Below are 266,898 nucleotides of genomic sequence, written 5' to 3' on the forward strand. Positions count from 1 at the left end.
CGCCCCGTCCCGCCCCGCGCAGCCCCGCGCCCGCCCCGTCCCGCCCCGCGCAGCCCCGCGCCCGCCCCACACAGCCCCGCGCAGCCCCGCGCAGCCCCGCGCAGCCCCGCGCCGCCACGGTGCAGGCGCCACGCGGAATTCCTGGCACCCGCTGCTCGGCCGCCAGATGGTTTTTTTTTTTTTTTTTTAATGAACTGCAGGCGAGAAAAGGAATTCCATCCAAATTGGAAAGCGGTGTAAATGGGCGATCGTGCGGCGGTACTTCTGAGTATCACGTAGTGGCAGGAGAAGAGGGAATAGTTCAAGCTAAGCGGAGGTTTGGATTACGTGTTAGGAAAAAAAAAAAAAAAAAAGTCTTTACTGCCAGGGTGGTGAGACACGGGCCCAGGTTTCCCAGAGAAGCTGTGGCTTCTCCGTTCCTGGAAGTGCTCAAGGCCAGGTTAGATGGGACTTTGGTGGGTGGTGGTCCGGTGGAAGGTGTCACTGCCCATGTCAGGGGAGTTTGGAACTCGGTGATCTTTATGATCCCTTCCAACCAGGCCATTCTATGATTCCATGATTCTGTGAGTGCCATCTTAGAAGGTTTTGCACATCTTTAAAGCCTTGCTTTCAGAGTTTTCAACAGGAATGCTGCGAACTCCCATAATTGTTTAATTTCTCTGATAGAGACAGATGAAAGGTCTGTCTGCTCTGCTGAAACCCTGTAAGCACTTTTCCATCACAAGTATCCATTATGCAAAATGAGCTTTGCTGCCACGTGACTGACAAACATAAATTATGTATGGCTGGAGCATCTAAAAGCTTACTAGTTCATGGCTTTGGGTTACATCAGAGCTCAGCTTCTCAGAAACTCCCACAGCTCCCTCCTGTTAATTAGCTTCCTGAAGTCCCCATGTATGACACAGACTGGCTTGCTTCCTTCGTTATGGCAATATGACCAAAGCTAACATGTTGGTAGGGAGCAGTATTAAAGCAGGGGTAGGGAGCACGACACCAGAAAAGGGAATGTAAGGTGGCAGGTTACTGGTTTTCTGGTCCCTTTGTTATAAATAAGTTCTATTCAAATAATCTGTGTTTTTGTTACTTAATTGTTAAGTAATTCCATTAAGATTGTTAATGCTAGTTCTGTATAAAGAATTTGCCTTATTCCTGTTTTAATATTGATTTATCACCTTATTTACTTGTTTGTTAATTAAGAATTCACCTTATTACCTGTATCTCTGCTCCCATTCGCCGGATAGTGTCTGAATATGCAAATAAAAAGAACACTGGAATTCTGGGAACAACTCAAGAACAAGAGACTCTGAAAAGCAGAGAACCAAAGTAGAATCCAGGACTGAAGTCGCACTTTAGACTAGTGCAAGGGGTACGGGGGTCCGCCGAAGCAGCTCTATTTAGTCGCCGTGACCTGAGAAGGAGTCCCCCATCGCTGGATGTCCCCTGATCAGCGACACAAAACGGACTCCCCGGCAAGGGGAAAAAGCCCGCGAGGGGTGTGGGAGTCCCCAGCTTTGCTGTGAAGCGAAGCCGTGTGTACCTCCTTCTCCGCGTTTCCAAGGGAGCAAGCAAGCTCTCCCCCAAGGCCAAGCTTGATAATAAAGAAACATACAAAAGAGCACGTCTCTGACTCTCTCTTTTTTTTCCAGAACACCTTGGTGTACCTTGTTTTTGAGGAGCAGTGCACACAGATGTCATGTATGGTACGGGTTGCTTGGAATCTGTGAAGCCTCCTGCTGTGCTGAGAAGCCCATGGGAAGATGATGTTCACTCAAGGGCCCCTGAACCAAAGCCTTGAAAATGCTGTCTGCCAAAAACATAGCTTAGTGTCAGTATATGCATTGTAACCAGTACAATCTGCCATCAATAACTGTACTTCATGGCTGACTGGGGAAGCTTCCCTCAGTAGCTGCAGTTTTTGGTCTTGATTTTGTATGTCTGCAGTCTACTGACATCCTCTGTGGGGCATTTAACTTAGACAGCAAATACTCCTGCAAATACTGTAGAGCGAAAGCTTTCTTGGGTTGAAGTAGCTGTTGTAAGAACTAACAAGAGTGATATTGCAGCAGCTGTAAGACTTGTGTGGTGTAGCCATGTAAGTACTCCTGGAGCTTCTGCAGCAGGTCTGACTGTAGATGCTGCCTGGGACACTCACCGCCAGTTCAGATGTTCCTGTCCACTCTGCACTCAGAGCAGCGCCCTCCACTCCGTGCACCTAAGGAAGAGGAAACCTCACCTACAGCTTCCAACAACGGCTTGCTTATGTGTTTGCATGTGCTTCTGAGTCCTGGTCATAGTTTTCAACGTTCCTGGCCAACAACTGACTTTTTGGGACTATGAAACTCTACACAGTGAAGTTCCCTAGGCCCAAAGACACCTTAGAAGGAAAGATCCCAAAAAGCATTTACAACTTAGCTAAAACTGAAGAATGGTAAATAGAATATTACTGTGGTAACAGACTGAAGTAAGGGAAATTATGCAGATCAGAAAGTCCCTGGACAACACCTAATACTCAGAAAGGTTTTGATGAAAAGAAGAAAATGCTGCACAAAAAACCCCAGTCCAGTTACTGTCCATGGCTTGAGAGACACCAATTACATCACAGCATTTGTCCTGCCCAGTTTGCAGATAATGAGATAGACAGATCTGTGTGCTGTTCAGGTCTTGACACATTTTTATTTGATTAGGGCTCCCATTTTTTTCCAAAAATGACTCTTTACCTTTCAGATAATTCTAATGCTTGCCTTTTTTTTTTTTTTTTTTTCCTTGCTTTTTTTGGGGGGGAGGGGTGTTGGGGGGAATGAGTGGCAGAGAAAATATTTTGACTTCAAATGCCAGGCTGTTAGTAGAATTTGGCTGAAAACCTGAAATCAGTTTCTTCAGTTTAAACCAGTCAGATAGGAGTGGTGGCTATAGAATAGGTCAAGCTGTAGTAAGTCTTTATTCTTGCATAAGCTGAAAGCTGCAAAGCTCTTTATTGCTGTCATGGACATACTCCTTGCATAAAATTACAGAGTATATAATGAACATGCACTTTGACTGAAAAAAGATTTGGTATAAAATTAGGAGTATGGTTGAACAGATTAAAAGGTGTATGAAAAAAGCTTCCTTCCTCTGACTTTCACCCATAACTAGGACAAATTTGAACCAAACTTTGAGGTAATAGACATCTCCAAAACGTTGTCAGGAGTGTCTTTAGCACAAAATTGCCCATTCAGATTACTGTGTGCCCTCAGCTCCCCCATCCGATATTCAAGAGATGATTTGGATACCTTGGGAGATTTGGATGCCTTGTAAGGTAAATAGGTTATGTAAGAGCTCTTGCTGGTGACAGCTGTCTTGTAAAAGCAAATGCTAACAACTCTCGGATATTTAGAGTTTTAAAAATAAGTGCTTCATAAGATTTTTCAGTACTTAAGCGAAAGTGTGTATGAAACGATCATTAAAGCAAGTGAATCTACTACAGCTTCCCCCATTACCAGCAGCAATGAACATATGTGACTACAGTAAATTGTATGTTTCCCCTAGAGTTGCAAAGGCCTGAAGGCATTTTTTGCATTCATTCTTATGTAGGAAGGAGTGGGTAAAAGAGCTTGAAAAGGAAAATCAAAAATACAAATCCCTCACACCCACCAAACCAAGGCCCTGGAGCAACATATCATTAACTTTTCCACATGAAAAGTTAAAAGAATTGGGTCACTGTTGGTGTAAGAGTCCTGTTGGACAAAGACAAGTATCCCAATTTCAGAAATGTGTCAGTACATTTTATTGGTTTGATGTTTGTTTCTTTGTGGGTTTTTTTTTGTCTGTTTGTTTTTTATCTCTACTAGTTGGCCTACCAGGGACAAAATTACATCTGTGCAAAGGTTTACTCGTTTTCCTTACCTTTGACATCTGAATAATACCAATGATCAAGCATTACCTAAATCTGATCAGTTTACTAGGAGCAGAGATCTTCAGTCTTAGTTATCTTTCAAACTTTAATTTGAAGTAGATCACTTGATAGAATCAAACAAATACGAAATTTATTTCTGGTTTCGTCGTGACATTTGAAGCAGCAGCAAAACCAGGACAGGATTGCAACCGCCTTCTCCTTAAGTGTAACGCTTTAACGTTGTAGAACGCTGTGTCCTTCACAAGCCACAGCTTGGACAAGAACGCACACGAGGAAGAGGAAGGCTCCTCTCCCAAGTGCCTTCGGCATGTGAACTCTTTCGTGCATGAAAATCCAATTCAGCAAAACGTGTCAGCGTGTTTTAAGACTGCTTCATTTCAGCAAAGCATTTAAGAATGTGCTTAAATTTAAATATGTACTTAGCAGAATCGTTGTGCTGAGTGGGAATTGATGGCTGAATGGAGGCATTAAACATTAATGAAGGAGCTGGGAACACAAAATAATATGTAAATTGGGATGTGTCCTGTCACGACTAGAATAAACTGATTCAAACAATGCAATCTTTGCATGACTAAGATCGCTTGACAGATGTGAAGCCATTAGAAATACTTAAGACCTGGTGACTTGAGATGGGACACAATCACTGACAATCACTCAAGTCCTTCGCTCATCTCAAATCACCTGTTTTGGAGTGTCTAGTGGAGAGGCTGGGTGAAAATCTCTTCCACACAGTAACTGCAACACTTAACCGTCTGTTGGCACATCGTTAATTCCAGATGCTGCCCAGGGCAGTGTCATCTACTGATCTTCTTTTCACTAGGATGGAGGATGAATCCTTTGGCTGCTTTTGGTCCAGCCACAGCTGGTAGCCGGGTCTGTCTGAGCAGCTCTGTCCCTCTTGTCTGGAGAGACTGGTGTGAGCACTTCCCATGGTGGGCCGGTCACCCTTCCTGCTCCTGTATAGGGCAGTGCCTCTAGGAAGGTGACTGTGGAGCTGAGGACTGTGGTTTCCACCGTGTGCTGACACCTGCTCTTTATACTTCTTGCTCTTTAGACCGGCTTAGGGCAGCCAAACAGTTTCTACGGTGACTCATGGAGATGGAGATATGGATAAAAGCCTATCTGTCCAGAGGAGGCTGAGGTAATGCTTGCAGAAGAAAGCAACTGCTTCATTTCTGCTCGGCAGAAGAGGTTGTGCTTGCTCCTCCAAGTAGAAATAGCATTTTATGATGCTTCCCTGATACATTCTTTTTGTGGTTTTGTTTTGTTTTTGTTACATTTTGGATGCATACTGGAGTTAACTTTCTGTTTAATAGGACAATCTATTATTAACAGCTGTGCTATAACCTCTGAAATATGGATGCTAGGTTTGCATGTTAGAGTAATTTGAACAGAAAACAGAATTCTGTGAAATAAAAGCAGTGGTGAGTCATGCAGAAAAGCCCCATCTATCTCAGAGGCTAGAAACAGCAGCTCGTACATTAGCCCCTGTGCCTGGTTTGCAGACGACATGCAAAAGACCCTTGATTGTATTTGTGTGTCAGGAATGTTTGCACAGTGAATCAGCTGGTTCTGAAGTAAGGAATGGCATTAAGGGCAGCTTGCAAATGTGTTCACGGTAAAGTCCAGCTGCGAAAGTTTTGAAAAGAGAGAAAAACATCACTGTCCTCCACAAAAATAAATACAGACTTTACTGTGAAAAGAGGTGCTTTCTTTCTTCTTTTTCTTAATTAAAACAAAAGGTGAAAATGCTTCACTTAAATAGCTAGATTAACCATTAACTTTTCTTGAAAGTACTTGCTGAAAGATTCAGCATCGTACTTGACATAATTAAATGACAATGCAGTCAACTCCTCTGAAACTGAATTTTAGTGTAACAAATACAAATCCGGCCTCAGTAATTTTTGAGGGTAAAGCATAAGTTACATGAGTGATGTAATTTTATCTTCTCACTTTTTGAATATCTGAGGCCAAATGGTACATTGGAGAAACATTATATGTATGTAGTGTCAGGGGTGGTATGATTAAAACTGCATAGAGTTCTGTATTCCTATTATTCTTTTACAAATCTTGCTTTATCCTTCAGAGTAGAAAAAATAGTAGGAGACAGTGTGATTTATGCCTTGCTTATAGTTACATAACTGACATTTTCATATAATATTTTATCTCAGATTACCAATAACTTCGAGGGAGAGAAAAACACCCTAACAGACTTAACAAGCCCAACCACTGTAGGAAAAATGAAACCTGAAGTACCACGACCCATCTGAACTGTTCAGATCCACCAGGACCCCTTTTTGATCAGGGAGGTGAATTAGACAACCTCCAGACATCCCTGATCACCTAATTTATTCCATGATTGCTGCATGGTCTCTTTCTTAATTGCATCTGAAGCATTTGGGACTTGTCTCTGCTTGGCTTTTGTTCAAATAAGTAGAACGTTCAATTATGTTGCTGGAAGTAGTGTTGGTCTAGCTGCAGCGGTGTAGAATACAGCCAAGGTAAACTTTATTAAGAGAAATATTTTACTTGGGCCAGTTTACATACTAGATACAGATACTGTATGCCCACACAGATTGTGTTGGATCTCAAGCTAGCAGCAAACACATGGCTGAAAAAGATTTGGAACAATTGCTCTGGTAGAATGAGAGTGTTTCTTTTTCCTAATTTAGTGAATTAGATTAGACTGATATGGTTTAGGATGACAAGATGTCTGCTATACCAATTGAAATTCTCTGTTTTCATTGGAATAAATTACAAAATCAACCTTTGTGAAAAATTCCATTTGAAATTTCCCTTTGAGGAGCTTGTGTGTTTCTACTCTGGCCCCATAGCTTTGCACTGACATGAAGGAGATCTGGGGTGGTTGGATTGTGACCAGCCATGGAGGGGCTCTGGGCTGATCAACATCCTTCATTTATGGTTCTGATTTGTGATCCTGATCTTGAGCAACACTCCATCATTTCTGACCCTTACAAATACTTTCCTCACTGCTAAGTGCTCCTCAGATGGCTTACATAAAATATTTCCCCTCTGCAAACTTCTTATTTTGGCTGTGTGCTATTTGTAACTTGGGACGGGCTCTCTGTTGGAGTTTTGCATGAGCAAGGAGTAGAGCTGAGTGAATACATACCCTAAATATTCATTTGCATTCAAAAGGCAACTTCCATGTAACTGTGGCTGTAATCCTTTCATATTTGTTTTCTATGAATATGCGATCATATGAGCTTTACTAGCATAATACTTCTCTGTGAAAATGCCCATGTGACTTACCCATGGGAGGCAAAAATTTAATTCAAATGTTGCATTTCCAAAAGGAGGTTCAGAAATTTCTATTGACTTTGTTTTGATTACTTTTTCTATCTAAATGTTACGATCCTTGAGGATAAAGCAGAGCAAACCTAGGCAATATTACAGGCAGTGCGACAATAAGCATTCATGCGCAACTTGCTAATTTTTAAAAATGGTATCAATATGGGGCTTAAATTCACTTTTCTCGATTTACTGTAGAAGATACATTCCCAACTGAAAATTTCAATGTGGATTACAATATTCATAAATGGGATGATCTGCAGACCTACAATCATTCACTGAAGTATTTGATTCATGATTTTATAATATGCACATTTCAGACTTGAGCCGCAGACCTACAATTGGTTCAATGTAAACTTTGCCAAAGAAAATCCTCTGGTAAGATCAAAATGTGTGAATTAGAGATGCAGGATGTGGTTGCTTAGTTACTAAGCAGAAGTCTACCTGAAAAGCACAGAGAGTATGGAGAGCACTTCAGAGCATGGAGAAGTGTTTTGCCCTTTGTTTTTGACTGACATTTCTGCTGAGTGTTAAAATCTTAAATGTGGAACCAATTTTAATAAACAGTGACTCCAGTCTGGCAACCTCATTGCTACTGCAGCCAGTGGTAGTGCAACCATCAGGGAGGATAGAATCACTGGGGAAAATTTAGTCAAAAATTTAGACAAAATTTAGTTTTAAGAGGCATCTAGGAGGCATTTTAGAAAATTTACTTGGATATTTTTCTCTCATATGCCATCTTAGTTGCCCCCAGATAAACAAATCACTGATTTCTTATCTGTTTTCATATTTTCAATATATCCTTGGATTATTTTAAATAATTTTTTATAACTGTTTAAAAAAAAAAACAACTAGGAAGCTCATTAGCCTATAGTATTTAAAATTAGTTTTCCCTTGAATCTGATTCTTGACTGAAACAGTATTTAACAAGATTCTGTGATGTTTCTGCAATTTGCCAAAATGTTTTCAAATATTTATAATGCATTTTCGCCACTGTCATGAAAATAATCAAGAAGACAATGGATTATTCCCCTTTCAATTGTGCAACAATAAGTTAGAAATGTTTTCCATGATTTGAAGCCTATATGGCCACAGGGAAAAATATTTTTAAATCAAATCTTTAATGGTTTTCATAATTGAAAGAGATGCTAACATATTGTTAGGGATGCACAAAGCTTTTGTTTTAGAAGATATACAGTTTTGCCTATGAGTGAATCTTGGAAAACAGCATGTTTTAATTTGCCATCACAGTCAAGTGATCTATATGAATGATATCAGATAGTCTTATGACATACTTTTTTATGCTTCTGCAGCTGTCATCTTGTCTTCTTCCAATTTTCTTAGCTACAAACCAAATGTCAAACATTTTGTTTTCAGAAGTTACCCTGGAATTATTTTATCACTCACACCATTTATAGTCATTAGTGTACCTAAGGATGCAATTAATTAAGAAATCTCTGCATAAATTGCAATTAGTATTTTATTAAGCTATGCACAGTCATTTCTTTACAAATTCTAGATAGTACATAACATTTTTCTAGAGCTTGCATCTTGACGGCAGGTTACAGTCACAGCTATGGCTACGGTCTGTGTAGAAATGTAGCTTAACCAAGAAAAAATACATAATTCATATGCAAAGCCTACCTTGCTGTGGCCTATGCAATACCCATTTTTCATACCCTATGAAAACTCAAATGCTGTTTTCCATGCAGTTACTCTTTACCCATGTGGAGATGCATGGGAAGGACCTCCAGCTGTGACCTGGCTCTCTGCTGGCATGGAGAGCTGGAGGGATGTACCTGCGTCCCCTTGCTTTCTTCCTCAGTGTGTGGGGAGGCACAGATGACAGGAACCAGGAGCGTGGCGCTCCAGCAGCTGAACTACTAAGGGGACCACAAAGTACCTTGCAGGTGAGCCTCTGCTTCTCCAGTGAGGTGAATATTCACATGTCTTTCTTCTCTGATCTGGCTCACTCTCATGGGTCCTTTCATTTCAGTTTTAATTGGAGGCCTCTGTAAAGGGGCATATTCACCCCACTTTTTCTGAAGGAATCTTCCATCTCTGAAACTCTCAACCACACCTTGCCATCCAAATTACTTTTCCCCCCACCTCTCTCCTATTTCATCTTGTGGCTTCCTTCAGCTGCCCCCCTTCATTAACAGTTCCTGGCACACAGGTAAATGAATACAATAAAATCACACCAAGATGAAACCTCCTTTCACACAGGCTGCAGAAGCCTGGCTGGGAATTAACAAGAACCTCCAGTAAGGGTTCTCCTGAGCAAATCCTGTTAATAGCAGGCTACGTGGTCAGTCGAAACACTGAAACATTGCAATTAAGCACACCAGAAGCCATTGGCAAAGTTTTATGGTGTTATTCCTTGTACATCATCTCCTTAGGTGGGTTAAGAGAATACAAGCGATGGTCGGAGCAACGTTGTATTTTAACAGGCGAAACACAAAGTACATCTACAGTTCTTACTTCAGGTGAGCAATTTGATATCGTTCTAGAACTATATAAATAAAAAAGTGGCTTCTTTTAAATGCTGAGATTAGTTATTATTGAAATGCTAACTTTCTTTGGGCCAAATTCTACTTCAAAAATGAGATTTAATCAAGAGTTACGGTGCTTAATGTTATTCTGCGCAGGTTTGATTGATTCAATTTTCTTCTTGCTCCTGCAAAAATGAATGCAATAAGACATGACTCTTAAATTATAGAGTGGATTATCACCTTCAGGGCGGAGTCAAAGGATTTAGGAAGAACCTCAAATAAGGGATGGATGAACATATTAACGACAAAGGAGTTAGCATTCATTGTCTGCTAGGCTGAAATAAATTAAGACAATTTGAGCATGTGTATGACAAAGCTTTTTCGGTTTCCTGAAACCAAATTTGTTAGCTATTAACACATGCTAAAAACTCTTAACCCTTTGATAAAAAGTTGGGAAGGAAGATGTGCACGTTAAACCTAAAGTAATTTTTCATTATTAGTAATATTATTAAATGTGGCATTTTGTCCTGTTTGTTTTTGTTGGGTAGGTAGTTGCTCATGTTCTGCCAGTTAATCCTGTTCTTTTGCCTGTTCTAATTATAAAGAACCTAATAATGTAGCGACTGTTTCTAATAAATTAAAAACGCCTGGATAAATAGAGAGGTGGTGTTGTCTATTAAGTGCAATATCCAGGTTTGGTTAAAACCAGGAAAGTCTGCTTGAGCTTTTAAAGTAGTTTCTGCAGCTTGACACAGATATGGAAGACTTGCTCTCAACTCTAGCAGAAATGCCTTAAGCATAAGGACCTGGGAACTTCTGTACATGGACAGAAATAATCAGGACACACAGCATCGGATTTTTTCTGTTCAGCCCTCATAAATATTGTTGCTAATTCTACGTGTGACAGTGAAAAGCATTTTGCAGCCTTGTGAGGTTTTTACATATTCAGCTTGGTGTGGTTTGACCACAAGCTGTGTAGCTTGGAGAAGAACAACCTACTTGTGCATTTCTCCAAAAGCAATGGTTCATATGCCTCTGAAAGAGGATAAAATGCCCAGGCTGTGGCCAGTTTCAGTGTTTGCCACATCAGTGGTGCTGCCAAAGCCCATGCAATGGAGCTTTTAGTCACAGTGCTTACACTAATTTCTGGTATTCTGAAACAACTGGGACTTGCCATGGGCTTCTAAATTGGGCCCTTATAGTTCTCCTTTTCTTAGTATACAGCAGCTCTTAGAAGCTGGGTTTAGCCAGTTTAGCTTCCAAGTGAGGTCTCAGCAAAATTTGGATTGTTTCATGTATGAGCCCATAAAGAAACTGAGTTCTTTTGAAAACTCTCATCATCATTATCTAAGTGCAACTTTATCATTCTACAGCAGTAACCTTTCTGGGGACCTCACCATGGGTGAAAGTACTGAGCTGAGGAGGAAAAAGGGATCAGGAGAAAATGTACTGCAGTAACCCCCTATTAGTGAATGAATGCACACTCATACATACTTCAGCTATCTGCTTTGATATCCAAATACAATAGAGCTATAGACTAGGCTCAGAATTTGACCTTCAGTATCTTTCTGCCAGGGCTTTTATTCCTTAACTGGTTTCTTTAGTCTTAGGCTGTTTTTGTGTTAAGTAGTGAAGAAGATGGGTAACCCCTGCTGTGCCAGAGGAGATTGGCCCTGCACAGTGACCATGGTGTAAGACTGGCAAACTTGAGCCTGACAAGTAATGACATCTCCTGCCAATCCTTCTTCATCCACAGAACCCAAGCGTTAAGATGTTTAATGATGGCATAATGTTTACTTCCTTTTCAATGTAGGTATAGAAGGGATCTGAATAAAATGTATCCCCTCTTGGTCATGAAATATTATATGTTGTGAAATACACGTTGTACAGCTGAGAGCATAACAATTTGAGGATAGAACTACCTCTGGAAAAGCCATTTCTATTGCTCTGCACATTCCCATCTGCCTTTTGTATCTGTTTATTGTTGTTATTATGAAACACGTCCTTCTGCATGGTGGTCATAGCTCAAAGATTATTTGAAGGGAATGTTTCTTGACTGTCATTTGACTTGCTCAAGCCTTTGGAGTTCTTGAAATGTAAAGGGTTTTTTTGTTTTGTTTTGTTTTTTGTTTGTTTGGGTTTTTGTTTGTTTGTTTGTGGGTTTTTTTGTTTTTTTTTTTTCCTCTGCTTGTCTCTGATCTATGTACATATAGATGTATATCTCTATCTCAAACTGGCTGATTAAAGTAACTACTGCAGAGAAATCCCCATCCTAGGAACAGTATCTTCTGCTATATCTGTGACTTCAGTCAGTGCTTGTCTTTTGAGATCTGGAGGAAAAATACACAGTACAACCACAAAATCATGGAGCAGGAAGTATTTTCTATTTTTTTAGCAAAAAATTTTGCTGACCTATGTTCCTTTGCTGCAACACCTATAGAACATGATACTACAGCTTTGAGTAGCGGAAATCAATTTAATAAACACAAGACCCAGATGACTCTATGATCAATTATCAGAACTGCTGATAATAGGGTTAATATGTATTTTGTGTGTCCATAGGACTGGGCCAGATACCCTGAGTTTTAGAAAGAGAAAAGAACACTTCCCTTTTAGTTAACAATCTAAAACCGTTTTAACATCCCTGAATGGTTTCTCCTTCCTGTGCTAAACAATTTTCAGAGTGTAAGTGGTTATCTTTGCTGGTGCCTTCTGGTAACAGCTGCATGGAAATATGCAGGAGCATGTGTGAAAAAGGCTTTGACACCTTAGCATTACAGATAGTGTGTTTTATTGAGAGCCATGGAAAAAAAAAGTAGAAAGAAGTGAGGCTTAAAGCAGAAGTCTTGCACTTGGCACAAAAGAAGCAGGCTTGTAATGTTCATGGTTTCTAGGGGAGCTCATTGCCCCTAAGATGGCTATGCCATTATAGGAAGTTCTCTGCCAAGTGAGGAGCAAAGCTGGACATCATAATCTTCACACAGGAATTTCAGATGAATTTGAGACCCAGAGTACTGAGTGCTTTGAAGACAACAGACCTAGGCTGGAGTCAGGATTGTAGAAAAACATTAATAGGGTACTAGTCCTAATCTGTGCGGGTGAGAAGAGGTATTGCAGCCTTGTGCACTTGCTGGAATTTCCTAAGAGCCCATGACTTCTCACTCATGTGTGTGACATTGCTCTGGTCTAGACAAGAGCTGACAAAAGCTTGTATAATGGGGAACAGGTCACCATCTGATGCTGACTCCCACGAGAATTAAGTGACATTGTTTTCCCAGACAGTTATCATAAATAGCATTTTCTGTTAAAACACATGACAAAAACTCTATTACAGTTCTTGCTCTGCTTTGAAAGAAATCCCCTTCTACAATTCATGGTCAAATCTGGCTAAAAGATTCTGGAATGGGACTTTTGTGATCAGAATTTTCTGCTGTGAATTGAAAAAGAAAAAAAAGTATCTTCTTTGTCAAGGGGGTTTAAAGTTGACACAATACAAAGTAAAAACTTCCACATAATCTAAAATTACCCAGAATATTTGTACAATGCAAAGTTTGATGACAAAAAACTCTTCAGAAAAGTCATATTACCAGACGAGTAATTCAAAAGTGACCACATAATATTTTTCTTTTATTCTAGATGTCAGCATCTCTCATAAATAAACAAATACATAACTTGCCAGACATATGATCTGAATCCTTCATATTCATGCCTATGAAAATAGGCAGTAACTCTAAAAAGATGTCTTTTTTTCAAGAAAAGTACAGTATTTGATTGACCCTGTGAAATTTACCCCTTTGCTTCAGCCCTTACCTGCACCATCACACTTCACATCACTGCCCTCTTGGGTGTGCTATCACATATGCTAATTGTGAACAGTGCTGCCCAGTGAAATGATCCCATTTAGTCCTCAAAGGGCGTGAGCAATCGAGCTGGTGCAGAGGAGAAGGCACTCCCCTCTAAGGAAGGGATGAGTACGAGCCCTGTGCACTGTAGAACATTCTAGCCCAGTGCACAATTGAGACTAGTGTTTTGTGGAATCCCCCGTCCTCCTGTATTAATTAATTAGTGACAGGGACTCTCCCAGCTGCTCACCCCCGGTGATCAACACACCTCATTTGTTGAAAGGTGCTGGCCCGAGGGTTTGGCCTGTGGTGACTAATGCTATTCCAAGGGATTTTGCAGCTAGAGCAATCAAGGCCTTCTTCCCAGTAGATACCTTGCTGAAGAAGAGAAGATGGTTGAATACAACAGGCATGGGCTAAACTCCACCTCCACTAGCCCTATGGACTTAGAATGGTCCTGGATGGTGCTCGTTTGTGAGGATGGCTGCTCACATATTTATTCATCCATCTTGCCATAGACAAGATTATTACCCACTGTCCCTCTGCAAACTCTCATTGATCACTCTGGAGGGAACATGGAGGCCTTCAGGAATACTTACACAATTGTAGAATTACACAATAGTTTAACTTGGAAGAGACCTTTAAGGGTCTTCTAGTCTAACCCTCTGCAATGAGATGGGACATCTTCAACTAGATCAGGAAGCCCAAAGCCCCATCCAACTTGACCTTGAATATTTCCAACGCTAGGACATCTGCATCTTCTCTGAACAACCTGTTCCAATATTTCAGCACCTTCATTGTAAAATTTTTCTTCTTTAAATCTAGTTTAAATATACCCTATTTCAGTTTAAGATCACGACCTCTTGTCCTACGCCACAAGCCCAAAAGGTTTGTCCTCATTTTTCTTGTAGGCCCCCTTTAAGTACTGAAAGGCTGTAATAAGGTCTCACTCAAGCTTTCTCTTCTCCAGGCAGCACAACCCCATCTCTCTCATAATTTCTTCGTAGGAGAGGTGTTCCAGCCCTCTGATCATCTTGGTGGCTCTCCTTTGGACCGATTCCTACAGGTCCATGTCCTGCCTGTGCTGGGGACCCCAGAGCTGGATGCAGCTCTCCAGGTGGGGTCTCAGCAGAGCAGAGGGGCAGAATCCCCTCCCTCACCCCGCTGCTTTGGATGCAGCCCAGGACACAGTTGGCTTTCTGGGCTGTGAGTGCACATTGCCAAGCCATGTCCAGCTTTTCACCCACCAGCACCCACAGTCCTGCTCTGCAGGGCTGCTCTCAAGCCCTTCTCCCCCCAGCCTGTATTGATCCCAGGGACTGCCATGACCCAGGTGTAGGACTCTCTCAGAGCAATGGGCTGAGGGCCCTCGCTAGCCCTTCGTCCCTCTGACCTTGGTGTGTCATCTCACAGCTTGTCCCAGGCAAGCCTGGCATTATCCCCTGCCCCCTACAAGCCTAGTTTAAAGCTCTGTCAACAAGCCCCACTAACCTGTGAGCAAAGACCCTATTCCCCCTTAATTATGGGGGGAAAATTTAAAGTTTAAATTTGGTCACTCTTCAACAACAGACTGAATTTGACTCACGGCCACTGAATGAAATTGAAAGGAAAGCTGCAAAATAATCAGTTCTAGGGTTGGAAGAAAGTTTCTGAATCCTTTGCTGTAGTACTGTCATCTTTGTTAGTTAATACTTCTTTTAGCAATGAAACCACTTTGATTTGGGTAGAACTCAGAACTTCTCTGCTTTCTTAGAAAAACAAAATTATGCTGATTTGTATTTTTTCCTTGCACAGGCTGCGTTTGTTTGCACACAAGATGTGAATAATGAAGGAGTCTACAAAATTCAGCTGGTGAAATTCTATCAGAATTTGCAAGAAACAAAACAAACACAAAAACAGCCCATCAAGTAAAAATGGCTGATTGATGCAAAAGGCAACACAGATGGAGGTAATGGGGTTTCAAAAGAGGAATTAGAGAAGATCTGAATGGAAGCCCGTAAATCTGCAGCAATTCAGCTTCGCCAAGAATTGCAGTGGGAAATCCTCATTATGGGAGATATTTCCATTCCGTACTCACCCATGAGAGCTTTGCTAGGGCGACCACAGGGAAAGCAGGAGACCCAGCCATCAGCATTCCTGAGCCCTGCCAGCCTGCACTGCTGACTCACAAGGCAGCCTTGAGTGAGTCACTCATTGCCAGATGCTTCCACCTGACCTTGTCAAGGTGCTGCAAACAAGGAAGCAAAACAGACTCACCTTTGGCAACTCTGGCAAACAAGTTTTATCATGTTGTATTCCAGCTTCCCCCACACCACCAGTAAGCAGTGTGGCCAAGGAAGAAGCTGTGGGCTAGGCCAAGCCATTTTTGGGGCTGGGAGCCGTTGCCCTGGCATGGCCGACACATAAAGGTGTTGTTTGTAACAGAGGAGAACTTGACTGCTGCAAAGGAAACATGACAACTGGTAGAAAATTCTTTCTACACAGAAAGTGGAGAACATGATTGGTGGGAAGGTCTTTGTACATAGGCAGCAGTGAAGACAGTGGCTCAGCAGATCCTGTGGGAAAGATCAGTGAACAAGGAGGGTGCAGAGTCCTAGGGAGGGAATCACACAAACATGAAATAGCCTCAGCTGAAGGACTTAGATAGAGGCTGGTCTTAAATCTTCCTCCAAGTGGGAGAAATATCACTGCTTCTAACAGTGGGCTAGTGAATCGGGGGGGGGGGGCTACAAAACCTGAGGATTTTTATGTTTTATTCCACCAGTTTCTCACCAGAGAGCATGCCACATTGCTAGTCTGGGAAGGACAGTCCTTGGTGTGACAGTCTGTCTCAAGGCAATTGCTGTGACATGCTCTTTCCCTTCTATGGGATCAGATGTGGGCAGCTGATCTATGTTAGAAAAACATCAAAAGTTTCTGAAATAATTCACTTGGGACTGAGTTTTCCTGAGGGTTTTTCTCTGTAGTGCCGCTGTGTAACATCTCTTGTACCACCGCCTCTGACCACTAACACTGGGCTGGACTAACACGACTTGCAAAGCCTAAAAAAAGAGCTGAGACCTGAGTGATGTGTGGCCAGACCTGCAAGCTTAGGGGAGAAGGAGCCATAATCACCCTTATCCTTGCCTAGGCTTCATCTCCCCTTGCCTCCCAGCACTGGCTCTGGATCAAACTTCTCTGTTTCATGGCAGGAGACAATGCCATTAATCACATTGCTGCATCCAGTATTTACACATAGAAAAATCAAGCTGTGTTCCAGATTATTGAAAATCCCTCCTGAGTGCCAGCACAGGGTTAGTTTTAGGCTGCAGCTGCCAGATACCCTTACTGGTAAGGATCCTTACTATCAGCTTTAGGGGGTGATTCTTGAGGGATGGGGTGGGGAGGGGGAGATGTGAGAGGCTTCCCTGCAGAGCTGCAATCTGGGGTTTAGAGTTGGCCCACATCTCCTACAGAGTCATCTAAAAGTGCCATTAAAGTCAGTACAGGAGTTCTCACTGCAGTAGACAGCTTAGACACAAACACAGGCAACAAGCTGTGTCCTGAGTGCCCCCACCCAGTTTGCCCATCTTCCCCCAGGCTCTGTGGGGACTGTGAAATGCAGGAGCATTTGGGACGGGTCGCAGCTCTGTTGGGCTGATGAAGGTAAACAGATGTCAGTTACATGGTTCCTGTTTTCTGTTACTGTGACCATTCTGTGACACCTGAAAGCTTCAGGAAGTGTTTCACACAAGCTCATTTGCAGCAGGTTAGGTGCGCTAAGGGAGCTGTAGGTAGAGGTGTCAAGAAATCACCACAGGTATGTGTAAACCCAAGTAGGTACCACCAGCAACACAGAAAGCTGTCCTGAGCGGTTGTCCTGCCCCAACAAGCCAGGCTGTATTTTAGCAGGTGTGTCTGCACCAGGCTGTGGATCCTCCCCAGCCCCCAGCCCGCCAGCAGTCCCTCAGGTAGGGGATGGACATCCCTCTGTGTGAGGTCTCACCCTGACACCACAAAGTACTCCGCAGGGAGCAAGCCTTCATTCAGAGAGGGAGAACCTCCGTGCAGTAAGTGCCTCTCTTGTTTCTGCTCTGTGACTCTGTTAGAAAACCAGGCTTGTGAAATAAACTTGCCAATTTTAATCCCAGGATAGCACAGTGAAGTCTTATATCCTTTGTGCCACTTCCAGCTACAGCATTAGCTTTGCTAAACATATTAAGTGTTAGAATTTTTGTACTCTCTTGGTAGAAACAGAGAAAAATAATACTTATGCTGGAGCTGACCCTTTCGAACTAGTGAAACACAAAAAACTCCCGGTTGTCTTTGAACAGAAACATTTCAAAGTATTGCCTAAATATTTTGGAACAATATTCAAACTATGTTTTCTTTGGGAGATATTTTATTTGATGTTTGCAAAATATTTGATGTCTGCAAGCTATTGGATTTGACTCTCAGCTCAAGTTGAGCAGTAAGCAACATGCATTTTGGCTGCAGGACTAAAGCTTTCCTCCTGACAACTGGTGACTTGCACACACCATTGTCTTTCTTTCTTTGCATTTCTGCAGGTTATTTATGCTAAATTAATGAAGCATTTGCAGAATACCTTCTAATCACCAATAGAAAAATCATTATGCTATCTCAGAAGCTGCAGTTAAAGAAATTACGTGGTTTTACTTGCAGTGCACCCAAATGCTCCTTGAAAAGAGCTATAAGCTTATTTTCTCTTTCTGAAACTATTAATGGGCGTATTTTCCATCACAGCCGGGATTGCGTTTATTACGTGAACAGCTGTCTCATTAAATTCCTTTAAGCAAATCATCATTCAGTACTGCAGGTGCAAATTCTTCTGCAGCCAGTGGGTGTAGCAAGTACATATCTGAGACCTGCATTTTCCCTGTTGAATTGAACTGCCCAGATCCTCAGAGGACTAAATGGGACAAGGGGAAAAATGGGAGCCATGGATCGAGGTACCACGAATGGGCTGATGTGTTGGAAGGATATAGACACGTGCTTTTTGGAGACATAACCCCTTTCCAGTGATGAGAAAAGCTGGGGAAAGCAGTGACATTTGAGAGGCTGGGAAAGAGATGTAGCAACTGGAGTGGGAGAGCATGACTGTACCCACTGTCAGAGTTTCAGTGCACCAAAGCCAGGGTGCCTCACCCCATAATGACACAGCTAAATGGAAAGATTTTGTTTCTTTTGTGTCTCCACCCAGTTAGATAAAGATATGGCTAATGAAAGCCAGGTCACACCTGTCTACTGGCACCTTTTCCTCTCTCATTACGCGTTTTACCTTCACAGATAGATTTATCTCGCATAGAGATAAAGGGGGTTCTTTTTGTTTGTTTTCTGTTTTCTCTTTAATTTTAGAGGAAGTGTTTCATACCTGAAAGGTGCAGATTACGATTGCTTTTACTTTCTCTAAACTTAACTTTGGCAGAAAAATGGGAGCTGCTGAATCTGTTGTGTTTGATCCACTAGAGAATAAATATGTACATAAAAAGTTGGGGTTGCATAGTTTATAGCCCTCTGACAATAGCTGATTAAAAGCCATGAAGTAAAACCAAGGATATCTTAAACAATTTAATGAAATGAAAAATATTTATGTTTCTGGCTTTAATATTTTCACATATCTTTTTATCTTTTTTTGCATATTACGATTTAAAGGAATTTTAATTCATCTCAAAATACTTGTTAATTCAATAGAAGCACTTCACTGACTAGTAAAGCTGGTTCTAGACCTGCATCTTTTATCAATACCTTCTCTGAGGAAATCCTATTTATTTCTGACAGACAAACCAAATCAGGATAACAGAGTTCAGCCTACAATGAATTAGGAACACAGATATGGCTCAGCCAAGAAAGCACAGGTTTCAGTTAATCGTAGAATTATCTGTCCTGAAGCAAAAACCCTCCTTGAATGTACTGTGTGTTCAGACGAGAGAATATTTTTTCAACTTCAAGCCTACAGCAGAATAAAAGTCCTCATGTTGAAACTACAGGTGCTTCATGCAACACTGAGTAAATTACTCCAGAGTGAGTTTGGCTGGGGAGAAGTGACAGTCTTTTATTCGTTGCACAAGCATCTCAGTCAGTCTGTCTGCTCAGGTTTCTGGAAACCTCTGTGGTCTGATTCACAATTTCCTTACTGTTTGTTTTGGGACTAGGAGTAACTATGCAAACATGACGTTGATGCAATGTTGTAGGGAGTATCTAGGCTAATCCCTGCATTCAACTTCTGAACATGTTTGTTGAGAGCAAGGGGTTGGATTCCTTACTGTCTTCTCCCCTGTGCTAAGCCTATGGAGATATAGGCACCCACAGTTTTTACACTTATTCTCCAACTAAATCACCATATGCGAGCCAGTGAAAGAGAACTTCTAGCGTACAGTGAAATGTTCTGACAGTTGGCATAAGGATATAGCTAGCACAAAAAAATGTATTTTTACACAAAACCTTTTTGTAAATTTGCACCTTCTAAGAAATAGTTGTCTTCCAAATCATCTGAGGTAGTCAGGCTAACATCTTGGTTTTGGAACTGATGGCTTGGTGCTTTCAGGGAAGAATTAGAATTTGCTTCCCTCCATATTTGTTTAAATATGTCCAAAGATGTAGTTGTTCTACCAGGCCTCGTCTGGTGACTCAGAGTTTAGTTGGAGGGTCAGTATAGGGGCCAGAAACACAACCTGTGCCACTTTTTAACATGCATTCCATGCAGCATCCATCTCAGCTAACAGTACAGTGAGAAACATCTGACCTGTTTTAGATGTATGCCTTATGAAGAAAGGTAGGAAAGCTGCGAAGGGATCCATTCAGCACCCTCAGATGTGGAAGCCTGCAGCCAGTTTGGCCACCAGACATTCCACCCTTTGCTGCTGAGAAAGAAGCAGGATTTGATACAACAAGTACATTATTTACAGTAGCAGAAAGTGTGAAGGAAGAAAAAAACCAGCAAACCTTTCAGACCTGCTTTCCAGTTCCTGATTCTCCAGGGAGTGTTGTGTTGGTTTTGGAGACATTTATGAGGGAGGATTTAAAGTTTCCTTCAAGGACTGCAGAGTTTCTAAGGGTGGGGTGGATGGTGTTTGCAAATCTTTTTAGGAAAGAAAATCTTGAGTTGTATCTCTGCAGACATTTCCACTTTCAGTTGCAAAGCAGTGGTATGGAGACCAGAAAGGTTTCCTATTTAATCTCCCAGCCAAAATGACAAACACATGAATGGTTCTCTAGAAAAATAAGCTAAAAGATTGCACTTCCTGCCACTGGCTACAGAACATCAAATTGTAGGTGGCCGTGCTTTGATATTGTAAAATGTACGCGGCCTGCAGACAGGCAGGACAGAAGTCCATGGGACTCGGGATGCATCCAAGGGTGATAGGAGGGACAGCTGTGGCTTTCTGCCATCTTTGGAAGGCTGTGGTCATCAGGGAAGGCCTCCAAAGCCTGGCAGGATGCTAATGTCACATCTGAAGTGTGAGAAAGGATCCAAGGAACTGCAGGCTCGTTGGCCTAACCTGGAAAGGTTACAAACATATCTTTTGGAAGCTGTGACTGGACACATGAAGAGCAGACAGAAAACTGGGAAGAGCCAGCATGGGTTTAGCAAGGACAAATCATGCCTGCCCACCCTGCCTGCCTTCTGTGCTGCCACGGCAGGCTCTGTGAACAAGAGGAGAGCAATGGTCATTACAAAGATGTTAAACAGTACTGGCCCCAGCAATGACCTCTGCGGGAGGCCACTAGCAACCAGCTGCCAGTGGAACTTTGTACCTCTGAGCACAAGTGTTTAAGCTCAGCAATGCAGCCAGCTTTCCACCCACCATGCACTCCGCTCTTTGGTTCAGGGGTTCGGCTCTAAGGATACTATGAGAAGTTACGGTGAAGAAGAGGCAGCTGGCAGAGGTTGCAACAAAGGCAATCTTAGTCAGATAAAAGGAAAACCAAACCTCATGGGGAGGGGGAGGTGTTGATTCTTATTCAGAAACCCCTGTCCTTGGAGATGTTAACACAGCTATCCAGGGCCCTGAGCAACATATTTTGAGAGAGCCACATTCCAGTGAAGGGGTGGCCCAGATGGATGGAAGGCACCCAGACAGGTCCTTTCCAAATGGAACTATTCTATGATCTACACTGTATTATAGTATGTGCTTATATGTAGGTGTGCAGGAGACTTCCAGCACCATCTCTGACCTTGTGTGGGGGGCTGTTTTGTACCTTAATTCAAAACAGTTGTGTCTGGCTTTCTCCAAGAGAAGAGACAAGCCTCTGGGAGCTCATGTTTTTTGTTTCCATTTCTGTTAGGGAGATGTCAGAATTGTGAAAGTTACCACTGTGTGCGAGACTAATTACTGCCTATTTGAGAAAAGGAATATGGGGCTGTACTGCCTTCTTACAAGGTCAGGTGTGGAAGCTGTCTGGGCAATGGGAAGAGGTCTGTGCTTTCCCACAGAGAAAGAGCTGAAGAACAAAGCTGTCAAGTCTACTGCTTATCACCCCCAATACACGTCTCTGTTTCGGTGCGAGTAGGTATTTGCTACACCTGGTATTTGACCCTGCTCTAAAATCAAAGATAATAATATTTCAACATGTTCTGGCCATGCAGAGACAGCCAAAGAGAATTAACACCAAGGATAGACCCATGGGGAACAGCACTGAAGGGTAGTATGTACTTTTTCTGTCCTCCAGACAGGAAAACAGAATAACCTTTAAGGGCTCAGCCAACAAACATTTTTGTGACATCATCAGTGTTTAATCTAAACAACTCATGTTGATATTACCTCCAATATCATGCTAGAGATAATGCCTGTGAATGGATAGGAAGGCTCGGCATTGTGGGGCTACATCCGTGTACATTTGATCTCATATCTGATGACATAAGCACTCGTATCTGTGCTCATTCTGGATCTTACAGGTACATCTAGTAGGGCACTTCAGACCCATTTTACAGCAAACCCATCTACACCGAGATTCCCTCTGTGATCAGAGGAGAGATATAGGTATTTTCAGGGAGTAATTTCTCTCTTTCAAGAGTGGATCATCAGAATAGATTATACAACTTCCTGTTTCTTTCCAGCTACTGATAAGGAAGTGTGGGTGACAGGCTTAAATGCAAGTATCTTCATTATGAACATCAAAAGAGCAGATTCATCTCACCCTGATTTTGGGGTGTTAGAGTAATTGCCCTGACTAGCCTCCCACAGGACCCCCAGACATGTACCTTGTACCCCCCTGTGGCAGGGGCTGTGTGTGAGCTCAGGCCCTGGTGCCCCGCCCTTGTCCCAGCTATACACATCTGTACCTGTGTCCTCTGCCCCATCCCCTGCTGATCCAGACTCTCTCCCTGGACTCCCCACATTGACTTCATACCTGACTCCTTGCCTGCTGCTACCCTCTGAAGGGCTTAATCCAATCACCTCAGCTCTAATGTCATTTGGTGTTGGCTATCTGCTTAGCTGTGAGCTGATACTCCAGTAGTCTCCCACAGGTCTGGCACTACCCCCACAGGGATTTCACAGCAACCCAGAGGGGTCTGAAAAGGTGTCAGACATCAGTGGGCAAGCAGCTGGACTGCACCTCAGGTGTCTACAGCCCAAGTGTCTGTGTGAGAGCAAAGGTGTCTAAGCTCTTGGTATAGGCAGTAAGGATCTAGACCATACAGTTAGTGGAGTCTGGAGAGCAATTTGGCTGACCAAATATTGGGATCAACCTCAGGAAGGAAGCAATTTGCTAGTCTCCATCAACTGTATGGGCTTGGTCTTCTTTGTCTACCACTGGAGTTTAAGCTGTGTCTCATATTCAGATACTATAGTTTAGGCAAGATAAATCCCACCCATGGTGACTAAAGGAAGATAAATAAATACATTTATGAGAAAAATATTAAAATGACCACTCTTTGTGTTAAAAATTATGATTTTCATCTGAAAGGTATGGAAAAGCAAAAGCTTTGTGGATATTTAAAGTTCAGTCACTGTGTCTGTGCATGCAATCACACACTTCAAGAGTATTGCATACGCTCTCACAAAACACATCCTTTGTTTACAGTCATATGGATTTACATACACTCTTTGGAAGAACAGGGACACACTCTATATAATATATTTTTTGCTTCTGTAAACTATTAATGTGGAATTATAAATAATAATTTGGGATACTTCACATATGTTTTTCTGCATTCTGTGATTCTACCTCTCCAAGTAAATGAAAATATTGGTAGTGTAAAATAATGATCTCTTTTTGTCCAGTCTCCTCTGCTCAGTTCTGCAGTATTGTTATATCCTCCTCTGTTGCCATAGAAATGATTGGTATGTCCAATCATCACATTTTTGCCATATCCTTGCCTCTACATATTATGTATTTTGCCCTTTAAACCAGACTCTTAGTTGGCTTTTTGATATTTTGGGTTCTGCAGAGACAACAACATGAAATGAATCATGCAAACAAAAGAAAGAAAATAAAAAAGATAACTTTGGCTTTGAGAAGACTGAAACTCATTAAAAAGACAATTACCTGTATTAATCCTGTGAATATCCATGATTTTACTGTAAAGCTTTGACATTTGTTGTTCTTAATAACTCCTAGCTCTGGCAAGCAATGACTTTGTGAGATTCTTACCATCTTCTCATGCAAAACAAGTATTTGCAGTATTTAAAGCTTCCTAGATATGGAACATTAAATACAAAAGAAATTTAAAGACCTGCCTTTCAGGGTTAATTTGTCTGCTGAGTTTTGGAGGAATGAATTATGGTTTTTGCAGATTTGGGTTTCCCTCTCAAGAAAGCAGCAGAAGAAAAGAACTAATCAAGCTCTTCTTTGACATGAAGCAAAGAATAGCAGTCAGAATGATGAATTTAATTTTACTTCACGTGATTCAGAACTTGCTAATACTTCCAGACTCAGATGTCCATTCCACAGCGCTTTATGACTCTAGGAACTACCCCGGGGCTGCCTAGACTTCCTTTTCACTGATTTCTACTTCCCCCCCAGCAGTGCCTGCAGGGATATGGCACCAGACATACTCCCCCTTACCTCTGGACAATAAACCTTTTCCCCCGGCCCAGTCCTTTGCTGAGAGCCCCATGAAGGCCCCTACACCTTCCTCTAGGCAGGAGAGAGGGCGTCAACACGAGCGCTTTCAGCCGGAGCACAGCAAACCAAGGCAAGCCAGGATTTAGGAGGGGGGGCTGCCTGGCTTTGCCCCCCGTGCCACCTCCTGCCGAGAGCCCCGGCGTTGTGTCCGCGCCGCAAGGGACGGCACGGCCGGCACCCAAGGGCGCTTTCGGTGCAGTCGCGGCAATGCTCTGCGTTGTGTCCGCGCCGCAAGGGACGGCACGGCCGGCAGCCACGGGCGCTTTCGGTGCGATTGCGGCAATGCTCTGCGTTGTGTCCGCGCCGCAAGGGTCGGCACGGCCGGCAGCCAAGGGCGCTTTCGGTGCGATTGCGGCAATGCTCAGCGTTGTGTCCGCGCCGCAAGGGACGGCACGGCCGGCAGCCACGGGCGCTTTCGGTGCGATTGCGGCAATGCTCAGCGTTGTGTCCGCGCCGCAAGGGACGGCACGGCCGGCAGCCACGGGCGCTTTCGGTGCAGTCGCGGCAAAGCCGGGTCGGACCTCTAAGCTGCTGCTGACACTCTCAATCTCCTGGCTGTTTTGGGGACTTCATATCCCGGAGCTGCCTGCACTGCCCATTTCCATGAAGTGCCACTAGGTGGCCCGAGATCGAACCTCTGCAGGCAGCGGCTTCCAGCGGGATGTGCGCATGTGGGGGGCAGGAATTTGGGAATTATCCTTGGGCGGTGCGCACCACCCTCATCGCTTCTGTGATTTTTTAGATCTTGCTTGCAGATGCTGGAGGAGGGAAAGGGGCATCCCAGCAAACGCTCTGAAATGGGAACGAGCTCATTCTCATTTCTCACGTGAAATGAAACACAGAGTTTTCTCTTGAGAACTGGGACTAGTGATAGCCTGGAGCCTAGTAGTACTCCACGCCACTCACCCCCCGCCCCCCCTCCCCCCCAAAAAAAAAAAAAAAAAAGTGTATTGCTCTTCTCTTTTTAAACCTTTTCAAAGGCAATTGTTACCATCATCAGGAGCTTATTTTGACACAGGTTAGCTTTGACACCTCACCATGGATGAAAGGTCTGAATCCAACATACTGGAGAAGGGCTTTCACATGCCCCGCAGAGGACAAGGGTGATCCACAGCCATCAGTGTTGTGCCTGTCACCCTTCTAACTTCTTTCTCAGAGGTGCCCCGAAGTAACTGATTGCTCCCCATTTCTCACTTCCTTCCCATACCAAACCATTGTGTTTTCTGCCCATTCTTGTTCACTCTCACTCCGTGTCTCTCTTCCTCACTGCTACCTGTCCATCATCAGCCTTGATGTTTGGCACACACCCCCCGTGACGGTGGTGGGACATCTCCCGCCTGCCTCCCACCCGGAGCTGCCGCAGATGCTGGGGGCCATGTGAGAGGATGCTGTGGGCAAGAGCCGGGAGGAGCAGGGAAGGTGGGATGCACGGCCCAGCGCTGCCTGGAAAACCTCGCCCTGCTCCCTGGGGAGGCCAGGGGTGAGTTTGTCAGGGTGTCAGCACTTCAAAGGCAAGGAGGAGGAGGAGGGCGAAAGAGGAGATAGAGACATGGTTGAGCAAGAAGGTGCAAGTGGGTGCCATCATGCCATCAGCCGGTTGTTTGAACTATAAGCAACTGCAGAGATGCTGGGAGCTGTAGCTATGCTAAACAGCTGGCCCATCCCCCTCCTGTGTTGCTCCCATTCCTCCCTCTCTGCTCCACAGTGAAAAGGGCTTTGCCCAGCGATACCTTCCCTGGCAGTCTGGACTTGACTGGAAAGCAATGTATATCCTGTGACATGCAGGCAGGCGAGCACAGCAACACTGGCAAGCCAAGCGTGTGGTCTCACCAGACCCTGACAGCAAGTCAAACATATCCCCCCACTCCCTTACAGGCCTTAAAACCTCCTCATTTAGGGACAGACAGAGACAGCAAAGGTGCGCAACACCAAAGTGCTTGCAAAGCGGAGAAATTTCACTCGGCTTCTGCACGGCAGCTACCAGAGCTCCTGCTAACCATCGACAAATTAGAGGCTTGTTTTAAAGTGTAAAAATATACTTATTCTCAACTTTGCTTTTATCGAGAGAAAAGGGATAAAAACCTAATTCATAAGCCCCACCTAAAGCCTCTTCCCCAGTGTTGGCTCTGCCTCAGCCTGCCTGCCTGCCTGCCTGCCTGCCTGCCTCCCCACAAACATTACCTGCCTTCCCCCCAGAGGGCTCCTCCTGTCTTCCTCGTTTTTAGGGTGGAGGCTAATAAGCTCCCCAACCCTGGTAAGTCAGTATTAATTAACCTGCAGATCCCTGCAGGCTTCCAACACCTGCTAACTGAGAGAGTCCAGCCAGGCTCTCACGGTGGTTTTTTTGGGGTTTTTTTTTGGTTTTTTTTTGCACACAGCAAGCTTTAGCACCTGGAATAAAGGAAGGTTATAAGCTCTCACTTTGCCTGGGAGGTTTATAGAGAGGTAGAAAAAACGGGGAGGGGGGATATTTTGTAGGCTCTGTTTTCTTGCTTTTTTCCTTTTTTGATTTTTTTTTTTTAATTTTAATTTTATTGTTATTTTTATTTAGACCAGCAACCTCTTTTGCATGGGAGGGGCATCTGCGAGGATGCCATCACCACCTTTCTGAGGCTGGGAGAGGCACTTTTAGCTGAGTCCTCCCTCTCTGCTAATGGGCACCCCTCTCTGCTGGCTGGTGGCTGCCATCTGTGGCAAATGTTGTCGAGCATGTAGTCAATCACTGCAGGATGCAGTTATGTGGTGCAACAGCTATCTAGGGACTGATTTAGGGCCTCTACAGTAAGGCCAGTTGGAGCTAATTGGATTTTTTTTTTTCTCCTCGATCTGGGTTTCCAGATGTGACAGGGGAGCATAGCTTTATTAACCTAACCATGTTCATCCATTCACCCTGTTACAGAGGAAAAGATGTCTTTTTTTTTTCTTGGTGTTGAATCACAGCTTAGTGGGGGTTGTTTCCTGCCAGTCCCTGAACAAGAGCCAAGTGGCCTTCCTTGCCTGCTGGAATTTTACAGCATGCACTGAGCAGGGGTGCCACCCTGCTGAATGCTGGCAATTTTTATTTCAGTGAGCACTTCTTGTTATCTCCACTAATACATGAGTCATTTTTCAGTGGACTAGGAAAACCAGGAAAAAAAAAAATCCCTGGCAATATTCTTCAGTGACACATTCAGGTGGCTAAAGCTTTTACAAATGTCCCCTCAGAGCTAACAGGACACACTGGTAAATAGCCTGTGTGCAGAAGAATGAAGATGGTGTTTTGCTGGGTTGCTCCTGCAAGAATGTGCAGGCTGCTTCCAGAGAACTGCCGCCACCCAGCTCTTCCCCGCCCAGGCTCCATCTTGGTGCCAGCTTTGATGCTCTCTGGGTCCTCCCCACAGCCATATCACCATTCCAACCAGATGGAAACACAGAGCTGCTTCCTGTTAGTGCTTTAGCCCAAGACAAGCTGGGCCATGAGGGAGGAGAAATGGGCTCACCTGGTTGGGAAGATGCTTGATCACTGTCGAGCAGCAGCCCCAGTTCATCTGCAGTGCCACTCATCAGCCATGTGTTCTTTATCATAGTGGCTTTCTGGAAGAGATGAGAAACAAAGGCCCAGGGAGAGCCCAGATGACCTGTTGGAGGTCATAATATAACAAACCCAGATTTTCTCACGAGTTTTGCTAGAGTGTTGTACCAAAATATCACACCCCCCCCCCCCCCCCCCCCCCCCAACTTGTATGCTATATTCATTTGGATAATCTTGTGCTTTAGATAATGGAAGCTTGGCCCCATATGTGCCATGACCCACTTCTAGGGCAAAGGAGTATGTTTCAGAGAACAGAAATAATGTTCTGTCATGGCTGTTGATCATTTAATTTCTGCAGTTGTTCCCTGAGGATCTCCACAAGAATAAGAGTTCCATTTTTATCCATCTTGCCGACCTTTGAGAGAGGCTGAAGGTTTGCTAGAACTGTGCACAGTACAATAGAACTCCAGAGCCAGAGTGGAGAACATCCTTCAGATCAACACGGTAAATCTGTGTTCTTCACAGTCCAGGCAAGGGTAGTGATGGCTCCTTCCAATACAAGTAGCTCCAACAGGATCCTTGAAAGAGCGTTTAAAAGGATACTCCTCTCCCCTTCAATCATAGCAAAGACTTTAGGAAATGTGTCTCTGGAGCAAGAAAGACCACGTGCAATTCCATCTACATAAGTGTCAGAGGCTTCACTCCCTTGGAGATCCTGGATATAGCTGCTTGTGTTTGGTCACTCCTTTCTCCTCACTTCACACGTAACTATTTTATTTTTTTTTTCCCCACCTGCCAGCAACAGGACAAATCTCCTTCTGTATGGAGAGCAGCTGCTGCTTCCCTACTACCAACCCATCACCCACAGTCTTTTCCATCCTAAATGATTCCATGCAGTTATGTAGCTCTTCTTTCACTAGCAATGGAAGGCTAGTAGCAGAATAGCGGCTCTCCCCACAAATCTCCTACCTGCCTTCCCAGACAGTTTCCCTGTGAAGCATCATCCCTAGCATCCTGTACTTGGCTTTCCTAAAGGCTGCTGCCCTTTAACTGGAAGACATGCTTCTGGCATTCCTGGGCAGCGAATTACAGTCATGTTGGCAGCTGCCCTCTGCTCCTGTCTATTGCAATACCTCAAGTTGATGCCAGCAGGCCCTGGGCTGCATTAGCAGGAGGGTCACCAGCAGGTCGAGGGAAGTGATTATTCCCATCAGTTCAGCACTGGCAGACAGACACATCAGGGGTTCTGGGTCCAGTTCTCAGCTCCCCAGTACAACACAGACGGGAACTTGCTGCAGCAAGTCAGTGAAGGGCCATGAAGATGATGAAGGGATGAGATGTTGACAGAGCTGGGATTTCTCAGTCTGGAAAAGAGAAGGCTCAGGGGGCTCTGACCCTTGTGTATGAATACTCAGTGGGGTGACTAAAGAAGATGAAGTCAGACTCTTAAGTGGCGTCCAGTTAAAGGACAAGAGGCAATTGGCAGAAATGGAAGTGAAGGAAATACCATTTCAACATTAACTGCCTCCCGCCCCTCCTCCACTTCTCTCCTGAAAGGGTGACCACCCAGACAGGTTGTGGAGTCTCAATCCTTGAAAATAGTCAAAATCTGATTGTACCCATTCCTAAGCAACCTGCACTAGGTGACTCTGCTCTGACCAGGTGCCAGACTAGACAATTCCCAGAGGCACCTGCCTCCCAGCCTTAACTGTTCTCTGATCCTATTTGCTGATTCTCACGTCTTGCAGTCAATCCCACTATTCTTATCTGTAACCATCTTGATGAAATGTTGTTTGTCACTCCTGGGTGAAGGAGTGACAAATTAGCTCTTCTGCAGCAGATGCTCAGAGACACGTGAGCAGCAGGCAAATGCACAGCTGATACAGAGAATAGATGAGAAAAAAGGTCTTTCCATAAGGTATTAAGTCCAGACAAGGGGATTCATCTCGTCTAACTCCAGACATTTGCAGCGTAACCGTTTATTTCTGAGTAGTGTATCTAGACTCCCTTTGGAGTCAACACAGGGAAATAGGCATTTCTAGAAAGTGACTCATGTGACCTATTTCACATGAGATGAATCATGGCCAAGAGCTGCCCTTCTTTCTTTGCTGACTACTATGCGGAGAGTGAGGAGTGAAAAGGTCAAGTTTGGACTTCCATACTGTAGACACAACACTTAGGATTATTCCCACCTCTGATACTTGTGCAGAAGTCTGTTATTGGCTAGAGTAAATTTTTGCATACCATAAAATGCAGTCAAATTTGATGAATGTCTTGCCTACAAAGAGGACTAAACAAGCAGACAACTGAAAAGGACAGATAAACCCCATAGCGCTGCAGATCAAAAGATAATACAAGTGATCTAGGGGCTGAATGGAATCCTATTGTTTTATTCCAAGACTGAGTATTTTAGGGGTACAGGTCAAGGGCACTTTGAGTAATGGGACTTCATCTAGTACATTGGACCAAAGTCAAGGGCCATAAACCCAACCCTACAGATTCCTTGTGTGGCTTGGCTCCTTAGAGTCCAGAGGAGTCTAGAGAACTGCTTATTTCATGAGTCTATGCTACTGTTTCCGGGGTGGACAGAAGAGGGCTGTAGACAAGATGGCTTGGTAAGGATATGTCTTAGATCATTCTTAGCAATTTTTGCAGATTTCTTCACATACATCCATCAACAGGATCTCACCATGGCAGGTCTTCACCTCTTCACTGTTGATTGAACTTTCTTAGTCATAAACTATCCTTGGCCTGTGATGACAAGCAGCAAGGAGGTACTGTGTGTCCTTGGCAGTGACAGGCCCTAGTCTGGGTCAAAGGCTTGAAGTGCAAGGCAAGAAGACACGACCTGTCTTGCTTTTCCTTTTGAAATGTGATGAGGCGACACAGCATAAAACTGTTTTCCCTTTTTGCACTCTCTGGCACACATCTGGACAGCATCTGAACAGAAGAGTGATCAGATTTGGCAGAGGTGGTTTGGCTGTGCAGCATGATGCCTCCATGTGCTATAGGAAGCCAGATTGCATTAACACACTGTGGTGGTGCTATGGGTGCTGGGGTGCACTGTGGTCCTGGGTGCCTCAGACAGTCAGTCTAGGAGCTTCACCCTAATTTTGCACCAAGGGCTCTGGGAAAAGGCAGTATAGCTCCAGATTTCATCAGGCAAGTGATCTTTGGGCAAGGTGCTTAGCCCCAGGATTTTTCAAGGGAAGCCACAATTTCTAGATAGCTGCATCATTTTGGGATGTCAACATTGTAGAAAAAAAAAGGATTGAGAAAGAGTAAATAAAGTCAACTGCTGAGAAAAATAACATGCAAAGTGTGAATGAAAATAGTTCATCTCAAATTAGGTACTTCAAATCCCAAATAAATTCCTGGTATAAAAGAACTCGTGACCTCAAATTTCTCAGGACTTTTATAAAGACAATAATGTGGGGTTTTTTTTTCTGAAATTCTTAGAGATGTCAGATGACTATATAAGGTTATAAGTGTTATTAAGGGTAGATATTAGCTGCTGTCCTGTAAAATATACTATTCAAACATGTTGGAAACTGCTGTGGGATGCAGGGAAAAAGTTGATATTTAAATATAATTTTACACCTTGACAGTGTAAAATTTCATCATCAAAAAATCATAAAGTGTTCCTGTCCTGTGTAATTTTTGTGGTGAGAAGAAAGTGAGTAACTATAATAAAATGCTTGAAATATCTGGTGCTAAGGTTAGTGGCCCTTATTTAAAATTAATTCACTTCCCTCATTTGGTATTGCCTTTTCAATAGTATGAAAATACATTTTTTGTTCCAGATGAGCCCAGGGAAGAGCAAGACAGGGTCTTTTTTTCTTGGTTGCACAGGTGTCCCTCTTGGTGGAGATGCACGATCTCCACCTCTTCTTGCAGTGGTGCGATTCCATGTAGGCCAAGAACAGTCCAGCTCCAGAGGTTTTTACCCCCAGTCTTCTCAAAATTTGTGTGCAAGAGAGAACTATTTTGGTGAACTTACTTTCACCCTCAGTGAGCTGACTTTCAGACCCCAAAATCAGTGTAGAGATAGCCTTTCTTTCCTGGAGGAAATTAAGGACTTGATCAGGCAGGGAGCTGCAGGCAGGGTTTGAGTGCATCTGGCAGTGGTCCTGGGGAACTCTGCAAAGCCTCTTGCCAAATACTTAGGATCTGATCTAGGGGAACGCCCTTATTCAGAAATGCACATTTGCATGCCATCCTACCACCTTTACTACTTGAGCTGTCTTCTGAACTGGGACTTCCTCCTGTGGTGTATGCCTTCATCTCACCATTTCTCCCTGTGCATTTACACCTAGTTCGAATAATGGCTCCAGGCTGGGCTTGTGAGAGGAGGGAACAACAATGATCAAAGCAGCAGAAAATATTTTCAAAGTGCTGTTGGGAAATCATGAGTTGTTTTTCTTTCCTTTGTATCAATTTTCCCGCTTTTTCCATTTCATGGCTAAATGAGCCAAGGCCAAAATGCCTATTCACCGCTGCCTAACAACATCCTTGTTTCTGATGGTGACTGGGTATAGTAAAAACAGCGGTCTTAAATGGGAGAAGTTGGTCATCAGAGCTTCCATGCAGTTTCAGAAGCAGAGCTACCCTAATTCACAGCAGATAAATATCTGTCCCCTTGACTTCACTTTGACAGTCAAAAGGGTAAATAGTTTCCAAAGCATGAACAACTGCATTGAAAATCTTAAAAACTGGCATTGCATTAAAAAACATTGCCTGGCTGAAAGGGAATCATCACACCAGCCTGAGATGTCTTCAGCACAGGCTTCGGCCTCCAAACTAACCATGACTTCATGGTCACTGCTAAGATACCATTCCTCTGTGCCACTTCATTGTTTGTTTCATGATGAGAGGAACCTGAAGGCTCACCCTGGAGGTGCTCACTTTTTCAAATGGACAGGTGAAACCCACATGTTTTATCTGGAGAGATAACAGCTGTCTGTAAACCCTCTATATTCAGTGTTTCTCTTATGACCAGAAGACCCCTAAAATGTCCACATTTCAGAAGAAAAAGTAATTGCATTGATTAGGGGTTCTTCACTAACAGTTACACCAAGGGACTTTACCAAACTGCTGTGTCACAGCAGCCCTGATATTTGGCTTACTTAAAACCAGATCACAGAGGGTAAATGTATCATACAGAGGAGCCCCCTGTTAGATTAGCAAGATCTAGAAATAGACAGAAAATGCCTCTGAAAGCCAAACTGTAGCTAAAATATTTTGCTTTCCATCAAAATCCAGCAATGCTCCATAACATTCAACATTTTACTATATTTTGATGACATTTTGTTTAAGAAACAACACCTGGAGGATTATCTCGTGTCAATCAGCAGCCCTTTCCATTCAGCCATCGATTATGACCTGTGGGTGTCTTTTTTTTCAAATTATACCCTCTAAGTGATATCAGCCTAGAGGCTTTGTTCCTTCCCTTGGACCGTTCTTTGGTACATCTATTGACATGTCAGCAGCAGCCCCGTGAGATCTTGGCTTGGCTGTTGGAGGTAACTTAGAAAGTTGCAATGCCATTTCACCACTTCACTTGTGCCTCTCCGCTGTCATGGCCTTCTTGGTGATGCCACTGCCAGGCATCGGATCTGATTCACTCTTTCTGGGGAGTGTTATTTTTCAGCTGATGAAGGCTTAGCCTTTGTTTGGCAATAGCAGTTGCCCATGGAGAGGTGTGAAACCCGGTACAAGGCACCAGGGAAGGGAGTAGAGGGAACATTTTAAGTTAGCTTCACTGACAAAGCCAGAGTTTCCTGAAATTATGGCCTCTGTGGACCTCATGCTGTATAAAATGAAAGGGAAACTTAAACCAATTAAGCCTGCGTATTAATTGTGGGAATTCTAAATTTCCTTCAACAGCACTGGGGTTTTAATTTTTCATTTGAAAGGATAGTTAATTCTCACCTAAGCTTTTTTCCCCTTTTCTTTTGCATTTTCATGCTAATTTACTCCTAATTTTAAAGTTACTTTCCAAACACAACTCTACTCATTGTAAAATATAACACAAAATGAAAATCCCTTCAACATTCAAATAAAAGTGACTTGGAAACTGAAGAAGAAAGCTTTCAAAGGGCAGACTTCCGTAGCTTTAAAATTTGTTTAAAATACATACTCTACACTTTAATTTCAGCTTCTATAATTTACCTCACTAAGTCACAATTCTCAAAGATTTATGAATTCACAGGGAGCTTGCACAATGCGTGAAGTTCAACATGGGGATAAATTTGCAGAATTAAAGGTGGCTGTACTCAGACCAAGGGCACCAAGGGCAGGAATTTATGCTCCCAGATTTCTTGCAGAAGCCCACTGTTTATAGAAGTGCATTAGCTTCATTCTGGGGACACGATGACTTCTGTACCAGCTCAGGCCATATTAAAGGTTGGTTATTACCAGACCTGTAAACGTTTTTGGACCAGATTGCTCTGCATTAGATGCAGACACATAACATCATCTTTCCATTCAGTTAGCCCAAGTATAGAGAAATATATCTGTGCTAGCTTTATGCCTTTTTTACCAAGTTTAAGCTGACTTCGTATCTTCTCCATTAGATGTTCTGTGACAAAATGACTCCCTCAGAATTATTTGAACAGATTTGAATTGACAAAATAAGTTCATAAAGGTTCAGTGATTTGCATCACATCATCATGGCATTTCTGACTCATTATATGGCACATTAAGACTATGTTCAGGGTTATGCCAAAATGAGGCATATGCTCTTGAAAAGTGATCCCCACTGATCTGCTCACGAGCCTGGCAGGCTTGCAGACTCAACTGGAACTCTGTTTATGTAAGCTGAAGGGCTCTGAAAGAACAACGCAACTACCTCCACACTCACCGCCTTTCTGCTTTCATCACACTGTGGACACGACAGAGCTGGATAAAACAAAATAAAATCTGAAAATAGATGTTATTTCCAATAATTATCTGTTTGATCACATGGCTCTTGTAAGGACAATGCAGTGACAGAAGCCAAAGAGCAGGAGGAAAAGCATAGGATACATGTCCATGTGCTTTGTTGGGGAGGCCTGGGAGATCCTTGCACAAGCACTGCCTGTAAATGCATGCACAGCCACAGCCACCATCATGTTGGCATATTCTAGGGCACAAATGTGGCATAAGCAGGTTGTGTCTCTCCTGAAGACAGATCCCAGAAACTATGGGTGAGCATCCCCAGGTGCCCTCGGGTGAGATAAAGCCCATCAAGACAAATGTGAGGAGAGACAATACTCCCCGCAGAGTTCTGACTCAGATGGGGAGGAAAAGCGTGTGTTCATAGCCACTATAGATATGGCTCAGGGCCCTGTATAAGAGGTGAAATAAGTGTCACACTTGGGTCATGGGAAGATAGCTACAAGCCAGCTTAGCTACAAGCAGAGATAGTCCGTGACAGCCAGTCACACTCAGTAATTGCGTGCTTTGTGTGACAGATAGCAGATCCAGAAACAGCTAGCTTGTTAAAACCCTAGAGCATGGGCAGTGTACAAAAATATACATGGGATCTTCTCAATTAGCCCAAGAATGCACTGGTATTTTTTATGCCAGGTTTGTGCATCATTGCCTGGTTTAAGTCTAGCTGCAGGACTGACAACTGTCTGATATGAAGTACAAGATTCTGGACCGTACTGTGAGTGCAGTCTGGGTAGATCAGTTAGGGATGTGGAGTTAGCAAAAGACTGTGGCAACATGAAATCACCCTTTCTTCTGTGCAGAAGCAGTCTCCTAGCAGAGGCTATGGCTCTGTGGATGCAAATCCTGTGTGGGCATGTTAAGAGTCAGATTCAAAATGCCCCAGCTGGGTGATGCAAATTTTTGAACTTCACTCTGCTGGTTCAGATCTGTTCACAGATTTCTCTGGAAGCATGTTGTCCTGGCAAACTTCATACCATTTCAGCCATCAGCTTCTGATGTCCTGTGACTCTAGATGGACCAGGTACCATCTTCCTTCATCACAGCTAGCATTAAAAAAATTACATAAAAATTGTATTATGTTATTTTCATAAGAACATTTTCATATGCTCATTTGTGATCTGGATTAAGTTAGAACTGCTGGGTGCTCCAGTACTGCACAAGTGTGATATTAATTATTATAGGACTAAGGTTAACTTTTCCCCCTAGGCTATAATGCACTGCCATTCGAGGTAACTCTGCTCCAAATGACTTTCAGGACATGGTTTTCTAGATCTCTGCGCAATAGCAACTTGAGAAATTCCCACTCTCACATAACTGCCCGCCGCACATTTAAAGCAGGGTGTTAATGAGAGGTAAAGCAAAGCTTGCAAAAAAATAAAGATAGTGTATTCTTTTTTGCTAAGATCAGCCTAGCGACCAAACCACAACACAGGGAAGCCATGCTAGCACAGCTGAAAAAACAGCACAGATGTGGAGCCTGGCAGGGGATGCAGAAAGGTGGGCACCTCCAAAGTGCTGACCGTGCTGACTGTACTGTGCCTTCCCGCATGGTACCGAGCAGCTGTGGAAAGGGCTCTGAGTCACTTTGCCACTCTTCCTGCACTAGCGGGATTGCTATATTTAGACAGCCCCTGTGTTTCAAGAGTCCTTTCAATCCAGTACCCAAAATGCTAACAGAGGAAGCCTGCCAGGGTGTGGGCACTGATAGCTTCAAAGAGTACAGCTGGTGGAAAGCTGCTCCTTTCTGGCCCTGTGCAACTTCGTGTCACCTACATCAACATCTACATGTGTGTCCCCAAGCTGGGGTCCAGCTGCATGCCTGAGCCTTGGCTGTGTGCTGGAATGAGAGAAACCCATCAGTCTGGGAGGCAGTGCAGTATCCTGAGGAGCGGGAAGCAGCGGGATGTCACCAGCAGCAGTGTGTGCACAACTGGGCAACCAGAGCTGCAGGAACATGTCTACCCCATATGACAATAAGATGCAGTATGAAAGAACCTGGGTGTGCCAGCAGTCATCATGCAGAGCAGCTCTCACGTGGAGGTGTTGAGCTAGGGGTGGTGGAAACAGCAGAGGAGGAGAGGAGCCTAAGCTGCAGGGAGGCTGATTGTGTGGCATCCTTCTGTAGCTGATCTGCTCCCAGCATGTGTTGTAATAAATAGCATGAGGAGAACAGTCTCCCAGCCTCCCTCTGCTCTCACGATCCCACTTGCAGCAGGAGAGCTGGACTATGCAAAGCCTCACTCAGCCCCACTCACTATCCTGTCCTTCGTTACTTATCACCCTAGCTTGAGCCTCCCTCAGGGATTCTTTCAACCAAGGAGAGAAGGTTTCCCTAGAGTATGATGGGGCACATGGCTAACACTTCACGCTATAAAGGAGGTCAAAATCACTCCCATTTTCCACACAGAGAACGGGAGTGGAAGCAGGAAATGAGATGCCTCAAGGCTATGGGATGAATCAGTAGTAGAACAAAATGAAAATTCAGAACTTCCGGTCTCTTTACTCATCTCCTTGAATACTGTTGATGATTAAGCTCATAAAAAGTTAGTGCAGTTATGACCTCTGCATCTCTGGTCAGTGATTAGGGCCCTGCACATTAGAAGCGGAAAATTATAGAACAAAGACAATTTCAAAGAACTTGAAAAAAAATAGAGGGCAAGGAATTTCTTTTGTGGCTACAACATAAATGTTGGGTTCCCATTACTCCCACAGTGTCTCTTCCAGTAAGGAAGGAAGTTTGTCTAGTTGGGTCCACTGAGAGTTGAAATTGGCACAAGCCACAGCCACAACCAAGAGGTAATGCTATGGTCACACTTCCTGCCCTCCACTTAGTTTCTGACCCCTCCACTTCCCTTTTGTTAACACAACTGCTCAAGGAGGCACGTGATGAACCAGCCCAGGGAACTGATCAATAGTAACATTAAAAGTTATTTTCCTTTTGTGGGCTAGATTTGCTACAAGTCCTGGCTCACTACACAGCTGTAGGGATATTCATACCCACACAAGGGATGAGGTGCCATTCAACAGGAATAAATGGCCAGAGAAAGGGAGGCTCAGGACCTCCCTTTCAGGGATGCTGAAACTGCTCAGAGAGCTACATCTCCTCTGTTCCCTTCACTGCTATGAGCACCGTGAGCAGGAATGGGTGCAATTGTGTCTGAGAATGATGGAAAGCAGCATACAGGCCCCAGCTTTCTCCTGCTTTGTTCCCAAACAGATGGAGTGGACTAAGATTTTTTGATGCTTCTACTGAAGTTTGTCATTAGAAACACCATGTGTGCTCTGTGGGGTGATGATCCACAGGGGTGAAAATGCCTTTCCTTGCATCTAATCTTCATTATGATTTTTGATGGCTGTCTCACTCCGTCTCCTTTAGGACTGCTAGTTTCACTATGAGGAAGAGTTAAAACAGACCACTCATCTTCTTTCCAGTGGTTTTAGGTTTGGTCTTTTAACCTTTAGACTTTCAAATTAGGTAAGTACAGTGAGCTGGTGAAGAGCATGAACATGTGAAGAGTGGTTTTGGCCACAGCTGAAGAGGCTTCTTCCTCAAGAAAGCAAGCCTTTCATCCCTCCATTTGAGTAGGAAGGAAAATGAAGGTGAGGCGTTGTGGTGCTTCACCCTGGGAGCTAGCAGGAAGCTCTCTTGTGGCATTTACTGCTTTATGGAAACTATTTTTTCCCTAAAGTTAGGGGATGCCTTACTTTTCAAGAATTCACAGTCTTGTTCCTAGCACTTTAGCAGTTTTAGTGTAATGCTAAAACACACCAGAGAACTGAACTCACTGTAATAAAACAAAAGCTCAAAGCAGAGAGGAGACACTGTGGTGGAGCCACATCAGAGGTATGGCAAAATGATGGGTGGTGGTGAAAATGTGTATTTGGGCTCACATCCTCACCTCTAAAATACCTGGGCCATACTTTTCAGAGACACAAGGAAGGTGTTACATACTGGGTTTGGAAAACTCACCGTTCAGAGTTTGGACCTGAAAATCTTTCAGCATCCAGAAACACACAGCAACAGTCTCTGAAGTAGTATTAACATTACAGGAGGGGATTCTGGAGTTGTAATAGACATGTTCCAAGACATGTCATATTCATACTCAACAACAGTGAAGAAAGGAAGGATCAGGAGGGGACTAGAAATATGGACATCACTATGATGCTGCATGGGGAACCCAGCATGAATATGATATGGAAATTTGTTTACCCATCTTAAAAAGGAAGGCATTAGAAGTACAAATGGCTCAATAAAGGGCAAATGTGGAGTAAGTTCCATTCATGGCATCACTAAAAGGAACAGAATTTGCTAGCTGGAAAAAACTGAGGGGAAAACCAGAAGTCTATAAAAAATGAACATAATGAAGAAAACTAATAGGAAATGATTGGCATCTCTTCCAAAACAAGAACCAGCAGGGTTGGTTTTTTTCTTCAATCTAGCAAAAGGTGGTCTCCACATAACATACTAGCTCAGCTTTGGAACTCCCTGCCAGAGGACACTGTAAGAGCCAGAAGCACGTATGAATCCACAAAGCAAACAGCTGATCTAAGGGAAGGAAAAAATCAACATAATCAAAAATATTAAGTGCAGTGACACCAAATGCTGCTAAAGACCTCCCTGAGCTGTAGAGAGCTGGTAAACTAAGCCAGGGAAGTATTACTGGATGGTAAAGTATCCCTGAGATCTTCTCTCAGTGTTTACTACTGGTTACATCTGGAGATGGACGCCAGGACAGACATGCAATGGATCTGACCTACCAAGGCTTCTCTTACACATGAAAAGGCTGAGTTCAATAAGCCATGTAATGCAAACCAGGCCGATGATAATAAATCTTTGTGGAAATCCACTTTTCAAAACCTACTGCATCTCTAGACTTGACCTTACTCCTGTGCACGCACTCAGGCAGATGCAGCACTCAATCAGTTCAAAATTGTTTGCCTTCCCCTGACTATAAGTTCCTATACAGAGAAAAAAGTTTCCTGGTCTAGGCTGGAGTTTCCTCTCTTTGTACTTGCACTTAAAGTGAAAATGAAGTACGCCATTAAACTGTTATGGTAATTTATCCTTACACTTTCTGCTCAACAGGTTTGCTTTGTTTCAAAAGTATGTTTCTGTGATACTTATAGCTATGTATATGTAATTTTGTGGTTAAATTAGAAGAGAGAGGAAAACCCTGGTTCCCACAGGAAACACAACTCGACCTCTTGCAAGCAGGTAACATTTTTGCCGTATCAGTGTGATAAAGAACTTCAATGAGATACAAATCCCGCCAAGGTTTACACCTGTGTGTAACTGCTTGATGTGTCTTGCTCAAGTGAGATTAATGAGATTTTTTTCACGATTCAAATTCTGCTGGAGGATTCTTCTGAGTGGGAAAGGGGCCTGAGACAGTAAACGAGGTATTAAAAGACGAGAGATGGGTCTGGTTCTGTGGGCCAGGATCTCTCTCTCTCTCCGCAGACATCTTTTCATGGAACACGAATGTTTTTCCTCTGGGCCTGGGGTCTCGCGGCAGGGCGGAACGGTGACATTTTGCTGATCGTCTCACCGGGGATGGGAAGAGAAAAGATCCCCACCCCACGGTGAACACCAGCCGCGACAGACCCACACGGACCGCGCAGTCCGGCAGAGGCGCGGCGGGGGCTGCAGGGCCCGGTGCTCGCCCCGGCCGCGGGGCAGCGGCAGCGCGGGCCGGTCCCTGCAGCGGCGGTGGGGCGGCCGCACGGCCCCGCCGCGGACACGCGTGGGGCTCCGGCCGGCGGGGCCCAGCGCCGGTGGCGGCGGGGAAGGGCCGCCCCGTGGGGCTATTGTTGGGCGGCGCGGCGGGCAGGCCGGTTCTCTCCCCGCCCGCCCGCGCTGGCTCCCTCCCTCTCTCTTTCTCTCTCGCCCCGCGAGTTTACCCAGCAGTGCTCTGGTGCGGGCGCGTTTCCGCCGGTTTTTCCTGTTGGAGAAGGGAAGGGGGAGCTGTTCTCTCTCTCTCTCTCTCTCTCTCTCCGCTCGCAATATATTTTCTCCTCCTCTTTCTCCTCCTCCTCCTTCTCCTCCCCGGCTATCTTTGTCTGGCTCGCAGCACCCCGCTCCAGCCCGCGCCCCTGCCCCGCCGCCGCCGGGACGCGCAGCCCCTGCCCGCCGGTGCCCGGCGCCGTTTGATGCGAGGGCAGCGCCGCGGGAAGGGCTGGGAGGCGGCGGGGGCTCCGCCGCGGCGCTGGGCGTGAGCCGCCCCCCCATGCGAGAGCGGGGCCGCGGCTGCCGCTGCCGGCTCCCGGCGTGAACGCCGCCGGCCGGGCCGAGCCGAGCCGAGCCGTGCCATGCCCGGGTGCGGGGCGCATCGTGAGGCTGCCAGAGGCTGCCGGCACCGGCGCCGCTCCTGCCGCCGCCGCCGCGACATGGTGTGAGCCCGCTGCCGCCGGGGACGCGCGGGCACCCACCGACTCACCCGCTCACCCACCGACCGGCCGGCCGGGATCCTCGGGGGATCCAGCCCCGCACTGCAGCGCGGGGAGACGGACGAGGGACAAACCGCAGCACCCCTTCTTCCTCCTTCCCTTCCTTCACCTCCTACTCCTCCCACCATCCATCTATCTATCCATCATTCCCCCCGCCAACCCCTCCCAATGCTGAAGAGTTTCAACCCGGCGGGGCTGGAGTGAAGAAGGGAAGGGCGGAAGGGAGGAGAGGAGCGGAGCTCCGCGCAATTACAGCTGCTCCAGGGAGGGGGGGAGCGGCCTCGCTATTATTTAACAGAGAAGAAAAAAATATTTAAAGGAAAAAAAAAAGAAGAGACGGGAAAATGGCGAACGATTCTCCTGCAAAAAGTCTGGTGGATATCGACCTTTCCTCCCTGCGGGTGAGTGCCGGGGGCCGGGGCGGGGGCCCCCCGGGGCCGGCGCGCCCCTTGCCGGGGCTGCGGGGCCGGTGGGGTGGGAGCGGCCGGGCCCGGGGCCGGTGCCGGGGCGCGGGGGGCCGCGGCCGCTTAGGGGGAGCCCTCCCGCGGGGGCGGGCGGGGGGACCGCGGCCCTGGGCTGCTTTTCCTTTGTTTGCATGTATTGGCATGTGCGTGGAAAAACAGGGCGCAACAGCTGCACGCCGCCAGCAGCCGGGTTCGCTGGCTGGGCTCTGCCAGCAGCCATCGCCTGAACAAAAATGTAACCCCGCTTCTCTTCTCCCCTTTCCCCCCCCCCCCGCCCCCTCTGCCCCTTCATCCCCCTAGGACCCCGCTGGGATTTTTGAACTGGTGGAAGTGGTTGGCAATGGCACGTACGGGCAAGTCTACAAGGTTTGTGTCAGAATTTCTTCTCCTTTTATTGTTGCCGATTTTCCAGAGGGTACCCGGTGCCTGCGGCGGGCTGAGCACACGGCTGAAGGCGAGCCACCCGCATTGGCAACCGGAACAGTGAGGGGTGGTAGAAGTGTTGCCCTTGTCATTGTTGCTGGCCTTGTCAAGTTTGTCAGCCTCCTGTCTTCTGGTTTTTCGGATGGGTGCAAATTCCTCTCCCAAGCAGCCATCCTGCAATGATGAAATACGCCTTTATTGTCCTTATTTTTCTCTGTGTTCCCTCCAGAGAAATGACCAAACCGTGTGGACGCTGTCAGTCTGGCTGGGTTATACAAGCACGTCCACACGCTTATTCAGCTTTGCTGCTGGAAATCCTTATGGAAGTTGCTGCAGCTGCAGTGACTTTAGACAAAGACATTGGCCTTAATTAAAATTGTCACCCGGTTTCCTTGTTGGAAAACCTTCAGAGTGTTGAAGCTATGCAGTTGGGGGCAAGTGCATCTGATGGGCTGTGCAGAGATGAGGGGTGCAGAGTGACAATAATAGGTGACCAAAACTGAGACGCTTATTTTGTGAAAATCAGAATTCCCAGAATAACCTGTTTGACGAGTGTATGACTTTAAAAAATAGAAATCAGAGAATGCCCATGTGGGTGTGAAACTAGCCTACTTTCTTCTTTTTTTCTTTTTTTTTTTTTTTCCCGTTTAGTGTGCAGTCAGTGGAACAAACAAATTTTGAGCTTGCATGACTTTGCAGTGAGTGCTAGCTACCAGGATGACTAATTATTCACACAGACTTAATACTTGGCTAAAGATTGAAGGCTCTAGCCTTAAACTGTAGAAATCTAAGATGCATTTTGAGAGACAAGGAGAGAGGTGAAGGTGCTTAGCTGCTTGATTGTTTTTTTGGTTGCTTTTTTGTTGTTGTTTTGTTTTGTTTTTCTTTTTGCTTATAAACAAGGGAGTGTAATTGGTGAGTTTCCCTGATGGCAAGATACTGGTGCTTGCAGCTCCAGTAACTAAATAAAGCGCTTTGGTGCCTCTTCTGCAAATGAAACACATGTCAGTTTGTTTTGAGGGCGTGAACCTCAGCCTTCCTGATGGAGAATTAGTCTGCCTGCGCAGTGTATTAGTTGCATTTTAAGACTTGAGCTGGAATAGCCGGGCTGCTGCTGTTGGTATAAAGCTGAAAAAAAGAATGTGGCTCAAAACTCCACAGAAGAGGGGGAAGAAGAGTAAAAAGCTGCACTTTGACACAACCTCGACCATTTAATTTTTTTCTGCCCTTTGAAAGGACACAATTTTTTCTCTAATCATTTGCTCCCAGAGCTTGCATCATCTGAACTCTTATTAAAAAAAAAAAAAAAAATAGGGTGTGAATGTGTGACTTGAAACTCTCCTGTTAATTATTGCAATTCATTGCATTGTTTCTCGGTGTACTTGTTAACACTTTTGAGTTAATGAGCGAAGTTCTCCTTAGTTTGACAGTCTTGACAATAGAAAATTTAAATTTTGTTTTCTTTAGGTAAGGTAGAGTATTCTCACAGAATAGGTAGCATTAAAAGTGAAACTGAGCCACATGCATTTATTGTCTTGGAAGAGTTGAATGAACACCTGACATCTAAGGGCATCACTGTCACTGTGATAACAGGGAGCAGCAGGTATTCTCCTTTCTTGCTATAGGGCCTCCTAGACAGTAATGGATTGACAGGTGTTTAAGTTTGGGTTGGCACTGCTTCTTCTTAGACATTTGCCCACATTTGTGTACATACATTGATAATGTGGACATCTAGCAGGGCTGTAGGTATAGAAATAATTCCAAACCAAAAAACTTTCTTGCTGCAATAAATATCTTTCTTTTAAAACTAATGAAGTTAACTATGTAAAAAAAAAAAAAAAAGAAGTTGTTGCAGTAGTATTTAACTTCCCTTGGTCAGTCTTTTTTGCTAGGAAAGATGCTCCAGGAACACCCAGGGATGAGACTGTATGTTCATGTTTTGAGGGCTTTCATAGGAACTGCATAACCGAGGGGAAAACGTGTTTACGCCGCGTTTGCTTGTTGCCTTCCGCTTTCCTCCTACCCAGCGGCCACTTCTGGAAATCCCTCTTCCTGCATGGGTTTATTTCCCTCCTGAGCGGTCTGTCATCCCAGGGGACTGGGGGGTGGGGGGTAGGTTGCTTTTGAGGAGCCGAGCTCCGAGATGTAGTTTGATGTACTTCCACATTCGTGTAGAGGCATCAGCGATGATGTCACCCGGGAGCGGGATTGGCTGGCTACCTGCCACTGCGGGGAGGACACGGAGGGAGCGAGAGGCCGTGACGTTATCTCTTTGTCTAGCTCATACACCCGCCGATGATGCCGAAGGTCATTTGCCTGCCTGGGCAGTCAGCCTTCCAGCAGCCGTGGGAAGGGGACCGTGCCAACCTGTTGAAAAGCAGAAAATAGTCCTGCTTTTCTCCCCTTTGCCTAAGCTGAGCTAGCTGGAAATAGCTCAGCTGTGTGGCTAGCGATATTTCTGTGGCCAGTTCTACCGTAGCCTTTTATTTATATGTAGGTGTATAGATGTTTATACATGTATGAAATGTGAGGGCAGCCCTCGGATGTTTGGCGCCTAAATGCAAGTGGAGTTACTCCTGCATTTTATGCATTGAATGAGTTGGCTTAGGTGGAGTGTTACTGTGGGCCTGGGACCTTGGTAGTGAGGTGGTAAAAATACCAAGTTTTATGTTGCTGCGCTTGAATTGGGGTAATGGCTTTAAGCTGAGAGTAGGTTTAGGTTAGATATTGGGAAGAAATCCTTTACTGTGGGGGTGGTGAGGCACAGGGAGAAGTTGCCCAGGGAACTTGTGGGTACCCCATCCCTGCAAGTGTTCAAGGCCAGGTTGGATGGGGCTTTGAACAACTCACGGAAAGTGTGTGGCATGGGGTTGGAACTAGATGGTCTTTAAGATCACTTCCAACCCAAACAGTTCTGTGATTCTATCATTGTGAATTCTACAGAGTTTATATTATTTTCATCTTCCTAACCTTGCTTACACCTCTCCTGTGTTAAGAAGCCTTGTGTGTCAAGAGCAGCTTGTTACACAGTGGTGAGTTAATGGGGAGAAAAAAAAAAATCCCCAGCCTTGGGTGGGTAAAAGAAAGGGGTGTTTTGGGAAACCTTTGCCCAGCACAGAGGAGGGGGCAGCAGGGATTGGCTCATTTGTCCGGGGACCGAGCAGAGCTTCTCTGTTGCTGCTCGGAAATCCAGGGGAACGAGAGGTGTGTTCCCTTTCGTAGTTGGTTCGAATCCCGAGAACGGTGGCGTTGAAGTTGCACCACTTGGATTAGAGAGAAAGCAAAGGGTTAAACGCTGCCAAGTACGGCCGGCAGCGTTCCCTCCGAGCCCAGGCGGGAAGGACCGGCCGCAGAACCCCCTGGCTCGGTCGTTCTAACGCTTTTAAGGAGTCCCAGGCCAGTGCTGGCGTTAGGAGGGAGAAATTTCCCTCGGGTAGGTCGGTATCAGCTGGCGGGAGCCGGGCGGCGTGTGCGGGCCGGTCCGGGCCGCGCCCGTGCCCGCGGCGGGCGGGGAGCCCCGGGCCGCCCCCCGCGCCCGCTGCCAGCGCCGCTGCGGCCCCGCCGGGCAGGGCGCGGCACCGGCATCGGCACCGGCATCGGCACCGGCACCGGCACGGACCGTGCTGCTGTTGGCCGGAATGGTGCTCTCCGTGCCTGCCGCCGCCTTCTGCTGCGCTTGGAGTGGCGCACGGATGTGCTGCCCCTCTCCTTCCCTCTTGAGTCAGCCCGCTCTCGCCGCCGTGTAGCTGGGACTTGTAGCCAGCTCACCGAGTGATCGGCTGCCTTAAGGGCTTTTTTTGATCTTTTGCAAGTAGTGCGAGAAGCATTTTTAGCATTGCTGCGGTTAGATTTTAGTTTTTCACATCCAGCAGTAAGCTTAATTTGAAGTTTGGCTTGCATCAAATGAGAACACGCCTGAAGTTTGTCTCAGGATAAGGTCTGAACTGGGTGTCTGCTTCCCTTCTGGTTTTTTTTTTTTTTAATTGCAAAAATTACCTGTGACCTAAAGACAATTGGTTAATACTTTGGAAATTTTAAAATCTCTGTCATCTGATCATTCTTAGAGGCATAAAACTTTGTACTGTTGCTATTGAGACTGAACTATGATAGCTTGCTCAGTCACTTTCTCTTTTGTTGTGTATGTGTCTGTTGTTAAAGACATCTAACGCTTTAACCATTGTGAGCGTGCTGTTACATCTCTCAGACATCGTGATCCTCTTGCAGCAGCAATGACTTGCGTGGAAGGATGTATTTGTGGGAGTTCTGAGGCATAACAGGAGTGCACCAGAAAGATGAGAATTAGGGATGATACTCCTAATTTTCCTCAGCGCAGACTGGAGTGACTTTCTACGAGTCTTGTAATAGTTAATTCGTAGTGAAGGCTTCTTTTGTTGATCTATGTTGCAGCCTTCCAAAACTGCATGTAAATGATGTGTATTGTCTAACTGCTGGCTCGTAAAAGGAAGTGATGTAAGATGTGATCGTTTAAATGCTGATTTGAAAGTAAATTAAAACTTGGCTAAATGTTTTCCCACGCTAAGGGTACCCTATTTTTGTCTTAATGGACTTTCTGTGTTACAAGGTGACTGTGTTTGGGGGGTAGGAAGATAGGACAGTTCTTGGTATTCTCTAGTAACTCAGTTAAGGGTGTTTTTTCCACTCTCTCTCCCCTTTGTTTCTCTCACTGCTAAAGGGACATCATTGTGGATTCAAATGATTTTGTTAAACATGAATACAATTCCAGTCTTATCACTATAAAGACAAACTGTACTGGGGATCAGTGAGGTCACTGGCTGTCAGGAACTGGTCCAGACCAGCTCTCTTAAGTATGAATTGCACTTCTTCCCTTACTCCTGATTTTTTGTGGATTGTGTTGCAAAGTGAGACCTTGCTGTTTTAGAAATCGTGAAGGACCAGGAAGTGGCTGGAATATTGGCATTTTTTTGGGTCCTTCACCTAGGTGTTTACTCTTCTAGCCTCCCCTAAACTGGCTGAACTTTTGACCAGTTCTCCATCACCCAAATCCTTCTTAATTAAATATACAAAAGCTAGGCAGGTGGCCAGTAGGGATTACTGATATTTATTTTTATTAAAAAAAAAAAAAGGAAGGGAAAAAAAAAAGAGAAAAAGCAATGTGCCAGTTGTGGGTAACCACATGTCCCTCTTGTTTTCCCTCCCCCATTCCCATCTGTCTGTTTGCAAAATGTGGGGGTTTTGTGAGCTCCTGGGGCAGGAACTCCTTATTCTGAACTAATTAGAAGAGGACCCAGCACTCTGGGACTTGAATGTGTGCAGGGCTTCGAGGTGATGGATGTAACACGATCCAGCCCAGAGTTTTGTGCTGACTCCTGGAAATTTTTTTTTTTTCAGCTTTCTCTAGGAAGATATTTTAACTGTTTAAAATATCTGGTGGATAAAGTTTCAGTTGAAATCACCTGGTACTTGCTCTTTGCTTTTTGCATGTGTGGGCTCTCTCCCCCTTGGCAATGGTAGGGGTAGTTTCCCTGGGTTTGTATGGGTGGATGGTTTTTCCCATCAAGGTCTCTTCTTCTTGCACCAGGCATAAGGAAGATGAGATTTATCTGTAAGGCCTGGAGTACGGGTTTTAGTCATTTTAGGATAGTGAAGAAAGGAGAAAACCAGGAATGTACACTTTCCATTCCTAATTTTTTTTCTCTCTGAGCAATGTCATGTAATTTGGTGACATGTTGTCAACTTCCAAGGACCAGAACCCTGGCTTGATAGTGTGCAGAAATCCTTTTTTGGTCTCTGTGATGATGGCAGGTGTGCACCTCCCACCCAAGGGAATGATGTAGAGGAATGTCCCCAAAGGCAATGCAGCCCTGTAAGAGGTACTCACCCTTTGCATTTCCTTGCCTTCAGCATATACATTTTTTAGTATAAATTTTTGGACTAGAATGCTAGCTAACTTTTCTTATGTGGTCTAGCATGTGTTTGTATATACACATTATGTTCTAGTCTCTTTTCAAGTGGTACTTGTTGTTGCAAGAGCGATTTTAGCCCAGTACTTGTATACTTACCTTCCTGAGATCTGTTTTCTGTGGAGAAAAGTGGTATTTTGGTTTTTTCCATTGTCTTGCACAATGTGAGCTTGACTATAGTCAAAGTTACAGTAAGATCCTTATCTGCATTGTTACTTTAGGTATCAGCCCACAGAAAGTGATGGAAAGAATTCAGCTTGCTTGAAGGAGAGGTGGATTTGGGAGGGGATCTCATAGCTTTGCACAAGAGTTCTCTTATCAAATACTTTATGTTTGTAACATTAGGTGTCCCTGATTATTTCTCAGGTTAGCGCAGGCTCAAGAAACGATACTGTTGGCTCTAAAATCAGACAACTATGGGAAGGAGGAGGAAAATGCCCACAGTTGTGCATACCTCTTGGGAACCTTGAGGCAGCTTTGATTGTAGAGGGCTTGGGGATTTTGACATTGCATCTCAATATTATTTCCAAAGTGTATTTTCTGCTTTGGATGCATTGTGAAACACTTTCACAGAGGCACAAAAAATATGACACTAATGACAAGCTGTGGAGTACTGCTGAATGGCCAGTGCGCTGTTGTGAACTCATGATACCTCCACCTAAGCCTCATTCCTGGTCCCTGTCATGTCCTGAGCAAGGCTTGATGTGTCTCCTCCAAGGCAGCTGTGGGGCCCTGTAGTCCTAACTCGTGTGGTATCTATTTCGGCATTAGAAAAAAGGACAGAGCAGCTTTTTGAAAGAGAAGCAAATACTGACTGCAGACTTGATAGAATTGCAGCAAAGCACTCCCCTGCTCTCTCAGACTTTGCTGTCCTGCAGCAGAGTGAAATCTGCTATTCTGAGTGTAATGTGTAATTACAATTTGACCTTAGTGGTGTTGGTTTTAATTTGCTGCTTATTGGGAAATCTGTGAAAAGAAGCACTAAAGAAGGATGAAATCACAGACACTGGGGAGTGGAGATGCTCAGCCTTTTAGAGGATTTGCCTTTTTGAGGCACATAAGGATCAGATAGAGATATGGATGGAGTAGGCTTCTCTCCACTTAGACATCGGTGCAACTAAGCCCTGACTCTAATGCCTTCTGCAGCTCAGCTGTGTGGGCATGAAATGTGTTGTCATCTCCAGAAGGTTCTTCTATGGCCTCCTGCTTGACCTTGTATCATAGTTGCAAGTGGAGGATGAAATCTATGGGAAGATTTGGAGTTAGGAAGAGATAGTAGCACAGTTCAGAGAGAAGCATTCTACTGAAGGTGAATTTACTAAGGAAATCAGAAGGTGAAGAAGGAGAATATGGCTTAAATGTCGAGTATGAATTATAGGACTGTTCTTAGTTCTGGGGAAGAAAAAGTAGCATGGAATCAGGGAAGTGCTTAATATAAGAAAAAGTAAGGGACACTTTAGTTGTTAATAGAAACATATTAGCATATATAATTTATATTAAAAATGCATACATTATGAAAGAGATTAGCTTTTAGCCATGGCAGCACCCTAGTCAGCTAGGCTTAGGGTTTATGTACACCAGGGGAATGTTTATTGACACAGGTTTTTGTGCTGATTTCAGCATGGCCCAGGCTAGGGAGACCTCCCTTAGCCTGCCTAGCTGTATTGTGACCATGTGCCAGAATAAAGGATGCCTTTTGGGAGAGATTGCTTCACACTCCTGCCAAAATGCTCCTTTCCCACCAGAACCGCGCCTCCCTGGGTTGCTCTGGCACTGTGGCTGTCATTATCACTGTACAAATAGGACACTGCAGGTGCCAGCATGTCTTGATTGGCCTGTCTAGCAATAAAACAGCTAACATGGTAAAACTCCTAACATGGATGCAGTTATACTGGTATTGTGGGGCTTATCTAGCATGTCTCTGTCACCTCCCTTTGGAGCTGTCCCGTGGTGCATTGATAACAGTTGCTCCCCGGGCAGGGATTGCAGTGACTCATGGCTTTATGCCTGTGGCTGAAGGAGCCACATGAGCCCTAGCCACTCTCCTCCTGGAGCAAGGTAGCACTATCCCTGGAGAAGGTCTGCTACGGGCTGTGGTCAGGATATGGCTGCTGGGGCTGTTGGTGGTGTGCCACAGATGTTTGTCTGCTTCCTCTCCTGCTCCTGTGTGCCTTGAGCACCCTGATAGCTCCCTGGCTCTGGGGCTGCTGGCAAGGTCCACTTGCTTACTGCTCTTCTCACCATCCTGGCTGAGAAAGTCCTAAAAGATCCCTCTGAGCACTGTAGATTTGCAGCTTTGGAGGTGTGGTGCTGCTCCACTCTGTACCTGCTTATGAAGATTTTCCCTCTAGTGCCACTCGGCACATGGAAATGCGGGTCCACGCGTCCATCTGTGACATCCTTCTGCTTCTTCTTTGACTACTCACTCGGTAATGTCTTATCCCCCAAAATGGCTTTTCCTTTCAGTTTGTCTGTCCATGCAGTTCCCTTTAGTTTCACTGGATATTTTAGGACTTTGAAAATTGTGTGAGTTTTATGTGTAAATATTTGGGTTGCCATCTTCTAATGTTGTACCAGTCTGTGGTATGGACTTGTTGGCTGTAGTTCCTGCACCTGGAAGCTTCGCCAGAGGACAGAGGTGAAATGGGAAAGTGTTACTTAGGTAGGTAAAAGAATGGCAGCAGCTCAAAATAATTGGTTGCATCAAATCTATTTTATTAACTTCCTGTGGACTACCAAGTCAATAGTTTACTCTTGCTGGTTTACCTCAAAGCTGATGCACTCTGGGGCTGGCACTGTTAAAAATTACTTGAAGTCTTAAAAATACGACAATTTCAGTCAAGCTCTGGCAGTTTCAAGAGCTTCTTCCCAGGACTGAGAGAGAGTAGCTGTAGGGAATAACAGTGGGCAAGAGTTCATGATTCTAACTTCAACTCTAAGCTGAAAACAAAACTGTCTCAAAACTTGCTCTCTAGACTTTGAACTGTAATGGTATTGGGTTGTCTTGTGTTCAAATGCAGAAAAGAAAAGCTTAATGTTTGTGGGTCTTTATGTGTTATCATGAAGTATTCTATGCCCTGCTTGGGCTTATGTATCTTAGAATCAGGGACCCCCAATATTATTTTGGTTCATTATTTTTCTTTATTTTTGTGAATCCTAAAGGAAAAACAGTAGAAAACTGTAAAAGAAGCAGAGCTATACCCATCTTACAAGTCTGTTGCCAAGAAGGAACACGTATAACTTTATAAACTGTTACAGATGGGGTACAGAAAGAAAATCAAAATGCTGGTGAACCGTTAGCTGTAGTCCACTACCATGAGTGACTGCAATAATCAGAGTAATTCTTGGGGGAACTGGTGCAGCAGAGTTTGCAAATAATGAGGTATTTGCTGACTGGAAGCCTTAATTAAATGTTTTGTGCTTCTTAAAAAAATGATAGTGCTGTGTATCTCTAGTTATGTTATGGTGGCCTGATGGGTGAAAAATGCATTTTGTAGTGAGAGCTACTTTTACATGCAGATGCTTGTTTTTGTGCAGTGGGCTTGGATGGTACTTTTAAAGGTGCTTAAGTATGTGGGCTGCTTACTGTCCTTTTGTTGTCTGGTCTGAACTGTGTGCTCTTGGACTCAGTGGAGAGAAATAGGACAGAGGAATGGCCTCTGGAGATAACTACCATAGGATGAGATAAATTCCTCTTTACCTGGGTCTTTGTCTCTTAGGTAAAATTGGAACTTTTGATAAATATCTCACTTTTATGTTTTTTGAACATCTGAGATTGGACAGGTTGACCCCACTCTGTACCATGCATGTAGCAGCTCTTGCAGTCCGTATTCTTTGTGGGATATACAGTAGGAGTGAAGATGCCTTTGGAAGAGAATATACGAAAGTGAGTGATATGTAACACCCCATGTTTTACATCATGGAAGGAAAACATCCATTTTCTCAAAAAAACCCTCATAAGTAAATGTTTTTGCATGTACCAAGAGGTGAATATGCTTGCTCTCTGTTAGGATTCGCTGCACTCTTATATGAAGTATGGGAACTTATATGAAACAGTTTTTTTCAATCAGATCCCTCAGAAGTTTTGCAGAAATAAATCTGTCAGTGTGAAAAGCAGTCAGTGCCTTGTGTCTCCTCTCTGTGCTTCAGCAGTAAACACTGGGGTCTTTCCTGTTCAGGTAGGTTATGTGTCTATAGAGAATGCATTTAATCTAGGTTACTGTTTGTCAGGTGAGAATTATGAAGGTACTTTAACTTTTTGATGATGTTGATAAGGGTTGTAATTAAGTGCCTGACGTTCATACTGTTTTTTTCAAATGTGTGTTTCTCTGTAAGTTATCCTTTCCCATCAAACCTGTTTGGTTTTTTTTTTTTTAATTTATTTTCCCCACCTGTGTTGTATTGTTTCTTCCTCTCTGTAAGTTCAGCTAGTAGAATTTAGTCTGGTTGTGAATCTTGTGTTTAAATCTCAACCTGTTGTAAATCCAAGTATTTTTCTTTAATTAATGCTTGGATTTTTTTTGAGACAATATCTTGATTATTCCTTCAGTAGCTGCAGCGGACATTCCTGAAGTACTTGAAGTTTCAGATTCCGCAGTATTTGTTAAACCGAACTTTCAGTTGCATGGTAATCTCCCGTATAAATGCAGAAGGAAGTGGAACTCTCATGTGCTTCTCTGATACTCACATTATCCACTATGCTTTACTTCAGGGTGAGAAGGTGGGAGGGAATTATGGTGGGGAACTGATGTATTTCCAGGCACACAGGAAATATGTGACAGAGGTACAATCTAAACCTCTGAAGACAGAGTAGTTATGTGCTCTAATCAAAAGAGATCCCTTCTTTTGCCATGGAACTGGCTGGGAGTAGTTTTCTTGCTTACCCATGCCAGAGAGAGGGAGGACTTTGCATGTGGTCTCTTAAAACCTGCCCAGAGAAAGGGTCTAAATGTCCTCGGGTGACTGGATGGGTGGATCTCATAGAGCGAATTTCATGGTACCCCTGCTTGTTTTACTTGTATTTGTGGTGGAATTATGTGCTGGCCTGCAGTTGGTGAGGTTTCTACTTAACTGTCCTTTGCAGAAAGGCCTGAACTGAATTCCTCACATTTAACTGTATTGCTGTCTGTAACACAGGTGAGGAAGGTATTAGATTATTTTACCATGACTAAACAGCAGCTTTAATACCTTTAAAATTGGTATATTGACATTTATGAGCAGATATCACATTACAGTGATAGCTTCAGGGGCCTTCTGCTGCATATGAGAGACTTGGTTGCTTTAGAAAGCAAATAAATAAAATTTTAAAGGTACCTTAACGTAGCTAAGCATGTTATATTGAAAATGCAGGGTGATGCTATATGCTTAGATTATCCTGTCAACCACTGCTATTTCAGCAAATGAGGTTAATGATGTACTGTCACAAGAGAAGGAACAAAAGGTGCATCATTGAGAACTACGGGGGAGTCTGGGATATGAGAGCTTGTCCTGGGGTCTGTTTGGTGTAGTCCCTGTGCTGCAGAGTTGGGATTTGGCAGAGCTGGCATGACTCCAGGCTCCCTTAACTTGTCGCCTTTGCCTGTGTTGGTCTTGTGGGGGAAGAAAGAATGTCAGCCTATTAATAGTGACAGCACAGGCTTTCTCATCTTCATCTCTTAAAAATCACTGGAATGCTTTGAATAACAAATAAATGAAAAATCTGTTCTTTTGTTTTGTTTTGCTTTTAATCCAAGCGTTGTGAAGGGTGTACTTTGCTCGTCTTTTCCCCCGTGTGGAACACACTGAAATTCTCTGATCTGACTTGTCCTTGGGGACTGTGGAGAACGCTCTGTGCAGCCTCCCCCTGTGTGTTTTCACCAAGAGTTAGGTTCTGGGGCGATGACAAGTGAGTGTGGAGAAAATGTTTCAAGTCATGTGAAAGTAATGTTACTTGCTAAATAACTTGAGTGTTAAAAGAAGGAATGGGGAAAGCTTTTCTTAGCCTTTTTGTAATCTTATGTGGCAAGGAATGAAAATCTTTAATACTGACCTAATTTTTTTTGTATTTAAGATCAAAGAGCCCTTGTGAATGAGTTGCTTGTCTTGTCTGTCAGTGGCTTTATGGTCTTCTGAATGGCTTGAGGCACTAAAATCAGTTCTGAGTAGTGCTACCTTTCCTTAGGTTTCATCTAAGGTAGTAGAAGAGTGCTCTAGTTTCTTCTTCAGGAATAAAGTTGTATTCGTTATTGAGAAGACTTCTTTTGGGTTAATTGCTGAGTTTGGAGTTGCCTCCTCATGGATCAAGTGTTGTGGCGGTGCTTCTGCTGGGCTTTGGGAAAGGATGAGAGATGGGCAGTGAAACCACTGTCACCGATGCTGCCACTTTGTTCACTGATCAAGTCCTTGCTGTGATCAGGCCTGGCTTCGGAGTGTCCTCATCTGCTGCTGCTCTGCCCCTCTAAGCTCTTGGTGAACAGAATGTGTAGTCGGTGCGTGCTGGTGGTGTAAGAAAGCGTGTTTTGTATACATATGCTATGGTTGCGCTGGGCTGTATGGGAAAGAGGGAGGTTTTATTTTGTGCTCCCCATCAGAAGGATTTCAGAAAGGATTGCAGAAAGGAGAAGGGAGGGTTAGGCAGATAGATGGAGTACCTTGGGTGATATCTGGTTGCTTTATTCCTGCGGGGAAAGGGATCCTGCTGGCTTATGCAATTCAGAGCTGTGCGGAAAGTGCTGGGTCTTGGAGATACCTGGGGTTGCTGGAGAATTTCTTGACCTGGTGGCGCCATAATGTGGATTTTATTCTTTCTCTGTAACTCAGATAGGACAAGATGGGAAAAAGAAATGTGAACAGCATTTCAGATCTATAAAGATGACATCAAAGTAGTTTGTAAATTCTTGTGAGTTTGGGAACAAATCCATTAGACTTGAGTATTAAAGTGCTTTGTTACTGCTAAAATCTGTTCACCCCATAGGATTCCCATGCTTAGGAAAAGAGGAGATTCTTCTTAAGGGAAGAATCCCAAACCCTCTTCTTTCTTCTTTAAGAATTCTTTTTGTGGGTGCCACTGTCTCAGCTTTTGGCTGTTGTGAAATGGCAGATGTAGATGAAAACCCACTGAAGAGGGTGTGGGTGGTACGGTACCTCTGGGTAGTTGTGGTAGTTGTGTCTGCTGGGCCCTGACTGCTCGTGGATCTTTGTCAGTGGTGGTGGATGCTGCTGACTTGGCAGCTTGGAGATGGCGCTCATTTGTGGGAGTGAGAAGTGCCCAATAAATGGGTAATATCACAAAGCCGCTTGCGTTGCTGAAATTTACCAAAACCTTTTTGTCAAGGTTAGCTGAAAAGTTTGGGTTGTGTTTTTCTTGCAGGTGCTCTTGGTTTAAAGCTTGATTAATTGCGTGTCAGTTACCGTATGTGTTATGTTAATAACCAAGAGTGTAAAAGACTAGATTTTTTTCAGTAAACATTTCACCTAGTAAAATTTTTGTAGCTTGTCCATCTTCAGAGGCCATTCCTTTTTCTCCTGTGCAGATTGTGCACCCAGCAGCAGTACAGAGTGTTTCTCAGAGAGATGTGTTAGATTTTTGAGATGCTGCTCGTTCCAAAATGTGGACAGGGTTGTCCCAAAGATGCTCAGTTCCGAGTTTCTTTGCAAGGCAGAGATTGAGTTTGCCTCTGCTGTGCTGGATTTTGTGGGTTTCTTTTAATAGTGACTACGGACAGCTTTGAAAGATGACAAAAACAACGTGCTGAAATGACTAGGGACTTGCGTCTGAATCACAGCCGTCAGCAAAACCACCTCGTTTCGGGAACGGTTCTGCGTGACGGCAGAAAGTCTTGTGAGCACCCCAGCTAAACTTCTCTTCAGCAAATACGGGATTTCGTGGTTTGAATGTTTTGAGGGAAATGTTTTTAAAATCTTTGCTGTCTTAAGCCAGTAGGAATACATACCTTAACAGAAACCTGTATGCTCATAATTTGAGAGATGTAAATATCATTTGAGAGATAAAAGAAGTGTGGTGGAATAAGAGCATGATAGAAGCCATCCCCCCTGGTGCAGAGTTGAGGTGTATATTGGTTTAGCTTACTTTTTTTCTGTAAAGCTAGAAGTACTTTGACTCTCCAGGAACAGTCCCTGTCTGCTGAAGTCAAAGGAACTAAACTGAGTGTCAGCCTGGCTCTGGAGCTTGTGGTTAGAGCTGTGTGGGCAAAGGCTGGCACATTTTTGGTTTGAGACAATGTTCATTTGTCAGACTTGAGAGAAAGAAGTATACTTTCTAGAAATAACACTTTTTGCAAGTGCCTCAGGTCCTTAACTTCTTTGACTTATTTTTAAATCTTTTCTTGTATAATGAATTTTGTAATTTTGCCCTTTTTCTTAACAGTGGCAGGTTTCTCTCCCTTTGTGTGGTTTGTTTTTTTTTGGCCTTGCTGTCTTCCTTCATACACATCTGATGTGGGTGAATTCTTCCTGCTAGTCTCCCTTCCTCTAAACTCATCATCTTTTGCATTTCTTCCTCTAGGCTTTTTTTTTTTTTTTCCCCTAAAAGTAACTAACAAATAGAATATGGTTAAATCCACATGACCTCTGGTATATTGGCTGTAGTTCTGCCAGGATGAATGAGGTACATTTGTTTTTACATTAATGTGTTGCTCCATGTGCATTCTGTACCTTCTTTAGGTGGTGTTTTTTTTTTTTTTTTTTTTTTTTTTTTTTTTTTTTTTTTTTTTTTCCACTTTTTACCCTGGCTTTCTGAAGAAATGAAGCTTTGTCCATTTCATTCTGTCTTCAACACTTTTCCAACCTCAGGGCTGACTTCAGCTGTGTTTTGATTTGGGTTAGGGGTCTGAAATCCTTACAAGTTTCATGAAAAAATAGATGACTAGGTAGACGGGAGTGACAAAATCTGTTTACTTTTCTCCTCCCTCTTCTTCTTAGTTAACCCCCCTCATTATTAGTCATTGGGAAGCTTCAGGTTACCCTTGTTTGCAGATCTGTCTTCTGCTCCAGTGGGGTATTTTTTCTCTTTCACAGAAAAAGGGTGGTACCATTTTCTGAAGTTCGGGTTTTCCCCATCAGTCAGAGGAGCTCTGAGGTGGGTGGGTGGGGGGGATGCTCTCTCTCAGGACTTCTGTCTCCACTGGGATTGAGGATGTGAGATTTGGATATGCTCACTGAAGTGCCTTGAAAGTCCTTGTCTAGACAAAGCATGCTGGCCTTGACACATGCTGAGTTGGTGTGGTTTAAAGCCTCGGGTACTTAGTGTGTGCTAACCTCGGGAGGTAAATCCTGGGCTAGACGAGCCCCCTGAGGAGGTGGTGGACAAGGTGGAGATTTCTTTGCATTTGCTGTGACTTCAGCTGGTGCCTGCATGCAAAACTAGTAGTAAACAGTCATAAACCCTGGATGCTTTTTCTTGTCAGCTCCTGTCTGAATAGGGGCTTTTTCATGACACACGCTTGTTTGCTCATGTTTCTCTTTTAAGGAAAGCAGTTAAACTAGGCAATAACCACCAGTAATTCAGTGCTCTGTTAAGCATGTAATAAACCAAGCCCCAGATCTCTCGGTCTGGAGCCATTAGAGACTGCCACCCTTTGTTTCTCTCTTGGTGGAGAGGAGGGGAGAAATGGGGCACGACCGGCTTTTGGTGTGGGAAGCACAAAAGGGCACCAAACAGGGAGAGGTGTGATGGTGCAGTGCTCCCAGGACAGGCACCACCATCCTGCCTGGAGAGTGCAGGGTCAAACCCCAGCCTTTGCTCTCTGCCTGAGATGGCAAAACATTGTGAGGTCAGCTTCAAATTTGTTCAAAAAGGAGTTGCAGCCCCTTGTGATTGGTGCCAATTCAAGTACGGGTCCCAGCTCATCCTTCTGATGCAGTCACCTCTCCTTGACTACAAGGCTTGCTATCATATTCTGACCTTTGTTTAATCCAAGAGCAGCCCACCTGTTGGCTAGCCTGTAGCTGATTCTATTCTACTCTGCTTGCATAGTGATTGCTAAAATACAGCCTTCTACTAAGGGATCAAATAGACTTGGTTAGAATTTTGTTTTGTTTTTAATAAAACTACTCCATGCAAGTGTTGGTACAGAGTAGAAACAAGGCAAAGTCTTTAACCAGTGTGTGGATACATATTTAGGACATGTGTATTATAGAGTTCTTTTACAGTTTACTGTAAAAAACAAGATTGAGGTGCCATCTTAACTCTGAACTGCCCCTTTAAGCCTAAAACACAGCCTCTGAAAATCAGTTTGCTCTTTAACAAAGAGAATGGCTTCATACTCTTTCTCTCTATGATCCTGCAAAAAGCATTTCCAGAGGGTACCTTTCTTACACTTATGCAGAACAAATTTTAGCAAAGCATTTCACTTTCTTCTCTCTTCAGATTTATGAAAATGAACTCCATCATGACTTTTCAAAGTGTGGGTTTAAGCAGAAACTCTCAAGGCATTTCAGTGCTGGTTCTGATGCAGCTGTTAGTTTAAGAAATCTCTTTTTAAACTGGAGGTGGCTGTTAATTTTATTCAGGAGTGAAAAATGCAGTGTTGAGCTGGATAAACTGTACTTTAACTGATACTTATTTTGAGATTGGGTGTGGCAGGTAAAAAGTCACTCTGTCAGAAATATAGAAGAAGAAAGACTGGTTTAAATTTTGTTACAACAAATTTTTAACAACCTTCTCTAAAATTTTCTCTTTCTGCAATGTAAGTTATCAGCACTGCCATCCGGGAGAGCACCCTTGACATCCTGCTTTGACTTCTTTATTGCAACACTTCTGCCTTTTCAAAATGTATTGCGAATCTTAGATGCTTAGCGCAGTTCACTGTAGGACATGTAATGTGCATTAACTTTTGTTTCTTGGTCCTCTAGGTGTTAGGAGGTGCCTATGTAAATGTTGAATGGCAGTATATAAGACAGTAGGTGCTAGGCAACTGTTAAAGAGGAAGTGGGGGAATCGAGGGAGGAGAGCTGTTTGTCTCTGTGGGTCTGCTTTCATTAGCTTGACTTGAAGCTTCCACGTGGACCGTCACCACATCCTGTCTCTGGCTCTGTGGGTTAGCCCATGCAATTGTCCCCATGAGACTGTGTGGGCATCATGGCCTTAAGAAATGGTCCATTTAATTTGTCTAGATGATAATAGCTTTTGATGGGGGAAGCTTTAAATGTGGAGTTACTGCTTATGGAGCCTGGAGCTTAGTCACAGCTTTCCTTGCTGGTTGTGCTTCTCTTCTGCAGATGTGTTTGTGGTGATCCACTCCATGCACAGGAGTGATGCTCTCCCCTTGGGAATTCACTCCTTTGCTTTGATTCAGACTCTGCTGCCCAGGAACTGCTTTTCCTGTCCTTCCTGGGTGGATGGAAGAGCAGGGACACACAGCAGGCTTATTATACTCAGTTTCCCAGCCTGCCAGGTTTACCAGATGAAGTAAAATTAGTTAGCCGTTCAGAGTTTTTTCACCTCATAGATGAATTGGGATGTGTCTAGTGGTGTCTATGGGCTTGTGCCATGCAATGAGCCGTGGAGGATGAAGAAACTGCTCTAGGTCTTGTCTCCAGCCTTCCACACGCTGATTGCCCCTGTATCCTGGATTCAGTCTTTCAGGTGCTGGATAGTAATGCAGTGGTTTCTTGGGTAGCAGCAGGCAACAAATTGTAAAGATCAAAACTCTCTCAGTTGGACATCTACTTTTGAATGTACTCATATAGCCTTAGTTTTGAATGTACTCACATAGCCTTTTCCTCCCCCCCGCAAGAAAACCATAATTGCATCTATTTTTTAAGATTTCCTCCTCTCTGTGCCCCCCCACCCCAATCCCAGTCTTCCCTTGATCTCCAAGGAGGTGACAGTTGTGGAAGGATTGAGTCAAGTCTGGTTTTTTAGGTATTAGGAGGTACTTAGAGCAGTTTCTGCTGAGACCACCATCTGGACAAAGATTCATGTACTGAGGAGCTGCAGTGGTTCCAGGGGGAGACTGTTATGGGATGTGTGTGATACCAGCAGGCTGAAAACACACGAAGGGAAGATACAGGCTGCTCTATGGTTACTTTAGGACACTGTTTCTTGAAGTTTTTACTGGATGAAAAAAGGAAGTAGTCATTGCAGGTGGGCTTGGTGCTGACCTCTGTAATGTACTGGGTAGGCAAAGGACTCTAATCATTGTTAACTGCTCCTATGTGGCAAATTCACTAATAATATAGGTTCTCAAGTACTTGGGAATCACTTCTTCCTTCCAGTGATCTCATCCTGTACCCATCCCATACAGGAATTGCTGAAAGAAGCTTAGGTTCTTGGGAAGGGTTTAAATTGCAGCGTATTTTCAACTTGACCCCTTGTAGTGTTTGGCTGTTGCCCTCGGACAAGGATCTTGTTAGTCCTGCTCTGCTGAATTTAACTGGCTGTGTGTCATGCTCTCTGTGCTGGAATTGATTGAAGATTAGAGCCGCGTGGACGCGCCACACATGTCCCACTCTGGGGGCATTGTGCTGGTGGGGCTTCACATTTAGGCACCAGAAGGATTAAAGGGCATGCTTTGGAAAGATACTACTTCATCTTGCTGATAAGCAGCACTGAGCACACAGGAAGGAGAGGGGGTTAATGCCCCTTTTATCCAGGGTCTGTTTAAAGAAAGGCAGTAACTTAACTAAAATATACATCCACTTTTCATTTCTGTTTAAACTGAAATTACTGAGTAAAGAAATGCATCCTGGGACCAGATTAAGCTGTATGCTGGGAAAGGAGCACATTTCTCTCTAGCTCACTTGACAGCAATATGCTTCAGGGTTTTCTGTATTAAATATTTGATAAATCTCTAGTAGACTTGAGTTCCGTGTGGTTCTAATTAAGTTTGATTTTTTAGGTCTGCAGGATTCTGACATCTTTTTTTTTTTTCATCATGATCCTTTTTCCTTATGAAATGAGCACTTGGTTATAATCGTAGCCACATCCTGGTGATAGGCAGAGCGATCTCTGTGGAGCTAGCCATAAGGCTGCATTTTCAACTCTGGGAGGTCCAGAAAGATCTGGTCTTGAAATTTGTTGCTTCAGAAGTATTTGGTTAACTTTGTTGTATTATCATAAGGTTGGTTTTATTGCTATTTCCTATACTTTATTAAAAATCTATTATTGAAAGCACAAACGTATGTTAATTCCTTGTAATGAACCCTTTCTTTTTTTGCTGTTGGCAGCAGTTTGCTATAGGATTGTTAGCAGCCAATGGTTCCAGGCATGGTGGGATGGCCAGCGAGGAGTGATGGGAAAGCATTTGCTCCTCCTATCTATCTATCTATCTATCTATCTATCTATCTATCTTTTAAAATATTTTATCAGAAAACATTTAGGGTTTTTTTGTTTGTTTTTGTTTGGTTGGGTGTGTTTTTTGTTTTGTTTTGTTTTGTTTTTTTGAGCTGGAGAGAGGTTATTTCTCCCTGTGCATTCTAGAGCAGGAGTCTGGATCTTCCTCTCTTGTCAAGTTATATTTGGAGCATATTTGCCCATCTGTGTGTTGTAAGTATGTAGGTGCCACTGGCCTCTGCCTGTTTGCTTTCTTCCCCCCACTCCCAGCTGGGCACAGTCCAGACTTTTCATCTGCCCCCTGCATTGCGTTCCCAGCCTTGTCTTGTCAGGGACCCATGGGCACAGGTGATTTCTGCTGAGTAGATGCACCTGCATTTTGTTCCTGTGTGATTTATATCAGCCAGTGCAGTGGAGTTCTCAAAGCAATGAATGGAGAGGAAGGAGGTTAAGGGGAAAAGAACCCAACCAACCAGCCTTGAGCAGTTGCTTGTAGCTGTTTCAGGCAGCTTATTCTTGCTGCTTCTTTGTCACTCATGTGCTTGGGGCCTGCAGACTCTGGACTGCAGAGGATTAGAAGAAGAAAATAAATCCACTCCAGAGAGAACTTGATTTGCTTGTTAAAAGTACAGATCTCTTTCTGAACAAGAGCACAGACTTTTTTTTTAAGGGAAAAGTGCTGATTCTGTGTAAGCAATCATGTTATTTTGTTGTGAGTAATGAGTACATTCCTGTGCAAAGCAGGACTGTTAAAGGATTCTTTGACCCAGCTAGGGTGGCAGGCTGGTGTTTGGTGGTCTTTCCCCATTTCTCCTTATTCTGACCAGCTATTTAAGGCTGATCAGAATAATATATCAGTATATATTTTGCAGCTCTCCTTATTTTGACCAGTTGTTTTTAACTGGTCAAAATATATTATCAGTATATATTTTGCAGCTATTTGTCTTTTGAGAGACCCTTTCCGGTGATATTTGCTGTGACTTAATTTTTTTCTCCCCCCTCCCCTAATGGTATTTTCTTGGTCTCTCAGTTTGCATTTTCCATCCTTCAGAATATTTAATACTTGAGACATTAATCTTTCTTCAGTCTGTTTTCCATAAGGTTATAGGTATGTAAGAAATGCTGGAGACAGCTAAAACAAAAGACCTTCCCAGACAAGAAATATAATACGAGCCACCTGACTAGCTTGGTCTTGTCCAGCTGCCCGCTAGCAACCCTCCTTTTCCCTCAGCCTCAGGGCCTCTGTGAAGTCTTTCCCCTCCAGATTTGCCAAGTGCTTGGTTGCCTGTTAATCACTGGTAATAAAAAGCATGTTTAAGATCAGGCGGGTGTCTAGGGATACTTGTCAAGACTATGCATCTCCTCAGTCTCTGCAGCTTTTTCCAGCAGTGAGTGTGGATGGAGTGACTCAGACCCCCAAGGTGCAGCTGAGCGAGGCGTTCACCTGTGGGTACAGGCTTGGCCATTTCCCTCTTACCCCTGCTTTGCACAGAGGCAGGTATGGGGCAGATCCTCCTTTTTCAGGAGACATCAGAGAGGCGGTGTTGGATATGGCTGGGGAGAAGATGTGTTGGGCCCAGCACTAGTGGAACATGCTGAAGGGCTGCAGCTCACCCTGCTCCTTACTCTGAGACCAGATGTGTTTAAAGGGGGTTCTGCTCCTGTGGGCAGCCATGGAAGGCTGCTCTCAGCGTGGATATGGGTCGTGGGGTCACGGTCACATAGCCGATGAGGGTTGATCTGTTAGCCACTGGCTGACTGCAGGTTTGAAAGCTTAAGATCAGGTGGGAGAGCCTGTTGGTGCTGTCTTTGTCCATCACCTGCCTCAGCCGATGCTCGTCAGCACCTTGGTGTTGCCCAATGCCGGTTCAACTCCTTGTCAATTCCCCTCTTGTTATACAAGTCATTTGCTGACAAAACAAAGATCTGGGTCACTGCTCTTAAAATAGATTCAGCATTAGGCAAATTGCTCGAGCAAGCTCTCCTTTCCTCTGAGAAGGCAATGTCAACCCAACCTCATAAGGATACCCCTAAGAAGCACGGTAATCCTACTGCAGAGGCCCTGTCAATTTAGCGCACTTGCCTAATACACTTTCAAAGTACAATGCCCAGTGTTTGCTCAACATTTGACTTGTGCCTTAGGGAGTAAGGGTTTTTTCCTCTACATTAATGCAGATATATGCACCAATATGAATTGTTTGGTGGGGTTTTTTTTTGTTTTTTTTTTTTTGTGGTGGTCCTTGCAAATTGTTTCTTTCTTTGTGCTTTCATGCCTGGAAGTGTGATTGGCACGTTTAACTTTAATCTGTAACAGCCATTATAAATGATAACTGTATTAGGTGATTGTTGCCTTTGCTTATAGGCAGAGTCTGGTGGTGCCACTTTCATCTTGATAACAGTTATCCCATAACTGCTTTGAACACGCTGTGCCAAGTCCACATGTGGGTGCACAACCGGTCAAGGTTGAATTACTCATGAAATTAACTTTTAAGGTCACAGCCAGGCTTTTGTGGACTGTGATCCTGAGTTTATAGGACAGTTTGCTGTACCACATGCCCTGCTCCCAGAGTGCTGTGGGCTTCCTGAGCCTGGGCTGCAAGACATGCTGCTTGGCAGTTTCTTCTGCTTGTGCAGAGGGTTTCTTCCACTTTGGAGAGGACTGCTGTTGCTGCGAGTGGAACTGGAAGACGCTGATCAGAAAAGAGGAACTGGAGAGCAGGGTATTGGTTCTTCTTGCTCATCGGAGTTCACCTCTCTGCGTCAATTGACGTTAATGTGGGCATGGAAAACATAGTAGCCATTGGTCTGATGGACTCTGAAGTCTAGGTGGGATTTCCCAACTGAAGAGCAGTGGTGTGGATGCTCACCAATACAGGGAATGCTAACAATTCTGTAGTTTCTTAGCAAGAGCACTTGGCTAGTAGGGAGTTGGGATGCAAGCTCTTCCTTTGGGTTGTGATCTCTTATCTTCTTCCCCCTACTTCAGCTACTGTGATGTAGGAAAGTATTGGTAAATTTGATCCTGTTCTCTTTCTGAAACTTTAATACTTGCATGAATAAAGTGTGATTGGTTTGGGAGGGAGGTGATGCAATGCATATGGCTTTGTGTGATACATTGTCACGTGGAGTGTCTCCTAAAAAGTTCCATGTCTGCGCATCTAAGAATGTTGAAATAGCTGTTCAGGTGAAGAGAGGATGGTGGGTTGGTTGTTACTGACAGTTCTTCCACTAGGAAGAGGAGAGGTGGGGATGCTGTTACCTCTTTCAGCCCCCTCCCAACAGTGCACTTTCAGGAAAAGCAGAGTGCCTCAGTGCTGCTGAGGGGTGGGAGGGGAGGGCAGGCTGACACCAGCAGTGGCTCTTGGTAGGTACCAGTTTAACCCCCAGCGAGGAACTGAGGAACAGAGGGAGTCCAATACTTCTGTAGAAACTGTCCTTGATGGGAGCAGAAGGCTCCCTCCCTTATCTGGCCTGTAGGGCCCAGTGGTTTGTAAATCCAAACTGTCTTTGTGTCAGCTGAGAAAAGAACATTTCTTCTCACAGACTAGGGGAAAAATCAAGGATCACCCTGGTAACACGTAATGAAGGTTCTCTACTTTCCTTTCGTTGAAATGTTACTTTGTTTCCTTTTTCCTTAATGAAGAAGCTGAAATACCAGTCAGTGATTTTAAACAGCCTGCTCCAAAGGACATTGTTACTTCAGAAACTATCTCCTTTATTTTGCAGCGCTGCATTGAGGTTAGCCCTGACCTGGAGCCTGGCATTTACCTTTTCATTTTGGAGTCTTTCCACTCCCAAATCACAGATCTAATCAACTTAAAGAGAAATTAAAGATGGCAAACTGGGAGAAGGCTTTGTAACTGTTTTCCTAAAGAGGCTGCTGCTTGTCCTTGTGGAGCCTTTTTCAGTGGTGCTGATGCTGTGGGAGCAGAAAACACTTGTTTGCCCCAAATCATCAGGAAGATTGAGTGAAGGAGGGTCAAAAATTGTTTCGGGTGGCTGTCACTCTTTTTGTTTCATCTGTTCTGAAGTTTTGCTGTACTGAGCTCAGCATTAAAGCTGGGTGACCTCCAGCTGCTGTTACATCTTCATTTGGGAGCTGAACTCTGGGCTTGATTTTGTGCTTAAACGTTTTATTCAGAAAGGTGAGGACTGGGACAGAGAGCTGTTTGCTGGCACATGGGTGTGCTTATGAGATCAGGCCCAGAGGTGTTCATGTGGTAGTACTGAAGTGATGCACAGAGAGGAATTTTTCAGCAGTAATGCTGTGCTGCTGTACACTTCACATTCTTGCTGTATCTTTAAAAAAAAAGTTACCTATTTCTCTATCTTACAGAAATTACAGAAATGGCCCCAGAAATGGTTGTGTTGTGTTTTATTTTCTTTTCTTTCCTAGGGGTGGCATATTCACATGGGCTGGAAGAATAGCAAACAGCAAATAGAAGCTTGCTGGAATGGTCTTGGGGCTTGTGCTCTGCTTTTAGGTATTATTTCTCCTTGCTGAAAATGAGCTAAATCTTAGCCAGGGTTTGAATGTTGAAATCACATGAGGTGCTAATTTTGATTCAAGAGGTAAGACAACAAAAGGAAGATGAAGAGGAGGGTGGACATAATGCAGAGATGTTGAATTAGCATGTTAAAGCCACGTGCAGCATATTCCTCTTCAGGCATTTCATGCAGCTTCTAAGAGCTCTCACTACCATGTTGTTGCTTGGTCCCCTCTGTGTCATTACCATGAATTTTTCAGTGTATGAGAGAACTGTGTGTGTACTGCACATCAGAATAATATAAATCATGCATGTTAACGTACAAAAGGGGTAACGCTAACTGCTCTGTCGGGCTGATAGTGTCTTTATAATCAGGACTTATAAATCAATGTCCTCCCCTCAAGGTATGGAGCTATGACAGCTGTCCCTTGGACATTTGTCTGTGTGTATTCATTTTTTGTTCCTGTATCAGTCACTAGCTTTATGCAAGGCTTGATTGGGTTGATAAAAGACAAAAAAGGATCTATCTAATACAGCTTACAGTGAAAGTGGCACAGTAAGTTCCTCCTGCATGTACAGTAGTCCCCTGATATATCAAGGAGACCTGATTATACAACAGGACTAATCAGCTCTGGATGCTGCCATGAATTATGGGTTGGCTTAAGTGCTGTGATACACATTTCTGCCTTAAATGATGTCAGAAACAAAACAGAAAACCAGAGCAGAAAGCCCGAATGTCAACAAGGCTTATCTTCTTTAGGTCTCTATCAGGGTTAAGGAAGAGGTTTCTTAATGTAAATGTAACCTGTCTCTTCTATCCAGGCTAGCAAAAATAAACCAGGTTGTATTGGAGCCTCACTGCATAATGTTACACAACCATGCTTATTTAAATGTAGCTATTTTTGTAGTATGCATTGTCCCTTAATGGGAGTCATGGATAAAGTGCGTTGACCGACTGAAACAGCTTAATATAGAGATACAACATTTATGGAAGTTGCAGTGAACCCAGCATATTTGCACTTAGGGCAGAAAAAAAGGTGGAAGATAATGCATGTGTTAAAAAATAATATCTGCCTGGTGTAACTGTATGCCTTTTTCATCCTGTGGAGAGCAGATGAGTTGTTCCCCCCCTCCCTTTCTTCTGTGTACGTTTTCCATTTTTATTTTGCTATTTACAGTGGTGTAATTTTGGCACCTTATGCACAGAGCCTCTGCAGTTTTTTTTTCATTTCAGACACCTACAATTAATGTCTAAGGCTTACCGATTTACTCAGACTTAGTTGCCTCTGTGGTTGAGAGATGAATAGGTGTTTCCAGGTGATTCATCTGACCTGTCTTAGACCCTGATGTAAAGGTGACTAGCTGAAACAAGTGAAGTGCCCTGGACTGGGGCAGATGTGTGCCCTCTCTGCACCTGCATAGTATCCCCAGGTCAGGTCACTTCGTGAAGAGGATGAGGAAGGTGGCAATGGTGTATCCCTGGTAATTTCCAAACCGGGTCCACAGCTGTTAGGTGAGTTTTGGGGGTAAGTGTGCTTGGGAGGGAGTGATTCAGACCAAGGGGCTTTCAGCAGGATGCTGGCTGTGGAGAACTCAGCTGTTTCTTAGATATGCAAATCCACTCCCTCTGATTTGGCTGGGAGAACTGGGTGTCTGTGTCTCCTCATGATGAGATTGTTTGTTTGTTTATCTGTATGGGATTTTCAACATTATAAATTCTGAGTATATTATAATAATAGATGGCATGGTTATTTCACAAACGTGCCCTCTACTGTGATCAGCTACTGCATTCAGGAGCCTATGTGCCCATCTACAACTTTGTACCCTCTTGCCATGCCTGTATTCTAGTTGTTCCAGGTTTCCCATCCTCAAGAGCAGCAGCAGTTTCCAAGCATTAAGAAAAAAATAATAAAGGAATGCTGTGAAAAGTTTTGGGGTTATTCTGTCCAGAGGCAGGAGTTGGACTCAGTGGTTCTTGTGGGTCATTTCCAGCTCAGGATATTCTGTTTCTGTGATTCTAACACAGTTTAGGAAGGAGGAAATTATTGACGGATTGGTAAGAAGCAGCACTCTGTTGCCTTATTTTTGTGCAGTCCAGGAGTAGTGAGTGACACAGCCCCTGTGACGTGCAAGGTGAGTCTGTGGAGGAAAGCTGGCACCTGCCTTGCAAATAATTACAGTCTAAGCAAGCTTGGAAGAGGGGTGGAGTGCAGGGAATAATTGAGTCTGTGAAGGATTTGTTGTGCAAGGAGGTCGGCCTCTCTTGGTTCTCTTTCAGTTTTTCTTCTAGGGTTTTATCCTTGGAGGGTTCAAGTGACAGAGTCAGGGGTTACTGCTGCTCATATGCTTCTCTTTGGAGGGGATGCTCAAAATTTGATTCCCTAAATTTAAACCTGGGTGTTTGTCCAGCTTTTCTTTCAGCAGACATGTCAGCTGGGAGAGCTCGACCCTTCCTCACCACCATCTCCTTGGCCAGGCTGGTGCAACAGCTGAATTTCAGTCCCTGTCCAGCTGCACAAAGTGGCTCTAGGTGCCAGGGCAGTGGGGAGGGAGGAGGAGGGCTGCTTGGCTGTGCTGTCGAAACAAGAGCTCGTGGTTGGAGGCTGTGTAAGCTGGTTTTAGAGCTTTTTAATACTGGATCAGAAGCGTTCTCATCAGATCTGAATCTTTGCTGTGCAAACTCAGCTAGTTCAAATCTGTTAGCATTTATTTATTTATTTACTTGGTTTAAACAGGTTAGCTTCCTGCTGATGAGGCTTTGTGCCGCTTTGGGTGTCCTCCTCCTACAGCCAGTGGAAAGCTGGCAGGGCGTCCAAGCTTGGGCTAATGCAAGAGCAATGTGGCTGGCTGGCTGGCTGCTGGCTCCTTGCTGGCACTTTGGGGTGGGGCTGCGGCCGGCTTTGCTTGCCCCACGGGTGCCTGCTGGCTGGCTGGCGGCTCTGGCAGCTCGCGGGGAAGGGTCCGCGCGGTCCCCAGCTGGCACCGGCGTGCTGGCAAAGCCGTGGCAGCGTGGTGCTTCTTGCTCGGCTCGCCTGGCCCAGGGACAGCCGCTACGGCGTGTACCCAGCCGAAGGAGGGTTTCACCCGCCTCTGTGAGCGTGCTGGGTGAGGGCACGGTGTGCCGGGCAGGGTGCCCTGGCGCCGTGCCCCCTCTGCAGACGAGGTCCCCACTGCCCTCGCTGGGGTGCCTGTCAGCTGGAAACTCTTAGCTTGGCAGTCGGAGCACATGCATAAACATGAAATGTAGTGAAAATGTCAGGTTGGAGCGCTGACAGGAGACCCCTCAAGTCTCACTGGTGCTGTGAAGATAACCATCCAGGCTCCTTTCCCCAGAGTACAGCACAGCCTGAGTAAATGGGTCTTAACAGTGCTGAGGAGGAACAACCCAAAGCCTGTCTCCATCAAAGGGGGCCACGGGGCTTGCAGATGCTTTCAGTTTTGTCTCAAACAGTTTCACCTGTATGCTGCTGATTCTGAGTGAACATCACACGGGGCCTGTTGAAATGAGGCAAAATCCTATTTAGTTGATAGCTTCTCTGGCCCCAAAGAGAGGTAAAAAAACCCCTGTGCCCCTTCTCTTCCCCTTCCTCCTCCCGGTCCCTCTGTATTCTGTGGGGCAGAGGATGTACTGGCCAGTGCAGTACCCAATCCATTCTTTTTGGTTTATTGTTGTTTCTTGATGGGAGATTAAATCAAGATGCAAACACCACATCAGAAAATAGATTGATAAAGCATTTAGTTTTACCTGGAAGCTGTAGTAAGGGTGTGCAATGTTCTTGCTAAGTTTTTCCCTGAAATCGTATTTTGGCTGTGCAGGCCTTTTATTTCTTTGAACCAAGGGTGCTCCCTCCATATGTTTACTGTTTTTTCCTTTTTTACAAGTCGAACATCCCTCAGGTGTGCAGCTGAGCCAGCATGGGTGGGTGGGACCAGAGGCAAGAGGAGGACAAGCATATGCAGGAAGAGACATATTCTGGATTCCTGCTGTGGAGATGAGTAATCGCTGGTGGTTAAGGCAAAACAGGCGAGTTACAAATAGAGTCTTGTCTATTCCTTACATCTCTTTTTCCCACTGGAGAGCTAGGTACCTTTTCGTGATTAAGGTCTAAGCATCTGAGTCCCAGGGTTGCAAAAAAAGATACAGACTGTGTTTATTTGTTGGTATTGGGCAAAACTTGTGAATTACCTTAGCATTTTTCTCTTTCTAGTGTGAGCTTTGAAAAGATGATCTGTAGCCACATGCCAAATACCAGATAATCAGTGAAGGGGATTGTTACATAGGAGGTGCTTGTGTTCTGTCTGGGTATGAGGGTCACAAATCCTAATTTGTTTTTTTAGGACTAAGTTTGACTCTATAGTACATTGGTGAAGACAAGACAGAGCTAGAGCCTACTGACATAGTTGCCCAGCCTGGCATTTGTAAAGGTTTTGTGTATGAGGCCATGAACAATGGCTTGGAATGTGATGCTATTGATTTTTTTTCCCTGCAGTGTTTCATAAATGCTGTGCAGTTTAACTCTGCTTTTAACCTTGTATGCAGTTTGGAGTGTGAGGCTTCTCACCCGGTGTCAGATGGCTCACTCAGTGGAAAATAGCCAGCCACCCTACAGCTCAAATCCCATCAGCACGTGGGAACGTGCCCGTTCCGCTGTCCGATTCCCAGCAAAAGCGCCTGGGTGGTGGCAGCCCTCCGGGGTGGTCCCTGGGAGGTCTGGCGCAGCTCAGGAGAGAAGCATGAGCACTCTAGGCTCCATACTCCCTGCAGCCTCAGACTTCAGTATTAGATGCCTTTGTTTCCTGCCTGGATTGCTATAGCATCTGTTTGGGTCTAACAGGGCTGTGTAGTACAGCGTAACTCTGCTTGCAGAGTTTTGTACTGCATGTGGTACTCAGCACTTGCTGTAGAGCACTCTGAAAAGAAATCTTACAGCTAACTGGGACTTGTTTTTAAACAGTTACCATTTCCCTGAATATTGCATTGCATATTCATTAAAAAAACCCTGAAACATAATCCCCTCCAGTGGGGGAGCTTTATACTTTCTCCATGTTTTTATAATGTTCCCACTTTCCTGGATGTGCAGGTGTCTCATTTACATTCCTAGAAACACAGCGTTCGTGTTTCCTTTAAAGTCAAGGTTTCTGATCTGTTGTACTTAGTTAGCTTAAGGCATCCTTGGCATCGCTCAGGAACACCTTTGAGAGGGGATTGTTTCACAATGCAGTACCTGCAGGTGGTGATGTTATGGCAACACGAGCAAAAGAAAAATGATTAGAAGCATTGCAGTGTGAGTTGGGTTCCTCCTGTGCTGTGTCTCCCAAGCATGCATCTTCTTGGGTGTTGAGTTTCTGTCACAGCATTTATGCCTGTGCCTTGTGGTGTGCCCCTCGTGCAGCCAACCCATTGTACAGGTTATTGTGCAGTTTTGGCTCCCGGTTGCACAGATCTGGGTTAAGGTAGTGTTACACTTGCCTATCTGACTTACTTATTGCTGTTTCACACAGTGGATCAGTAAATACTGTTGAAAGACATGCTTGATGTAGCAGTATTAGGAGAAAAGCCAAAGACGATCTTGTCTGTAGGTGGAGTGACTGACTACCCCTCATAAATAAGATGATTAACACATATGCACATACCAGGAAAAAACCCAACCAGAAAGAAAAAAAAAAAAAAAAAAAAAAGGTCTTGCTTGAAATGTTCACTTTTTCATTTAGATATCACTCTTGACTTGCTCAGGGCGATGACCCTGTGTCATGAGTCCCAGATAGGTGACTCAGAAGGAGTGCTGATGACAAAACATCTGCTTGGAGTTTCTGGTTATGAGAGGGAGATCCCATTTCTGCTTCTCTGCATCTTGCCTGTTTAGCCGTGTGGCAGCTGGAGACATTGTGTGTCTGCACTAATAAATGCTCTGAGGTCACCCCAGAAATTAATTATATGCTGGACAAACACTGGAAATGTAGACATAGTTTTTATTTCCTGGAGTAGCCCTCTTCAAACTTTGCTGAAACAGAAAAGGGACAGGGAAGGCTTTCCTGGTAGGATCAGCTAAAGGTGAAAAGGTCTGATCCGTAGCTGGTTGAAATAAATGTGTTGGCTAAAATTAATGGCTGGAAGTTTCCTTTGCTGTTTTTGTTAATAACTTCCCCCAGTGCGGCACTGGAAGACATTTTAAAGCAAAGTTTTGGCTTGCTGCATCCTCAACCAGTCTTAAACTAGAGGTATCTCAGAGTAGTACAGCTGAAGGTGCTGTGTGTGTGGGAAGTTGAGACATGAAACCTGCATGCTCTGCCACTGGACCCCACATAAAACCAAACTAAAAAATACCTCACAATGTGCAACTTTGTATTTTTGTGTTTCACACCTTTAAGTTTGTACCTCTGCTTAAACTCAAGTTATCAATGAAAGTGTATAATTGTAAGATTTGCTGAAAGATTTTGATACAGAATGCTGCTTTTAATATTGAACACCTTTGGAAACCAAATTCTGTTATTTTGTGATGGAATTATTTTAAGCAAGGGCAAATGCTAGGTATCTCTGTGGTGTTGGGTGGGTTAGTTTTTTTGTTTTGTTTTGTTTTTTCTTTGTTTGTTTGTTTGTTTCAGAGGGGGTACTGTTTAAAAAAAAAATAGCACTTTGATAAGTTGATTGCAGCTGTTAGGATCCTGGTATGTCGCTCTTGTGCTTCCAGAGAGCGTAGCTGTGATGTAGCCATTGCACTTAAATTCTTTTCATTCTGACAGCACTTGCAGTTTAGCTGTTGGGATCTGTTGGAGTGCAGAAATCCCCACGGTGGGAAGGCATGCACATGGGCTCTCTGCTGAGAAACCATTCGATTGACACCCCCCTCCCCCCATGGAAAACTACAGGCATGTGCATGTACTTTTGAGAGCTATTTATTTGCCTTGCAGAGGGTCAACTGTAAAACCCTTTCTGAAAATACTGCTCCTTGAAAGCCTCCTGAAGAATGGTGGGCTCAAGCCAGAAAGGTCTTGTTTTACAGCCCCGCTGTCATGAAAGAAATCTAAGTGTAGAAAAAAATACAGCTTGAATACCTCAGATATTTATTTTGTCCTCGCCTTACACAAGCCTTCTCTCCCTCCCTGGGCTGGGAGGTCAGGGCATGTGTGTGTGTGGCTGTGCTTTCGGGGGAACCCTGCTGCACAGGCACTTCTGAGCCTGCTCTAGCCCTCTTCTTGTTTTAACAACTAGTCTTTCACGCATTTATAATTCAGAAGAGTAATAAATACACCCTTCTCTCCCCAAATTCTCAGCAATTTCTGCAGTCTCCTGCTTGATTATGTATCTTCAAGCTTGCACAAGTAAGTCCTTCAGTGTTATCCCGCCAAATGAAACCTTGAAGGGTTGTGTTTGACCTTGGCTTGTGCAGTGACTGTACCTTACCCACTTGTCCTGAAGACAGAAAAGAATGTTGATATTCACAACGTGAAAATAAGTGTTTGAAGATAGGTTTTGGTCTGTTAGCACCTCTTGTTTGTGTGTTAAGGGTCTGTATTGTAACCTTCACAATACTACTCTCTGTAATCCAAAGGTCCTTAGTAGGAGGCATTTTGAACTGAAATTTAAAACCAGAAAACAAACCAGAAGTGAAACTCCTGCACTCCTATTGCTTGTATTCCTTTCCTCTTCTTAAATTCAGTATGGTTTTTTTTTTTAAATGTTTTTGCATATCCTCACAGCAAATGGTATGTTTGCTACCCCACTAGGAAGCTCAAACCTCTGCCTAGCCCTTGCTTTCATGACAGACCTTAATTTGAGAGAAAATTTGAGCTTTTCTATAGGCTGCCAAGAAAAATTGGAAGAACTTGCTCCATGTTAGCGTTCCCACTTTTGCTCTTAGCCGTGGAAGTAAATGAAAAACTTGTTTTGATGACCTGCTGTATTTGCCTGAATGCCTTCCTTGTCAGTGATGGATGGAGGGACAGGCTTGTAGTTCTGGGTGATCGTGGGCCAGGGAACACTGCTTCCCAGAACAGGACATCTAATGACAGGACAGGAACAATGGCCTATATACCTACTTTAAATTCCATGTGTGTGTGTCTGCTCCAGGAAACTTGAAGACGGAAGAAGTGTAAAATTCGAGGATACCTGGTTGGTAGCTTTGTTCATACATGATCCTATGTGTGGATCCTCTCCTTTCATTCTCTCTGTTGAAGAAGTGTAAGCCCTTACTTCAGGCTATTCCCCTTCCATTAGGACCTCCTAAGGAAGTAAGGAGTGGTGTGTTGAATTTGGAGTGGACCAGATTTGTTTGCCTGAGGCCAAATAGAAAACTGTGCAGTGGGCTTTAGAGATGTAATTGCAAAGAAAATGGTTCTTCAAAGGGTGGTGGTGACGTTTCCCAAAGAGGAGCGTGCATGAGACGGAGATGTCCAGACCACTGAGGTGGTGTGGTGTCTCTCGGGTGTCCTGAGTGAGGTGTGCCTGTGGAAATGGGCTCCTGCTGATGGAGATGCGACCGTGTGTCACGGAATTCTCCACCTACTGCTGCAAAATTTCTCCTGGAGTTTTGCCATAAAGATTAACAGAAACCAGAAGCATTTGGCGTTGGGTGAAACTGCTGAGATTATTATTCTCCTACTTGCTGTGCTTTTATATATTTTTAAAGCCAAGATGAGCTTGGTAGCAGTCTCTAGTATGTGTTCACTTGATTTTGAGGTACTCCCAATGGTACTGTGCCTGCTAGGACTGTTTCAGACCATCGGGATTTTGTTAGTTCCAGAGAAGTCTATAGAGGAACAATTCTCGGTATCAGTTTCTGCACTGAGAGTTCACTGACAGTCTGTGATGCATGCAAGGACTAGATCTGGTTTTGATCTGATTAGCTTGTTTATAGCTTGAGGTAGAAGAGCTGAAAGCTGAAAGTCACTTTGCCGTCTTTTGTTTTCCCTGACTGTTGCTTTTTCTTGGAGTTTTCTCCTCCTTGGGTAGTCTTTTCCGCCCAATTTAAAAGGGACTGCTGTGTTTAATGCAGTATTTGTAGAAAATCTGATGTTGACAGGCAGTAATATATTTAAACAACTTTCCTTGAAACCTTTTTGTCATGGTTGGACTGTCTGGCAGGCTGATTGTATTGTGCAGAGCAAGGGCATGGAGTCAGGTTTCATGTTTTGGTTAATTTGCAGGTCATTTAGAGCTCAGGGTATTGCAGGGAGAAGGCAGCAGAGCTGTGTGAAAAACATCGGGTTTATCACTTGCCTCTGTCTGGTGGTGGGTGGTGGTTTTTTGGTTTTTTTTTTTTTTTTTTAAACAAACAAACAAACAAACAAACAACAAAAACTTGTTCAGAGGAATTAGTTTTCCTGCCTTTCCAGTTCGTGCCCTACAAGTCACTGAACTTTCAGTGAAGAGGTAAGCTTGAAGTCGACCAGTTGGCTTCCTTCTTTGTGTTGGTTTGGTTTGAAGGAAAGTTTTTTAAGGCTTAAGAGGAAGAATTCTAATCAGTGGTACTTCAGCTCTTCCCTGGTGGCCTCTGCTTGGTGGTGTCCTCCTTGAAGGTGGTGTCCTGATGGGACTTAGGCCTTGGCAGTGCTCCTTAAGATGAAGAAAACTCTCTGTAGGGCTACATCTGTCCTATAGTTTTTATAGTCTCTGCTCTGTTCTGCCAATAGTAAATGAGAAGTGTGATTCTTGATGGTGTGGGAGGTCAAAGATGGCACCAGCTACTTTCTGTTCAGAATACAGATCACCCAGCTCCTGAGGCATATACACCTTCAATCACCTTGTGGTTTTGCTTATTCTTCTTTTCACTATGGAGGGGAAAGTAAGGTACAAAATCATGTAAAATTAGAGTTGTGAGTCAGGAGAGGTTCTCTGTCCCTTCCCATGCAATATTAACCTTGTAGTTGTCTTAGGGATAAACAAGTGCCGGGAACAGTTCAGGAATCGGAAGTCTGATCACTTTAGGCAAATCTGTGTGGTTGGAAACAGTGGCAGACAAGAGGACAGAGCTGAGGCTTGCTAAGCTGCTCCAGTGTGGGGGTGTCTGCAGGTGGGTGTCTACTCCACCATGGACCTCCAAGGACTGCAGAGGCACAGCTGCCTCCCTACGGTATTCGCCATGGTCTGCAGGGGAATCTTTCCCAGAACCTGGAGCACTTTCTCCCTTTCCTTCACTGACCTGGTGGTGTCTGTGCCGAGTTGTTTCTCTCACGCATTCTACCTCATTAATTCTCTGGCCACAGTTACTTCCATGCAATAATTTTTTCCCATTAAATATGTTTTCCTGGAGTCATTACTAACATTTCTACTGGGCTCAGCTTTGGCTAGCAGCAGGTCCATTCTGGAGCTGACTGATGTTGGCCCTGTTGGACAGAGGAAGCTTCTGGCAGCTTCTCAGAGAAGAAACCCCTATAATTACCCTGGCTATTAGTACCTTGCCACCCAAACCCAATACTTAGGCCTGTGAGTTCTTACTCGTGCCATTTGTGCTGGGGACATTTGTCTGCATGGGTTCTGGGTCTTGGATTAAGCCCAGGGAAAATGAATTAGCCTGTGGATCATTTCAGGTACTTTCGTGCATGCTTCTAATTTGCTTTACTGGAAGAGTAAGCATTTGAACTTTTTTTTTTCCCCCGCTTTAAAATAGTGATGGCCTGAGTTTTCTAGAACTAGTCCACTGAAAGGAGTAAAAAAAAGAAAAAGATGTGTTTAGGCAAGTGAAGGCTTCAGCAGCTTAGTGCTTGTCTACATGGGGAAGTTAGTGCGCAGTAAGCTAGGGTGTGAATTTACAGCACGCTAGCTGCTCTACACTAACTCCCCCTGTGGATGCTGAGTGTGCACTAAGAGCGCCTGTTGGGCAGGTTTAATTTAGTCTGCTGAAAGAAAGTGTGCTGAAAATTCACACTGCCACTTCCTTTGCCCTGACTTTCCCATGTAGACAAGCCCTCTAGTAAGGCTAGAGTAAAAAGTCCTTGTTCAGAGGTCTGCCTTAAATTCTTTCTGCTTTGTTATTTCTTTATTCTTTCCTCTCTCTCTTCTCTCCCAATTCTCCCTCTGTTTTTTCTCCTTCTCCTCTTCATTTTCTCTCCTCTTTTTCTCTTTTCAGTGCAGGTTAAATGTCACTGGAGCTTTGTCATCCTGGTGAAGACTCTCTGTACACATAATTTTGGGGGCAGTGAAGAAATTACTTCAGAGGGAGGCTTGAAGGTGTATCGTATGCAAGTGTAAAATGCCATTTTACCAGATGCAGAAGGGGGCATGCCCTCCAAAGCACAAGGTGTGCTTGACTCAGCTTAAACAGTATAACCAAAAGCTAGAAGAGCCTAGTCATTTGGAGGCAAGTACTTCCCCTTGCTTAGAGGATGAGAAGCTATTTATACATGTAAATGTATGTTTTGTAGACACAGCACGAGGTTTGTTTAATTTTCAACAATTAGGGGCCCCATAAAAAGCCCCTCTTCTAACAAGTACAGACAGTAATTCTCTTACTGATTCCTGGGGTATCAGGGCAGATTAGTGTAGAAATTATAGAAACAAATTAATTTTTTAATAGGTTATACTCACTGATGGTTATTACTCTCAGCACATTTCACTGCCTATTATCTCCGTTTATTTCCTCTTGGGAGGTAGGAAATGTGAGAAGGAAAATTGTACGTTCTGGTACAAAATGCAGAGCCATCAGTCCTTTTCATTTTTGAGATGGTTTAGCACATGAAATTTTGGTTATCTCATACCGGTATTTTCTATCTAGACTTCTGAGAAACAGGTTGTTTTGGTGACTTAAATAATGGAAGAAAAATTTGCATTTCTTCTTCTTAATTGGGAGGGTGAGAAGGTGTGGTTACATACATGTGTGAAAACAAACTCTTCTACAGCTCATCTCACTGTGCTAAAATAATCCCAGTCAAATGGGTGAAATAGGTCAGGTACAATGTTGCGCCATACTGGCTTTTCACGTATCCTGGTTTGTGGTGGAGTTTCACAGAGCTTTTCCAACAGGCCTGCCCCAGCCCTGATGAGGAGGGAGATACAGGCTCTTCCCTCCTCCCTCTCTGCAGAATGCGTGTGCTCACGCGCTGTTCGTGTGTGTGTGGTTGTTCTGGATGCAATCCATTTCATCCAGTGCTCCCAAATGCAGAGGAGGGTGAGGGATTTGGGGTAAAAGAGAAGTTCTAGGGCTGTCGTTGATATAGAGATCTTGTTTTAAGGATTTGCAATCACTGAAGTACGGAAAACAGGCTGTGTTCAGAGCTTCCTTTGGTTTTACAGATCCTCCCCATCTGTGCTGTCATAACGGTCCACTCTTGTTAATGACTTAGACGTACTTAGTGCCACAGGAGTTGGAAGCAATTATATCACCCTCCTCTTTTCAACAGAATGTGTATTTTTGTTATGAAGTTTGTCTTTAAACTACAGAGATTGTGGTGGTGGCTTCTGCTTGGTGTCCTGGGTTGTGTAGCAGTGAGTTAGTCAAGAAGACTTGGGCCTCCTGTGGAAGAGGTCATGAGCAGTAAATACGGATATGCCACTGTGTTGAGATGTTTTGACTTAATTCTTCCTTATCGCTGTTTCTTGTCTGCTGCAGTATATCAGCTGGTACTTTGTCAGCCTGTAAACATATATTTATTTTATAGAGAGTTTATAAAACACAGGAATAAGTTCCTGTAGTGTTTGAGAAGAATAAATAAACCCCCAATGTATATCTAACTGCAAAGGAGCAGGAATTGTTCCTTGTATTATAATTTTAACAAATTGTTGATTGATGTCTTTTATATAAACAAGCCTAAACAAGCAAACAAAAAAAGCTATGTGGTAGGTGCTCTTGCTGCAATTTCCCTTCTATATTAAACTGATCTATGCCCTTTTTTTCTTGTCTGGTGTAACCTCACATAAATTGCTTTGAGCAATTTTTTTTTTTTTTTTTTTTTTTTAAATCTGTCTGGTCATTTCCTTTTTATTTCTGGCAACTGTGGTGGGAATATGTCTCTATTTGGCCGCTCCTCCCCTCCTTTCCATTTTTGGGAGACCCTTCTCCTATAAATGCTTCCAAGTGCCAGCTTCCCTGGGCCGCTGCTTTGAACCATGCCAAGCAGCGAACAAAGCTGAACTTCAGCAGTCTCTTGGCTTTCCAGGCGCCTGCCTGCTTCTGAATAGCAGCTGGGGAGACTGATGAGGCTCTGTTTGCCTCCTGCTTTGCTGTGCTTAGGCAAGGCAAGGCTGGCTGCTGGGACTGTGCCCTTGCAGGCTTATGAAGACATTATTCACCTTCTCTTTGCCCAAGTTTGGGTTTGAGTGACTCCTTTCATAGCTAGCAGGGCACAGAGGTGGGATTGTGCCACGCCTGAAAGCTTGGGCTCTGCTGAGGTTGGGGAGCTTGCACTGGAGCTCTTCCTGTTTTCTATGGGTGAGAAGAGTCATTCAGAGCATTACTTTTGCTGTTTGAGCACTAAACTCCTGAACACAATTAATTAGGGCGAGAAGGGAAAAGGGATTCTCTACTTCCCCAGTTTTCCTCCCTGGAGCTGGGAGGTGTAGGGGACACTGTGCTGCAGCAGGAGCCATGGCAAAGTCTCACTGTGTGTGGGGCAGCTAGCTCTGCACACCGGCTGGCAGCCTGGGAGGGACTTGAAGGTGACAGATAAGGCTTGGATCCTAGTAACCCGACTAATAAAAGACTTATTCCAGCGTTAATAAGCTCCTTGGACAGATGGATTCTGTTGGACAGATGGATTTAATCTGGGAAAATGATTACGCGGCTTTTGTACTCATTAGTATTTTTGGTCTTGGTATTTATGCGTTAATATTCTTGTGGCAGGTTGGCGAAAACATGTCTGTGTAAGCCTGCACTGCTTCTGCTCATAGCAGGGGGGCAAGATGCCTTTTAGCCCCCCTTTCCCAGCCAGGTATGTGGTGTACATGTGCCTCTCTGTTTTATAGACACACATCTATACATGTACATACAGGTATGTAGATATGTATAAAGACATATGTCCATGTGTCTGTAACATACATGTAGAGTACATGTTCCCACAATTCTTGCATGACTGAGCTGCAAACTTCCATTTTGATAGGGCTGTGCAGCCTGTATTCTCTGAAGGTACACCTCAGAGTGATTTTCTAAGGTGGAATAATCTCTCCCCGGCTTGTGCGCTGCCACATTTTTGAAGGACACTTGGCAGCTCTTTAAGATAGTGAGGGAGATCAAAGTTGAGACTTTGGGTTGTCCTCACGTGCCCAATAACATAGACAGCAGGGTGGACCAGAGTAACTGAACAGATTCAGTCTTCATGTAACAGAGGAAAGCTCTTGCAGTGGAGTGGGTGCATACTTAGGTGATGGTTTGGGAATAATTAATGGTAGAGCAGAGGATGCTGATAAGCACCATCTCTCTCCAAGGTTCATTCGACGCAAGAAGCTATAGAAACATAGAGTGAGAAAAGAACATGCCAAACATTCTGTGATTGGACTTTATATTTTCATTGCCTTAAGTGAGAGGTACTTAATTTTAAGCACTTAATTTTCCCATTATGGATGGGTGTCATTTGCAGCTCTGGACTGGCTGAGGATTTTTGAAATAGCTGGAGCATGATGAAGTTTAAATGAAGTCAGAAACCGAAACTTACAGTGGAAACTTTCTTAATATTTAATTTACTGCCTCCAGAGCTAGTGGAAAAGGGCTGGGGGCAGACGGAAAGGGAAGAATGATATTCATTAATTGTTCCGTGAATGTGTGAGTGGGTGTTTTAAAGGAACAAAAAAACCCAAAGTTAATTTCATAAGATTTATCAACCTACTTTGCTATAAACTATAGTGGTGTTTTCCAAATATTTTTCTTCCTTGACACTTCATTTTCCTATGTGCTTTACCAATGCTGCCTGTCACAGAGGATTAGCTTGGTCGTTTCACAGGCTTTGGAGGAATGGCCATTTGCGTTGTGGGGTGGCGAGTTTTGTGACCTGCCCTGGAAGTCTGGGCTCCCTTGCTGGCACTGTGAGGGTGCAGGGTCAGGTGACTGCCACCCTGTCACCTCCCTGATGCTGGGTGACCCTGCAGGGTAGGCAGCCTCCCATTCCTGCCAGAAGGAATCCTCTTTGAAATACCTTTTACTCTCTAGGCGCTTTGCACTTTGGGTTTTCAGAGGGAGTGTACTAAGGTGAAAGTATTAGAGTTTAACATGTTTTAATGTTTTCTCAGATCCAGTGTGTTCCTTACTTTTCCCACAGGTAGACATGAAAAGGTTAGTTATTTTCTGTTTCTGTAGGGGCTTGGAAACCCCAGGTAGGTGTGTCAGAGGTCCCTCATCAAGCCCTTTCCTCATGCACGTAAAAACCTCTGACTTTGTCCAACTAGGACGTTTCATGGGTTTCTCTGAAAAAAGTGCTAACATAAGTCTTTAGTTAAAAACAAAAAGCAACAGAACAACTGCTCTGAAGCAGCATTGTTTATACTGGCTGGCTGTGAGTCTTAGAAATTGATTTCCCCCCAGATTAGTATTTACAGTTCTTTTTTGCCGTTTTTGTTTTCCAGTTAGGTGTTCTGCACTATGTATTTTATTAATAAAGCACCTCCTAGATTACTCCCTTTATTTAAGGGAGTATCCCCTCAGCTTCTCTCCTTTATCATTCTTAATGATGGCGTTGCTCTGCTTTCTGACTGGTGCAATGAATCATGTGCGTGTTAATAGATTTCTGTCAGGGTCTGCTTGCTCACAGAATTCAGAAGGGGAGCAAATGATGAGATGCCAGGTAGATTAAGAACTGCTGTCATCATATTACAGGTTAAAAAACAAAGAAACCCCAAACCTGCTAGCATGAGGTAATTTTTCTGTGAGGAAAGGTGATTGAAAAGACAGTAGAAAAGCAAGTTTGGCATAACTGTGACCCTCCAATTCTTTCAAGTCCTGTCCAGCTGTGTAAAGGAGTGCAGGTGGCACAGGATTTTTGACCAACCTTTTCTCTGCTTGGTTGTTATGGTTCTTCAAGGATATTTTCATGCTTTGCCTGCAGCAAACCGGAATTTGCTTTTATGGTGAGATTTGAGTGACTCAAGGGGATTTCTGCTGCAGTTTTATTTAAGTTCAAAACACACGTTGATTAATCACATGAAGGGGGCTCATGTGGTCAGTATCCTCTGTTTTGCTAGGAAAATTATCATGCTTCCCATATTCAGCTTGCAAAGAGCAGTTGCTGGTGTGTTCAGTTGCTAGTACTCAGCTGTGATGGATGATTCAGGGTTCTAGGATAAAGACCTTTGGACTCCTGACTAAATTCTTGTGCTCAACTTTTTGGCAAAGCAACTAACTGAACTAGCATTTGTGACTGCCTTTTCATTTCACTTGCGGCACACAAGCTGAACTATGGGAGGATGGCCAGGCACTTCTTTGAGTGCTCTCAGGTGAGCCATGGGGGTGGGAGATGTGCAAGCGCGTCCTTGGTGGCAGCCAGAAAGAGAGGAAGCAGTGCGTGGCCCAGAGTTTTAGTATCACACAGCCATGGACAGAGGTAGCTGGAGCTCTGATGCCACTCTAGTTTAGAGCAGGCAAGAAAGCATGTCGGTGGATTTCAGTGGGTGAATCTGGCTGCAGAGGCAGGGATTGGTGGTGGACGCCTGGAATGAGGAGTACCTTCAGCAAGCAGTGTCTCACCAGCCAGAGCTCTTCTGCCTTGGGTCTGAGTGTGTTTTGGTAACATTGCTGGAAATGAGAAGTTATCTTCCACCCCACAAAAATAAGCAAAACCCAAGTTAGTATGTTGGATTTCTTTGCTCAGAAGTTGGGAATCAGTAGGTACGCAGTTATTCTTGCCTCAGCTCTCTTTTTTCACCTTTTCTCTATGTAGCCTAAAATATGGGCAAAGTGGAGTGTGGTGGCATTTTATTGTAATGTCAATTTGTAGGAAAACTGAATGGGAGCGTGTGTGCATAAAAGAATAATCCCAGCTGGTCCAAAATTTGTGTCCGAGAATTGGATAACTTGAGCACAAAGAAAGGCTTTCTGCTGTAGGCTTAGGTAGAGAACGGTGAGGGCTTTTCATTTTTCAGTGATTAAAAAGTATTGTTTTTTGACAACGTAGCTGGGTTTTTTTTCTATTTTAGAAATAATGATTCCTTAGGCTTATCTTGCTTTGAAGGGTAGGTATGCATTTGCTGTTCAGCTCCTCTCTGGACCACGCTGGCCAAATCCCAAATAATCCTCACATTTAGTGAGATGAGAATTCTAGCTCTGGGGTTGAGTGGAGTGTTACAGGTCATGTGTCCATGTATATTGAGTGGAGTGGGAAACTGCTCTTTGGAGATGCCTGTTTTTAACATTGGTAGTCTTTGTCCCCTGAACCCTGTTCACGTTTCTTGGGATGTTATTGCTCTCCTTAGAGATTACTTACTGTGCTTTAAGATATGAGGTTGAGGCTGTCAGTATTATTTGGGTTGCCTTTGTAGCATAAAAGTAAATATTTTTATCATAGCCTGTATTCTTGGGAATTGCATGCACATGTTAACCACTCCTTGGAAACACCTTACTGTGGAAAGCACTACTGAGAAAATGCTATAATCTTTGTTTAAAAGTGGCAATTTTGGTTTCTTATTCCATCTCACAGACTTCTAATGCTTGTTCACCTTGATTGCTTGGGAACCTGCCTCTTCCTGGTGTATGTAGGAGGCTGCTGTATGAGGAGTTATCTTTAGCTTTGGATGGATATTCTAGGGCATTGATACTGAGGAAAATACAGATGTGCTCTCAGATTTACATTCACAAATAATTCCATTGATTAGGGGCCTAAAGGGGAAAATTAATTAAATTTGTTCATTGCATTTTTTTAATCCTAGATTTGAAGAGTTTTCTGTTTTAATTAGATGCATGGGAGAAGCCTGTATTTAGTTTATTCTGTGTAGTGAAGAACTAGAAACAGTTGGGTTTGTATTAATTAGAGCTAACAGTAATAAATTGTTTTACCCATTTGTCTTGACGAGCAGATTCGTCACTGTAATTGAAGGTGACATGAAGACTGAGTCATATACTCAGCCCCATCCAACACTTGCATATAATAAGTTTTAATTAATTTTAAATTTGGAATAAAACCGTATCTCATGATGATATTTATTTTTATGCTAAGAGAATGCTTTGTGTTTTTATAGTAAGATTGCATTTTGAGTGATTGCTGCCTGGCATTTTAAAATAGTTTTTAATGGGAATTTTTTTTCTGTAGAAGCTTGCTTTGTATTTTTATGTAAAAAGAAATATACTACCTTTTACTTGGAGGCATTAAGAAATATTAAGCTGAGAGATAATTTACATTGGCTTTTTTATGCAATGTTCTTGTGCCCTATCATGGTTTTGAACAATGTTACCTTTGGGTACATGATGAAGGTGATGACAAGTTGATGAAGTATGACGACAAAGTGAGGCTTAATTTTAGTATATTTTGTACGTTGAAAGTTCACTAAGTTCTTTTACAATCTGATTTAAATGCATCTGTTAGTTGCTTAACCCACGATTGAAGTGGAAGGACAAACTTCTGAGCGGGAAGAACGTGTAATGTGTTTGAAAAGGGACTGGATGTGGCACTCGGTGCCATGGTCTAGTTGAGGTGTTAGGGGTGCTTGGACATGATCTTAAAGGTCTTTTCCAACCTAGTGATTCTCTGTGATTCTGTGTAATCATGAAAAGTGAATAACAGTTTGTGATTATGGAATTGAAACTACTGGTGAGATTTTTTTTATAGTGGCATGTAGTTTACATAGCTAACCAAATTAAAATTTAACCATATGTGAATATCTTTCCTCTTACAGAATACGTTTACGTAGGAAAAAAAAAAGAAAACAAACCCCAAAGGAATTCAGCAATTACACGGAGTGCATTGCATTTGATCTCTTACCAGTCTTTCACTAATGGTATTTTAAAGTATGAATTTAATCTTAATGCATACATAATTCTCTCCACTTGTTTGATTTGGACTGAGAGAATAGAGCAGCAGCTAATATCTGTGTTTATCAATATCTGCTTCCACATCACTACCTCCTTGGGGGAGAGCTTTTGCTTTCAGAGCAGCATTTCTAAGGCACTTTTCTAAGCTCAGAGTTGAGCTCTCCTCCCAGAAGCTGGCAGGCTGGCTGGTCCTGAGGGGCATGGAGGGCTGTTTTAACTTACCTGCTGCTTCTTCATAAAGAAGAAAATGTCTGAAAAGAGGAGGGGAGAGGCATGAAAACCCTTGCTTTTTCCATATAGCTGTGCAACTCCACTTAGCCAACTTGATATTAAATCCTGATAAAGAGAAAACAGGAACTTTGTCCTTTGCTTAGTTGCTTTATGTCAGCATTGCACCTTCTCAACTGCACTTAGGGCTGAGTCCTACTTTTTAAGATGCCGATGAAAACTGCCACTGTTGTTGTAAAAGCGTGTTTCCAAGAACTTAATCTTTTTCTACACAAAAGATCTAAGTGTACTTGGGAAGGCCTAAGAGCTTCCATGTGGGATCAGGCTGCAGATCTGAACTGCCTAGACTGCTGTCTTTTGTGTTTTTCAGTGATTGAGAAAAGGATTAAGACAATGTATACAGACAAAAAGAGGGACTTCCCATATTACCAAACCTTGGCAGCCGATGTTGGGGGGTTGCTGTGGGTGCTTGTTTTTTGTGGGTCTTTTTTTGTTTTGGTTTTTTTTTTTTTTGCCTGTGGTTGCATGCAGTTCATTCATACTTAATAACCCTTATGATATAAACCATGTTTCCACATTTGGCTTCAGTGGCATTCAGTGGGAAGGAGTCTGGCTGTGTGAAAAGTACTGGTTGAACTTGCTACTCAGTAAACAGCGGTAGGAGCACCATGGTGTGACTCTTCAGGGCAGAGGAGCACTCAAGAGCCGTCTGTAACTGGCACAGCCTCATCTTTCCTGCCATGCTTCTCCCCTCATTTCAAGATAGCAAAGTTACCCCTCCACCTCGGCAGCTTGATGACCTGTGGGTTGTGTTTTACGGATTCGCAGCCCACTTCCATCTGCTGGACATAATTAACGATCTGTGTGTGTCCATCTATTAAAATATCAGGCTAGTGTAAACAGTCATTTTTCCTTTGGAAGCATGGCTGCTCAAAAGCATGCTATCACCAAATTGGTATTTGTTTTAATCTACAAGTTGGAAAAATATGTTTTCCTGATTTATTAGGCTGTCATGAGGGCTCCCTAAGTCAGGCCTGAATCTTGCTGTCTCCTGCAATCCCAGCTGGGACTCCCTTCCAAAGCTGCTATGAGTCCCATTTTTGCTGAAACACTTTCATATGTTCTGCTGTTAGAAGAAGAACACTTGAGATGAAAATTAGTTTGTTAACAGTAAATTTAGGTCTTAAGCCTAAGGTTATTTTTAGCCATGAAAGAGCTCTTATCCCTGAATTTCTGCATTTCCTTTCATGCTTCTCAACAAAGTACAGGATGAGTTTTACGAAGAATCTAGACAAGTTTTAGGTGTTGCTTGCCACGTGGTGTTTGTTGGGTATAGTTTCTCAACTGTAGGGTTATCTGATGTAATTTTCTAATTTGGCTCTTCAGCCTGTATTCTAAGTGTATGGATTTCCTTGTTGGTCTCATTTCAAATTTTTGTGTATGGAACTTGGTGCTTCGAACAGTTTTTACCCTTTGTGGAAGGAGGGAAGAAGAAAGCAAAAAAGGCTTATATAGAAGTTTCATGTTGTATTCTTATGTATGCATGGTATATTGTCATGAACTTAAGCGTTCATCAAATCAGTAGGGAGCAGAGTTTTTTCTAGAATTGGTGTCTGCTAAGAAGTAGCAAATTTGAATACTCCAGGAAGACAGGAACAAAAGGATGTGACTCATGCTGCATATGTCTTTCAGGGAGACCAGTGAAACTGTGAAGACTGAATTTTTGTGTGTTGTTTTTGGCATCTGATTGGTGTGCAAAAGGCTTCGATTTTTATCGGGAAGAATGCTTTTTGCTGTTTGCTTCTATCTTCTGAATATTTTCAGTGGCTTCAGAAACCAACATTTTACAGAAAAAAGGTTTGGGTTATTACTTCTTTGCTCTTTGTTAGTAAAGAGTGAGAATTATGATTTACTCAAATATTTCCAGAATACAGTAATCTGCTGTGAAATATGGCATGCACTGAAGGTTTCCCAAGATATGGAATACATTTTTTATATTTTTCAGAGAGTGCGTAATCTTGTTTTTTTTCCAGGATGGATTTGATTAAAAAAAGGTTGGTTTTTTTTTTTCCACACCAGCAGTTGGTGACATAGTTTGCCGAGCATGCAGTATATAAACAGATGAAAGCTATTTTTGATGTGTCATTGTCTCAGCAAGATGGGAATTGGCAGCACCGATGAAATGACAAGTACTTGGCGCTGTCGACTTTACCACATGGCTGTCAGTCTAGCGATTAAAAAGAACTGGCAGGCGAGGATTGCTGCGGTTTTCAGCAGAGGAGCTGGTTTTCTGCTGTAGAGCCTGATTCTGCACATTTTGACTCATTCTGAGGTGCTGAAATCAGCTGACTTGGCTCAAGTGAGGTAGGGGTTGATGGAACAGTCCTGTAGGATTGAGTGCTCAGGAGCAGGTCTGGTGCTCTGCAGGCCCCCCTGTTGTGGCACAGGGCATGCATGGATGCACGGACACACGGGCATGCATGGATGCACGGACACACAGACGCACACATGCGCACTCAGGTCGCTGCCTTCTGAGCCAGAAGGATTCGAGCCTTGAACTGATCCTTGGGCACAAATCCTCTGGGTCTCTGTCAAGTCTGAATGCTGGGCTGAAGTTGCATTTGCTTTTTACAGCGTTGCTTCTAGTTTGCGTTGGAAATAAGGAGGATAAGTTGTTTTATACTGCTTCCTCTGAAATGGGGGTCTGAAATAACTGTCCTCTTCAAGATACTGTGCAGGAATGATTTCATCCTTTAAATTAGCAAGTTAGATGAACACCGTTAATGAAGAACTTGATCTCTTGATGGATACAAGGTAGGGGGGGAAAAACATGCCTAAATTTCAGCGTTTTCTCTCCCTGTGGGTGGGGGATGTATGTGCCCAAGCAATTCCACTTGTGGTGGTGAAGGGGTAACGTTGTTGCATAAAAGGGTTGTCTTTCTTTATTTTAGTGGCACGGTTTAAAGGCTAACTGGAAGGATGCTCTTGGGCTGTGCTGAAGTGCTTAAAGGGCTCCTTGTGGCTGGTTGAGCAAAGGGCCTTTGTTCCGTGTGCAGGCTCACGTGATGGCAGTGAGGGATAAATAGCGACAGGACGTGTGCACAGCAAAGTGCTGACTTATCTCTGCAGCCCCCCCCCCCGCCATCTCTGCCCTCCCAACCCACTCTGCAGGTCCTCAGATGATTTTGTTTGGTTTTTGGTTTGTTTGTGGGTTTTTTCGTTTGTTTGTTTGTTTTTGGTTTTTTGTTTTGTTGTTGTTAAATATGATCCAGTTTTCTCTGCTGTAGTTAAATTCGGGGTGAGCGGAGGAATGGGGGAGAGTGCAGAGGGAAATATCCATCCTGGTTAAGACAAACTTGCCAATGACTTTCTAATGCTATAGAAAGGGCAGTTCTCCAGGCGTCTTTAGGATTTTAATGAGTGTAGCTGATGCTTCAGTTAGGGCTTTTCTTTCCTTTTATGACAGATTGCTGATGCCCGTCCAGGAAACCTAAATGCAAAAGTCATTTGCGGCTGTACCGTTGTTCTCCTTCTCGTCCATCTCCCCAGGTCCAGACGTGCTTGCTGTGGCAGCAGCTGTGGGTGGGAGGATGGTGGGAGCTGGGTGTTCTGTCCCGGCAAGGTGTTGCACATCTGTCCTGGTCACAGCCCTTCTGTTTTGTCTGTCAGCATCTTCCTCTGCCAGCAGATATGTAGGTGATGGGTACTGATGCCCAGGTTTGAGGAGCATGCTCCTGCCAATCCTCCAAATGAACCATCTGTCTTTAATAACCTCTCTAGCAGGGGTTGGACACTTCTGTGGTTTTTAATTTTTTCCCCCCTCCCTCTCAGTCAGGACATTTTTCAGTATTGTGCCTGGTGGTTTCATGTTACAAATCCTCTCAGCTGGATTCTCATTTTATTGGCTCTTTTTCTGACCACCTTGTACTGGCTGTAGGGAAAGGAGGAAAATGCCACCCTCGGGATCTAAGGCTCAACTGCTGCCCCTGTATTTTTACCTTTTCCTACTACTTCTGTTTTTCAGGCTCAGTTTTAAGTCTCAGTTGCCACATGTTTGAAATGAGATGCTAGGCCTATTCAACCCTGAACTCACTTCAGCATTTTAAACTTGTCAGAAGTGTGTTAAGGGATTTAAAGTTGCATGGCCATTTCACTAGTGCAGCAGGTATTAATGCCCTGAGCTCCATCCTTTATCTTTATGGAGAAAGCTGGACCCTTGCACATTTTTGACCTACATTTTTCCGATGAAAGGAAGAGGGCATGAGATACAACTCCTCAGCTGTTTATTTCTGGTCTTTTTTTTTTTTTTTTTTTTTTCCCTTCCTTTTGTTTTGTGAGGGCACCAGGAGAGAAATGTGCAGGTAGGTGTCTCAGAGTTACCTGAGGCTTCTGAACTCTTGGAGGCCAGGAACAATACAAATGTGGAGGGAAGGCGAATTCTTGCCATCACTGGTCTCAGGCTGTTGATCCGCAGAGCTTACAGCAACTTCAGAAAGCTGTGAAAATACTTTCTTTGGGTTATCCATGGGCTTTTAGGTGTTCGTTTTTGTTTTAAATTCTTTATTTAGGAGTTTAGGATACAGCATTTCTTTGTGTTAAGGTGGGAGTGAGTAGACGTCAGTGATTAGCCTTTCCTGTGTTTCGTACTTAACCAGATATTATGTAAAGCTCCTAGCTACTGGTTTTTATTGGAACACAAGATCCAGCCACTCCCAACTCTGGCCTACAGATTTTCCAGACTTTTGAAATGTAGCACTATTTCAGGTACAAGTGTGACTGATGGCTCTGCTCCCCCATGGAAAATTGTTGTTGTTTTGTTCAGCACGTCCATTTTCTCTGGGTGACTGGGCTTCAGGGAGGTCCTGAGCTTGCAGCACTGCAGATTCTCACAACAGGTTAGGTCTGCCACAAAGATAACAGGCTCTTTTCACAGCTTTTAATACTGAAGTTTAGTCAGAACTTCTTGCAGCTTAGGCTTTCAGTGCTCTTGGTTCTTATGGGAAGGTTTATGTCTGGGAAAAAAAATCAAACAGGCTATTGACCCTGGATATTTTATAAGGGTGGTATCAGAAGAGAAAATTATCTATTCATTAGCATTGACATTGCCAACTGTTACAAGTATAATATTACATGTTATTGTCCCTTGGTGACCTGTAGTTGTTACTGAAAGTGTCACTGTATGGTTTGTGACTCTCTGTGGGAGGCTTGAATTAGCTCCTGGTGGTCATTTCTTACCCCCACCCTCCATCTATTGCCCTTTTGATGCAGCACTGTGGAGCTGTTGGCATTTTACCTGTATCCAGAGAAGCCCTGGAGAGGGGACTCTCTTTGGGGTTGAACCCGAAGGGATAGGAGTAACCTGTGGCTTCTCTTCCTCTGGCTGCCCCAAGCTAGCATTAGGGAAGCCTTAGCTTTCATTATGGGTAAATTGCATTAAATGTGCCCTTTTGATTGCTGCCCTCATGTTGTTAGAGTGCATTTATGCCAGGTAAAACACCTGCACTTGGAGGTGTGTTGAGGACACAAGCTGAAGGAATGGATTTTATTTTGAGTATGTGGCTTGGACTAGAAGTCTTTAGAATCCTGTAGTTTCTAAATTAATTCCCAGGGAGTGTGGGGCCTGCAGCTCAAACTCTTAGATGTGACAAGTGTGACTATTCACATGCCTTCAGTTTTTGGGAAAGCTTAAAGAAACTTGTCTTTTTGGAATGTCATCTGAAAATCACTGACTACTTCTTTTTTCTCTCTTTTTTTTTTTTTTTTTTTTTTTTTTTTTTTTTTTTTTTTTTTTTTTTTTTTTTAATTACCTTTGAGGTAACATTGAGTGTTACCATTTAATCTTTCTTACTGCTGAAGCTGAAAAAATGCCATTGCTAGTGTGATACCATTTCAGAGGCAGTGACGTTTTGGGGACTGCCTGGGTAAGCAGCAGGAGGTTCTTTTGGTTTCCTTCCCTTCCTGCTGTGCTCTTGCTGGGGAACATGACTTGTTCCCTCCTGCCATGGAGAAGGCTCTTCAATCCAGGCCCTTGGGGATGAAGCTGGTGGAGATTCTGGGGTGCCCTGAAGGGCAGCAGAAGCCCAGGAAGGTGGCCAGCTCAAAGCAGGCACACACAGTTTGTGTCTGGGTACCAACCTGGTAGTCCCTTGGCCCTTGTGTCCTGTGTTACGCTGGTATTGCTGCCAGCAAGGTTGCTGATGGTCCTGTGGTATTAACACATCCCCCATTGCTCTCCCAGTCACTGCTCTGGAAAACACCAGACTTCTTCTCCTGACTTCAGCAAATGTCAGGTCTCGTTACTAATCAGTTTTTTTCTTCTTTTCCCCACTAATCTTCCTGTGAGAAGTCCCTGTGCTAGCCTTAAGAAGTGAATCAGTGCTTGAATTTTCATCCCTGTAAACATGGTGCTCCTGTGTGCTGACTTACAAATCCCATCAAAATGTCTTATGCTGCTCTTTGGTTTTGAAGTATTTCAGATAGGCTCTCATTGTCTGTGACTGCATGCTTGTTTATTTACTTACTTATCCAGGTGCCCTTTGTTCGGCTGGAGGGCTTCAGTCGTTTTTGGCTGCACTTCGGTAGATCTTTTACGTGTGATTAGCAAGCATGCTTAAGCATGGCTTAAAATTCTTATGGCTGAACAAAATTACAACACGCTTCTGCCTGCATTGAGGTGGGAGCCAAATGGTGTCAGAACCACCTGAAAAAACTTGCTTTGAAATGATGCAGGGCTGCAGCAGTCAGATACACTCAGCCAGGCTGACCTGTGTCACAGCCTGGGTTGGCCACAGTCACATCTGAGCCCTGCCCTGCTCCAGCCTGCTGGCCCTCTGTGCCATCGATAGCTGCCCTGCCTCCCTTTAGGAACAAGGGGGGTTTGGAGATGAGACAGGGCTTGGTACAGGTTGATGGAGAAGAGACAGGAGGAGGGAGCAGAGGGGTTTTGGCATAGAAGAGCCAAGATTGATTCACTAGCATTGGTTGTTAGTAGGGATCTGTATTCATCTGTGTCATACTGCGCTGTCTGTAGGCACTTTCTGTAATTGTTTTTGTAATAGTAGGCTAACCTTTCTGAGGGAAAAAAAATGCCAACAGAATAAAAGTCTGGCTATTGTAAAGGAAAATATGTGCTTTGCACAAATGGGTAATTATCTCCCAGAGCTTGGTCTTATCTATTCTCTATTCTCAAAGGATCTGATGATACCATCTCGGTGGCATTTCCTCAGGAAAGTTTGTAGCTCAGATCCCCTACACCACCCCGTGCCTGCCCCAGCCACTGGGAAGTGGGGGGGTGGGGGGAGAGGGAGGACCACATGGACATGTTTTCTGAGGGAGACAGGAAGCAAAACAGGATTGCCCCCTTCACCTCCACTTTGCTCCACTGAGCGCCCCATTGAGAGCATGTTGGGCATGACACGGTGTAAGCAGAGGTTTGCACACGGGTTCCCCTGGGCGCCTTTGCCTGGGCCATTGTGTTCATGTCTGCAGTGTGCTAATCTCCTGCATGTGATCGGTCTTTCGGTGTCTGGCCTAAGTTACTTAACAACCAGCAGATTAACCTTAGGAAGACTTCTCTGATTTGAGGGGGAAGCCTGTTCTTTTCTAACTGAATGCAGGACTTGAACCTTATGTAAGGGACCAGAGGTGTTGACTGCAGTCCTTGGATATGGGATGCATGGCAATATCTTATGTTACTGGGACTTTTTTATAGCGTAGGTCATTTGAAGGGGGTTTGGACTTCCATTCTCTTCCCAGCCAAGATCCAGGTGAGCCGGAAACTGTATTAAGGAAATTACATATGCCATCTTTTCTTGCCCTGGTATCGATAATTTATCTGTACATGTTTGCATATATAGTTGTGTGCATGTATGCATGTACAGATAAACAATCCGTTCATGTAAAACAATCCCAGGAGATCATCCAGTCCCGTGCCCCAGGACTGGAGAGCTTTGGTCTGTTACGCTGTTCCTGATTGCTAATTTGTGTAGACTCTGGTCTCTTGGTACTGCATCCCTCAGTCGATCTCTTTCTGCAGGTAACCATCATCTGTAGTATGTAGCAGCATGCCCCTTGCTTTCCAGGTGATAAATGAAAATCATCAGGAGTTTGTGTCTTTTCCTCAAGAGACATGCTGGTTTTGGTAGGAATGCTGTGACCTTCACTGTGTCTGTTCTTGTCAGGAATCCTTGACCCTGTCTACTTGTTTGGTGGCTGCAGGTGCTCAGCCTCCTAGCTCAGCGGCACTGGTTTTGTCTCTGAGCTATGGATGTTCGTTTTCCTTTTCTTTCCCCTCTCCTTAACAATGAAGTGATTGGAGTCTGGCTTTCTGGCAGTGGCTGCTGCTGTGCCTGAGGCCGGGGGCTGGAGGTACCGGGAGGGAAGCGGTCAGGGGTCTGCTCTTGGTGGCAGTAGCTCACCCTTAGATGGGTTTTTAGCTGAATCCCCAAGTGACACCTGCAGACATCTGCTCAGGTCTGGTCTGAGGGAGGCATGAACTGCTGGTGCCCTGAGGATGCGGTGAAATGTGGGTCTAAGCTGTGACTCGCAGCAGTATGGTCTGCTCAGGATAGTTGGGCTGAATTTGACGGTGAGGGACTCAGGAGGAGTTGTTGCACATACGTGGGCTTCCTGTCCCCACTGCTTCGACACCCTGCTTTCTGCTAATGTTCTCAGATATTTTCTTACCATTGGCTTTTGCCCATTTTTTGCCTGTTCTGTCTTGCACATAGCAGCTTCCCTGCTTTGCCTCCTTATCTCCAGACAAGGACAGGAACTAGCTTCTTTGCAGTTTTGCTGAAGCTGAAAACAAAACAAGCTTCTCTTAAACACCCACTTTGATTTGGTGGGCAAGGTGGTAAACCTCTTTGAAAGAACATTTGCCCCACTCTCGCTTTCCTCTTTTGGGATCAATACTTCTTTTTTTTCAAATATGATAATTACTGAAATTGATCAAGTCACCCATGAATACAAGTGATTCTGTACTTTAAGAGAAGTAACTTCTGGCAAACTACGTCTTTTAATTTCCTCCGGCTTCAGAAAAGGGTGGCTTACTCTACCCATAAGCACCACGAACCTTGCTCTTTCCTTGGCTTTAGCTGAAAGAACATCCTGAATAGTCCTGCATTCATCTGACTGGTGTGAGAGAGCCTGCTTTCATGGAGGCATGTTTTGAAAAGGCTTAAGTTACAGTTATGTTGTCCTCAAAAAACCAGAACTTGTTTTTTCATAGCTGAGGACAGAATAAGTGGATTTCTTTAAATGACAGTATTTTTAGTAAAATTGTGGGGAGTAGAGTAGTAATAAAATTGTCTACAGCTGAGATAACACTTTATTTTATTTTATTTACTTATCTGGGTTTTTTTTCCCTGGTTGAGAGCTAGCAGAAGGCATTGTCTCTGCATGAGCACAGCAGAAAGGTCAGGTGCTAATTTCTGTTCTTCAAGAAAGGGACAAGAGCTGAAAAAACCTCCACTCTGCTGTTGAGCTCCTGATCTTTATTAGCAGCTTGTGATCCGATCTGCTTGTTCTTGTTGTTAATGTGGTTTCCTTCCTCCTCACTATGTTCCAAGTAGCTGGACATCCATCCATCCATCCATCCGTCCATCTTTGAAGTCGATACTTTCGGTAACAGCAGCTAAAGTCATGGGACCAGGAGTCTGGCTTAGCCTTTCTAAATTACTTCTCAGTTCCTTGGCACGTCACTGAACGCCCGCCTGAAAAGGGGAAAGGGTTGATATTTTTCTCCTCCTGACAGGGTTCATCACAGTTCCAGTCACACAGCACAATGGTAGTTAATTGTGAAGCCATGCTGAAAGTGATGTCCATGGCAGCAGTAGGTTTTTCTTGTTGAACTTTTTGGCATGGAAGTGGCTTTTAGCAACCCAGTACTCATGATGAACCTACTTCCTTAATTTATAAATATTAAATCAGAAGAATTAAATGTCTTCTGATTTTAGTCTTTAAGCTAATGAAAGTGAAGTAAATCATGGTTATGGATGAACTGCTGTGTAAACTTGCTGCTGTAAAATACTCTGCCAAGTAGAATACTATAACAAAGTAAATCCTGTAAGCCTAAAGCTTTATTATTGATTTAATTTAGGCATATATACAAATGCTAAGAAAATACTATAACTTTGAGTTCTAGTGTAAGTTGTAATTCAAGTTGTAAAACAGTTTCCGTTATGAGCCTCAGATTGGAGACCCTCTTTTTAAATTATTATTCATTTTTTTTCTTTCCTGTTTTGGCTGACAGTTTGCATCTGGCTTGTTCTCTCTAGAGGTTGCTTTGGGTGTTTGTGCTTTGTGGCTTTGTTCTGGCCTTGGAAATCAGGAGGGTGATAGGAATTAGTTCCCTCCATCTGAATGAATTCTATCCTTTCTTTTATTGTGGGTTATAGAAAACATTCTGAACTAGAGGAGAAATTGGCATTAGGGAAAACTTGATAGCTCTTGAGATGTGGAAATACTTTGGTATTGATAAAATGTAGTCCTTTGGTGGAAGAGGGCTCTGAGAAACTCCATCAGAACTTCACAATATTTTCTTAGAACAAGGAGTGTAAATAGTATCACAAACCCGATAGCTTAGAGCTTTGGCAATTCTAACAAAATCATGTTTATAGGGAGACATAGTGTGTTTGATAAACTTTGTCAAAATTTGGTCATGGAATGCCTCCTTTGAGCCCTGAAACAGGAGGAGCAAGCTTCAAGAAGTGATTTCTTTTGTGTTTGGTGTATTTTTTTTTTTTTTTAATGGATTCTAATGCTTTTCTTGTCTGTATGGTTTCCTTTTGAATACCACAACTGCATTTTGATCACTTTAGAGAAGCATCCTTCTGGCTTTTCCTTCCGGGTTACCAAGTGACTGGGAACTTGCAGGACCTGAGTGTTGGACATAAGGCAGCCAGAGGAAAGATCTGAATTGGAAGCAATGTTTGTTCAGGCCAGGCATTTTCCAGACGGGCATTTCTGCCCTAACTGGGGCAGGATTAAACTCTTGGAGTATTTGCTGTCTGGATAACTTGGGTGCACATGCTTTCCTGAGTGAGGGCACCAGGCCGTGAGCGCTTTGGACTAAGTGGTTTGTCTGTGTGGGTGGCTGGATGGTGTCTAACACAATGCTGATTTGGTCATGATTTGAGGCCTCTGAGTGGCACTGCATTGTAAATAAGAAATAAATTGACACTGAGCTGCACTCTCACGCTGAGCATGTGTAAATCCATTCAGTCCCAATAGCCTGTTGTTCCAACTTTAGTTAGTGTTTAGTGTGAGCTCCCCCCAGTATCCAGACCACATTGGTAGGTGGTGGAGAGGCTGCAGCCTTATCTTTTCCCTTCCTTTGCAGACTTAGCTCTCTGGATGCCTTGTGCTCTTAATTGAAGAATTCATGTTGAGTCACATTGTGTTGAGGCACATCAATTTGTGCCTCTCTGAGCTCTGGGGATGCCTTTCGCTCCTCTAATGTGCCTGGGGTGCAATTCTGTAGGGAAGGGCTTCCTTGGCTTCTTCCTGTGCTACGTGCTGGATTGGATCCTCAGGACATGGCTAGTGGGGGAGTTGTGTGAGCTGCAAGCTTCCTGCTCACCCCATGTGAGGCATGTCTGCTTCACACTGTCCCTGAGTGGTTTCTTCAACTGTTTCTCATTGGGAGCTGGTGACATCATGTATATTTTCAGTGATGCAGAAAAACTGCCTAGCAAATCCAGCCTTGTTCATTTGTTCTTATGGACATCTTGTACCTTGAAAAATAACCTGCAGAACATCTGCATGCAGGGGTGTATTTACTCATGCTATAGATACCCACTATGAAGTTTCTCCCATCTGTGCTTCTGCCTAGATGGATTAATTTAATTTATAGCTTGCTGCAGCTGTAGCTGCAGATGTGGGAGTCTGTCTATTCTACCCGCAGACCCAGGGCAGGCTCTTGCTCAACCTCTGCTCCTTTTTCTAGCATTTTTCTGAGGTTTAGGATACTCTTTGATCTTTGGCTCGCCTAGAAGGAGTGAACTGTGTAAACCTGAAGGTAATTGGCTGTTCTACTCAATAAAAAGGTGCTCTGTTTTTTATTTTTTCCTTCAGTAGCTTAATTTTTGCCATGATTTTCTCCCTTGCTTTGCTTTTTAACTGTTGGTGCTTGGGCATAGTAATACAAAACAGGTAACGTTGGGAGTATAAAATAGTTACTTAAAAATACTGCACGTGTAACTTCCACATCCTCCATAACTTCTTGCTGTAAGCTTGGTCTTCTTTTAAAATGCAGGAAACCTGGTAGGTAGCTTAAGAGAAATGGGATAAAGCAGATTGTTGGTATCAAACCCAGCACTGGAAGGAGACAGAGAAGGGGCTCAGGAGGGAATTGGGCTTCACATTTGCATGTGGTGTGAGGTCAGATATGCATTTGTGCTGAGTGGTGCTTTGGTGACCCCTGTCATTCTGTTGAATGACTAATCAAATAGATAGTTAAATGCCTTCCAGTCCAAATTGTTAGCCCTCTTTCTCAACAAAGAGAAGAATAACACATTTTTAGCCCACTGTGCTGTTCCCTACTGTGCTATAGTGTGGGCCTCACAGAGGGCTTTATGTGAAACTTGGCACAGGGAGAAGATAATTGGACTGTTGCTCTTTTTACTTACTGTTTTGTTAAATTCATGATGCACTTTCCTCTAACCAGTGCTCATTATATGTAATCTTATAAACTGCCCTGCTAACGTACCTTAGTAATATTCTAATGATTCAGAGACGCACAAAAGCACCGGGCAGAGAGTGATCTTAGGACCTGATTAATGATGTCTGCTGCTCCTAGGGGAGGAGGGTGACAGGTCCTTCCTGCTGGATGCGTGGTGCAGTTTCTTTATGTAGCTGTAACTCTTGCAGCTGAGCGAGGGAGGATGAGACTGTGTGCCCACTGAAGTGTCACAGGAGGAGTGGGTTACACCTGAGTTCCTGGTGGTCCTCCATCACAGCGTTGAATGAGTCGTGACCTGGGGAGCTCAGGTATTTTCCTTCAATGCAGTTCCTCTGGGGTCCCAGCTTGCTCTGCAAAAAATTGTCATTTGGGGGTAGGATGTAAACCTGTAGCAAATGCTAGGTGGATTTTGGAGTACAGAAAAAGGCCCCCATGGGTTGAAGGTGCTGCACAATCCCAGGCTGCTCCTTGTTTCTGGAAACTTCTTTCTTGTATTTGCAGAATCTTAAAATTATTTGGCGTGGAGTGAGCCATCAGTTGCAAAGTGTGGGAGGAGTTGGCCTGCATTAAAGGCGGTCTTTTCTCACCACCCCTGAAATACAGAGCCTTCGGAGGATCTAGTGACTTTTAATTTTAGAAACAAGAACACCTTAGATCTGAAAGTACACCAGCAGTTCCAGCTCTGAGCCAGGCAAGGTGTAGAAGTGACAGTGCTGAAGCAGTGGAGTTTTGTCTTGAAGGACAAAATGTCTCTGCAGAGAGGGAATTCAGAAATTTGTTTCATTTTGCTTTGCTTTCAGGCTTAGAGATAAAGATCTGAATTTCCTCTACATCAGCAAATCTTGGATTTACAGCCTCTTGAAGACATCCACATGATGCTGTTAATGTTTGTTCAACAGACCTTCCATTACTAAAAAAAAAGCTACTTTTTTTTGGAGACTGTCGTAACCTGCTCATTCCCTTTTGCTGTCCTGAAGAGAAGTGCAAAAATGAAGAATAATCCTTCCTGTACACCCCTTCTTACTTTCCATATTTAATGTGGAAAACATTAAGACTCAGAAGCTCCAAGTCAGAATGCATATAGTCTTTGAAAAACCATACCACCTTTTCAGGAATAGGAGTTGTGTGGTGGGTTTTTGTTTGTTTGTTTTTAATATATTTTTTTTTTTTTTAATGTATGGGATCAAGAGTGAAAAATTAAAAGCTGGCGGAATCTCATCTGACATAAAGTAGTAGTAATCAGTAGTGCCTTTTTGAATAGGTACTCCTCTTCCTTTTCATCCTATCTGCCAAACTGCAGCGTTGTTTGCATCATGCCTTTTTATGGAGGCTGGGAAGCTGCGCCTGCCGTGGGTTCTTTGTTCCAGCCATGTCGAGCCACTTCCTCAGTCAGAAGGACTGATCCCACTTTCAGGGGCCACTGCAGCCCAGTTGCCTTCAAAACCAAGGTGCACCCAGCTGGGACACTGCCCTTGGGTTGTACCAGGGGTATTGCTGGTGATGTCATCGTACCTCAGGGGCAGTGGGATGGGACCCGTATCCTACTCTCTTCCCCTCCACCCTCTCCCCTCTGCTTCTGTCCAGCAAGGAGATGTGCTGGAGCATCCTGTCCTGCCTGGCGCCTAGCACCTGCTCCAAAAGGATATAGAGCTCTAACAGGCTTAGGTTCTTTTCTGCTTGCCCTGGGATGTCTCACAAGGCATCAGTCACCCACATTTAGGCTACAGGAATTGAACTGCAGGATGCTGGCAGTCTGGTCTCAGCCTCTTGCTGCAGGAAGAGGAAGGCTGACTCAGCTTCCTTGGTTTTCCCTCAGCACCCATGATTTTGTCTCTTTGCTTCTGTGGTGTCTGCTCTCCTCTGGATCTGGCATGGCACTGAATGTGCCTGATGCTTCTGATGGATGTGTCCGCTGCTGTTTCCTGGTCTCAGATGGCCAGTCAGTACAGAGAAATTGCAAATACTCTTGTAAGGCATTAGTCCTGGTAATATTTAGCTGTTATTTAATATGTAATCTATCTGTAGCTGATTTCACTCAGGAACATCAAAGCACTTTTCAAACTAAATATTAATGAATTACATCTGACAACTCAACTATGGAGTTAGTATTTTTATGGATTAAAAGGAAACAACCGAAACAAAACAGAAATTTGAGTTGCACGTTCAAAATTGCACAGGAAATCTATGGCTGAAGTGGAAATGAGTCATCTCCTTCCAGACCTCTCTTCTTGACACGCATTCTCCCATCTCCCGCTGTCTTGCAGTGACAGACACCCCAGATTTTTGTGTGTGTCCGTGTGTCTCTCTGAAGCCCCTTCTGAATTTGGGTTTTGAAGTTTCAGCTAGTTTTCGTGGCAAAGCTGGAGAACTAGAGGTGGGAGGGTAGGGTGGGAGGATCAAGGTCTGGAGTTTATTCTGGGAACTGACTCTCTCTACTGGATCCTGGCAGTGTGCACATCTCCATGTTGTCTTCCTACCCCAAGCCCGTTGTTCATGGGAGGATCTTTCTGATGCTTCTGTGTTCTCTTGTAAGCCATGTTCGAGCTACCTGCTGAGTTTAACAGGAAAAAGAGATGGTTGGCATGTTTTTCTCTTTCAATGCAAAGGCAAGATGCAAATGTCTGGTCTTTATCTGCTGGATGCTTCACATCTGAGGAAGTGAAAGGTGGTTCAAGAAAATTATTTTTTTAAGGTAGCAGATTTGGCAGGATAAGGCTTGAAAAGAGTAGAAAGAAATACGTGCAAACTAAGAAGATTTAGAGGAGTGGTCACAAGGGTAGAAATGCAGATGCTGTTTGGGTCAGACTGTCACTGCTTGCATGAGCTGCATGAAAAATGGTAGCAATGCTAAGATCTAAATGTGTGTAGAAGTTTCTCCAAAGTAATTTTATATGTGCAGAAGTCCTGTGGTGCAGCTGTTGGTTTCAGAAGTAATTTGGCAGAGAGCTTATGGTCTGCTAGAGAATTTTGCAAAAACATTTAACGGATATTTGTTACTTGTTTTAAAATTTTTGTTACTAGTACTTTTTCGTCGGCCTTAACTATCTCAGTTTTATAGTTTTATAGACTTGAGAAGCAAGTTTTGTGTATTACAGCAGACAACACAGAAATTTGTTTCTTCCCATCTTTGAGCATCAGGCCCTATTTTTTGCCCCACTGAATTTGAGGTACCTGTATTTTCACGAAGACCTTCCACCACAGCCAAAGTGGACAAGTAGAATCCAGTCCTGGAAATGTCTGTGTCTAGCCGTGGTGGAGAGAATCATCGTTAACTCTCATTAATGGCATCATTAAATGGATAAGCCTTCTTTAAATCTAGCTTTGAGGAACCAAATTATCTTAATCTTATACTGGCAGTAAGTCACCAACACTCTGGAGGCAATGTTTTTGGTTTTTTTCCCATTAGGAATGAAATTTGGCACTCTAAAGGGAGACTCACTGTGCAAAAGGCGCATAGGCAGGTTATGATGGTAGATGGGATTGATAATGCTGGCCTTTGCTCATCTCTTGTGTACACACTTGTTTTCTGGAGTTGTCTGATGTAAGGGCCTGCTGTCATGTGTTGACTTCCTAATAGTGACTAGGCAGGGACCTTTTGTGAGGATTAGTGGTGCTGGAAACAGTCCTCTTTTTCTTCCTCCCTCCTTGCTTTTTCTTTGACTGTTCCTTCTGGCTTTATGGAGGGGGTGACACTTCCTTTGTCATGGTATATCCATGACAAAGATTTCTTTGTCTGAGTTTGGATGCTCAAAGTGAGCAGAAACGTTAGGAAAGCAGCTCCATTGGTGTTGCCAGCCTCTCCTCCCTCCTGCCTCGGGTGATTTTTAGATTGCTCAGCTAAGAGTGAGCCTGACATGGGATCCAGTATCAGGTAATCTTGACTGAAGAAAGGAAAGCTTTGCTCATCATTCACGAGGTGATTCTAGCTGGGGGAAATGAAATCCTAACAATAATTTATTAGGTGTTCTCTCTTGAGATTCTGTTTTCTGAGATGAAGGGAGTCCTCATGGCTGGGAGTACTGAAGATCTGATGTGGAGGAAGAGATGAAAGATAAGGTTGTACTTGCACCTACATGCCGTAAATTCAGCTCCCTTGCCATTGACCCATCCAGCAGTAGAAATACAGTCTCTTGTTTGTTTACAGTTGTTACCTCCTATCTCCCAGAGCTCTAAAGCCAAAGCTGTAGTGTGGCCTGGCTCCCCAGGGTAGCCGTGCTAAGCCAGACTTGCAGACCTCCATCTTGGTTCCTTGCTGGGGCTTGTCTGTCCTCTCTGCTGTTTTCGACCCACTCTTTCTCTCAGGACTCTTCCATAGGGTAGCCTGGAGAAATGTAGTCCAAAGACTACATTTTTAAGTGAATCTCTTTGAAGGAATCAGACTTCATTAAGCATATCATGTATCTCTCTAGTTTGTTTGCTTGCCTATGCATTGAGTGATTTCTATCCTGAGAGTTAAAATTCGTCATTAGTAAGGGTGTACTTTTTGCTGAGTGTGTGACACATTCCAGGAATCATAAAAGTCAAATAAATTAATTTCTGCCTGCAATGAACATGAAAATGAAGACTGGAAAGCTGGAGTGATCAACTTCAAATTCCCACTAGTTAGTTTTTCTGTTAATTTTCAATTGCTTGTACTGTAGCTGAGAATGGTTCTTGAAGACTTTAATGCAGCAGTCAACTAGACTTCGCTTTCCTGGTGTGCCACCTCTTGTTGAATTTCACCCACTGATTTCGATGCTAGCTGTAAATGCAAGTGGCAAACAGTATAATTAGGTAGATTAAGCCTCTCCTAGCTGCAGACTTGTTCACATACTGGGGAAGTGTTGGGTTTCTTCTATTTTTTTCCTTTTTTTCTGGAGTAGTGTCTCCTGAAATTCTTGAACCTAATGGACAGGCTAAATGGAAACAGAGCATTATAATTTTTTAAGTGGTTATAGAACATAGTTTGTAAGCTACTGAAGTGATAGTAAAAAATGAAAATAAAAAGCAGAGTCATCAAAATCCATTAAAGTAAAACCAAGAACTTGCTATTTTTTCCTTTAATGGAGTGCTGATGCTTGCCAGTAACTTGTGTCTGTTTACTTTCTTCGTCCCAACCATTTGGTTTCATGCTGAGGAGCCCTTGCTTTATGCTTCTTACAGATATTTGGATGTTACAGCTCCTCAATTTTAATTGTTTGGATCTTGGATGATTCTGTCTCTGATCTCTTAGCTTTGTCTCTTTCTTGGTTGCACTTGGGGTTTGTGACAAAAATCAGAAAAGGAAGTCCTTCTACCTTTCTGCTGGTGGAGGGTACAAGCTCTTTCCCTTCTTTCTGCCATATGGGCATCTTAAATGTTTCCAGCTTTGAATTCTCATGTTTATTTGAACTCAAGCCCAGAGTAACATCCAGTTAAGCTTTGGGGGTTTTCCTAATGTTTCAGATGGAAATTCATTGGCAGCTTTGAGCTTTCTTTTGTTTATTTTCTTTCCAGGCATCTCAGTTGGGATGTGCTGTAGCTAGATGATGACAAAGAGCACAAGATCCCCCTTTTTTTTTTCTTCACTAAAACAGCCTCTCAGGCCTTGATCTAGGTAGAATAAGACCATTGGGACAGACCTGTGCACCTGTCGGGACCTGACTGTCCTCCTTCTGATTGTGTGTAGCTGCAATGGGTGCCCCATGGGTGCCCTTGGGAGGGTAAGAAAGCCCCTGGCTTTCCCTTGAAAAGAGCTGGTTGTGGGAGCCTGCCTCCCTGCCACAGACAAAGTCAGACAGAGGTGAGTGATGATGGTAAATGTGTTTTGGCATGTACATGTATGACTCTGGGTGTGTTTTTCACCTTCAGTGATGTGGAGCAGCATTCCAGTCAGAGTTTAACAACTTTGCCAGAGATGGGTCTTCCAGGGCTGCACTTTGCTGGCTGTGTCCAACACTCCTTTCCCTTGTGCCCTGTAGTTCCTGAATGTTGCTGGTTTCCCTGTGTGGTGAAGCAATCTCACCTACTGGGCTGGTGGGTGGGGTAGCATTCTGACTTTTACCAGGGTCTTCTCACTTAGAGTAGGTGATGTGAGTGGTGAAGTGGTCATTGCTGCCCAGGTTTAGAGCATGCTACCACAGTGAGGTGGTCTTTGTGTTTGATGGGGCTGCCCCACAGCTGGCATAAATATGCATCTGTCCGTGTATGTCCACAACTGACAGCACTTTCGGCTAAATTTTGTCTTGCACGTGCTTTGCCTGGTGATCCATGGTTCAGTGAAATTGCTTTAAGTGTTAACTATTGCATGTTCGTGTGTTTTGCAAAACAGCACTTGGACTTGTTCTGAATTGTACTTTGACAGCCGTTGCAATAGCTGTGCACTGTATAATTGAGCAATCTATTCCAGCATTCCAACTTCATGTTTTCAGTGCAGACACATGACTATAATAAATGGTAATGCTCTTACAGTAATTAGACAAGTGGCTGTACATTTATAAGGTGAACTTTAAAAGCATTGGAACTTCAGTAAATCCAGTTTTATTACAATTTTAAAAATAATTACTTTGTTTCAGCTGTCCTCATAGTGGTGTAATTTGGGACAAGCACATCTGGCATGTGTAGACCCCTCCCCAGCATCTTGGAAATCCAGTCCTGCTGGTGATACAACATTCAGACCGGTGTTAAGGACTTTGTTTTCTTTCCCTGATGGGAGAAGGGAGTAGAAGTAGTAGGGCAGCATCACTGCTGATTTAATTTTGTTTTCAGTGCATGACACTTAATTGGAAGATTGCTTAATTCTAGGAACTGCTGTTCTGCACCACCATACCACATAATGTAATTAGGTCATGGTTGCAGTGTTTGGTCAGAGTACCTGATTGTGATTAACACAACTGTTTTCCAGATTCAAGTGGTGATTTGTTTAAATGGTGGGTAGCTTTTCAGGCAGTGTTGCTCAAATTTGTAGGTTTCCATATGTCCTAGGAAAGTGACTGAACAGAAACCTTAAAACAAGTGGAAGGCTTCCACTCTTAAATTATTTATTTCTAGTTCCCCCTCTTCAATCCTTTTTGTAAGGTTGGACATGGTGGAATGAATGGTGAAGTTTGGCTACAGCTTTGGCATTATATAAATCTGTGTTTTAAGGATTAAATTTTTTAGAGGTTTAAATTCTGACTGGGATTAAGCAGTATTTTCACTTGTGACTTCTAACCAAAAACTTCCTGGAGGTTTCCAGGTGATTTGCCTAGTCTCTGAGCTGCAGTAGCTGAGATGACCAGTTATTTTGCAAAGAGCCATGTGGCAGGAGGCAGTGTGCTGGCTCCAGCTGTGCTGCAATCCAGATCTGTCTGGGTCCATCCTTCACAGCTGCATCTGCTCTTGGAGACACCAACGTATTGGCAGATACATGGGCTCTTTCATGACTGCCTTGTTGGAAACCACCCAGCTGGGGATGGAAACTTTGGGTGTGTAGGACACTCCTGAATCAGGGCTTGATTGCTGGAGAAATATATATTTTTGTTTGTTTGTTTGCAGGGAGCTGGGACTTTCCAGCTGAACTGTTTATAGGTTCCCAATTCTGTTTTTAGGGGAGATGAAGTGATGGGCACAGAGATGATCAGCCTGCTGTAGTCATCAGCAGGGCTGGTCCCCTATCTGCTTCCTTTGTGTTGTGCCCTGGCAAGATGTGTCCCTGCTGCCTCTCCTGTTTATGTGAGCGTGGCTGCTAAAATGTTTGCAGGGCCAGAGGGACATCTTTGTTGCCCATATGGGTGGACTGTTCTTCCTTTCCCTTTGCCACCTGAGAAGTGGTGCAGTGTTACAGAGGTTTCATGGACAGTGATGCTGAGCTAAACTGCCTGGCTATAACTGGCTGCAAAATGTATGAGTCATGCTCCTCAGCTGAATTTGGACTGCTCATGCAGTCTCAGGCAATAGTAAGTTGTCTTATTTATTTCAGTTTACTGAATGATTTACAACCAAAAGCTTGGCCTTTCTGACTAGCAATTTTTATATTACATCTAATGGCAGTTGTGGTCCAGAGTAGTGACTTGTGGTTTGCAGGAATGGCTGATGTTGGATCATGAGCTGAATAATAGTTTTGTGTGTGTTGTGGTGTCATGAGAAAAGAGATTTTTATTTTTCTTTAAGTGCAGTTGTTACTAGAAATATTTAGAAAGTCTTTAGTGCATATCCTATCTACAGCTACAGAAAGTGTATGTGCCGGGGACTAAAACCATAGAGTCATAGAATTTTTTAGGTTGAAAAAGACGTTTAAGATCAAGTCCAGCCATTAACCAAACACTGCCAAGTCCCACTACTAAATTAGGTCTCCAAGTGCCACATCTGCATGTCTTTTGAATACCTCCACAAATGGTGACTCCACCACTTTCATGGGCATCCTATTCCAGTGCCTAACCACTCTTCCGGTGATGAAATTATCCCTAATAGCTGATCTAAACCTCCCTTGGCACAACTGGAGTCCATTTCCTTGGCTTCTGTCACTTTGCTTAGGAGAAGGGACTGACCTGCCCCTTGCTACAGGCTCTTTTCAGGTGGCTGCAGAGAGCAGTAAGGTCTCCCCTGAACCTTTTTCTCCAGACCAAACACCCCCAGCTCCCTCAGTTGCTCTGCATGGGACCTGTGCTCCAGACCCTTCACCAGCTGCGTTGCCCTTCTCTGGGCACACTCCAGCACCTCAATGTCCTTCCTGTAGTGAGGGGCCCAGAAGGGAACACAGGATTTGAGGTGTTAACTGCTCTGTTGCTGATACAGGCCAGGGTGCTGTGGGCTCTTTTGGCACATTCCTGTGTTTCCTGCCCTTTCTTCCAAAGGTCATAAACCCTCCTTTTTTCTCTAAGTTCCTCCCAAAGTGCTTTATTCAGCCATGCTGGCGTTTTTCCCTGCCAGCTTGTCTTTTCATCAAATGCGGATGGGCTGCTCCTGTGCTTTTAAGATTTCCTTCTTGTTGAATGTCCAACCTTTCTGGATCCCTTTGCCCCTCAGGGCTACCTTGCAATGGACTTTGTCACTCAGTTTCCCAGACAGGCCAAAGTGGCAGTTCACCTGCCCTCCCCCTTACTTGTTTAAGAACTGAAAACTCTTTATCATTTCATGATTGCTTTGCTCAAGAGTCCTCCAACCATCACATCACCCACCAGTCCTTCTCTGTTCACAAACAGCAGTCCTAACAGGGCAGCTTCTGTAGCTGTCTACATCTGACCAGCTGCATCAGGAAGTTACAATCTTCCACACTCTCCAAGACCCACCCGGACTATTTCCTCTCTGCTGTGTTGTATTTCCAGCAGACGTCTGGTAAGTTAAAGTTCCCGATGAGAATAAGGGCCAGTGATAACGAGATGACTTCCAGCTGCTTGTAGAATATTTCATCTGCCTCTTCATCCTGGTTGGGTGGTCCATAACAGACTCCTACCAGGGTATCTGTCTAGGCCTTCCCTCTGATTCTTATCCATAAACACTCCACCCTGTCATCACCATCATTAAACTATAGGCAGGCAAAACACTCCCTAACACACAGGGCTACCGCACCACCTCTCCTTGCCTGTCTCTTCTGAACAGTTTATAGCCATCCATTGCAGCCCTCTAATTGCATGAGTTATCGCACCGTGTTTCTCTGATGGTGACTATATAATAGTTTTCCTGGTGTGCAATGACTTCCAGCTCCTCCTGTTTGTTGCCTGTGCTGTGTGCATTGATGTAGATGCGCTTCAGTTGGTCTGTTGATTCCGCCACCTTTTCATGGGAAAAAGCCCTCGTTCTCAGATACTTCTGTGGTTTCCAAAACACTGGTAACGCATTCCATCTTTGCTGTCGTGAATCTCCATCTCCAGCCTTGGCTAAGACAGCAGACTGAAGGAGTTTGGTAGCGCACTGACCCTCAAACACTGGCATGGTTCTCCCAGGCTTCTCTCTAGTGACTGTTTTTTTCAAATGTTGTTCAAGGCTCTTTCAATGAGCCCTGTTACCTGCGGTCCAGAGATCCTTTTCTCCCTTTGAGACAAGTGTACCCTGTCTGTTGCCAGCAGGCCTGCTGTCATGTAGACTAACGAATGACCAAAACTCCCAAAATTCTGCTGGGGACACCAGGCTCAGAGCCAGGGATTGATCTGCTGACTCTTCCTGTAGAAAGAAGCCTAACAAAGCCTTTTGCATCAAAATAACTTTTGCTTAATCTGTGTTTTATTTGTACCCTGAGTTCACAGTAAGGCAGGTAAGAACCAGCTGCAGTGGCGACAGTACTGCAGCCTTGCTTTGCAAGTTCTCTCAAGGAATTTCCTTCCCTTTTTGTTTGCCACAGCTTGGTCTGTGAAAGCCTGTAGCACGTTATTGAAGAGTGGTGAACATGTTTTGACTAGTTTTTGCGAGGCACTTGGTGTGTCCTTGAGTGCTTGGTAAAAAGTCATTATGGAGAACACACAGCCTCCATTTCCTTAATGCTGTTCTTTTCCGTGGATTAACCTATGAGCTGAATGTGTTGCATAATGGCTTTTTTGTCGTCTGGCCCTTTCACATAATAAACGTGTTGGCCACCGGCTTTGAGAATGCAACTTACATACTACCCAGGTAGCAACAGAGAGGAAATGGCATTTATTTTGGTCCTTCTTTTGCTAAATAAACAAATAAATGGCTCTGTAATCGCTGAGACTTGGGGAGTTGTTGTTACTGACTCTGGTATAGAAAGGGTTGTTAATACAGGCTTGAATTTCGGAGTCAAACTCCTGCTGACAAAGCAGAAATAGTTTGAGGTCTGAAAATACTGACTGAGTATTTGAAAATAGTTGTGTGGACACAAAGCTGTTTACAGATGGCTCACTGGCCATCAGCCAATTTCTCAAGGACAAGGTGGTTTGGATTTTTTTTTTTTTTCCCCTTTAGAATCACAGATGTACTTGGCAGGTTATCAGAAGATAAAAATGCTGGAAATAGTCTCCTGGTGCGAGCCTTCATTTAATTAAAATACATTCAACTTTAGGTTAAATGTTGCTTGCAAGCAACTTGGTAAAATATTTCTGAGTCTGTTCTTATCTATGGGGTTACAGTATAAGGCATGATCCCTATTCTTTTCAAGAATGCTTCTGACTGTAGTCCTCTTGCAGCATACCTTGTGCTCTACAAGATGTATTTTAGTTTCAGCAGTTTTGCCTGGCAAATTCTGGTTTCCTAGTCAGAAGTGGCAAGGAGAGGTGATTAACTGAAACTGGCGCTGATGGTGTTTGTAATGGCTAAAGGAGAGAGGACTGAAGAATAGAATATCCTGAGTTGGAAGGGACCTACAACTCTTGATGGAGTGTCTTCCCTCAGAAGGAGAAGCAAAAAGCTCTAAACCACGCAATTCTCGCCCTTTTTGTTGCAAGGGGTAGCACTGGAGAAATATTAACAGTTGGACTGGAACGTTTTTTTTTTAATATATACACGTATATATGTCTATAAATAAATGTACATTTAAGAGTTCATTAACTTTTCTTTTTTAATGCTAATGTTCTGGATTTTTTTTAAGGCTACCAATGTGAAATCTCTCATTTCAACCATGTTGAAATAAAATTCATTACATAGCCTGATTTCCTTGCTCTGCTCAGATGTATTGTTCTGCTGGGAAGGCATACATGGAAATAGTTCCCCTTGTCCTTGCCCCTCATTAATATTAAGCTAGCAGCTCCTCCCTATGTCATGTGTTTGTTAGCATCTTGTGATGCAGCTGGACAAAAGGTGGGACTCTTGATGGGGCACTGTATGTGTTGGGCTGCCTCTGTGCTGCAGCAACCCCAAAAACATACTAAAAAGCTAAATAAAAAGCAGCAAAGGCAATTGTTTCCCCCTTTTCCCTTCCTACTATGCCTTTTGCATTTACAGTGAGGTTTTGTGCCTTTCAAAACAATTGCCCCACCCATTTAGTATTCTTGAAATAAAAGAAAAGGTTGATTTCCATGTATTACTCCTCCTTGCTGCTCTCCAGGAGGCTGCTGGACATTTCAGTATGGTGCCTCAGGCAGGCAGAACCTGAAGCAGCGTAGCTGGACACTTGCTGTCTGTGACTGCTGGATGCTGCCCAGGGAGAGACACTGACCTCTTGCTGCCCAGCGATGGCTGTCACCCATTTCTCGCAGCAGGCTCTTTTTGACAGTAGATGGAATGCAACAAGGCTGGTAGGGTGTGTGTGTGTGCTTATTTTTCCTTCTGTCATGGTGTACGACCTCTGACAATGCCCCCTACAAGAATGCAGGCTGCTTACAGCAGCAGTGGTGCATGGAGGGGCAGGGACTAACTAGGGTTTGATTATTATTTTTTCTTCCCCCAAAGAAAAGTACATATTTTATGACACTTCTGTGTATTCAATGCCTAAATACTTAAATTTGTGGAAGACATCTCACCCCCTCTTTCTGAAGGGGTGTGCCTGGCACTGAGGTGGTTTCTCTGCAAGTTGATGGTGAGTGTGAGCAAAGTAAAATGGGTGCAGACCTGCCTGCATATCCAGAGGGCCTTGGTCACAAGGTGTCACTTGCTCCTTTCAGTTGGAAAGCTCTGCTCATCCAGGGTGATGATTAGATGCCAATATGAATTCATTTAAGAAGCAGTCAAACAAAGAGAAGCAGCCCCAGGCTTTTTTCATCCAGGCTTATTTTGATGTCACTCTGCAGAAGGGATGGAGAGGCTCTGCCCTTTATCTGCCATCTCTCTCAGCTGCAGAAGCACCTGAATTATTTTAAAGCCCCTGTTCACCCACGTGGGGACCTTGGTAGGTCAGTTTGGGCCATGCTTGGTCTGAGGTAGGAGCCTTGTGTGGGGCGTGATGTCTCTGAAGTGGCGTTGGGTGGTTGTGATGCCATGTGGCAGGCGCAGGGCTTGCTCTGCTCACTTATGGTGGTTCCCTTCAAGCTGGGTAACACAGCCCCTGTTGCAGGGACTTGCTATGGCCATGCCACCGAACTGGGCCTGCCGCTCCTTCAGGCAGTGGCCAAGGCTCTGCGGAAAGTGTTTTGTGGTGAAAGTGCCTGTCAAGGTGTAAGGTAAGAAATCAGTAGCAGTCTGTATCAACAGACCATGTAACTTTGTATGTACAAGTACGTGCTTTATAATTTTGATCTAAATTCTTTTCTTGATGTTCCCCATCTGGCTCATTTTAAATTATAGTTGCCAGAAAGAAATTGTTCTGTATAAAAGAGATCATTGCAGGGCATCCAGAGACAAATCGGTGTTAGGAAGGGTGTATTTAGTGACTGGTAAAGCCATTAAGGTAGCATGAAGAACTGGTTTGAATGAGGGCCAGCTGATTTTAGCTGACGTTTCCATAGGAAGCCAGATGTGCTCTAAGCCAACTGTGTCCACATGGGAGGTATGCCTCTATTCTGATTTAATTATTTTCTTTTGCTTTAGTTCAGAGGTGATGGTGTTGTGTTTTTGTTGAGTTTTTTTTGTGTGTGTGTGTGTGTCTTTCAGTAGGGTGCTAACCAAATAATCTAGGAAGGTTTAAAACCAGAAAAGAGTGCAAGGATTAATAAATTCCTTCTCTTTTTGGACAGCTGAGGGTGCAGACTATTATAAGAGAAAATGAGTTACGGTGGTTTCAGTAAAAGTCACTAAATCTGGACACAGCATGGTGGTTCCTGGAAGAATGGGATGATGACTTCAAGGATGGCTCTTGAAGAGGGTATCTTCCAGGCTAGGGTCTCCAGCCAGTTAGCTCAAGTGTCCCTTTAGACGAAACACCTAGACTGGTGCAGGAAGCTGTGGGAGTCACCTGCAGTCACCTGCAGAGCAGCAAAGCTCGATCCAGCGCACAGCTGGTGACTGTGGTGTCTGCAGAGGGGCAGCACTCAGCACAGCGTATCTTTCAAAAAATTTTCTACGGCCTTGTGTGAGAACGCATCGGGGCCTTGCTGCTAGAGCTGCCAGCAGGCCCCTGTTTGTCAGCCTTTCCTGCTCGGTATTTGAGGAATGAAAACCAGGGAAATCTGTAGCCTTCACTTGGTAAGGGAATGTTTTGTGCCATTTGAACCAGGAAATGTGTGGTCTTGAAGGGATCCCAGTTGGCTGAATGGACTGCAGTTGACATGACTGGGTTAACAAAGAACCATCCATAGTCTTCAACTGCACAGCTGCACTCCTCTTACCCTCCCCCTCCCCTGCATCCCCTTCTTTTGCCAACTTTTTTAGTCTGTTGCCAGGTGAAGTGTTTCAGTGGCTGTGAACTGAAACCAGCATGAACATCAGGCCTCAGGCAAATCTTTCAAAGCTCCTGGGGGAGTTGGTGTTGTTTTCCAGGTGAATTGTCAAGAGAACTGTCTGCCTTTGCAGTTCTCTTTCTGTCTTCTCCCATCAGACCAAAACATCTCCTGCTGATGGGTGCGCACTGCTGGGGAGCATGCTGGCAGTCAGCAGAGATGCCTCCTAACTGAGCTCTGCAACTGACCTGCTGTTACCCTGGGAAAGTTAGATTGTGGCTTGCTGCCATGCTTTTCCCACCATCCTTTCTCCCCCCTCCCCTTTCTTTTCTTCCTATTTAGGCAATGAGCTGCTTGGGAGAAGGAAATGCCTCTGATAATGTATATCCAGCATCTTTCACAGTGGGAAAGCTACCACAAAACTGGGAATCAAAGAGAAAAATCAGTGAATAGAACTCTCTTTTTTTCTTCCTAGTGGGAAACATCTTTTCACTCTATCCATGGAAGAACAAAACCGATAATAACTGTGTATCTTTCTGTGCATTATTTTACAGAGTGCAGTACTATGCATGAGTAAATTGTCATTTTTTCTATAGGCAGCTAGTGAGCCTGTGGCTATCAAAAGCAGAATAGAGAGTATGTTATTTTCTGTTTTGCTTTCCAGGTGTTTGATGTCAAGAGTTAGACAGAAGGAAAACACAAGAGTTCTGTCCTGTCTTTGATTTAAATGGTGACAGTCTTTAATAGCTCTGGTTGGTTTGGATTTAGACATCATGTAACAGGATGACTTCTTCTCGTGTATTTCTGCAGCGATTTTCCAGGTTTTTGTACTAAGGGTTTTTTGCCCATTTTTATTCTAGAAGTAGTTTTCATGCCAGATAAACATTATCCTTTTAAACAGTATCTGTTTTGTTTACAAATTCATCTCTATTGCTGGAGCCTATGATTATTTACCTTACAGAATGCTGTATCAGTAGGAACAGCATAATTTTGGCTACAAATGCAGTTCGGTAGACTTATTGCTTAAGAACACTAAGTTTTGGGTTTTGCTTGGGGAGGTTGTTTTCACTTTGTGCCATTCTTTCTTTTTGCCTGTCAAAAATATGGTCTGTGTCCTCTACAGGCACTACGCCCATTGTTTTTCACAGGGTAGTCCTGGTCATTTCAGGGAGTAGAAAGAAATGCCATGTTGAGTCCAAGTTTTCACAGTGCAAAGTTGGTTGGTCTACAACTTTCTGTGCTGGCGAGTGACAAAAGGTTGAGCTCATGGTAAACATGACTTGGAATAATAAGTTATCATTTATTGCACTGGGGCATGCTACCTAATAATAGAGTATTGCTTCATGGCCTGTTGCCTCAGGCTGGTAGGAGTTAAGTCAACTGGATGAGAAGCAAAATGGAAAGTTAGGTTTGGCACGGGGGCATTGTAAGCACTCATTGCTAAGAGGTGGTACTGTGGTGAATTTTGATGCCATGTCTAGATCTGATGTGCTGCTTCTGTGTGTGTTGTGGCAACTGAAATTGGATTAGTAGTTTGTTTTTTTTTTCCCCCCCCAAATCAATTCCTCTTCTTTTTACAACTGTCAGCATAGAATACTGAGAGGTGGGAGAAGTTTACCGAAGGTTTAATTGTGTACAGTGCACAGGATAATCCAAACTTGCAAGTCATGAGTCACAAATGGTGCATTCCTTCCTTAATGTGTGATGTTGCCCCATATGCTACTTCCATGCCATTTAGCTGGGGAGCAAGCTTCCAGGAACAGTCTCCCAGAGACACCTTGATATGCAGGTCTGAAACTGTGCTAGTAGGAGAATTACATTACTGTGACATAAGTATCTTGGATAATTGGGGAGGGGGGGAAGAGGTAAATTAGCTGTTAGAATTTCTTTTGCACTTCATTTGCATAGTTCTTCGATAATATTAAGGCACAAGAGAAAAGAAGCAACATGAAAAAGAGCACATAACACCACTTGCCTTTGAACCTTTTTAAACTAAAAATTTTACAGTAATAACGAGCGCAAAGGAAGAAAGAGGCAAGAAGTAGGTGTATTAACTGACTTGGAGAGTGTGGGAAGGATTGAAATTTATAATGTTCTGCAGATCTTGGCAGTCTACCATGGATTTCCCTTGTCCCCTCTGCTTTTCAACATGCATAAAGCCCACTGAGATGAGAAATAAACACCATGTTGCTATCAGACATGACTAGAAATGTGCTTAACTAGTGGATTCAGTTTAAGATCCAGTTAAATGCTGCAGTATTGCTGTGTTGATGAGAACTATAGCTCTATGTAAATGAACTTGCAGTCGTTGACATGAGGAGAAACAGGACAAGATTTGAGGTTGGCAGTCTCAATTCCATTGACTTGCTCATCCCAACAGGCCATTTAAAAATGCAGTGGTACAAGTAGCACTCTTAAAAATATTCTTAGGCTGCTTCCTTGGGAGGATAAACCAAGTGCTTTTATATGAATAGAACCATGAAATGAGGGAGAGAAAAGTGGGGAGAATGTGTAAGATACAAGAAGTAGTTCAGAAATTTTGGTGAATAAAATTTTGATGTGTTCTAAATGAAGGGAGTGTGTTGGTGGGCTCATTTCCATGGGGGCAAGCTGACAGTGCTGATGTTTTCTTGTGGCTCCTATGCTGAAATCCATTAAGAGGCAAACTCTCACTCCAAGGTGATGTAGCCTTTTCTACCTGTTGCTGCCACTATTCAAAGAAACTTCTGCAGCTTCCTCGGTCCGTTGGCTCTGGAGACAGTCACCTTATGCTTTGCAAGATGCTTCTAGGTTGCTGTTGTCTTCATTGCACATTTCATATGCTCAAAACATTCTGGCTGTGGGACAGTATCTTGTGATCCCCAGCGTCTGATATTTGGCATCTAGCAATATTTTAAGGAACTGCTGTTTTCAGTTAGAATGGGTTGCATTTTGCAATATTGCAGAGCTTTTCAGATGTCCAGATGGTAATTGCCAACAATTTGCCTGGAGAAATAGAACTGCAAGAAGCTCTGCCTTGTCATGGGGATGGGGATCCCTGGATGCCCTGAGGGGCCGTGTGTCCATACTGCACTAAAGCAGAGGCCTCATTCTGCATGAAAGATGTTATCCCAGTGGAGTGGTGTTGCTGAGATATGGTGTCTGGATGGAGCCTTGATGGTTACTGCCCTGTGATCAGAATTTGAATGAATTTTAATCCCAGGAGATTGAGTTCAGAGAGTTTCTCCCGTCTATTATTTCTGCACTTCTTTCTTCACATTCAACCACGTTGCAATTTTATTATGACTCTTCTTAACACAGACAAATTTTTCCAAAGCAAAAGCTGGCTATGAAAATCTAATGATTGGTTTCCAAAATGGGAATGCTTAGCCATTTCATGTTAAAAGCGAAACTATACCAGCATATTAATAGTTTGACGGGTCTGTTCTTGAGCAGAACTGTTAAGCAGATAAACAAACAAACAAATGCTCTGCTCATGCTTATGTGCTGTGCTTGTGATGTTTGTTTTTTCCCGCCCTCTGAAAATATTTTTAATGAAAAGAGTGTGGCTTCAAAATGTCTTTACTTCTCTCATATAAATTAATGTCATGCAGGCCATCCCTCCTCTTCCCCATATGTTGTAGATTTTTAGGATATGAGTGCTCCATACATTACAAAAAGGGTATTTGGAGTAATTTTAAACAGTATTCTGAAGTGACCAAGGTTTAAATTTGGTCTGGGATACTGAGCAGATCACACTTCCCACACTCTGCAGTTCCCTTGCTTTCAGTCCCTTAGGAGGGTTGTGTAGGAGCTTTTCCCCTCCCAGAAGAAGCGAAGTGAAACATGAGCAGTGGCTGTGTTCTGCTGTAGCTGGCCCCAGTTTTCACAGGGACGCTCGTGGCGGCACCGGCAGGATCCCGTAAAGCTGCAGGGGAAGGATGGTAGGGCTGGTGCACATTAGTCATCCCGAGTGGGACAGCCTTACAGGGAAGAACATTGGCTTCAGAAAAGCTGTGAAATCGAGCACTGGGAAATTTTAGGTGTCTCTCTGAAAATAGCAAGCCCACCAGTAGTTAGTAGATTTAAAGAGACAAATAGAGCAAAAATTCCATGAAAAGGACATCATGCTACTCTCTCCTGCATGCCACATTTTCTGCTTGAGTATATTCTGCCACCATTTTAGCACCTCCACTTTGCTGCAGAGCGAATGGGGAGCTGTATTTGACTGCTTTTTTAAAGAGTTTCTCTCCTCAGACCTCCTTAGTGTTGTGAGGGTTTTTTCTTTAGAGATGTCTTTGTTTCTCTGTTATCTTTAACGTATTATTTTTGTACCTAAAACTGTTCTTCCCACGTCCTCAGGCTTTCAAGTTCCTTCAACAAAGCTTTGGAAAATGGGGGCAGGGGTGAGAGTAGGCATTTTTGCACCTCAGTATAAGCCATTTTCCCTTCCTTCCTTCCTTCCTTGTGGGATGGTAAGTCTTGAGAAGGCCACAGGCTTTTGTCATTAGGCAGAGGTCCAGGGTGGGAAATTGGAGTTGGAGGCTTGCTGAAAGACTTTGGTTCAAGAAGTAGTAAGGTCAAGGTGAGGTCAGTGTTGGCTACTGCACACATGTTACGACCCCTAACTTTGTTTCAAAATCAAAACCAGCTTGAGACCAAGCTGTAAAAAGAGATGCCTGCAGTAAAGCGAGTTTACAGAGCAAGCAAAAGCCTGAGCACAGTAATGTATTTATAGAAAGCACGTGGTTTGGTTAGAAAGGGGGAGAGTGAAGCACAAGAAGAGTTGTGTAAGAAAGCTGAGGCAGTGAATTCTGTATTTTGTCCTTTTGAGTGCACCAGCAATGCCTGTGGCCATTACCTCCATGGAGGGCATCGTAAAGTGTGAAAGGGTCAAGAATTCTCTGAAGAGACTAGTGCTTTGGGATGCTTCAGATCTGGAGTGCCAATCTCAAAAGACCCTCTAGAGAGATGAATATGTTAGTTCAGGCAAAAAATATGCTGCTCATGTCCATCATATAGGTTTCTGCCTGGGAAACTCAGAAATTGGTGAGGAGAGAAATAAAGGAACTGTGACTTCAGTTAAATGTTCCATTGAGTTCTTATTATTATTTGTGATAAAAGTGAAGAAATTTAATGGCTATACCTGTTGCTAGAGAGCTTGACTGATGCAGATAAGAACCTTTGGAGATGATGCCTGGGAAAGTGGTTGGGGGACTGGGCTGTTTGACTGGCGTAGGATAAACTGCTTGGTGTTACGCTGCTGAGTGTTAAGTGGAGAGCTGGAAAATAGCAATATTAGGACCATTTCTAAGCGGCTGTTTAGGAAGAAAAAAGTACACAACAGCTAATTGATGTCTCTACCTCATGTAAACATACACTGGAGAGAAAAAGGTTTTTATTAGAAGTCAGCTGAGGCAAGTTACAGCCCACCAGGGCTGGAGTGGCCTGCCACGCCGCTTGCCTCCCAGCCCTGTGATCTGCATCCTGCTGGCTCCGGCTCTGTTTCCACTGCAGAACAAACCAGTTTAATTTCCTGGGCTGCAATCCCCTGCCCCACCCCGCAGTTTGCTTTTTCTGTGTTAACTTTCTGCCATTTTAGTGATCTCAATCAGCTTATCATATGATACAATGAGTGCCAGAAGGAGCTCGGTGCTCCTGGGAGAAATATGTGACAGGAGGCTGGAAGGAGGCAGAGGAAGGAAGGGTAGGAGCTCCCTGCTGCAGGAGCTGGGATCTATTAACTCAGCTCCAGCTGTACTGAGAAACTGTACCCTTAATGTGGTGTAGCTGAAGGGAGATGACATCTTGTTCTTATCTAGCTATTGTGAGGCAAGCAAAGAGAGCTCTTGCAGGTCTGATGCATCCCTTGCAGAAACCTCCCTTTTTTTGCTTGGGAAGACCAAACCAGTGAGAAATGTCCTAAGCCCTAAGCATGGGCTAATAATGCTTACTAGGTAGAGCATGTAATATGTCACCTAGGTACTAGGCATTGGTTGATTAAAGTATGCAACACGTGGGATTTATTCTGACATGTTAATAAACTGTCATTACTGACAGCGAGCTTTGCTGAAGTAAACAGAAGAAAAGCTGTGAATATAACCTGTTTGTACTTGGTAACAATCATTTTAATGTGGAGAAGAAGAAACGGGCACAAAAATTTAAAGAGGAACGCTTTAAATTTGTTATTGTTGTTGTCATTTTAGCCATCTAGAGTATTTGTTGTATTTCCTAGGAAGTATCAGAAGGGTCCAACATAGCTGGGGAAAGCCCAGTGGCTGGAACTCTTGTCCAAGTGTTTTGCTCTGTGTAAGCTGAAGGGATGGATGAGATGCTGGTGCTGACTGTTCTCTCTCTCTCTCTCTCTCTCAGGGTCGCCATGTCAAAACGGGTCAGCTGGCAGCCATCAAAGTCATGGACGTTACTGAGGTGAGTAGAGGAGCCTTCTGCTTTATTAGCAACAAGATGATGTAAGGCTTACCTCATATTTCTGTTGAAAGGCGTGGTCCTTGCATGCAAATGTTTGCTCTCTGCTTGCAGGGCCTGACCTCTCCAGTCCATCTGCCTGCAATTTCTGTGTGCCTCTGTGCAGGGGCGTTTGGCCTGCACAAGTTGCATTGTCCAGTCCCAGGGCATATGGGTGCATGTAGCAGTCTCTTTGCAGAAATTTCTTAGAAGGCGGGGAACAAGTTCAGATTGCTTGCTTCCCACTTTTATCTCTGAAATGTATCATCTTGCTTTTACCAAAAAAGAAGGTGAGGTGTCTGCTTGATGTAGAGGACAGTGTTCTCCCAATACATCTGCAGCCTACACAGGGTATATGTTTATTCAAAGGAATGAGTGCAGTGTAGTTCCAAGAAGCCTAAAACCAGAAACATCTGCAGGAATGATGAGCAGGTTGTTAACAGAATTCAGCAACGTAAAGTAGTTTTAGTAACTGACCCATGGGGATTTACTGTGGAACTTTAGGTGGGAAAGAGGGGAAATTGACCCAGTCAGAGAAATAAAAAAAATATGCCTATATTTGAATCTTCGTGTGTCTTGCAGATTTATGCTGTTCCAAAAAAGCAATCAAATTAAGTCTTCACAACAGATGAAGAAAAGCATGGGCTTCTCCCTGTTACTCCATTTGTTGCATAGAGTTCCATTCACAAATTAACAGCTTCAGATTTAAAATTGAATGAGATCCTCCCGTGTGATATCTGCAGAGCTTGACTGGTTCCCCTCTTCTGTAGAGAGGCTGTGCCTTTTCAAACTGTTACATTCTTCTGTGCTCCCGAGTCTTACACAGGGGGAATAATTACGTTAATGCGTGTACACTGTACAGAGCAGGGGGTCTTTGGCCAGGATGGTTATAGCAAGCAAAACTTCTGCAAGGATATTGCTGCAGAATATTTTATAGCTTAATGTGTGTATAGGTGCAATAAATAAAAATGGCCTTGGATGCAAGATCGTATATGAGTGGTGTGGTATGATGGGTAAACAGGCAGGAGAGGAGAAAAACAAGAGGCAGGGTTAAGTCAACTGATCGGACTTCAGTCTTATCTCTGAATCTATAGTGATCGATGGGCAGTGTGACTGCTGCTCTCTAACTTCAGCTGTTGTGTCTGCCAACAGCTAGATATTCCTTTTTTGTTTGATGGCTCGATAAAGATCAATTTTCAGCTGAAGCTTTTCAAAGGCTGCCTTCATGAGGAGGCAATGCTTTTTTTGCTGCAGTTAACAAGCAGAGAAACCAGAGAAGAATGAAGGTGCATTGACACACAGTGAATGTTCTTTGCACAGCAAATGTTTTCATTTATGCAGCAGTTTTACACAGGGCAGCTTGCTGGACTGTGCATGACAGTGGCCTCTGCCGTAATAGTAAGGTTGGCTCTAGTGCACACTCCCTCTGTTTTTAATAGCATGTATTAATCACAAACAGTTGTAATAGAGAGGTTGCACAGAAAAAGGAAAACGGTTAAAAAATGCTCTCTATAGTATGACTAAGCTCATATTGCAGGAGATAGCTTAAGTTTTGAAACTTTCTGTAATTTTTGCCTGGTTTTGAAAAGCGAGTTGTATATCGGCACTGTCTTTTATCTCATAAGTGCAGTGCTTTTTTAGGGGATGAAGGGTAGTCAGAGGGGGGAGTTTGGAGATGTTAGCCCCATGCAGCTTAAAAGCATTGTCATTCCTACCAGTGGAGCTCATGTGTTTTTGCTTCAAAGTAGACAAACAGCTCAGACACTAAAAATGTGTAAATTCTTCCAAGTTGTACTAAGTCAGCTCCGCTTTTTAACACCAGGCCTTGGTGATACTGTTGCATGTACCCTTTTCTGAGTGGCAGATGTGGCTGTAGGATGTTCTAGTCCAGCCTTGCTTGCTGGTTCCTTGCCCGTTTCCCAACACTTGTGCCGACACAGCTGCCTTGGGGCCAGATGGTGACCTGGATCAGTGAATGGGCTCTGGTTCCAGTTTTAAAATACCCGTACTTCTCTCCCTAGTTATTTATAGCCTGGATTGGTTCATTGATTGAGTTCAGCACATGATACTGCAAACTCTTGTGTGGTTGCTATGAAGAAGGTGGCATGAGACTGGAAAAGAGCCACTGTTGGCCATCAGGAGAAGGGGCAGTAGCTTAAATTGATATTTCTGCCGGAGATGGCCATAACCTCAAGCCATAGCTTCAGTTCCTCAAGGGTTTGTTTCATGAACACCTCCTTTGCTGGCAAACAATGCAGGTCCATCTGGGTTCTATCTCACCACAACCTATGGGGCAATGGGAGGAGAAAACGTGGGGACAGAGAGGGCAGTGACTGCCACCCTTAGGACTGTTCCAGAAGAAATGCTGAGGGAACCACAGCCACAAATTCACTTTCTTTGCCTGCTTTAGGAGCTACAGTTAGATGAACTGCTAGTGGTAATATCCATGCCCATGGAGAAAGAGGCCTGAGTGGAAACTTTCACAAAACTGAAATTGTGGTTTTCTCATGAGTGGTTCCTTGAAGCTGTAGGTGATTTGTGCCTATTTGTATATTTTATTGGCAGTGTTATGCCTTTCTGCTTAAATTTGAGCGGTACCATGGGGGATATCTGATTATTCTGACTAACCTGAACTGAGAACAGACACAAGACTTCCTTTCTTCTGGGATACCTCTGATCCAGTGCTTGCTTTGCCAAATGCTTAACAAATTAGAAAACCTAATGTGTTGGCATGCTCTGTGGGCACACCCCAGATTTTCGGTTTTCAAGGCCATGATTCTGCAATTCACACATTGCTCAGGATCACTGAAGTTCTGTCAGTTCTGGACTGTAAAGCTTTGATCACCCAAACAGGAGGGATGTCAAAATCAGTGTGAAGGCTTTCCTTAAAAAGTTTTGGTTGGGATGAAGAAAATGAGGTAGTATAACCTCTGACTAGAGGCATTGGAAGATATATTGCAACTCTGTAGTGCGCATGGCACTGTGGAAATGCTCTTCATCCTTCTCATCTTTTCTTGTGGTTTTCTCTTTAGATTTTAATTTTGAAAAGAATGGTGGCAAGGATGAGAAAAGAGGAGGTGGGCTGAAGCCTATCAGCTTGATCTTTGAATAAATTATGACTAGTTAGTTCTGCTGCCTGAAATGCTGGGGGATGTTGATGTGCATAAAACTTCCCTGCCTCTTCTACTTTTCTCCTATCTAAACAAATAAGGAAAATACTTAGAAGACTGGATCTTTACAGATCTTAGATCTACAGCCCTAAAGCAGGCACTAATGGAACTCTTAAGACCTAAAGATCTATAGGTTTTATTACAGAATTGTGCACAGGTAGGTCTTCTTTTCACTTTTGGACGGCAAAGCTGCAGTGCATGTAGGCTGAAAAAAATTCCACTGGAGCACAGAACAAATAAAACCAAAAAACCCACCAGTTTTCATCAATGGAAAGCTATTCTTATTCCTTGTTGGAATGAGCCCAATGACCGTAAAAGGGGAACAGTGCAAACTATCAGCGTATGTGCGCTTTAAAAATTGTTTTACAAAATCCACACGTGTAGGATGAATCTCATGCTGAATGCTTGTTGTGAGGGAGGCATTATAAGTAGTCTGTCATTAATCTCTCTGTTGTAAAGTCTCTGTTTCTTTTGTGACATTGGTTTGTAGAAGGTGGTGTTCAGTTTGTATTGATCCCTTCCACTCACTGACCATACTGTTAGGTTTCCATGACTGTAAGACTGCCATGCCTCCTAAGATTTGGCATTCCCTGTTTAGTTAGAAAAACCTGGTTTCTTGTGAAGCAAGTAACATTTAAAACCTTAGCAAAGCTTACTTGGCAAATCTGCCTGCATCCAAGCTGTTAACTTGCGTTGGACTCCACAACACCCTAAAGCCTGACTCTGCTTTAACTGCTTTGGAGCCTTTTCTTGCAGCTACACAGTTGTTTCCAGTGTCGCTCCTGTGTTCTGCTTCCAGCGATGCTTTTGTCTTTGAAAAGTTTAGTAACTGATTTTGAGGGAAAAGCACAGTTGCTTCTCTTCTGTTTGTTATAACCCCTGATGCTGCTGCTGCTTCCTCCTACCTCTTCCCACACACACTCTTGGCATCCCTTGGGAAAGTTTTCCACATGCCTTTTTTAATAGCAGCATTTCTCAGCTCTTGTGCCCAGTGTTTCATGACTTGTCCAATCTAGTCTGTGTAAAATTATGTTAAGTAAACAACTGGATACTGTATCCTGCTGATTTATGAAAGAAGTTGGATTGCTTTTAGTGCTTGCCCGTCTTGCTATTTCTTTGTGTCCTCTGCAGAAAAAGGAACAACCTCAGACCAAAGCCTCCAGGCCTGCAGAGAAACATGGCACATCTCCCATACCTAGACAGGAAAGGTTCCCTTTGCCATCTTCCTTTCTCTGCTGACTGCTTATTTCTGTTGCAGTTGGAGAGTCACTTTGTTTGTTGTGAGTCTGTATCTTGCCTGCATGGCGGTACAGACTACAGTCGTGTGGATAATTTGTGCATTTTCCACAGGACATCTCAAAGCAGTGTGCATAAAAACTGCAGATAAATAAAAATGTGGGTTTCCACATAAACTAGAAGACAAAATGAGGGAAAAATGAAACAATAAACCAACCCAAAAGTTTACCCTATTATGTGTGTTCTTGTTTTCCCCATGAAAACTCAAAGACAATCCATGGGTTTTGAGCTGTTTGAAGGGGAAAAAAATAAATAAATTGATGGCTCACTCTGGAAAATTGGGAAATACAGATCCTTGTGGCCGTGTGCAACAGATCTGGGTCAAGCCAGGTTGGAGAAGCTGAACAGGGGCCATCCTTTTAGTGCAGAGATAGGAATGCAGTGCTTTACCTGACTTTATCTAGCTTGCTGCAGCTGCCTGATAAAGTACTTATTGTACCAGTCCATGGTTGTACTTACTGTGAAGCTGGCCAACGCAAACTTAAAGTCACTAGAGTTACCAAAAACCTTTGCCCTTCCAGTGTTTCATAGGAGTCACTTCTTGAATGGGGAAAATGGATCAGGGCCCTAAAAATCCAGATTGTTCCACGGAGTGTACTGGCATTCTGCTTGCTTGTCCGTGAAATGAGAGCTTGCTTGCTGCTACTCTGTACAACATTTTGCAGTCTTTGGTTAAACAGTTACCTGGCAAAATAAAGAATTGTTCTGTGGAAAAGAAACAAATAGGAAAGCTATTTACAATCTTGATAGCTTCCTGTCCAGTTATCCTGAAGCTGATTAACCTCTGATCTCTTTTAGGGATTAGGAAAAAAAACAAAAAAGCAACAACTACAACAACCCCACAAAAAAAAAAACAACCCCAAAACAAAAAAAAACCCAAACCAAAACCAACAACAAACAACAACAACAACAACAAAAAACCACAAAAAACCCAAACAAACAAAAAAAAACCACCAAAAAAACCCCAAAACCACACACACAAAAATACCCCACAACAACAACAACAAACCCTAACAAAACACAAAAACTAAAGAAACTCCCCAAAAGCTGCTGGGAACAATATATTACAGTTCAGAGGAAAATAGAGCTGGACAGAGTGGTCCCTTGAGGTGTAACATCTGATTTTGGAGGAGGTCAGAAAGAGCTACAATAGTCTTGCAGTCAGCGGGGCAGCCTTTTTTGAGCTGCAGAGCATTTCTATAATTGACTATTTTCTTCTTTAATTGAGATCCCTCACCTACCTCTGCTGCATGCCCTCACCCAGCAGCTTGGCACAGTTCTTCCCCCTGCTTTACCATGGACCTGGTGCCAGGAGGTTCATCCCTGGGTGCTGGCTGGTGTCTGTGTGGGACCAAGCTCTGCTGCAGCTGCATGCTGCCCTTTTTTTGCAAGACTCCCGGCTGGGTCAGGCAGAGGTGGTCCTGTCCATCTTCAGGGCGAGGGCAGTGCATAGAGCTTTGCAGGGGTGCCAGACTCGTCACAGCACCCCTGCCCTTGGGTAGCTGGGAAATTTCTTGGATTGCCAGCTCATTGTTCTAACAGAGTAGGATGACATTTAACTCTAAAGAGCCTTTTGTCCTTATGAGGGGCAGTGATTTTATCTCCCAGCAAGGCTGATACGTCTAACACCTGGTTTAAGTCAGAGCTGTAATTTCTGGGCTCAGTCCAAGAAATTTCCTGGAGCATTGCTGGCACTAGTTTGGGTAAAGGGCAAACTTCCACTCTTTTCATCTGATTACTCAGGTATTTCTCAAGATTGTCAGGCTGGAGAAGCTTAATTTGGAAAGGGGAGGATGTCTGGTTTGATGCAAGTTTCAAAGAGACTGAATAGGGAGCTTCACAGGCCGTTTGAGATTGGGGCAGAAAGCTGTGGCTGTTACCAAGTAGCTTGGGAAATTATACTGCTGGAGGGAGCTAGGGGATGTTGAGCACTAAGGTTCTGCATTTCCCTGTGAAGAGCAACTTTGCACTGATACTGTGTGTTTGAGGGAAAAAATGGCAGAGAGGGAAGAAAATGGTTGTAAAACCGTTTCTGCTTATTTCTCTGTGTGCTTGTTTCAACATAAGTTTTCTCCTTATGCAAGATTTCCACCTGAGAGGAAGACAGTTTGCATGCACAGCCTATCATCAGTTGTCCTTGTGGGCATACCTCTCTATATATTTTAACAAGCTTGTTTTGGAAACCTGACTGTTTCAAGGCTGAAATAAACAGATATTTTCCTTTTGCCATGAAGATCCTCGAGGGCACCATTGCAGCATCTCTCAACAGCAATAGGGCTTTAGCTATAAAGGCTTCATGGTGCTCATTTAGTAGGATTCCTGTTGCATGGCTTTTTCAGTTTAGGCTGGGCAGTGGCTTCATACTCAAAGTTGCTTGTGGAACACAGTATGAATAAAGTGTAAAGAAAGCAGTGTTGCCTCTGCCTTCTCCTCATCTGTATGCTTATGTCTGTTGTGCAAGGTTCTTGTCCAGTCTAGCAGAACATGTTTTATCAGTGCTCTGTAAATTGAAATGTAGTTTAGATGACACATCCTGAAGTTATGGCCACATAAAGGGAACTTCGCTGTAGTTCAGAGCATAAAAGAATCTCCTTTGTTTTAGGGAGACAGCTTTAAAATTTTCCTATCTGGCTTTAAGAGAACCAGATAACACTCTGCTATAGCACAGCAGATGATGCTCAGGATATAATTCAGCTGTGGTACCAAGATCTGTGACTGCTCATCAGTATGTAAGAGCACATGTTTAGTGTTGGAGCGTAATGGAAATGACTACAGCTGACTTCTATAGGCAGAAGGGCAGGATTGCATATTAAGAAGATTTCTCTGCAAGTCTTGAGTTCTTTGGGCAAGTCTGGACTTGTTAAAAAATTTCTTTCCTTTGGTCTGATGGTGCAGCTGCAGTGACACACTGAGAAAGAAAGAGGAAGTCATCTAGGTGAATTAATTGATGTCTGTTTCCATCCTTGGGCACTGTACCTGTCCAGGTGGGCAATACTCATGCATTTAAGCTCTAATACTGTCCCTATTTTTCTTCAGTCATTATGCTTGATACCTGCAATCATCTGAAGTCCTGCTGTTAGCTTTGATAAAGAGGTCACTAATGACATGTGATTTCATATGTGTACAAATGACTGCTAGCATCAATCTGTGTCCCGGACCCTAATACTAACAGTGGTGAAGGCTCAGTGTGGATAGCATGCAGATGTTTTCACAGCTGAGATATTTTACCTGCTGGTCATACCTGCTCTAACATGAATTTGAGCAATAATAACCTGTGCAAATTCTAGTGATGGAGCATTTCTTCTGAGCCGAGAGGAGCATTCGTGCAGATGGCCTCAGTGCAGGTGATTTTCTGCTGCCTTCCCCAGTGCTGAGCTCTGATTGTCTCACCTGTCTGAGGAGGTTTGAGTTCTGATGGGAAACAAATGTTTTGTGTACAGATAATAGCAAAAAGTACGGGGCTGCATTTGATATAATATAATTTATATATTTTCTATCAGACGCAGAGCACAGCTCAATTTACTCCCAGTGAGTCAGATAAACTGTCTGCTCAAGGGTAACAAGTCAACCCTGTCAATACAGTGTTGGAACATGTGTGCTCTTGCCAGTTTGGGCAGAGTGAAACCAATAAGGATTGTGACAGAGCATTGTGCTTTCATTTTAACAGGTTTCTAGGCTGAACTTGGGTCTGCTTATTCTTCTGTCTGCATAGGCAACCAAAATATCCCAGGTTCAGTATAAGCTGTTATCTTTCAGAAATACACTTTAAAATCTAGCTTGGGCATTAGGATCAAAGTCAGGGGAATTAATTCTCTGTTTATATTAAAGGGGATATATCTGCTTGAAATGTAATCTCTCTTGACTATGTTTAATTGTATTTTCATAAACTGCACCTGCCTTGTGGGCGCCTCCTGTTTTTGCTGCAGCATTCCTTATTTTTATCTTGACTTCCTAAGGAAATGAGGCTTCTTGGTGATACTGAGTGTGTCCTGCCTTCTTTTCCACCAAATAGCATTTTGATCTGCTGGTTGACTTCAGCCAAGTTTAATGAGGGGGAGAAATTCCGGAGATACAAAGTCCTGACAAGTTATGTGAAAACTGGCAGGCTGCATGGAGAAGGGAGGGGCTGGAATTTATAGCCTCTGCTTTGAAAATGGTAGGCAGACCTTAGCCACTTTCCATTATCAGTCAGCTGGCCACTGTTTCACAGTAAATCATGAGGAGGAGGTAGATCACTTCATTTTTATTTAAGCAAAGAGTTTTGTGCAGTGTAGTACATGCAAACTACTTTCAAGCATTTTAAAATCTCCTCTGGTTCTTTCTTTAGTTTATGGTTCCACAAACTTTGTACTGTACATTTGAGATTATCCTATGTGATCTCTCTCTGCCCTCCTTTCTTAAAGTTCCTATGTATATTTAAAGGTAAAACAGCAGTGTTATTCTCCAACATTTAATGAGACAAAAATGTTTTTTCTAAGTCCCCTGACAGTGCTTCTTTTGCAAGGCACAGTTTGAATGATTATGTATGGAGCTGTTGGCTGAAATAAAGTCTTAAAGCCCAGCTCCTGAATCTAGAGATTATGGTAGCAAGTGCTAATGCTCAGGGACTTGGGAATGCTTGGGAATTCACTGTACTCTAAGCTGGTTTGTAACCACAATAAACACTGCCCTTGTGCCTAAAGCGTTCTGCTTCCCCTGTGCCCAATCTCTGAAATATGCAATGGAAAGCACACAGCTGAGCTAGTGTTAAAGGAGCCTTGGAGATGCTGTGCAAACTAGTTCAGTTGATCAGTGTAGGAGAAGATTCTGTTTGTTTCCAAAGCCTATAAGTGTCTCAAATCCTTTCCAACAAGGCTCCTGTGTACATACCTCTAGATAGAAAGTTTGCCTCTCTGTCAGAAAACAGCAAAGGGCAGAGAATACTTTAGATAGAAGTGCAGAGGTGTTGTCATTAAATTGCAAAGATTGGTGCTTCATAATAAGCACGCAGTTTAGTCTTGCTCTCTCTTAAGACCATGCTACAAGCTTGATTAGAGCAATGGGAGTCGGGCCACAGAGGCACTTTTTTGTTGTTGTTGTGATGTTTATCTGATGATTTTTTTTAATGTCAGGCTATATTTCTTGAACATTTCATCGATATTTTGTTCTGAAAGATGAATCTGTGAGAAGTGAATAAGCAGAAGTGCTACTGAGCCTCTGTGGACAGCCAAGCACGTGGGTGTTGTGTTTTGCCTCATATCCACCTGGTAAAATGGTAGTTTCTTCACCTAGCACATCACTGGTGCAAAAGATGGAGGTGGGACTTCCAGTAGCCTGCTCTCTTTTGCACCTCATTTTGTAAGATGATGGGTGCCTTCACAAGTGTCCCTCTCTCTGCCTAGTGGAGGGGTCAGTTCCAGAAGTGAGCTCAGCTTTTGTGTGTTGGTTGGCATATGAGGAGTTTCTGCAGTGTTTCTCTTCAAGCAGGAGTATTTTCCACTGTGGCACCTTCTTCCTGAACTGAGTTTTAGTCTTTGATTCTAGATGTAGTGAGAACTAAGTGGAAATCCTAATGTAAATGCAGCAGCCCACAGACCTGAATTCAGATAACTATTCCTGTCCTGGCTAAGCACCATGGCTCTGCCTGGAAGAATAAGAAAGGAGAGCATCCATGATCCCTGAAAATAATTTTCTCATGTGGAATGTTTTACCGAATGGAAAGGTAATTGGGTGGAGAGACCAGAGGCAGCTTGGAGAGAGAGCATCCTGGTGGCTGCTTGGCTCCCCCTGTGCTAAGCTGCCCTCCTGGCCGGAGCTGCAGGCAGACAGGCAGCCCTGAGTCACTGCTGTGGAAACACTGATGCAAAGGCAGCGTTGTTATGGAAGGCTTTATTTGTCTCTTGCATATTTTACCTCAGCTCCCTTTTCACTAGCATTTATAGTTGCCTCTCTTTGAGCCAGTGGGACAAAATCATTCTTATAAATGAGTTTGTTGGCTTTCATTCTGAATTCGTCTTTCTGCTTCTCTTACTACTCCTTTGGAGCAGTTTTTAAAATGTGAAGCCTTGCATCGATTATAAAATGGTAGAGTCGCACTGATTTATAGATCAGAGTGTGCTGCATGGTCAAACAAGTCTGCACTCAAATTTAAGTCTGAGGGAGATGTCTGTTCCTATGTCAGAATTGCTGCTACTCCCCAGTTCTGATTAAAAAGTTTGGGAAATATACCTAGCCTGCAAGCAGCATCTCCTCAGGGTTGAAGTTGTGAGGCTGCCTGAGGAGCCCTGAGCCATCCCTTTGCGGTGCAAATCCAGGAGGAAAGCCGGCTGCAACGCCTTTCCAACATCTTGGCTGCGTCTTTCTCAGCCACCTGCAGTGACTGCTGAGGGACTGTTTGTAGTGCTCCAGCCTGCAGATTTAGGAGTAAAGAGCGGAGTGTAAAGGTCTTCTGCAGGGATTCCCCTACCCTCTGATTCTTTCCACTGTGCAACAGGCTATTTTTAGTCGTCTCGCTTGCCTTAGAAATGACTTCACTTTCTGCTTTGGATGATTTCCATAACATTCATTGTGATTCTGAATTCCAGTGTTCAGGATAATAGCAGAGCGAAGAATCGCTGTGTGGCAAGATCAACTCCAACGGCAGAGCCAGAAAACCTGGATGAGGTTTTGTGATGTTTTTTGTGATGTGCTTTGAGGCTGAGGATGTGTGATGCCAGCTGCCTCTGACCTGGTGACCTGTGGGAGGCTGGCTTAGCTGAACTGCATTGTGGATCATGCTCCATGTGTGCAGGCAGAGAGCCTCCTTAACCCTGAGTTTAGCCGTGCTTTGGTTAGTGAATGGCAAAAGAAAACAACTCTTTAGTGGACTAATCCAGGTAGCCAAAGTAGATCTACCTCTGAAAGACATCTGTTTGCTTTAAGTGAAGTCCAGAGTCAAAAGCCCTGCTGTGTGTGCTTGGATGGTACCATTGCTAATTAGCTGAATGTCACTCATTCTCCCTCCACACAGTAGTTAGAGATGAATTAAATCGTCAGTTTCTTTGTCAATAAAGTGCTCTTAAGCTATATAAGGTGTTAGAGAAGACATTTCTGTGGGAAACAGTGCTTATCATAACATTGTTGCATATGATGCATCTAATCATTTGCCACTCTGACATACAAAAAATATCATAGAATCAATGAATCACCAAGGTTAGAAGAGACCTACAAGATCATCTAGTCCAACTGCTCGCTTGGCACTATCATTGTAACCCCTAAACCACTAACCCACATCACCCAGCACCAGATCCACACACCTGTTAGACACCTCCAGTGATAGTGACTCCAACGGCTCTCTGGGCAACCAATTCCAATGCCTGGCCACCTGAACAATGAAATTTTTCTTTTTAATGTGTAATCTGAATCTCCCCTGTCTCAGCTTAAGGTCATTTCCTCTGGTCCTCTCACTGAAGGCACAGCAGAAGAGATCAGCCCCCACCTCACTACATCTCTTTTCAGGCAGCTGTAAAGAGCGATGAGGTCCTCCCCCACGAGCCTCCTTATTCCACTCCCTCAGCTGTGTCTCACAGGACGTGTTTTCTAGACCCTTTACAAGCTTTGTTGCCCTTCTCTGGACACACTTCAGCCCCTCAATGTCCTTTTTATATATTTTGTATAGCTAGTTCTGTAATAAATGAATTTCATACAGCTGGTTGATAGAGCAGAAGAATGCAATTCAGTGGGTTTGGGCAGCATGTGGCAGTTTCATAGGAAATGCCTACGTACTTAGCATCCCTGAGGCAGTGCTGGATCCAGAGGGTGATGAAGACTGACTGGCAGTTAATAAGAAGTTTTCATAGATAAAAATGAAGATGGTTCTTCTACTGTTTTTTCTCTGCAGCTTGATAATGCATGGGTTGAATATTCTTGTGGGAACTCATATATTCAGGAGCTGTATGTTTGGTGGAGAGGAGAGATTGAGCCTATTGCTATGGGTCAGTGTAGATCAAAAAGCTGGAATTCAGTGTTTGAGATTGGGGGGAAAAAAGACATTTAGTATCAAGCCTATATTCTTATGGATTTTCCACTTTTTTTGGATGAGTCTTGATTAAGAACCACTCTTAGATTGGTGCCTGCTTAGATTAGAGGTCTAATCCATTACTGTTTACAGAAATACCTGTATTCATCAGCCTTTGGAGGACAAATAGCACTTAGGGCATGGATAAACAGTCACAAATACTGCTTAGCATGATTCTGTGAGCTTTTCTGTGCTCCTTGAAAGGTGGCCATCCTCACCTGGCGTGGCAGATAAGCAGTGATATCTTGTGCAGGTGTTTTTCTGTGTTTTTCCTGCTGATTGCACTCAAAGTGAATAAATGTGTGATTGCTCTGCTTTTGGCCATCACTAGAGGTCTTCAGAGGGAGAAACCTGCTTGCCTTCTACACGATGTCAGGAGCCAGAAGTTTCTTCTGAAACCTGATACATAGCATCGTAGCAGAGACATTTGAGTTATGCTACTCGGAGCTTATTGGTGTTCAGCAGGGTTTTTTTTATCTTTCATTCAGGGAACCTCCTTCATAATTTTTTTTTCCTTTTTAAACTTCTCTTTTAATCTTCTCTTTTACAAGATGAATGGCAAGACAGGTGTGAGGCGAGTAGGGCTGGTGGGCAGCTGACACCACTTAAAGGGTTTTGCAGAGCCCTGCACTTCCTGAAGGGAAACTACTGCAACATGCATGTTGTCAGTGTGCATGGGCATGTGCTCCAGCCAGCACCGTGGAGAGGTGGCCAAAACTGGGTTTTGACTGTTGCATGGATGTACACTATGGTTCCTCAGGAACAGTGTCTGCTCATGAGCCAGAGGTGTGAAGTAATAAGGGGTGTATTGTATGAAAGACAACTTTAGCTGGGTGTCTTGCTTTGGAGAGGCTTGCCAGCAAGTTGGAGAGTTTTCCTCAGCCAAGCCTGCTTTCAGTCAGGAAGTTTTATAGGTCATGAAAACCAGCCATGTCCTTTTTTCTCCATCGTGCCCTGCCTTAATATGCAGCAGCACACATGCACTGCCCTGATCCTTCGTGTTTTGGATCGGTGGCTCAGCATTAGCCCAGGAAGACTGTTGAGTGCCTCCAGTTTCTCTGTGGTGTGGGAACACTGAAGCACATAATGGCTGATTCAAAGACAAATGCTAGCTCTTTGCTACTGATCACTTTGGCAGAAAGCCCCAGATGCTCAGAGACTACAGATGGAGCTGTTTCGGGGAGAGTTTTGTTAAAGTAAAAAAAAGACACCTACAACCTTAGAATTTTCTATTCTTATTCTTTTCAGTGGTGATAGTAGCAATATTACTGTTTTTTGTCTTTATAATAGCCTCCCTATTCTTCCCTTTCTTATTGTGCACCCCCTGAACCTCACTTTTCAATTTGTGCGAGCCGGAGCACAGCTGAAAGCTTTTTGTAGTGGTTCATAATTTTTTAGTAAACCAGCAAAGACAAACTTAACCAATTTAACCATCAATTTCTGTGAGACTTTTCTTTTTGAGTGGGCTTTGGAATTTCTACATGTGCCTTTTGGAGGGACTACACTGCAGGAAACTGTGGAAGAGGAACCTTTCAGACATGGCAGACTTTGTTCAGACACCTTAGTCTGGCAGAAGCTGACCTCTGCAACACATGGTCTTTCACTTAGCTGCCTCTCTCCAGCTGTAGGAGGGGTCTGATTTGCTGTGTGTGGGATTTCTGCTGCTTCCATGCTGCTTGGTAACGTTTCCAAACCAGCGAGCGGATCCTTGCCTTGGTCGTGGAGCTGGAGCTGGCAGGGTTGCTGCAGCTGTCCCTTTGTGCATGACTTCATTGTCACACAGCTCTGCTCTGAGCAAATCCGGTGCCTTGAACCTTATACTCCTGAATTTTGAAGCTCGCCAAACAATCTAGGTTTCGTCTTTTGGATGTAAATGCCTTCCCTGTCTCCCACACACATTTTGGCTGGGCTAATTGCTCTTAGTTTGGTTTCAAATCAAGTGTGATTAAGGGAAAATTTTCTTCAGACTGCCACTTAATCATGTTACCAGACTAGCATAATAAAAAGTTGTAATATCTGTTGGGGTGAATACCCTGAGCACAGAATTACACAGGCCCTTTCCTGCTCATGAGTCATCTTCCCCTGAGACTCTGTAGTGATAGCATTACTTCTATTTTAACAAAAGATCCCTGAGAAGGCAACCAGTTATTTATCTGAACAAGAGAGGCCATGTTTCTTAGGTTTTTTTGGCCTTTTTATTTTTTAAAACTCCAAACTTTTGTGTGTATGCTTAAGGGAGGCACTGATTCGGGTGTAGTTCCCATGCAGATGTTGGCTGGGCAGGCTGGGGGGCCATGCTTGGCACAGGAGATGTGGTGGCTGCTGCAGGCTGGGGAAACCAAACCAACATCTTTTCTGAGGGAGATCAGATTATATTATGTATCGGGGGATTTCAGTAAAACACATTATGCCTGCTTTTATTTTACAGTCAGGTTGCCGAGTTTCACTTTTTAATAGGGGCTTATGCTACAGGAGTGGGTTGTGCCTGTCTGAGCTGCCTGCTTGAGAAAAGAGCCTCCAGAGCAGCTCACAGCAGGCTTATCTCACACACAAACACATACACACACACACACCCCCACCCCCTTTCTATGTCACCTTCCTCTCTGAACATGTGTGGTGCCCAGTGTAGAGTAAGCAAAGCGAGCCCCTGCCCACAAGCCTGAGGAAGCGGTGTCACCCATCGCTGCCTGGGGAGGGTTGCAGCAGCCTGGATGGAATGGTGGATGTGCTTCCACTTCTTCCCAGACTATTGCAGAACTTTTTCTTTCTGGGCGAGGTGGCCTGGCCTCTCCAGTTTCTCTTACAGTCTTTGTGGTTGATGTAGGGCCTGCCACAGGAGAGCTTGGACTGAGTGAACCTCATTTTCTTCTCGTCAGCATCCGAGTGTTGGTGCCTGGCTCCCTTGATCCTGTTCGCACTGCTTGCTGCCTGCTGTGCATGCACACCTGCAGTTTTGAGCAGCTGTCTGACCATTCAGTATTTTGGATGCACAGCTGTACTAGTTGTGGTGTATTTGTGACAGACAGGACAATGCTGGCAGGTTAGGGTGTGGCTGGAGCTTTTCAGCATGGGGGCAGCAGGGCAAAGAGCAGCTGCACCTCACTGGAAGCTGGTGCTGAGGTTGGGAAGTGGACTTCTGTCCCCAAACTCCTGCCCCTGCTCTCAGCATTTCTGCTCAGGAGTGAGAGACTTGTGCTGGGATCTGAGCTGTTTGTTTTTAGACTGGAGAGTGAGGTGCCATAGAAGCTCTGATTTTTGAAGTGAAATACCTTTTAATAAATGCTTGCCTGTTCACAGCCCAGCAGCAAAAACAAACGTGTACTGTAGCATTAGGGCTAGTTTTATATTTTTTCCAGTCCTATTTTCTTGGCTGTTAATCAAAGTCTCTTTGTCACCTTCCCAGCTAAGGGTAAATGCAGCTGGGGTGTAATATTTGCAAGCATTTGTTGCTTTTATTTATCCTGATGGAGGCAGAAAGGTTTTCTTCTCAGACAGGTAAATAATTAGCTGGCCATCCACAGCTTCCTTGCTCAGAGAGCAGGGGCAGGGGAGGGAGGGGACTGTGACACCCCATTTAATAGATGGACATGAGCATCTTGTGGCTCTGTTCATTGTTAATTCACTCCTGCAGCACTGCTCAGCTGTGAGGTTTCCAGGCGTGCTTGGCAGCACCGACAACAAAAACATCTGGTCCAAGAATATAGCTCCCTTCTGCTGGCAGCTGCATGAAAATGATTTTGTACATCGTAGCGTAGCGCCAAATGCACTTAACTCGTACACTAAAGTGCACGGCCTTTATAGAGCTTTGGCAGTGCAGGGCGATTTTAAACACTGTGCATAAGTCAGCGTTAATCTACCAAAGAAAATCAAAACCTCAGCAACCAATTTTATAAAGAACTTGCTTATCACACGTGCCCAGACGTGGCTATACCTTTGTACCTGTCTAACAGCTGTTCCTGTCTGAACACAAAGGAAAAGCTTTTTGGTTGCAGTCCTGGTTGTCATCTGTCCTCCGGGAGGGTTTGGCACAGACATGAAGGGAAATTTGCCCCTCTCAGACATCCCTGAATTCCACTCGTCAGCAGCTGCATTTGTTTCTGATAGAGGTTGTCTGTCTCCCCTCTTGTTTTAGAAAGGACCTGGCAATTGCTGAAGAAAAAATGTTAACTGTGAATTAAATAGTTTGTGTGTCTGCTGGTAAATTGTAATTTGAGTGATTGGACCTGATAATTACAGACATCATCATCTTGTCAGTCAGTTGTAAATCATTTGCTAATGGATTTCCCATTTTTAAAAGAGCTGTTTTTTTGAGCAGAAGTGTATTTTAGTGGTAAAATATAATATCCATATTCCTTCTTGCTTTGCAAACCCCTAGGGTTATAAACATGGATCTCATTCATACATGAACAAGCAAGCTGGAGAGGTCTGCTTCAGGAAAGCTGCTCTCAGCATTCGTATTTCTAGTTATTTATTTTTGGTTTATTCCTGCAGAGTAGCTGAACATGTTGGGTTTTTTTTTTTTCCACACTTAGAGCTGCTGTTACATTGTAGGTTTTCGGAATGAAGAGAAGCAGGGAGGAGCAGAAATCCTGAGTCTAGTCTGGTATCCATCATGGGCCTCGGTTTACCCTTAGCAGTAGGAGTCCATTCCTTCCCAAGAAGTAGCGGGAGGTTTAAGGGCTTGGACAGGTTTCAGTAGGTCTGTGCAGGTCTAATATTGTCACAGCTACTGACCTGATATTAGTTTTCTGCTCGGTCACTGTTATGAGGAGCAGTTCTCACCAAAACAGAGAGGGAAGAGAAGGTGGAGATGGTGACAAAGAGAGTAGGAGCGAGCCTCCTCCTTCCAGCTTTTTAAGCAGTCTTTCCATGCAATGTTGGTGCCAAGGGCATTTTCTGAACTATGTTGAAAATTGAATTTGACAGACCTGTAGGGCTTGGTCCAGCCTCCTCCCTTCTCCTCATCCCAGCCACCCATGGTCTGCACAGACAGCGGTTTATTCAGCCTGTTTCTCAAACGCACAACAGATGTGTCACAGCTGGTTTTGCCATCCCATCTGTCCCTCATCAGGTGAGAGGATTGGGCCTTTGAACCTCTTGGGTCCTCCCTTTTGGCACCTGGCATTTTGGATTTGCAGTCCTTTCTCTGAGTAAGGCAGGGCGAAAGGCTGTGGATTACTGACAGAGGCTGAGCGGTGACTAATATTGGACCAGAGGAGCTAAAGTGTTTAACCTTTAGGCAAAGATTACCTGAAATTAAAACTTGTAAGGACATGTGCTCTCACACTGTGTCATTCAATCGTGTTTGTAAGACACATGTACAGATCGGACGATTTCTTTTATTCATGGGCAATTTACATATTTTGGCTGCTTCACAAAAGAAACCTTGTGTTGAATAAGTCAGATCATGATCTCACAGCAATCTTTGCTTACAAGAGGGTTTTGGAAGCTGTAGCATAGTGCAGCATTTTGAGTTTTCCATTTGTGGGTGTGAAACAGAGCATAGGTTACTGGCTGCCCTAAAACTGGGCATTAAGCATGGGTATTCCTAAGCCAGTGTCTTCCCTTCTATATTTGCAGATGTGATGGCTATATGTTAGAGGTAGTTTCACCTGGCAGGTACCTTAGACAAAGGCACACCACTTCAGAAAAGACGTGTTAAATCTGTTTCTTCATAGTAGCAGGCTCAATGAAGTGTACGTCACCTTACAGTTGTGGATTAGTGGGCTGCAAAGAAAATGCAGTGATTTTGGGTTTGGGGCTTTTCTTAAGACTCATTTTCTGGCAAAATGCAGGGCTTTGTTAGTGTTGCAGACTGTTTTAAATATTTGGAAGGGAAAATTGCTGCACTTGCAGCATTTTAATGAGTACAGTTCCCTAATTAATGCATTAAAAGACTTAGGGAATGTGGACAGCTGAGGGGTTAGCAATACGTTACAAAGTTCTTCTTCCACCTACTAGTTGATTTGGGGTTAGAAGACCAAGACCATAATAAAACTTGTAGTCTTTCAGCAATTGCTTGCTTGTCTTAACCATTGATGCTTCCAGTGACCAAAGCCTGCATTCATTCTGTCTAATTTTAGGCACACGGTGGTTGTGCTGAAGCCTGGAGTGTAAGTGACCTGGGGATCTGCAATTTAACATGGGGGAGAGATGCCTGTGAGGGACAGGTGTGTCCACCTGAGGTGGTATTTGTCCTGTAGAGGGGTAAAGGTCACTGGTGGGACTGTGTCTCCTGGATGTATGAGGTACTTGCTTCACGGCTACCAGCTGCTCGCTGTGGCAATTGTGGTACTTGTTTGTGCTGCCCTGTGTTTTGGGTTTGGTTTTGGTTTTGTTGGTTTTGTTTGTTTTGTTTTGTGGGTTTTGGTGGCTTTGGTTTTGGATTTTTTTTTTTTTTTTTTTGTTTGCTTTTAATTTTTGTTTTTAATTTTATTTCTTAATGTATGATTGATTTTGGAGTACCATTGCTAGTCTGCCCCCCCTGCTTTGCAAATCTGTTTGCTTTTGGCCTAAATAATATCATGCACTGAGCAGTGCCAGACCCTTCAGGAAAGAAATGGTGGCATGTGATAGAATTGCTGAAATTCTCCTGTAAACTACTTGTCCAGCCCCATTTCATTTTGAAAAAAGATCCTGTGTGAAACAGCCCTGAGAAAAGCCCAAGTGGGATTACTTTTCTGTCCTCTCATTTGTTCTGTTCCTGTTTGTGAGCATGATTATAGCTTTTGTGTTTGTTATCCCAAACTGTTGGGATATTTTATTTGTCTTGTAGCATTTGGGTTTCCTTCAATGTATGAAATGAAAGAGGGGTTGTAAATAATTTCCTCTTCCCTGTTTATCTACAAGACTTGTTGGTCAGTGTGGGTGTGAGACTGTATATTGAACAAATATGTTCTGTAAGGAAATTAGTGTCTTTGAGTAATTACAGGTTTTCACTATGTATGTTCTAGAAGAACATCAGTGTTATGCCAGAACTGCTATTTTTAATGTATTTTACTTTCTCGGCTTATATTTCTGCTAATACAATATCTGTGTGGCATTTGGTGCATAGGAAATCTGCTTTCAGTCATTTCAACCTTTCGTTTCCTCGCCTCTCAGATGTTTGCCTTCTGCCACCCTCTATGTTTAAAGCTTAGTCTCAAGGCAGAACTTCAGTTTCTTGTTGAGTCTCTCCAGCTGCATGAAACTTGCGGCGCTCAGGAGCCTTTTACATCTCCCAGCTCCAAACTGCAGCCCGGCAGCGTCTGGAGTGCACATGTGGGGAGGGACTCATGTGTTGATCCCTTTGGGAAGGAGATCTGCCCTCGAGGTGGGAGCAGTGGAGCTTCATACTGCCCAGGGCAGAACGGGGACCAGGCAGGGGGCAAATGCCTTCCTAGGCTCTGTCACCCCCTGAGATGCTGCTTTCCTTGGCATCAAATGCATGCTGAGGTTGGAAGCAGAAAAGCCGTGCAACATTTTGGCATCGTGCATTACCCTGTTTTCTCTCCAGCATCTCCTCTAATTACCTGAGCCTGGAGCTTTGCATGAAGGAGATTGCTTTCTTTCACACAGGCTTAATTTTAATATCTGCTAGGAAGAATATCTGCTTGTTCCGATCACAAGAAGGCTGAGACTGGATGTAGAAATTGTACAGCAACAGGCATTTTTAGTGCAAATAATAGTGATGAAAGTAGGGGACTTCCCTCTTTTATGAGAGCTCAGAAGATGTCGGTATAAGGCTAGCTTGTTGTGTAACATGTAAGTAATTTAGGCTTGATGAGGATGGACAGTTGAATTGTATAGCTGGGACAAACATGCAATCTGAGCAGGAAACTCTTTTAAGTAATCATGACTAGGATCAAGGAATTAGCCTTGGAAATAGTTGAAGGCATTTGTCCTTAGGAGGTTTCTCTCCTGGTTGTTTTTGGAAAATCCTGTGGAATCCTGGGATTTTACAGAGAGAGATCAGCAGTGGTGTGGTTTCTGTGCCTTCCAAGCAGCTCATTCAGTGACCAGTGAAGGCACCGGAGGCATATCAGGCAAGAAAGAAAATATTGTTGTCGAAGTGACTGGCAGAGGAGGTGGTTTAGGGGGGAGACAACAGACAAGTATTGTCTTCACGTGTTTTTTGGCTCCTTCCTGCCTGCTCGTGATTCCATCTCCTATGTCTGCACAATGCTGCTACACAGGCTCCTTGGGGAGTGCTGGGACCCTGCTTAGGGGCTAGTTCTTCCTCATGCTTCTTTGTCCAGCCAATTTAAGTGCTGCTTTATGGCTGCAGCCTCAGTGATGGCACCGCGGTGAACAACTTGGCTCGTTTGCTTTCTTGTTTCAAACGGTGCCTTTAGCGTGCCGTGGAGAGGGTGTTGTGCCAAGGGGAGACAAAGCAGCTTCTGTGTTGTGTGTGTTCGGAAGTGTTTCTCACCTGCTTGCTGAAATGTTGCCACTGAAGGTAACTGAATGTGGTCATAAGGACAGCACTGTTCTGCCAGCCAGTCCTCACAAAAGTAAGATTTTTTTTTGACCCTTAAAAAAGCTTCACAGCCATCTTCCGCAATTACCGTGCCCGAGCAGCATTGCTGCTTTGCTGTTCCTGGCAGCGTGGCTCTGTGCCGGCAGCGGCAGCAGCTCGCAGGCTGGTGGGCAGCTCATAGTGGCAGGATGCCTGGTTTCCAGAAAGCTCACAAACGGTAAAGCCCGTCTCTGCCTTTCTCTGCATGGGCTGTGCATGTGTGTGGATGAGGGCTGGAGGCTGGTGCTCCCTCCCAGCAGCGGCGGGGGATGCTCACCACCCATGCTTGCTGGATGGCTAGTGCTCCGTGCCACTGCTTGCTGGATGGCTAGTGCTATGTCAGCATCACTGAGTGTGTGGCGTGAGGGATGCCTTTCTTTCTTAAGAGGGTGCAGTCTGAAGGCCTTGGAAAAGTCTGTGTTTGGGAAGGACTTGACGGAGGGTGCAGAGAAATTAACCGGCTGATGCCAAGGTGGGAAAAGTATGCGGGTGAAGGGTCTGTGAAAAAGAGACCTTGCATGGGAAGTGAAATAGGCACAGAGAATGCTGGAAGTGAGAAGGTAACACAGGAGAGAGGTGGGAAATGGACTTACATGAGGTCTTTAGCTTGAGGGTAACAAAGCTCAAAGGCTTGTAAAAAGCTCTCAAGAAGGATGGAGTGTAATAAGAAAGTTAAGATTTAGGAGGGATTGTATAAGGACTCGTTAAATGTTTATTGCGCCTCTTGATTAAAGCCTTTTATTTAAAACGGTTTCGACTTTCCCTCCCAAGAAGCCTGTGTTTGTTATTTTTTTTTACGAACTATTTTATGTCATATTCCCAATTCCAGCACTTTGTTGGGGTGTTGGACGGGATCGTGTTTTTCTGCGTTGCACTCTCTGCACCACAAGCTGCTCTGCTTTATACAAACTTCCTACCTTGGCAGTCGCTGGCAGGGACTTACCCACTCCGTGTATCGTTTCTCTTGTGGTTTGGTTCCTCCTGAAATTACAACCTCCTTTCCAGCTTGGAAGCAGTGCCACAGCTCCCAGTCAAGTACTGTGCTGTGTGCAATACTGGCCCAACTTTCCTTGCCAAATCATCTCCCTCACGTGTGAGAACTTTATTAACGAGTGTGTATATTACGGATTCCAGCAGCAGAAAAGGTCACCTATTGTGCTAGGCTCTATTCAGACTTTCCCTGTCCTGGACGGATTCTGCTCCAAATGGATGCTGGCCAGGTCTGGGGTGCAAAGAGAGGAGGGAGGTTGTGACACTCAAGGAAAGTTTGCAAAAGTTGGTGTTGTGATTTGATTCATCCGGGAAGATTTTTGTTTGTGGTTTCGGTGTCTTTTAGCACTTTTTAAATGTGAGTGGAAGGCAGAAATGAAAAGTGAGAGGAAGCAGAAAGGAAAATAAACAGGGTTTCTTTTGGACTTCTGTTTTTCTTCAGCTAGCGTGCCAGGGGCAGATGGGAAAAGAAAGGGCAAGTCGTTATCATTTTGATGCCTTTGAATGCAAACTGGTTTCCCCTCCACCGCTCTGGGGATCCATGGGTTAGCAGTGCCTTTTCATTCTCAGTGCTGGGCTGAGGCTGCTGCCTGTCCTTCTGCACAGATCCCAATGCTGCACTGATCTCGATTCCCAAATTCCAGGAGCTACCACTGGAGCTTGTGATCCTCAGGAACTCAGCTTACTCTGAAACCCCAGGCAGAGTATTGCCAGCTGCCATTCTCCAGGCAGAGCAGCTCCCTGGGTATAGGCAGGCAAAGCTTTGTGAGCAGTACTGGGAAAGCAAAGAAAAGGAGCTTGGAAGGTTTCCCTCACTCCATACTGTTTGGCTGATGTGTTTGACTTTCCACTATTTGGTAGTGATATTAATTCTTAAAACCCTGGGTTGCAGCTTAAAATGACTGGATGCCATTTGTGCAGCGGAAGCTGAGATTTGTCACTGTCATTTCTTAAATCAAAAAGCAAAGTTACTGAAGGGACCAATTTGTATTCTGCTTCACACTGATTTTGGGCAGCATATAAATCATCTGTTAGGGTAAATAAACTTGCTCTCTCCTTTATCACAGAACATTGTCTTTATCCTTGCCGGAGTGTGTTTTCTCATTCGCATTTCCCCTCATTTTATTACTGGGGAAATAAACCTTTGGAAATAGTCCCTAATTTCTGCTCCTCGAGCTGGCAGAATAAATCTCCAGCCAAGGGCGGTGGTCAGACATATCTTCCAGGTGGAGGAGTTTGGGTGGAAAGTCACCACTTACATGCCTTGAGACATGCCTTTCGTCTACCTTTGGGAAGTTTGGGGGGTTTAAAATTTTAAAATTCAGCTCCTGAAATAATTTCATTGTGCTACAGAGCTTGGGAAACAGTGTTATTTCCCCCCTACTACTCCAGGTGTGTTTCTCAGAGATAGTTTCTCATAGGGGTCTCATACCAGTTTTAGTGCTTGAACAGGTCAGTACTGTTGTGCTTGGTCTCCTGAGGCATCTAGACAGTGATGTTTAGGGACAAACTCAAAGTGATTTTTCTTTTCCTTTTGTTATGTTCTCCCTGACTCTGACATATCTAGAGCTTAATTCTCTTTTTTTCATACTTCAAAAATGTCCAGCAAAGTGTTTCTGTATTCCTTATCTTCTAAAAATTTGTGTAAATAAGCAGCATTTTCTTTCAATAATGATGCATCACTGTTATTGAAAGAAAATAAGGTGTTGTGTTACCTTTGGAAAACAGCTGATAATCTTCCTTGCACGGAGTTGCACTAGTAGCATTTTTTGACTGCAAGTTTCTCCAGTGGCAACCACGGTCAGATATAAATCTTCAGCTACTTAAATCATCGCAGTTTTGTAAATGCTGAAGTAAGAAAAACAACAAGTCATTGATTTGCCGTCTGCATGCAGAAAAACCCACAGTGATGTTTAGTGTGCAATGCTGAATGGAAGAACAAGGGATGTTGAGCTTTGTGGTGGTGCTGCTGGGTGGTAGGCTGAGAGGTAGCACACCTGGGTTTATTTTTAGTGTGCTAATTCAAATGGTTAAAAATTATCTGAATGTGCATAGGTGGATTTCTGTGTGGGAGTCATATGCAGGTTTTAATCTTACAGGCGAGATTATTTTGCTATAAGAGCGTTGCAGTTAGAAACCCCTAGGGATGCTGGCACGTTCATTTAGTCTCTGAAGGGAAACACATGAAAAGGGAGAGGAAAGCTGCTCCAAGCTTGATTTAACCACGTGAGTCTTGCAAAAGTATAGCTCACTGCAAAAATTACTGGTAATCAGACATGCTGTCACAAACAGACAGCAAATGTGTAAGTATAAAACACTTCCACCAGCTCCATCAGAGGGAAGACAAAGAGAGTTTCAATGGAGTTTGTATTCACAGATAATGGCTTAAAGTGGTAATTGATGCCAGCTGCATGAAATCACTAGGAAGGGTTCACCAGCTGCCTCTCTCCTTCAAGAAAAAAGGATGTACTTTTTGTGTTACTTCATGAGAATGGCAGTCTCTTGCCTCAATCGGTTTTAATTTTCTGCTTTTGTGATACCCTTGCCTCTGCAAATGGAGGGACTGTTGGTGGTGGTGCAGTGCATGTGATGTCTGAAGGAGGTGACAGACCTTCCCTTTCTGAGGCTGGCTCACGTGTCCAGATCCCAGGGTGGCTGCCAGAACACCTGGGTCTCCTCAGGAGGATCCCTGCTGCAGGCTGCAGCGTACCCTCCCTGAGGCACGTGTGTGTAAGGAGATCTGGGAGGAAATGGCCTTATCCGGTGAGATTTTTGGGTGGGATTCGTCTCGCCCTGATGCAACACATCTGCAAGATTGGTGTCTGGATCTTGGCTGATGACCTCACCCTCCTTTTGTAGTTAGTGAGGAGAAGTAAACACTGGTAGGGTGCACATTGTTTGGCCTTTTTCAGATGTCCACATTGGGATGAAATGACCTGTACCCTGGAAAAAAAATGCTCCTGAATCTGGAACAGAACAATTTTGTTCTGGCCAAATTAATTTTTTTTTTAATTTCCTTTTTTTTTTTTTAAGTCTTCCACCAATTGCTGTACCACTCTGGTGCTTCAGCCTTTTCTGTGCTGATTAATCCTCATAATAGTTCCTGTCGCCACAGAGTCTCCAGGACTCATTGCCAGGGAGTTATCGATCCACACTAAGTAAGTGGAGTCTTCCAAAGCCTGGCAAAAATTACCGAATCCATTTATTATTGTAGACTGGATTTTGTACTGGATTGAAATGTAGGTGAGGTGCTGTTTATGTTGTGGACAAGTGCTTGAAGGCGGCTGAGATATGAATGTAGGATCATCGTTAGCTGTAGTTCAGGGAGATTTTTGGAGAGAGATTTCTGCAGGGAGATATTGCTGCAGGCCTTTGAGCAGGTGCTGTGACACAGACTCGGTGGAGAGCTGAAAGAGCAGTAACTGTCTACAGTCTGCTGGCTCTTTGTGTGCCTTTTTTGTTGTTTGTTCTTCAGGATATTTTATTTGGGGGGGGGGGGAGCTGGGATTTTTATTATTTTATTTTTCAGAGATAGATCCTGTTTAAGTATTGCCATTTTGGCTGCTGTTACAATAAATAAACACAAACAACCTTTAGGACATCCTGCCCATTGTATTATAAATGCTATTGTGTTCGTGTGCTGAGGGTAGGAAGTAATTTTTATCTAAAAAGTCAGTTCAACATGGCAGATTAATCCAATTATACCTATGAACCTATCAGCAATTAAATCCCAAAGCATCAAGTTTAGCAATGCTCCTGTGTAATTTTTTTTGTCTAAAATGCACAGTTCAGAGGTTTGTTGTAATATAAGCATGTATTCCTGCTCTCTTTTTTTTCTTTTTGCATATAGTCAGAGTGGGGGGGAAAAAAAAAAAAAAAAATCATTCAATAGCAAGGATAACAGAAGCAGCTGAGGAAGCACCAAGTTAGCTTTTGGCTCAAAAAGCTTTTCTGACAACGCTTTCTCCCAGGGCTGCTGTTCACTGGGAACTTTGATTTACAAGATTCTTCTACTGTATTGTTCAGTGTTCCAGAAATACACAGTATTTTACTTCAGAGATGCATCCTGAGAAGATACAAGAATCGTTTATCCCTGGAGCATTTTGGGAATTCTGTCATAATAATTTCCGAGTAAATGTTGCATCCCACTATTGGAGTATTTGAAATAGTTGTTAGCTTTGTAGCAGAGAGTGGCCGTGTGTACCGGTGTGTATAAACAGTTTACATGTAGCTAGTATTAACATCTGCCTATGTCATGAATAGGATATTTGATTGCTAGCGTGGTACAAATTGCAAGGAAGTTTAAAGCTTAAAATTTTATCATCTAATCAGCTTTGACATCACAGGATAATCAGAACATGCGCTACTGTTCCCATCAGCCAGCAACCCTAGGGAGAAGAAGTTTTAGGTTCTTCCCGGAATCAATTTAAGGTAGATGTTTTTCTGCTTGGATATCTACGGGTATAAAACTGTGGAGCAGAAAGGGATATCCATCTGCCTTTTAATTTGCTGCCTTGATAGATGCTTGAAGAAGGCTCCTGCTGTCTAGGTATGGGAAGAGAGAGTTGGGGGTGGGTTGGTGTCTGCTCCTTGTTCTGTATCTTCTGGCTGCCTGCTCAAACATCACCTCAGAGCGTGTGTGGATCCTTCCATGCAACAAGTCCTGCTGTCGCTTCAAAAGCAGGTTGTGGGTGTTTTAAGGAGCGGTTTCATTATGTTACCCATTTCAGCTCTTCGGAGGGATGACCTCCCTTCACCCGAGCTGCTCTTTGCTTGGCACCTTGCTGGCGTGGGGGGAGCCAGGGGAAATCCTTCCTCTGCCTTTGTGTCTCAGCATCCTGTTTACTGCCTGGGCTCCTGGCCCATTCTTCCTGATGCACTTGCTCTTCCTTCACAGAGGCAGATGGAGGAGGAGAAGGAAGCTTGTGCACGAGGCAAATGCCTTTTTCTTGCAGTAACGGGAATTCCTGATCTCCACCTCTGTTTTCCTGCGCCAGTCCCATGCTGGCACCAAGGTGGAAACCTGCTTTGGCAGCTGGTTTCACAAAGCCAGTGTCTGACATTTAAATAGAACTGGTTGAAATTTCCAATATTAAAGGAGAAAAAATGAGGAAGATGGAAATAATACTCTTCTGTCATAAATTCCCAGCCTGCTAGCTATGGATTTGCTTAAGATATTACAAGCATAGGGTTTTTGAAACAGATTACCTTCCATCGCTGGGTCAAATCCGTTGCATCTTTTACTTGTTTTTTTCGTGCTGCTGAGAACTTGGAAGAGACTTGTTTTTTGCCATCTCAATAGACAGGATTTTGATGGTATGAACATCAGAGAGGTTTACTGAACATGATGTTGGTATAAATTGAAGTTTAGAAAAAAATCTTCCTGTGTGAAAGTCAAGAATAAATAATGCTTGTGGTATATTAAACTTATGGGGGTTTGTTTTACTTTTTTTCCAAAGGATGAAGAAGAAGAAATCAAACTGGAGATTAATATGCTAAAGAAATATTCTCATCATAGAAATATTGCAACTTATTATGGTGCTTTCATTAAGAAAAGTCCTCCAGGACATGACGACCAACTGTGGGTAAGCAGTTGTTTTTCAAACATGTTCCTAAGTCTTTCCCTATTGGATGTGGATTGATGATGAGAGAAATACCATCTTATGGAAAGACAAACTTAAAGGAGTTTAGTGATTGCCTGAACTGCTAGATAAGTGAATCACAGAGGCTAATCGCACATCCTTTAGGGGATGTCTGAACCAAGATTTGCTATAAGCAGTGGATTTGTTCTTTAAGTAATTTTTTCCCCATTTACCAGATGGCTAGTAATGTGTTTCATGGGAACAAGACAGCTGAGCAGAGCAGTAAGAATGTGACTGTAAAAAGAAAGCTGTACTTGAGATTGTACCCAGTACATTTTTCATCCCACCTCAACTGCACCCTCTAGAGGACTGAAGTTTGGGGTTGAAATGGCAGGGTGCATATTCTTCCATAAATAAATGGAAGTTAAAGGATAAGAAGTGTTGCGGTGATGTGATCAGTTTGATTCCTTCAGTGTTGGATGTGCCCTTACTGTTAATGCATTTTGCATAGCTGAACAAATCCAGATTCCCAGCATTAAATTACAGTGATTAAATCAGTCCTTGAAAATGTGGTAACTAATGTGAGACATATTCCGGTGTATGTCTGACACACACTGAAGACATTTGGTTGATTCCATTTTCCAAGGAGAGATGTGAAATATATTCTCTGCTTCACAAGAGCTTCCCAAATCGATGCTGTAACCTGATTTTTTTGCTTTGCTGAACAGCTGAGATCTGTGTTTGATGTTGGTTGTACACTGATACTTGTTTTGCAGCTTGTTATGGAGTTTTGTGGAGCCGGCTCTATCACAGACCTTGTGAAGAACACAAAAGGGAATACCCTGAAAGAAGACTGGATAGCGTATATCTCCAGAGAGATTCTCCGGGTAAGGAAAATGGTCTGCCCCACACAGAAACAGTCTCACAGAGATGTAGCCTAGCTTGAGGTTCTGCAAGAAGCTGTTTCTGATCAATCCCATTAGCCATGTCATCACTTGGAGAGTGCGTAGGAGCAGATAGATGTCTGCTCCACATCATTTAACTTGGTATGAGTTGTACTGTATTGTAGCAGAAGCCTTGCAGAAAATTGCAATTTCGAGTCATGAGAAGCCAATAGAGAAGCCAGTGACCTTACCTACTGCAGAAGCTGTGAAACAGTGTCCTTAAGACCTGAGGCTGCAACAGCGTTGTAGTACAGTAGTGTACAGAATGGGCTTTTCTAAATATGCTTGCAGCTGCTTTATTCTCCTCCTAATCAAGTCCATGGAGGAAGAGCTGTTGGCCCAGGCCAGCAGTCAGGACCTCTGTGCTGTGATGTGCTCTCATCTTGTGTTATGCCTGCAGTCTGTCTAGAGCAAGCAGCTCTGTCACGTGTGGCTGTGCCCTGTGCGGTGCTCGCAGGCAGCGCTGCAGAAGTTTCTCCCGAAGAGGGCTGCAGCTTACCAGTTGTTCTAAAATTGCAACTTTAACTAATTACTCTTAATATTTAATTTCCAGTTGGTACAGTTTAAGTGCTTTTTGAATTGGCATTTGTTTTGCTTCACTAAGTAAATCTGGGATGATTTTCTTCGTGCTTCTTTGTAAAATAAATTGCCTCCTACCCATACCACTACACAGTATGTTTGTTCAATTGCTTAATCATAAATGAAGTTCTGAAGGGCTTTATGTTAAAGGAAATAAGCACTGGCTCTTGCATAATTCAGTGCTGCTATTGTCTGTGTTACACATTTGCTCTGCCTTGGCAATTTTTAAGATGAGGATGGAGGGAGACACATAGTTCTGGTCTCTTTCTCTAATTTCAAATGCTAGAGGAGAGTCCAGCTACTGGTGTTTGACTGGCACATTTAAAGTTGTTTAAAAAGCTGTATTTCAAAACAAATGGTTAGCTTGTTTTAATATGAGGAAAAGTAACTTCTGCAGGACTATCTTATCCTTGATTTCAGAGACATGGGCTTGGAGGTATTCCATGCTCTGTTGCATTCATCCTAGAGCCTCCTTAGATAAAGCACTCAAACACTTGCTGAGAAGAGGAAAAAAAATTATTTACCTCAGAAAAGAGTTAGGGAAAACCATTTTCTCATTCCAGTGAGAGATTTGCAAAAGGAGCATTAATTACTGAACATCAGGAACTGGAATATCTGGTAAAAAAAGGAATGCTAAGCTCACATTGCAATGAGATGTTTCAAACCCTGATTCAACACAGAGTTTGTCAGAGGTGGAGGAGAGAGGTCGTGTAACATAAAGTTAAAAGGAGTGAAAATGCCAAAGATTGGTGTAGGTGGAGACACAGGTGAAAGTTGACCCACTGGATCCTTGTGTGGTTGGAAAGTTGTGGGGACTGAGGAAAGTGGAGATGCTCCCCTCTGTCTCCTCCCAGCCCTTTGCAACCCCAACTGTGTTTTTTCAGTAAGGTTAAATGGTACTCTGCAGAGAACAGATGATTATCTCTCTGGCTGGGTCCGAGTAGCAGAAGGCTTTAAAAAATATTCTGTGTGAAGCCGTGGAAAAGCCTTAATTCCTGTGAAAAATAAGACCGCATTTAGCATTAGCAGTCAGTGAAGGGTCTCAGGGACATCAGGCTTTCACTTGGTGTGGGAGAGAAGCTGTGGATGGTGGTTTTTTTGTCACACTCATTAACTGTTTTAAAAAAGGAAAACAGCCCAATGGTTATGTAGGCAAACTGGTAAATGATCAGTTAATGAAGAACATGTGTTAAGAAATACTTCTCTACAGCAACCACTGCTCTCTTAACCTCTTCCAGCTGTAAAGGTTCTATTTCTTTATTTTTCACAAGACATTAAAAGACTGTGAGGGCAACATGAACAGGCAAGATGATCCCACTGGAGACTACAATTTTCCAAGCAGAAAAGTGAGGAGAACTCAAAATACAGGCAGTTGCTAAGAGGGTTGCCTGTTGTTCTCCCAATTACATTAGAGAGTAAAATGCAACGTATGTCTTTCTCAGCCCTCCCTCCACATGGCTAATGCTTTGGGGCATGTATCCAGGTGCTGTCTCAACAAAAAGCACCGTATGCCAGGAGGTTTTGTTTCCTTTGGAAAGTATAATGCTTATGCTCTTTTTTTTTATTTTTTCTTTTTTTTTTTTTTTTTTTCTTTCTTTCTTTCTTTCTTTCTTTCTTTCTTTCTTTCTTTCTTTCTTTCTTTCTTTCTTTCTTTCTTTCTTTCTTTTTTCTTTTTCCCTTTGCATTCTTTTTTCCTGAGGTACAATTATTTGGCTTTATGTTTATGGAGGCTAGAGAAGAGAACTGCGGTTTTTTCAGTGGAGCATGTCTTTGTCATATGTCCCCTCACCTCCTTCTCAGGAGTGCAGATACACATGTGGATGCTGTCTCCTTTCTCCTTCCACCTCCCTTCCCAGCTAAATTCTGTGTGACCCTTTGCATGTCAGAAGTCAGTGGCATACACCTACACTGATGTTATTTAGAATGTAAATGCACTGAGACTTTGTGGGAGCTGAGCTTTCTTCACAGGACAGCTGGTAGGTATTTGCACAGTGCAGATGCTGGGCTGTGTTTAGGCACTGTGTGTGCATGATCTGAGGTCTGTGTCTCTGCTCCATCACCAAAAGCTAGGTGATGTGCTGTAGGTCCCACTGCACCCAGTTGCAAGAGGTCGAGGCACAGTGCTGTGACCTTTGGGGCTGCTTGGTATGGGGAGTCTGTTGCTGAGCCAAGAGCCTAACTCTGAACATCCTCTCCTTCCTCTCTTCTCTTTAATGCAGGGGTTGGCACATCTTCATGCCCATCATGTGATTCACAGGGATATCAAAGGGCAAAATGTGTTGTTAACAGAGAATGCAGAAGTGAAACTTGGTAAGTAGGTACACATGTCCTCTTCCTCATTTGTTCAGCCTTTGGTTTTATGGTGTTCCCAATTTAATTTCATCCTTTAAGAGCCCTGCAACATGTTTTATAGCATGAGTACTCTGTCAGTGGTTCCAAGCGGATTGACAGCCTGCGTGTATTTCCTCCTGCTTGGAGAGGATGGAGCACAGGTTGTTGCTGAATTTGATTAGAAGATGTTGGTTTTCATGCCAGAATCAGTGCAGGGATCATTTTGGTTCCCCCACTGAGCTGTGTGTAACTTGAGTCTGTTCTGATTCACTTTATTCTGGACTCGGGAAGTGACAGGAGTCTCTCTTGTGTTTGGCTTTAATTAAAATAGCACCTGCTGTTCAGGTTCTGGACACAAAAATATGATCTGGACAGCGCTCTCAAGGGAGCTGTGGCATTGAATGCAAAACACAGTTCCAGCTCTGGCATGCCTGCTGAAAATCGTGCTCATCCCTGGCCTCTTCTCTCCTGCCAAGTGGACATACTCTTTTTTTATTTCCTCTCTAATTTGTCTCTTTCAGTTAGCGCACATGTCAACCTTCTGTGTTTGTATCACGCTACACTCGCCACCTTTTTTTCGTTAAATATAGAGCCATGCTGAAGCCCTCCCACCCAGCCCACATCCCTTCTGGTTTGCATTACACCTTCCTGCAGCATGAGGCATGGGAAGTTGTCCTGGCTGCTGGAGGAGGAAGCTCTCGGGAGAGCTTTCCTTCGTTTGGTCCGAAATGGAGCGCAGTAGCTTCCAAACCATTGCTTCCACTGATCTTGTCTACACAGTTGGTCAGTGTCACTCCGATGGTGGGTGCAGTGGAGCTGACACAGCCTTCTTAAGGCAGATGCAGCTGCTGGTACAGAAGGACATGTAGCACTGTGGTCACGAGCAGGGCAAAATGAAAGGCAGAAAACACCTTTGTCACGTAATTGCTTTGTAATGAAATGGACATCTCTTTCGCAGCCTGTGTGCGTGTGTGCCCAAAGTTAGCGCTTCCTGAATAATCCTCATCTTTTGCTCTCATTGATATTTCTGCTATGCATTAAAGCAGAGAGCAGCTCGCTGAACAACAGATTATCTTTGCTGTCCAGTTTTAGAGCAGAAAAAGCGATGAGCTTTTCTGGGGGACATGTTTGTGCATGCTATTTTTCCATAGCATGAGAGGTACCTTTGGGAAGTGGCTGTTTTTGTATAGGCAAAGGTGCTTGGCCTCACTGTGTGGGAAGGGAATAAACAGGCCTTTCTCAGCCTTCCAGGCAGTACTTCTGCAGCTGTGCTCTCCCTTCTGTGCAGGCAGACCAGTGAGGGCTACAGGAGAGGTGATTGTAAGCTGCTGTGTCCCTTGACACTTGTGCCCAAGCACATTGTGTGTGAACCACGAGGGCTCACTTGCTTCAGGATTAATCATTTCTCTTCAGCATGGTCCTCCCACGTGGGACATCCACAGGGCTTTATTTTCAAATCACTTTGCAAAAGTAATCATTGCATTATTTTTCCCCTCTTATTTCATTTTACTCTTTTCCCACCCACAGTGGATTTTGGTGTGAGCGCTCAGCTGGACAGGACAGTTGGCAGGAGAAACACTTTTATTGGGACTCCATACTGGATGGCTCCAGAAGTTATTGCCTGTGATGAGAATCCAGATGCTACGTATGATTACAGAGTAAGAGTCCTGTTCAGAGAAAAAACCCAATGTCAATGTCAGTGAACTATGGCAGCTTTTGAGACTTCTTATGCTTTGTAGGAGTAATAACTATTTTGTGTAGTTACATTCTTATGACCAAAGTACAAGGTAAGGAGACTTTCAAATTGTGACCTTTAACAGTTTCTGCTGCTTGTATTATTGTAGCTTTGAGACATAAATACAGGACTTCAGGGTGCTGTAGGTGCTCAGAGAAAGCAAAGAAGAGTTTACCTGGAAACGCTTGTGTTCTCAACTTGTATAATGGCTGTACTTTAACTTGTGTTACACTATGGCCCAGTTATTGTGGTAACCTGGAACAATACATTTTAGGTGTTGCCTTAAATAGAACCACCATCTGGAGAGCCAGTGAAATATAGAAGGAACTCTTAAAACTACTTCTGATTTCAGGGTACATATACATGATTTTTTTTGATAGAAATTTATCCATCATAACATTTTTTAACAAAGATCATTCTTTACATAGCTTGCTGCAAACCAAGGATTTAATTACTGCAGAACCATAATTGGCTTGATGGTATTTGCACTACCCTTAAGAATATTAGGTATACGTATTCAAAGTTAAATATATCTAGTGAAAGCATGCTGTTATCTTGAAAGTTCCTCTCAGCTGACTTTAATGAGAGCACAAGGAAAGAAAAAACGTAAAAATAAGCTTTTAAAGAAATCTTTACTTGGACTAATGTATTGTTCCAACTTCAACCACGGGCAACAAGGATATCAGAAAGCCAGGGATTAAGGCCTTACCATGAATTATAGAGCTGAATATCAGTTAAATCACTTTGCTGAGACGGATAGTGTTAGCTGTGAGTATATTTGTGTGTGTCTAAATCTTTTTAAAACAACCAGATTAACCAGGTGTTTTTGTAGATTTTGACTTATATTGATCAGATTGATCCTATTTCTCTCAATTTAATTGCTTTTTACATTCAGCATCTCATTGTACTAAAGCTGTTTTATATATTTCCAGATAGAATTGTTATTAGTAAAGAAAGTTCGCTATTAAATGATTTAATAAAGCAGAAAAAACCTCCCTGCAATATTTGTTAATGCAGTAGTGATGTAAAAAATAACTCCTCTGGCCTCTGAAAACACCTGTTCATTGTTCCTGGTGGAGCCTGTAGGGTGGTCGCTCACAAAAAATTACTGTTTAAGATCATGAGGATGTGCAATTTAGCTTAAATGGCTGCATTTGACTAAGAGAAGAGTGCCTTGCTGGGTCTGAAAATATGATCTTTAGAAATGCTTCTCTGCTTGTAGTGCATGAAGAGCTTATTTGCTCTTTAGTTTAAAGTAAATTTAAAACATCACAATTATAACCAGAAATGAAGACTGCTTTGCTTAAGAGCAGCTCTCTTTCACAGCAGTCACCTCCAAGATTTTGTCCATTAAGCTGTATCAGTCTCTGAAGTTGATTCCTTGCCAGGATTCCTCCATCTCTTCCCTGTACTTGATCATCCTGGCTCTTGTTTGGTCTCTCCCGAGTCAGAGGTGCTGGCCAGAGGTGGTCCCTTGAAAGGCTGCCGCTGAAGGACCCTTGTTCTGTAGTGTTTTAAGCAAAGCTGAGATGTTAGGGGAGGAATGTTGGCTTTGGCTGTAAGTAATGCCTGTGGTAAAGGCAGAGGTGTAAATTTTGGGGGCCTGTGGTAAAGACAGGGGTGTAAGTTTAGGGAACCTCTGCCTTTTCAGTGGTGTTGGTGACTAATTCACCTCCCCTTTCAGTGGGCCTGTATTTTCCTTTTGTTCTTGCTTGTTTGTTTACATACCTGAAGAACCCTTCCTTGTAGTTTTCCACAAGGCTGGCCACTTTAAATTTGAACTGAGCTTTTGCTTTTATAACTGCATCTCTGCATACCCTGGGAATGCCCTTGTTCAGTTCTGTTGACAGGGGAATATTGAAAATTCTGTTGTTTCGTAGGCTTGGATTTCTGGCAAATGTATTTCCCATTGCCATAATGCGAGTATATTTTTACGTGCTATTGGAAAGGGTTGTTTGCTCACTCAGTAAGAATACGTGCGTGTGTTTCTGCATGTACATATGTGTTATGTGAAAAGCAGGAATTTATGATGCAGTTACAAGATAAAAGAGGCTTATATTATTTAAATGGCTCTGGTATTTGCTTTCAGCCTCACCTACAGGGCCTCTCTAAGTAGTCCTCTCTTACTGTGTGAATGGGTAAATCCACCTACTAACATATGGTGTCTCTCTTTTTCTGCAGAGTGACCTTTGGTCATGCGGCATTACGGCCATAGAGATGGCAGAAGGAGCTCCCCGTAAGTGATACCTGTGCTTCTCCAGTGGGCTCGTTAGGGCTGAAACATATACTTGGGCCATGCTGCTTGTAATCTAAGCCCACTTTTGAGGTTTCTGAAAGTATCCCCATGTTATTTCTGTTCTCTTCGGTTTTGCCTGCTCTGTAAATATAAAATCCCATAAATAGCAATTCTTTTGATAAAGATAGGGTTGTGTTTAAACACTACAGTGCAGACTGCAGTAATTTAATTTCTATAGCAGGAATATTTGGAAGCTAATCGAGTGTCTGACTTCCTTCCTATGGGTAGTATATTGTGTTTTGGAGTTGTGTCCCACTTTGTCTATGGACTGGCCTGAAATACCAAAACCTCAGCTGGGGAGAGGGACCATTGGGCCTGAGGAAACAGATCTTAATGAAAAAAGCATTTGGAGCAGCTATTTCTGTGTTGGCTTTCTGTCGGTCTGGATAATGCTAACATTGCTTCTCCTTTTGTTTCCACTCATCAGTGGGTGGTGTTAATCTTCCTTAGCAGTGACATGGCTTAAACTGTAAATCCTTCTTCAGGACAAAGCACTGAACCTTAGGTATTCTTAAGCAGGGATCATTATCGGTTAGTTTGGATTTCAGAGGAAAACTTGGAAACCAAAAATGCCCAACTTTTTAATGGGTTCTTTTCCTTTCACATAGTTCTTTCAGGCAGAAGGCAAACAGCAGATGTGTGAGGAGGACAGAAACCTTTGAAAAGAAGTTAGGCATGGTGTTTTGACTTTTAATGATTATTTTTCTGAAAGTCCTTATTGATCTTGCAAATACACTTACTCTAACCCTTAGCTGGAGCTCTATATTAAAAAATAAGAGCCTAAGGTACCTAAGATCAAGTTAATTTTTTTTGCACATAAAAATCTACTATCACAACACAGCCCAGCTTGAAATGTCTTTGAAATAATCATGTTGAAATAAAGTACTGATATTTCCCAGCTAAAAATTGGTCATTTTGTTGTAGCTGCTGCCTGATTTTGTTGTTGTTCTTGTTGATTTTATAGTAAGATTTTAAAATCAAGTCGCAGTGGTCACGCATTGATTCATGTTTTAGGAGGCCTGATAGTTTGGGGTGGTTTTGTTTTTCCTTCCTAACTGTATGTTTTCATGAATGTCCAGGTGAGAGCTGGTCCCGGGACACTTCAGCCAGCACTGTATTAAGTGAACCACCTCCTTTTTGCCATACTTTTTTGTTCAGTGCATTGGGTTGCCTATATGGCTTTCAATTAAAAGCTGTGTCTGTGGGCTTTGTAGGCTTAGAATTAGACAAGAATATTTTGTTCATTCTAGACCAAAGCAGAGCTTGGCCCCTCTTTCTGTCAAAGCACAAGAGTGGCATTTAAGAAGTAAGCAAAGATCCTCTGTAAGTGCCAAATAGCTCTTGTCCTCGTGGGCTCTACCTCCTCCTCCAGTGGCAACTGAAGATTCCATCTCTGTGTTTGGTGGTCTGCAGGGATCCATAGGCATCCAAGGGGCTTCTTTGCCAAGATTGTGGCCCCTTATTTTTGAAGCCAGAATTCTCTACACATCAGTCTGTTTCTCCTGAATTTCTGTTGTGTGGTAAATGTCACCCCACCCTGCAGTGATCACGTGGGCTGAGACTGAGGGTGTAAAAGGTCAAACATAAGAAGATGATTAAAACATTGCTCCTAGAGATCTTTCTTGGGCTGCCTCTCTCCCTGCTCCCTTGTTTCCCTGTGTTGGCTCTGCCATGTTGCTTTGTTATGGAACAGGAGGAAAAGCTGTCCAACACTTATTCTGATCTCCCACTAAATGTCCACTGAAACAAACAGGACTTCTTTGGACAAAAGTTATGGGTTTACATTTCAGTTCTGCAGGCAGTCCTTTTGTGTGATAGAGAGCCTCCCATGCTTCAAAACTGTCATGCCTTGAAGTAAAGAAAATACCCAGGTCTGGAGAGTAAAAATGGATCCATAATGGGAGAGAAGGGCAGGTAGAAGGAAGATTGTACGAAACTCTAACTCTCATTGTTCCCTTCCACCATCATTATCTCCCAATATTTTATTGACTGGAAAGTAAGTCAGATGACTCGGGGCTGGAGGAGGGCCATCCTCAGATGTTCCCATCTTGGTTGATTCTGGAGGTTGATCCATGCTTTGCCCTCTTTCTCTTTTTGGGCTGCCAATGGCACACTGAGCTATGGAATTGTTGTCATTTTGGGCTAATTCCATTTAGCTGTCTGCACCTGCTGCATGGATGTTTGGGATGGTGGGAGTGGTAGTGGAAGCTGAAGTCATGGCATTGACAGAGAGCAACTAAACCAGTGTCTGTATGTCTGTGGTTTTGTTTTCTTCCCTCCAGCGCTTTGTGACATGCACCCCATGAGGGCACTCTTTCTGATACCCAGGAACCCTCCCCCACGGTTAAAATCCAAGAAATGGTATGTATTAATTATATCTTGCTTGTAGCCTTGTGTAGCACGGTTTTCTTGTATTGCATCCAGCTTTATTACCCCTTCCACAGAATTGTAAAGCAATTTAAGTTAGCAAAAATCTATGTTATCTTCTGTGCCTCTGAATCAAAGCATGAAATAAAATGTGTGCGTTATTTAGTTCTCTTTGTCCTAGAGAAATTCCATCTCAAATTGCGTGAAAATAAAAACCAATGTTTTCTTTTTTGACAGAGAAGCATCTGTACTAAGGTGACAAATGGATCCGTGTTTTAAAATACAAACTCTTGCAGCACTCTTAATATGCAGTGTGTTTTCTCAGATGTATCATAACACAGAAACAGAACTGTACTGTGATGTTCTAGTTGCTAAATAGAAAGGAGCTATTAAAACTAATGAAGGCTTTTACCATCATTATTGTAAATGGTTGGAATTGAGTGCCTGCTTCTTGCCAGCTGAGAAGAATCCATTAGCATCAGAGGATTTCCTCCCAGTTACTGGTTACAACTGGCACATATGAAACAAAAATACTCCCTGGAAAGAGGTTTCTTATAGATTGAACGTGATCATGGGATGCTGTGATCCTGTCAAAATAATGAAGTGATTTGACTGTGTGTTGAATATCAACATAGTATAAACTTGGCTTGCTTGCTGGGCTTGGTTTTTACCAAGGCAGCACTTGTAGCTGTCTTCTGGGACATGATGCTCTTCGAGGAAATGAATTTGAGGAAGAACAGAAAAAATGCTTCAGCTGAGTTTTAACGCTCATCTTTTGCTTTGTTTTGTTTTTTCCTTCCTACTTTCTCAGGTCGAAAAAGTTCTTCAGCTTTATAGAAGGTTGTCTAGTGAAGAATTACATGCAGCGACCTTCTACAGAACAACTGTTGAAACATCCCTTTATACGTGACCAGCCAAATGAAAGGCAAGTCCGAATCCAGCTTAAGGACCATATAGACAGGACCAGGAAGAAGAGAGGAGAGAAAGGTATGTGGCTTCTAAAAATCAAGTCTTTGCAGCTTTTCAAAAATGCCTATTTTTGTCCTGCTTTGCGTTCTAAATATATACCCCAAGAGAAGCTCCTATAGCCCAAATCCTTAAAAAGTTCTTTTTTAATTCATAGTTTGACTGTCAGCAGGCTTTGTTTTGTTCTGTCCTTTACAGAGAAAGTATCAATTTCAAGTGCTATCTTTTCTGATACATTAAATTTACTCACTTGTTGGCCACTGGCTCTTCCATACAGGCATTAAGCAGTGTTCAGGAGGATATTGGCATATATGCCTTTCCCTTTAGTCTGAGGTGGGTTAATTTCCTGGAATGATGCCATAAATCAGACTCAGAGGAAATAGCCCATCACAAGAGCTGTGAAGCAAGTGTTTTGGGCAGCCTTTTCTCCTTATTCGGGTGGTGCTGAAATTCTCCAGGTGTCTTGTCTTACATATAAAAACCTGGTGTTATTCAGGGCATTTGCTGAAAGTCTTCTCCAAACCACTGTGCCACTGGGAAGGTGAGCTTATGTATATAGAATGAGTTCTAGGGTCTATGATAGATCTCACTGAGGGGGACAGGACCTGTTTTACTGAGGTGCTGCTGCAACTCTCCACTGCCCTAAAAATCAAGTACTATCTAGGCCTTTGTTTCTTTCCTGTTAGATGAGACGGAGTATGAATATAGTGGAAGTGAGGAAGAAGAGGAAGAAGTGCCTGAACAAGAAGGAGAGCCAAGGTAATGATTGCTTTTTGGATGGCTTTGGGCAGCCCATGCCAAGTAAGTCTAAAGGTCTGTGATTATAAGTCAGCATGCTGAATTTCTGTCTCTTATTGAGTGAATGCACAAACCACTCAAAGAGTTTGAGTACCTATGCTGTGACTGTTAAAGGTTTGAAAGCTCCCCTTCCTATGACTTTCAGCCAACAAACTCTGGATGGAGGGAGATTTATGGTAAATAGGATTGATTAGGGTCTCCACAATGTTAACATTTGTCCTTACTTTGCTTGGCCTCATTTCACGCCTTCCACTGAGAGCGTGTATTTGACATACATCCAGTGTCTTTGCTCCGAAAGGAACGAGATTAAACTTTAACATCATGATGTATTTTATTAATGTTCCCCTGCTTTGGCAAAGGTATTTAATGGCCCATCAGGCTTTATCATACAGAAGGCTTTAACTTCCTCTTCTCACAGTTCCATTGTCAATGTGCCTGGAGAATCAACCCTCCGACGTGATTTCCTGAGACTGCAGCAGGAAAACAAGGAACGGTCCGAGGCCCTTCGGAGACAGCAGCTGCTGCAGGAGCAGCAGCTCCGTGAGCAGGAGGAGTACAAGAGGCAGCTGCTGGCAGAGAGGCAGAAACGCATCGAGCAGCAGAAGGAGCAGAGGAGGCGGCTAGAAGAGGTAGAAATAGGAGACTGGAGTTTGGGGGGCAGAAGCCGCTCTCCCCCTTTTGTTTCCCATTCCTGCACCCATTTGAAAAAAATTCCTTGTAGCCCCAGGATATCTTAGGAAAGAAAACATCATGTGAAAATTCACCCGCAAACATAGACCAAAGCACTTGAATCCACGCTTGGCTACTTGAATATAAGCTGTCTTCCCAAGCATTTGAATATCCAGCAGTTCCTATAAAGACAACAGGAGTTGTTGGAAGGTGTTTTTCTGGGGAAGAGGCTGTTTCCTAGTCTTTGCCTAGGCTTAGGCAGGTGTAGAGAAGAGGAGACATAAATTATTCCCGGGTGGATTTTTCTTTTAAGAATACTTTTTTTGGGAGCCATAACATCTTTCAGATTTCCCTTTAAAGCTCTCTCAAACATCTGTGTTTGGCACTCATTTGTGGTAGATAGAAGCCTGTTTTTAAACTTGTATTACTCTCTCACGCACAGTAACTTAATGACTAAAAGCCACCCAGATCATAAAAGAATAGAATGATTTGTATTGGAAGGGGCCTTTAAAGGTAGATCTATAAATATGTTTTGTAAATCAGTGTTAAAATTATAATTCTGCAGGAATTACAAATATGTAAATCATACTTCTGTGATACAGTAAATATGCAATTTCTATACACTACTGGAAGATAAAAGAAAGTGAATGTACATGGACAATATTGTTCTGTCATACTTTTCACCTCCTAAGATCTCGTGTGCATTTTTTTTATATGTATATGTATATGAAATATGCAGCATGAGATTCAGAGGTAGGAGGATTTCAAAACAGCTCTTCAGGCCAGAGCTGGGTATGACACAGAGTTGAAGTGAAACCAATCCTCTGGCTCTTCAGGAAGTGCAGGGTCAAACTCCAGTTGTCCTTAAATGACCTCTTGCTTGAGTCTGTTTCAACCTTTCACTTAGCAGTGATGGAAAAACTACACCCAGTCTGGTTTTCCAAAGCCTGGTAACGTTTAATGAGGATGCAACCAGGACCAAATGCTGATTTGCATCCCGTGACCTGTTTGCATAACAAGTAATACAAAGTTCCAAATACCTTTCCAGGTCACATTATGCTTCTTATCCCTCTTTTCCAAAGTGCAAATGAGTTTAATGCTGCTATAAGGAGGGATTGGTAGCTAAGATTCAGCCACACATGTATCCATAAGGAGGGATGAGGGGAAGGCATATGAACTGCATTTCTCTTCTGTTTCTTCCCCACCCTCCAGAGAATGCCAAGATCAAACTCATAGCACTTCCAACTGTTTTTAGACTGTTTGTGAAGGGAGTAAGTAATAAAAAAAGATACTAGGAAAATATGAAAATAAAATATTGATATTGTCAAAGGTGGGCAAAAGTTGAGCTACGGCTTAACCGCTCAAATTTTTCTTAGTATGAGAGTCAATGATTTCTTTTAAATGCCTCTTTAATCTCTAAGGTTCTGTAGGCAGTATTTTTTTTTGTTGAGGAAGAGGATTACAATTAAATTATCTAGGTCATTTAACTTTAGTAATCAGTGCAACTCTTAAAATCTGGATTTTCTTTTTAAAATGAAGGCGCTGCTGCTGCCAGTAGTGGAAACAAAGCAATGCACCATTTTCTCTGCATAGGTTGAACTTTTTGGGGATGTTGCAGTTATAACTGAATGGGCAAGTGGAAAGAAAAGACAGTTACCTGAAAGTTAATGTTTAATCAGTCCTGCTTTTTAAAATCCAAAATAAAACTGACAGCTTCCACAATCACAAGACAGCATGAAATTTAGATTGTGTTACTGAATAAGGTTGCACGGTAAAACGTATGAAATTTTTAAGATCAAAGCTTTTTACCGTGTATGGGTCTGTAACGTCTTGGAGGCATAAATAGGAATGATGAATTATAAAAGTTTCCTTTTGCTGGTGATGCTGTGGGCATATTTTTCATTAAGTGCATTAAAAAAAAGACTCACGTTTAGCTTTCAAAAAAACTCCACTTAGTTCATTGGATCTTGTGTTGGAAAAATGTATGATCCCAAGTGACTTTTAACAAAACAGCAGCCAAAACAAGCTCTTTCAGGTGGGGGAAGGGTGGTAGACACAAATTTAGATAAACATCAGTGTTGTGACACAATTGAAGGCCAAAATATTTAAATGTTGTCACTTTGTCCTTAACTCACCCCCCTGTTTTCACGAAGCCAGTAAACAATGAAGAGCTTAGTACTGGGAGTCAAGATTAATGTCAGCCATTGAAGCTCAGGGCAGTCATAAATTCATTGATATTTTTACCAGACTTGCTTTCTTGTAATTTTTGTTTGTGTAAAGTATGCATGTATATACCTATTTAATATTCTTTGGTAGAATTTTATGCATTAGATAATCTTCCCGGACAAGTTGCATATACTTCCCCCCCTCCCCACTTCCTAAATTAAAATTGAGGGCTTGTTCTTACAATGCTGGCACAGAGCCTAGACAGTTTTGACCGAGACTGTAACAGGAACGGTGTTTAGGACATCTGCCAAAAAACTGTAATTCTCAGCAGTATTAGAGAAAAGATTACTTTTTAAAAGGCATATAGGTGACTTCTAAAAGTTGTTGTTGCAGGAGCCTTTTGTTTGTATGTTACTGAGGAGGTGAAAATGACATGTTGTCAAACTACAGAAAATAACTTGAGAATTTTGGGAAGGGGATTTTGTCCCACCCCCAACCCTCCTCTAAAAGACTTATAAAGACTATCAACTGTGTAGGTGTTGAGATAGTTTAAACAAGAAATCTGAGCTGTTCCTGGCTGTTATAATGTAGTTCTGTGACTCTGTTCAGCAACATGGAGACAACTACTGGGTATGAGAAGGCATTTGAATTTGTACTTTGCAAAACTGAGTCTGGCTCAGGAAATTCAGAATTGGCCGTGTTGAAATCCCATTCTCTGTGGACCTCCGCAGTTCATGATAGCTTCATTAAATGGTGTCTCTGTCCCTGGTTGTGAGAACCTAAGATGGATGTTTTTGAAGTGGTAGGTTATAGCTACACTGGCAAGTAGTACAGTCCTGTAGAAGCTGATCATGGAGCACAGTAATTAAAGCGCTGAGGACCTGAAGACTTCAAGTGCTTAAAGACAGGAGGAATTCCTTTGGACTGGCTGAGGTCTAGACTCTGTGCCTGCTTGTGGTTGGAGTGTATCAGCCTTTTTAATTACATCCAAAAGGCGTGGTTGGCACTCCAAGACATCTTCAAAATATGAAACAAAACTGGATAAGTGGAGATGTTTGGATGATTCACTTCAAAAGAGCATTCCTGATCTGAACCAAGATGCTAATGTAGGTGTACCTACAGGCATTTTTTTTGCCAGGGCTTTATTTCTTTTACAGAAGGGGAGCTTATTCTTATCTACTTAATTTGAATTGCTTGCAGCTTGGATTGGTACTAAGTTCTGCTTCTGTTTTATCACTGGTGTGGACAAAGCAAAAATCTCTTTATTAATCTTGCCAATTCTCTTTCTAAGCTGATACCAGGCTACCTAATTCTATGTGAAGGAAATAATTAATATAGGTATCATCAGTCTTCTTCTGAATATGAGACACAGTAATAATATTTTAGGAATTTAAAATTAAAGGATCTGTATCTGTCTTGAGCATTTCACTGTATGAACAAGGGCCTGAATTCCTTGGTATAGACAAACTGCATGTGTAGTTGCATTGCCCCCTCCTGGTAAATCATGCTCTACTGCGTGGACTTCCAGTTTGAAGATGTCAGGTTCCATTATGAGATCATCAGTATTGCACCCTAAAACCAGATAAGGAGCCAGGGTGTTAACACTGTATTTTCTTTGTGGGTTTTTTAGTATTGTTTGCATAGTAAATGCCTATTTTGTGAAATGCAATAATTTGAGGTAGTATGGGCTCTGTCAAAATTCTGTTTTGGCATGCCTGACATTTCTTTGAAGAGTTCTTGCCTTATTTTCTGGCTAACAGTTTGCTCCTTGCAAATAAGCTTTTCATCTGACATGTGCAAGGAAGTTGGTAATACCATACCAAACGAAAGAAGATCTGGATATGCATCCTTAAATTCAGGAATCTAGATCTATACCTGCTGTTTATTGGACAACAGTGTTTTATGTCAGGCCTTTTTTGTAGTGCATGACAAAAAATTACAGTATCTTACAATCACACAAACTAAATTTAGATGGCAAATTTTTACATGTAGAAATATGACGTTGGTTTTAGCTAACGCTTTTCCCTGTCCCTCTTCTGTCCTTTGGGCAAGCCTAAGGAGTACAGTGGTCAGGGTTTTGGTGTCCTCATGGAAGAGTTGCTAGAGCCAGTCAGGAAGGCAACCTTGTGCCAACAGATGGATGCAAGAAAGTCAGGGCTGTCTCTGAAGCCAGGCTGGGTTAGCCCAACTTGCTACCAGCTGCCTTTGGCATTGCTTTGACAAGATGTGGACTAGGACCCAAGGGATGGTTGTCAATGTAGTTTTCCTCTACCTGGCTGTGTTAAAAGTAAATTCCTAACTAACTTCGTTAGTGACCGCTGGTTTGATGCTGAGGTTTTGAAGACCCCGCGCAATGGGTCTTTTCTTTTACGTCTAGGGCTGGGAATAAGGGGATCGTGCAGTGTGTTTGTGCAGGCTCCTGCAGTGCTGCGTTCCTCCCTTCCCACTCACCTCAGGAGGCTGAGGCAGCGTCTGATGGGAAGGTGGAAGTGATGCAGAGAAACCTGATCTCCCTGCATACTTTGGCACATAGACAGTAGCACATTTGTGAGATTTGCCTTAAATCCCTTTCCCCCCCCCTCATTCTTTTGCTGGGTAATAAATATCTGGTGATATGCCAAATTAGATATCTGGATGAAGGTTTCATTAAAAATTTAATCTTTTGACAATTGATTTTGTTTATTTTGTGCTGCCATGGGAAACCCGCTCTCTTAATCAGTTTGTAGCTTGTTTTTCCTCATGTTCAGTTATTTATAATTATTGCTGAATACTTCTGAATTAATTCAAGAAGCGGTGAATTTGCCCATCTTCCTTTAGTGAGAATGATGCCATCCTGAGATCTGCAATAGATCCACTTAACAATGTCAACACAATATTGTTTGAGTTGATAAATGTGCATATTATATTAACCAGTCAGCAGTGTGCTGTCTCTTGCATCCTCAAGGCAGCAGAATTATTGTACTTCATATCTTAGTTTTCTTAAACAAAAGCCTGTCAGACTTGATTAGCCAAGAAGGACCTGAATATATTGACTTAAATGTAGGAATTGTTTGACACTGATGCATATATTCAGAAATAAAAGTGCCTACATAATCCTTTTACAGTGGTTAAAAAATGAGGGAGTGGAAGCAGTGAAACCTATGAAATGCACTGCGTGCCGTAGCTGCCTTGCAGCGCTTTTGCTATTTTTATATCTACATTCATTGAAGAGAGCTGGCTTAAGCACAAGTGAAAAGGCTGGTAAATGGATTTAGTTAGAAGAGATGCAAGAGCAAGGAAGCTGTGTTTCTGAGAAGATACAGAAAATGTGGGGGATAAAAGAGCTTATATCTTGTGGCACAGAAAGGTGGTAGTGAACCCAGGATAATGCTATGAGCCAGGAAGGAGGGCATGATAGTTACAGTGTGGGTGTATTTCAACAGTGGTATTCAGGAAAGTCACATCTTCCCCAAAACTGCAGTTAATGAAAGAGAATTGGAAAGCAGCCTGTATTATTTAAGTGCTACTAATTGATGGAATCACAGAAGGGTTTGTGTAGGAAGGACTTCTAAAAACCATCCAGCTCCAACCTCCCTGCCATGGGCAGGGGACACCTTCTAGTGCTTAAAGCCCCATCGACCACAGCCTTGAATACTGCCAGGGATGGGACATCCATAACTTGGCTTGACAGAAAAGCTCAGAAAACCCCAAGAACCATTTTTTTTCCCTCCTAGTATTTCTTCTCCACTGTCATGCCATTATAGATTCCAGAAGATGGAAAGGCTGTTGATATTTCAATTACTTGAAATGGTAATGCTGGAAAATATTTCAAGCAGAGAAAGCTCATCTCACGAAGTAACACAGCAAGTGTAGATTGGCCTTTGCTTTTTCAATGAGCACAGCTACGAAACTCACACCAGTAACTGGATTTGTGAACCCAAATTAAAGCTCAGTGTGGGTGCTCTTTCTTGCAAGACTATTTGGAGTGCCTTAAGACAGGCAAATCTGTGGCAGCTTTGCTGCAACAGAAATTGAGGCTACTATTAACCTTGACATAAATGTGATAAGTGATAACTAATGTAGGTTTTAATTTTTGTTCTTGGGATTAAATTTTTGCATGCTGTTTTTTGGTTTAAATTTCTTCCATATTTTTAGCGTATTATAGAAACCTATAAAGAAAGCAAATGTAGTGATATTCCCAGTTGATGGCTGAACAGGAGACAGCTGGGTCTTTTGACACTTAGGCAGTTGTGGGAGGCTGCCTGGGATTTCGAGGTAGGTGGAGTAACTGGATGCTTATGCTGAGTTGGTCACGACTATATGGGCATTTAAAATGTCTTCTCTGAAGTCATACATGGTGCTCTGTAGACATAAATGAGTCAGTTCATGTTTTCTAGAGCTGTTTTCCAAGGTTTTTTCAGACTTGAGCTGACCTAATCAACACCAGTTTGTATTTGGGCCACGTATGGAAGCTTATCTGTGTTACTGTAAATCTTCAGCTGGTTTTCCTCTTTTACATATAGGTGCTTTTGATGTTCTGGGCGGAGCTGAGGTGCTGTTGGTCAGTGTTCCTCTTCTCTTAGGCAAAGTTTTGGGCAGTGCATTAAATTAAGCCTGATTGTTGGGCCAACACTACAAAATTTTTAGCAGACCATGAACTGTTTTAAGAGACAAGCTACTTACAGAAAGTTCAAATAGATGGCATTTGAGTTAGCCTATTCAGTGGGGCTAATCATTCCCTTTTGGCAGCAAGTAGATTGTTGATGTCAAAAGAAAGCTGTCATCTCTGAGTTCAACAGTTCAAAGATTGGGATTTTTGTTAGCCTCGCTTAAAGAGAGGAGTGAGTTTCCACTCCTGGTTTCATCAGAAGTATGGTACATGGCTTTGTGTTTGTGCATGAAGAAACCAGAGAGTCTAAGTGAGGCTGCTTTTAGGGATGGATGCGTGCTGGGTATGAGTTTAGTTTCCTGGTGGAACACTTGCATAAAATGTTTTGTCACTCAGTTGCAGAGCTTGCTAGTCCTGGTAGATCCCACTCTTCACCATAGAAAACAACTCCACCTCTTTCTTTGATAACAACAAAAGTAAAACTCTGTGGTTTCTTTTCCCTTTTTGTAGCAACAAAGAAGAGAAAGGGAAGCTCGAAGGCAACAAGAGCGTGAGCAAAGGCGGAGAGAACAGGAGGAAAAAAGACGTGTGGAAGAAATGGAGAGGAGGCGTAAGGAGGAGGAAGAAAGAAGAAGAGCAGAGGAGGAAAAGAGGAGGGTAGAAAGGGAACAGGTGAGTCCATGATATAGATATATGTGCAATAGGTTTGTTTCTTCTTAGTTCTCATTTAATTTTTTATAAAGTATTAAGCCTAAATCAGCTTAAAGGCAATGTAACACTAACTCTTTCATCTTTGTTCTTCTTGACAGCAAGTGCACTAACATAGGATTGTAGGGCTTTATGGAAAATTCTGGCAGCCTCAATATTCTCTCAAAAAAAGAAGTCTTGTTGCAGTACTCATTCTAAATTCAGCTCGTGCCCCTGGGCTGGACTAAAATCACCAGAGTTGGCAAAATCATCACTTGGGCTGAAAACTGTTTCTAGGCATGTCTTGCTGGATCAGTGGCTCTTGCAGGACATGCCCCTGTTCAGAAGGCCTCCCAAGAGAAGGGCAGCTCTGTTGCGTGTCAACTTCTGACACACAGAATTGGTCATTGGCATGAACTTTGACTACTCTGAATTTGAGATGGAATCTTTGAGCTGCAGAGGATTTTCCATCCTGAAACGTCAGTATGCAATTTCCCTCTCTTACTCTGTTTAAAATCAGTAACGTATGCACATTCGGGCAACAAGTTTATCTTAAGTTATGCCAGTGTGCCCTTAATACATTGAAAGTACAACTGAGAAACTTGTTAAACTGTGAAATTCAGCTGCTATATTTATGCATGAAATCTGCATGTTTTAAAATCCTTTAATAACTCTAATCAGGGTGATAATCAGAGCAATGCTTACTGCGCGTGTACTGCAAAATACTGATTGCAAATAAAGGGCCAAAACTTCTGTCCTAGAGGCTGATTGATTGTAAATTTCCCATTAACTTCAGGAATGCTGGGTTTGGCCTGGCATACCTTAATTTTTTTGTACATAAATTCACTGTATTTGAGATCATTGATGATTGTGTTACTGGGAAATTTTATTGTGTTTGTGTATGTTTCAAAGATTCTTGAGTCAAAAGGAGAGACGACTAACCAATGGGAATAAATATATGGAAAATCTCTAATTACAGCATAGCAATTTGCTTTTGGGCAGACACCGGGTATTCCCCCAGCTGCTTTTTAAACTGTTGAAATGCTAATTACGCACAGTGCCAGTAATGACAAATGGTTAATTGGTGTGGCCAAGCTGAACCACTCTGAATTTTTATTCCTTTTTTTTAGAAGAAAAGACATGTTCCCACTTAGAATTTTTGTTAACTCAAACCGTGGCTCAGCCAATGTGCGTAACAACAGTATGGTGTATCTCATCAGTCTGTCACAAGACTTTCTATAACTCCCATCACTGTTTCACTGATCCATTAATTTCTTTATGCATACACTGTAAATGCGTGCGTGTGCTTGTGTGTGTGCGCATGCACATGTTACATACTTCCATTAATTGCATGATAGGATGTTACCAGCTTGGGTTTGGTGCTTCAGAGTTTGAGTTCTTCTAAGGGGCAGGTGAAGCGATGGGAAAATGTCTTGACCTGTTGAGGCTGCAGGTGAAGAGATGGCTAGATGGCAAGAGCAAGTCACTTTGGTCTAATATCTGTTTCCTGGTGGATGTTTGTTTGTGTCATAACCATCGCATAATTCAGCAAGGCTGGCAGCGTTTGCTCAGGAGAGGCTTCTGGTGAGGGCGGCAGGGGAGACTCGGCAGGGCAGGTGCCAGCTGCACCTGGCAGAGCCCGTTTGGGGGAGCTTGCTCCAGCTCTGCCTACACTATGCCTGGCTCTAGCTGTTGCTAACAGTTCATCGCACCAGTGCAACACACTAATGTTTAATACAACTTGCATGTGACTTTGTATTGGCTGTGTTGAGTCAGACTTGCTGTGTTTTAACTTCCCAAAACCTTCAAGTGCATTTTGCTGCTTCTGGAAACCACTTCCAAAATACATAAATGAGCTCTGGCCTGTGCCGGCAACATTTGCAGGAGTGCAAATTTCAGAACAGAAGGGGCCAAAATTTAATGCTCAGGAGGCAGGGCTTCCTGAATTGTTCTGCAGGCACTAATCCATCCTGAAGTGCGTTTCTCATTAAAGCTGAACTGGGGTAGTAGCGTGTGGTGTTCCACCCAGGGGGTTCTGATGCATTCCTTTTGAATAAATTTATTGCTGGGTAATTTCTATGTGACAGGAGTATATCAGGCGACAGCTAGAAGAGGAGCAGCGGCACTTGGAAATTCTACAGCAGCAGCTGCTCCAGGAGCAGGCCATGTTACTGGTAAAGCACTGTATCTGTTTTGTTCAGTAGCTATAGGATCCATTTATCTGGCCAGTCCTAGGCTTCCCTCAGTCGGGCACAGCTGCACTGACAGAATGACAACAAAGGAGCTTGATTAAAAGGCCATTTATGCTAGTGTTGTGGGCTGACAGGCACATATGCGAAGTGCTGTATGGTCACACTGCTTTCTGGGCAATAAGAGGAGGCTTTATGTTAAAGTGGAGCAGTTCTGGTGTGGTGGTCGAGTTTCTGAACAGACCTTGGCATTCAGTGAAGAACTAGAGTGCTTGTGTTGCAGATCAAAAGCACACATGATATGTAAATCCACCCCAGGATACAATGGCCTAGTGTTGGCCTAAAGCATTGTTTTATGAACTTTACACTGGATTTAGTATAAACGACTCTTTTTTTCCCTTTAATAAAAATCAGTTTTGACATAACTCTCCAATCATGTCAAGCTTAGCAGTACACTCATGACTTTCCCAACATAAGACACAAGTCATATGGGTCTAACTTGGCTCTTGGTTACACATTAATAATGAACTAAACAAACAAAAGCAGAAACAACAGCAACCAGAAAGGTGCATTTTTAATGGGATTGGTAGGGACACGTCCACCATACAGTCAGTGTCATGTCTTGAATTCCTCACCTGTTCTCTCAAAGGAATACAGATGGCGAGAGATGGAGGAACACCGACAGGCAGAGCGACTCCAGCGCCAGTTGCAGCAGGAGCAAGCCTACCTCCTGTCGCTGCAGCACGATCACAGGCGGCAGCAGCAGCAACAGCAGCAGCAGCAGCAGCAGCAAGAAAGAAATAAACAAAGCTATCATACCCCTGAGCCAAAATCCCACTATGAGCCTGCTGAAAGAGCACGTGAGGTAAGTCCTGCTTGTGAACAGGAGTCTGCTAACTGCTTCTCTGCCTGCTGGCATCAGCATGACTGCAGTTCTGCTACAGTGTTGTTGGAGGCCAAAGCATCCCCTGTAAGAGGCAGGGTATTTTCAACAGTTTACTGGTTTTCAAGCCCCAGGGCAACTTCTGAGTACTTCTGCTGCAATCACTCTTGTTCAGACTTACTGAGGTGTAAAAGTTGGAAAGAAGGTCTGGAAGGCTGCAGGCTAAGGGGACCTGGTTTTGGAAGTGTCATGTCAGGAAGTTGTATCTGTGCTTCATCAGACGTTTTCTTAGGAAGCATTGGTGTAGTGATCTGTGTCTCTGGCAAGTACTGGGGATTTAAAATCGAGAGGCAGTTGGAAAGCACAAACCTATGGTGGATGTTAACACTCAGCACATGTTTACACATTTGGTGTTTTAACTTACACTATTCAAAATATCCTTCTCGTGAACACAAACCTGAATTTCATTAGTTTTCATTTTTGAAATGTTAAGTGTTCTCTTCTGAGATCATGTCCTTCTCTTTTGAAACTCTGTGGTGCTACCTTCTTGGACTGTAGGCACTCAGAAGTTGTTCTGAAGTGCTGTTTCTTTCAGTGAGTGGTCCCCTGTCTTCACTGGTCCACAAGTAACATTGCTAAGCAGGTAATGCCTCTTTGATGTATATCTGGCTTTCTTTCAGTGACCTTATTCTTATGTTTCCCTTGAGCACTCTACTGCCCACAAACCACCAGACTGGGCAATGTTAGTCAAAGCCCTTTATGGCATTCATCAACTGCATGTGGGAACTAAGTAAATACATTTGGAGCAAGAACAGAAAATATATTTAGGCCTGCTAAACACGATAAAATAGCTTTCGGTTCAGCTTCATCCAGCAGTGCTTCTTAGCCTTTGAAGTACTGTTGTTTGGGCTTGGTGGACACAAACTCATTTTATTCTAGATGCTCTTCTCCAAGTTCTTAATAAACCATGTTTGTGCTATCTCATCTATTCCGCGTGATGGTTGAAGTATCTGATACATCTTTCTTACTTGGAGGAAGTTCGGACTTGTCTGGTGGGTGATGGTGCAGACATGGAACCAGCCCTCTTGATCTTGTTGCATGCTCTTGGCCCACCGCAGTGAAAGCACAGTGCCAGTCTAGCACTTCTGTCCAGCCTGAATGCTGGCTGGGATTTGGAGATGCAGAACTGTATCTGCTTCATTTTCCTTTCAGAGCTGAAAAGGAGAGAAACTCAAATATTCAAGTGTTACATCCTTTAGGAGAACCACTGACTCAGCTATTTTTCTGTTGCAGGCTTTCTTTTGTGATTACTCTAGCCTGAAAGAGTAAAGACAGAAAAATTGGTTAGTAGTCAGAGTTTGTTGTGTAATAGTCTTTTTTAAAAGTGTGATAAGCATAGCCATAATGTCTTAATATGCGGCAGTGGGAATACCACCAGTTAATCCTAACAGCAGGCAATGACTCTGACATCCTTTACATAAAATAGTGAATTGGAATGAGTGTTCTGTGCCTCATACTTCCAGCCATACTGCTCTCCAGGGAAAGTGTCCACCTACAGAGATGCTGACCATTGGGATGGTAACCTGAAGTAGATTAACTTTCCTGACTGGCAAAGTTTAATGGTGATTAGGTTTTTTTTTGTCATTGCAGTTGCAATGAGGATATAAGGAAAAGAATTTCTAAGATTGTCTGTGGGAAATAGCAGGGAGCTTGGAACTTAATATCACTTTCAGGTCCAGACAGTCAGATGACTGGAATAGGACCTGTTTCTCTCCAGGAATGCACTCCTTGCCACTTCTTGTCTGGTTTTGAGGACATGTTGCTCATGTGGTTTATGTGCTTTGTGGAAGAAACTTCCTATCATCTACAGCTACAGATGTGAAAACCTGTTTCTTCAGACAGAAAGACTTGAGGCTTTTCCTTATTCTATTCATAACAAGGAGTCTGGCGTGTTTTTTATACTTTAAAGAATGGCTCTGTGAAGTTGAACACGGTGGTGAAAATGATTGTGTGGTGAAGATGCTTGCCTCCATTATTGTTGTCCTTCCGAAGACACGGTGTGCTTTTTGTAGACCTTACAGCAGCTTGTCTGCTTGTCCCTATTACGCAATCTGGTACTATCAAATTTTGGGATGCAGAGGCAGGTTGGGTTTGTAAAGGAGCCCACCTGAGGCAAGGAGTCTGGAAATTTTCCTGTCTTCTGGAAGCCAGTCTCTCCAGACCATCACTGCTACGGAGCATTAGGAAATTGTCCCAATACTGGTTTTGTGCTCTGGGCACAAGGGCTAAAGCAAACTAAATCATCCCAAGCTTCCAGTTTGATCTCTGGTGCTTTGATAAAATACTGGGAGTTTAGCATTCCTCAGAGGCAGCTTACCTGGCACCTGCTGCCTTGGTTCTAGCAACAGACTTGCTTAGGAAATGAGAGGCTATTTCCTTTCTGCCTGTAGTCTTCCTCCATCTCCTGTCCTTCATACCTCTCACTTTATTTTCAGTGTTCTAGCCCTGAAAGAGGTGATGATTCTGCATGGGGACCTTGCTTGATGTTCTTCTGAGGACTGAGCACATTCTGATTTAGTCTTCCCCTCAGCCAGCTCTTGAGATTAACAGAAGATCAATTCCACACCTTCCTGAGAACAGGAAGCAAACTGATGGGACTGTCCTCTTGCAGCCTATCTGTTCTCCTGTTGCTGAAGAGAGAAGCACAGGAAAGCAGATAATCTAAAACCGTTGGTTGCACAAGCTGGGCAGCTAAAGTAAGGGATAGCAGTGGGAAAGGTACTTTTTATATTATAAAGTTGCTTCTGTTTACGTATATCCTTTTTATTATCTGTGAGAAAAGTACCGATGGATAATTAGTCTGGGCAGAAAGAAGGCCCATTATGGTCTTTCGTCATATTATCTCACATCTTGGTGCCTCCTGCATCTCCCCTCTTCCTGGTATGGATTATCTGTATTGGCATACTTGGAGCTTTGGTGTAGTTCACTCAGTGAATTTACTGTGCTGACAAAACTGGTAGGGAAGAAATCCTGCCAAACCCCAAGTGTATTTGCTTGCTTTGTGGTAAAGATAAGGTGGTGCTCCCCTTTGTATTTCTATTGTAATTGGTTTTACTGACTCAAGGCTTAACCTCCATTTATTTTGGCTTAGGTGGAGGAGAGATTTAGAAAAACTAATCAGGGCTCCCCTGAAGCACAGTCTAAACAGATGGGCAAAGTGTTGGAGCCACCAGTGCCTTCAAGATCAGAGTCCTTTTCCAATGGAAACTCAGAACCTGCCCAGCCTGCCCTGCAGAGGCCGATGGAGCCCCAGGTAAGTGCCCAGGAAAATGTCGGTGTGCCTGGAGGGAATGCAGAAGTTCTAACATGTTTCCTTCAAATTTGCAGATCTTTGCATTTAGAAAGCCTTTTGTAAAGGGTAGTAGTGTTACACAAAGCAGCTTATTCTGTAGATTCACTTTTTGTCTATTTTTGCTTATTTTAGTGATAAACTGATGGATTTGAGGGTTTGGTGGGTTTTTTTTCATGTTAGGGCTAGACTAGAACAGTTATATCCCATTATTTGTACAGCAGTGACACAGTGGATTACATGCTGGTGGCAGTTGCAATTTTACAATTCAGAATTTGCTCTGTGCAAGGATTTTACTACTAAAAGGGATGCTCAGGAAGAAGGTGCACTTGCTGGTTTTAAAAATCTTGCACAAAAAAGATAACTAAACAAGTGGGTTTTTAATAGTGTGAGCACTGTTTCAAAGAGTTTGCAAAACACATCTAAGAAAAGCAAGTTTGTTGGCAGTAGGCCTGCAGTTGCTAAATAAAGCTCTGTACCACCCCTGGAAAATCAAGAAGACGCTGAAACCACTGAGCTGCCTGGTAGCCATTGCTCTGTTGTTTTCTAACGAAGAGCCTTCAGATCTTGATATGTGATCTCACAGAAGTTATGGCATGAATTGAAAAAGTAACCTTTGTCTAAAACTTAGACATAGCCCACGAATTCTGAGCAATTTAGGTATGCTAAATTAAATGGTAGAGTTCTGCATTTAGTTCTCTGTTGCCATGCAGAATTTTCTTCTTTCAAATAAAGTATGTTGATGACAGTGCAAGCTAAAACCATCCCTGATTGTGACTAGGTATTGCCACTCTTTTGGACAACAGGAGAATTTGAACAGACGGAAGAGTGGGAGAAATCAGGACAGAACTTCATCTCTTGCTCATTATTTCCTGGCTTTTATTCAAACCTCTATGACTATTTCAAAATATTGGACTTGTATCTTCATACTCTGTGCCAGTTACTTTTAAAGTCTGTGTCTTTCACTCATATTAAGGATAATCAGTCTCTTCAACAGCTGTGTGTATTAAAATTGAGGAAATAATAATAACATAAAAACAAATACAGCCAGCCTACTGAAACTGGGATTGAAAGCAAAGCTTTGCTTAATTATTAGGTGTGAAAACAGCGTGTTCTTCATTTATGACTTTTCCTCCTCATTAGTTTCAGAAATTAACTCTGAAACACAGGCTTATGCACAAAGAGGAAGTAGGCTGAAGGGTCAATATGGATTCCATTGGAAAACCTAATGGAGTTTTAAGTCCATAAGTCACTGTTATGCCTTCTTAGTATGTGTTATTGAATATGTGTGCATGTAAGTGTGTGTGTGTACTTTGTGTATAAATATGTATATATGTACAGTATACGGTACATATATGGTGTAAGTATAATATGCATTGTACATATGTATACTATATGCAATATATATTGTGGTTTTTTTATATATATTGAAATAACTGTAAAAGAATAAAGGCTTTGTGTTATGGTCTTTCTCCAAAAGTTTTGAGCTGTATCCAGTCCCTGAATTTATGAGGAAACGTAAATGTCTGTTGGTTGCCCAATTTACAGCATTCTTTAATTTTGTACATTGCTTCAATTGGATGTCCACTTCAAATTTCCCAGCCCACCATGAGACCTGGCCAAAGCCCACTGAAGACCAGGGAACAGAAGGCTTCTGTCTTGAGTGGCCTTTGAACTCAGGCTCATGGTGCAGATATTGGATCTCCTTCTCCTCTGGGCACCAATGTACGTGTATGTGGAGAGCGTATCGCACAAAAAATGCATATGTGCTGTATTTTCAGTCTGTTACGTTCTTCGGGCGCTTGCCTTGCTTTTAAGTGCATCGATTCCACCCCACGCTTACCTAATGCCATAACCAATTTGTCTCTGCCTGCCCCACCTGCCTTTATTCTGTGTTAATTGGAAAGCCGGTTATACTGAGCGCATTGAATGTTTTATGTTTTGTTTTCTTGTAAGGTACAGTGGTCCCATCTGGCATCTCTCAAGAACAATGTTTCCCCTGTCTCGCGATCCCATTCCTTCAGTGACCCTTCTCCCAAATTTGCTCATCACCATCTTCGTTCCCAGGACCCATATCCACCTTCACGCAGTGAAGTGCTTAATCAGAGTTCTGACTCTAAGTCGGAGGTACCCGACCCCACCCAAAAGGCTTGGGCTAGATCAGACAGTGACGAGGTGCCTCCAAGGGTAAGGAGTAGAAAGACAGATGTGTGCTGTTTTTTTTATTATTAATTACAGTTTTCTTAAGGATGTGATACCCTGGGCACTGGGAAGACCGTGCCCTTATGCCAGCACTGGTAACAGTATTTTGGAAGGCAGATCATAACGTAGGTATTTGGCCAATGGGTTAATGATAATCAACGTGAAGTACAGCATTGAAGCTTCATATAAAATGGGTAATTATTTATAGAATGCAGCTATTTCAGAGAAACAATTTATTATGCAAAGTTAACAAATCATTACCGTATTCAGGAAAGAATTCAAAATATCCCTGAGGTTATTGCTCAGAGTTAATATTCCTCTTCATCTGTTCGCAACCCAAACTATGAATCATACACTTATTTAAAATTGAGATGGATCTGAACAAAAAGGAAACATTCAATATATTTCCTCCTCCTCTCCCCCTTCCATCCCCCCTCCCATCCCCTGGGATTTGCTTCTTCTGAGTATATTCTTGCTCCCCCCCCCCCCCACCAGTCTTTGCCTTCTGCTGATCCATTCCTGGGCATTTGTTTGGTTCCCTTGAGCTTATTCTCCTAATTCTCATGCTGTTTCAGCAAATTGCTTTGTGCCTCCCCTGCTTCAGTCAAAATGCCATATTCTTTTCAAATGTCTCAGTAGTTGGGAGGGTAGCGGGGCGTCTACGTGTTCGTGTGGTAACCGTTAAACGCTATTTAATGTTAAGACTAAACTGTGAGTTCTATTCAAATTCTGAACAGCATCACAGCTAAGGCTTTTGGCTTCCTGGGTATTTGTTTACTGCTTTTGGTCACTGATGCTAGCTTGTACTTAAAACATATTAAGATCTTCAGAATGTATTCTGTGGCAGGAGAAGTTTTACTTCCTGTCCTCTCCGTCCCCTTCATGGGTTTAACACAACATTTTCTCTCCCAAGGTACCTGTGAGAACAACGTCCCGATCACCAGTCCTGTCCCGCCGTGATTCCCCACTGCAGGGCAGTGGGCAGCAAAATAACCAAGCAGGTCAAAGAAATTCCACGAGGTTTGTAAGCCTACGTGTCCTTGCTTTTCTTGAATTGGAAGGAAAAGGCTTATGGGAAGCCAGGCATTTCCAGACAGCTTTTGGCAATGCCTGTAGGATGTGAAAGGAAGATGATGTTGGATTCCTTTTCAGTAATGATTAATTTCTCTTGATGTAGCACATGTGTCAACAAATGCTGACAAAATTTCTTCCTTCCTTTTCTCATCTGAGTTGCCTGCCCTGTAATTTTTGCAATAATTTCAAATATCCTTCAAATTTTGGAAAAAATGTGGTCGTTTATGAATATCTTGCCTTTTGGTGCAGCAGGTCAGCTTGGGTATACTGTGGTGACCACTGGCAGCGGAAGGGCTTGTAACATCTGAAATGGAGAGACCTCAGGAATTTTCTGGCCTTTTAGCTAGAACCAGATTTTAAGAGGGGGGGAAAAAACTTCCATGGGCTGTCCAGAGCACCCAAGGTCAGGACTGGGGAGGAGAGAGCTGACTCCTGAGCTCAACAGAGAAACATGGGCAGGCCACTGTGGAATTAGCTCACTGGATAAGGGGTGATGGTGTTCTGGTATCCTTTTTGTGTTTAGTGCTGAGGACACTTCTGACCCAATTTTAAACCTGCTGCGTACAGGCTGAGAAAAGTGTCCACTTCAGGTTAGATACATAAGGATGGCAGGTAGATAATTCCAAGTAAAAGGAATAGCTTATACCCACCTAGTTTTTTTTTTAAACCATCATAAATAAGGTAATAGTTATTTCAAAGGGAGCCACTGCCTGGGTTGTGAAGCATTACTGATGCCCTGATCTCAGCGTTAAAGTGTTCTTTCAGTTGAGTTATTAGCAAAACGCTGAGAGTGAGTGATGTTTCAGTTTGGAGCTGGGAGTCAGGGACTGAAGTGTGTGTGACAAAGAATTTCTTCCCTCCCTTGATACAGCAATATAGAGCCTCGTCTGCTGTGGGAAAGGGTGGAGAAGCTTGTACCAAGGCCAGGCAGTGGCAGTTCTTCTGGCTCAAGCAACTCTGGCTCACAACCTGGCTCCCACCCTGGTTCTCAGAGTGGGTCTGGAGAGCGGTTCAGGATGAGATGTAAGTCCTTCTCCTACCCTTTGTAACATGTGTTTTTAATTTTATTAAGCTGTGAAGCACTCAGTAATTACAGATGATAACCCTCAGAGGGTTCACTGCCTTTGAGCAGGCAGTGTCAGAGATGGGTTGGCTTCCTGTACCCTCCTGGCTCTATGTCCTTGCTTGGGAAAAGCAGTAGCACAGAAATCGTTGACAAACTTTTTTTGTCGTTGTTCTTTAATTTACATCCAGGCACTGCTGAACTTTCCTAAGTACAAATAGCCCAGTCTCCATGCCCTCACAGCTCCTTTCCTTCCTCATGTGTTCAGGGGTGCATTTTGGTACTTGTTGCCTGTCACCTTGGTGGTTGTTGACGGGGTGCAGACTGCAATGGATAGGTCTCAGCTGGGCTACGTTGGATAATGATGGAGATTTTCCAGCTTGTGGCCACACTTGAGTCTTTGATTTAAAATTGTTATGACCGCTTACTTTGGCTTCAGACATAGGTCAGTTGTACCTATACGAATCACAGCTTATGGTGTTTTTTATATAGTCCTTCAGGGACAATGAAGCAGTCAAACTTAGGTCTTGTGGTCAGACACCCCTAATAGTCGTCTCCCATCTCTTCCCCACTTCAGAGTGAAGTAAGAAAACATATTTTAACTCCCTGCTTAATCTGCTTTGTTCTTTATTCATTCTGGGGTCTTGACACATGCAGCATCATCCAAATCAGAGGGTTCGCCATCACAGCGCCATGAAAGTGCTCCTAAAAAACCTGAAGAGAAAAAGGAAGTCTTCAGACCTATCAAGCCTGCTGTGAGTTGCATCCACCTCCCCTGTCCTCCTTCTCTTTCAGGTAGATTCACAAAAAGTACACTGAGAGCTTCATTCAGTGCCATCAGGGGTGAACATGAGCTGGATTGAGTTTGTAACCGTAGGTTTAGCAGCATGTTCTGAGCTGTGCAAATGCCTGTGCACATCAGTACTGCAAACATTAGATTTTGCACTGCTTCTGGGATTGATTTCTGCTCTCTGGTCTTCTTCCTTCCTAATCCATGCCTTTCTCTCTTTCCATCTTGTGCTTCCTTCCTGGGGCTGGACCAATGATCATGCATTTGACCTGAATGTGCCAATGCTCGGCTGAATGGTGCAGGGAGAAGTGGTAAGACCTTAAATTTTTCCTACTTTCTGTGAAAGATTTCTGGCATTTTCTACATCTGGCTGCTATTACAATTGATTACAGCTCTGTGTCCAGTTGTATCTTGGGGAACTCAATGGGTTTTCACAGTATTTCTATCTTTTCCTTGAAACTTTCTTCAGTAGCCATATCTCTTGTAATACTGCAGTTAGTCATAAATCAGGATAGTTGGGTTTCAGAGTATGCACATTTTTTTCTATGATATGGCAAGACCCCCTTAAGTTGACTCTTCTGGTGCTTGAATTTATGAGAAAATGAGTTTTGGTAGCTGTTAGGAATGAGTAAGTCAAAGGAAACAGTACTGCTGGGGCAACAGAAACACAGAAGTGAACAAGCTTGGGCACTAATCCTGTGGGTTTGTCTTGCAAACTCTTCTCTCTTACTCGCAACATCAGTTTAAATATTTTTTTTTCTTCCCTCTTCCATCTCCCAGGATTTAACTGCATTGGCAAAGGAGTTGCGAGCAGTAGAGGATGTGCGACCTCCACATAAAGTAACGGATTACTCATCCTCAAGTGAGGAGTCAGGGACAACAGATGAGGAAGATGATGATATGGAACAAGAAGGAGCAGATGAATCTACTTCTGGACCAGATGATGTCCGAGCAGTGTTAGTCCCTCTAACAGTGTTTTGCATCTGTTTTGCCTTATAGGGGATTGAAGGAAAAGCATGTTAGCATTTTGGCTTGTATGTTCTTTCAGCTTAGTACAATCTATGAGCAAGACATAGCGGTCTCATATGTTCATATATTCAAACACTGAGGGTAGTCTCAATGTCCTTTCCCTCTTCTCCCTTGATTTGTTGCAAAACAAGAAACTGTTTCACAATATCTTGACATTTTTTTGATAGAGAGGCTTTTCTAGGCAGCTTATGTAAATATTCCACTCTGGCCACAATACAAATTAATTCTGAGTATGCCGTGATTCAGGGCAGTGACAGCCAGGGCACTAGTGCTGTTATCTCACTCCAGTTATTTCTTGTCTGACAAATAGGTCAACGTTGAACTTGAGCAATGGTGAAACAGAGTCAGTAAAAACCATGATTGTCCATGATGATGTGGAGAGTGAACCTGCCTTGACTCCTTCTAAGGAGGGCACCTTAATTGTTCGACAGGTATTGCTTTTCCTTCCCTGTGCAGTGCTGCACCCTTTCTGTGCTCATTAACCCACTCGCTCATTCACCCATGCTGTTTCTACATTATATTTGTTGTTCGTATTATCAAGATGCAGATTTAGTGAATTTCAGATGAGCAAGATGTTTGCATGCAAAGAGGAGAGTAGCCCTTCACCCCTTGCTTCTGTTTTGCATGCTTTCCAGTGACGCTCATGGCAGCACCATGCAGAATATCTCAAAGTCTGTGGGAGAGAAGGGTAGAAAAGCTGCAGGTGTGTGCAGCAAGTACCTGGAGCAAAAACTTAGTTTAGTTTTAGCACAGAACCTAATATGTGTCTCAGGAGTGAGGCTGGGAGGGAGTTGGGGTGGGAAGCCCTCAAGGTTTTTTAAAATTGTTTTGAACCTGTAGTTTAGGGTATACAGACCACCCAGATAACATACACACACACATGTACATGCAAATTCACACTACAAGTTGGTGTGGGGGAGAAGCAAAATAGGTGGTGAGGCAGAGAGTGTGGACAGAGCTAGAGTGCTGTGTTGTTGCCTTTGATTCTGAAAATATTGCAATCCTGTACCTCTGAAAGATAATGGTTCCCTGTTTTTAAATGAGCTTATGTGTTAATGAGCGTGCTATCTTATAGGAGTTTCCTCAGTAATCGCATTTCTGAGTTTCACAACTGAATGCCAATTTCTTCATTGAGTCCTCTTGTTTGAAAATGAAGATTTCATGGTTATTGTTTTAAATAGTTAGTTGAGGGGATTCTCCAGAAAGTCCAGACTGCTGTCTGTATAGGGTCTAAGTTAGTCTTAAAAAAAAACAATAGGGAAAAAAAATCCTCACCCCCACCCCCAAAAATGTGCTTGTCCCTGTTGTGGTGTTGGACTTAGCAGCACAGTTGTTCTTCTGTTAATTGGTGGAACTGGCTGTGCAAGTCAACCACGTGAACCAAGCTTTTGCCTACTGGTGGGAATTTCATGAATTCTCGTAACTCTGCCCACTTTCCCTTTCCATACAGGCATAAAGCACAGATCATCAGCTTATTTTAAAAAATAAAATAAAATTTTAAAAAAAGTGAAAAGGTAGGAAGTGAGAGAGAGGAGAGAGGTTGTTAGGGATGTAGACCTTTAAGCAGCACTTGAGCAAGACAAGTGTGCCTGTTTTTTCTACAGAGTACAGTTGACAAAAAGCGTGCCAGCCATCATGAGAGCAATGGCTTTGCCGGTCGCATTCACCTCTTGCCAGATCTCTTACAGCAAAGCCATTCCTCCTCCACTTCCTCCACCTCCTCCTCCCCATCCTCCAGCCAGCCGACACCCACCATGTCCCCACAGACACCCCAGGACAAGCTAACTACTAATGAGGTATGTCTTACACCACAGCTGGCTGCTTTCGTAGGGTTATAGCAGCATTGCCTAGTAGCTAGTTTGCAAAGGAACTCCAGCCAATCTCCCCTGCTTTTTTTTCTGTCACCTTTGTTCCCACTTCCCAAATAACACATTTCAGTTCTGTGTAAGAAGCCCTTAACTTTAGAGCAGCCCCATGCCAAACTTGCCAGTTTACTATTTTTGCTTCCTTTAGTGAGTCATTAATTGCATGGCGTTTGTTTTAAACTAAACTTGACTACTGCATTTTCAAGCCAATACTCTTTTTTAATTCTGTTTTATTCCGGGAGCAGGCTAATTGCAAGCAATGTGCCTCTTCAGAATTAGCAGTTAATTTTGGCTTTGTCAGTAAAGGCTGGACTAGTGTCTCCACACATATGAGGAGCTGCTTGTGGAAACTCACCCTTTGGGAAAGGAAGTGGCCGTGGAGGGATTTTGCTCACTAAAGCTTGCCACGCGGGCTGGGTGAACAATTCAGGTGTTGCCTGGGAGGGTTGTAAAAGCCCGAGGTGTTGTTATTTTGGAATAATGAATGGGAGAAAATATTTGGATTTTTTTCCAAGTATGTGTCCTCTGAGAAGCAGCTGTGTAAAGATGACCATTCTCCACCAGTGCTGATTGTGTCCAGGTAGAGAAGGCTTTACCATGGGGGAAACTCCCTCTCACTGTCGTGGGCTGATGTCAGGATGGTGCCTTCCTTTGCCGAGTGCAGGTGGGAAAGCCTGGTCCTTCACGTGTGTGTAACCCCTGGCAGCAGAGGAGATGCACACGTGCAGATGAACAAAGGGCCATTCACCCCTCACCAGCCCCAGCAGTGAGTGAGGAGCCTTGTCTGGTGTCTCCACTCCTGGCTGGGTGGCCAGCCTGGCTTACAAGGAGAGCCTCTCAAGCAGGGGGTGGTGCAGGGCAAGTGAAACTCGGTGGAAAAGAGCTGCTGCTTCTCAGGGTAGAGTCCTGCCGTGCAGCCGTGCAAATGTTGTGATGAGGAGAGGTTGCAGTGAGCTGGGTAGGTTTATGGCAGTGCACGTGTTTACCACGTAATCAAAAATGCTTCTTAACCACATAGCAGGAGGGTGGGTGGGAGGGAGAGTTTCCTCCTGGAAATTCATTTAGCGTTGTACATAATTTTCAGCTGTGCTTTACTGGTCTTTGATCTTTCTAAAAGTGCACTCTTGGAGGTTACAGAGATCAGTTGATTGATCCGGAGATATGCTTGCTCATTACTTTGATCTAAGCAATACGTAAGCAGGGTTCAGTTAACTCAGCTTGGGAAGTGGGGGCTGTGGCAGTGCCTGGTGATGAAGGAGCCTCTTGGTATTGGGCTGTGCAGGGGAGGCATACACTCCAAAGACCCATGGCTGTTTTTTTCTGTAAAGGCTTAGGAAGATCACACATTGAAGATTAGTTGATGCTAAGGAAGTGTCTTGTAACTACATGTGCATAAAACTGAGCAAAAATCCAGTACTGCTTGGTATAACTCTACCACATGCATACCCTTTTTTATATATATATATATATTTATATATATATATACACACACACACACACGTGCACTTTTTTTTCCCACTTGTCCCATTCTGCTTCAGTATGATATGTTGTCACTATAATACTAAACTGGCAAGGGTTTTTAAGTTGTTCCATTTCCACTTTTAACAGTTCATTGTTTCACTTGTCTTCTTTCTTTCTTTATGTTTTTTCATGTTTAGACCTCATAACTCAACAAGCACCAGTGATTTTATCCACTACATATTCATAGCGTCATGTCACTGTTTGCTACACCTTCCACACTAATGAGCCCCTTTGTTCGGTACAGGTTTAATATGTTGCTTTTGTCAAATAAAGGTGGAAGAATCTGCTGCAGCTTTCTGGCAAGAGGCTCAGGTTAAACAAAATAGGGAAAATGAACAGTAGTGAACATTGAAATGTAGTCCATCATAGAAGTGAATACTTGATCCCAGATGGTTCTGATTTTGTTGCACAAGCCAAGAGATCAAACATCATGATTTAATAAACTACCTCAGTTCAGGAGATGCTTCATAAATTCAAAAATTTTAGGTAGTGGACAGCTTGCAGATAAAATAGTATACATACATTTAAGCAGATTTTCAAAAGGAGAGACATTCCCTTTCTTTGTGCCTGACTGTAGTGGTCCGTACTAAAAAGCTTCGCTAGCAGCTGAGGTTCAGGGATGACAATTCAGCTAATGACATTTTGCTGTAACATGTGCAGTGTGCATATGTATCTAGTTCAGGTGTGGTGCCTGCAGTGCATTGTGTATCTATAAAGGAGATATAAAAGCTTGGGGAGGCTCTGTAGCATAATTCCGTAGTGACTTTAAAATGTTGGTGTTTGTTATCCATGCTTTTTATTGTCATTAATATTAATAAAGTTGAAATTTACATTGCAGACTCAGTCCGCTAGTAACACACTCCAGAAACACAAATCTTCCTCCTCCTTTACACCTTTTATAGACCCCAGATTACTACAGATTTCTCCATCTAGTGGGACAACTGTGACTTCTGTGGGTAAGTAAAGTAGCTGAAGACGACAATTGAAAAAAGGGTTCAATGACTTCAGTGGCTCTTTAAAGTACTAAAGAATGTTACCATCATGCTTTTAATTTGTTTTGCAATGGATTGCATAATTTATTTTCTTTTTCCATTTACATTTCTTACAAAAATAAGGGCTTTCTCGGTATTCTCAGTTACCGATTTGGGTTGTGTGATGTAAAAAATATATGTCCAGAATCTAGCACTTGAAGGGTATTACATGCACTTTACTTTTTTTATTCTTTCAGTAGGATTTTCTAGTGAAGCAATGAGATCAGAGGCAATAAGGCAAGACCCCACGCGGAAGGGATCAGTTGTCAATGTGAATCCCACGAACACGCGGCCACAGAGTGACACACCAGAGATTCGCAAATACAAGAAGAGGTTCAATTCAGAGATACTGTGTGCAGCCTTATGGGGTAATGCAAATGGGTTCTTCCCTTGCCATTCCTGAAACGTAGGCATGCCAGTGGGAGCTTTCAGCCCTTGATAATGTATCTCCAAAACTGTAGCTGTATTTTCAGTGCTTGTTTGCATCTTTTTTGTAGCAAGACCTGATTATCATTGTGTTTTTTACAGTATGTTGCTTCTGCTTTGATGTAATTTCCCACTGGTACATTTTAGATGGCACAGTTTAGACTGAAAATCACAGAATCATTAAGGCTGTAAAAGACCTCTGGGATCTTCAAGTCCAGCCTTTGACTTAACACCACCAGATTGGCTTGACCATGGCACGATGTCTCACGTCTAGTCATTTCTTGAGCTCTTGCAGGGATGACAGCTCTTACCACCTCTGTGGGTAGCCTGTTCCAATGCTTAACCACACTTTTCAGCGAAAAAGTTCTTCCTGGTATCCAGCCTGGAATTGTGCTGGCATAGCTTGAGGCTGTGTCCTCTTTTCTTGTCACAGGCTGTCTGGGAGAGGCTTCATGCAGTTGATCAGGATGTCCTTTTCAGCTCTTTCTAAACTCTGCTGGTTCATCTCTGCAGCTTTGAGGAGCTTGTAGTAGTCCTTGCAGTGTACACCTGGTGCACCAAGGGTTTTCTTTTGAAAAATAACCATCTTCTTGAGGCTCTTGCTAATGTATTGTTGCAGGGCTTGATTAAGGTGTGTTGCATAAGATGACTTGTTGCCTCAGTCATCAGTTTATGTAGGAAGTAAAACGGAAAAGAAAAGGATAGAAAGAATATTTTCCATTCTGAGACTTATCGTTAAGAGTGATTACTGCAGAGAGAAGCTGGTTATGAGATGTCAGCTGACCAAGTGTGTCTGGTCTTCTTGTCACTAGGGAAACTTGTGTTGGTGCCAGACAGTCAGGATCCCACACTTTGTCAGGCTTAGAGCAGTGCCTGTTGCCTGCTACTGCGTAGAATCTCTGCTGCAACACCTAGTGAAAAGCTTTTCTCTGTTGTTTGTTTCCTGGCCAGGATCTATGAGAGCAAATGAATTTTTTCATGATCTAAATGTTAATAGTTGATGCTTGTGTACATTTCAGACATACTTATTTAGTATCCCTAAACTTGGCAGATGATAGATGCACATGCAGGTAATTTTAAAAACTTAGCAAGAAGAGAATTGGCCATTCCCCTAAGGCACATGATTATTGTGAAGGTAACACTTCACAAGAGGAAGAGTCCCCTCTCTTTTTTAGATTTTTATACCTGTTTCCAAGGCTTTAGTTCTCTTTTGGGGTTATTTCCAGCATTTCCTGTTTCTCAGAGCAGCACTTTGTCCCAGTCTTCTTGCCTGCAAAGCTGTGTCACTGAAATAACTCTCTTAATGCCTTGTCTTCCTGCCTGCTATTTTCATTATTTCCAGAATTTACTAGTAAGAATTTTTACCCCAACACAATTTCTGTTTGAAGTCCTGTGTAAAATTATCTGATAAAGTTAAGACTTGTGTAAATTTAAACTTTTCAGGCTGAGAGGCCAAAGGCAGAGAGAAATCATATGGTGTCAGTAAAGACGACTCATAATTTCTCTGATCTGCCTTGTTTTGCCAGTAGCAATTCGTGTTAATGGTTTTATATTTCTTTGATCTATATATCTGACTGTTAGGGTGGTTTAAAAAAAATAGGTGTAAAATCCCAGAAGTGTTTTACAGCTGTAACACTTCATTGAACATTTAGGGACAAACTGTTGGTGATACAAGTTGGTACACATGGTTACTTCTTGATAAAGTTTAACTTCCTTTACCCTTAAGAAAATTAAACCATTTCATGGTGATGCTTTCTATTCAAAAAGAGGGGGACTTGCTTTGCTTTGCCTTTACCAGTGGCAGTGCCTGTGGTATCTGGCTAGTTGGTAATTGCATTAGGTCTCTGATGCTGTTTCTTCTTTCTTTCACCACTCTGAGTGGTGAAAGTCAGTGTTAATGACATGGATGCAGTAACACAGATTTTTACACCCAGCCTCCACAGACACCCTGTACTTTTTCAGGAAGCTTTTCCATTTGTTTGAAAAAACCAGAACTGCTTTAATTGTAGGGTGGCAGTAGAAGAGCTCTGCTGTCAGAGTGAGGAGCGTGTCTGCACTGTAAAATACAAGCACTGCTTGCCACCAGCATAGTACCTCGTTAGTTTTATCTCAGAGTGTATGTGGCTAAGGGAAGGGGCTGGGGACAGGTGTCCCTGAGAACTCAAAGCAGGAACGACTGCACCAGAAAGGCAGCGGCAGGAGAGGTGAGTGTGGAGGAAGGAGCAGTGGAGTCCTGATGTACAAAGGGGGGAAGGGACCCTGAGGGAGCAGTTTGTATGTGGCTTGCTTTGAATTGTAGCCCACACTGGAGAAAATGCAGGTATGCATGTTGAAGCGTACAGCTTTAGTCCATGGGTACTGGAGCTGCAGGAAGGAGACCAGCTGCTGGGCGCTTCCTTGGCTGGTTTGGTGCTGCTGCAGCCTGCTAAGCCTTGACTCGTGTGTGGCTTGCTCTCCCTGCTTCCTTCTGCCTCTTCCCATCTGAGGATGTCTCCCAGTAAGAGGGACAGTCTGTGTGAAATGGCCGCTGCCCATGGGGGCAGTGGGATGGGATCCAGTGGGTGCAAAGCACGTGGCAGATGCAGAGGTGAGAGGTGGGCAGCGCAGGCATGAAAGAAGTGGCAGCAGCTGAAGGACAGCCTGGAGGGTGGCAGGCCTCCCAGGAGAAGTAGAAGAACAGCAAATCTAAGCAAAATTGCCTTGGGACTGCTGGGACTTCTGAAGTTTTCTTACTGAAAAGGGTAGAAAGAGGATAATGGAGAGATGCGAGATGATTTCTGAACTCACTTATGGGCTACATCTATTTTTCTCATCCACCCAGAGGCTTTTAAGAGTGCTCCAGCACCAGCAGCTCAGTCCCCTTCCCATCATTACTTCCTCCTGGCTGCAGCTCTGCTTCCCCCTAACACCCTCTCCCCTTTCAGAGACACCCCCCTGGGTCAGGCTTAATGTGCCCTCCTTTTTGCAAGCCACTCCCATGCCATGTCCTTGTCAAGAGGACAACTAGCATCCTGCTACCACCCCCCTAACAAGAGCTAATGCATCTTTGGAATACATAGGCTCGCATACCACTTTGTGTCTCACCCTCCTCCAGCATTAGCATGCCTTTTTGTTTGGGAACTGGTGCTCTAGAAAGCTCTCAGTGGTTTGCCAGTCTGTTACTCTCTTGAACACTGTTTGGTGTCAGTAGTCACTGTAGGCAGGTAATGCAGAGAGCCTCTACATCATGAGATCTTTTAGGCTACAGGCAATTAAGTTAACCAACCAGCAGTGGTTATACCTGCTTGAAACAAAACAGTTGCTGTATCAGTCATCAGTTCCTCAGAATATGTGGGAAATGTGCTTACTAACTTGGATCTCTGGTTTTGTTTTTTCTAGGAGTGAACTTGTTGGTGGGCACTGAGAGTGGTCTGATGCTGCTAGACAGAAGTGGGCAGGGGAAGGTTTATCCACTCATCAATCGAAGACGATTCCAGCAAATGGATGTACTTGAAGGGCTGAATGTCTTGGTGACGATTTCTGGTAAAGTTAACTGTTGAACATTATATTTTTCCTCCATGTGGCATGGTATGGCAGAAAGAATTTCTTGGCAGCCTGTATATTGAGGGGGAAGTCCTGACTGAAGTCAGTGGGTTTTCCATCATTTCACCTCTGAGTCTACAGTTTATTTCTGCAAATGAGTCGTTTTCCACACAACACCCATGCCTGCTTGTTCCCTGTCCTTCCTTCTGGGGGGTGACCTTTAAAAATGCTGCATGAGTTTGTGGGAAATGTCTGGCTTTGTTTCCTTGTTCAGTATTTGAGAGCTGGAAGTTAATGTTTTGTGAAGTTTGGGAAAATGTCGTACTTCCCTCTGTCATGTTTGCTTTCAACCTGGCCTCGTTCTAACCAAAACACAATGTGCTACTAGGGTTTAAAGACTTTTTCTTGTGTGTTAAAATCTGTAGAGTGGAGAAGGCTCTTGCAAAATAGGGAAATAAGAGTGATGTGCAGTAAAAGCGTGAGAGAGAGAAGTACAGTGTGTACATGGTGTGGAAATAACCAGAGTGAGAAGGCAGATTCGTGTCTGGTCTCTCACTGTGTGCAACTTTGGGATGGCAGAGGAATGGGAGATGAAGGGTGGTGGTGATGCTTGTGTTTGTTTTGTGTGTGCTGATGAAAAATGTGTTTTATGAAGCTTGAGGTTCCAGACTCTTTGGCTCCAGAAAGCTATGGTGTAAGTTTAACCTGCTATTAGACAATTTGATGTGGTGCATTGTTAGTCTTTCTCCATAGGTGTTGTTCAGCCATTTACCTTTTGTTTTGGTTGGTTTGAGGAATCAGCCTTTGCTATGCCCTGTGTGTGTGACAGGGAGAATATGCTACATGAGGTTTCTCACAGGATTCACGGTTGTTCTTCAGACCCACCTAAATTTTTTTGAGGCTCTGGATCCCCTCTAAGTCTGCTGGAGGAGATCTCTGGCTCTCCCAACATTTGTTCAAAAGGACACACATTAGACAATTTAGTGGAATTTAATGCATTAATGATGTTGTGTTACCACAGATCCAAAGAACCATGCCCATGATGCTGTCATCAACACAGGATTTTTTTTCTGTCTGGAACAACTGAATTTTATTGGCTTGTCGCTTGCTACATTCTCAGATACAGCTATGCTGTGAAATCTATAAAAAGAAAAAGATGAATCAAGCAGCGTTTAAAAATACACAACCTGCTATGTGTCCTTTTGATGTCTAATGCTGTATGTTAAAATATAAGCTGTTTGAAAAGAGCCATTTGATATAGTTTATTCTATAGCAGACCTTGTAAACAAAAATATTGTATAATCCAGCTTGTGTAAAATCTGTTGGTTTGAAACATACCCTACGCAAATCACAAGTGTCTGTGATTCAGTCTTGTATATAATTGTTTTAAGTTTATTTATTTTTGCATCAGTCACAATTGGAGTACCCTGACACATGCGTTTTCTTTGTTTCCTTTTGTTTCCTTTCAAAACTATTGCTTCCTCTCTGGAGACACGCTACATTAACCCTTAAGAAATCAGCTGATCTTTGGTTGTTTCATGCCTTGGAGTCTGTGCTGTCTCGTGTGTTTTATGGGAGGTTACTGGAGTATGAGGCAAGAAGAGGCATCCTTGCCCGGTGAAAGGCAGGGCTGGGGGAGCCAGTATTCAGTGAAACCATAATGCTGTTATACCCAAGCTTCCCCTTATATCCTGCTTTTGTCTTCTGTACTGTGCATCTCAGTTTTTTACCCTCATGCTGGACTTCCCTGAGTATCTTTTTATTTGTGATGAGTTGCTTCACCTCTCCAGCCAAAATTGGAATGCTGGAGTGAGAGCATGTTTCTGCAAATGGTGTGTTTTGGCAGATTAGTAATGAAACTGTCTCTGAGCCTTGTCCCAGCACTGCTACAGCTTGGCTGGAATCATTGTTCAGCTCACTGTGTGGCCCTCAGCCGTATGCTCCCCTGAGTTTTTTGGGAAGTGATGTGCTGATGGTGATAGGGTTTGAAAGATGTCACTGCGTTGTGCGAAGAAGTTGCAGTGTGTTAGGATTTTGATAGGATTGTCACCTAAACTTGCTTTTAATAGACACGCTCTCGAGTCTGAAAACATGAAATCAGTTCTTGGCCCAATTTATGTTTGGAATACAGAGCTTTCTGTACAAGACAGCAAAGCTTTTGATACTGAGATCCTGAGCCTGCTAGAAACAGTACAAGAAAGCCTCGCAGGTAAAGCGAGAGTCGTTGATTGGTTCTTTAGTTCATGCTGTTGAGAGGCAAAAAACCATAGTTTTGTCTGCTCAGGTGATACAGTGCAGAGTCATAAAAATGCTGGAGGAGAGAGCGGCAACGTGCGTACAGAACATGCTCCAGTTGTGGCTCCCGGAGGGTTTTGCCAGCCCAGCTGGCTGATGGCACCAAGAAGAGATGACACGGTGGAAGAACTGGTTCTAATCTGCCTGCTTAATAATTAAAAACCACAGTGACAAAACAAAAAACTCAATATAGGAAAAAGGACTTTGCATTTGAAACTATGTCTGTGGGAGAAGCCAAGCTGGGAGTTCTCGTAGAATTCGCTGTCTGATTAGTTAATTTGATGGCTGGAGCAGAGTTTTCTTTCTAATTTCATGATCATAATGATTAGATCCCTGCAAAAAATAAAAAAGAGCAGAATTTTGAGAGCTGTTTAAACTGACTGGTAGAGCTTTAAAAGGAGATGGATCTAATCTCCCCCACTCCAAATGTGGACATTAAGAGCAGCATAACTTGGTGAAATGCATAACCATGTTGATATAACTAACCGGTCCTGCTCTTTTCATGTCAGGCTGCAGAAAGGCAGAGGAATTTCCTGTCTTGTGACTTTTCCTTGTGGTCTAGACACCAAAACACAATGGGAACACACTTGAGATACTTCTCAGTTGTTTTGAAAAATATTTCTGCTTGGAGAGAAATGCCTTGGTGCATATCATGTGAACCAAAAGGAAAAAAAAGTAGCCGCATGCTGGGAAATTCCCATGTGTACTGTTTGTTCTGAGTCTTCAAGTTTGACTAAGCTACTGGGGAAGCTACAACCGTGGAAATATCTGAGGCAGAATTTGTCTCATTGTGGGCAGGGACTCAGCATGGTTTTGAAAGCATTTGGTACAATGTAGAGACCCTGAATCCTCTGATTTCTTTCTTGCCCAGAACTGCAGTGACTTCTGATCTGAACTATGTTTCCTATTTTTCAGTGGTTTTAAAAAAGCCCTTTTAGCTATCATTTGCAGTGTTTTCATGGAAAGACCTTTTCGTGGCTACACATGGGACTTCTGGAAATACTATTTCCTGCTCTAATCGCCCAAATTTTGAGAAAGCTACAGGAGTGGTAGGGTTTTACCTGTTTATGAAACATGCTTAATAAATTTTAAGTCAGACAGTAAATCAGGGTACTCATTTACTGCCAAATCTATAGTCCCATGTAATGGAGATAAACAAAAGATAGTGCAATGTTAATTCACATTTTGTTGCATGGCATCAGAACAGAAGGGCTTTTAAAATTGAATAGCAGATCCGGTATTTGCAATTACCTCCAATTCCACTTTAAATTTAAGCTTAGTGAACAGATTTTTTTAGTTTGAAACTGCCTCCTCTTTTCCTCCTGTCCTTTCCCCTCCAAGTAATAAAAAGATCTTTTAGACTGTGTGTCTTTTTAATGCAGTGGCTTGCAGTGCTGGAGTCTGTGGAGAAGCCTGTTTGCAAGCTGTGCTTCCCCCCATTGCTGCCCCAGCCCCTGCAGATGCTTTTCCTGACAAACCTAGCCCTGTTAGGAGATCCCTTGCTATCAGGGCAGGGGGTCTGTGCCAGCTGCAGCACCCCAGCTGGAGCTGGCTGTGCACAGTGGCATGGTCTCAGTGCTCAGGCCTCATGTCCTGCTGCAGCCAGTATCCCCCGAGCAGCCACCTGTGAACTAATCTGTCAGGAAGTATCTGTGAAAACGTAAATGACAAGCCAAAGTAGTTTAGCTGAATTCTACAGCTGGATCTGGCTGGCAGGCTGCCAGGTGTGCCATCTTGATGGGTGGTGGCTTTTGATGGTGTCACTTGGCCAGCCCAGCGGTGACTGCTGTGCAGGTCACCTGTCCCTCTCTCACCTCCAGTGGCTGAGAAACACTGGACAGGCGCATGGCTCCTCGCAGTGGCTGGTGCAGCATGAGCGTGGAGCTACTCAGCTGACAGGTGGGGTCCCTGAGAGCATCTCCTGTTTCCTATCCTTTCCCAGAGACCTCATGGAGCCTTGTTAAATGGCTACTAGTCAAAGCAGGGATGATCTCCCTTCCTCAGCTGCAGCTTAATCTGTGGAACTGTAATGGTTCCAAGCAGCAAAGCAGCTGGAGAAAGGAGGGTGTGAGCTTTGGGGCCTTTAGAAGATGGCATTTAGGGCCATCTTCTCACTAGCTCAGCAAATGCTTTGTAGGCCATCAGTTATTAAAGAGTCACTGGTAAAGTTTATCATGAACCGTGCTTTGCGTTCTAAGAGGCCTTCTGGTATCGAGAGTTAAAAGTCTGAGCTGCATTTTGATGAGGTGGCAGATGTGTTGTCAGTTGAAGATAGGGCAGCCTAGGCAGGTAGCTTCTTTACACCCTTGCAGCTCAAGGGAAGGGCTGCTGACAAAGCAGTCATCAGCTTTTAGCAAGCAGATGAAGTTTCAGGTCTCATATTCCATCCTGCTGCTCTCCTACAGTTTTCTTTTAAAAAGAGCCATTCTGACTCAGTTTTATATATATATATATATTTAATCTCAGTGCATGATTCTCTGGTGCTTTTGTTGTAAGAGTTCCCTGTTCTAGTGGAAGTTGTCTAGGTCCTAAGAACCAGATAGCTGAAGAGTTGTTCCCTTGAGTTTGTCATTGATGTTTGTGTGGTATTACCATGTGTATCTGTCATGGATTATCCGGAAAGCGCACGTCTGGGTGGAGTCCGGAGTGAAGCTGTTGTGGATGAAAAACTGAGGGAGGCTTCTGTGGTTGCAGCATTTTCTCCTTCGTTGGTTTGGTTTGTTTTGCAGAGCTTTCTGTTTTGCCTGGGTAGGGCTTTCTGCAAGTATCTTTCTGTGGAGATAAACCTTTTGGTTTTGTTTTTGTTTTTTTCATTTTGTGGTCAGGTAAGAAGAACAAGTTGCGAGTTTACTATTTGTCATGGTTAAGAAATAAAATCCTTCACAATGATCCTGAAGTAGAAAAGAAACAGGGCTGGACAACGGTGGGCGACTTGGAAGGCTGTGTGCACTATAAAGTTGGTGAGTAGCAAATGCAGTAATCAAATAGTTGGGGTAAAGGATGGCTGAGAAAGGGAACTGAAGTGCGTGTAGCTATTGGGCTTACGGTTTGGTTGGTTTTGTTTCTAGCTCTCTTATCTGTTTGTCAGGGTGAACTTGGTGTCAAAACACCGAAACAGATGGCAAGTTACAGGGTTAAATTGAAGATGAGAGGGGTTTTGTGGTGGGATGAAGGGCTGGGAACTGGAGAGTGTGCAAATCCCCTCTATCTCCTTCCTGTAATGGGTGCGGCTTCCAGAAGGATGCTGCTATGGGTAGTGAGGGCTGGTAACATTTCACCGCCTCTGTTAGACTCTTTAGGTAATAGAGGGATTCTTTTCCTCAGTAACTGTTCTCTTTACTAACAAGTTTCCTGTATCTTTTCCATTATGATTTTATGCACTGGAAGAGATTGGAAAAAGTCTCTCTTTAATGTAGATTTTTAGAGACTGGGAGGGAAAAAAAAAAAAAAAGAGGGGGAGGAGAAAGGATGCCCAGGTAGCAGATGAGCTTTGGGGAAAAATGTGGGAACAGAAGCATGTCTGTTACTTCAGGGTGATTCATTGATTCCTCTTAGCCCATGAAATCCCCATAGCCATCTCAGTTCTACTGCAGTACAGTTACAGAATCAAGTGTGTTTTCACCAGGCCGGGTCCCCTTTAAGTGGTTTTAAGTGATTTAATTGGATTTGGCTATAGAAATTTCCACCAAAGCTGGTGAAAGACATGTATCATTCACAGCCACTTGGAGTATATTCAGTGAGCCTGCTGCCCTGCAGGTGGGAATATGAACCAAGAGCTCTTTCTGCTGCTTGGGTTTCATGGTGCATCCTAATGGATGTTGCCTCTGATTTGATTTTCTCCCAGGAGCCAGCTCAGTTCCTTTCCAGCTGTGTCAGTCAGTGTGGAGCAGCAGCAATCAAACTGTTCTCAGTCTCCTCCTGTCATGCGTGTGCTCTTGGAAAAACCTGCTAATGGGGCGTAATCAATAACAATGGCAGTAAGTGACTGCTGAACCAGGAGCTCGACCCCGAAAACAATTAATAATGCACTTCTCTGGTATCATACCCCAGGGTGTCAGCAGCATAATGAAGTGGCCTGGTAACAATGCATCAACAGCTATTGAAAGGAGGCTTTCCAGCAGGGAATCGTCTGAAACAAAGAGCATTCTCTTCCAGATGAAGAGGGGTTTGTTAGCCTGGGCTGCAGCCTGGCACTGAACTTCCCTCTGAACCACAGAAATACAGTGGATTTTTTCAGGTAGTGAGAGGCCTCTTTGACAGCTGCGCTTCAGTTCCCAAGAAGGAGAGCTCTGCCAGTAGCTGGGCTTGCAGTCTGGACGCTGTCACCGAGGCAGCTGGCACTGATCACTTCCTTGTCTCTTTGATGCAACAGGGGTCTCCGATGTCAGAGTGAAGTGGTATTTATGGATCTCAGTTGCTTCAGGCAACTTTTGGCTCCTCTAAATGAGAAATTGCTCTTTGAAACTTAAGATTTGGGTGAATTCCCAGATAGCACCCAGAGCAGATAATAAGAATTATCAAATGTCCCCTTTCACAGATGAGGTGGTTTTGTTCAACACCCCCCCCCCTTCTCCGTGAAAAAATTGCAGGAAGTCTTGTAAGCTAGACAAGACTGAACAAAAGCTCTGTTTTTAGTCAGTACAGCTGTGGAGGTTGAGAGACTTTTTTTTTTTGTCTGTTGAAGAAGTGTCAAGTCCCTTAACACTTACAGTTCAGTCTTCCTTTCCTTCGCAGTTAAAGGAGCAAGTAGTAGCGTGGATCAATATTATAATGACACTTTATTTCTGATAAATTATGTGAATTTGTTTTCTTTTTCTCAAATGAGTTATCTCAAACTTTAGGGACAAAGGAAAGTGCTCCACTATCAAGCTTGCCTTTTGCTCTTGAAATTGGGTTACGTTGTAATTTTCTTTTCTTCTTCCTTTCCTCTGGGTAATTTTTCCATCAGCTCAAACCAGCACTGCCAGTGCTGTGAGTGGAACTGCCAGTAATGGACTCGTCCACAGTCACAGCCTTCTTTTATTGGAATTTCCCTGAAAACTGCTTTTCTTGTCTTGATGACTAAGCATTGTCCAGTGTGGGAAAAAAAAAAAAAGTGGAAATAAGTGTGTACTGATTAGTTAATTCTAAAGATGATGACGTGGTCAGTTGCTAATAAGAGTAATGACTTTTGTAGCATAAGTGTATCAAAGAGCTTAACTAGTAGCAATCCTAAAGTGTAATGCAACTAAATTCTCAAAATTGCAGTATTTCTTCATACTTATATAATTTGTATTTTTTCTTGATACAACTGGAATGATTTTGGAATTACGCTGAATGCTTTTTTGTTTTCTCTAATTTCAGTAAAATATGAAAGAATCAAGTTCTTGGTAATTGCATTGAAGAGTTCTGTGGAAGTCTATGCATGGGCACCAAAGCCATACCATAAATTTATGGCCTTTAAGGTAACAGTATATTTTAGCCATAGGTAGGATTTTCTCATAACTACTTGGAGTTATCCCTTTTACGAAAATGTTCTGACATTGTATAATGGCCATATTCCAAGTTCTTTGATAAATACCCACAAACTGTGTTATATTTTAATTAAAGAGTTGTGGTTTGTTTTTTTTTTTTTTAATTCTAAGAGTCAATACATTTGAAGGTGTAAATTGTAACTGAACATAAACTAATAATGACACAAAATCACAAGTCTTTATTTGCTCTCTCTGTTAATAAAACATGGGACAGAGAGAAGTGGACTGAGTCTAAACTTCCTTGTCTGAAGTCGTGAAGTGATACTCAGAAATGTTACAGAACTGTTTTTGAATACTGCTAGAAGGAAATTAGCTGGCTTGGTATAATTGCCAGGTATAATTGTTTACAGAGAGTTACTGTGGGTTGTGCAGATCGAAGTGCTACAGGAGTGCCAAATTGCCCTGAACTTTAATGAAAACAATTTTTACTAAAAAAGCAAACGGACCGAGTAAACCCTACAGAAAATAGCTTAGGCGATTGAAATGCAGCAGTTTGCAGAGTAATCTGTCCTTGTCCATGAGAGACATGTCAGCCTAATGGGTCTGGTGTCTAGAGACCAGAGGGATGTGGAGGAATAAACCCACAATGTGTGCATGTGAGCATGTTTTTATAAACCGCATTGTTGTTCTAAGCAGTAAAGTAAATCTCACTGATGGTTGTCTCACAGTCATTTGGAGAATTGGTACATAAGCCATTGCTGGTGGATCTAACTGTAGAAGAGGGTCAGAGACTAAAAGTGATCTATGGCTCCTGCGCTGGCTTCCATGCTGTTGATGTGGATTCAGGATCGGTCTATGATATTTATCTACCAACACATGTAAGAGCTGCTGCTGTGTCTGTGGTTTTTTTCCTCTTTCTTTCTGGTGGATCACCCCCCCCCCACCTCCAACCCCTTCCTTTCTCCAAATAACCAATGTGTCAGGCTGTCTCTGTGGATCGCAGCCAGATGTTTGCAGTGGTAAATTGGGTGGAGGGGTCTGAGCAGATATGGCCACACCTGCTATGGAGTTTGTGTCTCTCTGCCAGTCCTCGCCTTGTAGTCAGTATGTGTCTATTGTTTGGAGTTGCCCTCTCAGATCTAATGAGGACCAGTGTGACTGTTTCAGGGATGGCAGCTAAATGGCCAAGTGCCCTGCAAATGTCCAGCAGCACAAATGACACAACAGCTCAAGGATGGGGTTCAAAAGGGTTGGCAAAGACCAGGTGACCTTAGCTACCAAGGTATCCTGTTGTTCATTGTACCCAGAGGTTTCAGATGGGCCACCCCAAGCATTATTCAGTGCAGTCCAGAGAGATCTGCATCTGCTCTGCTTGCCCTGGACTCCCTTTCTGCACATGGAAAAAAATGCACACCCCTACAGAGAAATTAATCTTTCCTCGGTTTAGATGTCTGCTTTAAGATGAGAGGACTTCTGCTCCAAGGATTTACACGTTTTGATCACTGTGGTGTCTAGCTCGAGGGCAGCAGATAGAGCACTTGTAAAGTGAGTGCATTTGGGACTAGATGATCTTTAGGCTCCCTTCCAACCCAAGCCATTCTATGCTTCTGTGAATCCCTGATGTGTCAGCCAAAACCAAAAATCACCCTTCATCTAGCACAGGCTCTGCAGCATTAAAACACTTCCTCTTCTGTCTGTGTAGATCCAGAGTAGTATCCAACCTCATGCCATCATCATCCTCCCAAACACGGATGGGATGGAGCTACTGGTCTGCTACGAGGATGAAGGAGTTTACGTCAACACATACGGAAGGATAACCAAGGATGTGGTTCTGCAGTGGGGAGAAATGCCAACTTCAGTTGGTAAGTGCCTCTGGTGAGCCATGTACAATGGGGAGGGTGAGTCTGTGCATGTGGGCAGAAGGAGGGAACATGGAGTGTGCTGCTTCTGCGTCTGAAGTCAGTGCTGTATCATTTCTGGGAAACAGCTGTGCAAAGTGAAGAGCAGTCACATGGATCCGCTTTGTGCTGGAGCTTTTGTGAATAAAACCCAAACAATCAAGTTGTGGAGTTCATGGTTGAAAAACTCTCCATGATCTCTGTAGGCTGCTGCAGAATTTTTGCTAGACAGCCACTAAGTTGTAGAAACCTTTCAGTATAAAGGCATATAAAATGGTAGATGAGTAAAATATTATGGGTAAGTCTATGTAGATAACAAAAGATGTACCTCACTTGATGGCTTTAGTTCACTTTTAGATTGCTCATCTCTCCTAGCACCATTCTCCCTGATCTCTCCAGCTGAAAATAAGGTTGGGAGTGAGAACAATGGGTGTAGTACACAAGTGCACAACAGAATCCCTCCTGCTTGTACTGCTGTGATTCAGTGCAAAGCAAAGCATGGGCTGTAGTCACACCCTCCTTTTACTGGGCAAGCACATTTCGTTTTATGGGATGTGGGGTGGCTGCACATATTGGGAGATGACTGCTGATAGCTGTTTGAGCAACAGGAACAATGCAGGAGGAAATTTAAAGAAGTTAGATGCACAGCATGTTCCCTCCTGTGCTGATTAACTCTTGACTAGATCTAAAAGCAAGTAGAATATATCAGCTGGCAAATTGCAGAGCCTTTGGAGATTTGAATGCTTGTGAAGTAGTAAATGGCACTGAGGCAGCCAACACCATCTGAACGTCTCATCTGGCATTTTTTTTTTGTAACTATTTGGCCCAGTTAGCACTAGTAGAATATTTAAAAAAACCCCAAACTTTCCATCATGATGATATATGCACTGTTGACAGACACTGTACTGTGGTAGATAGTTAGTTTTAATTTCACTGAAAACTAATATGAACATATTATATAAAAGGAAAGTACTGTAAAAATATTTTTTAAAAATTTTTGCTGGCTAAGAAGTCCTTTCTATTTTTCTGTTAAGTATGCATGTAAATCAGGCAACAGTCTAGTCTTCATTAAATTTTCTTATGTTATTTTTGATGCAGTTACTAAGACTGCCCATCAAATTGCTTTGTGAATATACTTTTTTATAATGCTGGTTACTTTACTTTTTTATTTAATTTTCTTACTGCTATCAAAAATAGATTTTCTTTCCTCATGGTACTACTAATCTGTGTTATCTGTGACACTCTAAGGAAAAATGTTTGATTTGTTGTTTTATTTGCGCACAAAGGGACGCAGTATAATATAAATAATATTTCTACTTTGAGAGTTTAATGTGAACCTCTTGTGAGATATACAGAATGATTTTCAGCTGGCTTTCTCAAGGAGATCAGTTTTTCCGTTCTTAACTCCTATTAAGAGAGGCTAGGTAATTTTTTTCTAGTTTTACCTTTCCCTCTTATTCTTTGCTTTTGCTGACAAACTTCATCAAGGAGGGAAAATAACACACAAGACAGAGCTGGTGCTTGGGACACACTGTAGTGGATGGGCTTATTATATTTAAACCTTGGCTTCTGCTTTCTCCTAGTCAGTGCTTAATTAACACATCTCTTTGTCCTAGACTTGGAAGAAAAGGCTTGTGTAAAAACTCAATGTTCCCTCCATTTAATTAAAGGTTATAAAGTTTCCTTTGTTATGAATGCTCAAGGAAGACGTATATAACATAGAAAACACACAAAAGAAATTAAAATGAAAATTTTAAATAAGGTACTTTTTAGGTATCTTGAATGTTCTGAGGACAGAAATAGCACTCTGAACATGTGTGTATCTACAATAATGCACATGCAGGTAATTTTTAATTAGAGTGTGTCAAGATATTCTGTGTTTTTTCTCTTCCTCCTGTTGCCCTCTGCTTGTCCTAACGTGCTGTTTTCTTTCCAAAGCATACATCCGATCTAACCAGATCATGGGCTGGGGAGAAAAAGCTATTGAAATACGGTCGGTGGAAACTGGACACTTGGATGGTGTGTTCATGCACAAAAGGGCACAAAGACTCAAATTCTTATGTGAACGCAACGACAAGGTACATACATTCTCTCCCACCAAGTTTGTTGCCAAGATGATTAATGTGTACTTCAGTTGGGTTCTTAGGTTGGGTTGACCCTGAGCAGCAGCCAAACACTCAGCCAGCCGCAAGCTCTCTTCTCCCGTTTCCCATGGAAGGGAAAGAAAATAGTCAGAAGGCAAAAAGACTCATGGATTGAGATATGGACAGTTTAATAAGACAGCAGAAGTTTAATAAGACAGATTTTATGTGCAAGCCAGACAAAATAAAGAGTTAATACACAGTCTCCCATGGGCAGGTGGTTGCCCCTGGGCAGGTGGATGTCCAGATGTTTTCCACATGTAATGCTTGCTTGAGAAGAGAGATGTCATCACCACAATGTCCCCTCCTTTCCCTGAGCTTTTATTGGTGTATATGATGCTGTATGTTATGGGACATCCATTTGGTCAGTTTGAGTCAGCTGTCCTAGCATTGTCCCCTTCCAGCCTCTTGCCCCTCCCAGCCCCGCTGGCCTTTTGGGGGGATCAGGGAGCTGGGGAGAAAGCCTTGATACTGTTCAGCAGTAGCCAAAACACTGGTGTGTCGACAACACTGTTTAACAGAGATGCAGAGCCCTGCACTCTACAGGCTGCTATGGGGAGCATCAGCTCCATCCCCATCAGCCCAGACCAGCACTGCAGCTGCACTGCAAATGCTGGGGACAGTGAAGGCACATGAGGACCACTGCTGTCCTACCTGTTGAATTGCCAATCTCTTTTCTTTGCAGGTTTTCTTTGCCTCCGTGCGGTCAGGTGGAAGCAGTCAAGTCTATTTCATGACCCTTGGCAGGACTTCACTTCTGAGCTGGTAGAAGCAGTGGGATTTGGAGAGGAATTGCTGACATCCAGAGTCTGAGATCTTCACAACTTGGAATTACTTTCAACTGGAGTACAGACCTGCACGAGTGCAGCGCTCTGTGTAAATGTGTGTGCAGGCGTCACTGGTGTTAGGTTTCTTTATGTTTTTCAACTGAGGCTGCGACGCAGCTGGTGCTGTAAAGATATTGCCATCAGGTGCTACAATGTCTTTGAGATTTGGGATCACGCTAGAAAGCTACAGGTCTTCTTTTCCCTTCAGCTCCAGGATTCCTAGGACTTGAAGGACTCTGTTTGTTAGTGTTAAAACAGAGGAGGGGGAAAAAAGGAAGAGAAACAAACCAGGCTTACCATGAACATGCTGTTTGTTGAGTGGATAGGAGGCAGGCAAGAGAAGGTGAGAAGTGGTGTAGAGAGTCAGACTGGCTGAAACAGAGGGCGGATCTAGTCTAGTAATGTTAACAATGTATTTAATTGACATTTCTTTTTTTGTAATGTGACAATATGTGGACAAAGAGGAAGGTGCAGGTTTTAAGAAGTTAATATTTATAAAAATGTGAAAGACACAGTGACTAGGATAACTTCTTCTTGGGGACAGGGAGGGTGGGAAGGGGCTTGGGGTGGAATTCTTAGGGTTTTTTTGTTTCTGCAGTTTTATTTTGGCCTGGCCAATATCTTTAGTCATTTTCTGTGTACCAGGTGTTGCCTGAAACATGTGCAGGTGATTAAAAAAAAAAAAAAAAAGGAAAAAAAATTCATTTTCTATAATGATTCTGTGTTAGGCCAGAAGTTGGTTATGTCACAGTATTAGCACTGCCTCAGTTAAAGGTTTAATTTTTGTTTAAACCTAGAAGTGCAACAACAGTTTTACCACAGTCTGCACTCGCAGAACTAAAAAAAAAAAAAAAAAAAAGGAAAAAAAAAGAAAAAAGAGAAATAAAATCCAAACTACATATGTTTATTTTTTTGTGCCTACCTCATTGTTTTTAATGCATAAAATAAAAGAGGTGGTTTAGTTTATACGTTTTTAGAAGAAAACCATTAATGTCTAATTTAATCTTAATACCAAATCTACCAGATTGAAAGGTTTCTGACTGTTATTGCATAGAAAGTTTCAGCAGGAGGAGAGAGTAGTCCGTTGGGGCAATAGTCATGGTGGTATGGCAGTGAGACACTGATTAATGTAATTTGCTTATAAAATTTGGTAAAGCAAGCATTTTTAAACCAGTTTCATCCTTAATAGAAGTCTGAATTTAGCCTAAACCAGAGGTTTCACTCTTCTAACACATGGGCTTAGTAACAGGCAGGTAAAAGTAACTAGGCTAGTTCTATAAATTGTTAAATGTTGTAGGAAACATTTTGGGGCGGTGATGTTTTTCTTTTTTAAGAATGCAATGCACTAAAACTCTTTTAAGAATGTAGTTAATACTGCTTATTCATAAAAACAGCATATACTTGTGTTTAGATGTAAGATCCCAGCTCTGGCTTTTTTCCTTTCTTCTTTTTTTTTTTTTAAAGTCAGTTTTATTTTATTAATAAGTTCTGACATTTTTAATAAATGTCTTGAGAGTAATACTTTGTTTAGTGGCTACATGTTCATTACTTGAGAAATCTTAAGTGTATAATAATCTGTTGGTGTTGTAATAATGCACAGTGTCACGATTCAGCCATTTTCCTTTTTGTTTTCTTCTTTTTTTTTTTTTTTTTTCCCTTAATTCCTTTGGTGGGGTACTTTGCTGACAGCTGCCTTAAGCTGTTCATTCAGTGAACAGGCTCTCAGTGTTTCATGGGCTTTGTCTTCTGCTGTGGTTAACTTTCCTTCATGGCATGACAGGTAGGGCTTTTTAAACACTTTTTCTTCAATTCAGTCAAGCTGATGGCTCGAGCAATGGTCACACAATCAATTAATAGCCAAGAGCACCAAGTGTGCAAAGCTCAGACTCAACAGACCCTTCTTTTGGTGTCAAATCTGACTTCTGTAAATCCTTCAACCCCGGTCAGCGCTGCTGCTGAAGACTCTCCTTCGAACATCGTAGATGGTTGACAAGCGAGCGGTAAATGCGTACCTCCAGCGCATGCGTGTGCACACAGCAACCCCCACTCCCCCACCCCCAAAAAAGAATCAAAACTCAAGAAAGCCTTACATTTGCTGGCGGAGGAATACCTAGAACTATTTTTTTTTAATTGTATGACTTTTGGATAGTGTTGAAGGTGAAGGATGTGTTCTTTTCAGGCCCGGTGTGGTCAGCCAGAAGAACGATCGACCTTTTGTACTATAATGAACTAAAGGGGACTCGGAAATGCAACGTGATGGTAGACATGGGTGTAATCACAGAGCTGCCCTGTAGTGTAGTTTGCCGAAGCTGATTCGATCGAATGTCAGTCTGCGTGATTTAAATCTTCCAGTGCTATGTGGTCAAAATTAATCTAGTCCTTGAAAGCTGATTGCTATTCACCTAGAGGAAGATGCTCCAGTGCTGTAGGGATGCCCAAGTCATGGATATGTGCTGTTGAAGTTTTGAGGCTCTGGGGAAGGGTGGAAATCTCCTTCCTTTAGTGGGTCTGCCCATCTGGCAGCTTCTGCCTCCACAGAAGTGCCAACATGGCAAGGTAAAAACAGTATTACAAAACCCCTTTGAATACCAACATTGAACTCTTCAAACAGTGCTTTTGTAAGCAAAGAAGAAAAGAAAAGCTCCTAGGTTTAGTTTTAAGCTTTAATAAGTAATAATTTTCTGTATCTTTAAGTCAAAGTAACCCTAACTTGTATGACTGCAGTGTTTTTATTTTTTATCTTATGCACATGTTATGTTGGAGAAAATGTTTACAAAAATGGTTTTGTTACACTAATGTGCATCACATATTTATGGTTTATTTGAAAGTGATTTTTGTGGGTTTTTTTAGTTTTTCATAGTAGTAGTAGTACACTTTTTGTGATTTATAACCCCAAACTGCTGATTATAAAGATGCTAAACAATAATACAAAATGACAAACTGCATTAAAATTACTAATTGTAGAGCTGCAAAGCAGACTGGTGACAAGTAAAACACTCAGCCTTTTTTTTGCAGTGCTATCTAACTTGTCTTCTGTGTATTATGGAAATTACTGTTTTTTCCCCGTTTTTCCTTAAATAAAGTCAAATTGACACCTGTTGTATGTGGAAAGTACTTTGAATACCTACTGGCTGCAGAAATCAAGCTGCATGTTGCCTAGTTGCATGTTACCATAAGAACAAAAGACTTATTGTCAAATCTCATCATTTTAGAGACTTTGACAGTAAATGTGGGCTTCTTTTTTTTTTTTTTTTTTTTTTTTTTTTCCCTTAAAGCCCGATCTCCTGGTGCAGTTGCTCTTTTGAGAATTGCAGTTTTTGCTTTTACCGAGAAAGGAGGGTGAAAATCTTATAAATGCAAGTGTGGGCCTTGGAAGAAGTTGCACAAGGAGATCTTGGGTGCATTGTGAACGTGCCCTCCTGCCACGCTGCCTTCAGGAATGTGGTTTTTGTAAGCTGGTGTTGCTTATTGCCAAGAGTGCAATGAACAGCAGTCCTGAGCCAGACTTGCACCGCATAAATGCGTGGCTCTAAAAAAGCCGGGCTTTCCGAGTAGAGTAAGCCACAAAACTGAGGAGGTTTGATGCAAAGTTGCTGTTTTCGCCTCCAGGGTTTCCCTTGGGCTTTGCCCGTGTTTTTCCACCACAGGCTGTGTCTGTTTTCTGAAGTGGAGATAAGCAGTAGACGTTTCCTTCCGACTAGGCTGGTCTCAGTGTGAGGAGGAGGAAGTCTGCAGTCCCAGACTTCTGCCTTTCCTTTTACTCTCATCTGTAGAAGGCATGGGATGTAGTGCAAGTTGAAAAATGTTTCAGGGTTTCATTTGCTTCCTATAGACAAAGGTATCTGAAATCCATGAGCCTCACAGCTTTTCCGCTTCTGCAAGGCCAGATATTGACTGAGCTTAAAAAACCTCAGGAACAGCCAACTGCTGGTCAGGTTTCTGCTGGCTCTGCTCCAGTTGCTGCTTCAGAGCTGCTGGTTTTCCTCAGTCATCCTTGACCCATTGTTAAACATGCTTAGGTGCAGTTGGGTGAGCGCTGGTAGCTAGTGGTGAAGACAGATGTGAGCTGATGCCTGTTGCAGTGTGCAGTAAGTAGCAGCAACCCCAGATGTGAGTTTTGAAGCAGGTGCTGGCAGAGGCAGTGGAGAACAGGGAAAACCTTTGTGCTTCTGTGAAGAAAGGCACAATTGTGATTTACAGTAAGATGGGAATAAAAAAAAGATAAGAGCATTGGAGACCATGTAGCAGATCTCCTTCCTCTATGGGACTTGTGTAGGTAGCAGTGGTGAAAGAGACACAGATTCTTACTTTGTAAGGGGGGGAAGGATGTCCATGGGGCAGAAGAGTACAAACACTGCAGCAAAGGAACATGTGCATCTTAAAAATTCTGAATTAGTCAAACCAGAGAAGGAAATTATCAAATGTCAAAATGGAAAAAATTTTTTACAATGCTTTTAAAAATGCAAATTAAATACTGGTAAAGTGCAGAACACTTACCCAGGAGACTGAAGCAACAAAAGTCTAAATTAGAAAAGGTAACAAGAGCCAGCCCTTTTCAGCCAGTTGCTCTGCAGAAAGTCGTGTACTAGGGTGATAGGATTGCGTAGAACTGTGTATGAAGGAAGTCCTGTTTTGTGGGCTGCTGTCTTTTGTGTAGAAACCTTGTTAATTCTTCTGGTTGTATTCGTCCTGGTCTGGGATGAGGGTTGTAATACTGCTGAAAAGAGACTGAAGTTGCAGAATCTTAAAATGCGAGAAAAGAGGTGATGGCAGAGAAGGGACTCAGCACCTTGCATTCAGCACAGGACTCTGCAGTCTCGAAATGCTCCATGGCAACAATTACAGTAGTAGCAATGGGTCTGCATTTCCACCTTAGGGTCCAGTGCCTTGTGAGCTCCAGCATCTCAGCCCAAAGCTGTTTCTCTCTTCTAAAATCAATAAAGAAATACTAGCACTGAATTGTGCCGCTTTGCCTAAGTGGTATTCAATGGGCAGTTGTCACGGCCAGCCTGGGTTACTTGCTGCTGGCTCTTACTTTGCCAGGGAATCCCAACCAGTCCAGCAGAGAAACAATGCTGGGAGCTTAACTGTGAGAAGACTTTTTTTGCCCATGAGGAATATGCTTTGTGGCCGGGATTCCAGCTGCAGGTAAGGGGTGTCCCTTGCCTGCTGGACTATATTGGGGTGTGTAAGGAGATGCAGATTCAAAGAGCTGTGTGTGCTCAGCAGCTGTAATAATGTTCAATTGTACTGTCTTCCAACATGTAAAAAATTGCTGCTGAGCTCCAGCACCCAGACTTTGGCCTATTTCCAACCCATTCAAAGCAGGAAAGCTTCTTTTGATTTAACTTTTTTTTAAGAGTTTGGGGGGTTTTTTACACACTGCTGTGATGGTGCTGCTTGGGGAGGTGTGAAAACGGAGGGTCAGGCCAAAACTGGCACAGCCACTGTAGCCACTTGGACTGCTGTGAAGGTTACTGGTTGGAGGAATTAAAGATCAACATCAGGTAATAATTGCAGTCACTTAATTTTCACTCCATGATCGTGTGGCTCCATGCAGCATATGCTCCTAAAGGGTAAAAACTCCGCCCCAGACATACTGGTAATCTTACCCTCCTTATCTCACTGGTTTATACAACTCTTGGTCTAAACAATAATAAACTTTGGAGAGAAGGAGGGAGGAAGGTATTTCATTGTTGAAGAAAATAAATCCCTGACTTAATCAAAGTATGCCCTTTCCAGCTGAGGAAATGACAGGGTACTTTCTTTGTTAAATTCTAGTAGGAAATTCACTTTAATGTTGCATTCTCAGGCTCTTTTGATTCTGTGGGGTAAATACGTGGCATGAGAAAATCAGATTAATTTGTTCCAATTGCTGCATGCAGCTCAGATTTTACTGGCCCTCTGTGTGAAATTTATATTGCACAATCTCGTGTTTGTCATTCAGCTTAATTTGTCCATTAAAAGGCATTACCATACTTCCATTTTATTTTAATATTTGCATCTCCCAAGCAATTTTGCCCAGACCATGTTACCCATGGAAAAAAAAAAAAAAAATTCTGTCTCTGAAACAGCTGTTGGAGTGAAAGGATTGTAAATACTGCTTGTGTTGGCCCTTGTCGCTGGGAGGTTACAGACAATTTCTGGTGGAACTCTGTCAGTATAGTTAGCAAGACTCTAGTCTTACAAACAGGCAAAGCTGAAAGACACAGTAAATTATGTGTTTGGCAGCTTTTAGTGAATCAGAGGGATAGTTAGAAAATAGGGGTTTAGTTTAAGATTATTCAAGTCAACCATTAAATCACCTTGGTCCCTTTGGGTATGGCGTCTCCCTGGCGTTTGATGAAGGAAATAGGATGTGGCCCACACGGTCACATTTCTGGGCCAGATGCTGACTAACCTTTTGGCAATTGAGACAGGAAGGCATTTAGCAAGGTGAGATCTGTGAGAGAGCAAATAGCACATTTTCTGCTTTATTGCAGTGATTTTAACAAATTTTCTACCATTGCTAAAGGATACATATGCATGCACTTAGCACAGAGCATGCTTACTTGCAATGAGGAAAAGTCTTGGATTTTGGCAATCCTGTGTCTCCTACTGGTGGTGCTACCAGGCAGAAGTGGACCTGGGTCCTCCTGGAAGAGCCTTGTCAAGAGCTTTCTCAGCTTTATCTTCAAACATAACATAGATGCAATCTAACCTCTCTTCTCCCAAGCACTTAGTTGTGTCCTAACCTCCACCTAATGCCAAAAGGTAATCCCAAACCTGAAGGCAGATTTCCCATCATGATGGTCCCACCATGGTGCAGCCTACACAGAGCAGTTGGCAAAGCCAGACCCATGGGCACATACAAAAGCTCTGTCCTAAGGACCGTCTCTAGGCTTCATTAAGTGCTAAACCTACCCCAAAACCTTCTGGAAAATTCATATGGAAATTTTCTTGGTGTTTCGGTAATGAAATTAGCTGAAAGATAAGATGAGAGCACATACTGGCATAGAATGTTAAAATGCAAAATATGTAATTATAGACTCACAGTTGTAATGACTCTAATGGATATCAGAGACAAGTATAAAAGGAGAATAAATTATTTCAGGGCATAAAGAATCAGTTATGGGTAATTAAGCTGCAATTATCATTACTGTGCTGCTATGATAGATTTTTTAAAACTAATTTTTCTAAAATGGAAAAATGCAAGTTAAGCATGAATTCATCTATTATTTTCCATTCAGTTAAAAACATTTTTCTAGTGCTTTTCAAAATGTGCCAGTAGGACAGATCTCAGTTTTACACTAGGGGATTTTTATGAAGTGATTTTTTTCACGTCACACAGCTGTTCAGGGGCATCATTTAAACTCATGTTCAGTGAGGTCCATAAACTTGTGCCCACTGCCAGTTGTGGAAGCCAGCAGTTGGGTTCCAACAGAGTTCTTGATGTGTTTGAGATGAAGGGATTTGGTAAATCTAAAATCCAGGGCTCCAGTTCAGAGCAAGGACATCACAGCTTAGAATGGCCAGCATTGTTCTTGGTTCAGTCTGCAGTGCTGAGATGGCTGAACCTGAAAATCAGCTCCTAGAAAGCTGCAGTTTATGAAATTGAGACCAATGCTCATTGGTGTCACCTTGCTTTAAAAGAGCCCTTGTGAAACATGTCAGGTGAGTATGTGCTTCATGAGCAGGTGTGGTGTGGGAAGGATCAGTAGTTCTGCTCGTGGGTGAGATCAGAGACCTGAGATGGCAGTGACATTACAGTGAGCCAGGAAGGCGGTGGGACACCTCCTCCTCTTCAGGCACTGAAGACTTTGCAGCTGGGGAGGAGCTCCTTACTGGTACCAATGTACAAATTCAGGTGCTAAAAGAGACAACACAAAATGTGGATAAAGGACAACTTTGCCTGTATTGCATGGTATCCTGCACAAAGGAGCAAAGAAATGAGTTCCACGTTTGCTCCTAGCACCATCTCTCTAGGGATGACCCAAGGTAGGAATATTTGCTGAAGAATTACTTTGAGTTCCTAAAGCCTTCATGTCCTTTGGTATTCTGGTTGGCTTCCAGCTGCTGCAGCAGAAATTTTGGGGTTCCCAGGGCAGTGGGGTTCCCTCAGACACTTGGTACTTCTGGAAGAGAACTGCATGCTTGGGTTTAGGTACCCACATCCGATCAGGGTTTTTCCGTGCAGGGCTCGTCATCTACCGCGTATGTTCTTAAAACAGAACTTTTTAACAATTCTGAAAATCTGGAATATGCCAGGATCTAATATTCCTAACTTAATCCAGACACCTCTTTCTAATGCTCAGTGTTTGTAGACTTATCTTGAAGAGCCATATTCACTCTACAACAGGTCCTCATAAGAGTGTTCCAAAAATTCCTTTATTATCATTAATTAGTTTGTAGCCTTATGTATACCTTGATAGTATCTGAAGTACTTATCTTCTCAGAAATTACATCAATTCAGTATGGTTCAAAAATACCAATGAACTTCTCTATACTCTTGTTGAGGTAGAGTTAGAAGCATTTTTTTAAAATTATCCTAACCTGAAATGAAGAACAAAAAGTTAGATTTATTTTTTTGTTTTACAGAAGAGAATTTAAAAAGCATTTTGTTTCAGAAAATTCAAAGGAAGACATTGCAGTATTTGGCCAAAAATAATTTCTTAATTTCTAATAACTGTAGTATTTTGCTTTCTGTAATAACCACTAGGATACCATTATGCTAACTGTAATTTTAATTCTAAAGGTATTTTCATGCTTCTGAATTCATTATCCCTTTACAGTAAATTTTGAATGGACAACTTCTCTCACAGCCCAACTCACAAAGTTTGTCTCCAAGGGAAATGTGTTGTATCAGGTTACATTTACATTTTTTTAGGGGTTGGGTATATGTTTAAGACCCCACATGCTGAATAAAAGTGCTTTTTAAATTTTATGCCATTAATTAAGTATTGCAGGGTGTATTGAACAAAATATTCTGTCTCAGTCAAGCTGACCTCCTCTTGCCTGCCTTGACCAGAATATCTGTTTCACAAGACTAACATTTTTTTCCCCATGAGAAATACCAGTTAAATAGCAAATTAAGTTTCTGATCAAAAAGGAAAAGACTAGGATGGAAAAGGCATAGCTTGTTGTGATTTTATATATGAAGCACAGAAGTGAAGCTCTATGCAGCCAGCCAAAGTTTGCACTCCGGAGCTGCCCTGTCTGCCCTTCATTTTTGTTAGGCCATGGCCCCCACAGATCTCAGCTGCAGACTTGTGGACAAACAAATGCCAGTCACCCATATTTTGGGCAGGTGGCTCAGAGTGTTGGTTTTTGTTGCAGTGCCTGAGACTTGGGGCAGAAGGGGAAAAGCATCAACAACTTGGAGACTGCCAAGCCCTTCCTCAGGTGCACTAAACTCAAGTGGTGAGAAGTGCTTGGGGTTGAGCCAATTGTGTCTCCAGCTCACTGAGGGACACGGGAGCTTATGGCAGATAACTTAATTAGGAGGTATAAGTGGGTTGTTTTGTAGGGAAAAAACAAGTAGAACAAAAAGAGGTTTAGGCTGAAAATGAGGAAAAAGGGTTATAGTGCTATGCTGTAAAATCAGGACCTACAATGGGTCTCTCTATCTGTTTTTCATGCTTATCTTTGGAAGAGGATTTATTCACTGCTTTTAAACATGTCTTTTTCATAAAGGTGCATGCCTTGATCTTTATTCTTTGAAGACAGTACAAATTCCATTTGGAGGCTTTTACGTAGCAGTGATGCTGCTTCTAGCATCACTGATGGCGTGGGAGGTGGGCGTAACTCCTCATGCCACAGCACGTGGGCAAAAGAAGCCGATCCCTTGTGTTCCTGTGGCACGTGCACATGTACCTACAAATCAAACAGGGCTTTATTCAGCTGTCATTGATCACAATGTCACAGAGAATGTCTCACAATTTGGGTTCTTAACTCAAATCTGTCCAATATATCGTTCCCCTGGGATCAGTTTGCAGCTGAGATTCACTGCAGCAGTGAAAATAATGAAGCACTTCATTTATTTACCCCACTTCTGTAAATAAATCCAACCATTTTAGCTTCAGTTTTGTTTCTAGTCATGAAGACCATGGTGTTCCCATTCCTGTAACTGAATTGGCTAAAAGAGCTCTTACATCTTCCTGTTCCTTTGTGATAACAGCTCTGGGGAAAAGAAGACATGATTTCCTAGTGTCTCTGAGATGCTTGCATGATGAGGCCCAATATACAAGAACTCTCTGGAGACCCCTGGGAGAAGGAGTGGATACGCCAGTGACTGCATGCCAGCAGAGCTGGGGCTGGATGCTGCCCAGAGCTGTGGCCCACAGCTGGAGGTCACAGGCTCTTGGGGAGGCTGGTGAGGCTCTGCACCTGGTGCTGCACCTTGGGGCTTTCTAAGCTGGGTGCCACCAGCTGGGGAAACCCTCATCAGCAGATCCCACGGCTCAGGATCTTCTCACACCTGGCTGCATCTGCAGCAGGAGATGCAGCTTTCTTCCCTCTGCCAACAATGCCTTGAAGCCCCTACAGGACTCATTCACTTTTCAAAAGTTTGAGAGGCTTGTAATTTTGCAGTTGCTGTAAATTCAGTCTTATTTGAAGAAGTGTTAATATTTCTGTTCTCTTCTGCTTTTATCAGCTGCTTTCTTTTCCTGCTCTCTGTTCTTCCTTCTTTCCTTCCTTCCTGAACTGGCTATCACCCTTCTGTTTCTGCCAAAAAGCAGTGTTTGTTTTGCAAAGTAATGGGTTGAAGCAACTCACTGGAGATTCTTTTAGTGGGTGCAGCTATTGCTGCTTCTAGAAAAGACACAACTGTGAGGTACTGGGATTGTATTTCTGTACTGCAGTGTGTAACTGTGCACATATCCTTGTGCAAACTGTCCCGAGGTGGGCAGACATTCCAGCTTTCAATCAAACAGCTTCAGGCTGCAAGCAAAGGAGTATTTTCATGTAGGAGTGAAGTTGCAAAATATTTCCCTCTTGTCTGTGGAAGTTTTGATATTCTGTAGATTTAATAACAGCCTGCAAGATCTGCAGTAAGATTGGAGGGAATCTGCAAGAGACTGAGAACCAGATAATGGAAATACTATGATTGATTTTATGCGGATTGCTGAGTTTTACGTTGTAGTCACTCTTCCTAATCCAGGTCCAAGACATGCCAGCTGGAGGCTGAATGTTTACATGCAGCATTGTCTCAGCAAATGCCTTACAAATCGCAGAAAACAAGTGCTGCAGAAATAGCAGGACCTCTCCTAGCACACTGCAGCTGGGACATTTGCTCAGCCATCGGAAGCATAGATGTGATGATTAGAGACATGGTTTAGTTGTGGACTTGGCAGCATTAGGTTTATTGTAGGATTCAATGCCCTTAAGGTTCTTGGTCTGCCTCAATGATTCCATGATTCTAGGAGGTTTTGAGCAGACACAATCTAAATCTTGTTTCTAAATTGGCCACCTTTTTGTAAAACGTATCAGTAAATGCTATACTTTCACATTCACAACCTGGTTTCAAGTTGACTGTGGTAACTCTGAGGCTTGACTAATGAATTTTGTAATAGCCACCTTCACTACTTCAGGAAGCGTTGTCTGTGCTGACATTTCTCATACACCAAATGCAGGGGCCTAGAAATTCCTTTTGGATTTAAAATATGGTGCTATTAAGCAAGCTCATTTTCTAAATTCTAATCTCACCCTAGGAAACATCATTCTTGAGAAGATGTGGTCATCAGAAAAATGCATCTAATTTCTTTCCTGTAAGACCTGGATGAGTTCGTATCTCTCAGTGCTTGGCAGCACAGAGGATAGCTTCTTGTGGGAGTTTTGTGCAATGGCAGTAGATTGGGAGATGCTCAAAAATCTGAAGCGTGCAGAGGCAGTAAATATTTTTTGGAAGCTGTCATGGTCAGAGATAAAAAAACTAAAGCATATCCTTTTTGGGTGAGTGACATTGATGCTATGCATGTAATACTTCTAATTGTGATGCTCAAAATCTGCTTCTTGCAATGTCTCGACAACTCTGTATGGGACAAACATTTCACTTCCCCCCCCCCCCCCCCCCCCCCCCCCCCCCCCCCACTTGTTTGGATGAGCATGTGAAGATAACCTGCTTCAATCCATAATCTAGAGAAGTTCACACCTTGGGTGAAGATGGCTTCATTGCTATTTTACAATAAAAAGTTGTGAATCTCACCTTGGAAATTTTAACGATAATTTTATCCATTCTCAGCTTCATTAGATTTTAATGTATAAGCCTCCTATAAAAAGGCCTCCAGGCAACCCAGAATTTCATCCATCCACAGTTAAAAAGCAATTAGATTAATTCTAGCACTTGGTACTTCTGCTGTGGTTTTCCTAAAGTAGGGAGACTTTTCTTGGAAGGACCTTCTGTATCACTGCTATACTGCTGCTTCGATGATTATTTCAGGCAAACTCCTAGTAATGGATAGAAAGTAGCATTCCTTTTGCAGTAGAAATATGCCACATTTTTAATGTACAATCTTAGTTGATTGGTGCAATCATCTCCTTACTGCATGTTTTTAAGATGTGTTGTGGCAAGAAGTTTCAAGACAGAAAGCTGATATCCAAGAAAATTCATTTAGTTGCACCTTGATATTTTTCCCTTCATACTTGTCTGAGACTGGTGGAACAACATTGCCCACGGAAGTTGGTTGGGAACAGCCTCTGAAGGAGACATTGGGTAAGACTGGATACATCCTCTTAACTTTTCCTTTAGATTCTTCATTCTGTCCCTTCAAAAAAAACCCGAAACCAACCAACCAACCAAACAAACAAACAAAAAAACACCAAACAACAAAAAAAACCACCACAAAGACAAACAAACAAACACACAAAACAAAAAAAACCCTCACAAACAAAAAAAAAAAACCCCAAACACCAAAACCTCCTATGGTTTTGTCTAAGTGCTATCATTTAGATGTGTTAGGAGCACATGTCAATGTCTTCATCTGTTAAGAGATTAAAGTTCTTACTTCACTATACTTAAAAGTTGCAGCCTACTCCATCTGAGTATGATTTGAGTGGCAGATCCATCCATCTTGGAAAGGCATTGTGTCTAATTTTGCTCAGGAGAGCAGGCGATCTCATAACGTTTTGACTTGATGTGCTGCTCGCAGCCTACTACAACACCCATCAGTAGTTGGATTTCTTCAAGGTTAGAACTGGTTTGTAGTCCATTTTGTGTCATTTACCAAAGGGGTCCCTTTGAGGTACAACAATCTTATACTTTATTCTCTGCTAAGTCTCTGATCTTCAGATCTAGGAACTGGCAGGTCTGCTGTTTCTTGAGTACTGTAGAACTGCGAGTGTATTATTTCACAAGTTAATCTTGAAATAGTGCAAGTGTAAATGTCAGTAGCTTTTCACATAGATACATTGCACTTTTTATAGTGCTTTACTTATTACAGTTTTATATTGCTTTTTTATTGCAAGAGAAATTATATTAAGCTTACTTACAATCTTTAAAAGGTAATGCAGGGAAATCAAAATGCTATGTAAATATACTCTGCTTGGAGACCTAGACTCTTCCTCATTGAGAGAATATGTCTGAATTCCTAGGAATTACACTTGGGCAAGCAGGTCTGGCTGTACTTGACTGAGTTACCCCCACTGTCACCTTGGGATTGCGCAGTGCTGGAATGCGTAATACTGGGACAGATTTTTTCAGTGCCTGGATCTGAGGTTGTTTAGGCCAAATGTCTTAGTTTGGATCTTCTCAAGTTAACCTTCTTGGATAAGGTTGTGTGAGTAAATAGAGACATTAATGGACTTGTTTTCCCCCCTCAAGTCTGTGATGGTCTGTTGGGACTTAAACTGATGGGCTGAAACTTACTTATTTTACCAGTGCTGGAAACAAATTTTAAGAACTGATGTATTTGAGGCATATATAAAGAAAGTACACATCTTTGACGTGAACAGCATGTGATATGTGAAAGAAGAGGAGAGAACAAGCAGCTAAAAAAGGTAAAGTTAGCAGTGTAAGTGTCATTGGGCACAGACAGATGGATACCAGCTGTCTTTTGATAGATACTAAGATATGCTGTATGAACTGAGAAAGAAGAATGTACTTTAACTGAACACTGTTAACCCTGTAGAATAAAAAAGATGAAAATGATTTTTTTTTTTAATTAATAGGGCCATAGTCTGTGTAAAGTAGATTTTTCTTTAATATTCAAATGGGAAGATATTTCAACCTGTTTTAGTGTCTACTGCTGCTGAAAAACCTCTGGATTCTTGAGAAAATTAATATTCATTATGTATCACAGATGGAGAAGAGAGCTATTATTTTTGGAGCCAGGGAAAAAAACCAACTTGGAAGCATGCCACAATATGGAGCAAATTCCTCGTCATATTTGTAAGAAGAAAATTATGCAGGTAATGTTAGTTGCAATAGATGTCCTGCAAATATCATAATTAGTAATTTTAGCTAGGATTCCCAAACTCCTACATCCTAGGGACTGCAGAAAAAAATTGAAAATATAAATCAGCAGGCCACATTAAACTTTAAGACATGAGAGACTATAATGGCCATTTGGCTTGGTTTCTTCCAGGAAGGATTTCCAGGAGTGAATTCTAAGTGTTCTTGGGTGCTCTCCTCTTATCTCATTCTGCAGCATTGCTGACTCGCTCTAGTTGGAAACTGGATCATTTCAGCCAGGGTGAGCTTTTAGTTGTCAAACAACCAGAAACCATATCAAAATCAAATTTGTAAAGAGGAAGCAAGTTGAAGCCTCTTGATGTGTGGCAATTCTTCCTGAACAGGGCAGGTGACACGCAATCTTGGACAGCCCCAGGAAGAGCAGATCAATGAATACTTGCAAGGAGATGTTGCCTAAGTAACCGCAGTCACGAGGTCATATTTCACAAGTGTATTTTCCTATTACTTGAGTAGTAATGGGATGCTCTTGGTACACTGAGCTCTGGGTGCTTCATGGCTACCTCTCTCACCTAGAAAACCTGAGGCCTACAACTTCATAAGCCAGAGTGCAAAGCATGAGGTTTGGCATGGGCTGAACTGGGGGTGCAAGGGCTGAAATGTTTCTACACTTTCAGCTCCACACTTGTGCTGGAGCAGCGTAAGGTTGTGTGAGTAGTGCATTTTGTACAGTACATTTTGTTCTGCAATCGTCCATAGATTCCGTTTCACTATCTCCCACATGAGCACAGATTGCTGAGGAGTGCTGTCTGTTCTCATCAGCTGTCAAGTTTTCAGGAAACTCCTGCATGTTCCACGCAGTGCCCTACAAAGCACAGGATGTCCTGGGCCACACTGGTATTATTCCTGCAACTCCAGTGTTCCTGCAAACAGGTCCTGAAAATCCTCACTGTTGGATTCCCTATGAGAGATTATAGGATGTTAAGAAGACCAGGAAGTGCTTTCCACTACTTTATTTATTAGGGAGCTTTTCCCCATGCATGTATGTGTTGCTCTTTCCCCTGATGTCCAAAAGGTTTTGTTCTTTTCTTACAAAGCATCTTGTTAGCAAAAGACTTCGCTATTTCCTGGGTTAGCTGCAGCTTGTATGTAGATGTATCTATGCAAGCATTTTCAGGCCAGAAAAGTAGAGGACCTTGTGATCCTTGCTGAACACTGCTGAGAAATGTCTTCATATCACAGCAGCTGCTGGCTGCAATGTGGGCAGCCTTCATAGATGAACCAGATTAATGGTTCAGTAGTCATTAAGCCTTCATAGAGGAACCAGATTAATGGTTCATTAAGCCACTGAGAGGCTCCTCTACAGTGGTGCAAAGGTGGAGAGAGAATGATGCATGGGAACTTTCTTCCTAGGAACAACAGCCTCTCCTGCATTTGTGCTACTCTGTGCCTTGTCTGTCTCCTGCATCCTGGCCTATTTCCTCATGGCCCATCTTTTATTGTGGCTGTATCTGTAGGTAATTTACCTCTGTACAAAATCCCCCACTGAAATATGTAATCTGGTTATAGCAGCCTGAGCATGACTGATAAGGGCATGGGGAGGACACAGGTCTGCAGAGAGATGAAGGTTGTGGATTAGAGCAGTTTAAGAGATGGACAAGAACATGTAGCAGAAACACATCAGAAGTAGGCTCAGGGTGTAGATGAATTTGTACTCACTTGCTGCAGGTGAACTTGTTCGTATCTAGAAAGGTTTGTTTCTGAAAGGGGCTTGATACTGTGCATGAATACTACACGGTTTTCAAACTCTGCATTTTGTTTATTGAACATGGAACAAGCTGAACCCAAAGCCACATGACCTTACCCATGGCAGATCCTAAATGAGGCATGAGGTGTGTTGAAATCCTCTTCAGTTCATTATTCCTTCTATGCACCAGCTTCTGATGAAAAGCCCTCTTGCATAAACATCAAATTTGGCACATTAACAGAATCCTTTCCTCAAGGTGGTATTTCTTCATCCTCTCAGAAAGTACAGCCTTAAGGCAGAGCTCTGCCAGGCACTTTTCCTCATTACTGCATTACAAGATTTTGAAAGGGTCAATTAAGTAGAGTGTTAATATTGCTGGCTGCATACATTTGTTAAGAAAACACTGAGAATCTCCTCTCAGGAGATTACAGTGCTAGAAATTTTCAGGCCTTTCCTCTGTTCCACAAAGCCTTCAGAAATAAGAGTGATTTCATGAGGATATACTAGAAAAATCATACTCTTACAGTAGATATTTGGAGAAATGAAGATGTAAATTTATCCTAAGACAAAGAGACAAGTAGTCTGGGCAAGGTCTGGAGGATGCCACCCTAGTTCTGATGGTTCTGTGAAGGCTGAGCTGCAGGGATCCTGCCAGATACTCTCAGCCCCTAATATACATGGTATCAGCAGCAAGGTCATTAATGGATTTTGATCTAAAATGACTCAGCACTGTTGCTACTGAAATTTTTAATTACGCCTTATTATATAAAGTAAATACATCTTAGCCCTTGTGCTCTCGCTACATATGTAAACATCACTAAAATGCTATTAATTGTATTAATAGTAAGTAAGCTTTTTCTGGCTGGACTTTTGTTGTGAAATAGCTTTGAGTTGTCAAAAGCATTTGTCAGTTTACACGGAGGAGTTTTGGCCAGATTACTGTGGTGTCCCTACAGAGCACAGCCAGCACCCTGTAGCTGTTCCACTTTGCATGGGGCAATGGAAAAAGATTGCAGAGCAGTAACAGAAATCCTGCAAGGCTTTCTTGTCTACCCTTCTTTTGGGGTCTTTTGCAATTTGAATACAACTCTTTCCTCTCAGCAGTCTCTAAATTTCTCTATGTATGGATACATATATGACTCTAATATATTATTCATCTTTGTCTCAATCTATGTATGGAGAGAGTTGCCAAGAAGTATGTGCCTTCTTACTCATCTGTTATCTCCAGTATTTCATCTGGATATTTAAAAGTCTGGCAAAATGTCCCATGGTTTCTGCATGAGACGTAATTTGAAGCCTCTTATCTCAGTATCATGAAACAGGCAGCAGCTCTGAACCACTGAGTGCCATGTCCTTTCTGTGCAGAGCTGCCATCAGCAACTTCAAGGGAGCCAGCAATGGTTAAGCTTCCAAACACCGCTGCCATACCATTATGATTTGAAATGGTTAAATTTAATTCCCCCCCTTTTCTTTTTTTTCACCTTTTGTTCCCATAGCTATGGTATCAAGCCAAGAGCTATATCCATTATTCATATACCCTGCTGAAACCCCTCTCCCTGGGAAGTCTATTCACACAACTTGTGCATTAATCAGAGCAGTAACTTGTAAAGGTCCTGGGATCTTTCAGCTTTCTGTGGAGACAAGAGGAAAGGCTCAGCACTTATGAACAGGCCTTAAAGTAAGTGCAGGGCTCTACTGGTCCTCAGTGAAATAAATACCTCTGAGATAACAGGTCTTGGAAGCTACAGCCAGAAGAACCAGCAGGGATCTGAGCTGCATTATGAAGGAAGGCTTCCATCCAGGAATATTTTGAAGGAAAACCCACCCAACCCATTAAACTTTCTTGCAAACTTTAATGAAAGTCACCCAAATTTTTCTGCAAATGGTAAAGCCTTCTAATAACTAAGTCTGAAGGAAAACTCTTCCAGCTTGTAATTAAGGAAAATTTCCATAGCAAAGTAATACTATTGTCAAAAATATCTTATTTTTCTTTTCAAAATATGATTGGTAGCAATGATTTAAACAAATAACATTTAATATTGTTTTGTGCAAAATCCTCCCAAAGTCTTAAAAGCAGTTGCTGAAATTATAAGTTCCCCTTTGCCCTGGTACAGAACATTATGTGCTGAAGAAGGGTGTAAGAAAGGGCATTTGTGGGCTGAAATCCTCCCAAGATCAGTTTTGCTACCCCATTTGTGTTTGTACTCTTGTTATATGGTCAGCTGCTATAACAGAACCCTCCAAGCTTGGCTGATGGTAACTGCTTTTATTAAAAAAAATGTGTTCATTAACACATTTACAAAAAATTATACAAAATCTGACTTTCTTCAGTGCTTCACAGTGTGTGTCCACCAACTGAACATATAAAAGATAAAAAGATAGATTGGGCCTACCTGCTCTTTATTGCAAGAAAGTATGGTCTTGCAGCATCACTTGGTCGCTTTTGTATTTCTTTTTTAGAACAACGGTGTTGTTGGGATTGGTTCTATTTCTTCTGAACTGATCTGATTTCTCCAAATTCCTGCTGTCAAATACACTGGTTCTTCCCCTACCTTTTCATTTAGAAGCAGTATGTGTTGTATCTTTATTTATTTGTAACCCCCTCTTCCATTGTATCACAGATCCAGAGCAAGTCTTGCTCAATTTTTTCTTAAGCAACTCTTGATGCCAGTCAGAATTGCTGGTCATTGTGACACTACACTCAGGACAAACACAAAGAGAGAATGCCAAGTATGACTGCAACTTTGTCATCTCTGTTTCTATGCCATATGCACTTTCATGTGTTGTCTCCCACCCCAGCCTCCTCCAAATCCTGTGATAATGAATTACACATTTACGTAGTGGAACAGAGTACAAATACCTTGGGTAATTTTATCTGCTACGCGTATTTCTTATGCGTCTCTTAAAACAAGTGTGCGAAATATACTTGTGTGTCAGAAGGACAGTAAATCTAAGACTAATGGAAGATTTACTGCCTGCATTACATAAATGACTTCATCTTCTTGGTGAAACAAATACTTGATTCAGGAACATGTAATAAAAAAGTCATGGTTAGTATTACCCTCCCAGTACACCCACAATAATGTATGATCCGTACCAGCTCAATTTTTCCTTTATCACAGACCATATGTTTGTCACTGTTCTTCATAACTATGAAGCTACTTTTTACCTACTAAATTTAAGTTCAGCCAACAAAAATGCAATTATGAACAAAAATCTCTGTCGTCTGTTTTTCTCTTTGCCTCTGAAATCCCTGTGTGCTGGGTTAGCTGCTTAAGCCAAGCACCATGGTTTAGAAATTTTCTTTTGTCTCTGTGTTCTGGCTCATGTAACTCTATATGATTTCATGGTCCTCAAATGGACACAGTTCTTCTGCTGTTACTGTGGGTTTTTGTAATGACTGCTGTGTTTTTAAATCCCTCAACACTTCTTTCATGAAAGACCACAGAGCACATTATGTTTTTTCATACATAAAAAAAGACTGATCATGGTTGCAAGCAAACACTATGATTTTGAAACTAGTGGAAAAGAAAAAGCTAGTCAGCAGTCTCAGGTTTGCTTCTTTCCTAGAATGTCCCTAGTGCCCCTACTGACTCACTGCCTATGGTCTGAGAAGGTGCCAGACAGGTTTGCTTCTTTCCTAGAATGTCCCTAGTGCCCCTACTGACTCACTGCCTATGGTCTGAGAAGGTGCCAGACCTGTGGGAAATGTCTGCTTGCTGCTCTCCTGAGCATTGCTGGCTCCCAGCGAGCCCTACCTCCCTGACATGGCTAGTGACCATGTGGGTGCTGCAGCCCTGCCTGGAGCCCTGCACTAAGGCATGGCAGGTGCTGTGTGCTCTAGGCTTGCTCTGTCGGAGCAGGGGGGACGGCTGGTAGCTTGGGAAAGAAGTAGGAGCCTCAATGTAGTTGTAGCAAGCTGGGGGTTGGTCTCTTCTCCCAGGTAACAAGGGCCAGCATGAGAGGAAATTACCTCAAGTTGTAGCAGAGAAGGTTTAGATTAGATATTAGGAAAAAATTCTTCACTGAAAGGATAGACAGGCTTTGGAATATGCTGCCCAGAGAAGTGGGGAAATCTACGTTGCTGGAAGTTTGTAAAAGGCGTGTGGAAATGGCACTTGGAGATGTGGTTTAGTGATGAACATGGTGGTCCTGCGTTAATGGTTGGTCTTGATAACCTTAGACATTTTTTTCCAGACTGAATGGTTCTGTAGATGGCCCAGATTAGAAAGACAGAAGGGCAGCAATGTTGCAGCCCTGCTGTGGTCCTCCTGGCATGCCTTTTCCATCCCTATTGTCACTGGAATCCTGGACTCTTTTACTCTCTGATCCCTAACCCTAACCCTATCCCTGATCAAAATTCAGCATGTCTATACACCATTTTATCCATAGAAGAAGGAAGAGCTGTAAGAGATATTTTTTTACTTTTACTGTCATTTGAGAGATGCTCTAGGATCCACTGATTTTTAGATTGTCACTATTTAGGAGCTTAGATAATCCTCTTCAGTTTACAGGGAGACCAACATCACTTTACTGCCTTCAACAAGCTCAGCTTTGCAACAGTACTCCATTACTGCTTTTCCATGTAGCATCATATATCAAGTAGGCTGTGCCCAGGGTTGGTTTTCTACTTTAAATAAAATCCAGCAAACCCCACTTTTTCAGAAATAATTTCTTTATTTCACCAGTCTATGGCTATGCACAGGCACTCTGGGTCTCTCTAGATGTTTCTTTGTCCCTTGTACCCTGTTGATTTCTACACTGAGGGTCTCCTCTTCCCTGACCTTTCCAGCTCTTGAGAGCATAATTATTTTTCAAGTCTGCCTGCTTTCTACTGCAGTGAAATGGTCTTTGGAAATCCCAGGAACCTGTAGTGGTGAGACAATCCGTAACCCAGCCATGGAGTCTGTAACCCACTCCCTCATGACAAAGTTGATTCCTTGGCGCATCGTCTTCTGTTTCTCCCACTTAGTCATATACAACTGGTGTATGTCAGCACTTATTGCTCTGGCTAAGCATGCAAATTCCTGTATTCTTGGAGTCCGTTGTGCATTGTGCTAATCCCTCTGTTTAGTCTTTCTGTCCCAGTTATTTGGTGAGTCTCAGAGTCGGAGAGTTCCTTTTCTTTCCTTTTCTGTGCTCCTCAAGACCCCATCTTGGAACTGTGCATAAGAGTATTTTAAATTATTAAAACCAGATTTGCTCATATCAATGAGTCCAAGAACATGTGTTGGTGCAATAGTTGTGGTTTACTTTGCATCTGCTTGCCAGTCAGCTTTCAACATTCAATATTTCTTAATGTATTGTCACCTTATTCTTATGTAAACCAGAGAAGTTTTCTTCAGTTTTTAATTGCATGAAGTTCGCTTAGCCAAACTGGATAACAGAATAAGTAACAAAGTTCAAGGGATTGCAGTTCTTGGATGCCAAACATTACCAGTCACAGAGCCACTATAACAGGATAATTTCCTACAGGAGAGACAGCAAAACCTGGCAGCTGCTATATGAAGCTGGCACATTAACTGCCCCCTGCAGAAATCCCCATTCCATGATGCCTGAATTTCCATTTCCCCTTCTATTAACTAGGGATAATGAACAGACACACCTTGCTTGTGGAGGCTTTTTGAAAGTCTCTGTTGCAAGGAACTTCCAGAACACTAGATATTTCTTGATACTTTGATTATTTTATTGGCATGTCAAAGACCAGCAAAATCCACCCAACTGTGGCAAGGCACTGCATGCGGCCCTGGTGTGGGAAATATCTATCTAGTGAGATGAGCAACGAGTGAGACATATGGGGAATAGTCTGGTCTTCAAGTTAGGAATTTCACAGCTACGCTCCAGCATCTCAAGCTGTATAAATGAATCATCAGCAGAGCGAAACCACAGAATGACACCAGCTTCCCTAAGAGAGTGTCTCTATATATATAGCTGCTAGACTTGCACATTTCTGTTTATAAATACTCAGTGATAGCTAACCACAAAATGATATGGCCTTCTCAGCAGACATTTACAAAAAAAAAAAAAAAAAAAAAAAAAAAAAAAAAAAAAAAAAAAAAAAAATCTTGTTCTATCTTCTTCCTGAGTTATTCTGAACCAGACTTTTGCACCTCCAGATAAACAATTGAGACTTGAGGTCCTCATACTGCTGCATGTCATCAAGATATTTTCTGGACAAAAAGCCAGGGCAGAACTCCTCAGAAGAAAGCTGTTGAAAAGCGTGGATCCTTGTTAGATGTATCTGAGAATATTAATCTATCTGGGGATAGCAGTCCCTTACTTGACTACCCTCTTCTAAAAGGCCAAAATTGCCACAATTCATAATGCTTTTCTTACTTCTTCTCATGAGCCTGGAAACTCTAATTTGCTTCTAGCTCTTACCTCTTTATACCCCATTGCAAGAGACCCTTAATGCAGGCTGCCACACTAAAATGGATGTTATGAGAGGAATGGGGAATCAGTACATTTGTGATTCACCAGCAATCTGGGAAATCACAGAAGATTTATGTTGCCCATGAAGAGCTTGCTAAACCACAAAATGTGAAGATCACAATTATTTAGTTGCTGACTATGCTGCAGTGCACCTTTTGTTACCCATGAAAATATTTTACTTGAGGTAGCGTGTGAAATAGTCATGTGAGGACGTGAGTGTATGCAGGCTACCATTCATCAGAAAAGGGGAAAATTAGTCATATATTTAGCAGTCATTTCCCCTTTTTTAGGGAAATCCAAACACATATTTTCTCTCTGTCTGTGCCCCTGTTTCTCTTATCCCCACTCTACGGAAGGAAAGAAAGCTGGGTCTGAAACGTTATTTGGTTTTGACACAAATCTGATTGGGCAATGAGAGACAAATTTCCGCTGTGTGTTGAGCTCAACCCTATATAAGGTTCTCACTAGGAATTTTCGGTCTGATAACTCCTTTCTGTGACACGCTTATGGCTGAAAGACTACAGAAACACGGGTAAGTGAATCTAGTTGAAATTTGGGAACGAAAACCTTCCCATAACCCTCAAATGGTGTAGGGTTTATGGAGATTGTTAGTTTTGAAACCAAAGGACCAGAAAGCTGTGAACAGAATAACCAAGTATTTTTGTCAGGCAAAGGATGTGAAGAGAGAGAAACTCACCTGTTACAGGGTATCAATGTGAACCATGGAGTTGTTAACGCCTCTAGCACCTGGTTCAGGTGTAGCTGAGAGAGGCTAGAGCTCCATACCTATTCCTCCGAAACCCACATAGATCTAAGAGTAGGGGAGATGACCCACGATTATGAAACAGTATTATTGAGCAAGAGGTTGGTTTTGTGGTGTTGTAGAAATGACAGTAAGCTAGAAATAGTTTATTATAGTCAAACTGTCAGATATGTATAGCTACTAGAACAGGAAGAAACTTGGATTAAAACCATGATGGAAGTATGAGCATGATGGGATACAAAAAAATGTCCAAAGGTGTATACTTATAAATATGGCTTTGTTATATTGGTAGAAATATTTATTTTTGCTTTTGGTTTTGATTTGAAATAGTTGTACAGTCATTTAATATTCATCATAGTTTTAAGGTAGTGTTAAATGCATGGAATTTCTATTTCTGTATATAAAATGGAAATAGTGTAATGTATCATGTGGATATGTGTACTGTATTTCTCACAGATTCCTTACATAGAGCATAAACTAGTGCCTCTGTCCAGCATGTTTTATATATTTTTGCCAATGACACACCGAGGTAAAGCATAATCAATCGAGTAGCAGGAGCTGAGGCCTCATGGCAGAACAGAAGCATTCAGTGATGTACACAGACACTGCCATGCCCATGCTAGGCCCATACAGATGACTCTTGATGAATGACCGGCAGAGGAGAATTTTATTTTCCCTTAGCAGTCACCCTATCCAACTTTCAGGACAGGCTGTTCAGGGTTTTCCTTATCTTTTTTTTTAGAACATACGGTAACAGTGTCCATGCTGAAAACTTACCTGTGCACCACCAGCAGGATGGGTATACATGCCATGGGAGTCAATGTTTTTTGTCCCAACAGAAACATTTTTTGGAGCCAAGAAAGCTTGACTCTCCTTGTAGCAGGAAGTTTTCCTGCAGCCTGATTCACACTAGCTGGCCTGCTTTGCTCCTGTGCTCACCCAAGCTACTACACAGAGCTCACTTGAAGCAGTTGACTTGTGCCTCAGTCACATCTTACTGCAAAATAAGCAGAGCTAAATATTTCCACCCATAGCTGTTGCTCTGAAAAGCTATGGGGACAGCAGCATCTTGTGGTGTGCTGTTTTCATCTTCTGGAGTGAAAGGGAAGGGCCAGAAGTGGGATGTGTGTGCCAACCCAGGTGTTCTTGTTCACAGAACACACAGAACACCTCTAACAGTTTACAGTTCAGCCTCCATAAACTAGGGATGGAGACACCTTTCTGCTCACTGAGGACGGATCAAAGCTCCTCAGGTCTGGAGTGAGAAAATAGCAGTTAATTCTTTAAATAACATTGAATATTTTGATTATGTGATATGTTTTGTAATAAACTTCTTTGTAGATTTCAAAACACTTTCATTCAACCCTCTCCTGATTCCCTGTGGAAAAAAATGCATGGGTTTTTTGTCCTGGTGATGTGCACAATAGGTGCCTCTTCTTTCAGACTCCAGCAGCTAAAAAACACAGGTAAGCGTATGTTTGTCTTTTTTTTTTTTTTCCTTCTGTTTCCCTCACCATTCTTTTTAATATTTCTGTCTGACAGTAATGTAAAAATATCTCTGATTTATATAGAAAACTGTCCAGATCACACTGTGTTTTTCAAACACTACTTTGAACTGCATGGAGAACCTGTGGTTCTGAAATGTCCTTCCCCCAGATACAAACATTTGGATTTCTCTGCCTTGACCCCTAATATCACATGGCATAAAAATGGTTCAAACGCCATGATATCAGGAGGAGATGAAGATTCAAGAATCTGGGCGAAAGGAAATGCACTCTGGTTTTTACCAGTGATGCTAGAAGACTCAGGAGTATATATCTGCACAAAAAGGTAGGTATTGAAAAGAAAATCTAGTTCACTAACAAAATTATTATGTCTAAATGTATTACCTCAATTTTAAACTTCAGTTATATTCAGAGCATTTCTGTATAAGATAATTTCCTTGCTGACCTTATTAGAGAGAAAAAATATGGGAAGTCAGGACCCTTAGATTGAGCTCTGTGTCTTCTATAGTTACCAGCACTGAAATCTGGATAAATTGTGATACAGGGTTGCCACTTTGGCTACAATCTCATAGGAGAATAGTGTATAGAGAGTTTTTTTCTAGTTACCTCTGAGCCAGTCAGTGCTATGGCAAGTGGAGCATGCTGCAGGCTGCGGGTTTGCTGGGAACAAATACCCTTGTTGCACCTCAGGTTGCCTTATGAAGCATTATAAGGTGTTGTGGCTCTGCAGTGGCTTTCCTCTTCCCTCTTCCATATCTCTGGTCTTCACTTTTCTTCTGAGTCCCATTTTAAATCAGAACTTGATTGACTTGGAAGACTTTGGAAGTTGGAAGACTTTTCATGAAACACAGTGTGTATTTACTAGACTGGTACCAGACCTGTGGTGTTGCAGTGAGTGGAGACTTCAGTCATGGCTCTTTTCAGCCCAACTGGTCATTTTTTTTCTGAGCGTTTTCAATCTGATAGTTCACTGTACTATGTCAAAAGAGGTGCCAGGGTCTGGATTTGTTGGGGATAGAGGAAGGCAAAAAATCCCATCACCCTTAGAGCCTGAACTTATGAAGATGTTCCAGGTCCCTGTCCCCTGCCATCTCCTGCAGCCAGCCTCTCAGTATAACTCTGGCACTTGGCTCTGGGTTTTTTACTGGAGAACATATCTCTGCATCCTGGGAACTGCTTGTGGAGAGCATGGTCTCCTTGCTTGCGAGGCACACCTTGTGAGGGATGGGTGTCAGCAGTAGAAGAGATGGACAAATTGAGAAATCATGCTCAGCATGTCAGGTTGACCTCTGCCCACATCTTAGCAGCAATTTCAGTTGTAAAGCAGAAGAGAAGATGCTGACAGTGAAACCCAAGCAGAAAAAGGTTGGAATACTGTTCTAGAGCAGAGTAGCTACCTGACACATTCAAGAGTGTTTTTTAATCCGCTTTCTGGACTGTTCTGTCTCACTTTGTCAATACATAACACTTTGGCAGTGTTACTGAGAAATCTAGTAAAATGCTGTGAAATTTTTGTTTGAAAAGACATGCAAGAGCCAAGTAGGTAACTTCATTGCTAACATTATTAAAGGATTAATAAAGTGCAAACAAACTACATTTCCTTTGCAAATTATCCCACAGGGAAGCCAGCAGATCTTTTAATCAACTCTGTAAAATGAAGGTAGCAGCAAACTATCACAGATCTCTGCTTCTGTGTTCTGTGGAGCAAATATTTTGGATTATGGCATCTGGCCTGTGTGTGACAGATGGCCACAATGCCTGGGTAGTGTCAGCCTGTCTGCTTGCAGCCCACAGCTGCTCTCCTGGAGGTGACAGCCTGGCCCCCTGCCTTTGATGGCCCCTTCAAAGATCACGAACTGCCCGGACTAGAGGCATCTCTGAAGTGGGCTTCCAGAGGTCGTAAAGGATGGAATTTAAAGCATCTATCCCTCCCAGTGCAGTCTTGGGACTGAAAGTGGTTGTTATTTGAGGTCAAAAAGAAAAGCTAAATTTTGTGAACCTTTCAAAGCCAGAATGCCTTCTTTGCTATGCAGAATTATATGTACTCGCAGAAATGTCTATGGTTGTGCAATAATAACTGCAGATGTATTGTAATACATGCTTTAAGCTTTTATTTTAATCATTAGGGTTTTCACAGTCAAAACCTCTTCCAAGAAAATGGGGGAGGGTCCGTGACACACTTACTACTGTTCAGGTTAACATGTTCCCCCTCCTCACAAAGTTAAACACTGCTGCAGTCTAAAGGTGCACAGGAAACTTGTACTAAAAAGAAAAGAAAAGACTGAAGGTCTGAGGCAGACGTGTCAGCAACATGTTCAGACTGTGCCAAAAGAGCAGTACCAGTGATTTTCCAGCATCCCTCCTGGTGTGATCTCAGTCTTGGCCTCTGTTAAGGAGGGAAATGGAGCCAGGAGGAAACTAAGGGTGTCATTTGAGTTCCCCTCATCACTCTTGAGGGCTCACCTCTCCCTGTTCTGTCAGCAGGAACTCCTCCTACTGTGCCGAGGTCTCCATCCACCTCACAGTTGTGGAGAAAACAGCTGCCCGGGAGATTGCCTATCCTCAGGTTCTCTTCACTTTCACCTCTGGAAAGATTGTTTGTCCTGACCTGTGGGATTTTACACCAAACAGGACAAGCCTGGAGCTCAAGTGGTACAAGGTTGAACATTTACTTACTTCCTCTTTGTGCATAGCCTCATCCCAATTTGGCACATAAATCTCCATGTTTCTCCTCAACATCATGTTGTTTAAGTCACTGGCATAGTGACTTAAAATGGAAATATACTGGTAATTTTGGGATAGTTGTATACATGTTAAGAAAAGTTCTCTGGGGCACACTCAGCACAGGGTGAATTGTCCCACATGTTTTATGTTCTCACAGGCAGTGCAGCTGTTTATAAGTCTAGACTACTTACCCAACTCCAGGGTTTACCACCTGATATCAAGTCCTTCTCTTTGATACTGTGCTTCTAGTGGATCCCATAAAGTAGGAACTCCCAGAGATACTGCCTCCATGTTCAGGTGGGGTAGCTTTCATTAATCAACTGGAATACACCATTTGGAAATACTGGATTAATTACATAATGCTTGGAATGTTCTCTTGCCTAACTGGCCAGTTTGCTGCTTTTCAAGTAGGCAAGCCTGATTTTGCCTCTAAGATAAAGTAAAATGTCCTTGACTGTTCAATTTCACACTGAAGAGCAGGGGATTCTTCTTCCATTTCCATAATACCTTGGTTTTGCTTTTATTTACACTCCCACTATGATCACACGCTCTGCCTTGTGCAGCTGTAGCCTTACCACAGGATGCAATATACAGGCTGGCTTGCAGTACCTAGCTTGTGATCTGTACCATACCAGCAAAACGTTGCTGCTCAGGACTCCCTTCAGAGGCAGGAACATAACCCACTTTATCTAAGCAAAAGGCTGCCTCCCTCAATACAGTTCTTGTTAAACTTAAGAAAGTGCTTGCCTTCAAGAGGAAGGAACATAATTTCTCCTAGCAAGTCTCCAGACTGTGCATGAACAGAGCCTTAGGGATAGAGAGCAGGAATTTCTAATGGTTTACAGGTAAGCAACTGTTATGTGAAATCCTGCATGATTACGAGTGTCTTCCAAGAACACCTTAGAATATTACTCCTTTGAGGTCACGTACAGAAAGTGATAATCTTATGAAAACCTCTATGGGTACTAAAATCTTGTGTGATTGCTCTTAAGAAGACTCAAGGAAGAGCCTACTACGTGTTTTCCATCTTAAAATGTGCACTTTATGGAAGAGCTATGCACACACATTAAAATAGCAATTCTTCACACTTCGCATGCCACAAGGCATTTTACAGACAGATACACATTAAAAGAATTTGTGGTTTGGTGGGAAAGCAGAACTACTGAGATTTCCCAGTGATAAGTGAACTTCTAATAACAGAGAGACAGAGATAATTTGTCTGAGAGTTACACAGGGTGTGACCATAGCTATCTGAGTCATAACACCAGTTTGTGTCTTTTCTCCAGGATGCTCTGCCTTTGGAAGATGACAATGAAAGATTCATCATGCTGAAAGGTTCAGCATCTCTGATCATGACATCTGTGCTACCAACAGACGCGGGGTATTACACCTGCAAGATGTCATTTCCGTTTGAAGGTGTGGTGTATGAAATCACCAGGACAATTCAACTGGAGACTGTTGGTAAATATAGTATCAGATGATCAGAGGGATGGGGCATGTCTCGTACAAGGAAAGGCTGAGAGAATTTGGTTTATTCAGCCTGGAAAAGAGAAGGCTTTGGTGAGACTGAATTGCGGCCTACCAGTACCTGAAGGGGGCTTACAAGAAAAATGGAGAGGCGCATCTTACAAGAACATGAAGTGACAGGACAAGGGAAAATGGCTTCAAATGAAAGAGGGCAGGTTGAGATTAGGAGGACGCTTTTTACTGTGAGAGTAGTGGGGCACTGGCACAGGTTGCCCAGAGAAGTTGTGGATGCGCACCCCCCTGCTCCCTGGAAGTGTTAAAGGTTAAGTTGGATGGGGATTTGATCAACCTGGTCTAGTGCAAAGTGTCCCGGTCCATGGCAGGAGGGTTGGAACTAGTCATCCTAGGAACCTTTTAGGAAAGGTTTTAGGAACATTTTAGGAAAGGTTTTAGGAACTTTTAAGGCTCCTTCCAACCTAAACCATTCTGTAGTTCTATGATTCAATGATGACATATTAAAATATTACAGCACATAAGAAAACCTCTTCTTTGCTCATGAAACTCTCGAGTGGAGCTCATGCTCAGCCTTTCAGCCGTGCCAAGGGAGCGCTCGTCCTGGCCCTGATGGGGCTCCCACAGGGCCGCTGGCAGTCCCCGTGTTTGTTAAACGGAATAATTGATGTCTGGGGGGCAGGAGGGGGTGTGTCACCGCACAGGGCTTCGGGGCAGCTCGCAGATGAGGCCCGCGGCGCGGCCCGGGGCGGGGACAGGCCGCCGCGTCACCGAGCGGGGACAGCGGCCGGGCGCGGGGCGCCGCTGCGGAGCGGCCGGCAGGGGGCGCCGGAGGCCCGGGCTGGGAGCGGGCTCCTGCCCGTGCGCACAGCGGCGGGGACGCGGCCGGGCTGCGGCCTGGAGCGCTGATCTGGGCTCGGCTGCGGCCTAAGCCATCCGGTCCTTCCCTGGGGGGCGACAGATGTTGGGTGAAGGGACATGTTTCTGTTCTGGGGCCACGCACGCGTTTTCTCTTGTCTTAGCGCTGACTCTGTTCTCTTTTTCTGCCAAGAACAAGAGAAGAGAATTACCCCGATAATTGTGTATCCAGCCCAAAAGACAACATCAGCTGCTCTTGGTAAGGCCCGACATCATATTTGGAAACGTTTAGTCAGAGAAAAAAATAGAACTGGTCCTCTTATGGTGTAATTTGTTGGCATAAATCGTAAGTTTTTGATCCCAGTTAAATTAGTTGAAGGTCGGTGTTGGAGTATTCTTTGCTTTTTAATGTCTACAACCAGATGCTGTCTTCTGGATATATAGATCTACTTCCATATATTGTAGATACACATCAGTCTGGAGTCTCCTTATCCCGGAGTTACAGTAATTATAGTGAGTAAAAAGTTTCAGAAATTTTGCAAAATCGCTTTATCCCTGAAGGTCCCACCTTCAGCTGAATGCCCTCACCCACAGCATCTCCGAGTGAAGCTGTGCTGCTGGTAAATGCTCCAGAGGGGTAAATCACACAGTGCCCTTTGGGCTGCACTGTGCCAGACAGGGCAAGGCCACGGGGATGCGGCCTTGCCTCTAGGGAATACATTTAGTGCAAGAGCTGCTAAGTGTTGCAATAGGGAAATTATTTGGTTAGCAGCAGGAAGGACTGCCGTACTGAAGGGTGTTGCTGCCAAGGAGTAGGGGATCAAAAGCAATCTGGAGATTGACTTCAGTTTTGAAAGTAGTGGTTCTTGACGTGTGTGGGATCTCCCACTGGAGTTGTTGGTTTTCACCAAAAGAAAGAGTAATTCTTCATGTGTATCCAAATTGTTTTTCAATCTTTCTTTTTTTTTTTGTCAGGCTCCAAGATGATTCTCCCATGCAAAGTGTTTGTCGGGCTGAGCAGCCATTTCCAAACTGATGTGGAATGGCTGGCAAATGACACCAGCCTTGACGTGGTTTATAAACAAAGCAGAGTTACAGAGGGGGAACGACAGTAAGTCTGGCTGAAAGTGCTTCCTTGTGCTTGTTGTTCTAACCTGCAGTGTTACAGGGGCCCTTGGTGCAGCTGAATGCCAGGTAATAAGATGGGAAATAGATCTGAAGTGAAGGTGAGAGCTGAGGAAAAAAAGGGCAGGCAAGCGAAAAAACCCCCAAGCCCGACCCATGTCAGTGAAATAAATTCTTTATCTCTGTTTTTTGTGATACAGTGTTTTCCAAATGAGCCAACTTTGAGACAAATTTTAAGTACATTTTCATGAGTAACTGAGCTGTTGTAAGGGTTGGCTGCAGTGGAAAGCAAGGAGACTTGATCCTTCCCAGTGCTTCTCTTATCTCTCTCCTTACCCCATGCCAGCAAAGTGGCAGCATTCTCTCCCTGACATTCATGAAGTGCTCTGAATACACTAAGACAACAGAAAATTATCTAGTGGTTTGATGGTTTTTGTTTTGCTTTCTAAATAACATTGTTTTTCCCCCTAAGCTTGTTCTTTTCCACATTAGTGAGTTAAACTGACTCACACAGACACACGCTGAGTGGTAGAACAGATGCGAGGGTAGCACTGAAGGGAATGCTGGTGGGAGGGAGAAACAGGATGTTCCACATCCTCTTGCCCTGATTCATTGTGTCTCCAAGTCTTGAGGAGCCTTCTTTCAGCTGCCTCATAGCTGCACGCCTCAAGGTTTTTCCAACTGCCTCATACCTCAAGGCTTTTCCCACTAGGAGAGGGAAAGATACCTGCTTTCTGTACCTGTGATGTTACCCAAGTCCCTCACTACATCCAGCCACACCGCTAGCGTTTTTGGAAATGTGATCTAAACTTTCTGACTGAAATCTCTTCATTGAGGACCAAGTCAGCTTGTTTTGTTTCTTGTTTCATGAAGCTCAGAGTGTCCAAAGAGATCATTACCCTTGCCTGGTGCCTCTGCCTGTACTGGTGGACAGAGCCCAGAAGGTATCTTGGCTCTGGGATGCCATTGCCTCAGCTGTTACTTGCTAAACTGGTCACACACCAGCTAGCACCTTCCCAAGGGGTTTCTGGCTATTGATTAGGGTTTAGCATGGGCTAGGGGCCACTTCCAACAGAGTCTGGCATCTGTATTTTGAGGGACAAGGATGTTTAATCATTATGGATGTGAGACGGTTTTGGCAATTTGTGGACACCAGTGCCAGATAAAGCCTCTCCATGCTGCAGCCAGAGATAACATAGGAACTCAGTTTTATGCCCAAGCCTTTATTTCCCCACAGAATGACTGGGAAAATTAATTTATAATCTTGGTTATATAGATAAGTGAAAATGCATTGAACCTACGGCCAGGAACCATAAATATGTACTGCAGCTATGGTCTCTGCCGGGTTTAGAATACAGCAGCACTTTTTTACTTGGACTTTAAAAATTATTTTTGTTATGCCTATCACTATCATTATTGCTGTTATATATTATGATGCAATGGCACAAAGACAGTGACAGTGAGAGCTGAGGTTCCTGCAGGACCCACAGTGTGTGAGACACTCCAGTTCTGCTGGAAGCCCTCCTTTTGGCAGCGTTACAAAACAGCTCAAATACTACTGAGAAAGAAAATTCCCTGCAGAAATCTCTGGCAAAGAGCTCTTGGGAGGAGCACCCAGGGAATTCCATTGCTGCCTTGCCATGCAGGCTAGTGATGGACAACTGCTCTGGTAATGACTAAAAGATATTTGACTCCAGCTAAAAAACCACTTTCAAATAGTGCGACTCCTAAAGCAGTCATGTTGAAATTAGCTGGAAACTTCTTGGACAGTTTCTTGTATTGAGCCATTGGCTTTGAGCATGGGATAGGCAGGAGTGGTGGTTCAGCTTTCTCAGAGAACATGTGCAGGATTATGTTCTCCATATGTCCTCTTCCAGCTGATCATATGAATTAACCTCAGGTTGTCAGAGAGAAGGAATTAGATCCTTGCACAATGCTGTGAAGTGGGCTCAAAGACACACAGAATTCCACTTGCCTTTTTCCCCCTCCCTTTTCTTTATTTTTGCAAGACAAATCCATGTCTTTTTTTTTTTTTTCCCTCTAGACTCCAAAAAGTGCAGGATAGGTACTGCCCACTGAGACTCAAGCAGTTAGCACAACTGGGCTGAAGACAGCAGTCATCCCTGAGCGCTGAGGAGCTGATTCAGAAATAAACCAATATCCAATGCATTTTCTTGAAATGTCCTATTAGAATGAACATATCAAATAGGGAGAAATCATCTCATTAAAATATTTAACATTAAATCTTTCTTATTCTTCCAGAGAAATTGTGGAAAATGGTGAAAACTTCATTGAAGTACCATTGATTTTTGATTCTGTTGAAGAAGTGGACTTTTACACAGACTTCACCTGTCTGGCCCAGAACAGATATGGATACCAAGTACTGCCAACAAGGGTCAGGCAGGAAGGTAGTTATTTTTTACTATGTATTTTTTATAATGTTAATTATTATTCTAATGCTAAATTATCATCTGATCTGTTTATACTGTAAGAGCTAGTGTTGGGATGCATTACTGCCTGGGGAAAATCTGGCTTCTTCTTTCACCTGTAGTCTTTGATACAGCTTGTTCACAAAATGCAGCTTCTGTAGGTAATTTACTGATATTTTATGCAGGGATAAGGATCTGTCTGTGCTGGTGTATCTGTTTATTGGATAAGACTCCAATTTAGATACACTTTGTGAGATAAGTGTTCCGGTGAGACTACTGGCAAACTTTCTTTGCAGCAGGGCCAAATCTCCTCCAGCTCCTCAACAAGGAGGGGGAAAAAAAAGACAATAACAGAATAAATTATTAGAGTGTTTCTTTTCCTTGTGCAAAGACTGCTGCCAAAATAACAAGGAGTGTAAATTATGATGGGTGTTGTTATTTTGGCTCCTATTGATGGGAAGAGAAGACCTAAACTCAGCACAATTAATATTGCAGTGTGATAAACCATTGGCCAAGAACCAGCTGTATAAACAATGTGAAGATGATTGTTTCTTTGCATGACTTTAGTGAATCACCAAAGCTTGCTCACACTGTTTTAGAAAGGTACATGAACACTTTCAGACTTCATTATCAGTTATGACTCACTCCAGCACCCTGTGATGAGGGATTTGTACTCATTTTGCTGGATCATGTGCTGCTCTTGTCTTCCATGAGCTACGCAGGAATAACTACAAAGGAGGCAATATACAATGGAATAATCCAGAATGGTCTGGACAGACACTGGTGTTGGAAATGAGCCAGATTTGGACTCAGAATTTCTGAGTCTTGGGTTGATTGTTACTAATTTATAAGCTGTTCTGTAGGAAAAAAATTATTCACACAACTTGAGGGTGGACTAATTGTTAAGTATTCCTGCTCAGGTTGGATTTCCTGCTTGGAATAGTCTTTGATTTTAACAAACCAAGATAGAAAGCACACACCTGCTCTGATCAGGGGTTCAGAAAGTTTGGTATGCAAAAGATTGAACTTTAAATTCTCACTCTCTGTCATTTTCCAATCCTTCCTCCTGTCTTCATGAACACATTTCCCAGAGTGCTCAATCAAGAGATCTCTTCCTTTCAAAGGTGATAAGCCCTGCTGGAAGGTTAACTTGCAGACATCCTTTTTATTGTCATTTCTCCTCTTCCCACTTGAGCTTAGAGAACTATATTCCTGGGAGTTTGTTGGGTTTTTTTCAGTTTTTCTAATATTTAATTTGTTTACTTTTCCAGCTGTTGGTCTGTCCTGGTACATTGCAATGATTCCTGTTGTGCTGGCCTGTGTGATCGTGGGAGGGATATGCATGCACAAGTGCTGGAAACGGAGAGCTGATAAAGGCTATACAATACCAAAGGCTTAAAATCCACTTGGTTCTCCACCTGCCGACAGAACAAAAAGTCATCCTGGCTATCTTTCGCTTCAGGCACAGAGAGCATTTCAGACATGATATACTGCATTCCCAACAGACTGATAATAACAGCTCTTTCCCACTTTTCCCAGTCTTCTATGATTTGATGAAGTTAAGAATATAGGTTTGCACTTTTATGCTGCTTAGATGCAGGAAATCTGATTGCATTATCTGGTAACTGGGTGCAATCTGTAGAATTTTGGAACACAAAATCGTGCTCTGGATATGGAAAGGGTAGGGAAAGGGAGGTGCTCTCTCTCCCTTTGTAATTCCATTAGATGTACTGGGTTTTTTTAGAAAATACGAAAAGAAACCCCCTAAAATCTAAAAAAGGAAGCTAAGGAAGCTTGTTACAGAAGGACTATTTGACACTAAAGTGAAAAAGCAATTTTTCTATGCAGACAGACTAAATTTATTTTACTTCAGTCTAAAAAGAGCCATTTGTTTTCCTTTTTCCAGAGCCAAATGCAGTTGTCATGGCAACTGTATATCTACGAACTTCTCCCAGAAAAACTAATTTTGTTCACCATTTGGAATATGCTTTGCTTAAATAGGCTGTCTTAGAATATCCATCCCCCTAGAGATGATTCCATCTGTATAACAGATAACTGTACACAGAAGAATTCAGTTCTGTTTTATCTACAAATATGTTGTAGCTAGAGATTCATAGGCAGCTGTAACATGTTGTCATCTTTGCCAAAGAAAGAATTGGAGGGATGCTTAAGTGTTTTGAGAGTAATTTGGCTAATAAAAAGTTTTATTCCGGGAAGTGATTGGACAGATTGCCAGTAATAATGAACAGTGTCATGCTTTTGTGCCTCCAGCCCTTTTGTGACCAGTCTCGTATAGCTTCAGATTGTGTCCTTTAAATTGCAGTATGCAAATTGGTTGCACAGGTTGTTTAACACAAAACACTGCCTGTTAGGTTAACCTAGCTGGATTCTAGTCCTGACATAGACCATAAGGGACCAATAAATAATTAGTGACCGCGTTGTACTTTTAGGGTGAGAATAAGTAAAATTATTTGGTTACTTCCTCTCTTCATCTTCAAAGAGATACCACTTATGATAGCTGAGAAATCGTTACATGATATAAAATGTGTGTTATCTTCATCTGTATAGGAGGGAAGAGAAACTGCATTGAGACCTAAATTAGACCTCCTGACACCTCTCACAGGCATTAAAGATAAAGCTTTTTGTTCACATAAATAATTCCAGAGGATTTTCAAACTCTATAGGGAAAAAAAAAAAAAAAAAAAATCAGGAAAATATTTGGCTCCTAGAAAACGAAATTGTAACACACTAGACAAGTGAATGGCTCACATCCATCTGGGAGAGGCCATGACCTTATTCCTCTCTACCACCACTTCTAGTTGGCTCTGAACGTGGCCCAATAAATATCTGGAAGATTTTAAAGAGTAGGATGTGGCTTAAGTTAAGAAATCTTCACTGTATTAGCAAGAACATTCATATGTAATGAGATTTAAACCAAAGCCTCCCATTAAATACTCTAAATGTTTGTTGTGAAAATACAGGCACAAAGATTAGAGTTCTGACGCAGTTTAGGTCGAGGGCATCCAGAGAACACCACAGGACTCACTGTTTCCAAGTTTAGAATATTAAAGATGATAAAGACTATAAGTATGTTATGGGCAGACGGGTAAAAAAGTGGATGCAAGTATGGAGAACAGTCAGTCCACTTGGATATCTGTTCTTTGAAGGGAGAAAGCTACAGATGAACAGACCAATATTGGAGGGAACACTGGAAATATTTTAGGAGCATCAGGAATGCTCATTATTTTCAAGCAAATGCTAGTCTGTACCTAGAGAACAAATTAGTTTTGTCAATAGGTGTAATGTTTAAAAATATGTTTTGCTCTTCCTTTTCCATTTGTATCCTCCAAGAGTACTGTGATCACATACCTGGCTGTAGGTGCAGGGTTGGATTTCACTAAGTACTGGAAAAGAAGCAGAACTTTTGGTATACAGACCAATGGTGCCATAAGAAAGTTAAATACCTCAGATCCTTCTCCAAAACCATAGAAGGAGAAAAAACTATGAATGTAAGATAAAAAATAGGTATTTAGAGAATTGCTGTTATGTACTCAGTGGCATCTTGAATACAAAAGGAAGTAAAGAAAGAAAGGCTTATCTTTTATGAAGTGATATTTGATTCTCTGACTACTAGTATAATAATATTCTGAAGGCTTTCCTCATAAGTAGATGTCTTCATGTAAACTACACAGTGTAAATATTTTATAGATAGATTTGAACAAGGGACCTACATAATGTAAATGCTTTACACTGATTTGTATCATTATACACAAGGGCAACATGGTTTATCTAGGTTTTGAAAATGTTATGTGAAAAAATGGAAAACAAATAAAACCCAAACCAAAATACTGGTGTGTGGGTTGAGTGGGAAGAAAGATGTGAGATATGAGATGGCTCTTTGAGGATGGCAGCTCCTTCCCAGACCTGAAAAGAAGTGCACTATTAGGGAACATCACATCAAGGATTCAGGGCTCTGCACCACAATGTTTCTCTTCAGAAAAATTATGGATGTAATGAGGACAAGGTCACCCCATTTCTGGGACTGTGTGGGTTTACAGCATTTTCCAGACATCTAGTCTGTCTGTAACAACTTCAGAGACACACCTACAGAGGGGGAAAAGACTGGTATAACAGTCGTGGCATGAATTTTCATCCAGGACAGAGGCTCCTCAGGCAGAAGTTGTTTTCAGGAAACACTAACTGAGTTAACAACTATTTTCTAGTTTTCAGTGTATGCGAACTTGATGCCATTTATCCATCTAAACAGGGGACATAACTACTGTTTGACCAGAGTAGCACCCAAACTGAACCTAAATATAATGTGAAGAGCACCAAAGAATTTGATCTGCTGGTTCCCAAACAATATCCTTAAATAAATGTTGGAGCGAGTGAAAACAAGGGCTGACCTGCACATAGAGTTGATCTTGGCTGATCAAGATGAGAAAGTTCCTTTTTTTTTTTTTTTTAATTCAAGTATCTGGGGAGGGAAGGCGTGCATGCAGGAGGATGAGGCCCTCCTTGTTGAAGTATCGTTGCCAGGAATCATATGTGTTTATGATTATTCTGCCTCAAGTCTGTAAAGCAACAGGTCCACCAGGGCAAAACAAAGTAAAAAATAGTTCTTATGTTTCGGAGTTGAGAGCTCCCTGTCCACTCATAACCTTAGTGCTGCTAAAGATAGCCTAGGGTGGGGTGCTTCTCATCCAGCCTTCACATAGCCAAAGGAATAAGGTAATCCAAGATAGCCACTGCCGTTTCCTCTCCACTCAGTGGAGAAAAACTTCTCTCCGGTGCCTAAAAAAAGGGGGGATGAATTGCATCTCAGAAGTGTCTGTCTTTTTCCATCAGTTTAAAATAAAGCAAGATGAATCCATTTTGCATGGATTCATAGATACAGGAATGACTGGTTATAGATCACTGGATTTCAGGTTATCAAAAAGAAACAGTCTAAAGCCCAGAGACACCTTGTCATGTAGTTGAGGCTGCTGGACTTTCTTGGGAAGTTACTTTAATGCTGGCAGCTCTGTGCAGAGCAAGCATGGGCTCACACTAAATGAAAATACTGTAAGAGGCTGGGAGACAGGCCTAAAGGTATATATTGTGGAATCTAGTGTAAGAGGGAGGCTGAAAATATCTAGCTGGTGCCTTGGAAAAACTTTTGTGGCTCACAGATTGTGTGGTTGTGAAGTGCCAAAGCTATTAGAGAAAGAAAAGAAAGAGCTGTTCTGTTGCAGGGAAGTACACAGAGCCCTGCTGGGACCAGGAGGAAGGTGAGCTGCAGGTAAGCTGGGACCTGTCACCCTTTCCACAGCTCTCAGCCAGCTCAGCTCCCATGGCTGACAGTATCTGCCTGATCCTTCCTGGCTCTGCTGGGCTACAGCAAAAAATTGGGAAAAAACAGTTATATAGGAAAGGAAATATCATAAAACTAGCTTGCTTCCAGTGGACAAGCTCATGTCATTGATATGAAAACCACTTATACACACATATATGTGTGTATTCTGTTTTAGTGTGCTCATTGCACTGGAATAGTCTCTATCAGTCTATACATTACCTAGTATGTAAAGTACCAATGTAAAGAGCTTAATAAAACAGCTGAAATATAACTCCAGTCAGTTTTCAAGAAGAGCATATTATCTTCCTGAAATTCTTCAGCCAGGCACTAATAATAATAATAAAAATTAGGAACTTTCTGAAAACTCTTGTAGAACCAAGCTCACTTGTTAGAGCTTGGGAAATCAATCCATTTCTGAATCTTTTACTGCAAAGTGTAGTTTAGCTCTTATAGTTGTGTGTCCCTTCTACCCAGTTTAAGTTTTTGCCCCAGTCTAAATTGTCCTAGAACCTGACAATGACTTCAGGTGTAAACAGCAATCTCCTTTGTAAAATGTTGAAAAGGTCAGTATCTCTGTCCTGATAAAAGGTGAAGGTCCTCTCTTCCTCACTGCTTTTACTAGTTTGTCGTCTTTTGTGTTGTGCCCCAGGAACTTCACTTATATGTACGTGAATTTCATAGAAATGCACATCTTGATTCCTTTGTGGATAATGCGGCATTGTCAGTGTTTCTGAGGTTCATGAGGCTTAAATGCTACTGTTAATTTAAAGCTGTAGAAGTCCTGTTCTGCCTTGGTTATAAAGGATTCATTTATCCATCTGCTAAGCTGTGGGATAAATGAATCATAATGTTTGCTTGCTTTGGCTCCCAAACATATTTCGCCATAAGTGCTAAGGAGGCCAGGCTCTGACTGGAAGTAGTTGATACTGCTTGTTTACTTGCAAAAAAGACCCTCAAGTGACTTGTGGCTTTCAAGTTGGAGACACTGCAGAACAAAGTAATTAAAGGGTGTGATTATGTGTACCCTCAGTATATTACTACTACTCTTTTTGCTTTGGCTGGCCCTTACCATGGCTGATCTTTCAGCTGGTTTGAGAACACTCCAGAGGGGAGTGTGGGCAAGACATGGTGGTTTCTTTGGTCTCATCATCATTACTCTGCAAGCCTGTGAATGTTGGAGACTTGGGCCTTCTTATCATTAAATCATAGAATGACTTAGGTTGGAAGGTTCCTCAAAGATCATCTAATTCCAGTCCCCCTGCCATGGGCAGAGACAATTGCCACTAGAAGCTGTGGATGCCCCATCCCTGAAAGTGTTCAAAGGCCCATCCAATATAGCTTTGAACACTTTCAGGGATGGGGCACCCACAGCTTCTCTGGGCAACCTGTTGCAGTGCCTCACAACCCTCACAGTGACAAATTTCCTCCTACTACCTAATATAGCTCTACACTCTTTCTGTTTAAAGCCATTCTCCCTTGTCCTATCACTATATGGTCTTGTAAACAGTCCCTCCCCAGCTTTTTTACAGGTCCCCTTCTTGTGAGTAGAGCTATCAGCTCAGGGAAGAAACAAGTGCCCTTTCTTTCACAATTGATAATTAGTTTTTCAGATGAATCTAAGCCAGTAAAATGCAGGAAGAAACATGGTAGAGAAAGAACTGAGATTCACATCTCCACCTAAGAGTGGCAGAACTCTATGGCTGATTGCTTTTTAATAGGAAAGAATATATAAAATGATGATGATGATTACTACTGTCTCATTGATGATGATGATTACTACTACCACATTGAGTGGTGCCATTTAGGAAATATGGATGGCATAGGAGAACATAAACATGGATGGAAGGGTGTGGGGTAATGGAGAACTTGTGAGAATAAGTAATACGAGCTTATTTTCTGCCTGGAAAGGCAATGACAGGCCATAAGTTCTTCCAAAGGGACAGTAAAAAAGTAAGGGCATGTAATTATTTCCACTAATTAAGGAGACTGCGTAATAAGAATGGAATAAGGAATGCATAACCAAAATTAAGATGCCTCTAATCACTGCAGCAGTGATGTCCTGAAAGAACATCTCAGCAGGAGTAATGGTAGGAAAAGAAATTACTTCAAACCTAGAGCTGGGTACAGCTATGAATAGGATTTGATGTGTGCAACAACAGGGGGGTCTTCCTGCAAGGCTGAATCATGTCCTCCGGCTTTGTGTTCTTTATCTCCATTGGAAAAGGCTGGACAGCTGAAGATAAAAAATGCTGCCTAAGAGTTTAATTACTGTGTTATTATTATTTCCTCAGTTAAATTTGCCTTGCTCAATTTTAGAGACCTTACAAGCTTGTAAGGGCTGGAAGATCAAAAGAATTAAACACTAAACACAATTGCTGGGTATGTCTTTGTAGACATGTCCAAAGTTCTAGTCTTTTAAAATCTGCCAGGAGATGCCAGTTGCCCCGGGAAGTGGCCCTTAATGAACTTGGCTTTAATGGTGGAGTGATCCAGTCTCTAAACGAAACCATGTTGTAAGGGATAATTTAGCTCTTCATATGGCCCAAGTGCCTCTGTTATGCAAAGAGGAGGAGAAGGAAGGCCTTAAATGCTTAAACGCTGTTTTCCACTCATTCTCTTAAATGTCGCTTTCTGTTTGTTTATTTTACTGTTTATTGGCTGCTTCTGTGACATTCATTTTGGCCATGCACTGGGAACCAAGATGAAGCAATGTCACCCCAGTGAGGGTCCCAGGAGCGTCCTGGCTCAGGCCAGCAGATCTCACAGACTGCGAGCAAGCAGCAGGAGTGATGTCTCTGCCGTGAATGTCAGGTCACTGGAGCCAGGGAGAGCAAAGAGTGCAGTAATGAAATGTGGCAGTGGCATCCAACTTCCATCCCTGGAAGAGTGCTTTAGAACAGAAACCAGCTGCTGAACCATGACTGCTGGAGGCTTGACAGAAATACTTTATAGTTTATGGGATTACATTTCAGGATTTTTGCCTGTTCCCGCACGATGGCTTCTTAAAACCTTCATTTTAAAAGCTGAATATTGATTTACCCAAATGCAATCCCCTAATCCCTCTCAAATCAGTAATTCAAGTTTTTCATTGTCTACCCAGTATGGGACACACTGATTGTGGAGAGGCAGTCTGAGACTGTGTATGCCAGTCACCAACTTTGTCTTTTAGATTTATTGATATTTAGCATTTGCTTTCATTCTGTTACTTTCTGATTAAGAGAACTAATTAAAACCTCCTTTTGCAATGACTTTTAAAAGTGGATCATGACTTAAATCTTTTTATTCTTGAAAACAAATTATTACCATGCAATACTTTGAGGAGGTCTGAGCATGCCACAGCTTGTTTGCACAAGCAGAAATTAATTTTCAGAGAAAATCCTTCCTGATTTCCTACATTTCTCTAGGTTCAGTTTCAGCATTTCCTTTTTCTCCAATCTCTCTTTCACTGATTACATTTGTAGCATATATTTGAGCAAAGTAGATGCAAGAGGGCCAACGGTACAATGAGCCTCCTCAGGGTGGTGGGGTGGGATGGAGGGGAAAGAGATGAGTCTCAGTGCAGCTCACCTGTGAGCAGCAGTCCTGCTTCCTCTCCTCCCCAGGGCACCCTGCCTGCCCTCCAGACCCTGTCTCAGTTATACCAGTGGCACATCTCTACCTCTGTGGCACTGTACTCCATTTCAGGCTATTTTCTTTAGCCAGCAAAGTCCCAGGTCATGTCCAGTTGACCGAGTGCTACAGACCTGGTTGTTTTTCTTCCTGTGTTGAGTGTTTAGGTGCAGTTGCTTCAAGTTTAGTTCCTGTGATGTTCTCCTTGGGGCTGGATCAGTTCAGATTAGCTCATGAGGCCTTTGACTCCTTGCTATCTATCTAACTTAAAACCGGACATATAATTTTTTTTTTTGACACCAACAGAAATATGTGACCAGCTCATGGATGCTTGTGGTTTTACACTGTCATTCAGCCTTTCCATGTGAGCTGAGTAAAGTTCTAATGTATGAGATCAGAGTACAAAAAGTATTTGTGTATCACAATAAAATAATGGGAGCCAAGACATTTGTAATGGATTATTTTTAAATGCAGATGTTGATAATAATGTATTTTCAATCTCCTTCATTTCTCATGTCATTAAAACACTCTAAGAGTGATGACTATGGATTAATGTAAGACAGCTAAATTTAGATCATGAAAATAAATGCCAGACTCTTAATGACAGACAGTAAGTTAGTAAGTAGTGACTAACATGGCTGCAGCTTTTCCACTTAGTCTGAGCTTGTCCTTTTAGGACAACTAGTTAACGTGTGCATGTTTTATTTGAAGAAAGCGGCAGTTTTAAAGTTAGCACAATTAATTTTTGCTGCATGTGATTTTTGTTTGTTCACCTGTTGACCGCTTGCATTCAAAAGTCATTGACTTTTCCTACATTTTTTATCCATGGACATAGCAAAATTAGACTAAACCCAATAGAAGAGCTTAGATATTTCAGCTTGGCATGCCATTAGCCTGAGGGACATATGCGTCACTCTGAAGTATTATAGACTTTTGCAACTTATTACAAAATAGCTTAACACATTCTTTAAAATAAAATTATAAAGAACTTGAGCTATTTGTTACTCTCTTACAAGCCCCAGAGAGCATCTCAGGACACCACAAAAGCTCAGGTCTCCTGTACCCACTGCCTGGAACTTGTGGCTCTCCATAGTTTAAAGGCAAGATCTTGAATGCAGTTTTTCAAAGCTATGTTTGCTCTACTGGCTCTGTGCTCCTCTACTTCATAGTGAATGAGCAGCAGCATGGAAGCATGGAAGGAAAGAAACAAGGTGTCCAACAGTTCTCTTAATTTTGATGAAACCTAGATGAAATCTATGAGAATTTTTTGTGTGTTTTGAGGTTTTTCGTTAACAGGATGACTCTGATTAATACTCCTGCAGAAGAAGAGAGAAAAACCCCTTAAGAAAGCTTTCTTAAGGTATTCTAAACTACTGCTTATCTGCAATGTCTTTGAGTTTATCACAGACATTAACAACCATTGATAACTCAGTAGTACATGCAGCTAATCTTGTTTGACCAGTAAATTCAAATATTTGTTGCTGCAACATTTGTAATAAATAATTTAATGATCCATCTGGTTGTCAAAAGATGGACTAATCACCTACGAGTGGTTTAAGTGACTTCTTATCATTCCATAGGAGCTTTATGGCAGAGCTAAGGATGAAATTTTATTCCCAAAGGAAATATTCACATCCTTAAAAAAAAATCCTTCTCTTTTACTCCAAACCCTGCTTCATCCCTTACTGGCATCCAGCTTTTGCAGTGAATAAGAAAGGAATCCTCCCACTTCATGGTGCAGGCCTGATTATTTTCCATGGTTTGGGGCATCCTGTGCTCTCCAAGGTGGGGGAAAAAAAAAAAAAAAAAAAAAAAAAAAAAAAAAAAAAAAAAAAAAAAAAAAAAAAAAAAAAAAAAAAAGTATTTTGTATTTAAAGTCAAAGGGATGGAGGATGTCAGTAAGAGAAATAGTACTGCAGTGTATAACATGTTTGTTGTGAGTGGACACAGAAAAATACTGCCATTAAAACTAGGGATTATGGTGTTATTTCTACTGGTTGCCTCTTGAGAGACTGCTTCTTCCACTGATCCTGTCCTTTCAACCACTTGCCTTGGTCCACTTCTGACTGCATCCAGTCTCAGCCTCCACCCTGATATTCTTTGCATCTCTCCTTCCTGTTTTTGGGCACACTGTCTTTTGACTATGAGAAGATAAAATGTGAAATTGTGTCATATGTTCTGACTCAGTATCTCTGTACTGCTTTCCTGGCTCTAGTTGTGAAGGAAAACTTTTCCACAAACAGCTGCCAACTGATGACTGCTTAAACTGGAAATTGGCTCCTTGGTTCATGCAGGGGAGTACTTTTCCTTCCATGTCTGGGAACAAACCTACAGTTTTTCTGGAAAGACATAAGCTAACGCTAATGCTTCAGCTAATGCTGGAGGCCATTGGACTCTTGGGGTGGGTTTTTTTTTTCCAGAAACTATTAAACACTTTGCATCTTAACTTACATCCTTCCACACAGTGCATACAGCATGTCTCTGCACATACAAAGGGCAGAGATTTTGTTTTGCTCTGAAATATATTTTCTCATGCACCTCTCAAGACACAGGTCATCTGCCTTTCTCCAATCTGACTTGAACTAGACCAGAACTACAGACTGAAATACCCTATTTTTTTCTAAATGTGAACATTGTCTCCCTGATCTTGCAGTGTGTCTAAATTCTGCACATCCTGCACCTTGGTCCACAGACCCAAGACAACAACAATAACTCCACCTCCTAATTTCTAGCATTTCTAACCCTCCTGGTCTAATTCAATATGGCCTGAAAATTTCCTAAGTATGTACAGTTGGGTGCTGATACATGCACAGAAGCACTTGATAAAGAATGATGTGCTGTTAGAGCTGTGCCAGTTATCTGCTGACTTCTACAGAGACACATCTGGCACTGAGGGCAGCCTGAAAATCTGGGCTTTGACACAGCCATAGGTCCCCTGGGAAAGGGAAAGACCAGATCTAAGGTATTATTTTAGAGTGAGAAAGCTGAAGTTCTGTCTCAGAAAAGTGGTACAGTGTGCCAGGCTGCTCCTGCCTGAAACATCCAGGGGAAAGGACAGGGTGCAAGTGTCTGCCCCAGTGGCTGGCATGTTTGCTGCTTCTGATGAGTGGCGATTGTGAGACAGGTTCATCCCAGCAAGCAGGGCATGCAGCTCCCCTTGCCTGTCTCCATTTCCCCTGGACTGTTTTTGTCTGTTTCCTGGACTGCATTGTGGCTCTGCCTCTCTGGATGTGGGAGGATTTGGGAAGGATGAAGAAGGGTTAGCCCTTCTTAGGTCTCCTTCCCCAGTCCTTCACATGAAGAAATAAACTAGTTGTGCCTAGTTCTGTCTGCTAGTGTTTTGTGTTATATGGATTCAGAGACCTATTTGTTTATAGCCATGCTGTTGATCCACTTGTTCAATTCCTTTTGTATTTGAAACTCTTTAGAGAGCACCTTGTGCAGATTTATTGGTCCTCTCTTACTGTAAGGACTTTGTTTGCACTGAGACTGATGATTTTGGCAGTTCTGACAGCAGCTGCTGGCTCTTCCAAATTCCTTTTTATTCCATAGCAAAGCCTCAGATTTCCTTCCAAATGGGTAGTAGGCTAATTGCATTCTTTTGGATCAAAGATTTTTCCGGTCTCATGCAACTTGTGGTACAGATTTACTTAGTTATTCCTGATACATAGTAGCACCATTAGAGAAAATTAAAGAAATGTGAGAAATACTTTGTGTTAGCTAATTTTCTGCTCACAGGTTGTGTGTGTGAGAGAAATATGTTCCATATGAGTAAAGTCATTCAAGATAAACATTTTAAAAGTCTGTAGTCGTTCAAATCCCCTTTAAAACAAAGATTTGATGTTCCATTACTTCAAGTAAAAGACATTTCCTCTGAATTTATTTTTATATATATATACACACACACACACACACACACACACACACACACACACACACACACACACACGCACACACATATATATATATATATGCGCATGCCATAAACCCATAACAAATATTCTGAAGTTTCTTATAATCCTTTTTTTTTTTTTTTTTTTTTTCCCCTCACAGTATAGTCTGAAATATTTTATTGCAATCTGGCCAGTTAATATCAGATCTAGATTATATTAGCATGCTCACTTACAAGGGTAGGGGAGAGGATAAAAAAAGGCACATGAGAGGTTTTTGGCTGCACAATTTTATTATATATGATTCTTCTGAAGTCCAGAAGATGGAAGACAGACTACTTTGATGCTTCAGGTAAAAAATAAAAAATGGCATATAATCAGTCTTGTGGTCAAGACAGAGTTAAGGATTTGCTGGAACTGGAGACTGAACTATTCAAATATCTGTTGGGAAAGAAACAGAGAAGGATACAGGTGATTCAGCAAGTTCTGGAAATGTGTTATTGGTAACTTCTTATTGCAGAGGAAGTTAATAGATAAGTGACAGCAATTATATCTCTTGGAAATTAAATTCAGACAAGAGTCACATCATAATGTGAGTTACAGGAGGCTACAATAGTGTAGTCTCCTGTAAAAACAATAGTGTTCCAAATAAAGGAAGGAAGTGCTGAATCAAACTAAAGCAGAGAGGTAGGAGGATACCTTTAGAAGGCATTTCAAAGAGTATCTAAGGAACAAGAACACAAGTAGGAGACAAAAAGCTGATTAAAAACAAGGTGCATTTGCCAAGAGCAAAACATGCCTTTTCAGTTCTGTTTCCTCTTGTGTAGCATAACAGCTTAAAGAGGGGGCAGTAATTTATTATCTCAGATTTAGTAAGGATTTTGAGGAATGCCATAAGTATGCTTGGAAAACATGATGGAGATGATGGGAATGTAAAGGCTGATGCTCAGACAGCAAATTCTGCTCATGGAGGAGTCAACAATTGATTTCTGTGAAATGAGGGATATTTCAAGGCAATGTTGCAAATTTAATTCTTGTAAATGGCTTGACATTATGAAATCCAGCAATTTAGGTTAACAATGTACTTGATGGACTAAGGAATAGATTAATGAATTTATACTTCAAAATGTAGCAGGAAAGTGTGGAAACACTGGAGACAAACCACAGAGATCAAAGTGGTTTTGGTATGTGACTATAATCCAAAGTGGGTTTGGGGTGATGGTATGTGACTATAAAACCAAGAAAGAAAACACCAGGAAAAAAATTAAGGTTGATTAGGAAACTGATTAGGCAATAGCAGCTCTGCTAGGCATATAGAAAACAAAATCACCCAGAAATGGAGTTGGTAAATAATGCAAAGCAGTTGCAACAAAGACAATTTGCGTGGCATATAGTAATAGTGTTCTTGTTCATATAGCATGAGAAATACTTATTCAACTGTATCCTTGTTGGGAAGACCTTATCTAGCACTGAAAATTCATTGAGTTTCAAAATCACATTTTGAGAAACAGGCACATAAATTGGAGACAATCCAGAATAGATATGTAGAAAGAAGATTTTTGGAAAATATTATTTATTTAAAATTTAAACAACTGAGTTTGTTTATATAAGAAACGACTAAGGAAATATTGCTTAAATGATAGCAGACTTCCAAAATGGCAAGAAGGTAGCAAACAGTCATTTTCCATGTTGACTGGTTTAAAACAAGGAGTAATCTCTTCAGTTTTGCATGGGAAAATAAAGATTTATGTACTGTACTAGGGAAACTCTACAGCAAGTTTTTCTAGTTTAAGGGCAGAAGTAGACTATGATGGGGGGAGGGGTTGTGCATTGTTTTGGTTGGGATGGAGTTAATTTTCTCCATAGCAGGTAGTATGGGGATGTGCTTTGGATTTGTGAGCACAACAGTGCTGTGAATAGAGGGATGTTTTAGCTATTGCTTACGCAGCATCAAGGCCTTGTCTGCCCCTCATCACACCCCAGGAGGGGGAAGATGGGAGATACACAAGGAGCTGGGAGGGAACACAGCCAGGACAGCTGACCCCTGCTGACCAGAGAGATGTCCCGTACCCCACAACATCACACTCAACATACAAAAGCTAGTGAAAGAAGAAGGAAGTAGTGGACATATTTGGAGTGATGGCATTTGTCTTCCCAAGTCACCATTACCTGTGAAGTAGCCTGGTTTTCCTACAGACTGCTGGACACATGCAATGGTGGTGGAAGTGGGAAACAAATTTCTTGTTCTGCTTTGCTAACATGCCTTACCTGTTTAACTGTCTATCTCAGCCCACAGGTCTTCTCACTTTCACTCTTCCAATTTTCTTCTGCATCCCAGTGGGGCTGGTGAAGTAAGTGAGTGGCTGTGTGGGGCTGAGTTGCCAGGTGGTATTTAAACCGTGACAAGGGGACTAAGAAATCTCTATGAGTATGTTAAATATTCATCAGATCTACCAGCTGTAGATCTACTTACTTCATTACAAAAGTACAGATTAGACGCCCTTGTGACATCCTTTCAAGCTACATCCCAGTTTTTTACCTTCAGGGTCCTCGGCAAGGGTTTATGTAGTCACACCCTCTTCGTGCAAGCAGAAATGTACACGTGCATCAGTTTAACGTGTCAGGTCAGGCTTCTCTCTGTAGATCAAACAGCTTTATCAGAGTTCTATGGACTACTTCAAAGTCAACCTTTTCTTTGTGTGCACTGAAGCAGAGAAAGTTTTGTTTGTTCCCCCCTCCCCCTCCCCCCCCCCCCCCCCCCCCCCCCCCCCCCCCCCCCCCCCCCCCGCTATAATCCATCAGACATTTTCCTGGAGCAGGTTGGAAACATTCCTTAATCAGAAAAAATTAAGTGAGCAAAAACCAGACTCAATCTGCAAGCGAGAGCTGAGTCCCTTCCAGTAGTTCAAATTTTCCCTTTTCTTCTGTTAAGGGAGAGATGTAGTTTAACCTCTTGACAGAAATACCAGTTCTGCTTTTGATTCTCTGAGGCTGAGCTTCATTGCTGAATGTTTGAGCTCAGTATGCCATAAAATCCAAGGTTTTCTCTGTAAGCCTTCAGTGATATATATGATTAGCAGGATGCAAAATTCACCTTAATACCTCTTCCTCATTCTGCCTTCCTAAGTCTGTGGACACAAATACACATTTTGCATAAACATATAATTCAATTTTAGTTCCAATTCACGGATCAAATAACAATATAGTTCTATAATTAACTTTGTGATTTTGCATTTCCAAAAGAACCTAAGGACCTTTATTCAGCATTTTCTTTCTTTCTAAACTTCTGACCTATGTTATTTGTTTTAATCAGGGAAACACTGCAGTTTCTTTACTTCATTGTTTGATTTCTGGATGATTTACAGCTATTTTGGCTGCAGGAATTTGGACGTCAGCAGCCAGTTAACAAACAGAACAGGTTATTCACATTGACACTTATATTGATTACGCAGCCTGTGAAAGTTGCTCAAGGCTTTTCTGTTGAATTAGGGTTCTGATTGTCCTCTGGTACTGTTGTAACCAGTCTCAAATAAGCACATTTGCATTGTCAGTAGCAGGTACTGTAAAACACTAATACACCTTGGAATAAATTAAAAAGGAAATAAAAATGGCTTCCAAAAAGTAGATCTGAAATTTATAGTTCAGAACTACAAGGTCAAAGTCAATGTGCAGCTTTCTAATGGTTATTCACCATAAAAAATATAACTGCTAGTCAGATTAGTTATTAGTTATTAGTTATTAGTTAGTAAAATTAGTTTTAAAGCCAATTCTTTTAACAAAATTATTCCCCTCACCTTTTTTTTCCACATTTAGTTGGTTTCTGTGATTTTTACATGCCAAAGTTGAAGATCAACTGGAAGTGACTCAGGCTATATTCTAGGGATAAAAACAATTATAATATGGTAAGGAATGTGATACGTGACCTAAAGTTAATTCGTGTTAGGTAATGTGATATGTAATTAATTCACGTTGAAATGTAGTGATATGCAATATCAAATTGATCTGAGTTCAGTCTGATTTAAGATCTGTAAACCCAAAGTGTGTTTAGGGTTAACAAAGACTAAAACTGCAAGAAGGGGACACCGGGGTTAGGGAAGGAAAAAGCCTCGGGACAACCAACAAAACTAAAAGAATAGAAAAATGGGGAGATTGGCCATGCCTTCCCCGGAGATGGGCATGCTAACGATTGAACGATTTGGATAAGATTGGTATCTTATCTGTTCCGGCCCAATTTAACATTTCCAAACCTTCTCCGGACCCGGCAATCATGGCATTGTTCCACTCCGAGAATCTATTCAACTGAACCGGGTCCTGAACATGAATACCTAATGAAGCTACCACGAAGCAAGAGCTCTAAGGTCTCCGTCCACTCTCAGCAGAAGACTGTATAAAAACCGGCGGTGCTGGGCACAATTTGTGAACAGAGGGGGTGGCGGAGTGACAGAGTTCGTTTCTGCATTCACCCAGTGCCGAAACCCCGGGGTTCGACGCTGTTCCTTTTAATTGTGGCTGTTGGAGACTGAATTTAAGTCTCAAAATAAAATTCTAAAATTGATTTACGGAATTTGGCCTGTCGATTTATTACAAGGAAGAAGATCTTTTTTTGCCTCCACGCTTCCAAGAGGGTCAAGTGATGGAGGTTGGTCTGTGGTTTTAAAGCTGCAGATGGTACAAACCACGGGCTCCTGCCTGCATGTGGCAACTGGCTCACCGGACTGAGAGGCTGCAAGAGGCCTCTGCAAGGCTGCAAGGAAATGGACCCTCTGGGAACAGCAAAATGCACTCCCATTCCACATGCATTTTACCTGCACATCCTTGCTGAACATACCATAAATGTGCCAGCTGAGAGTACGTGGCATGGCGCCCAGCCAAAGTTGGCAATCATCCATGCTGTGTTACACTGGGCTGAAATTCCTGTAAGAATTAGTCAAAGGCTGGGTGAAAATTGCAGTTATTGGGAACTGTATTGTGATGCTGTCCTCATCAGCAGCCACGGAGAAAACAGGGTCTGAGAGCACAGAGCAGCTTTTAATTCAGCAACGCAGGTGGCAGTGGAGTGTGCTGGGGAAGATCCTAGAATTTTCATCAAGTTTTCTCTTCAAAAAATAGAACTGTGACATATCACTCAGAGAGGTTGTTCAGTAATATTTTGGCTGAAAACTGGGTGTTCAGGCCTGAGATTAATTGGCTCTTTCTTCATTTTGTACAGCTTGCCTGTTGTGATATATGTCCTAAAGTTAATTCGTGTTGATAGATAAAATTTAATATCATCTAAATAAATGTAAGGTTTTATTTTAATCCAACAAACTCTGAGTTAACTCAGAGTTAAGCAACTCAGAAGAGAGTGCAGGAATTCCTCTCGCTTGAAAGGACAAGGGAGGGGGAAGCACGAGACATAACATGATTAAGAATTACCAGGAGGGAGACACAAACATGCATTAACTACCAGGAGAGAGACACAAACATGCTTTGGCTACAGGTCGTCAAAAAGGAATGTAACATCTGCTCTGAAGTTACTTCATGTTAATAGAATATAAATTGTAATACTGAATGTATGATTATAAGTCCTGTATAAAGTAGCATGTTAGAAGTTAGGTTTTGTTTTAGCATTTTGTGGGTTAACTTGGGAAGACGGGGGATTCAACAAAATACAAAATATCCCTAGCCTGAAAAGGTGTGGGAGGGACACAGAAAGAGCTTGTTTGAATTACCAGAGAGGGGGCCTAGAAACTATCGCTGCCGGGAATCCCTGAAAGGATACAAAAGACAACGGAAAACGGAGGTACAAGTCCGGAGACCAAGATAATCACTTCAGATGGATATCTCCACTCGTCTCCGTCGAAATTAACATATCCACGACACACCCGGGCTCGGCCATCAGCTGCATTGTTCCACCCTACCGGTCCATTCAGACTCCCGGTACCGGGACTTGCATAATTAATGAAGACGCCTCGGAGAGGATAACGTCAGAATTTCGGACTTCACTCCGCGATCTTGTGTATAAAAAAGGGTGGCTGGAGACCAAAATTGTGAACTGGGGGGGATACCAGGCTGACAGAGCTTGTTATCCGTGTTCACCCGGCACCGATCCCGGGCTCGGCGCTGTCCTTTTAATTGTGGCTTTCTGAGACTGATATTTTGTCTCACAATAAAATTCTAAATTTTGATACATCGAATCTGGTCGATTTTATTTATAACACCTGTATTCCTAATTAGACACAGCTGTCCTTTCAGTTCATACCTAGTCTGCCGGTTGCTGGTGACAAAAATGTGCCTATCATTCAAGCCCATATCCCTTCCCAGCACAGCTCAGAAGGCTTTTGGGATGCTGCTTTGAAGAAGCTGTATGATTTTTGAAGGTGCTGAGACAGGGACATACCATCCTGACAGCTTTGGTAGTACTACCTAATTAAGTACCTGTGAGAATGAACTGTGTTAGATGTGGTCAGGCAGGCAGAATAAAAACAGCCCTGTCCAAAAGCAAAACAGAATTTAGTGTCCATATGCTTAGTTCTGTGATTTATGTTTAGATAGTCCTGGAAGGAGCAAGGAGTTGTACTCAGTGATCTTATGGTTTCCAGCTGACTTGAGACAGTCTGTGATTCTGAAAGTTTAGGAACTTGTGCCCAAAGCTGTGATTCAGGAAAGAGGCAATGCCTGGAGAAAAGGCAAACAGGTTGGTAGCAGACTGATCAGAGTATAGATACTCATATTTGTTTGATTAGCCCTTAGGATTTTTTTTTCGTAGTACTGTTCTAGTTTCAATGCCGCTCCTCTTTAGATTAAGGGCTCAGTGGGTATATGAGCTCAGTGGATAACTTGAACCCAGAAGTGAAAGGGCCTTAGAAGAGTTAGGTCAGGAAAAACATTCAGTGTGAGGAGTGAGTTGTAGCTTCCTGAAAACAAGTGGAAACATTTTCAGGGGAAACTGTGCACATATTTCCAGCTAAGACTGTGATTCCCAAAGGCAGTTGTGGGTTGTTATTGTGGGCCGTAATTTGAATGAAATATAATACATTGGTAATTGTAGTCAAGCAATCTAGTCTGGCAGTTACTCATTATTTCTGCTATAGTAGTATCCCAAGCAGGACCACGGCTGTCTTCTGTACTTCACAGAATATGAAACAATTCCTTTATATAGATATGCATATATCTTTGTCTCTTCAAACTTATTTAAAGCTCCATTTTTTCCCCCAGTTTTCCATCCACAAGCCTGATGCGGTGTCCCTTACAGAGCAGCGTCTCTATCCACCTGAGCTAGCCTGACCCTGCGGCCATGTGGGGAACACTCCCCTGGATCCTGGGAACCAGAGGGGCGGCTAAGGGGACTTTCCCCTTGTCACGGGAGAGACCTCGCCAAAGACGGAGGATGGAGTCTGACTCAGCCGGAGGGCAAAGTCCAAGGTCTTTATTCGGTCCCAGCCGGGACATCCAAGCCTCAGGGACACAACTCCAGCAGAGCTCCTCAGGTAAGGAGACATGGGCTTAAATGCAGGGGAGGGACTAAGCGAGGGGACAAACCACTGTCCAATGAAAGACAAGGTGGTAGTGAAACAGGGTTGGAGGGACATTCAAAGAATCCAATGAGAATATCAAAGAAGGAACTTCCTCTGCTCCTGCCCTATCACTCCATGTCCTTACCTGAGCTTTCTAGAAGCTGAGAGGAACAATCAAATGACAGGCAGGGCGCAAAGAAGGGGACTGGGAGGAATGTGGGAGGATTGACAGGGAAGAGGGGTAGGGACAAACCTTGCAACACAACATTTCTTCGGGAAAAAGGGGAGGTGTGGAACAAACCATTATAACAAAAATAATTAACATAAAATACAATATGAAAATAAATAACATAGAACACAATGCAACACATTACCCTGTAAGTAACCAATCCTTTCTAATAAGTTTAGTCAGAAGTAGATCCAGTCTATAGGCCGAAAAAGCTGCATGAAAGGCATGCATACTTCACTGGGGTACATAGCACTTTCCTGTGCAAAGAGAAGCTGTGCAATGAGCCTGGCTTTCAAAAGTGGAGTAAAAAAGCAAGTAACGCTTTGGGGGACAGGGTGGGAGATTTTCCTGAAGAGCATTTGGTTGTGACATGTGGCAGCTCTTACTTTAAATGACTGTTTCTGAGAGAGATAAGGGAGCCTTGCAGATGCCTTTTCCAGTAAATCCAGCTGCCCAAAACTCTTGCACAAACGGCTCAGAACAAATAGAACTCATGCTGGAAACAGCGTGCTGATGCAGTTCTTGCATAGTAGGGGTTTAAAGGTTTGTTTCAATAATTAACATGCACAGTTGTCTACCAGAGAGCACAGCTTGTTCCCAGTCACTGGCATGACACAGGAGTAGATGCCGCAATGAACCTGAATGGAGCACATGGTTTTTAGGGATGAGTGATACTTGAGGCATACAACGAGGTACAACCCTCTTCTCACTCAGATTAAGGGCAGTGCTTCCAGTAATGTCAAAGCTCCTATCCTGCATGCACAGTGAGAAGTGCCCTGTCAGCACATTTTGAGTATGAGCGAGATGCGTGACAATATGATTGCAGAAAAAAATTTCACTTGGCTCCTATAAATGTGGGCTTGGCAGCTTCCTACTTTTCCTTACCAGCCCTTGAAATATTTAACTATTAAGTTCCTAAGTGAGCTAAGTAAGAGAATAAAAGCTTTCTTCCTTGAGGACAGGTGATTACAGCTCGAGGTAGGTTTTACTTGTCACAACATGGGCTTTTGTACTGCCAGCCAGAGCTTTGGTTTTGTTGTGGCTCATCTAAGGTCCCAGTAATCCCAATAATATTTTAAGAAGTGGTTTTCTCTTTTGTATGTCACTATCCAATGAAATAAATTATAAAAACACAGATAAGGCTTTTTGGCTTTAATGTGCTCTGCAAAATACTGAAGCAGATGGCGTCAGTGCTTAAGCAGTTAGGATACTTTTTGGCTATGTGTGTAGTGCAGTGAGGAAGTTTGGCTCAAATTAGAGTTGTTCTGACTGCAAGTGCTTTAAAAATAAAAAAGAAACAGGAATTTACTTAATCAGACAACTTCATAAAACAAGATAGAATGTTTTCCTTCACTGAGGACAGAGTTTTCTTGATTAAAACTTTAGTTACTGGAAAATACTGATTTATTAAAACCTAAACTTATCTTAAAAATGAATTAATTTTGGCCAAATTTATTTCCATGAAGAATCTTTTTTTCTGAGACATGAGAGAGCCAGGCTGAATTCTTTGTCCTAAAGCAAGTGAAGCATGAGATTGAATCTTTCTCAAGCTTGCAATTTTGGCTTTCTTCAGGAACTAGGATGTTATTTAGGTTTCTGGTGAAAATATTAGAAAGATTTGTTCTCAAACCAATGTGCTAAGAAAAGAAATATCCATTGATTCGATCTCTTCACCAAAAGGATTTTTTGTTTGTTTGTTTGTTTTGTTTCCTCATTGATCCTTTAGATTCTGGACAGAGATTCCACAGGCTTTTTGAACTAATTTAGATAATACTCTGGTAGTTGCACTTTCCTTTCATATCCAAATTCAAGATACTATTGGAGCGTGTGGCTTGCCATAGATCTTTTTGGATTTACTCTCAGTCTGTACTGATAATTCAAGAAGAAAGAACAATATTTTCACAACTCACTTGGCCTCTTCATTCATAGACTGATCATCATTTCATTCATATCTTGATCATCATTGGCACAGACCAGGAACAGCTTTAGAGTGGCACAGTGTGAGAAACTGGGGCTTTTTGCAACATCAAACCCAGCTCGTTTATATGAGTCAGCTGCAGGATGAATACAATTCACATGAGAAAGCACTGATCCTTCTCCTCCTTCTCCTTCTCCTTCTCCTTCTCCTTCTCCTTCTCCTTCTCCTTCTCCTTCTCCTTCTCCTTCTCCTTCTCCTTCTCCTTCTCCTTCTCCTTCTCCTTCTCCTTCTCCTTCTCCTTCTCCTTCCCCTTCCCCTTCCCCTTCCCCTTCCCCTTCCCCTTCCCCTTCCCCTTCCCCTTTCCCAATCTACAAGGGAGAGAAGAGAGGAGTATCTGCTTTCTCGCTCATTGTTGATAGGGGTACTTTAGTCTGCAATTTTGAGTGCTATTAAGTAAAAAATGATGGTATTTCATACTGCCTTATGCAGATTCAGGTCACTGATGCTGATGACCTATGAGGAGATATCTGAGAGGGATCCTACTGTCCTCTGTGCTCATACTTAAAGTTAGTTTTTCTCAAAAAGATGACAGAATTTACATGTACTCCAGAATCACTTAGGCTACTCAAATACATTAAAACATACTGTAAGGGCTGTGAAAGGGTCTTATTAAATCTTCTCACAGAACTGTCTGATAAAATGAGAGGTTTGAATTTAGTGTAGAAAAATAGAAATCCTGTGGAAAACCAGTGTTAGCTGTACCTGGAAAGACAGTAACCACTGTCTGGACAGCTGGCTCTCCATTAGCTACGTTCTCACATGAATATCACTGGGACAAGTTCTGAAAGCAACAGCTCAGTGATGAGCAGCAGTCTGTCAGATGGGCTCTCTGGTGTTAGGAAAGGAATAGAGAATGGCACTAAAAGGGTCCAGACCCAGTGTAGGTTTAGGTACATAGAATAAGTGGCTGCACCAAAGCAAGCACAGCAGTGCCTTGGAAAGAGCACATAATCCTAGTCCTCCAACCACTAACAAAATACAGCACTGAGGAGGGTGTCACGCATGACTGGTGGTGTGGGATGGCTTTGCCAGAAGGCTCCTCAGCTTGAAAATGCAAAGAGAATCACCTCCGAATCACGAATGCTGATGGAGAAAGTGAGCAAGAAAAGAGGTGTTCATGCTTTCTCACATAATCAGAAAGAAAGCCTGCCCAGCTATTACTGAGTGGCAGATCAAGAAAAAGCAGCAGTGTAGCTTTTTTAATCATAGTGTATGTCTAGTGTTGAATGATTAATGTGCAAGTCATTTCCATGGGATGTGAAGGCAAGAAAGATAAGAAGTTTAAACAGAGACTAGAGAGAGCTATGAAGGGAAAGTTAATCAGTAACTACTGAAAACGGACATGACCTTTTGCTGACGGGATGCCTGAAATGCTATTACAGGAAAATAGGAGAGTATAACAAACACAGACAAAACCCTCATTAGCCTTGTTCAACTGCTGTTTTTACAAGTACCTGCAGCTGGCTATAGTGTGAGACAAGAGATTGTCTCAAGGGTTTTATGGCCTCTAAATTTGGCTTTATATGCATGTTCTTCTGCCACATTGCCTCTAACAAATAGGAAATTTTAAATGCTTTTATTTTGTGAACCCGTAAGTTACTATGCAGAGCAAATATAGGGAATGTATTTTTTTTCCCAGTGTCTTCTGAAAAAAAATAAATTAATATCAACTGATACAGAATCAGCATGAGATCAGATAATGTCCTATTTTTACATATGAACAACAAGAAAAATGGGAAGCCAGCAGAGTTGGTAGAGGTGGATATGAAAAGGTTTCAAATGGCTGTTAATTATTAATGACATAGTTCTGTGCCTAAACCAGGTTCTAACTCAGTTATTTAGTGGAAAAATAAGAGAATGGGGTTTAGACAACACAGTGTGTTGCTTCCTGGTCATCAAAAGGAGCAAATCCTTATGTTCTGACACCTTCTGGGGTTCCTTAGGGACACTGTTACTTAGTTTCCTGTTTGGACTTCCTAAAGGATACAAGTAGTAAAAGATGATGCATAATGAAGGAATTATCATCCAGACAGTGCTTTCTCTTCTTTTTTGACTCCTCCCCAAACACAGCAGTAATTTTTATGAGCCACAAAAGTGGGACATCATGCTGCCCGTGTGCTTCAATATCTGGATTGCAAAAGTTTGTGCACAGGATGTTTTAATGAAAGGACTTTTGTCATGATTTCGGTCATTGATTCATTTTAAAGGACCCGCCCCACATCAGTATTATTTGTTAGAAGTTATACCTTTCATACAAGAAAGAAACAATGAAGCAAAGTTGTGGATCTTGCTGTGCTTGTGGATTTGGATTAGGTAATGTTAGTCAGACATTTAACATTTTTGTGAGTGTTTTTAAGCTGACAGGATGTCCTTTGGATCTTGGCTAGGATCTAAATTGGAGCTGGTGGAAGACAATAGAGTTCTCTTTCACACCCCAAATTTAGGATGAGATCTGCAAGGTGTAAATATAGATATACAGTTGAATTTACATTCTCCAGTGATTTTTCATCACTAAAGACATTGTAACAAGAATATACAGCTAACTGGATTAAATTAATCTTGTTAACTGTGAATGGGGTGAGGCAGATCAACAATAGTTCACCATACTGAGGTATGAAAAACTGATAAATCCAAGAACACTGAGAATTATACCAGATATACCCATAACATCTTCTGGAGTAAAACTGTCTCCTCCAAGTAATGACAGCTGCTGACCAGGTCCTCTGCTTAGATCATTGTTCCAAACACATGAAAGCTGTTAATGGGGTTTTTGTACATCTGGCCAGTGAAAACCAAATGACATGACTCAACTTATATTTCTAAAATTAGAAGCAGCACCGTAAAGTGAGTAAAGGATGCAGGAGATCTGCGATTTTTCAGAGATGCTAATAGGCCCGTGGGTGTTGCGCAAGCCACGTCATTGGAAAAAATCTAACATTAACTGCACCATTTTAAATCCCAAGTTGTGCACCAGAGAGTCCAGACCTGCAGGTATGCATAGCTGACACACAGGTCACCTCCTCTTAGTTCAGACTTATTCTCTGTTTTCCTTTCATCATATACTCCTTACTATGTTTAAACTGTCAACATAGCATAACCTTGCAGCTGTGTTATTAAAATGCACAGAACAATCCCCTGATATTGCCAACATGAGTTCAATCTCACAAGCAATTAAAACTTTTTATCCTGGTGCTCAGTCTCCATCAAGTTATTCAGTCTAAGAGTGAAAGTGTGAACTACTTAATAAAGCATAATAATCACAGTTTGGCCAACTACTTGAACTCTTAGTTAACCGACATTTTCAGCCTCTAGACTCAGAGGAGGCTTGTGTGGTGTCATCTCCTTTAATTTTGACTTTCTACATTTTTATACCATGAATTTGAATAAAGGAAGAGTATCACTTTGGCCCTCTAAGTGAGGGTTATTTTGCATAGAAAACAAGGGATGAGGGGTCCTTACCTTGTACTGAGGTGCCTCCCCAAAGAGGTTGTTAGCATGGCTGAAGCCTGTAGCAGGAGCTAGTTCTAGGGTAAGAGACCTCAGCACTTGAGGCAAGTTAAGCTATAGATGTCTTCATAAAACCAATACAAAATGATATGGGGAGCAGGGGGAAGAAAAACATGGTTAGAAGGTAGGTTTAAAATAATTTTCAGAAATTGTGGTTTTCCCCAAAAGAGTCAGCCCACATTGCTCAGAAAACTTCAAATGTTTAGGGCTATAATGTGCTCTCAGTTGCCATGTTACAAAAAATAGTTTCTGTTTCAATGAAACATTCTTTTTCCTGTGGCTTATGTGGTCTCATTTCTGTAATATGATTACCTTACAGAATGATGCATTACAAAAGCTATTTGCAGGAGGAAAAGCATCCCATCCCCTTGGGAACAGACAGCACAGAATGATGGTAGTGTCTGAGCCACCTCATAGGGTTACCATTTCCACATCCCTTTTCAGTTCGAAGGGACATGAGTTCTCTTTATCTCTTGAAACTCAAAATGTTCTGTAAAATCTCCCACTCGTGCTGCTTTTTTGACCTACTTGGTTAACCAAAAATCAGCATCCTGTGGGTTGTCTGTGTCTTGAGGAGAGGTTGATGATGGACTCAGATATCTTTGATGCACTACTTGTTTTGCAAATAAAGTCCTATTTCCTCACCACAGAATGCTTTGCATAGGAAGCTGCTTTTACTCACAGCTCCAAATCCTCTTTATGTGAGTTTTATTTGATAGTTTATGAGATTTATTCTTGAACTGTAGATTAATTGTGGCTGTGCATTCTACTTTTAGTTTAATTATACGGTGCATATCTGCTATATAACTTCTTAACAAGCTTCCAGTTTGAGTGTTTGAACAGTTTGCAGAAAAGCAGAGTTATAGACCGGTCACTACTGGTCATTGTTTTCACCCAGCTGGCTCACAGAAAATTGTTTCAAAACAGGAAAGCATCTTCTGCAAGGCTGTGGAGTGAGACTGCTATACAATGCTGTGTTGTGGAACAAAAGAAACAAAAGCACAAATGGTCATCTAACAGTATTTTGTTTAGCTAAAAGCAGAAAAGTAGAATGCCTTCAGCACTGAAACTGTTGCTGGAGTCACCAGCAATTGGCTGCAAAACAAAGAAAAGGCAGAAAAACCTTGCTTTACCCAGTAGGTTTTGGCATCCCAAGAGCTATAGGTGTTTCGTGCAAGCGACGGAGATGGTTTCGATTGCAGGAACTGACGGCTTCAGGCAGCAGTGTTGACCTGACTTACTATTTTCTGTTTTTATAGCTGACACTGGCAGGGAGATAGAGAAGGGATACTTACTATATCTGTTTGTCTAAGAAAATCTGTACAGTGTCCTGTAGACATAAATTCCCCCTAAGGCTGATGTCTGACCTTTCCACATAGGTATTGTCTCTACTTTGTTACTTGCAGAGCTTTTGTGATTACTTCTGGATAGTTTGAGCTCCACTTATTCTACACCTTATTGCTTATGTGACAGTTTCTACATAGTGTGTGGTATATACCCATAAAATTGAAAGTCATCATTGTCTTGCAAAGCTCTGCTGAGGGTCCCAGCTCTCTGCTGCAACTCTCTCTTCTGGTGAAGGACACAGAACTGTGGGACAGCAGAAAGCAGAGCTCCCATACGTGAGTAAAATACAACAGCTACAAAAAGAGACAAGGTTCAGTTCCAGAGTGCTCTTTTCAGTAGGGCTCCCAGGTGGACAGCTGGCAGGGATCAGAGACATTCTGACCTCAGGGACATTCAGCAGGCATGGATTTGAGAGCATGGGTGTTGACAGAACATGGGATGATCTCGCTGGTATATCCTGATGGAACTGGAGGCAGAATGGATGAGAGCTCTTACGGACTCCTATGCATCAAGTGCTCCTCACCAGATGGGCTGGGAATGTGTTTTCCTGTGTGGTTCATACACTGCAGAACCAGGACTGGGAAAGAGGATGGAAGAGCTCCAAGGATGAATAATCAGAGAACCTGAAGCACATGCTACCCAACTGGAAAAATCCAATCTGCATCCTGCACAAGGTGTGGGGAAGAGAGAGACTAAAGCCATGAGTTTTTAGCTAGAAGAATAGAAAAGTATGTTAAAAGGTCAACTATAAAAGGTGGGGGGAAAGCTGAATATAGCATTTAAGCAGTTGTCCTTCACCCTCTTCTTCACTGGGGGCCTCTGTGAGCAAAACCCACGTGTACAGGCTCTAGGGAATCAATGACAAGCCAGAGCAGCAAGGGCTTCTTTTTTCTGAATGATGTTTTCAGGAGGAAAACCCTGAACCCTTGAATAAAATCAGAAGTCAGATGAAGCACTAAATGCACTTAGGAGAGATAAGAAATTACATGGAATGTTGCGAAATGAAAAGTGAAGTGCCCCATGGAATTCTCTCCTAATTTTCAATGGGGTTTCAGTGGAATTTTATGAGTTCTTCATTTCACATGGATTCATGGGAGTGGGGGTGAAGATATAAGCCTTACAAATCCTGAAGTGACTACATGTTTTGTACTTTCACTTTCTGAGAATACTCTTTTAGATAACTGAGTGTCAGTGCACTGCCTGCTTACCCATGCTCTCTCCCTCTCTCCCCTGTATAATCAAAGGAGGTCTAATCATAATTTTGAGCTATTTTTAACACTTAGCATGAAAAATCCTAAATAAGTTGAAACGTGTTGTCACAGGAAATGGAATAAATAGGTGTTGTGGTTTAACCCCAGTCAGCAACTGAGTGCCAAGCAGCCAATCACTTGCTCCTCCACTCCGCCCCCAGTGAGATGTGGAAGAGAATTAGAAAAAAGAAAAACCTTGTGGGTTGAAATAACAACAGTTTAATAATTAAAACAAGTAATAATAATAATGATAATGATTATAGTTGTACTGAAAAGGAATGACCTGCTACTACTACTACTGATATAATAATACTAATATAATACTAACACTTTTAATGATGATGATAAAAATAATAGCATTGAAAAAGAGAGGAATGAACCCCAAGATGCACAAGCAGTGCACAATAGAACTGCTCATCACTCACTAACCAATGTGCAGCCTATCTCTGAGCAGCTGTCAGCCTTTCCAAGCCAACTCCCCCCAGTTTACGTACTGGTCATGATGTTCTGTGGAAGGGAAATCCCTTTGGCCAGTTTGGGGCATGTCCTGGCCGTGGGCCTCCCCAGCTTTTGGTGCACCTGTCTCTGGCAGAGCAGGAGACACTGAAAAGTCCTTGACTCAGGGTAAGCTCAGCAACAACTGAGACATCAGGGAGTTATCAACACTGTTCTCACACTGGATCAAACCACAGCACTGTACCAGCTAGTAAGAAGATTAATGCTATCCCAGACAAAACCAGAACAATGAAGAAGATATTTTTTTAAAAAGTGCTTAAAATTCAACTAAGGGTTCATGGGTTGAGATAAGGACTGGGAGAGATCGCTCATTGAATGCCATCACAGGCAAAATAGGCTCAGCTTAGAGATATGAAGTGAATTTATTAGCAACTCAATCAGAGCAGGATAGTGAGAAATGAAATAAGCCCTTAAAACACCTTTCCCCACTGCTCCCTCCTTCCAGCTCTACCTTCTACCCCAGCAGCACAAGGAGACGGGGAGTCGCCATTATGCTCAGTTCATCACCCAAGGCTTCTCCTGCTGCTCAGGGAGGGGAGTCATCCCCTTGCTGCACTCTAGGGTCCCTTCCACAGGAAACAGTTCTCCATGAACTTCTCAGATGTGGCTTCATCTCACGAGCAACAGTTCTCTGCAAACTGATGCAATGTGAGTCCATCCCATGGGTAACAGTCCTCCCAAAACTGCAATGTGGGTCACTCTTCCATGGGGTGCAGCCCTCCAAGGACAAGCTGCTCTAGCCTGGGAGCAGGGACCCCCTCTCTCCCCCTGGACTCCCACTGGACCACAGCCTCCTCCACGCATCCACCCCCTCCGGCATGGGCACCTTCCCCAGAGCCTGTGGGAGGATCTCTGCATCCCTGTGGATCCCCATGGGCTGCAGGGGTACAGCTGCTTCACCATGGTCCTCACCACACCTGCAGAGGAATCTCAGCTCTGGTGCCTGGAGCACCTCCTCCCCCTCCTTCACCGACTTGGTGTCTGCAGGGTTGTTTTCCTCACGTGTTCTCACTCCAGTCTTCTCTAGTCCCAATTAAAACTGCATCACAATGTTTGTTCTGGTTTTTTTCTTAAATAAGTTATCACGGAGGCATTACCACCATTTCTAACTGGCCCAGCCTTGGCCAGCAGCATGTCCATCTTTGCCAGGGACTGGCTCTGCTGGACATGGTAGAAGCTCCCAGCAGCTTCTCACAGAAGTCACCTCTGCGGCCCCCCAGCCACCAAAAACCAGGCCACGTAAACCCAACACATTTCACCCCTAGCCAGTCTAGGTATGGTCAATTTTGTCACGATTGGGCTATCGTGGCACAGCAGAGATTTTTGCCCAGCTTTGTAAGGTTTGTCTACATGCAGCTGCCAAGAGGTGCAAATACTCTCCCCAGTTAGAGGCGGAATTTCTCGGGAAGCCCCTGTTTCCCTCACACGGCTAAAGCAGGTTATAGGGAAGAGTAAGCTGATGCACACTGTGAAGAAGCATCAGGCTGGGAGTGCCAACTCACTTGACAACTTGAGGACCTGGGCCCCTGATTAGGGCAGAGGTGCACAGCATAAGAAAACAAGGAACACTGAGTCACTTTCCCAATTCTGAGGCTGTAATAGAACTAAAAAAAATTACCTGCAAAGGATGTAAATATTGTGAGAATTAGGAAATATTTAGGCACACTAACCATTTTTAGGCAGCTGTAGAATTGCTCTCAAGTTGAATGCAATTGTTCTAGTCTAAAAATATGCAGACCTTGACAACAGAGGAAGGTAGTTCGGCAGCATCTTCTCTTCTTCCCAGCCACACACAGAAGAAGATAAAACAGGAACCTTCAGCATATCCCTTCATTGTTATATATTTTTCCAATTGCCTGGAAATGAGGGAGAGAAATGTGAAGAGGTAAAGCCAACCCTATCTCCAGAAATGTCAAAACAACCTCAGCTACTCAATTTTATACACTAATAGAGTGCAAATGACAATTTCCAACTTCTAATGGACTTATAATATTTCTAATTTATGCGTAGGTTTATAAACTGTGAGGCATGAAAGAGAGAGGAAAAGGATTAGGTGGGGAAGGAAAAGGATGTATAGGGGTTGGGATGCTGACAATCATTTCAGGCACAAGTTTCAAGGTTTAGCCAAAACTAGTTGAATACTGGCAATGTCACTGATGATTGAAGTAGTGCCTGTTATGGCCCAGACAAAATCCCTCTCTGTTGAACAGCTGCATTTTATATTGTACAAAAATGATCTCATTTCATTGCCCAAAACTATGGTCTAATGTGATTTTATGTAATTCTGAAAAGAAATTCTAGATTAAAATGACTGCCTAGATTATGTTTTAATCATGGAATTTTGACCTTATGCTGCCTCACTGGAAGGCAAAGGAAGAATTTTTGAATTCTTTTGAGCAGACCTTTGCTGTCCTCCTGAGTTCAGACTAAATGATGCCACACTTCACTGCATTTTCTTGTAAAATTAAGGAAACCATTTATATTCGAAGGTGGCTCAGCTGTTTATTCTATACTGACCTACTCAAAATGGACAATGATCTATCTGTAAGACTTCACAAAGCATTTCACCTAGTGAAAACAGTCTGTTATTTTTAGTAAAGACATCATGAACTGAGCACTTATACAAAAAATACTAGCTTGCTTAGCACTGTGCATGAGAAAAATGCCCCAACAAGCTTTCTTCAACAGAAATTACAACCAAGCATCAAAGAATCACAGTTCCACTGTTAAAATGGGTAAACCACTGCTTATATTTAAGACAGTGATTTATTTATAAAGGCATATATCCTGCTTACTAAATCAGGACAATTTCCATCACTAATTGGGTCAGCTAACCACAAAGGCACATGCTGCACTTCCTCTTCAAGCATGTCCTTTGGTGGCTTCTCAGAAAGTTGCAGCTTTATGGCCGTACTTTGAAACACTTCAGAAAAATCATCCCTGCTCCTTTTGCAGTTATCAATTTCCTTTTCTTCAGTTTTTTTTTTCCACTTTACTAGCCTTTTTTTAAAATATAATAATAAAAAAAGCCTTTTTCTTTTCCATCTTTCATATGTTCAGCTATTTTTTATGAAATTTTGAATGTTTTGGGTTTTTTCTTATAATGATACCTTTTTCTGTAACTTCTTTAAATGATTTTTTTGTTTCTGTCAATTCTTTCTTATTTCTCTATGTTTTATATTGCTTCTCTGATAAAGATATGCATGCAATTTCTCAATATCCTCGATTATTTACTAGTTCAAAATACTTCTTTTCCCTTCCTTTTTTTAGCCTCCGGTTTGCCTGCTTATTCTTCTTCTCTGATTTGTTTAATCAGATTTCATCATTGTGAGAAATTAGGAACTTTGAAACCTAAAAACCATAAAATGTTCAGTGTTAGCTCTATTATGAAATGTATTTGAGAAATACGGTGAGATGATGTCAGATATTAAATGCCAAATTGCTACTTTTATACAAAATGGAAAATTGCCCAATATGGTGTTCAAGAGAGCCTTGAGGTTTAGCAAACTGCAGTTCTGAAGATTTCAGCCTTACTGATTATGCTCCATTGCTTTATGACTTTTAGTGCTGAGAGACAGAACAATAGGATTCTCCAGTCTAAGAATAAAAGTGGACATCTCCTTGTATTTACTACGTGACAACCAAGCTGAAAGCTACCACTAAGAGAAGTAAACATGACCTCTCCTGAGATGTTTGTGCTAACCCTACAGCTGGAAACTGGGCAGCAGCAATTAATCTCCCTGAGTGCACAGGGGCCTACACATGCATGTGGGCCAGAGGGAAAGGAGTGAAAGAAAGAAGTACATGGGGAATCTCAAGGAAGAGGATGAGGGCTGTGTCTGCACAGCAGGAGAACTGGGGCAGACTCAATATGGAGCCTAAGACTGAGAAGCAAACTAACTCCCAAGAAAGTTGGATCAGGAGCAAGTGGTTCATATTCAGGTGAGCAGTTTGAAGGAATAACAAACCCAAAACAAAACGAAGTGGATAGGAAAGAGAACCCGATAAAGAGAACAAATTTTTGAAACAGGTGAAGATTGTCTAGCCAGGGAGACTGGTATTAGCCACTTTTGTAGGAAGAGAGAAACAACATGGGGAGAATTTGACAGGAACGGGTATACAGGGATTGGGAGACAGATAAATTTGTGTAGGAACTAGAGGAGAAGAAACTGTGAACTGGTAGGAATACAGGGAAGCTGTGGTGAAGGTATTATTTGAAGGAGGAGGTGAGTGAATATGTTGGGAATGACAGTCACTGGGGAGGAGGGAGCTCATGGACAGCTGTGGGAGCCTCCAGAAACAGGGAGACTGGAGACACTTGCTTTGGAGTAGGAGAGAATGAGACTGCACACAAAAGAAGACCATGATTGGGGTTAGAAGTCAAAGAAAACAGAGACTCTGATAAGAAACTCCATCTCCCAAGACTGAGAAAGTAAGCAAAAAAAGGTCAGATAAATGCCATGTAGATAGAAGTAACATGGTAACAAAATGCATATAGATAAAAATAATCTAGCCCATGTCTACACAATTCTGAAGGTAGAACTGGAACTTACAATTCAATAAGGACATTGTGGA

At 42.8% G+C, this 266,898-nt stretch overlaps 2 protein-coding genes across 10 annotated transcripts; both read left to right on the top strand.

Moving 5' to 3' along the window:
- The first annotated feature begins 40,972 nt into the window (after positions 1–40,972).
- MAP4K4 (mitogen-activated protein kinase kinase kinase kinase 4) lies at positions 40,973–202,815 on the top strand. 9 transcript variants are annotated; one of them, XM_058419361.1, is made up of 32 exons: positions 40,973–41,903; positions 42,267–42,332; positions 118,372–118,428; positions 145,912–146,037; positions 146,811–146,921; positions 149,777–149,867; positions 151,416–151,546; positions 153,805–153,859; positions 156,202–156,280; positions 157,098–157,273; positions 157,939–158,011; positions 158,469–158,679; positions 165,984–166,145; positions 168,248–168,334; positions 168,999–169,214; positions 172,384–172,545; positions 174,538–174,768; positions 175,697–175,803; positions 176,729–176,880; positions 177,578–177,675; positions 178,491–178,666; positions 179,050–179,170; positions 180,344–180,535; positions 182,964–183,081; positions 183,357–183,524; positions 186,961–187,104; positions 192,225–192,359; positions 194,743–194,843; positions 195,581–195,730; positions 196,555–196,714; positions 198,689–198,828; positions 199,577–202,815. In XM_058419361.1, exons 1-32 carry the CDS (start codon positions 41,847–41,849, stop codon positions 199,658–199,660), a joined length of 4,137 nt encoding a protein of 1,378 aa, XP_058275344.1. In that variant the 5' UTR covers positions 40,973–41,846; the 3' UTR covers positions 199,661–202,815. The 9 variants fall into 9 exon arrangements, with proteins under 9 accessions (XP_058275344.1, XP_058275343.1, XP_058275345.1 ...); XM_058419360.1 differs by having other exon boundaries at positions 40,974–41,903; positions 183,354–183,524; XM_058419362.1 differs by having other exon boundaries at positions 40,974–41,903; positions 174,544–174,768; positions 183,354–183,524.
- A 19,956-nt stretch (positions 202,816–222,771) lies between these two features.
- On the top strand, positions 222,772–236,962 carry IL1R2 (interleukin 1 receptor type 2). Its single transcript, XM_040055540.2, has 9 exons — positions 222,772–222,815; positions 224,388–224,512; positions 224,618–224,876; positions 227,036–227,210; positions 228,562–228,736; positions 229,806–229,871; positions 230,588–230,723; positions 233,000–233,145; positions 234,438–236,962. Exons 1-9 carry the CDS (start codon positions 222,790–222,792, stop codon positions 234,563–234,565), a joined length of 1,236 nt encoding a protein of 411 aa, XP_039911474.2. The 5' UTR covers positions 222,772–222,789; the 3' UTR covers positions 234,566–236,962.
- Positions 236,963–266,898: the final 29,936 nt, after the last annotated feature.

The sequence above is a fragment of the Hirundo rustica genome, chromosome 2 (genome assembly GCF_015227805.2).
Source record: "Hirundo rustica isolate bHirRus1 chromosome 2, bHirRus1.pri.v3, whole genome shotgun sequence".
Classification (NCBI taxonomy): domain Eukaryota; kingdom Metazoa; phylum Chordata; class Aves; order Passeriformes; family Hirundinidae; genus Hirundo; species Hirundo rustica.

Bases quoted from the DNA above. Each gene is read 5' to 3' on its own strand.
- IL1R2 (XM_040055540.2), top strand. From the start codon at position 222,790: ATGGCTGAAAGACTACAGAAACACGG. The intron at 224,513-224,617 runs GTAAGCGTATGT...TGATTTATATAG, and splicing joins CCAGCAGCTAAAAAACACAG to AAAACTGTCCAGATCACACT. The intron at 230,724-232,999 runs GTAAGTCTGGCT...TTATTCTTCCAG, and splicing joins GTTACAGAGGGGGAACGACA to AGAAATTGTGGAAAATGGTG.
- MAP4K4 (XM_058419360.1), top strand. From the start codon at position 41,847: ATGGCGAACGATTCTCCTGCAAAAAGTCTGGTGGATATCGACCTTTCC. The intron at 41,904-42,266 runs GTGAGTGCCGGG...TCATCCCCCTAG, and splicing joins TCGACCTTTCCTCCCTGCGG to GACCCCGCTGGGATTTTTGA. The intron at 153,860-156,201 runs GTAAGTGATACC...TCTTCCCTCCAG, and splicing joins GATGGCAGAAGGAGCTCCCC to CGCTTTGTGACATGCACCCC.